The sequence below is a fragment of the Ischnura elegans genome, chromosome 1 (assembly GCF_921293095.1).
Source record: "Ischnura elegans chromosome 1, ioIscEleg1.1, whole genome shotgun sequence".
In the NCBI taxonomy this organism is placed as follows: Eukaryota; Metazoa; Arthropoda; class Insecta; order Odonata; family Coenagrionidae; genus Ischnura; species Ischnura elegans.
Genome location: NC_060246.1, coordinates 37,354,080 through 37,642,437, shown reverse-complemented (window position 1 = coordinate 37,642,437; position 288,358 = coordinate 37,354,080). Strand labels below are relative to the sequence as shown.

Here is a 288,358-nt window from a genome sequence, read left to right as displayed (position 1 = left end):
TTTCTCTATTTCTATCCATTTATACGTGAAAATTTTGCATAAAGGGCTCTGATTATTATTTTTTCCTGGTAATTGGCGTTGGCTATCATCTTGATGCACGTTTTCTTCCCGGTTCTTTGCCCATTTACCGTTTGTGCTTTTATTTCTAGTTTTGGAAGATTCATCTGCAGTTACTCTGAAACTTGGCGCACTTTCCTATATTCCGCTTAGTTTCTATTAAGATTGTATAACTTATCCTTTGTTTGAGAAGTGACACAAATTAGATTTATGTTACGGGTTTTCTTGGTCTACGTCACGGAGGAAAACGAGATGAAGATTAAAGAAATTGACTGCGATACGGATGTATATTTCAAATACTATTCTTAAATCAAAGTATCTGGAATATAAATTGCTGAATATATTAAATGTGTTGCTTCTTACTCTGTTGTGATCATTTGTGGATATAAATGTTGGGGAGGGAAGAGATCACCAAGCAACAGGCGTGTGAATTTCCCATTACATGCAAGATCGTATCCGTAAACTACCTCGCGCAACGAGTATTTTGTGATGGGTGAACAAAGGTTCTACCCGATGTTTGAACACTTAGGGATTGACCCGTCACAGTCAGAGCAAAATGCTCTACCTAACATTCTCCACAATTTTTTTTCTTCCTCGTAGAGGTATTGACTTTTAATTTACTTGACTTTGAATACTTAAAATCACTTGTTTAACGGTATTGTTTATTTTCATGGCCAATTCATTTTTATTTGCTTTTATCACGAAGCGTGTCAGCCTTGATGTATGTTTTTGCCATTCCTATAAATGCGCATGTGTTCTGGATTGTTTATTTTGAAACCAGTGATTTGCTCTGTGGTGTAAATAGGTGAAAACTCACCCTTCGCTAAAAACGTGATAGCTGGTTGGTAGGGTATGATGGAGTATACAAATGCATAGTCATAAGTTGCAATAATAATAATAATGTCATTATCAATCGTTTGTATTGATTTATTTTCCGTGCAAGGAATTAAATTGTATCGGAATCAGCTTTGGCTGCATCAAATCAGTTAAAGTGTTATTTGGAGGAATACGTTAATAATGCCTGGTGCTGTCTTTATCTCGATGCATGGCTATTGACCTCGGACAATGTGGAAACAAACGCGCTGATTCATTGATAAAAATCTGTGTGTTAACCGCCTCCGTGATGTTATATCCAAGAGATTCGTGTTTCATATCAATCTTCGCTATCTCATCTCTAGGAATGATATGAAGAGTCAACGAAAGAGAGTGGTCTATACTGTGCCGCCAATTTATTCCGAAATTTTTGTTTTAGTTGCTGTTTGGATTGTTTTCAATGTTGCTTACATGCGTTTGTTTGGATTATTCTCATGTTGTTCACGAATATATTATGAATCTTACCCTTCATGAGTAAAGTTTCTTGTCTCCTTGTACTTAAATGCGACCGAGGTGTTCCAAAGGAAAATGCGAATTTTACTTTTTAGGAAATCAACGCGGTATAGCTAAAATTTCTAGGAGTAAAATATCGAAAGTTAATAAGAATCCTTCTTGTATGAAGTTTCATTACCCATGCCGAAATAAAAATAGAGATTCGACCGAAAAGAAATTATTGCTTACCAAATTCCGTCTGACTCTTTATTTAGAACGAGGTCTTATTTGTCATTTTTTCTTTGCTAGTAGCTAATCTGAGACTCAAATTTAGTATATATATCGTGATAAAACATAAAGAAAATCGATCTTCAGCTCCTGCTCATGCAAGCAAGATTGAAATTATGGTATCACGTGATGGGGATGGCTGGCTGCCTCAGGCGGTAGCTTTTGTTTTAATTTTTATTATTTCGTTTGGAAATTTTATTTCCATTCCATACTCAATAAGTAGGAGAAATAGTAGTGTTTTTGTCAAATATACATTTCAGAATACTAAAATTACTTGTTTATTTCCATTTCTTTTGATAATACTTAAGTTGCGACTTCAACTTTGGCCTCATTTATTGATTACGCCGCAACCACCTTCAATACGCTTGCATATAGTTACTCTGTGAGTATCAATTGTCATTATCTCCATTTCATTCATGCTTGTATGCCGTTGCTTAAGTCGAATCGGAAAAAAGAATTGTATTCTGTTCTCTTAAAATGAAAGCAAAACGGTGTCAAACACCTTCTGACTGGAGCCAGAAGGACTTCGTAGAATTTTCCCGCTGAGGTTAATTATTCACGACTCAAAATGTCAACCCCTACTTGACAGTCCACAGATGTTGGTCGCATGTATTGCTCTAAGCGTCCGTCTAGACGTGCGCGCTGGAGGAACAATTGGGAGGCATCGTTTATCATCCCTCGGTGATGTAACTGTAGCCTGCTAATTCATTGTTTGCCTAATCGGAAAGCAATAATGGCTCTAACGAAAGAACATATTTCTCTCTGCTTTCCAATCATAGTTCCATCAAATGACTATGCAGATCCAAGATTCCTTTGAATGGTCACCAATCAAAAGTGCTGGTCATTAGCATGGCATTTCAAAATTTACCAGCATCATTTAGTTCTTTGGCTTAGTAATGTTTACCATCCCGTTTTTATTTATGCTTTCAAAATACTCCATTAAAATTTTAATAACATCTATAACGTTCTACGAAACAGCTATCGTGGCTTCCGCTTGAGGAAAATAATACGCTGAAGAATTGAATCACGGTGCTATTCAGTATTCTTTTTATCTCTAAAATCAATCTTGTGTTTAAAATGCCTTTGTGATCAATTCAGTTATGTCACTCAGCATTTTATTCAATAACGGTGTTGTATAAAATGCATTAATATTTACGGGGTATTAATTTGCATAGAATTGTACAATACCTCTAATTGTCATATAAAAAAGCTAGTTGAAGGTATCTGTGGATTAAACATCAAGTCTATTTCTTATGAGTTATTCAGCAGGAATCTTACGAAATAAAGAGTTAGTCACCGATTGCGCAAGTCTTAAAGAAAAAGTGAAAAACGGAATGTTTTCAATTGCTATGGGAAATTTTCAATGCTCTCTATTTTCACCATAGTTACTGCGACAAAATGAGAATTTTTCGGCGTGAAGTGGTGGAAGAATTTTTATTAAGGCCTATTAAAATTTTACTTCCGTCACTGTATTGAAATGGGTCTATGTTAGTCCTTCCCAGCCAGTCTTTTATCTCGCGCTCTCAAGCTGGAATAGAGTCGGAATATTGGGAGCCCAATGAAATAATAAATAATGCTCTAAAGCTTAAAAGGAACATAGATAAAAGTAAAATTATTTCCATCAAGAGAACAAAGGAAATACGTCGAAGCGTTATTAGGCAGCCATTTATAATAAGGGGAAATTAGGAGCCAGACTTCGAATATGGAGGTAATTAGAGGTAATAAATATTTGTAGTGGACTCAAATTCTAGCATTATCTTCTCCTACATATCCATAACAGATGTTAAAACCTTAACTATGCGCGCCCGCCAGGATAGCGCCTGTGCACGCTTGCGGCTTTATTCTGCATTTAAATATTTTTGGTTTTCATAAATACTCATTAAAATTTTATGGTATTTCAACGCAGTTCGTTAACTTTTAATAATTAAAAGCACTTTAAATATTTTTTTCTTTCATTTATAAACAAACATATTATTATGCGAATTTCTTGATAAAAATTATTTGAATTATTTTTCTTAAGGAATTGCAGACGATAATGCTTTTAGTCGAGGAAAAAGTAAAAAAATAGAATACCTAAGCGTGCCACCAGTGATCTATACGCAGAAAAAAGCGCTATTTCGAATTTTCAAAAAATGCGGAAAAATCCTCGCTTAGCGTGTAACTAAGGGTTAAGCTTAATCAGAAAAAAATACATAATTGCATTCTGTTATCTGAGAATGAAAGAAAAACGTTTTGAAACACCTCTTGACTGAAGCCAGAGGTAGGTACCTCGTAGAATTTCTCTCTCGGAAGTTAATACTCACGACTAAAAGCATCATCCCTCACATTAGAGTCCACCAGATGTTGGTCATATGACACAGATTCTTTTTATTGGACACAAATTTTAACGCTGGTAAGAGTACTCAATAAAACCTTCAGAACCATCCTTAATTTTGAAACAATGTATGCTCGATGACAAATATCGGAATGCACTCGTTCTAGAGGGAGTGACGTGCCTTCTCAGTAAGAGTTCTTTCTGATGTAAACCAGCAAAAGACAACTATTTACGCTGTTGCCGAGCACTTTGTCATGTACCAACAACTAGATATAAATTTTAAGCTCCAAGAAGAGAAAGACTGCCTCTCAATCACATTCAGGTTCTCCTTTAAGAGGGATAAGTGTCGCGAGTATTTTTTTTTTCACCCCACTCTATTCGTCCGTCCGTTTACTATCCGTGCGATAAATAAGTGAAAGCCCTGTCGGAGTGACGTGAAGCACTGCCCCCCTGCAGAGGCCGTCGTTTAATCAACTCGTAGCCCATTTCTTTTCCCCCCGTATTGATGCCAGGAGGGGAGTGGAGACCGAAACGCCATTTTCGGGACGTTTCCGCGTCAAAAAGGGTTCGATCCACTCAATCAATACGGTGACAAAAAAGAATCGCCCCGAGTTACGCATTCCGACTCGGTCGAGGTTATTCTTGACGAAATCTCGTCGATTAATTTCCGTCGCCCCCGCGGCGCAGCAGGAGCGGCTCTTTGACCAAATGAAACGTTCTCGCCGATTCCCTCCCTTTCCATCGCGCCTCCCACGCCGCCTTACTTTTACACGACCGCCCACGCGGCGTTCTCTTCCCACCAGCTAACCTCCCACCTCCCGTTACACTCTTACTGTTGTAACGTAGGCTAGACATACCAATCGGGTTGAGTCTTTTGATGCTGGCGTTTTCGTCTTCGTGTTTGTAGTGCATACTTAAGACCTGAAAGAGTAAAATTTTTACGTTTAATTTTAACTGATCCTGCTTCAATCCTCGCAGTTGTAACGTAGGTCAGGCTAACCCAATCAGGTCAAGTCTTTTGATGCTGGCGTTTTCGTCTACATGTTTCTTGCACGCTTAAATGCGTGCATTTAAGACCTGAAGAAGTCAAGAGAAATCTCAAGTTTTGAGTAAAACTTTTGACTGACACTGCTCAATCTAAAATTGTGATGTTATTTTATTTTTATTTTATTTATTTCATTCCCAAACCTCCGAATACAGCTCTCGTAGGCCATTTTAAATCGGGGTATTCAACAAATTCAACAATGAAATGTACACGAACAACCATGCCCTGGATAAGGGGAACTTACCCAGGCGGGACTCGAACCCGCGGCCTCATGTTTGGCAGGCGAGGACTTTACCCCGCCGCCACCGTATTTAATTCAATGGACCGAAGAGATTTTAGTAGTAATTTTAAAACTTTGATTTTGTGTAATCATATATCAACAGACCCTCCGTAAACAAAGAAAATGAAAAACCAAGTATTGTAATCTACCGAAAATAAACATTTATGCCTAAACATTTATGCCTCTTGTGGTCATTCCAGTCAGAACAGAAACTTGCATGTGAGAAAGATGGCGGGCAACTATCCTTTATGCTCTTCATTTCATGAATTTATAAATAAATACATATTATTGATGTTACGTTAGATTTTTACTTCATGTTTTTACAGTTTCGGGTGTTTCGATGAAAGCGAAAAGAACTTCATGTATAGAATGATAGAGGTTGTTTATTATGGAGGATATCTATCACATGATTCCACTGAAGAATAATGATAATTTTTTTCTTTGAAAAAAGTATGCTGGTAACCGAAGAACCTGTGGTCGTGGTTAGCATATTTGTATTTCATGCCTTTTTTAAGGCAATAAAGACAAATACAAATGTCCACTTCATCGGAGATAAACGGAAATGAAGATAATAAAGCAACCAGGTGTCGTTCGCTGGAGCGTGACGGAATGAGTGAAAAGAAAAAAGCGAAAGGCTCTCACCCTAATATTATTTTTTAAGAACTTACACTTAATTTGTTTTCTTATCCTATTGCTTAACTGTTTTTCATGCCTGAAAATGAAATATGTTTACATCATGTCTTTTGCAGAAAATATTTTTTACTAATAGTACCTATTATACAGTTTCTCTATTCTTCTATATTCTTAGTCATCTACCATGTTTCTCTGGTGTAATGGGGAGGTGTTGTCATTTGTCGATTCTTTTATAAATCACGCTTATCCATTCTCGGATCTCTCTGTTGCTCACAACTTTGATCATGTTTTGAGCGAGATAATTGTGTTAACATATAAATTGGGATCTTGGTCAAATAAAGTGAAAAACTAAATCATAATTTTTCTTATATCAAGGCAGTTGCTATCTGTAGATTCGTATTTCCTAATTTTTATCTGGAAACACCGCGTTAACTTAAAATATTACTTTTTCATGTGCAAAAAAGATACGTTGGCTTAAATTTTCTCCTTTATTGAAGGCCATGTACCCCATGCGGATTCAATCCAGGGGGTGTATCCCTGGGAACAAATTGCCGTGGCGGGGGGAAAGAGAACATTGGCGGAGGGTGACAGGATTTAATCAAGTCAAATCTCGTCCAGCATCGATCAGAGAAGCCGACGGCAAAGAAGGGTTTCCCTCCCGTGCCCTTGTCTTTTTGTCACCCTGACCAACTGAATGTCTGAATCAAGGGCGAGGCGACCTGGTGTCCCTCTTGAATGTTTATTTCAACAGATACGAGTAATTTAACGCCAAATGTAATTGAATCATTTACTGCCGGTTTTTTAATATCTGGTTATCCCTATCTGATGATACAGCCTTCAAATTTACCTAGTTGTGGCTGACAGCTGTGGTTAGCTTTAAGTTTGATCTTAAACAGAAGCTAACCGTAACTTTCAACTATCTCTGGGCTAAGTTAAAGGCTGTATCATCTTATGGTTTGCGTTGACCAGGCATTATAAAACAGGCCCTTAGTAGATCTATTGGCAACTCACTGGTAATCAACCCTAAGGCTGGCTTTGAGTACGTGATAGTAGAGCCCACTCTAGGCTAGGCTACAGACGTTTGCAAATGGACGAATACTTGCGTAAGGATATCGATATAATAGCAGGCAATCTGAGTGGAATTTACTAGGTGTGAAAGGTTGAGGGTCCTTTCCCTTAACTATCTCGCACTCCGTGGATTTTGTTCGGGGGTGGTTTAAGGCTTCGCTCAGTGTTTGAACTCAAAACCCTTCATTCAATAGCCTTATGCCCTCCCAATCATCTCGTCTCCCCGTCGAAGCAGCTGATATAAATCCACCAGAGAAAATTTTTAATTATTTGATAATTTGACCAATTGCTACCAAGGATTGGGGTAAGTTATATTCGTGAGACTTCTTCAAATAAACACATCCCACACATAGCCCTTATTTCTGAGGTCAAATATAATTCGCATAGAGTTTCACTTCATGATTGTTGTCCTTTGTTATAGCGTAGGAAAGGCAGCCATGGACTGACGGCTCAAAGCGTTGCGTATTATCTTCATCAGCCGCATGATGGGCATTGGGCACTCCTGTGCCGTTAAAAGGCGTCAAAATATCCATACCATCGTCGCAGCTTTCCATTCAAAAAACTTTGGATGTCGCTGTCACGATATTCCAGCGGGTGGTGGAAACTGAGGGATAGGAAGTTCATGTGGGAGTTAATCTACATCCCAACGTGCTAATGGTGTATTAGGTGTCAGGGTACAAGGCATGAAAGGGGCAGGGATGAGGCCTTTTATATCAGAGGCGGAGTTCGGGAAGAATATGGACAAAAATCGGGCATTTTTAAAGTGCATCAAACTCGAATCCAAACATTCATCAATTTTCGTCCCCGTCAGATGCATTGTTAGTCATTTCTGCGCTGCTGTGATGTTGGGAAAGAATGCTTATCTAGTTTTTTAGGTCATATATTGAGGCATATAGCCGACTGGTGATACGTTTGTTGTTTCTGAAAAACATCCTATCGCATTTACTAGGCCCTTCAAATCTTTGGCCGACAAGTCAGCAAATGTTAAAATTGTCAATGTGTCCATATGTTAACATCGATCGTCAATCGTGATTGATATCAAGAATTCCAATCTATTATAAACCTATTTCCAGTCAGAATTTGATGCGGTCGACGAAAATTAAGTGAGACTTGCATAGTTAATTTTGTTATTTTCCATCGTTTACGGCCTAATGTTAACAATCCAATTCAATCGTAATCTTTGTTATTTTACATAATTCAGTTTTCCTCGCCTGTTGTCAACGGTGTACTTGGTTTAGCCTTATCCTGGATGAATAAAATTCCCATCAAACAAGCCCACCATCCCAAGCTTTGGGCAAAATTGAGAGCACTACCGCCCTCGCCCGCTCTTTAGCTGTTCCCGCTAATTTTCCCTTTCATCCTTCTTCTTCGCCGCCGTGCGAACACGATCTTGACTCCCTCATGTCCCTCCATTTGCGCCTCTGCTTCACAGGGGGCGACACGAGGTGTGTCGTGACTCCATCAAAGCATCGATGTCGCGCGAGGGTAAAGGTCTCGCTGTGAAGTTGCGAAATTGGCGGTGGATTATTCCGTGAGACGCGGGCGATGAGCGATGCGTGAAAATCCGCCCGACGGATATATGCTAATAAATGTGTGAAGGCGCTGCTACCCGACAGCTTTAGCGCCCTACATTCGAGGTGGACGTTATCCTTCTCTGAGGTCCCGTGATGCGTTTACTCTCTTTGACGTGATAACTTGGTAGCTTCGCGTATGAAGAATGAATTTAAAATTTTCGTCACGTTCGAAGAATGCAGATTTCGGATCGGTCTTCCATTTCTCTACTGGCATGGTAAAATTGTATCGTAGGTTGTGAATGGCTTTTGTTATTGGTAAACTAATTTTTTCTCCCATATATTAATGCATCTAGTTACTGAAATTGAAAATTTAGATGATGGAGCGGATATTCGTCGATATTTTAGGCCCTAAATAATTTTAATTGAATATCGATAGGTCCTCAGTGAACTAAATATTGTGAGTTAATAGTATTAAATATCATATTGTCTCTCCAAAAACGCGTATTCGTGCGAAATGTTTGACATGTCCGCAGAAGACATTTTCCTCTATCTCTCAGCTTATTTCATCATTTATCTCCATATTTTTCTCAAAAGAGGTTTATCCTCGTAGCCGATCGAGCTGGTGTAGATAACGTCCAGCCTATGATTTCATAAGTATAGCTAACGGGGCCGTTTTTATTTTAAGATTTTCTTTTTGCTGGAGCGATGTTATCAAATGTTTAGTGTCTTTCGTTAAGTTATTGCTTAAACTATCAAGTTTAATCATTGCAATGTCACGTTTACACAGCGTATTAGTCAAAATTAGTTTCTCTGAGGCATCTTTCACAGTATTGAAGACATCTTGAACAAGGAAGGTGGAACAAGTCGTCTTGAACGCTAAAATGAGATTCAAGACCATTCGAGACGGTTTTTCAAGGGTGATTATTGAGTATATCTTGAGTCGAGTTGAATGGCCTTTCACACTGTTGTAAAAAGCTTTTATTGACTTGAATAGCGGTAGTTAACACGTTCGAGAAAGAAATAACACTAAGGTTGACCGAGAGAAAATTATAATTATAATTTTACTTACAAGCAACTAATTTGTATCAATGTCTTGCAATACCGAACTTGTCTTCCGTTTCATGTGGTAGTTTACTTCTTATTTCAAATTTAATGAGGGCTTCAGCGGTGTTTCTCTCCTAAAGCCTGAATCACACGATCATTTGCTTCGTCCCTCTTAGTGGCTACTCGAGCGATCGCTTTTCTGGACCGCAAAAGTGATCGCTCCAGTGATCATTTTTCTGAATCACACGGTCCCTCCCGCCGTCACTTATCGCATCATTTTCGATATCACAGCTCGTTGTCGAAGGACTTGAATCACGAAAATCTATGGACTGAATCCAGAAATTATGTTTTTTCAAATTTGGGAGTACCACTATGGATGAGTTACTTCGGCTTAGACTGCTTTTGTCACTGAATCGCCGCGCCGAAGGCGCAAAGATTAGGCTGTACCGGTGGCTGCAGCAGCTGTTGCATCGGCGACGAAATGAACGACGGTGTTGTAGAATATGGGCGAGAAAATAGCTACAAAGAAGAAATACTTGCCGCGGACTCATTAATAAAGTGCATAGGAAATTAAGACATTTTCAGAGATTAAAATATAAATTTCAAATGACTAGATTGCAAATTGGACGGCAGACAATGACAAGATGACTACTGCCAGCTGAGCGCATTCGTATTGTTAGACTACTAAATGAGCGGATTTGATTCGGTGGGGGAATGTTGAGCGTTTGTGCAGTGGAGGCATAGAGTTTATGTTACTATTATAGTGTAGTTTATTAATGGGTATCACTCTCTACAGCAAGTTTGTTATTGTTTACTTGTAATAGTCGGGCGTGATTATGTTTACCTATGTCGTTACCACGATTGTCAAGCGTTGCGCTGCAGTCGCTCCATGCGGGCATGCGTTCTGATTGGCTGATATGGGGTTTCAGTGACGGTTTAAGCGACGGAAAAAGCGACCAGACGAGTGATGAAAAAGTGATAGGAAACCTCATCATTGGAGTGACCGCGAAAAACAATTGCGCGCGGCGAACATTTCCGAGTGATCACTCGAAAATGACGAAAAACATTATCGTATGGTTCAGGCTTACGCGACCATATTGTCTATCAATAGTCATCCCATCTCCAAGGGAGCACTGAGAAGGACAGAAAACCTTCCCTGATTGGTTGAAACGCTTCAGCACCATTCGAGATTCAATAGTAATTAGAATCGTGGAAACAAGACGAATTTTATGGAAACGAAGGGATTCAAGAACATTCAAGACAAGATATCCGCAGTCGTCACGGATGATATGACGTCATATTCATTCGAGGAAGCTTGTTTATGAGTCTTGAACGGTATTTGACGTGACTTTGACTGATCGAAATCGCCTTAAGGCGAACCAGACAGTAAAGATTGGCTTACTTAATAGGCAAAGCAATTTCGCTCTATTGAGTGTGTAGTAATTCCTGAAAACAGGCTCTTACCTGTAGTGATGTTGATGAGCAACTTTTGTGGCTCTAGACAGTGGGACTGCACGCAGAGGTTTGGATCCATTTTTGAGGTAATTCATTCACCTCTTTTATAGCCGTAATTAAAATATAGGGAGAATTCTCTTTCTTTTTGCGGCTTCAACAACACATAGCCTTTGTGTTCTTCTATGAATTCTTCTATCACAAAAAACTAATTTATGCTAAAGTCATATTTAGTCTCTCTTTTCATTTCGTGCGCCTGAAATAAAATATTTTCGTAAGCATTTAGAATAACTGATGATGAGAGATTTGTTAATTCCCTTGGTGCTTCGGGTTTTTATTTTTAATGGTCTTTTGCATGATCCATATGCTTGTATGCTTTATATACATATTTTTAACTGTGAGAACTTGAAAAAATTGACCTTGGCAATTCAAAGTCACCAGTGACGAAGACACATTTTGATGTGTTGAATATTTTTTGTTAGCGGCATGAATGCAGATCTTATTTTCATCTTGTGACATGAAGGTTGAGATAGCCAATTTTGATAGTGTTTTAGAGTCTATCCTTTTGCCCATAAACTTTACAGTAAAATTATTTGAATCCATCATGTACAACCATCACATTATTCACCGCCATTACCTAATTAATTGCGAATTACCATCTGGTCTCTAATTATTATCCCAGCGTATCAGCATTTTCTCGAATCTGGCATTTTCTCGTTACGGGATTTAAAAAAAAATCATCGATTTTTTAGTCTCCTGTTTTTTTCTGCGTTTGCTAATCATGCAATGTTTAAATGGACGTGATAATTCCGTATTTACTATCAAGTATAAATTATTCTCTCTCCTCTTGTTGGGACAGAAATACGAGCTAAAATTTGTCATTGCATGTCACTTGATGCATTTTATTTTCTGTCATATGCGGATGACTGACAAATTTGATCGATAGCAAATAAAATCCCATTTAACGTATTTTTACTATGATTACGAGGAACATTGGTAGGCATTTTTCTTGCCTCTTTTTAATTTATATTCTTGGCGCTGAAGTTGAGTAATAGACTTGTACCAATGATCAAGTAAAGTGATTGGCCTTGTTGATTAGATTACTTCATCGACAGGTTTAAATGACATTATATGTTTTAGTGAGGGTTTCATAACTGTTTTGAGTTGATATTTTAGTTTACATTTAAAGTGCGATTGAATATACCATTTATAAAGTAAAATTTAAAAATCAATTAATTTATGGTGTGAATATCCCGTCTTACACAAATGACGATGCTACAGGCAGGAAAATACTTTATGCTTTTCGGCCCTTCATTGCTTCAACCGACAAAAAATGTTTTAGGGATGTTAAAATCCGGTTTTGTTTTACTGTGTATTCTTGAAAATATTATCCCAGTATAGCTTGTGCTCTATATAACCTTTCATTTTGGCTACATAATTAGGTTTTTATGATTTTATGAAAACATATTGAAATCTCTAAAAGAGGAGTATTATCATATATTCAATCCCATATCACGCATACGTATGTGTACTTATTTCTGAGTTACATTGCATTGTAGATGCAGTTGAAGATGACACTGCTGAAAAGCTGCTATGTTCAGTTAACTTAATTTTTTATGTGATAAGGATATCTTACCTTCAATGTGTCGATTGTTTATTGGAGTTGCTGTTGGGGATTGAACCTTACTTGGCAGTTGAAATTTATTTGAACCGTAAAAGTTTTCTCTTCATTTTACGTGTCCAACCTCGGTGGCGGAGGGGTAAAGTCCTCGACTGCCAACTCGATGGTTCGACTCCCGCCAGGGTAAATTGCCCTCATCCAGGGCATGGTTGTTTATCATTGTTTTTTGTCCTACTATGCTGTTTTTCAATTCTCCGCTGTAAAGACCGTAATGCGCTGTTTTCGGGTTGGTGAAGGTAATTACAATTTTGAGTTGTGAAATTTTCATTTCTTCGTCGTTCAGTGGATATAAGTATAATTAACCTGGGAATAACTTTTCTTTATGGTCGATGAGAAGGTTAACCCCACCTGGAACCCAACGAGCCTGACGGGTTGTTGGATGATTAATTCTATGCAATCACTGCAGTTGCAATTTAATTTGATTTCTAACACCTGAGAGAAACTCGCTCTGGTGACGTGGGTTGCGTTGCTGTCGTACATCGCCCTCCCTCCAATGCATTTCCTCTGGCTGGAGCCGAGACCTTTGGCCTCTCTGCGGGAGAACGTGCTCGGGTTTTTCCATTGCCCACGCGATCGTTCTTTGCATAGCTCGCTATATGGCACTATTCACATATGTATCTGCGTAGGGGAGAATCCGAGACTAATGAGGTGCTTTTCCGGTGGTGGTGCCACTCTTAGAGGAAATATGAACTAGAGGGCGCGAATGCCGGCTGCGCAGCAACCGATAGCCGATGCCAGTAGTCTGAACCCAAGTCCCGTTTTAAAACGAGAAATGCATATCGTTGAAGAAGTAAATACGCGTGAGAAGGCGCGCCGACTTACAAAAAATATTGGGGGGGCCCTAACCGGGGATATTACCCTGGGAAATTTTATAAGTAGTGAGTTTTAAGTTTTTTAAGCATTTTAAAAGAGTCATATGATCAACATTAGAACCCTGATAAGTCGAATCTCGATATCTGAACACTCCGGGAAAAATCGACAAGCCTGACACATTTTTTCCTCACACCCATAACGAATTTTTGAGGGGGCTCGGGCCCCCTCAGGCCCCATGGAGTCGGCGCCACTGCATAATATAACTTAATTAATTTCTTGAATTATTGGGGGGGCTCGAGCCCCCTCAGGCCCCATGGAGTCGGCGCCAATGCGCGTGAGTTAATTGGAATGAAATTCTGATGGTTTTTCTTCTTCTTGAGTATGGGAGTGAAATATCCATTATAATAAAAGACTTAAAAACGAAAAAGCCGAATCGAGTCGTACGCATGAAAGTACTTATGGAATAGTGCAACTACCTTTTATTTAAAGATGTCGAACTTCCTCTACGTCTTCCCTAAATATGATGAATTTAGCAACCATCGTAGTCAGCCAATCAAACCCATCAGATTCATCACGTGATGTAGGTTTTTGATTCTAATTTTGACCTCATGTACAGAAACCAATCCACGCTCGTGCATACAAATCCCCGTTGAGGAGGATCACTGTGTAGCATTCATTTTGCCATTGGTGTCTTTTTTTACGTAGATACGAGAAAGCCACCGAAGGCGCTGTCTTCTATCAATAAATGTCCGTAATGCTTGTGTCCCCATCTAGTTTGTCAAACACCTCAGTTTGTCACTGTAACATGTCCAGGTACATATACTCCATATCTTGATTTTAGTCACCTTACGCTTTGCAGCTTGGTTGAACACGGCCGTAAACTTGCTTAGGCCTCATTTCCTATTGTATCATGCATTCTCATCTACGACTGTTATTGTGACTGCCTGTGCGACACACTTTTAACCCTTCCTCCGCGTTCTTATGCTAATCTATGTTCTCCAAGAGTGTCAATTGTTCTTTCAATTTTTTGTTAGCCATCCGTTGCACCATTTGTGCTTAGTAGATGTCATTTTGTTCTTTTGTGTGACCGGAGGATTCTGCTGACCTAAGTGAAAGGATGACCTTTCCCTCCGCTTAAAATGGTAACCAGTTTGCATCGTATTGTTTCAAACGCCTATTCCATGTACTCTATGTTTATTTTACGATAGTAGTTACGATTATGTTTATCCCGAAATAATTTGATGGCTATGTAATGCACCTGATCGAAAAATGTCACTGTTTAGCATTAGAAATTTCATTGCTGGTGTTTGTATTTTGTTTTTATGTGTGAAAATTGTGTCATTCAATTCATTAACAAACTCAAGAGTTCTATAGAATATGTATTTTGTACCTCTATAGATTAAATTATATAAAAATTCTAAGTTACGTAGAAAGATCGGAAAAAAGTATTTAATGTATATATGGGTGAAGGTTGGTCATTATGTAAAACTAATTAGCCGTTGATGCGTGTATTTTCATTTGTAGATAAATAGCCCTAGATGTATATGTTTTAAATTTTTTTGTATGGTCAGAAAAGGAATGGTTTATGTGCTTCATTTGAGTTGAATTAGGCAAATTGTTCTGAAAATATTTCATGCCAAGTTGATCGTATTTCATTCATGGAGGAAATATCAAAACGTGTGTGGTGTAAAAGGTGATGATCCTGTGATATGATTACTACTATTTAGCGTTAATGAATACAAGAGTAAACGGTAACGACGATATTATCAGCTTAGTTTTGTTTCTCGGTTTTTTAATTATACCTTCTCTGGTTTCGACTATACTACAGGCGTAATATGAGTCAGTGTCATTAGAAACCTGTTAAACGTTACTTATCCGTCTTATTTTCATTGATCACCAACTTGAATTTTAACAAAATTATGACAGCCACCATAAAATCTACATATATTTAGCTTTACTTTACTAATATGTAACACATTTAATTTATTATTTATCATATTTAAAAATATTTTAGTCATACTCCTTCGAAAAAGCTACTGTTTTTCATTTGACGGCGGCGTGTCGCATGGAAGCTATCAAACTATTTAGTGCTCCAATCAATTCTTGCAGTGGAAGTTCATTACGGTACTACTACGTAACCGGTGATCATATTACGCTACACGACGTGTTGTGGTTTCCAACCCCATCCTAGATCGTTCGCGGGAGACATCTCTCACTCGCTTTTCATCGCTTGTTAAGGGTTGAGCCATTCACGTCCTTGCTATGAGAGAACGAGGCCATAGGCTATAAATCCTTAGGCTGCCGTCGTAAACCGTAAATCTTAACGTCTTTCTATCGTAACTTCAAGGAAAGGTATCGCCACTGTAAATAATTGTTTCGGGTTATGTGTTGGAGTAATGATCTCTCTCTACCTCAATTTTCCTTTCACACACATAACGTGAAGCTTTGTTTCTATTCTACACGCTGTATATGATTCGCTCCAATATGCAAATAATCGCGGCGAATCGGTTACTCGGTCCAACGCGCTGAAGTTGTTATTGCATGCCTCAGTGTATTTAACTTTACCGTTCATATCGCTACCCGTACAAAGGAAGGCTTCGTTGCCAGAGCCTTGGTGTACTTCCATGTATTTGTCATCCTCAGTAGCAACTCTACGGCTTCGCCGATTATTTTGACGCCTACTGGCACAATTCTTCCCTTACTTGAGTGCTAAAAAATACTTTTAGCATCATAGCTTTTAATTTATTGGGAGGTTACTTTCGATCGGAACCACATGTGGCAATAAAAGGGTGTAAATTTAACGTAATGGAAATAAATTCATTATTTACTAGAGAGATGGCTACAAAAATCTAGTAATCTACAAAGTAATCTCATTCAGCATCAACATACGTATGCAGTCGAGTTTTTCACGATCCTCACGCTCTCTGGAGGTGAACAGTTAAGAAAAAACCTTCAGAGAATGCTTGCAAGCCGCTTTTACTGCAACCGGGGACCCTGTTGGCGTCTTTTGAGGGCGGTTTTCACTTGTGGATTGGAAGAAAAAAAACAAGTCTGCTGAGGCACGATTGGGGCTGTGGTGATGCTGGAGACTGCTGCGATGAGGATTTTTCTCAGTTGCTCGGTAACCAGGAACCTTGAATTCTATCATTGCGGCTTCCTTGCAAGCTCTGCAGGATGTTTCGTTCGTTCACCTCCAAGAAGCGCACGAAGCGCGGAAAACTCTTCGGCATATGTCTGTTGTCGCTGAATGACTATAATTTGGAGACTAGAAGAGTTTTGTAGCGATATCTCTAATGAATTTCTTCAAATAAATTTTTGTTATTACTTACATTGCACTTCCTCTACGTACTTATGCCTCGTTGATATTTTCAATAAGGCAGTTAAAATATACCTTAAAATAGTCTTTCCTATTTGTTATCCTTCTTATTATCTCTCGATTCATGGATCATATTTTTTGGATCATATTCTTATGGATCATATTTTTATAGTGCTTTGCGGCACTTACATTTCTTTACACCTCGGTTTTCATGACTAGGTCTATCATCGTTATCAAGGAACTTATGGCTCAGTGGCTCAATGTCTCTTTTAAAATTTATGGAAACCAAGAATCTCGTTAAAATTCACGCGCTATTCGTCAGAAACAGCATTACTGTTAAAATGATTTTTTTTAAATCTCTGTTGTATTCCGTACCAGAACAAAAAGCTTATGAATGTAAAGTAAAATACGTGCATAGAGATAAGTTAAACAGGAGCCCAATGAAATTTTATCCATATTGATGTACATACTATCACTCCTTCCGAGTCAACAGCCGTGTATACTATTCAGTGTGGAGGGTGTTGACTCTCCAGATATCTATCTGAAAAAGAGAACTCACAATTGACTTTATTTGCATAAAAACTTTAGGGATTGTTTGTAAGCGTTTTCACATTGCCTTAATTTTATTATTGTCTCTTATGGAAAACCTGAATCTTTCAGGTTCCTCGCCGCGTTGTTTGGTCAGGATTGACGATATGTTTCGTAGACTTTCCAATTTCCTTCTTAACTGAGATAAAGGCATTTTTATAGTGCTTTACGGCACTTAGATTTTGTACGCCTCGGTTTGATAATCGCAACGCCACCTAGTTGCATTATGTATTTTCGTGACTGTTGTGCAATTTCATTACATTTTATTTTTGGACGCGTTCGTTTGAGCGTAGCGAAAAGTCGGATGTGAATTCTACCGTAAGCGAAGAAATTTTCTTTCTTTTCATTTTCGCGATCAGGTACGCAATAGACGCTTCGTTGAAGGTACTACAACTGTATGCGTACATTTTTTAATCCTATATTTCAGCGCCATCAGGTGTAGTCAAACGTCAGTTCTTAGTAATATCATTCACATCTTAATATTGTTATTCCATGAAAATTTTAATTTTACACTGTATCTTTTATGTTTAAAAAAAATTCCAATTGATTGATTTTTCGGTGGAACTTTACTTGCCGTAAAAAAGGAATCGTTAATGCTGGTTAATAGAATTGGAAACACTCAAGTTTTTTATGGTTATGATTAAATTGTGATAACGAAAAGAGTATTGTATCACCCAATTAATCACTTGAGGAAGTTTTCGTTTGAGAATTATTCTTTATTTTGGATATTTAGTGGGGATAGTGTTATTTGTTTTGAACTTTATCGGTATCAGATACAGGAATCGTAGAGACCAGAAAAGTTTATCGATTCCCTTGTGGAAATATCGGAGCTCAGTCAACGGCGTGTGTTGAGCGGTTTCAATCGCCCACACTTCGTCATATCCTTTTGCCTCTCAGTCTCCGGCCCTCGTGAATCAGTAAAAATGCATGCATGATAAATTCTGTAACACGTGTAGAAAGTATTTTCCCCCCCTTTAGCTGATGCATTGAGTTGATTTATTGGCAGTATGCTATTCCCGCTATATCTTTATTTTGCCATTCAACGAGTGTCATTATTTTTATCAATCATGCGTGAAAGACCATGATATTGGAATAAAGAATTTCAATGAAATTACAGCGTTAGATATGTCTGTTGTCAAGGAAATATATCGACTAAAATTAATGAGAAACCTTCTCTTGAAGGAATTCTATCACTCTTCTCTTCAGCTCGAGCCTGAAAATGATTTTATGTAACTTGTAAGTGACTTGAACTACCAGACGCTGAGTCTTAATCTCTGCTCTAACGTAACCGTAATATTGCACCAATTATGATTTCTTCTTGCTAATGTCTTAACCAGAATTTGAAACTCATCTTAATTATTCTCGTCGTTGACTTAAATGCGTGTCACACTGTCTGCCCCCTTGATATTTACTATCCTGAGTGCGAATTTCATGTTATATTTCTTCATACCCGTCGAATTTATTAGAGGCAACCTCTACAAGGGCAAATTGTGAGAGTGACAATTAATTGCAGTTTTATATTGGCGTAAGGAATGATTTTTATAGCCTCGCATGTTGATGTGCCCATGAGAAAATATTGCAGCAATTAGGCAACACTGTGTACCGTTATTTTCCCTCTTTTGCATATCTTATCGCGTGCACAATTTAGTCTTTTGGCTAATGCGTTTACCTACCGAGTATGTGATAATCAAGGCGCATACGGAAGGGAATCGAAGGATACCGATCACCTCCTTGGGTGAGACGATTGATAACGTAAAATAATTTCAGTTCGACATTTTTCGCTGTTTCATTTGTTTTTAGACGCTTTTTTGTAGAAATTTGATCGGTATTGTGAAAGACTTGTGTAAGTTTCCTCGTAGTGATAGAAAGGATTAAATGATAATGGATATGCTATTAGTTATTATGTGATTTTAGTGGTCGACCTGTTAGTGAAAATTTGGCTGTGAGTATATATTGGCAAAGGAATCGCATATACAGATAAATGAAACATTCATGTGAAATATAGTGTATTGTAAACTTTTTTTTGTAAAGAAGCCATTTGCATTGTAGTTGAGCTATGAGGCTTAAGTGTCACCCAAGCATCACCATAATATTTGGAGATCTCTAAAGAGCGGATGTTGTGTGAAAAAGAATGTTATGCAGAGTTGTCAGCAAAGCATACCCTTGTCCTCGTACGTCCGGGGTCAATGTTTGAGCGGAGACGAAACACAACGCAAGCTATTTCTTAGTGTGTCGTTGTTTAGTGATAGAGCGGAGAAGTGTCTTAATCCCCAAAAATTGTGACGCACCATTGATTGAACCCCCTGGTTTATTTTTTTCCTTCATTTCGTCAGACGAGCGGTGAATTGGGAGAAATAAGTTTTTTTCCCTTTCAATAATGAACGTCACGCGCCAGCCTCACACTCCTCCTTTCATGGTAACATCTTGTCGTGCGGCTGCTGGACAGGTTATTGGGAGTGGTAGAGAGGCTTGGGGGCAGTGGCCCGCGATTCGCGGCTGCTGTGACGAAATGGTCCGGTGCAGTAAAAATTCGTCACGTTTGCTTTCGATTACGAGTTCATCCCATCCATTTGACGCCAATACACCAAACCTTTCCGATTCCCCTCTTTGCGCCTATGCGTCCCGACGCTGCGGCGTCTAGTGGATTTGTATTATTCAAAATTGCTCCATTTAAAAGGTATTAGAGTGAGTATTTCACGGTTCTAGAGAGGGTACCCAAACAGGTAGGATAACTCGGGCTATAGGATAGGGATGTATCACTCGAATAATTAGCAGGTTATTGTTTAGATCGTTTGTTCCATTGAGCATGTGTTGGCAAAATAATCTTATTTGGCGTTAAGTTTATTATTTTGAGAAGTAGCCTTTGGATATAACATTCAGTTTAAGTTCCCTCGTCTGGCTGACTCCGCCGCTTAAACATTTATGGAAAATGTACGAAAACATGAAAATTTGAAAGCGATTTCAAGTTGATAAGAGAGTATATATCCCGAACTGGTGTTTTTCGATTGCCTTCGCCAATCATCTTCTTGTCTTTCAGCCTGGTCCTCGGCGGCGTAACGTCCATTCTCCTCCCCGCTGATGATTACTCAGCGAATCGAAAAAAATGTATTCGGAGATATTTATTTTTCCAAGTTTAATTCGCATTCCGATTTTCTTTTGTTCGGACTTTTTCACCTAAGTTAAGAAGTAAACTTAATTATTTCCCCATTACAGTATGTATGTTTCGGTACATTCGCATTTCGTACAAATATATATTTACAGGAATAACGATCGAATTTCCTTTAAAGTTCTCTAATATCATATGTGTATCCGTGTACTTACTCTTGTACTTTTCGGTTATTCTTGCTTTTTATAACTTTGCGGCGGTGTCCTCAATGAGGAGCCCTCATCCCCCGAAAAATATATATCCTGGTTGCCTGCTAGATGAGAACCACCTCCCCCACCCTCTGACCTAAAGCCGTCCCTTCGGCTTTTTTAATTGGCAGAGACGTCGGCGTGCTCCCCTGCCCGAAAACAGGAGCGACGATGGAGCGTGATTCTGGTTTATTTCGTCAGCGATGACGTCTGCGCCCGTACCTTACCTCCCGCCTCTGCCGACGGTTCTGTCTGCACCCTCCGGGGAAGAGATAGAACCGGAAAAGTCGATCGGAGGAGGGGGTATTCAACTTCTCCGCGGTCTCAGCGTTTTTTTCTTTAATTTTATTCTCTTGCGCCTCCTCTGGGCTACCTCATGACGTTCGATTGTGAATGGAGAGAGAAAAATATGAAAAAAGTTTATGAGGGGTTGGATGGAGAGCCAATGGCGCAATTTTTTGGGCGCTCTTAACCTCTATGAAAGCCGTCTCCGTGAACTTTACGCAGGAGTCTTTTGATGTCTGAATAGGTTTAATTTTTATCGCGTCTGATGCGTGCCGGAAATTTCTTCCGTGAACTTCGTTCGCGTGATGTAATTTTTGGCCCTGGTTGGTTCCTACGTCAGCAGTGGGACGCAATGCGCCCATTTATTGGCCGAAACTTGAAATAATTGCGGTTGGAATGGAAAGGGGATTGTGGACAAAAAACGCTTATTTGGCCGACGAAATCTTCTTGTATGAAAGTATGTTGGGCAACCTTTTCATTTATATGATTATTTTCTCCTGAGAAGTTATGGATTTGACCCACACTGGGTTAATGGGAAAGATCAATGGCCCATACCAGCTGGTATGTCGCTCGATAAAATAGCACGCTTCTAGCAATTTACTTCAGTTGAAATCAATGGGGAAGCACTATTTACCTCTACCAGAGTTTATTTATAATATTTTCAGAACCTTTACGACATCTAGGAAGAACACTTTTATATTAGTTCATTGTTCGTTCGCTTTTAGATTGATTTGCCATCATGCAGAACCGTCATCAATATTCCCACCTTCGTGTGTATTTACTGGTAATTAACTATTCAATCGCTCTCATGCTTACTTTAAGGCGAGCTTTATCAATAAAGCGACACTTGTGCCCCCTGTTTATTTATACTTCTTTAATGAACAGTGAAATTTTGTCGACTAATGTCATGTAGGTGTCATTCATTACCTTCTCTTGTTCTTAATTGTTTCGATTGGTGTTTTTTGGAGAAAGTATTTCGAATAATTCGTTTGTGTGTGAGAATTTTTCTATTTCTTCTTCGTTTCAGCATTATACCAATAATTAAGAATGTATAATGAATAAGATCGTTGAATTAATGTAAATTATGTATTGAGTCGACATTTTTGGGAGGAGGATTGTATTTGTACTCCTAGCAAACTTTATAGACTGCTTAATATTTCAGGTCCTGATTTCGTATGCTTTGATTCTTTCGCTCCACGGATGAAGTTTTCATATGTTGTTATGTCTGGTGTCTTTTTCAGAATCGGGATTTAGATGATTTATGACCATTATTGCCTGGTGAACTTCTCATTCATTCTATTCCATTCTCTTTTCCTTATATCATGATCATATTCTGTGTAGCGAGATATTCTTTTTTATTTAGGAGGTAACATTAATACCAAATTTCTGTTGCATTTTAATCAGGCTGTGATTACAGACTGTATCAGCCCAAAATCTTCGATAAAATTCTGTTCTTCGCCAAATGTTTTTCGCTGTAATTTTGAAAATCTAGTTTGGAAAAATTGATGTCAATTAGTTAAAAGTGTATTATTCTGATTTACGTTGCATACACAAAATACTTCAATGTTACGGGCTCATCTAAGGTGTAGGGTTATAACCTGCAGGCTGTCTTGCCCTCACCTGTGTGCATCCCTAAAATTTCATTAATGTATCCGAATTATATTTTATTAGCGTTTTCTTAAAATCTGCTTTTTACTTTTTGCTGTGTGAAGAGATCCTGACAAACAGCAGGCCATTTATCGAATTTGTTTATTGGCTTTAGAGCATGAGAGCGATGATTTAGCTTGGCAGCTGTGGCTATTTCGTTGTATGCCTTGGATAGTTGTTTTATAGTAGGATAACGATGCGGAACTGCTTTTCTTTCGTGTGACCTTCTGGAAGTGTCGTTTTTGCGGCTGTAACGCATTTGCTTAGATTCCGATATTCGCGAGCTTTGCGTGCATCCAATTTTTTTACTGCCGTATTTCAACGAAAGAGTGTTATGCTCAAAGTTAACCGTCTCGTAGACTTGAAACAATGGGAGCGGCGATTCTCGCTCGCAATTCAACCTTGTTTTGGTTCAGTTTGAAATAGGATGGCTACCATAAGCAGACATCCCTTCGAACTATATTTCCGCTATGTGCTTATAGCTGGCAGGTTTTAACGTCTTAGGAATTCAAATCACCTCCTATTTGCTCGCTTTTTCATTTGGCCGATTAAGTTTTTCAATGGTTGAGCAAAAATGTGCCGAAACATTTCGGTGTTGTCTTGCTATCCGATTTTTTTGCCTTCTCTTGAACCGTTTACTTACCAGTACTGTTCATGTTCCTTCCCATTCCGGTTATGATTGGTGAAGACAGATTTGGCTAACTGTGAGAGGTCTTTGATGCTTAGTAAGCAGTTTATCGGAAAATTTGGATGAACCGTTGCTTCTAATTTTTTTAAGCAATTAATCATTGACGGTTTCCCGTAAGTTCTATGACAAAATAGTCATTAATCATCAGTATTGGGACTGATTTCAGTTTTCTGATAAAGTATTCTGTAGGATAGTCTTTTCTTATTTTACATGCTTTATCGCTTTTTCTCTATGTATCAAGCGTGCCTTTCCTTTGCCTTTCCTCTCTTTCACATGTCTTGGACGATTGTCTTCATCAGACCATCATGCCATGCTGTAGCCTATTAAATTATCCTGTTTTCATCTAAGGATTTTCAGAATATCCTTTAGGACTGTGGCAAGTACCCCATGTAGAACGATGCCCCTGGATGAGATACCTTGATAATTAGTTGTGGAAAATTAACTTTGAGATTGACTACAAATGTCAATATGTGAAAAAGCACATTATTAAAGCTCAAAAATGGCACTATCTTCGCATTTTTATGGTGCAAGCTACTGTGAAAAAAAACTGTACTGGCTCAGGGGCGGTAATTCCCGTTTTCCTTTCCCCCCAGTCTTCGCTTTGCCATGGCAACTCGAAGCGAACATTTTCTCCGCGATTATTCTTGTTCTTTTGGCCCTGCCTATCGCTTCAGTTCGGGTAACTTCGTTCTCTCGGCGAAATACTGTGACGTAAGCAATGACGAATTTCCCATAAGTCAATGGCCACGAGATAATTTCAGCGATCGACACACTACCTCCGCAGTCCGAAACAATTGAAGTGCGCGAAGCGCGTTGGTAAGTTCAAATCACATTTATAAAAAATATTATGCCATGTTTTGTTCATTGCGTGAGACTATCAAATTGCTACATTAAGTATTGTTGTACAATATTGCTAATCCATTAGTCGTTTTCCGTCGTTGAACATAAAACCGTTCTCTTTGTTTTTCATTTTTTCCGTATATGTAAACGATGAGTCTCAGAGTCACACCGGTGAAACTTATGGGTTAATAGTTTCAATTTTAACCCAACTCATGGCACAAAAATACACAAAATAAGAGAGTTATCTGTTTCTTATGGTTTTATTACGGAAGAAAATGAAAAGCAGCTTATCGTACGCTAAGGAACTATGTAAGGCAAAGACTTTAGGGAACAATAGGCAAGGAATGCAGTCAAATATTCATATATGAACATAATTTGCTGATATTGGATGAACACCAAAGGCGGCATAACAGCCTACTACACGTCCTATGCTGCCTAGAGCTCTGCCGGACATAAATGTAAAGCCTAATGGTGAAATTCAGTAAGCCTTTATAAAAGCTGAACAATTTACATCAGATTTTCCTGTAAATATAAAATATTTTGACAACTCCAGGCATCTTGCTGGTGAAGATGAAAATCATAGTACGCGATTTTTTTTCTTGTGGTGGAGAGAAAAAAATGACTAATGCAGGAATCGACCTTAAAACCTTAAGATTGATAGAGAGCAATGCTATCCACCTCACCACTACTTCAATTACTGTATCATATGCTCTTGTAAGACAAAACTCCGGTCTGTCTCTTTCTTATTGTTCCCGATGAAACGGTCACGAGCATAAGAACCGAATCAATAAGTTTTCTCTAGCTATCCAACTCATTTATATGCTCACAATCAGAATATAAACACTCCCACGATAACACAATACGCTTATCAAAGAAAAGCTTCACGGTTCATACAAATGCAAACCCACTTTAAATTCCATTTATTTAATTCCGTAGAACGACAAGACGAGTAAAACAGCTCAAAGGTTGTATGCCAAGCATCTTTATAACAATTAAATTTATTGAAATAAAAAGTACAACATGATAATGATGTTATGTGGTAGCAAAATCACGAGTCTGCCTCTCGTTAATTCTTTCGCTAAGCCTCTAGAGCGATTTCATTGCTTTCGCTAGCGAAATTCGCACTTTGCGAATGTTTGCGTTCGCTCTATAATCGCCAGACGGAACGAGAATAACTTTTTCGTCGCCAGAGGGACGAAGCGAAGCAATCCTGGCGAATGAAAATTAGAATACGAATGCATACACCGTTCGCCAATCTTTTCGACAAATCGCGTTGACGATAGCCAGAAAGAACCAGAATCAGGCCCTGGATATTTTCTTCTTTTTTCAGGATTTAGATCAGGACTATAGGGTGTAGTCCAGCGATTTACGTAGCTACCAAGCTGCATCGTTAATGCTGAAGATACTTACCAATGACTGATATTCAGGTTTGCATTTGGTTTTTATATGTAGTGAATCACCCTTTTCATCTGTTATTTTTTTTAAGTTATCTATTTACGGTGCATTTGTGTATTAGTGTAGTGGTTATCTCAGAGGTTGGGTATTTGCAAAAAATAAATGAAATATATACAGCTGGTTTTCAATCAATACTTCTCTCCTTTCTAGGTGAGTGAAGTTGGAGCGGCACTATTTCTGGGTCCACCACTCGTCACCACTTTGGATGTGGAGGGGTGTGAGGTGAGTGTGGAAATTATCTTGGCTGCTGTTATCCACTGCGTTTGAATTCGTGCGTCATTAATACCGGTCATTTTTTTATGGGTCCTGGGTCGCTCCCACCGTCACTAAAGGACAATTGCTTAATATGCTCTTTCAAAAGTCGTATGGCGACTTCAGGGGGGCTATAGATTCAGGAAATGTTCCACAAGCGTCAAACCTGTTGATTCGATGCTTCGTTACATCACATAACTTCGCATATTCTTCATAGTTTTTTTGTGGCGAAGGGGACTCTGATAGTGGGCATTGAAAGGGAAGCATATTCGCTTGAATACGGCAGCCCTCTTGGTAACAGCGTTGCTGAAATGTCATGAGAGTGAATTTTCTGTTCTGTTCTTCTTTAGCTTGTAGGAGTGGTCCTTACTCCACTTAAAATTCTGTGAGAGAGAAACAATTCAAGATGTGAGGACAATTCAATGTGAGGTATGGAGCGTACTCCAATTATTTTTTATATGGGCAACGTAAATGTATTCCTGACAATCGTTTGGTGGGGATGAATTTATTTGGTAGGTCAATTAGTGGCATGACCGTTAGAATTTCAGGAAAGCCTAAGGTTTATGTTTATTTAAATAAATTGAACCCAAGCTTAATATATATTTAATTTCATTAAACCCATATTTATTAATGTTTCAATTTAATGTAATTATTTCACTCTCTCAATGCCATATTTCAGGCTAACAACGATTCAGTTGTAATAACTGCAATATGTTTTAGGAATTAGGTAGCTGAATGGGTTCTGACCAGCTGGGGACTCTAAAGAGTGATTTTCAATGGGTCATCACGTTCGTCATATCGGCGTGCAAGTACCACTTAGAATTCTGGAACACTTTGAAAAATGAATGCAATAAAATGGCATTCTATATATCTCTCTCTCTCTTATCTTAATTTCTCGAAATTCGTTTTTTTTCGTATTCGAGCGTCATTGAAGAACCCTGGTAAACAGATGCTTTTCAAAGCCATTTTTAACCCTAATTGAAATTGAATTTTGTGATATTTTTCAATCCACTGCTATTCCTTTCGATGGGATATTAAATATACGTGCCTTTAATATTGACGGTCATGGATGTAAATTTAAGGAACTGTTCATTTGGTATCTATAATTTGAGCCTGCGAGTAAGGAAACCACAGCGAGAGTATCTCTTAACAGTTTCTTACTGTGAGGAAAGTGAATCCGGATTCGCGAGAAAATTGCTGGTAAAATGTGTATCGTGCTCATATTTTCTGAGAAATTGCCGTCAATGGGGAAACCTGACTGCATTTTATACTTGCGCATAAAGCAGCGTTTATTATGCTCTCCACATAAATGAAAATAGTGCGTATGAGCCGCGTGCGAATGAAAAGAAGAATGATTCAAGTGTTATCCGCCTCGGGTGCATTCTTTCCCCGACGAGCGCCCTCCACGTGCCTGCAATGCCGGCGATTCCGATGACGAATATTAGGTCATCGCGACCGGTTCCCGAGGGACGTCATAGTCGGGCCGAGACGCGATAGTCTTGTGAAAGGCGAAAAGGTTTGTGGGGCCGGGTTTCGATCAGGGTTCGTTCGCTTGGGGTTTATTGGCCCGCTCCGATCGGCTTTTCGAATTTCGAACCAGTTAGTCGAAACCATTTTTTTCTTGTAGTAGTTCTACTGCGACTATCGGATTCAAGATGAATATTTAAAATCTCTGAATTATGTGCATATTTTAAAATTTTATTCTTTCCTATAGATCACTATTTCAGATACTAAGGGTTAAAATGAAGAAACTTAGGCACAAAGTTTTCTTTATGAATTAAATATGTAATTTTTTTATTATTCAAATCCTTTTTAGCGTTTAAATATATTTTCCAGCTGTTTAATTGGGATATAGCGTCATTTTCACCAACCAGTTTTAAATTCAATTTTGGCTAAGATTCGTAACTACTTCGGATCGGAGGGTCGGAGAGGTTCCCATCAACTTTTCTACTTCTTATCTTTTCATATTCATGTCTCATTTCTTATACTCTTAGTATAGTTTTTACCTAGATAGAATTTGTAAACTCGATTAAATCTTATATGCTGGCACGTAGGTAATCTTAGTCATAGAAATCTAGAAGTGGAGATGGTCCAATTTTTTAATTTAACAAAATCAATGTTATGCTTTGAAAGACCCGTTTACTATGTTAAATGATAGCATGTTAGATGATAGTTCTCTAAGAAGGATAGGTACTAAAGACATTATCTGGTACGTAGAAATATGAAATATACTTTGCTTCTCGGCACGGTGAGTGGAATATACAAATGGAACTCGAGGAACGTGAAGGAAAATATTTATCTACCTACGTATTTCTCCCATCATTAATAACTTAAAACAATGCAAGGCTCCCTAGAATAACAGCTGCTGCGCTTACAGTATATAAACAGTTTCGGGTAAACATTACTTTTTCAGTCCCTCTAAGTTTCATCAAGTGTCTTCCACGAGCAATTTGGTGGCTATGTTTGCGAAAACTATTATTATCCAACCCTTAACTTATGAGGATAAAACGCATTGGAATTGAGAATATAATTCTTGTAGCATTCTTACCTTAATTAATTCTTACCTTGAACTCAAACCGTGAGTTTTATAACTCGCTTTATTGCTGTAGATTTCATTGTAGGTTTTTTTCTGGAGCTCTGGGCTTCAATTCGAATTATCTCTACTTCAACCACCTTCCCATGTCTAATTAAGTATTCGTCATTGATTCAGTAAATATTTTGATGTATATTGGCTCGAAAACGTCGGAACTGGGAGGAAACTGTTTCGGATATGCTTAGTTCATGCAAAGAAAAAGTTGTACCTGTAATTCCAATGAGTGTAGTAGGTCGATGAATGGCAATGAAAATTCAAATACGTTTTGAATTTGCAGCTGAAGGACACACTTGAACTAGTGTGATGAAATCGGACAGTGGGGTGGGTGGCTTAGCTGTCGTATGATTGAATCAAGTGTATTCTACCACAACTAGTCCAAAGTCGCGATCTTAGGTCAGGCACACATACCTTCCGTGATGATCGGCGCCCGAAAAGGATCAACAATTCATCACTTATACAGTCGCTTGCATTCCACGGATGTTGTTTTTTCACGCCGACTCCTGAGGGTTCTCTGTGACCTATCCCACCCACCTCGACCTGTGCGTTTCCCGGCGACCGCACCACTACCATCCTCGGGTGCCTCCACTTCCTGCACACGAGCGAGCACCGCACCGCTGACCCTCGTCGCTGCCTATCCACTCTCTACTTACTAGGAACGCGCCACATATTTCGCGGAAACTCTCGCTTCTTCCAGCCGCGTTCTCCTTTCGGCGACCCCCCGTTGACCTTCCGCGCCGTCTCCTCTTCCCGTTCTCTGCCTCTCTCTCCCTCCTGGCTGGAAAGGCACTCTTGTAAGGTATTGCCTGCCGTTCACTGTCCAAGGTGGACTCCGCCGCCGCGGCACTGCGTCGTACCTGTTATCTATTTACTGTGGGTAACTCTCCGTCTCGGTGTTGTTGCGCGGGAGCTAGTGTTAGCGAGCGTCCTTCTCCTCCGGGCCGGTTTCTTCCGCGTCTGCGACGTCGGGTGAAGGGCGTTGGGCGACCTGTTGTTCCGAGGAGGGTTCGTCGACCCCCACGGGCGCTTGCTTACGGAAGGGGACGTGGATTTTCTTGGTCTACTTGTCTGCTTGTGTGCTTTTTTAACCCCTGTAAGGAATCTCAGTGGGAGCGTGGTCGAAAAATCAAATACTACTTCATGGCATTACTTTGAGTTTTGAGATTTTTGTCGCATCTCGATAAAGCTTCACCAAAAGGGGGTAGGCACTGAATGATACTTGAAAAAACATAGCCATCTTCAACAGATAAATTATACTTTTAGAAAATAATCTCCTCCCTTCTATCGCTAAAAACATAAACTAAATGTTTCTTTCAATTGATGAGGGAGTGAGTAGAGCGCTCGGATGCTGACAGAAGAGTCTCATGTTCAAGTCTCGGTTGAAGTCGTCGGACAGCTCACTCAAAATTCCTCGGAGTGCGAGGTGCCTCAGGATAAGGAGCTCCTACCCCGAATGTATGAATGGCACTCGCCTTAGCTGAGACCTGGGTGAGCTTAACCTTCACCTATCCTGGCCAACCTACGGCCAAAACCCCCGAGTGAGGTCAGGAATATTACTGTGAGAATGGATGGCTAGTGAGTAGAGGAAGAAAGTCGGCCGAAAGAACTTAGGGCGACCTTGTAGGCGTTAAGTTAAAGTCCTCGTTGAGAAACCTAAGGTCGCGGGTTCTAGTCCCGCCTGGATAAGTTGCCCCTTTTTAGAGAAATAGTGTTTGTTAACGTCCAACGTTGTTATTCGTTAGATTCTCTTTTATATAGGCCTTTAATGCGCTGTTTCAGGAGCGGTGAGTATAAATAAAATCGTTACTAAGGTTAATCCTGCAGAGGTGTGGTGAGGCCGTGTGTTGTGGTATTCCTATTCTTTGGGGCCTCGTGGGGACTCTTACTGTTATGCTCGTAAGCGTCGTATCCTAAAGAATATGAGGGCTCCCACCTACGCGCATGTGCCCGTACCTTTGGGATGTTTCCTCACCCTTTGGCTGTAAAGCCTTCTATACAGAGCCTAGGGCTTCTGCGAGAAGTGTCCTCGTTTCCCATTAAATAAAGCCTTTATTTCTTCTCAAACAAAAATCCACTTAAATGGTAATTGGCTCTGGTAAATTAGCATTCAAGTCAATATTAAGGTTGATTATTTAGTGGGTGAATGGGCATGATTATCTTCGAATAAGATATTTCTACGGGTGAAGGTGTTAATGTTTTTCAAGTATCAATCGCTACTTAGTTCCTGTTGATGAAGTTAAAGTGAGATGCCTTTACCATATTTATATAATGACGTGTAGAATTACCTCAGTTTCAGTGCAAACCTACAGATATTGGTGCCTTATTCAGTAATACTTTTTTAAACGTATCTAGGAAAATTGATACTTATTTCTCAGTATTATTAGTTCGTTTTCAATTTTTTACTCTAATCTATGTATCTGTTTCATGTTGACTCAACCATCGGCGGGTATATCTCATGTGTTTCAAAGAATAGGGACCGATCACATTGGCGCCGTGCCTAAGGTACTGACTTACCATTGAGGAAGAAGGAAGAATGGGTGTAGGGCTGCATAGGGTGAAAGAGTATAGGGCTCCAGTCGAATGGCCGAAATTTTTTCATCAGCTACTACTCCTGTGTTGAAAGCAATTCTCCTTTCCAAAGGAGAATTATTTGGTCTCCTTTCCTTTTGTCTTACATTTAGCCTAATCCCTTTCAGTAATTGAATTATTTTTTCCAAATTACTCGTCGAAATTCCACTAAAAAAGACCCCAAAATTAAGCATAGCACTTCGAGTCGCTTGCAGTGTCATCGTAGCCACCTTTCTTTTCAGCGGTCCCTTTTTTCGGCTTCTAACTATTATATTCGATTAAGGGTTTTCAAAGGAGCTTCACAGAAATACACTTTAACATCTCAAAAAATAGAACAAGGGCAACTTTCTTACCTTGCGTCAGCATTTTTTTGCTGTTGTTAAAATTTCTACCGTTAATATAATTTGGGAACCTCAGATATGAGCTAAAATTTTCCGTGTAAAATTGCGTTGAAAGTGCGTAGAGGCAATAGCCTGGCTGCTATACAGAATGAGCTTTCAGAATTAAAGGAGGACTAATGCAGTCTCCGAAGGAAATTGGAAACTTTGGACGAAAATTAAATAATCGGAAACGCTTCCAAGGTGCCTGTCGATAATTGTTCAGTTATGGGGAATATAATGATAGTAATAAATATTGAAAACTGAATGGTAAATATTATTTTAATTCTACTATTCTTTAGTAAAATTATGAATTAAAGTAATACCATGTGGCTCGACTTTTTTATCTTAGTTCATAAACTATATTGCATTAACACGTGCGCAGCAAACGAATAATTCATTGATTATTTATGGTTAATCTGTCGAATAAGATACTATGATAACACGGCTTGTGTCCTTGTCCATAATCAAATTTATCGCACGCATTCATTGTATCGTACGTTTTTTTACTCCCGGGATTCGCGATTTACAATGTAGTCAGCTCTCGAGTATATATGCACGTTTTTATAGGTTTCCTTTTTTGTTCACCTCGGTCCCGCACGCGACATACGTTATGGTGCTGAAGTTTTGAGTGTCGCTTCCTTGTGCTACGAGGTGATTGATCTGTGTCTCACTCGAATGAGCTTACATAATTTTGCTTAGGATTTTTGCTCTCCGGTCAACTTTCTATGGTTGCTGATTTTTTCCCTTCCTTCAGCCTGCTTGTCCGTAGAGCTCTGCCGTTATGTAATCCCTTCGGTTTAAGTGTTTTTTTTTTTGCGTTCCGGAAGGATTTATTTCTTGCGGGAAAGTTTTCCCTCTGATGCCCCATTAATGCAACCTCCCAATAGGGAAATATGGTGACCGCGGTGATCGCTGAATGTTCGTAGGTACAATGCGGTCTCTAGGAATGAGGCTTCGTGAGCATATGGACTCTGGTGTGACATCGGTTTCACCGCAGGGGTTCGTGTATTGTTTGAACGACTGAGGTTGTTTATTTTGCGAAAAGGTATTCGAAGGAAAGGGATGTATCTCAAAATGCTGTCTTCATGCATTTCACCGCCCTAGTATTTATGTCTGTCTGAGTCGGTCGTCTGATGACTGTGTGTAGTCTAAGTCTGATGACTTTCCGATCAATTTCATGCTCTTAATATCATAACTGTAGATACTTTTTTTAGGAAGTTCTCTTTATTCAGTCAATTTATTTATGTTTTTAGTGTTGAAATATTTTATTTGATTTGTACCTCTTCCTCCATTAAGAGCATTTACAAATTTAATCACACGTAGCTTTCCCAGGCTGACTTTTCTGTTTGTATCTATTTTGCACTGTTCTGCCATTGAAAGCTGCGTGGTCTACTTGACGCTAAGCCGTTCGGTTCATTAATTTTGTTCAATGCTCGAAGCGGCAACTTGGACAGAGGGTATTAATATTTCTAAAATGCAAGTGGAAGGGCGAGAACAAATAAAGCGTTGAGAAATGTAAACAATTTGTGAACATTAACAATTATCGATGATAGGAAATAGAATTCATTCGATTTTATCAACATCAACTGCCTTTATCAAAGTCTTTGCTTTGAAATGAAACCAAAACCATGGCTCTATGACAATACGGTGGGGTGATAGATGGCTTTAGAAAATGGCTTAAGTGTAGTTAATTTGACTTAAATTTATGCTCATAGACATAGTTCGATCAATATCTGATGCTAATTGTCAAAATTTTATTTTACTGAGGTGGAATGACCTGTTAATTGGATGCACTTACGATTTCTTATAAAGTACGTACTTTTTACCTTCCATCCCGTCTGTTCTCCCTCTTTCAGTAAATTTAATAGTAGAGACTATGATACTATGGAGCACCGTGAATTACTTTTTTCCCCTGGATGAAAGCTTCTCGGGTCTACATGGTGAAGGCCGATGTTTCTTTGAGAGACCTTTCCCACATCTAATGAAACTAAACGGAACGTCGGCCAACCCCTTGCAGACCCTGTCCCAGTTGGAAACCCGAGAACCTGTGTTCCATGCTTTTCACCGGGAAAAGCTCAGATTATTCATTTTTTCCCTGGTTTTCGCGGGCTAACAACCATTTTTAATGAAAGATGCATATTTCTGTAAACTTGTAATTTCTTTAATTAACCTGATATGTACAAATTATATTAAATTCTCATATTTTGGTTTCAAAGGTCCTAAATATTTTTGTGTCATGTTTGTTTTTTTTTTGTTTATGAAATTGAAACTTGAAATGTAAATGCTGTGCTTTCAATGTGTCACTATGTAGGATAAATTGAACCTTTTTACAAGCCATATAGCTTAGAAGGACCAATTTGTATACGCTTATAAAGGCAATCTATTATTTATTCATCTCAGATCATCTGCGGCAGAAAATTTGGCTTTGAATTGGCTTTGTCGTACAAGGCTCTAATGTAGAATTGGCATTAACACCGGTAGAATGCTGACTTTCTTCGTTCTTTTACTTATTTTAGCATTCCAAAGACCGTTTATTTTCGATTCATAAAAATAAAATTGCTAATTCCTCGAGGTAAATAGCTTCAAAGTGAATATACTTTAAGGAAAGCAGGTCATTTCTGTGGAAGATCCAAAACGAATGGAAATTATGGGAATGAGGTCAAGCACTTTCCGTGCTTTGATTAGCTACGAGAAAATAAATAGGAAATGGTCACCCAGTCGCGTGCTTTTGCTGGATTTGGCTTAGCTCCATGAATAGAATCACTTTTGTTGATTATTTTGCCGTTTCAACCACAAATAGGCTGCTCCCTCCTTTCGATAAATCGCCACCAAGTCGCTTTTCAGAGGTTGTCGCCCGAACCTGTGAAATGGAGAAAAGTCTATATGCCTCCGGGTGGTCATAATACATTACATAGCGGCAGTTTCTACCCCTTTTCACTCCTACCAAATTCCGCGTTGAAGAAAACAGTGAAACGTTCAGAAAATGCTTAAGTTATTTCTAAAATAGAGTTTTAGGGCCGATTTTATTTTTCCCGCATTTTAGTCCAATCAACTCTGCTTATCTTTTTAATGGCCAGCCTGCTATGGTGCCAAATCAGTTTTCTCGATGCAATTTATCGTGATTGATGAAAGTAATGCCAAAGTGTCCGATGAAATTATGTTACATTCGCAGGCAAAGTACAGGGTTAGGAATGATTTTAATAGGGTCGCTGTGAAGGGTTCAGACAAACTTTTTTGGAGGTAAAATTGAGGAATGTACTGATGATAATGTAATCGAATGATAAATTCGCTATGAAACTATTTTTTCAAATGTGAGTGAATTTATAAGGAGGGAGCTATAGTATTGTCTGAATTTGTTTGGCAGTTTTATGGGAATATACTTACTTAGAAGAAGGTCTAAGTCGCAATTTTTTGTGAAAAGACAATTTTATGATTTTTTTTGTCGGAGATTTTATTGAATCGCGTCATCGATACATCAAATGTATTTAGAAAAGAATTGAACATGATCTTAATATCCTGAAATTGTATTGGAAGATGTATAAATTGTATTGACGAGACGTAAAAATCAACAGCACAAAGGAAAAAAGACTCCATGACGCGCACTGTTGTAATTTTATTTCTAATGCTGTACTTCTCATTCAAATGAATAAAAATTTTTATTCAGAGTATAAATATGAATAAAAATTGCCCATATTGAGCCCGTATGTTGATTTCCGCCGTAAACGTACAGCTGTATGCTGTCACCAGTGGCGTAACTAGGATTATGCTTTGGGGGGGATGAGAGGGGATGAGGAATGGCGACCTCCCAACCACAACCACCCCTTTTAGGAAAATTTTGGAAAAATGACATGCCTGCAAGTAAATTTTACATAATTTTAGCACTTAAAATTTGGGTTTTATTAAAAGGTTATGTTAAAATTTACTATAAGTCAAAATTAGGCAATAGTTTTGAATATTATTTTTATTTCTCTGAAGCTTTTGGGGGGGGGGGATTCATCCCCCATAGTTACGCCACTGCATGTTTTTTCCAAAGTTAGTGGCCCAGTGTCTGAATTATGTAGGAAAAAGTTTTTCGGTCGCAACGAATTTCAATGGGACATAACTTACAATTCTTCGCTATTTTTTTTAAATGTCGCTTAAAATGGAAGTGAACAATTTAAAGTTGCTTATTTGTTTGCGATTAAGTTGTTTATATGAACCTACCGTGATTTTTATAATTTGTAACTGTAGTAGAACTGGATAAAATGATCAGTGGCATTTGTCTTGCGTCAGTTATTATCAGCTACTATTTATCAATCTCTTGCAAATCGGATTGTCCGTCAATGACTGCTCGGTGATGCACTTGCGCGGACGGTATGAGGATTTATATCAATGGGAACTGTATAGAGGAGGCCCAATTCGATTCCATTGCAAGCTGATTTCTTTTGTCTCTTCGGTGGAATTTAATGAACTTTCGAAAATTTCCGTGGCGTGATTATGAGTGCAATGTGAGCCACTTTTTTCCTACAGTTTTCATTATAATGTTTGTAAATGCGAGGAAAAGCATTGAACTTTTATGCATTCGATAGATCACATCATCGTGTATGTATAAATTTAGGTTAACACCTCCAATTACAACTTATTTCCCCGTGAAACTCGGATCTGTTTGTCCGTCAGCGACGCGAGTGGCGACTTCTGTAAACCCATTTAAATGCGCGGTGGGTGGCGACACATTCAGATGCCTACTTGAGGATCCTTTTTTGAGTTATTCATGATTTATATATTCAAGATTGTGTGACTGAAGATGGTAGCCCCAACCTTCGCCCTCCGGTAGCTCACTCCACGCTTCACGCTAAAGAGGGGCATGGACGTGCTATAGCGCCACCTGGTTTCGTGTTAGGTGAGGGGAAGGTCACGTTAATTTTCCTGCTTCTCTTGAATAAACCGTGGAATACACGTTGCGGCCATTAGAAGACGCGACTAGTCGAGGTGCTTTTCCGTGCTTAATGGTTTCATTTCCACCCCGGAGCCATGCTGGCGAGTGGATTCCTTAGGGGAGAGGTTAACCGGTTGTTATACATTTGTATGTGCCGTCCCGTAAACAGAAATTTTTCCGGTACCCGTACGGAAATTTCATGTGAGGTTTAGTTTCAAAATCAGATGAGGAAATTGACTGATTTCAATCCTAATCAGAATTTTTATTTTACCTGATCATGATTTAGACCTGATCATGTTTTAGATCAGACCAAATAAGGTTTTTAATCAGACCTGATCTTGTCTTAAATCCGGCCTGATCAGGATTTCAATCTGCTTAATTCCTTATCTAAAACTTTCATAAAGAAATTAACACTCGAATTATAAGGTATTAGTATCAAAGATCCGATTTTGAAGAGAGAACGAAAAATGAAAATACCTATGTCCAGAATTTCGTAAAAGAATTTATTTATGATTAATAGATAGGAATAATTATAATTTCATCTTGCAAGCGGTTTTAGATGGGGAGAGCGTAGCACTTTGTGTTTTTAATTCCTTTTTGTACAAATTTGTGGAAAAGGAATTAGGACGCATCACATTTTCTGGACTGAATCATCTAGCGATTTATTAGATTATAAGGCAAAATATCAATAATGGTAATTGTAAACCTAAATTTGCGGTCTGTTTCCTTATCAATAATCCTTCGGTAGGGAATTCATATTGCATTTTGAGGCAAGGCTTCCATCTAGCTCCCTTTCTTGTTTCCGCTGGCCAAGCACTCTTGATCCTGCCGTACTGCCAGTATGTAGCGCATTAAAATGTTTCTGTATGTATGGAATATTTACTCATCAAATGCATATAATCTGTCCCTTGCGAGTCTATAATTGCCACTGTAATTTCCTCGTGACAATGGTTTCGCCTTTAAAAACTATATTTTGCTATTTCATTTAGATTTACTCAATCATACCAGTTAAAATAGCCTAACTGCAGTAAAATTGAATGGAACAAAGTTCGACCGTGCAGGAGTCAAGAGAGCTTATTAGATAAACCTTTCCTAGCTTTTTTGCATGGTTGGCTATTGAGGAACTAGTAATGCTAGAATGTGTGGAAATTATGTGCAGTTTACTTTCAGGATTGGTGACTTCAGCAATGTTCATCGTCGTCGTCCAAAGAGTTGAACGCCGGCCGATTCGCTATTCTATTGGGATCTTTTTTTTCTCTATCACGTGTCACAACTTTTACTATCTTTTGCATGGTAATCGTAAGATGTGAGCAGTAACCTTACTTGTATCCACGTATTGTCGCACTCAGGGACACCACAGAAAGAGTGTAATATGTGAGATTATATTGTTATAATTACAATTACGTTATGTGGGTGCCTGGCATTGTTTTTTATTAGTTACCGTTCATTTGTAAGATATGTTTATTAGATTGTAAGAGTATTTGCCGTCTTAAATAATGAAAGAACTAGTAGAAATTAAGATTTTTAGCGTGCATGAGTGCTGTAATTATTCACCCATCTTATACCAATGAAATTCCCAGCAAGGTATACAATAGATATGAAAAGGTAATAAAAGTATGAGAATAGATATTCATAGAGTAAAACATTTAGTTTACAAATACTTGATAAAATTATGTATTTTTATTATTTACTGTGATGAAGAGAAAAGAAAACCAACAATCAACTTTGTTAGGGACATGTAATTTGGGTTGCCTATACGAAAGATCTTGTAAATTTTAGGGACATGTATTTTTGGTTGCCTATACGAAAGATGGTGTAAATTTCACGTGCGTTGAAGTCTCCGTACTTTTTGCTTGCTTTAATTAGTTCAGACTTGATATAACTTGTTCAATTGAATTCAGGTCTGATCTGAAATTAAATCAATTTGGATCAGGTCTAATCTAACCATATTGTTAAGATTTCTATGAAATTGTAATTTTGTATCTTAGCGGACAATGCCGTTTTTATCAACGTAAAAAGTTACAATGCACGTAGATGGTTAAGGATTTGTCGATTTACTTTGTGGGAGGTTACTTTACTAATGGTTGGGAATAAAACTGAAGTAAGATAGTGGAACCTGATTTTATTATTCCGAACTAACTCCTGAAGCTAGTCCAGTTGCGCGAATTTCGTCTACATTTCGTCATCGATTGCCGCTAAAATATTTTTGAATCACATATCAGGCTTAATATAATTCTAGATCAGACCTGATATAGTTGAATATGGAATTTCCGTACGGGTTATCTGAGTAATAGTTAAGCGATAAGTCTTCATTTACTCGCATGGCTTTTTTTGACTAAGGAATGTAAAGTAGTTTTATGTATCCTTCATGGACGTTAAGTACGTGGTGAAAAATGTGTCCATCACTAATGATATGTATTTTCATAGTATTTCTGATAGTCCAGCAGCAGATAGATGTAGTGAAGAGGGAACTGCGCGTGTGGTTTACATTGGTTTTTCATCAATTAGTGGAAAAAATACACATTTTATGCAACTTTATGGCTATGTATTGATTCAACGAGCTCCGGTATCCGATATTTTAGGTTAGTGCAGGAATTTATATTCGCATAACGGTGCTTGTAAAGTTGCGGTTTTCAAGTAACATTACAGAAACTCTTAGCGTTCCCACGCGGGAAATTTCGCGACTACACCACTATGGCACATAATCGTAAATAGTCAACGTTTCTTGTGCTTTTCCGGAGTTTTCATCAGGGCTAGCAGTCTTCTCAGACACGTGCCGCGATAATTTTAACATATTCGGAATTTAGTTTCAACGTGTGGGACTAGTCCACTACCCCAACATGGCGATAAACGCCTCGTCTTTACAGCTCGCACACCTCTGATTTTCGAAGCCTCTATCAATACCGCGGTAGAAATTAAACGAGTCGTATGTTAATCCATGACTACGTGAACAGATTTTGTGGTTAACCAAGAAATTATGTTGGATACGTAGGTATATAAATATTAGGCCGGATTGCCTTCTAGTTCGCCGCAAACGTCTTCCGAAAATATAAATTAGGTAATGAGGAAATTGGAGTCAAAAATACCGTAAAGGAATATATCTTAAAATTTGGGTTGCAATCATGTTTGGGTGAATGTTATTCTTTGGATAATATCAAAGGATATCTTTGACTTTCGCTTTATAATATTTCGTCAATATGTTAGGTAGTTACGTTATTATATTTCGTGAAATGATATTACCCAAAGAAGTTTTCTTCTAAAGTTAAAGGATTGATAAAAAAAGGAGTTAAGGGGATGAGAACCGAAGAAGTCAGTGAACTGTGTCACTTGCAGTCCTTAATTTCACTGACTGCATTGATAAAGGTGTTATCAAAGATGGCTCATTTTAGGCTGATTTCAGTTATAATTTGGGCTTTTAAAATCAGGCAAAGAAAATAAATTTCAGTTTTTCCTTGAACTCCGAGCAGTCACGAAAAAATTTAAAAACATTTATCCTAGTCTTTCTACCAGGGTGAATAGTACCTACTCCTGGTCTTTCTCTTGTTGGAAAAAAATTAAATTCGTTAACGATAGAGCATTTTTAGTTTTTCGTGACCTTGTTTTATAAATATTTGCCCAGCGTTAGCCAAAACAGAGTTCTTACAAGATCGGCCCATGTATGAGGACATTTTACGAGAAGCTATTTCTGGGCTTCAATTGTAAAAAAATAGCTTTGTATCAGGGTTGACTGGCTGTTTGTAGTTGCCGAGCACAAATTTCAATCGTTGGCTTTATTAACTTATGCGTAAGGGCATTTGACATTTGCCCTAGATAGATAAATTGGTTTGTGGCGCTTAATATATGTCCTATTATTGATTTTAAATTAGTCTGATCTATTCTTGAGCAAAAATATTTGCATCACGGTCGGTCTGGTTGCCTCAATATTAGGTAAGTTAGTTTCTCCAGTCTAGCCCATCCGTCGTTGGCACTGCTTATGAGGAATATATTTTTTTCTCTATCAATTCATCCAAAAAAACCTGTCTAATTATTCTTAAGTGAAAAGTACTATCCTTCTACCACCATATGTATTTCATTTACGTGTGATAACTAATCATATTTTATTCTGTGAGTGCAAGTGATAGCCCTTATAAATATGGTGACTCGGATATTATCTCTCTGTTTTCTCTTTTGCTTAGTATAACGTTCAGTAGTTACGGTTTTGAAAAAACATGTCCGAATTATATTACGGTATTAATCGCTTGTGAAAATTTACAGGCATCTTGAAAAGTGCATTACCGTGTAACCCTAATATAGGCTTCATCAGTAATAACTTCAGTTTACGATGTCGCTTCTACTGTACATAATGTCTCAAAAGAACAATTGTGGAACTATTGAAGGTCATTGCTTAAAGTTTGGGTTATATCTTTGGCAATTATAATTTTTCAAACAAAATGATTTTCCCATGCTTCAAAAAAGAAGAGCATATTTAATAGGCTACGGTGAGTCAGTTGCTGGTAAATTTTCGTCAACAGAATATTTGCACTGTACTATACATTATTTACTGCATCGTCACGTTTTCTTTTTGTTAGGTATTAATTGAGGTCAATGATATACTGCGACTTTACCAAAAGTTTTCCTAGACGACGAAAAGGGCATATTATTTTGTGTGACAAAATTATATGGAACAAATATGGAATTAGCTGTTCTTCACGAAACCATAATATCAATGCTGGGTTCTAAGAAAATTGGAAGTAGATGGTATTTTTTCGTAGGGTGAATCGCTGAGGAAAATCCGAGCCCGTGTTCCACTGATACAAAAATTTAAAATTGACTAATGTGTCTAGGCACCTCCTTCCTGTCAGTGTAGCCAAAATATTACCTTTTTATCTATAAATTAGATACACTCGGAAATACAAAATTAAGAAAAAATGAAAATAAAGGTAGTAGAAAAACATATTTAGGGATTTGCATTTAGTAAAAGGCTATACTTAGCCTTTCTACTTCTATTCTGTATGTAAATGGACTCGGATATGTGTTAGTCGATACTTTTGTACTTGCTTTTACACTAGAATGAGAATAGTTTATGATTATCGACTTCCTATATTTTCGCCTAGTAAATTGGATTAAGGTCATTTACCTCTGGGCATAAAGCTATCGTAAAACCACTGCTCAAGGCATGAGTTACTACTTCTGGTAGATAAAAGGTCATCAACGTTCCATTCCGGTTTCCCCTGTAGTCTTCGTCCGAATCACAGTGAGCTCGAGCGCTTGTTGCCTCCTCCAATCGGTCCTTGATTGCTGTCAGAAGTCTGTCCTCCTTAGCTGTATACCTACAATTTGAGCACACATCTTTTCATGTTTCCGTGGCTACATTAGGGACCCTTATTCCCCCGTCTTGATGTGTAATGTACTACTAGAGAAGTGTGTTTTTTTTAACAGCTTCTCTAGTAGTGCGGGGTGTTCCTTTTTTAGTTCGTGCAGAATCCTTCCATCAAACCGCTGTGTATTTTTTATGTATTTATTAAAAAATTTATTTCCTTTTATTACATATTACAGCATTTAAATCTTTAAAAAATATTAATTGTTGTACTGGTACCGTGATTTTTTTATTCACTCCCCTTTCCATCAGTTTCATTGACACTCTCGTCTCCTAGCTAGTTTAACAGAAGAGTTTAGATTTTTGTACACATTGGTGTTGTCTTTATAATTCAACTGAAAAATCGAATTCATGGGTGACAGTTTTGCCGAAATCATATTGCAATAAGAGTATTTCATCGTAATCATTCAGAAATCAGTACATTATTTCGCTAATTTTAGTCACTAAATGGCACACCCATTGCTGGAGGTGCGATTCCAATGCGGAAAGTAATTCTTCTGGTGCTATATTGTATATCGATATATTATACCCACTATTTCCGTACCGTCTTCAAAGGTTACAGCGTCATACCTAGATTTGATTTAAGATAAGAATATTGCAATAATAATTAAAAAATGATGTCAGCTATTCAAATCTCATTTTTTCAGGCAGTTACTTCCTACAAACTTTTTTTGTGCAGATGACTATTTCCTGCATGTTTCGCTCTAAGAGCGACGCTTAAATGTTGACAGCTGCAGAGAAACCTAGAAAGGAAGCATTCGAAATGTGGTGCTACCGAGGAATAATGAAAATAAAATTAATCAACCTAGTAAGTAGTAGGTGGTGCTAAGAAGAGTGGGAGAAAAGAGAAGTTTTCTTAAAAATCTGACAAGAAGACGAGACAACTTAGGTGGCCATATTTTGAGGTATGATGGCCTTATGAAGACAATCATCGAAGGATTAGTGGATGGGGCGGCCCCGAATGAATTACATAGTACAGGTTATTAAGGATGTAAAAGAGAATAAATGCGTCACTATGAAAACGCTAGCAGATAGGAGAGCTGCGTCAAACCAATCTCAGGATTGTTGACTTATGATGATAATGAGTAATTTTTATCTTCATAACTGCCCTGTACAGGTGTCTTGCCATTTGCCGAAGCCGGAGGTAGGTGACCGTTTATCTTGATTTATTTCCTATATTTCCGCTTATTGTCTGCCAAGTCATTTTAACTTTTTTTGTTGAATAATATAATTTCCCCGTATATTTATCTGAAATTGTGCGCAATCTATATTGAGAAAACGTGCTTATAGCAAACCAGTTTCGATATTTTAGTGAAATGATATTTGTCTCTGACGGCTCTTTTAGTCAGCCAATATAGATCATGAGCTACAAGCATTCATATACTCACATGCCGAAATTGTAACAAGGAACGATGATGTTCCGGCACAATATACCTGAGGTACGTTCACCATCAAAGCAATCACCTGTTAATGATCTAGAAATCACATCTATAGCATCGATGCTTGCATGAAAAAAATTTTAGCTGAAAAATTGTCAGGGAATTTTACGCCAGTGTGTTTAAACTAGTGGCATTAAAAAGCAAATGAAGTTCGTAATTACCTTCGATTTTCATAATCGATCTCAAATATAAATTTGTAAGAAGTCGGTGTCAGAACACATCAGTCGAATTTAATATTTAATCGAATTTTTTTTTGTAAATGCCATCTATGGAGATACAGTATTTGATGTTTTACCTCTAGTTTTTGTAGAAATATTTTGACTCTTTGCTGCATTTTATTTCTCCTTTTTTCCCATTGACCATTCACTGGATCGTAGACCATTTAAAAAATTCATTGTTAAGGAATCTTTAATCATCAGATGGTCATCATTTGTATTCACCAACGGCCATCAGATCGAATGACTAACGTGAGAGCGCCCTTCATTGGCAGTCTAAATCCCTCGAGACGAATTCTCTCCCGCGATTCTCCATGATTGCGAACCAGCATGGAAGGCCGTCATACTGAGCAGATAGGATACTCAGATGATGAATTTTCTCGGTTGAGTGACATTTAGTTACTTCCGTAGCTTAATATTCTACAGCTTAATATTAGGTGTGTCCTGGCTCCAATCGGATGATTTTTCCTCTGTAGAATCGTTGTATGTCGATATGTACCTCGTTTGTATGATTGAGAAACCGCATCCTCGAATTTATTCAGAAATAACCAATTATTCATGAGTATCCCAGTTAGCCTACCAAGGGACCTTCATCAATGAAATAAATTAATTTAAAATATCAAATGAAAATCACGTTTTTTCGCTGTGAAGAAAGGAAATATTTCAAAACCTACAAAGCTGGTTAGCCAGGTAGAACTGAATGGTCCTGCGAAAGGATGGATTTCGGATGATTGTCTGTGACAGCTTAGTAAGTTTTCAAAACCTCTTTCGTATAGTATTTCGTCAGTCCAGAAGCCCAATCTGCTTTGGTCAGCCCAATTCACCAGGTAGTCCGAATTCTATCTGAGAACGGCCAAGTAAGTTCTTGTACATTTAAAAACCATCTCCATAAGGTCACGGCAGGAACCATTACCCTGGCAGCTGGGAAGGAATAATTGACGGCTCAAAAGTAAGGAATGGGCATTGAGTGCAATTGTGACTGAGATGACCCACTCCCGTAATTCCTCGTAAAACGGAAAAAAATACTAATAACGCACTTAACCACGCAAGCTTTCATTTCACCAGTTTTGTACAATGTTTTACCGTATCGTATTCCTTATTATCTGAAGAAGATCCTCCAAAATATTCGCACCGTTTTTTTTTTTAAGATCCTGCATACCTTTCAGGTGCCTCTAAAAGGCAAGGTCTCAGGCGTTACTTTGTGGAACTGCTTCATCATAAAATAAATTACTTGGTTCTATTCCACGCTTTATTCTAAATAGCACTACCCGGGTTTCAGCATCTTATGCTATCATCAGGTGGTATCAACCTGATGATAGCATGAGATGCTGATACCCGGGTCGTGCTATTTAAAATAAATTGTGGAAGAGAAGCAAGTGATTTATTTTATAAAGCCTCTAAAAGGTACTGTCTCAACTGGCAATGATCTGAATTCGCCCCTGCTTGGGTGCTGGGGGCAATAGTCGAAGGTATATGGATCAAGTAGTCTGCCTCCGGTCACCGTCGTAATTAATCTTGTAGTTTGGGGTTATCAACGTTTATCAGAGAGAGACTTATTATGACCATCTTCTATGAACATCGCCTTTTTATTTTCCCTGAGGATAATTTTAGTGCTTTCTGGATGATATTCTCGACGTCTTCTGTTGAGATTTTGTTGTTTTAAAACGTTAAGGACTGCGTGAGGTTTTGCTTTAATTTTTTTCTACGATTGAATATTGCGTATTATTCGCATCTATTTCTGCGGTAAAATGAAATAATCGGTAAATAAATTCACTAATTCTTTCTTAATCTTGTGGTATTCCAATATAAAATTTCTTGAATAATTCACTTTGAAAAAGTAGTGGTATAAGTAAAAGTGAATTGTCCAAGAAGTATTGGAATCGTTGGTTTTGTTAGCTTTGAAGATGTACGGTAAAAGTGGTAGGTATCAGAAACTTTTGGAAGAGGTGTTTCGTAATTCAGGTATTCAATCATTCTTACTATACGATTTTGAAGTCTATTATCTTTATGTGCAACTGTTTCTGTGTAGTATTTCAAGCAGCAACCACCTCCATTCCATGGGTTCAAGTTAACCTCTGATATTCGTCCTTGATGAGCGAAAGACCCTACCGTTTGTTTCTATTCGTTGAAGCGAGTAAAACAGTATTAATTAATGAATTTTAATGCTAGGTACATGCATCTCGTGCATGGGCACAGCTTTTTAGTAAGTGTTAATGGATGCGAAGAGTTCTGCGGTCGCGTCTTACCTCATCCTGACAATTCGATGAGGAATGGCGGTGCGAAAGGAGGGAAGCAGCGGGAGAGGAGGAGGAGGAGGAATGTGTGTTGTTGAGCGAAGCGTTTTGAGTGGAGAGGAAATTCGGGAAGGGCATCTGGCAGTGTGTGGTGTGGAGGGGGGGGGGGGGAGGAGCGAGGTCCCCCCAATGGAGGGGGGGAAAGCGGCGGCGATTCTGCGGTGGTGTCTCTCCGCAACACACTTTCTCTTTTGGCCTCCCTTCTCCGCCTCTTCTCCTCCTCCGTGTCTCACTTTCACTATTTTCTTAGTCGGTCGCGCCCGCCGCGAGGTTCTCCTCTCGGGGGAAGGGGCGGGAGGAGGTTTAAGGAGGGAGGGGAGAGAATGAATAGGATTGAGTGGAGACGCGGACCTCAGATGACGGCGAAGGGCACACTCGCCTCCCTCCTCCGCGGGTACCACTACTACACGCATACTACGGGCCAGCAGACTCCGTGACCCACCTGGCATCCCTGCTCTGTCCACCTCCTCCTTTGTTCTCGTCCTGGTTGACTCTCCGCGTGCCTCTTCCATCATCCCCGTCAGAGTTGCACATATATACCCTCAGACGGTCTCCGTTTTCTCTCATTTTGCCTTTCATCGCCTTAGTCATCATACCCTCGGAGAATGGGTTTTCATACCGTGGAACCCAGTTGTTTCCACGTTTTTGCCCTAAAAAAAATTGTTTTTCGGTCCGCGTCGAAAAGTCCTTCCAGAAGGTTGTAATTTTACTTTCCTCTAGTCCTTATTTTTATTTTTCTGGTGTGCAATATTTTTCTAAATTTTCTTTTAATGACGACACAACTCACCTTTCCACAATTATTATAACTGTAGAAAAGTGTAAGTACGTTTTATTTCAATTTGTCGGACTTCCAATTTATCACGCCTGATTCGGTTGGACTTACGCATTTTACAGTTCTGAATTGGGCTGAATTCATTATTTGTATCAAATTTAGTCAAATATCCTTTCCATCATGCAGTTTTTTATTACACTGTTAATTTTTACTTGGTTTTTAGATTGCATGCATATATTTTGGGCTTCCCTCGCATTTCCATTTGCAATTCTCAAGCCCGTCTGTACTTAACGATGTTGTGACTCCATCCAAATATGCTGACTTAGGGCGACTACGGTTTCGTTGTTAATTGTGTTACCAATACCGGTTGTCGCCCTGGGAAAACGTACGCGGACGAGCTCCCCGAAAATACCAATAGCATGTAATCAACTCCACGCATGTCTTGGAACCTGTAGGCCGCTACTTATATATTTTTACCATTTTTATTGTTAGTATATCCATTAGGTGACCAACTGATGGAGTGACAAAATTTTTATGAGACTTGAAAGTATCTAATTCAAATCTAAATAAAGTCTTTGCGTATCCTGAGATATTCTAGCGACGCCTCGGCGTTTCTCGCTTGTTGTGGATTTCTTTTGGAATTTCTGGGTTCCCCAAGACTGGGCATTAGTAGGTACGTCCTAATTAGGTACTAATTATCACTCGCCAATAACTTCCTACGAAGTGAGCTTTAGCCAATCCTTCCTAATTGTCTCATGAAGTAAAGAGTAGTTTTGAATTATTGAGTGATGTCACCGCCGCTATTCTGTTCTTGATAATGTCAATGCTCTATGCCCATCTTTTCTTCAGTGAGCCTGTCTTGGAGACGTGCTGTCTCTGTTTCTGGTGTAGACACACGTGCACAAAAAATCAAATTTACGGAACGAGGCTAATATGGATAGAATTCGGTGGCATACGGTGTTTTAGTTTAGGGACTGAGACGGTTGTTAGATAAACATCCGTGTTTCTTAGCGGCAATAAATATGGCTGTTATTATACGTCTTCCGTGTCTCTTGCTTCTCCTTGATGAGTTGCGGCGCTTTAACAGACCTCCAGTGGCACCCGAGGTGGTTAACCCCCTCTGCCCTCTTCGAGTTCATGCGATGATGAGATTCAAATGCCAGGCCACCGTGGAAAAAAATGGGAACCTGAAAAATTAATGGTTCCTAATTGACCACAATCTCTCCTTTTGCTTTCATTCGGCCTACTATTGGAGTGGCAGCTTCGAGTTCTCACCGTTTAAGTTGTGATGCTGTGAAGAGATTGGAATGTGGCTGTTGTGATGTAAGGAGGCATGATAAAAACCCAGTTTTAGTTTGGTCTCTTGTTTTTTATTCAATATGCGAGTATGATTTTTCTGCTGACCTGATCTTTTTTATATGTATTAAAAATGATTTTCCGGAGTCTTCCGGGTGATATTATTACTGATTTCTTTTTTGATGTGAGGGAGACCATTTTTCGAATAACTGGCGTTTTTTTAGGTGGCAATAAAGGTGCACACTCGAAAATACTTTGCTTGCTTCATTTTTGACGTAACCTCTTGCAAATTAGTTTCTCTAAATATTGATTGCTCTTCCTTAGCGAATTGTTGCATAAATTTTCCATAACTGGCACTGGCAGCTCCAGTTAATTCTGTAGCGATTGGACTTTTTTAAAAATCTATTTACATAAGTTGATCGAATACAGCATTTTTGCCATTTAAAGTGAAACAGTAACAAAAGGAAGTGTGGAGAGTAAGCAATGCCCTTTGATACGTATTGCACGAATTAATTATTCCTATTTGTAGGATTTGTGAGTGGCGATTTATTAATTGCTCTCTTGTCAGGATTTCATAAAATAGCTGTTGGTTGAAGTGATCATTTATCTATGTGGTTTTCCCCTTCTTTGTTAGTAATTTATTAATTGGTAGCTTCTTCCGGGTTCAGTTAAAGTTATGATTGGACTTGAAGGGGAAGAAACCTATAATGGCAGAAAAAGAATGTGCTTTAATTCCGCAACACTTCTCTCCAATGCCTTATAAAGCTCCGTTTTACCTTTTGCCTGTAGGTATCGATGATCCCAGTGTCCTTATTTCCTTATTTGATAGCCATTCAGTGCCATTCACTTCAATTGCTCATAACAAATTTTAATCCAGTGTACTGGTTAGACTTTTGGTTACGAGCTAGCGATACAAAAGCAATATGAAAGGCATAATATTTTAAAAGTTATAAATTCTTCAAAATGTGCCCATTCTTAAATTATGCTGCGTAGACTTAGCGTAGATAATAAAACACAATAGGGAAACCAGGGACCTTTTCAACTCGCCAGACGTAGTAGCTGAAGCTAAGATCCACAGATTGCGATGGGCAGGGCATCATACGAAGAGGGCGAGAAGCCCTATTAAAACAAGTCTGGGCAGAAAACCCTGATGGGAGACGACCTCCTGGAAGGCCGAGAAAAAGATGGAGGGTTAAGGTGATGATTGATATGGGGAAAATGGGAGTCAGCGAAGAGGATGCAGAAGATAGGAAGAATTGGGAACAGACAGTTGGAGAGGCTAAATACCATTTAGGGTATAAATGGCCATGGGAGTGAGTGAGTGAGTGAGACTTAGCGTAACTGGACTGAGCATTAATTGTGGGAGTTATTTATACGATGTATATGTTTATTTGGACAATAAAACATAGTTGTCAAGTAAGGATAATCTTTTTAGGAGATTTTATTTATTTATGGCCTCATATTCTCCACAATGATTTCAAGAGGATCCCTGGGAAATGGGTCTCAGTGCAATCTGTTAATATTCGTTAGTTCTGAAATTTTATTCCGCTCCCTTGGTTTGGGGTGCCTGTGCCGCCGCCAATCGGATCCTTGTACGCCGCCTTTATGGACAAATAATCAACTTCATCCGTGTGAGATAGGCGGAAAAGCTCATGGAAGTAGGAGGAGAGGCTTCGTTTTAATTTGTATTCTGTTAAATACCTTCCCGTCTCCCACAATGAGTTAGCTGGCGATTGTATCAGCTCGTATTCTCTTCCATGAACCAAATTGTTTCCTTCCTTTATCTTCTCCTCAAAAAGTCGTGTTCTTTTGGAATCATTTGTAAGACATTTTTATTGGATTTTTTTCTTAGAGACCCTACAGAGACTGTAATCAGTGCCTTCCTGATGATATTTTCCTCCTTATGCTGGTGAGATTCTTTATTTGGTTGAATATTCTTCGCAGTTTCCTTGAGTGTCTAAAGTCAAATCAAAAGTGTTGAATTCCGGACTCCAAACCTCACGTTTTGATGCAGCAGGTTGAGTAATTTTGAGAGTAGGGCCCTGGAACGCCCTGATTATTTACAGGACTCTTTCGCTTCTGGCGGTGTCCTTCCTCTGCTTTGGCCTGCTCGACGGTGAAGTACGGAAGTCGTATCATTGCAGTGTACGCTGGATATCTCCCACTCTGCCTTCAATATTTTTGTAATTATGGGTTTTGCTCGATGCGCATCCATCATCTTGTCAATTCTCTTCAGCAGGAGCGTACTTAAAGTAGGTGCAAGGATATGAGAGTTCCCGCCAGACCAAAAATATTAATGTTAATAGGACGGTGAACGCATAATTTAAATCCAATGCTGTTTATGATAGTTGGGAAAAAATTAATTTTACCTTTAATTTTGGACGGATGTTTTTCTAGTCAATTACATTCATCATTTGTTGCGAATCTTTGCGGACTTTGCCATCATATCAACTAGGTTTTCTAAGTACCAGAAGTTGTCAATTTATCTATGCTCTCTATTATTAACATTAGCGGACATATATTCGTGCTTTTCTATTATCCTGATGTGTCTGTGGTTATTCAGTGTCTATAATTTCTTTCATCCTATTTGAGACGTATTAAATTTATTTTCCTGAATTTACCCGCACCCTTTATTTGGAATAGGCAATCATTAAGCCTATCGTATGGATCGTAAAGTATCGTATCGTATAGAATGCGTAAAGATCGAGAAAATTCAAATGAGAATATTTTAAGGTCTTATTACAAGTTCTCATTATATTGTAATTACTTACATCAATCCAAATGTAATCCAGTATTTCTTGAAAGTTAACTATCCGTAATGGCTTGATCAATTTACATTTTTGTAGTTTATATTGTAGAGGTATATGCTAGAGAAACTTGGCAATCTTGTCATGATATTTCTATTATTTATTATTCTATCAATATTTACTCAGTAGTTACCGAAAAACGGTAATCATGAAATTAAATTATTTCGATAAATATATTTTGGCTGGTTAATTTCATGTTACTTATTTATGTTATATAGGAAAATATTATGAATTTTTTTCAAGCGTATTAAACACTGAAACAGTAATTTTGTTGATTTGAAAAATATTTCTTCGTCATGCAACGTATTAAACCCATAAATAAATGGGAAAAATAATGAACAGGTTCTGTGGAGATTTCAGTGACAATGCAGGATAATTTTACTTTTTGACACTATCGAGGTGACTTGTAAAATTTTTCATATAGCACAATATACACAACAGCGTATATTTTGGCAAACGTTATCCAAGGTGACCGAAAAAATATCTAAAGGATACCAACTGGTGTTTGTCCGGGAGGGCAAACCCGTTTCCAATTACCCTGATAATTTGATTCTCTCATTTAGTCGCCAAAGATCGCACAAAACCCCCGCATATCCGGTCAAGCAACCTGTCGCTAAACATATTGAGATTGAAAATCGGCAAAAAAGGAGTTATAGATACATAATTAGGTACCAAAAAATTTCACTCTGAATATTTATGATACCTAACCTGGTTCTAGCAAGTTTAAATACCATTACTGCGATTGCCTTACTAATGACAAACATTTTATGAAACGTAGGTCGGATAAGTAAAACTTTAGTGTGGGCGGTGATAAATATTCATTTTGTGATTATGAATGCCGTGCTTTTCTTTCCAAATTATCACCTAAAACCTCGACATTTTGAAGACAAGTATTTTGATAACCACGGACCTCATCAATTTAAATAAACAAGTTTTTTTCGGGTGTGCCACAAAAAATATCAAGCAAGTTGCCGTGCGCTATCTTCTATTTCAACATACAAAAATAGGATCGATATCTAAGTGTAGCAAGAATCGCAGGGCAACGGACGAGATTGTTTTATCACATCCGTTGCGAAGTTCCGAGCGCCCAAAGGTGAGCGACTCTATGAACGTCCATTTCTGCTATCACCGCCACGCAGCCTTTCATCCCCATTTAAATACGTAAATTCATGCGTTTGCTTTGATAAAAAATCTCGACGAGGTACTGAAGTGGCTCTCACCGGTCGAGGCGCCCGGTGCTTCAAATTACGTGGGCCATCCTGGGGTGCCCTGTATGACCACGAACGTTTTCGGGCACTGACCGAAAACGTTCGTGGTCGGATTAATAATCGGATAAAGTCCCTATTGCGTAAAGATGAGTGTAGCCATGTTACTGGCTATCCCTCTCGACTTTAAATTCTCTGATTGGCAAAATTCTCGTCTCGGACACGTTTATTGGTTACGATTTGGATCAGTCAAACAGTTAATATGACTTGACTTTCAAGTTAACCCATTCCGTAATGTTTTAGTAAAATATTATTTATTGTTTTGCGATTGATGTGATTTTATTCAAACAAGTTTTTTAAATATCGTTAAAAGTAATATCTGAATAACAAATCGTTAGAGATAAAGGGTGGAATTAAATGATTCAAAGCACGCTTATTTGGCAAAAATTCGAAAAAAATTTGGATGCGCATAAAACCCATCGCCATATTTTTTTCTGATAACGGTCTGGTTTGAAGTGAATTCATTTATTTTTGTTGCGGTTAGCTATATCTTCCTCGAATGCCATCAACTTGTTGTCCAAAGCAATCATTGTAACCATTTTTTTTCTGACGATGGCGATTTTAAAATTTTGGATGTTCCATCTTTCCATTATAATGACTCGCCGAGAGCTATTTTCCCTCCAAATCTTTTGCGAAATAGAGGCGTTGATCACCAAAACCCTTTATTTGGAATAGGCATCATTAAGCCTATTAGAATGCTTAAATATCGATAATTCGAATAAGAATATTTTAAGTTTTTATTCCAAGTATTCATTTTAGTGTTTCCTATAGTAGCGGCAAAAGTCTAAATGATGGAATAAATATCAATTGATCACAATTTAAATTTCATGTCTCTTTCAACAATTTATAGCCTTGTATTTAGGTCATATCGGTATTGCTGGGAAGTTCCTACAGAAGTTATCTGTACAATTGTTCCAGATTGTCAATCCAGTACGCCTATCACAACCCGTTAACAGCATTTTTTAAACCTATCCGCAAAAAAGCCTGATATTGTGGTTCAATGATTTCTATGCATGCCAGCGCAGAATATTATTTGAAAGATAAAATTGCATTTTCACTACATGTAAATAGAATTTGTATTAAAGTTGAAGTTATAACACAGGAATATAAAAAGCTTAGTTCATAAATATACATAAATAGTCTCCTCTGATCTGCACTAACTTTAAAGATTTTGGTAATATCAGTCAGTCTTTCTAAATGGCTACTTCCGCTTTTTTATTTCTGTTACTGAACCTACAAATTTCACGCTTTACTCGCTGATTCATGACCCCAAGTTGTTGAGCGACTTCATCAATGTTCATGAGTAAAAGTAACTAATAGATCAAGCCGAGCTATTATAAAAAAAACTTATCTCAAAAGTGACATGAATGCTTCCTCGTCCCTGTGAACCACCTGTTGTTTTCCCTGCGGAATGTAGAATTCTATATGCTTTGGATTTTATATTTCACTTATAATGTAGTCGCGTTTTCTAATTTTGATACATTTTTATGAGAGATTCAATATATCTGGTCTTAGAGCCGTATGTTATCTAGATGTTACCCAGATGTTAAGCGAATTACGCTGTTAGCCGCTGGAGACTCGGAGGCTGCGCGCTAGGCTTAGATTGTTAGAGCAATTGAGGATGTGTATCTTAAGAGCGACCAGGAGAACATAATATTAGAGCCTCAATGTATTTCAAGGTTCCATAGAAGCGATAAATTAAGAGAGATGTTTTGCCGAACGGATAGAGATATGCGAATTCCTTTTTTCCCCGAGCCACAAAGGACTTAAATAAATGCTGGTCATAATTTTGCTTGAGCATTACCTTTTACGTGAAAATGGCTGTTGTCCTAACACCCACTGCCACACGCCTTTTAGGTGGCTTGCGGGGTATTATGCAGATGTAGATATTTACATTTGTGTATGGTTGTCACCTGGAGATTACCTCAAGTATTCGAACTGATCATAATCATGGTAATTTTCTTAAATAAGTCTGATGAAGTTGCTGCTAAATTATGGTTGTATTAATTAACGTCATTGCTAGGAATATGGTATTCCTTGAAGTATAGGTATTGAGAATTAATTTTCTTCTTGGGTTTTTAAAACTGTAATCTAACCACTTCTGATTGTTGTGTTACGTTCTTCAGCCACAATTTCCTTTGTCTTTGAATCAAATTCACATAATCCCCTTTTACCTTGCCATGAACTACGTCACACAATCAAGACTGCCGTTGATTTCACTGTTTAATTAGCATGACTTTTCTGTGTAAATATGTTTTCGTTTAAAGGGGCTGCTAGCATTTTGCATTCAGGACCATTCGAAGAATAAAAATTGTATCACTGTCGTAATTAGTGGTTATTGACCCTTTAGAAATTTTTTTGTGATAAACTGTCTCCTAAGTTGCATTGACCCTTTATTATGATCGTTATCTGTTGATAAACTTTCTTTTCAGTCCATTAACATTTGCCGTGGTTATAAACAAGCAATGCGTTACCTAATAGATGAAGAAAATTCTATCGGTCGAGCGGAAGAGATGCGATCTCTCAAACAATGATTTGTGTTTGGGGTTGTCCAAATACTGCAACCAAGTTCTGAACTCAGGAACCTTCGATGAACTTCGAACACTGGTCTTCTGAATGGCAAAACAGCTCAGTTGACCCTAATGAAATAAAAAAATCTTAGGTGAAAGAAGGTGGGGTATCCTGATTCGAGTCGGGGTCAAGGCAAGTTGTTTTCTCTATGAAATGTTCGCTCTTCGAATGTCCGTCGTCGTTTTCGAATTCCATCGCTTGGCAGTCAAACAGGATCGGCACGACGAACGCGTAATGCAGCTAACGTGTTAGCAAACGTCTCCTCCGATTTATTTTGCCCGCAATCATCCTCCCAGGATAATTACGCGATTCCGCGGGACATGCGTCGTATGGATGCTTTGAATCACATTCTGCGCAGCACTATTTACAGATGTTTACGAGAAGTTGACACCTCATGTCCCCTCAAGGAGTGACTGCATTTAACGGCCGTGTAATGCATCTATTTCTCTCTCGGTATTTTATCGTTTCCTACTCTCCTTCGCTCTAACCCCAAGAGCAAACAAACGCATGGGACAAGCTCAAGGTCCGTAGCTGTTGGCTTGCACTTGCCATTTAGAGCTAATCCGTGCGAATGCAGTGCACGGCGCTCTACAGTAGGTCAAGTGCACGAACTTCAATGTGAGCTTGAGAGGGAGATTATCATTCGAAATTATTTTACTTCATGTTAATTGAGCGGTTTCACTTGCCTTAATTAATTCTGGGATAACAGTTTTTCTAATGAGCTTAAGAGTTAATGGCGACATTTTTTATAATAGCCATGTAACACGTAATGTAGCGACGGAAAAACGTTTGAATGGTCAATGGAGTATTATTATATGCCGATCTAGGTTTGGGAACATTACGCCATTTCCAAGGCTTATGGATATTTATTGGTGGCAACTTCAACGTGCGCTGTGAGCTAGTTAGGGAGATTATGATAATTTTTCGAAATCAAGGTCGGTCAAAAATGAAATTCTGTGTACCATACGTACTGTTTTTCTGCCACTGCTAAAATTGAAGAATGTTTCCAGAGTGTTGTTTTTTTACGCTACCATTACCGAATTGATCGTGGCACAGATATTTGCGGAGATATATTTGCGTTTTTTTCGCCAGATATGGTTGAAGTATTTTTATAAGTGTGTGTTTTTAGTGGTATCTGTGAATGAGCGTTCCTTAAATAGGTATAGTTTGTCTACTCCCTGCCTGGTATCCAAAACGTCTATAAACAAAGCCAAAATGTATGGTAAATAGGTTTTTGTAGTAATTTCCTATGATTGATTCTCGAAACTTAAAAACGTTTGATTTTACATTTTTTTAGGTGAGGATAATTGCTGATGAGACTAAATTTTAAAAATGTTCCATTATATTAAATTAAACCCCATATTATATTGTTGAAATCGTCGTATGCTCTAATTGAACAATCTACTTTGTTTAAGTTAAAATTGCATTTTACACGTAACCTGCGGAATACGAATCATTTGTAGTAAATTGGATTCGATGGTAATATATTACTGTATTCTTCACGTTTCGAATGGCAAATGTTTTTTTTAATATACTTAGATTCGGTTGAATTGAGAGTAAAAATGCCTTGCATTATTTTCGCTAGATTTTGTTTCATAAATTAACGCGCCGATTCAATAAATTGAATCATGCTTCGTCATAGGTATTAACTTACTTAATAAACCTTGAGGATGAGCCATCGTTCAAACCAGCTTGCTTAGATCGATCGTCCTCTGCGAAAAGACCCTTTGACATTCTTATCCTGCCACAACAATCTATGAGTGCCACAACCTAAGCATGGCTAAAAGTTTTCCTTTTTCGCTTTGCTTTATATTTTCTTTAACTCTGGGATAACTGCGTTGTATAGCATATGGTAATCGTATTGGCTGTATTATGGAAACGGAGCGCAAAACTATTACTTCTTGGTGTTGCTGTTGCCCTTCGCCATGCTAAACCGTCAACTTCCCTTGAATGTCGTTCGTTATTTATATGCAGAAATTCCCTTGTGTGCTTGGAAACTTAGCGTTGATATGACATTAAAGTCTCATTAAACAATGTTGTCACTACTCTGTGCACGATACTATTACCTTTCCGTGAATTATGTTTGTACACAAGTGTTTGGAGCTGATTCCCTTTGGCTCCACGCCCAGATTAAGTTTTCTACCGATTAGTGTAATGATGATTGTACCCAAGTACAAGAAAAGAGTTCGGTCCAACTAAGAGTAAAAATACCATACTTAATTTTTCAATGGGCCATTACCGATTCATTTTCGATTGGTGGTTGTTTCTTGATTAGCATCGCTGGTCGTTGACTGCTACCAGAATGAGTAAAATATTCCCAGGTACGGCGTTGGTCTCTTGTAGCCGAGCCTCCCTAATTTAACCATTTCATATAGTGTTAGTAACAGTCTCGTCGTATTTAATAATTAAATATTCAAGGTATTCAATTAATAACCCACTTCTCATTTAAGTATATTTTAAGTACGGTAGGCGGTAATGGCTTATGGTGGACAATGTCAAGAATCTTATTTTGGTAATACTGAGGTAAGGTGGGGAGGTTTTTAAGTGGAAATCCATTTGCTGCAAGGGAAGATAAAAGTCTTATTTTGTTTTTTTTCTGTACCTCATGCTTTTTAAATTCATGAATGTTTTTAAACTAATGAAGTACCCCTTTCTTTACCAATACTTGAGGGTAGAAATATTTCAACCTGCTACATACTCTGATGGGTATTTGATTTAGTTGGATGTAGTGATTCGTAGTTTTAAAAACCAAGTACCTATTTCAGTTTTACTGGAATTATTCATGAAAATGTGATTCTGTCGTCGTGTCAGTGCTTTAACCAATTCTTTTTAATGCCTTCGCGTGCCATACTAGCTGTTTTCTTCGTAATGTGACTATTTCACATTGCTAAGGCATAAATTGTCTCCATAATGATTCGCTATTTCTGCGAAAGTTAATGTCATGTGAGTGGTGCTGTGGGTAAATCCTTGAGAATCGTTTCCCAATATGTACAAGTAAAAGGATGCAAAGACAAAAGAAATGACTTGATGAACGTCGTCTGACTCTCTGAAGCGTGGGTAATTCCGCGGTATTTCGAAATATGCGCGTTTATTTAAAACGAGCATCTGTATGCCTCTAATTTTCAGGTCGTTTTCAACGCGGAATCTCATCGCTGGGTGCGTTCAATTCATTCCGAGGCGGCCTTCGTCGAAAACTGGGTAATTGAATCGCTCCTTAATGAATCCTGCCGGAAGGTATTTTGTGCGGACTTTGCAAACTGTTGTACGTAGCTTGCTCCTCGAGTAAACGAGTCTGACAATGTTTCCGAGACTGGGAATTTACGCGATAATTGTTGTTTGGAGAACGCAGGTGGAGAATGACGGCGGGAAAACACCGATACGCGTATCAATTTGAGAACCGTGCACGTAAAATAAGGAGCAAAATTGTTTCTCGCTTTTAACTCTTCGGTTTTCATTCCTTAGACTTGAATCCACTGAGTTTTTCATTCTTACATGCCTGGGGACTGTTTTCAGACATAAGGTGCGCGTAACTATTCCTAGCATAAATTATAAATTTAAAAATCTCTCCATAGATACTTGGCACAGAAATCACTGTCCTGAAATGAGTGCATTTATTGATACCTTTATTTGTTGTTTTAATTTCACTTTCACTTAAGAAATGCGACCTACTTTTCCAACATAAACATAAGGCTTTGTACTGTAGCTATCAATTTTCCTGTGCACAAATAATTTTATTGGACAATATCGTTCCCAGTATCTAAGCATAGGTTTTTATCTTTTTTTTTCAGAAGTGTCTTATTTAGTGGTTACGGAAATTTTACTTGGATTTATCATTGGACGGGACTTTTGATAGGTAGTGATATAACCATTAGCTCTGAGATGGGAATTTTTATAGGTATACTAAGGTCCACGTTTATAGTACTAACCATTTTAATAATAATGCATAAATCCGCTTGATGACCAGAAATATGGTAAATAATGTAGCTATAATGTATTGCACACCAATTGTTTAAATTTTTGCTAATGGTGGATGCAATTTGTCATTTTTTGAGTGCTTTTATTAAAATATATTAATGGCTTTAGGTCCAAATTTGTATGTGGGCATATTCGTATTTTTTCCTCAATATTGATGATTATTGTAGCGTGTGATGATCGACTTTCGGGTGTGCTGTAGCCTAGATGTTAAGGCGCTGGGTTACCAGGACTTGGATTGAATCCCAGAAGTAGACCCAATCAAAACCAAGTTCCAATACCAAGTCCATTGTCCCTAAGGTTTTTTGGATTTGCAATGGTTTTTGTGGCCTCTTCTCGTAGACTAGGTATGTTTTTCGGCCATGGAAAAAAATTGCTAAAGAAAGTTTTTGGTTGCAGGGGAATGTAATTCGATTGACACGAAAACTAGTTTTAAGCAAATAACAGGATTATGATTAATTCAAGTTAGGTGCTTATCGGTCCGCAAAATTTATCGCAAACTGGTCGAGTTACTTGATTTGATAGTGGCTGTAACAATTCAAGGCCATTTGACGTGACTGCTTTACTGAAATATTACGTTCCATTCCGCTTTCCGTCCAGCTGAGTACAGACTTTTTCTGCCCTAGCTTGGATACTAGAAATCTATTACCTCTCCTGGTGCGAAAACATTATGCTTTTCATGACATTTATCAACTCACACAATATTTAACACCAACGTGTATTCTGTTACTAGCATGGCTTGCTCTTGAGGAATACTCTCGCCCATCTATTTTTCATTTAAACCGTAATTAATGTATAATAATTTTCATTTAAACCTCATTTCGGGTATCTTTACATGCTCTAAGTATTTTCGTGATGAAAGTTCTTTCGAGAATTTCAAACTTTTACAGCGATAAAATTCCGCAATCGATGGATTTTTTCAACTTCGGGTGCCGACATGACTGCGCAAAGCATTAGTGGAAATTTTTGAAGTCGATCTGTAACAATCTATCTGTATACCATCATATTGTGAGGTAACAGATAGTGTTTTGATGGCTTCATATTCTAACGCGATGGAATTCAAGAACTTCCTAAGAAACTCTACTTATTTAAATATTTTACTGGAATTTTAGGTAGAGTACCTAATTTGGGATGTGTCCTGTGGCACACTTTACAAATGCCATTATTGTCATTGCCATTTAAATTGTCACTTGAAGTTTTATCATCATCTTAATGGTAGGTTTAGTACTCTAATTTTTTTGTAATAAATGGTTCTATTGTGTGATGTCCTTACATAATTATTGCAAAATACCACTTTTGCCTCTCCATCATAATTCAGCGGAAAGTAAACCAGTCGAACTGGTTTCCTCAATACCTAATGTATGAACTTCTATGTCGATCGCACAAGTGGAGTAGCGTCGGTGCTCTATGTCCTCTGAAGGTCAAGTCCATATTGAAGCCAATGCTTTCTCGTCGTACGGAATGGAAGGACAAGGTTTTTGCCTTTGCTTGATGCGAATTCGCCAGTGGAAGTTTTTATTTTTTAGCATTTCCTTCATCCGTTCTCAGTGTAGTAGCTATCATGTCCTAAATAGTAATGCTGTGGATAGTTTGGCCCCAACTGTGGCAAATACATTGCTGTTTCCGCGCAAAATAAAATTTAACATAAGATTTTCAGTTTTTCTCTTTTTTCGTAACAAGGAATATCACGCTCTTACAGTGAATAATGAATTTATGTTTAAAACTACTAAATTCAGGTTGACCATCACGTTTTCGATTTTTTTTCCTATTAGATGCCTCTGAATATTTTTGTGACTTCTATAGTTTAATCACCGTAATGTATTAAAAAATTTATTGGCCTTGAAAATGGGTGACGAGTCGGAACCCGAAACGTCGGCACTCTTAGAATATCTTACTCGCGCGGAAACCCGAGAAAAGTTTAAATATTCTGTTCGCTGGGGAAGAGTAAAATCATCCATTTAATCGTGTCCTCGAGCTAAATGAGTTAGTATGAAACACAGCATTTCACATGTATTGACGAATATTTATTTGGATTTTTTCTTGCTGTTTTACGTTGATAGATCAAATCACATATGTAGAGGCATGCCCCAGACGTTTACTGGCGTGGGCAGAGTTTTGGATCTGCATCGGGAAACTGGTGCGTTCCTATAACCTTAGTGGAGGGAAGGAAAATGGTTTTGGCTGAAATGGACTTTAATTAGAGATACTAGGAATATGCAACTCCAAAAATACATAAAATTCCAAATTTTTATGTTATTCTAAAACCAGAAGACCTGTGCCGCGCTAAGAAAGGGTCGTTACGTTTCATGTTGCAAAGGTACAGATGATTTTTTCATCCATATATTGACCTTTAAGTGTTCGAAGTACATTCTTATCCAGTATTTGTAATTCTTCAATGCGAAAAAGCATTTTCCTCTTGATACCAAATCATTCTACATATTTCTTCCTTACTCATTTTGTAGGAAACAAGTAAATTTCAGGAGATTATACCATGAAAGAGAAATCATTAAAATTAAAATATCTAGGAAAGTGAATCGGTGGCCTTGCTTTACTTCCGCGCTGAGCATTGTTATCTCCTTTTTAGATTTCAAAATATGCCTCTGATGCCTCACAATACCTTCCGGGTGCACCTATTAGTCAAAATTACCTTTACATTTTCATATTTCTCGTGACAAATCTCCTTAAATGCGGTCGCTGCCAGCGAAGGAATTCGCGTGTGCGTTTTTTTGTTGCATTCTCCACAACGGCGGTTCAGCTTACCCCGTCGCGTTACGCTCACTTCCGTGGTGTGTGTTTGAGGCCGCTACTTCGTTTCGTTCCCGCCTTTATTCGTCCGAAGTCCTTGAAAAATGGCTTCCCGACGCAACTTAATGGAATAGTGACTCTTTGAAGATGCAAAATATGTATATATATATATGCGTAAATGCAAACTAGGCAGAAGAAACACTGGCATCTTTCAGGGCTCCCACTCAACCGTGAAAACTTCAAAACCGAGAATAAGCCGCGAATTTCGTCTGCCGTGAAAAAACCTGGAAAAGGCCGTGAATTTCGTCATACAACCTTAAAAATCTCTCAACCTTAATTTTAGGATTACGATTGAAAGAGCAAAAGAAAAAATTGATATGTCGATCATGTTTCAAGATCAGTCATGCGCACACACTGTCCACGTATCTATCTGCACTCGCATATTCTAAGTGCAATTATTGGTCCGTGTGCCGTGATGACACATTGGCCTTAAGCTTGTACCAAAGCCGGAAGACTGGTAACCAAAGTGGCGAAAATTCAGACACTTCTTAATTTCCCTGGCACCCTGGTCCCTCCATTTTCCCGCTGACAGCCTTTAGCGGGAGCTGAATTTTGCTAAAAATATGTGACGTCATGAGAGAAAGCATTTTAATCGCTGCGTTTGCATTCATGGCGTCTGTCGCGTTTGTTAAATTTTTTATAGTTTACCTGCGGCCGATGATCGTTACGCGATCAATATTTCTGCCTAAAATGGTTTATCTAAAAACCGTGAATTTGACGACATCCAGACCGTGAAAACCTGGAAAAAATCGTGAAGTTTAAGTTTTAGTTAGAGTGGGAACCATGGAAATGGCTTTTGGGCGCAACTTAATGGAGTACTGACTCTCTGAAGATACACAAGGCTTTAATGGTTAACGTTGGTGGGGACATTTAAGGCTGTCGAAGGAGAAAGTATTCTGTATGCATCCAAACAATTTTTTTTCCTCTAACGACTCCACGCAGTGCTGGCACGAAGTGTGTGTGCCCGTAATGATCTTTAATATTGTTCATCGTATTCATACTTTGGTATTTCTCGGCATTGATCTTGGTGTAGGAAATTTGTATGCCATGAAAAATTGTATTAAATATGATAATACGACGCGCCTCTGGTGGTGTGCTCTGTTTGTTCTATACTACGCACCCCTTACCAGGAGTACTCCCCTCTTGGCCTGTTTTCGTGGCGTAGTAATATTAGCTTAAAAGTTAATCTATCGTCTTGAAAGGTTCAAGATATGTTGAGTAGATCCAAAAAAAACATGCCTTTATTTCGAATGCGAAAATTTTTCATCGGAGTTGTTTTGTCCGAAATAGCATTATTATACGATATTTCAGATTTAGGGGTGTTTTGAAAAGGGTATGTAGATCATCGAAAAAGAATTCACCCCCATTTACAATCTCTACGTGATATTACGTGTTGGAAAAACTTATTCGCTCAGATTTGATTGCAAGTATAACCAGTAAAACTCAGTCAAATTCATAAAACTAATCCTGGCATTGTACGGTTTCTGTATTTATATGCCGTGTTTGTGGTTTTAATTTCTTGTAGGATGGTGGTGTTATGCATCTATTAATCGTGTATGCCTTTTGAGTCTTTTGACTGGGGATCAGTAATAACAAAACATTGTAATTACATTAAGGTAATATAATTCCATTATAATGGACGGTATACCATGAATCCAGTATCCGTTTCTAATTTAGTTTATAACTGCTGTTGATGTAAGTTAATTCATTTATTGCACTCTTTTGTATTGCTGAATTGCAATTAAGCTCGACAACTCGCTTGTGCTCTATGCAGACTCACTGTAAAATGTAGTTCACCTGTGAATGTAGGTATTTTTTTAAGATAGTTATTTATAACTAGTGTTTTCGTTTGAGTGTAGGTTAATGGAACTGGCGTGATATTACCGGGTAAAGTTGGATGAATGCTGATCTATTGAAAGAGGAAAGAGCAGGGAATGAAATTTTTAGCAAGGTTTTTTAATAGTTGCTGGCAGCCGAAACATAAATGTTTTAGGTAATTTATCATACTTCCTTGCTCAAGTCAAGACATGTAAAGCATTTGGGCTTCAGCCAATACCTTTTTTTGTGAATACGTATTAACTTATCAATCTCCTTTCTAAAGCATACCTTTTAACCGCAGGTGGAAAATGACTGTGAGATGTATGCCATAAAGATATGAATCTTAAAATATGGGAAATATGCAATTTTCATATTGATACACAGCTAATACCGCGAGCATGAATAATTACTCATTGCGTCAAGAATTTCTGTCGAATGAATGTGTATCTAGTGCATTTCTCAGAGATTGTTGTTTTGTTTCTCTTGCATTTTCATTTGAAATTATTTTTAGCCGCAGGTCATAACTGTGACCTAAATAAATAGAGGGCATTAGTATGAGCAATGGTAAGTTTCTTGTTTTAAGAAGGAAGTTGTTCGCATTAGATATACTCGCATTAGGTATGCTCGCATTTGGCATACTCACATAAGGTAGGCTCGCATTAGGTATATGCATGAAAACGTTCTCTATATTTTTTTTGTTTTCAAACTCCGTGGAAATTTATGGAAAAGGTAAAAATTAAATTAAAATTCTCTTAGCGCTTGTGAAATATTGGTGTAATAGAAATCGCTAATTCATCGAATGACAAGATTTATTTTAAACTTTTTGCATCAATGTAACAGACATTTTTTCTTGGCTTTGTTTTCGTTACTAGTGGCTTCAGCATTTCTTGAGCCAAACCAAATGCTTTGGGTCCAAATGCTGTTCGAATCGTTGAAATTACGCAATTTTGCATTTATCATATTTCGCACTGCCCTACTTCTTCTGACAAGCGTCTTCTGTGCACATGAAGATCTTTAATGTTGTTAATCGCATTCATAGTTTGCTATTTCTCGGCACTGAGCTTTGTGTAGGAAATCCGCATAGCATGAAAAACTTGTATTATTTGAAGCGTCTCAGGTGGTGGGTGGCAACATCTAAAGAAACCGACGTTTCAACGCTCTAGTCAAGCGTCTTTCACAGTTATTGTCTTAAATCGTGGAAAACCTATTGAACACATTAAATGAATTAATTTGGATAGGTTTTTTTTGTAACATAATTAAATGAAAAAAATAGTCAATAGCTTGTTTCATCGGTAAACGAGTTATTTACTCTTCAAATGTGTCTTGTTCCAAGAGATTTTGGAGAAATTAAATTTTGGTTCTGAATTTCTTCTACAGAAAATGATCCAAATGGGTTTTTTTACATCGTACTCGTGAGTGTAATCATTTAGAAGTTAAGAGTTTAAAAAAATTATGTAAAATGTATTAATTTATCACGTATTATCTTGCTGTATTTTTCCTGTGTTGCGCCATTAAATACTTATACTCTAGCTGTGTATTTTTCCCTTGATCTCTATTATCAGTCCTAACTTATGTTCTTATCTCTTTTTTATTAGGTAGGTATACATGGAGGAAGTACCCGATTGTGGGATCCCATCTTGCTAATGAAGAAAGTGAAGGAAATGTAGAGAGAAATCTAGTGAGGTGGTATTCACGGATGGTGCCAAGGGGACCACAGCTTACACCAAGGTTTCACCTAACCAACGGGGATGCTGAACTAGAAGAGCCTTCCCCGCAGCACCCAGCTAGGAATTTCTTTTTAAAAATCTTAGGTTTAGCTGCCATTGGAATCCGGGCTCTTGGGGCAGGTATTCAACTCTGAGGCTACATCACCAACCTGATTAATGCTAATTATACATTTAATATTTCATTATTTTAGGTTTAAAAATATAAAATTTTTAATAATTATTTAGGTATATTTAAATAAATAAAAGATCGTAGCACTTTTCCACATTTTATTACTGGTCAAGTCTTCTACCAGACTATTCTGGTACAAGGTCAAGTCTTGTACCAGATACTTGATACTTAAGTACAGATTTTACTTGTGTCAAGTCTGTCAAGGTCAAGTCTCGTTACTCGTACTCGTTAAAACAAATTGTGGAAAAGTGCTACGATCTTTTATTTATTTAAATATATCTAACTTCCACCAATTGAAGCCTGAATCTGTTGAAATTATTTAGGTAATAATTATCAATTGTGGTTAGTTATCTTCGCATTCCGTAAGAGTTTATTTTAACGCAAGTGATCTAGATATGAATGATTTTTAGTCGCTTTGCCTTTTTCCCATAAAATTATAATTCCACCTCCGTATTTTATTTTCTATTCCATGCTGATGTTTTTTACTGTTTTTTTTCCTTGTGAATTGATGATTAATTTTAGGGAGGCCAGTTTTTCTGATAATTTCCGTGCGCGACAGATGCATTGCATTTGATAGTTACGGAGTGGTAACTAACGTATGGGTTATGCCTAGCCACTATAACTAGCTATGTGGCCTTATTTTGCAACCTTTGGGTTTTCCAGACGTTACCAACGTTATAAGAGATGGCATTTCCGTTAAAAAGTCCGATTGGAGAGTATTCTTGGAAGCATGGAATTTTTTTTTCTGTTGCTTTTGTAGTCCGTGGTTAAACTAGGATCAGGTTTCTCAATTCTCATACCTTCGGCGCGGCGGTTTGGAGATGCAGGTGGCCGCAATGAATCACTGCCCTTACATTCAATCGTTGGCCTTGTTTCTATTTACCTCTCTGTGACCGCATATGATTATGTTTTCTGCTTATGGTTTGGAAAGGTGAGGAGCAGAAAGAAATTAGTGGATCATATGAAGAGTAGTGGAAGGTGCGCGATCCCTAATAATTTATCCGTAAGGACTAGTGAATTATAATTGAGGCGGTGAGAAGCCAAGGGTTACAATTGATTTTTCTATCTAAACAGGGTTTGGTACAGAAATTAGGTAGAGAAAAGAAAGGAGATTGATGAGACTTTTAATAATGCATTTGATTTTCCACTAGGTGTCAGCGCAGAACATATAATCACTCTAATCCCTTATCCCCACCAAGTTCCTATCTATTTCTTGTATCAATTTCCGTACAAAACTCTGTTTAGAGAAAAAAAATCATTTGTACCCCATAACTTCTGACCCCCTCAGTTCAATTTAGAAGCATATTTTAAAAAAGACATACTTAGTTAATCAAGAACAGAATGATATACAAGCGTATACGTCTTTAAAATACGCCTGCTATAAGGGCAGTATTTCCCCGTAATGTTGCAACTCTTTCCTTTTCATCGGAAAATCAACTAGCTCTGACGTATGATGCGTTTCCACCAGTTTCCACTCATTCAAGTAATAAATTATTCGTTTTGTGCATAAATTTTCAATGGAGACTTCATTTAGTGGATTTTACGCACATTCATGGTGAAAACCGCTGTAAGTACACTCTTAATATTTTACCGATCCAATACAGTTGTGCCATCATCTGGGTCACCAACTAGAGCAGGGGTTCCCAAACTTTTTTGTACCACGCCCCCCCGCTACACAGATCAGCTTTCCATTTTGCAAATACCCTATTTCCACGGTGCCGTACATTCCAACTCCTACTTGTACAAGTACTTGTAATCGTACAAGTATGTGCCTACTCGATAAGGTGAGTAGGTAGATTTTTTTGTTCACTGTTGAATGCAGTAACGCATAATGGAAAGATTCAATAATTGTACGTATGTTGAAAATTAAAACAAGTATTACATGAAAAACGAATATAATTACTGATGCAAAATTTGACATTGTAACACAGATACATTTTCAATTTAAGGAAGGTGAAACAATAGGCCTACCTACTTACAAAAACAAAACATAAAATGTAATTTAGTGAGATGGGTGCGCTTGCATGTTGATAAGTTGACAGATCCTGGGTTGAGTTTCAGACAAAGCACAGCGTAGGTCACTTTCAACATCAAGTTTGTTGCGGTACTTGGTTTTGATCGCCACAAGAGTTGAAAACGCTTTTTCGCACATGTATGTTGTTGAAAAAGGCAACTACATCCGAACAGCTTTCTCTGAAACACTGGGGTAAACTTTTAAGTACTTTAACAAGTACTTTAACCTTCTTTGATAAAGTTTACAACTTTATTGAAACTTTACAAAAACAATTATGAAAACTTAGGAAGACTTTATTTCAAAGATCTGAGAAAGTTATTTTTGTAATTTTTTATATTTATTTCTTTTGGGTGTCACGCCCCCCCTGGACTTTCTCCACGCCCCTCCAGGGGGCGCGACCCCCAGTTTGGGAACGCCTGTACTAGAGAATCCAAGCTACTGATCTTCGTTATGCATCATATGTATCAATGAATTGTATGGACAGAGGCTTATTCTATGCATTCAACTATTTTTCATTCTCTTCTCTCCCTCCCAGTGGAATTTCAACTCGTACTTTGCGTTACTTTATGATGAAAATTCTTTGAAATCGGGATTTTGATGTTTTTATTAAGTAGACGTAAAAAGAAATCTTTCTTTTAGCTTTAAAATCATATCAATTATATTTTTTAGCGGCCAAGTTTTATAGAATCACTTTTTAACAGCCATATTCATCGCACCAGTCGAGAGAAGACTTTTCGACGGAAATTCGTCAGAATCTCTGCGGAGCATGAAGTGCCAGGAAATCATCCGTCATCGTTAGCAACACTTTCCGCTGGGGATGACTTCGCATAACCATTGAACCCCTTAATAGCTGTGGAGGGCCTCCGAACCCGTGAAATGGCTTTATAAATACACAAAAAAACTTTCGAGCATATTTTATTCTCAAGAATAGATTTTTAATCTGATCGCTTGTTTTGCGACAAAGGCTGATTTTAAGTGCCGAGAGGGTATTTCAATACCTTACAGAAGATTTCTACTCGTGTTGATATGCACTTTATGTTATTTTTATCAGATCATTTTAGTAATATATTTTTCTTTAATTTTACCTCAGAGATTATAAATTGCACAAACAAATATTCATTATATTTTTCGTCCAAAGAGAGCATAATTTTAGGTACCTACGTTATATTAATTGTTTTAAAGTAGACATTTATCGAGCAGAAATCATTACTCTCTAACACGTTCTATTTTCGCTATCGCGTGTTGCTGTCTTGAATGTACCTACATCTGGTTTGTTATATCCAATGAAATTTTATTTTATCATAGTATTGCCGCTTTTGCGGATGGGTGTGGGGAGCGAGGACTGAGTGCCTTTTCGTGAAACTCTTTTGCAGGCAAGTCGGACGACTGTCACAGCTGTAACTAGGTCGCATTTTCTAATCTAAAGACAAAGCCCCTTGAATGACCAATCAAAAATTCTTGTTCATTTTAGTCATCAAAGGCAAGAGGGGATCATGTTTTCTGATGTCGTGATGAATGAGCGTAGTGGCTCTGAATTCGAATGTCCTGCTATGTACAGTGGCGGAAAAAAATTACGTGAAACAAATTGGCGTCTGAATTCGACCAGCTCAAGAACTGCTTGAGGTCGCCTGACTTCTAAAATTTTGTTTACGTAATGTTCTCAAGCAACCGGGAATTTCCAAAATAACTCTAATTATAGGCGGATCTAAGGGGGGGGGGGGGCACGGGAACACATGCCCTCACCCCCTTGCTTGCGCCCCCCCCCCCAGAAAGAAATCCTGGATCCGCCCCTGACTCGTATGCGTCGCTATGTTACATCGCGTGTATTACATCACGAATTCTTTCAACCAATTTTCCGATTTTGCTATTATCCATGCGCCATCTGGAATGGAGTTCACTCTCTCGTCACGACATCTGTAAATACAGCTAACACATTGTTCGCTGAAACCGCTTGAGTGCATATTCGTTCTGGTAGTCTGTTTGGAAAGGTATCATGCTGCGGAACAGAAGTTGTCCGGATGATTGGGTGCTGCAAACAATGTGTACCATTTTTATGATCACCAAAAAATCAAAATATGAAAGCTCAGGAGATTAAGTGCGACCATTTAAATGCTAAGTACGTATTTATTTGTTGAAATATACCTCCTATCCATAGCCATTTACGTTGTAGACAATAGTGTAAACTTTGTCATTTCTGTGTGGTCAAGCCCCGCTTCGGTGCCTTGAGCCTTTAGCTGCATGTGCGATGTATCACAGCCTGTAATTCTTCCCTAATTTCGAAGACAAATTCCTTCAAGTTCTGCAGATTCGTGTTGAACCATTTAAACCCTGAATTTTCAATCTTCGAATTTTGGGTTTCCGAGTTTGTATCCCTCCTAAACTTTGAGCAAATGATTGAGAATTGCAATTATGTTTTGCTGCCATACTGCGTCACACATGATTGCATTTCCGCTGCACAAGGCGTGCGTAGTTTGAAAATTCCCTGTTGAATGACAAAATTACGAGAAAAAAATTCGGAAGGCGGACTTAGTCATGTAGTTCCCGAGCTGGCCGCACACAGTGGCCATTGGGATTTGCATTAATTTTAACCGCATCTACTGTATGGTTTCCCTCCCTACCCTTAGATCACTTCAAAATGTACCTGAAACGCCCTCATTTGATGCTTCTCGTTCGAATTATTATCTGAGATTGTGAAGGACCGCCTGTGAGAAGGACATTCCAGTAAAAGGACGCATCGCTCCCCTGGAGGATAGGTTTTATTTTTCTCGTCACTCATTGCTTTTTATTTTTGCAGTTTCGTTGGCACTAAGCTTCCGGTAGAGGACTGGAATTTAGGTGATTAAATACCTTTTTCTACCTCTCAACATCATCGTGTTATTTTAATATCCATTTAGAGGTTACTGCTTTCGTACTTTCTTGTCCAAGTATTTATGACCATGTGCTACCGTTTAATCTTTACCATTAATCCTGTAAATGCAAAATTATCGTTTCTTCTCGCAGCATTCCGTAAACTTTCTGTGCCGAATGTTATACTTTTGTAGTAATAACTTAATCTTGTAGTCGTATACTATCTCATGAATTCAATTCATTTTTCTAATTTTTGACCTTCTCACCAATGAATGGCTCACCAATTTTCCATCCCTTTCCTCGTTTAGAATGTATTGGAATCTCATGTGTCAACGCGTGCGTACTCATTCACACTAGGTATCCTGTTGCGGCCAACTCGTTGATTTTTTATTCCTTTATGTGTAACACTTATTAGTTCTTTTGTTGAACTATCCTAGGCATGACTTTTGAACCCAACTTCATTATTTATTCTCACAATAAGAGGCCTTAATTTGTTTTTTTTTTATAGGTTTTGCTTCAGTTAATTTTATCGTGGATAAAATATTAAGGTTCGATAACTAAATCGCTGAAAACACCCTTTCGTCAAAGTTTGCGTTTTTGTTATCTTTCGCCATTTTCCTATATCCACGCAGTATCCAAGCACCAGGTGACCTATTGCAATTTGCCTTTTGCTTCGATTCGACCCTTTCATTCCGTTTTTTATCCTAAAATGAAATTATCTGTTAAATTTAAAGCCCCTACGTTTTATTGAAAATCTGCGCCTTTAACACTGATTTTCTCGTGACCCAGTTTCCTCATAAAATGGCGTGAAATTCGTACAAATAGTAGAAATTCCATTCAGAAATTTGTGAAAACAGCAAGTTGTGGAAATTGCTCAGCGTAAGCAATGGTTTGTGTTGATTCGCCAAGACGTTTATGCTTTTTGCGCCATTTTTAGGACGTGTAGGGGCAATTTTGCTTCAGCCGTTCATCTATTCAGTAGTTCAGTGGTCGTCATAAGAAACGTGAACGGTTACGTTTATGGCAGGCGATGAATGAATTTTCTATGCAACTTACTTTGGCTTCGCTCATAAAAATATCTGCTGTGGCTTCATGCTGTACTTTTTGATGCATTTTATGGCAGCCCTAATTTTTCTTCACAGGTTGTTTTTTTATTTTTGCTTTAATTATTAAAAAAGTCCCGCATATTTTTCAGTGTTCAAGATGATTTTTGTCTTTCTGCGGTTCAAAAATGCTGCAGCCCTACTTTTATTAAAGTTCTGATCAGACCATTACAATCATTTTACCAATTTAATCCTAATAAGGAGTTCTTTCACGGAACCTTCGTAAAACTTCGAAGCCATGTATTTTCCTCAAATGTATGTAGTTCTCTCGTCACCTCACACTACTGATGCATTGATTTCTTGATCTCTTTGCAGGCTTCTGCGACGCATTCTACAATTTATAGACCTCTCAAATACTTATTGCGTGATATTGAGGGATTTCAAAATAATTATCATCCCTTCCCTGTGAGGATGCTATTAATCTAATAGTAAAATCTGATCCAGCTTTTCTTATATATTAAATACCGGAAGAGAACTCATTAGGTTGTGTGTGCGCGTTAATGAAGAGGTGTTTGTGATTAATGTGAATATTTGAGTTTCTTTTCATTGAAACTTAGAATGGAATAACTTATTTTGACCTTTTTCAAAGTTTTTGGCATGCATGGTTTGCATTATAGCAATGGTGTTCCTGTAAGTACATATTTCGAAAATGGATGTTTCGTGTTCTAATCCATGGAATGGAGTTACAAGTTTTGCGTAAAACGTAAGCAATTTTTAATTTTTTACGCTATCACTCATCAGTGTTTTGATTGCATGTCGAAAATGAAAGTCATATCATTACTAAAAATTGAAAGATTACCGTAAATGATTCCCGGTAGAAATGATTCTTTCAAAGTTCAGAGTCCTAAAGCACGCCACCAGTTGAAATTGTCTTATGCAACCCAGATCAGGTTATTACTGTACACTTGACACTTAGTTAATTCGAGCCATTTGAGGAGTAATTGCTAGGAGGTCATTTATTTTCAGAAGTTTCGTCATTAGTTTCGCTGGTCCATCGCGATGGAGCCCTTGTCATCTCTCTTTTCCATTCCCCTCGGTATTTGTCTGCTCTTTTCTCCTCTTTCACTTGAAGTATCAAATAATTGGCTTGCTTTTCCGTCCAACTCTTATTTTTTTAACATTATTAAGTATTTTGCATTCTTCGAAACTCAAACTGCCGGCAAACACCATATCTTAATCAATATGTCAGACATATGATATAGTTTCTTAATATCATTGATAACAATATTGTTCGTATTCTTCTATTATGAGATTGGGTCATGCTACGAATGATCTGAAAGTTTCCGTACGAAACCCTATCACATTATGTGATGAAAAAACAAGCGAAAAATTGTGCATTCACTACGAATGAAAAATAAGCGCTTAACAATGACATCGTACTATATAAATGGCGTCTTTTTTTATGGAATGAGTTCCAACAAGCTCCAATGATAACCAATATAATGACTAAGGTTCATTAATATCAAGTTTTACTCTTCACACTCATGAAGTGCTACTGATATTTATGTATTTTTAATGTATTTGCGACTAATATTCACATTATTGATGCGGACGTCTTCATCAACGTTTTTTTACTGTTTTAAGAATATTTGTGGTATATCTGTCTATGCCAAACATTTCATTCATAGAAGATTCCTGGAAAAATAATTTTGTTTTAAATATTTGCGCACAGTGGCATGAAGTCGACAGAGTGATTCCCTCGACTTAAATTCGTAGTTTTTGGAGTCCCTTTCGAGTTTCCAACTTCTTGATCTCTTCCTTTATCCGTAAGCTTATCGATCCTATGTTTCACTTCTATTCCTTATGCCGTCGTCTTTACGGCATTACTCTTAATTTTTTTTTCGTCGCGCGTTGAAATCTCCCCAACTTCATTAGGACATGGAAGGGTTGGTGCTTTGCTGGTGCTGCAATGAAATGGGGTGTTTGGAAGGTAACGCGCTGGTGATTGCTAGTTCCGCTTCGAATGTCTTCTTCACCATCATCCCATAGTAATTGCGAAGCTCCTGGCACCTATAAGTGATTGTCAACCGCTGCAGTTTTCAACGGATCTGTCGTTCAAAGTTGCATTCCCCCCCTTTTCGTGTCCATCCTCCGGGAATCGTCACTTAACGGTCTTTGCGCCTTCGCTGCCGCGCGTCGTCCTTATTCCAGCGTCGGATTATTGACGCCTCCCAACCCTGTCCGTTCCCCTCCCACCACTCGGGGAGAACCGTGCGAACCTGCGGTATAGGAAATGACGAAGTGTCTTCTACCTCTTGCGAAGACTGAAACTCTTCCTGCTTCGAAACAGCATCTTATATTTCACCCATTTCATCCTGCTTACCCCTTCAACTTCGTCTCTCTCAGAAGAGAGAAAAATCTGTGGTGTCTCAGCATCCACGGGGATTGCAAGCCCAGCAACGAGCTTAATTAGCCCTTGGCACTGCACCTTTTCTTGTTGACCTGTTTTGCCCGTGGGAGAATCTCTGTGCGATACTCATTAGGTTGGAGCCGCAGAATTTCCCGTTGACAAGTACGTTTTTCCCGTTAAAACTGTCGTATGCTTTCGAGATCATCTTTAAGCTGATGAGCCTTTTCCGCTCGAAACCGCTGCATGCATCAGTCGCTTTTGGTGGCATACCTTCATGAGATTCATTACGTTCTCATTTCTGGTGAGCGTTCTTTTCTGGAAATGATGAAAAAGAGGTATTCACCATGTGGCATATTTAAGAGCATTTTGAAGGTGGTGCATTATTTGACATGATTATTATTTTTAATACAGTTTTGTAAGCGCGAAAGATACACTGATGGGTTGGGCTGATGTGTCTCTCCCTTCACAGATGTTCTCGGCCGCGACTGTGTGCGTGCGTAATCCTGTCTTACCACGCCCCTTGCCCCTCTACACCTTGCCACTCTTCACCGGGACTCAGTGCGGGACCCGGGATTCCCCTGAATTAATCTCCGACCTCCAAAATCTTGGCTCGGGCCCCGAAATCGTGAAAAATAATGGCCGAGCCTCTCTTTTTACGTTTCCATCTCCCCTCCCCATTCTGATATTGTTCAAGGACCCATATCGCCTTCACACTTTTCTAAAGTACCTTAAAAGTCGTGCTATTTTTCCTCTTCATATTCGCAGATTCATTGAATTTACGCTTTTATCTTTCGATTCCCCCTATTTGCGTGGCGAGCCTCATATTTTCCTTGAGAGGAGAGCGGTCATCCGTGCTGCGGTTTGGAAAAAAAGTATCTGCTCGAATTCCATTAATACAGTGAAGTTAGTGTGTGGGTCATTCAAATCTACTCGCATTGCCATATCTTACAATACTAGCAGCGCAGCTACAGCTAACTCGCTTCGGGCTTCGTTGCATTAAAAAAAAAAATGAAACATTAATACCCATTAAAAGTCAGCCTGAATTGATTTGTGAAGTAAAAATGCACATTTTTCTTGACTGAAGGATAAAATGGCAGAATGCTTTGTTGCATATTTAAACTCTTTTCGGTAGAAAGGGAGCGAGGCGTTTATATTTTCAAGTTATTTTTTAGGTACATCAAAAAAGATAACTGCGCGATGAATAAAAAATAAATCCATTGGTTAATATTTTGACAATGGCTTTTACCGGACTTTCCTGTTTTGACATTTTATCATTCATGAGGATAAAGAAACTTACGTACGTTGCTGAACCAGTTAATGCTCTTAATTTATGATTTATCATATTAAATTATTTGAGAATTTAGAAAAGATATTTTAGGCCTGGTTGTACCAAGCTCTAACTCCATTGTACCAATCTCCGACTGCAGTCCATGTTAACTCCATTATTACAAACATCATCATTATTACCGGATTTAGTTGATATTGCGTAATATTTCCGATTGGCTTTAGAATTGAGTGGAAGAAATGCTGATTGATTCAGTTTCGGTTGACGGCCGGGCAGCTCTTTTATTGATCAGACCGAATCACTTTCGTGGTGTTTCTTCCACAGAGCGGTTCCAAGTTCTAATTGTCTTCAGTACTTTTTTATCATTTGCATCTCACTTTGTGGTTGATTGTCTCTCTATCAAACTGTCGGCATTCTTTTAATCTCCTTCCTCCTGGAGTTGTAAAATTAATACAGCAGTTGGAAAAATCACTGGCTATGTAAAATTTTAAGGCGGAAAAGTGATTCAAATAAAGCCTGTTTCAATTACCTGGAGAAACATTTGTGGCAGAAGTCCGTCTTATGCGCAAAGTCCGATTTATATTTTCGAGAAAGTTAATCTCTATTTTATTTTGGATATAGTGATTCCTTCACAATTTGTATTTGAGAAATGATTGTGAAGTTGTGGGCTTTGAATTAGAGTGCCGGCTTTTGTTTTTGAATCCATTTCTCGCGTACACCCGCCTAGTTTGCAGAGTGATTGCTCAGCTGAGTGTGCCCAGTGAATCCCAATGCTAATGAAGCTAGCTAGCTATCTCTGTCGGATTGTTCAGAATTGGCGGGGATGGATTCATGCGTCTATCCGTATGGAATAGACGGACGCCACGTGTCTCGCCAAAGTCTCCGCAGCTTACGCACCTCCTGTATGCTCGATTATGCATAATTTTGCACTCGGCTGCAAGTGATACCCGATGCTTTCGAGGATCACGTCCGGTTTGCTCGCTCGGATTTTGCAGCGAGTTTGCGTTATCAACATCCGCCCAGTGATCGTCCACACACAACGTGATACCCTTACTAACTGCTCGTAGAACGCCTCCACCATGTAACTACTGACAGTTGCAGCAAACGTGCTGCTGCTGCGTTCTTCCACCTAAGTGAAGGAAGCTTGCACCAGCATATTGGCATCTGTTTGTCACCCTACTCACGTGGAAAGTAGGCTCCTGCAGTAATTATTTATTTCCTTACTTCGCCAATTTTATTGTAGGTAAACGTGAAAAGCGTATTCGGAAACTATGAAAATTCCCGTTTTGTCATTGATATATTTTTCATTATATGTACAAGCAAAAGAATGGTATGACAAGAACTCTTCTAAGAATGCAAACTTGCCCTGCAGTTTCCTATTTCGCCATTTTTTTAGACTCTCGTGCCGATGGCTGTAGTAAATTACCTTTTGTGAAAAAGTTGTCTAAAATGTAAGCCCGCGGATTAATTCTCCGGTATTATAGTGACCGCGCTCATGATAGGATATTCTAAGTTGTAAAATTCGTGTTGCATTTATCCTAACTCTTTTCATTTTTTTTATTGTAATTAGTATGCGCCTTATATTCCTATCGTACTTTCAAGGTTTTACTCAAGGTATCTCCTGCGGAATCTCCCCTGTTGACTCAACTGATGGATATCTAACATGAGGTACGAGGCCCATCTTCTTTCCTCCCAATTTCGTTTGTGCGAAACTGTCCGTGGGCCCACCGCCAAAGAGCCATCCCGGATCTTCCTTTCCTTTCAAGATGCGTAAGGTACTAGGGTACATTTCATCGGTCACCCAAGCGGTACCCGGGTTTCGAGACAGGTACTGCGGTCCATATGACCTCGTTTGGATACTGTAGTAGCTGGACGAATACGTAGAAGAGTAGACCGATATCTTCCAACCTGCCGGATGCCACAGTGCTTCTGTATCCATTTATCCGACTGGGTATGGTAAACTTGGGGTACTTTGATCTGATAGGGTTATTTCAGCCCAACGTGAAAAACAGGCAATGCCGAAAGTGAGTGAGTGGTAAAAATGATGTGCTTATTAGTCTCCTACTAATTAAAGCCGGCCTCAGGGGCGGCGGGGTAGTGTCATCGCCTGCTTTTCGAATATTGTCTGGGTCCTTCTTGGGCTTGGATGCTTGTGTAAGTACAAAAAGTTGAATGTACAAATCGATAGTGTTATCTAAATTTCTGCTCTCTAGAAAAGAATTCATGTGTATTTATTCAGTGCCAACATTAACATGAGTTCAGTATGAAATCGATCAATGGAATGAAGGTGCCATGAAATGGTAAGTGGTCCTACATTTTAGGCTGCGATGTATTTTTCATTTACGTGTCAAGTTACGTCATGGCTTGAGGTAGCTATAGTTAACGTGCACGAGTGCCTTTATGGATTCTAGAGTAACATCTAAGTATTCGGATACATGAACTCGGGTACTGTCATCATAATCCTACTCTCAGACGTGTTATACTTCGCGCCTCGTAAATTCGATGATTCACCCCTGTCGGTCATCCTCCGTCCCCGATGTAAAAATGTTGTCTCTCTCTTATCCCTTTAGCCTTCGGGCCGCGTGTCACATTTGGCATTGGGCTATTGTCTCAGAAATCGATTGTTTTCTGGTGCGATTGCTCTTGAATCTGCCTGTGCGGGAGACTGTCAAAGTTTTGGTTTTCCTGGAAATTTGGCCATGGAATTTATTTGAGGTACGCCAGATCTTGGAACTTCAGTCAGTGTTTCCTCCAATAGGAAGAGAAGCTGTAGGTACTGAGCAAATAATTAAATTTTAATGCGTGCAAGTTGCGCAAAAAGTTAAGGTTCCGTTTTATTATTGTTGTTTATCCACATTCTATGTTTATTACGATGATTTTAAACCGTTGCAGAAGGATTTGGTAGTCAGAAACCATATTGTGTATGTATTTGTATCCCTCATATTTCTCAGCCACTTCAGTCTACGCAAGTTCTAATTTTTCTAAAATGTAATGTTTGCGGCAAAATTGTGTGAAATTAATCTGAAACAAAAAAAAATTGGAATATCTAGTAAAAATTGGATACATGTTCATAAAAGAGGGCTGTTAAATTAATAAACCAAAATAACATCCAAAAATTTTATAGGTAATCACTGTCTGTTTTCCCCAGTGTCCTTATCGTATATATCCACTTTCTTTTTGACATGCGCGATTGCTTTTTTATATTTTTTGACATTCTGTGCTCCATATTCTCATTTAAAAAATGTTATCCTCGTGTCGTTGTCACATAAGAGGTCATACAAGTATAATCGAGCAACTTCTGCTGTTCGTTATTGGTTAATTTTCTTCTGATAATTATGCAAATGCAATCAGTCCGTTATCTGTTAATGTTTGAAAATTTATGACACAGTTATGCGATTTTTAGGCTGCGAACTGCTAACGAGTATATAAGTGTTTTTGTAGCAGATAAAATTAGAATACCCTCCGCTTGGAGGCTGAATAGGAGCGGATTTCGGCGAGAAAATTCTTAACATTGGTGCGTACGAATAACGAGATTTGGAATCTCGACCCTTGTTTTCATAAGGTGTAAGTTTTTTTTGTTAACATTCTGATCATTTGAAAGGTTCGCTTCCTGTCGTGATTTGTCGTGCACTATGAAGTTATACATTTGGAACCTAAATAAATGAGATTGTGGATTATAAATGCATCTAAGCTCCACAGGAGTACCTAATGGATACTATTACTGTTAGATTGAAGATTTGCATTTAACAAAGCAGCACCGTTAGTATAGCTTCAGGTAATGTGAAATGAACCTTCTTACGTCTCTCAACGATTCCAAAAATAAGTTTGTACCGTGTGCAATTATTAATTTATTTTCAAAGACATTGCATACTTTTCTTTATCAAGTGTGAATCAAAATGCGTTTATAATTGCCTGAAACAATGAATTTCATAATGGGTGACATTGCGCAATCGTATTGTTGATACTCGCTCAAAGCTCTCGTTTACTTTACCTCAAAGATTAATTGTTTCAGACAATCGTTATCGTAAGTTTTCGTCCAACCTTAATTATTTAATTTCCTTTGAAATCCTGATTGTTAAATAAGATGTCGAAAAGTCTGGATAATAGAAAAACTGTTGTCGTGGTAACTGCAAAGTGCACCCAAAAAAAATCTTTACGTTGCCATAGATCAGCAACTAAGAAGTTGCGACTCCAAGTTTATGGACAAAAATTCTTAAAATTGTCTCCACTACCACCTCCTAAAGTATTGGAGATTCCTCCTGAAACGCCCTGTATACGACCGATCGAGCGTTAGTGATGCTTCCGCATGAAGTCGTCTACATCTATGAATGGTTCTCAACGTGAGCACGTTTCTAAATATCGATGGCTAAGTTCTGACAGCACGTATCTCAAAAATAGCAACTTTTCAGAAGAGCAAAAAAGTATTTTTTTTATTGTTTATAATTTCAATTGAAATTATAATCAAAAAATACATAAAACTGAAAAATAAGCATAGGTTTGCAAACAAATAATTGTTTATTGCTTGAATTTTATGTTTAATTAACAGTATTAGCTCAGGCCGGCCAAATTTTTAGATGCGTGTTGTTAGAACTTAGCCATCGATACGGAATTTGGGCGCGTTCAACTATTACCTCACTTCACCCCTCTCGGCATTTTCTCTGTGTATGCCCCGTGAAAATAAATCGCTTGGATTGATGAGTCAGAGGGAGACTGCATTCATGTAACCCGGCGTTCCTCGCTCGCCTTCAATTCTTCACCCACCGCGTCCTTGGGTGTGACTCGAATATTAAATGACGGCTGTTAATCCGTGCGTCAGTTACGCGTCGTGCGTTCATATTTCCTGGGAATGGAGTGGAAAAAGTCACGAAGTGATATAATTATATTAGGTTATCCACTATAGGTTTGATTTTGTTGCTTTTTTTGTGGGGATAATGAAACGTGAAATCACGTATATATCAATTTATTCAGCCAGTACCAAACCGAACGACTTGAGTCCATGATGGGTCTCAAGCACGGTCTTACAGAGGAGTCGCAAGGCAAAGTACTAATCAGGTTATGAGACCGCAGTGCGTCGTGGATATACTGCATATTCTATTAATATAAATCTCGTGACTTTCATGCTGTGCTTCTTTTCTCGTATTCATCTTTATTTCTATTTTTATTTATTCTATTTTCGGCCTTTTGATTCATTTTCGTATTTATTACGTGATGGAAAAAATATTTAAGGGAATTCGACGGGGAAATAAGGTCAAATTAGTGCTTTTATCCCAAATTTAATCTTGCTTTTATGATCTATCAACTCCGTTACTTTTCAATGCAAGTTTTTTTAAGAGTCAATAAGACTCAAGTAAATATTGAGAGTACATGGATCGCTCTGCAATCATCATCGCGCTACGAACATTTTGTAAAACTCATTAAAATGCGCCGCAATTGGCAACGTAAATCAAACTTCTACGGAACGGATTAGGTCCTCCTCAATAGAGATACCCTCTTATGGGCAGTGGGCGTTAGTCTACATTTGCCATGAGGAAGTTTGCATATGATAAAATACTGAGGTGAAATTTTCATTTGAGATAAATGCGAATGTTGAAAAGGGCATTCTCTCTTTACTTCATAATTTCAATATTATGGCTTAATACGATTTTTAACGAATGATCAATCGTGGAAAAAGACGGGTTTTGTAGAGTGGTGCGTCCTCTCTTGGTTTAATCCGGCGGCTCCGATGGTCCATTGGTCTCCCAGTGTAAACACATCCGCTGACCTCGGGCGCTTGGAGTGGGCGGTGGAGGAAATCGTCCCTTCGGCGGCCTCGCGAGTGTGTACGCTCGACTCCCGGGAACGAAGGGGGAACGCGCCCTCCGCCGCATCCATCACTATTACGTCATGGAACCTGAACTCGTGCCTTCGAATACTTTGCGGGGGAGAGTGGGCGAATTGACGCCACTTGCTCGTGCCTTCCCCTGATTCTCCGCCGAGTTCGAAAATCTCCGCATAGGCTGGTGTATTTTTCCGTGTCCGGCTATCGGAATCCCATCCTGAGAAACATATATGGAGGCAACATGAAAATATTCCTTGAATGTAATGATAATTTTTGGTGCCTGTTATTTTATTCCTGAGTTTTCGCCTTCTTATATACAACTCATAACTTCAGGCTTGACTTTGTGAAACCTCTCCGTATTGGAATTAAGGAGTAAAACTTTGTCAGGTTCATTATTATAGCTAATATAATATAATAGTGAACCTGAAAAAGTTTTACACCTTTATGTTTTAACACTATTCTAGAAAGAACTCATCTCGTATAATTTTTTCACGTCCGAAATCTGAGATGACTTTATGTATTGATAAGAAGAAAACATATAAGCTTAACGTTCCAGTCATCCACATGGATGGTTATTTTCGCAGTCGTTGTTTCATCATTCCTGCCATATCGTTCGTTATCTTGAATGTTTACATTTATATCCTAGTGCCCTTTCATTGATTAAATGAAGGCGTGAGTAACGGGAAGAGGAATATCTTTGAATTACCGAATGTTATCTCTTCCGCTATATTTCTGATTTAAATGATCATCCGAAGCGATTATTCTGAACAGCGTTACTATTCAAGGGAAGGTGCAGGAGGCAAGATCGTGTGAATCGCTCATAGGTGGAGTCATTTTCGAACCATCAGTGGATAGAACCCTCATTCAACTGATCTGTATCTTTTTGAAGAGTCGTGTTTTCTTACAAAATTGACGGCAGATCCAGTGTCATTTTTCTTCGATATCTACGGTAAGGCTTCAAACGCATAGTGTTTTTTAACGGGTTTCGCATTCTCTGTGAAAAATTTGATGACGATTTTTTCGAAAGTTTTATTTTTAAAGTTTTAAACTTTCTTAAAAGTAAAACTTTCCGTGTTCACAATTTATTCGCTTTTCTAGTCTCTCAGAATTGCCAATGTCGGCTAGAAATTTCGTTTCGAAGTTCTCCGGGATGTGCGTTTGAAACTTCCATGATATTCCATCGAGTTTCCGATCACATATTTTTTCGGTTACTTAGCTATACTTGAAGAGTCTTTAGTCCGAAGATTGTCCTCAGGAGATAATTGTTGCATATGAAGGAGCCTCCAGGATTGCGGGAGGAATATAAACTTGCGCAATGACGCACTCGAGAGAAATCCTTGAAGGCTTTTTTTTTGGAAACCCGAGGCATTAGTTGGCATTAAATGAAAAAGTGCTATTTTAAGTGTAGAATACATGCATTACTATTACTGCTACGTAGCATGCGAGTACGGAATAATATTTACGTATCCCCGAGATATTTTTGAACTTCCCTCTGAGGAGTAGCAAGTCTCTGTTCAAAATCAAACCGGAAGATAATGCCATGAATGCTTCACATCTTATATGGAGTCGAATAAGTGCTCTTGATTACGGTATTTCGTGCGTGGTTGGATTTATATTAACGTATGAAGTTTTGGCATGATTGCTGCTATTTAGTTGTGGAAGGGAAAAATTTCGGCTCCTTTCATTCGTTTTAATAGATGAGAACAAATTGTAACTGCGCTGTTGGAAGTGATCCATAATTATAATTATATATTATTTATTATAATAATTATTATAATAATAGTGATAATTATACTGTCGACAGATGATAAGAATTTTAAAGTAGATGATAAATATACTTTTGGTAAAAGTATTCGTTTAATCGATGAAATTTCTAAGAGCTCATGTTTGATGTAAAAACCGTGTCTATTTATAGGATTTAAGTTTAGATTTATGCGGAAAATATTTGCATTAATTTAGCGTTAATTAATTAATGCGTTTGATTACGACGATAGCGCACATTTTTATGTTGTTATTTTCGCTTGGAAATGCTATTTCCATTCAATTAAATTATCACGAAGGGTTGTGAATAGAATCCATTTTTAAAGAATTGTATTTGGTAATGTTTCCTTAATTGCTATAACAATGGGGTTTTCCAATGTCGGCATTATATTTTGGTTGCTCCGCTTCTGTCTGACGCCATCTGGAAGGCAGGCGTAACCCTTGTCCCCCCAAAAAACGAATCAACGCAGCAAAAACCCGGAGAGAATACTGCCATTTAATAACCATTCCTTCTACTACCCCTCGTTGGAATGGAACGGGTCTGAGTCTTAATTTGTTGTGAGACCATTTGGGTCGGATTTACAATGTCTAGTTAGCACTAGCCACAAGATGATACAGCCTTCCAATTTACGTGGTGGTGGCTGAATGTTCTGGTTAGCTTAAAGTTTGATCATATACAGAAGTTAACTTGAACTTGCAACCAGCTCTAGGTAAAGTTTAATGCTGTATCATTATACGGTTATCATTGACCATAGATTGTAAAACTGGCCCTTAGTGGTTAGGATTGTATAGCACGTGGTGTTGCGATGGATGGTGGCGGAAGGATGAGCTTAGGGTGGTGCACGAGGTTCCGCGACGGATGACATCATGCTCGTGCAGCGGGATAGCTATTTCATTCTCTCTCATCGTGCTAGGTCACATATGATTTGAGCAGCAAAAGGAATGCTTTTAGTCCGGCGGCCGGTTGATGCCAGCATCGAGTGGCCTTCAGCGAACTACGCACTCTGCGATTATCGAAACGTTTACCGTGCTTGATTAAAGGGCGCAGTGTTGCAGCCATTCAATTATGGTGCGAGGATTTTTATGTACGCTTGAAGAGGAGTTTCAGTTTACCGTTTTCACCTCTTTATTTTACTAAATGGGATACTTTTAATTTTTTCAGCACAATCGCTATGCCAGTCAGGTAGTCGATGGCTGGATTTCCACCAAACCGGCTAGGGCCCTATGAGCAAATTATCCGCAATCTATATTTTCGTTGATTTTTTGTGACAGTCATTCATTTTGTGAACCTGCCCTCAACCGGTATTTTTTTCAGAGCTAATGACTCGTTTACAAGTTATGATATTATCGTCAAATTTTCAAGTATACAGAGTTGACTCGTGTAGAGTTGTCCGCGTATCAAATTCGAATACTCGTTTCCTTATTTTCTCACGCGGAAAATTTACAGATTTGAAAAACAGAAATTTTTACCTAAGTCCAGCTTGTATGCCCTGAAAAAATTCAAGATGATGGCTTTAATTTGTAATATGTAACAGGTCATTAATAATGACTGTACGGTTGAGCGGTAGTGATGCGTCTTATGTTTAGCTCGATTTGGCTTAATGTACCCCACCCCCCGCTAAACCATCATTTTGCGACATTCGTAGCCCCGTTTACTCCGCTCTCTGAGCTCTTAAAGATGCTCTAAGGCCGACTTCCAGAAGAAGACTTCAAAGGTGGGGCTTTCGGACCCCCCTTATAAAAATCGTTGAGTATTAAATCCCGTATAAAAAGCGGCATTTTTTTCTCGGTATGTACTCAGGTCCCCCCAGTCGATGGTATGTTTTCTCCTCATTGCCGGTGTCGTAAGCCTTTAGATACCGCCACTAGACTCAAGCCAGCGACTTCGATATTCTTTATCACAGTGAAACCATGGCATCTTGTTGGATTCTTCAGGACATTTCTTCGCAGCCATCAGGCATTTAATTCTTCGTTAGATTAAATATTACTTTTGTATTGCTTTTCTTCGTGGTTTCGCATTAGGAGATAATTAGATTTCAAGTGGACTTGCTGAGGATTTTGAGATGTTTAGGGTAATGTAAGTTTGATTGAGAAAATGTTTCCTTATTTCAGTTAGGTGATAAATTCTAGATGAAAGTCATACTCAACGTATTTTGGAATCGTACTTCATTAATTTGATGTGTCTTGAAAAACATTTTTCCCTCGATAATATTTAATAGCGTAGCATCAATCTAGTAGTATTTATTTAAGGTTGGCGGCATTCATTCCAATGAATTTGTGTGTTCCAGTGAATTATTATTTGCTTCCTTCAAAGTTAAGTCCTCCCTCGGTAGACTGATAGCTACATTTCTTGGTGTGAAGGTTTTGTTGACGTTATTGTCGACAACCAAGAATACCAATAATAATCATTGCTAGTGAGCGTTTATAGTGTATCACGAAAAAAAAAATTTGATTAATACTGTCAAACTGGTGTGATAGGGAGTATTTTTGTTAAATCTCCTTAAACTTTTAAAGATATACATTATTAAGCACTTGATTTATTTTATCAAACGCTCTTGATATATTTCATCGAACATTTTGATAGTTCATAATTTGGTCAGTTGTACGAAAGAGTTTGGTAAAAATAACTGAATTAATTCAATACGATTCAGAGGTTGGTAACTTTCACCGAAGTTATTATTAATTTTCGAAGGTGCTTGCTTGTTTGATAACAATTATCAAACTATATTGTAAGCCAAATTTGGTTTGATAGAATTTACTAATTTGTTTCGTAATCTATCGAACGGTCTGTCGTTCCTTTATAGTTTATACCAATATACATTTGCAGGTGAAAGATTCTTAAACAGGCTTTACTTAAAAGATAGGTTGATATAAATGATTTTATTTTCATTATTTGTGATAGCGATAACGTTTTAATTTTGTTTACGTTCATTTTTCTGTTTATTTCTGCTTTAAAGTGCAATGTTATCCGTAAGCTGGTGCATCCAAGACAATGAATACGTAGGATAAGTGCAATTATGGGCATTTCATTGTCAATTGTTTGCATTACGAAGATCACGTTCCGTTGAGTAACTAAGTAATCAAGCTTTTAACATCTTAAGATTCACAACTTGAGTAATATCTTGTTTATCCAAGGTTGTCATCTCCTACTCACAAGATGATTCAATAGCGTATTATCATGGACATAAAAGCTGTAAGGATATGTTTGGGTATTCCAACACATTAAAACTTTAATTAGAGGTATTCCTGAGGTAAAATCATTCGCCATCATGGTGAATAATCATGTGATAAAAGTCGTCATACTAGACCCAATCCATGCTAAGGATATCACTTAGCACGTTAAAGTCAACCTACATCGATGTAAAAACTCTGCAAATAACGTTTTCTTTCGCAACTGCTCTAGATGTTGATATTGAGTAACTACGTAATGCAGTTGTGTGCTACAAGTATCCCTTTTAAGCTTACAGAGGGAAATTGTTGTCACACCTTATTCACATTTCAAAACAAAGGTTGATAATTTACAATAATAATATAGGGTGTTTATAAATGAATATCGGGTTTTAACGCTTTATAAACTGTATTACATTATACTTATAGTTATAAATTATATGTCAAATGAAAGAGCGACTCAAACAGTTTTTTTATTATTTTTTATAGCAACAATGCTCATGTGCGTTAAGTGTTTCCGCCGCGATCCGATAGAAAGCGGTAGTAGCAAAGATGGAGGCTAGTGAACAGAAAGCGTTTTTTGTTTTACAGTTTTCAAAGATTAAATCTGTGCAACGTGCGTTCCGCATTAAATTCGGTTGTTATCCTCCGAGTGACAATAACATCCCTAAATGGTATCATCATAGGCCTGGCCCTATAGGAAATCCCCAAAACACATTAAAAATCTGTATTTGCGTCGATAATGGTTGATCTCAGTATCTCCGTGTTTTTCCCTCTTCTAATGCGACTCACCAGGAAATTCTTTGGCATTACGGCATCCGGCTCGGTTGGAGGGAATGAATTGGAAGTCTCGGGATTTTCCTTTCACCGATCAGAAGGAGGTGCTCTGTGAAGGAGTCTCTCGCACCCCCCCTGCAAAATGTACACGTTCTCCTATCGTGCGCTTTGGCTGCCGCGATCGAGTGGCCCTGAGAGGCCTTTGCTCCCGGGTGCCGCTGAAACCTGTTCTCATGAGTTGCAAATCTCATCAATTGTAACTCTATCGCTGCTGATTGGCTCTGCTTCGCTTTAATAGATACCATATTTTTGATACTGTTGCCAGGGTAATTGTTGATTTGTGTGACCTTGGGATAATATTCTCTACTGGAAAACCAGGAAAGTCAGATAATCGAATGTTATTCAGATAGTCATTGTTGACTGGGAAAATCGAAATTAAATGGGGAAAATTCGCATTTCCTATTGCATTAGAAATTTTCTCCATGCTATTACGCATGCGTATGTCTTCGAATATTGGAAATTTTATTCTCAAGAAATCATTAAAATGGTTCTCAATATCAGATGAAACCCATTAAGTATTATAATTTTACTTAATACCTGGTACAGAATATCGTTTTACATGACTTCGTTATACTTTTACCTCCTTTTCCGTACTTTTAACCTGTCATGATAAATATTCTGTGAACTGTACTGTATTTTACAATGTCTAAAATCATGGAAATAGTTTTGAAACTAGGAAAGAGTCTTCAAATACAATCTTCATATTTGGGTGGATAACTTAATTGCTTAACCTATATGATTCATTAAATGGTCAAAAATACTTGTCTATGTGAGTTGGATTACGTGAAAAATCGTTCCCTTTGTTGTAGTTAATTTTCCGTGTTATTTACTTTGATTTCACGTTGCTTATGTGTGTAGTATTTAGGAGCAATAATCCAAACCTTCGATCCTATATACCTCAAAAAATTTTAAAGTATAGTATATTTCTATTTATGACAATGATTTTGAGTGCCGAAGATAAAAAAGTGTCAGACGGAGTATACTTATAAATATTTTCATATTTTGCATTGATTAAATATTAAAAATAATTCATTCAAAATTTAGGGATTTGTCATGGCGCGTATCATTTCTGGAACAGAAAACAAATATCAAATCAGATTTTGTTGAAACTGTAGCTCATTTAACCCAGACTGATCTGTAGCTATCTATTATCATAGAGTAAGTATATACTTACTCTATGCTATTACTGAATGGTTGCCATGGATAATGAGTGTCTGCATTTTTAAAGGCCTGGTTACACGGTACATTAGAATGTACAAGATTCTGTACATTTTTTTGAATGGCTTTCTGAACAGATTCTTGTACATTCACATGGACAAGATCCACGAATAGGTGGTTACACGGTACATTTTTCGTACATTTTTAAATGCGCAACAAATTATTTCAACTTCAAATATAAACCAATGGGGAACATGCACACTTTTTTAAAAGTACTAGAATAAGTGATTTCCTACCTCAAATGTGCTCGCCGAAATTTTCGCGGATGAATATTTTTTTTAGCTGAGTTATGAATCTTTAAAAAATAATCTTTATCGACTGCTTGAAACACATGACGGAGCGTGCGCGCGTTACATCACAGCACGGTATCCACTGATGAGAGACTGAGGAAGTGGATAGAAAAACTGTCAATGTAGGGGATCAAATGCAAATTTTGTGAATATGATTGCTGTTTTAACGTCAAACTTCGGATTGTGAATATATTGGGTTGCCAACGCATTGTTGAAATAAATAAAGGGAATTGTTTGGGGAGATTTGGAAAGATTAAATTGATATACGTTGATTGCAGATTGTGATCTACGATACACACCTCCATCATTTGCTGAATGCAGTAAGTGTGTTGCAGCATGGTTATTCAATAGAAAAACATGTGAAAACAATATAAATCGTGTATATTGTGTATCCTACAAAACCATATGAAGTGCCCCGTCGTCTAGTACCTCTATTTACTCGCCGGAGAATTGCTTGCGTTCCAAAGAACAAAAATAGAAGGAATAAGTGGTTGATGATCCAAAGAATGGAGTTTAATACGTTATATATATTGTCAGTGGGATATTCTCAACGTAAGTACGCTTTTGAATAAGGGTTACCGTAGGGTTTTATCGAGTCGCCAGTTTTTCTCGGATGACCACCGAATTTGGGATGTATCACTTATTTTACTTTGTAAACAGCCCTATAAATGTACCTATTATTCTGTCTGTTATAGGATCAAATTAAACGGAAAGTGGTTGTTTACGAGTATAAATACTGATTATGATTAAACCACGGGGAAAAATAAGGAATGCAACGGGTAGTCTACCTCTCGTCGCAAGGAGCCCCGAACAAGTAACATTCACGAAGTGTCATTCGCCGATATCGTTCAATTTTGGTAGGGTAGTAGTGTTCCATAATAAAAGCACATTTTCAAAATTTCTCGTGCCCTTAAGCCTTGTGACACAATAAACAGGACATAATGAAGGCAGTTGAGTTTTAGATCTGAAAGCGAGTGTGTCGTGATTTCTCTCCATCCTTCCCCTGTGAATCGGCGCACGCTACAGGAATATACGAGAAACATGAGGCTTTTGGCTAAGTAAATTCAATATTAATTACTGCGATGCCCATAACTTTCACTGCATGTAAAAACAAAACCTAAAATGTCGACTCGTTTTTGCAGTCGGTCTCGGTTCAAAAACAGGAACTCGAGTAAATACAGCGTAAATAGTATTTGAAACTTATTTCTTTGTCTGTCAAATGCTTTTTTATTACCTTTCAACGATCATTTTGATCTCAATCTTGGACGATTCTCGCGCTTCATACATTCAGCGCCTTTCCATCTTATCCTTCCTTTTACCCATCCCCTTTTCTTCTGTTTCTTTCTTTCACTACCTATATCCAGTGAAAAATCCAAGACAAGCAAGACGTCAAAATGAAAATAATTATCGGAGCCATACGTAAACAAAGAAGTCGCCAATACAAGTCAGATGAACTAAATGAGTTGTTTTCGTAGTCTACCACCAGGTGAATCTGTTATGAGTCCAACTTGTACGATTATCTGACTGAAATTTGAACAGGCGTTCAGAAATTCATACATTCGTACATTTTTGCGTGATTACAAGGTGCATTTTCGCGTTCATTCAGAGATTCAGACATTCTCACATTTTCTTGTAAATTCTAATGTACCGTGTATCCAGGCCTTAAGAAAGGTGTGCACATCATTCCTGTAACCTTCTGGGTGATTATATTTCGTAATGGTGACTTCTAATCGGACGTGCTTGGGCAAACACGCTACTTTAAGGCAGTATTATGATATTATTAGACATTCATCTGAATACAGTGGTAAGTGATGTCTGTGAAATAAAATTTCACTCTCGTTGAGGAACGAAAAGTGATTTGTTCTCCGTAATCAGGCGCTTCTCTCATGCGTCACTGATTTAATATTTCATCTACCTTTGATAAAACTTCTATCGCGTAATACTATGGCAGCCTCTGAGTAATTGTGTGACAAAAACCAGGTATCAATTGAACCGCATACTGCATTTATGTGACGTTTTGAAGTGAATGTCATGGGCTATGGGATATTATAGGCTATATGGGATATCTTAGGCTATTTTTTTCCTTTTTAACGTTATTCCTGGGAAATATCTATGTTTTCTTCTTAATGTGAGAGAATGGTCAGAACGTCGCATCGTCTTACTGTGTGAGCCAAAAACATGATCCTCATTGACTCCTTCCAGTGTAATGCTTTATATTTACATTTAAGTTAGGATTATTAATGAATAGTTCATTTATGTCCTTATTTGGTGGTGAAGCACCCTTTAATAGAAAGTTGCTGGTTCATCTGTTTATGGCGTGCTTAAAAACGGTCTAATAACGATTTTTATGTCGTTTCATTCAATCGCACGTGTGATCAATAACGCTTTGATCTCGTCCTCAATGTTTAAGAGCTGATTTACAACTGCCTTGTATGGCTGCTTGCTGGATTTTATATATTCTCTCTAGTATGAAAGCAAGAACGGTATTAGAAGGGCAATTTTTCGTATTTGAACTCTTTTTTTTAATTCCAAAATTCAATCCCTTGGTTTTGCACACTGATATTGTATGATCTCATTTCATTCAATTTTTACCCATCTTTTTTATCCTTTCTTTGATTGAAATTAAAATTTAGCATGGCTTTTCTAATACACGTGCGTTCAGATTTCGCTCTAATAACATTTTAATTCTTGTATTTTAATTTTGCCTATTATTTACTCTATATATTTTTTCAATAATACTAAGAGCTCTACAAAAGGAAGCTCCTGTTTAACAACAGGAATCGAAAATTTCATGGGTAAAAGAGGAATGTCTCGGTGTATGACAACTCCTAATAATGTATCTGCTTTGGTCAATGCAGGATTTCCATGCACCCTAATGCCAAAGATGCTTTGTTTTTACGTTTATGTCAGGATTTAGTGGCCAACAAACCAGCAGGAAAATTGAGTGAGACACGTGTCCTCATATTATCACGTTGTTATTGTGTAGGTACTTGTATTTTCCAGCCAGTCAGTTCAAAGGAACTTCGAATCACCACGGTGCAATAAACATTTATTTAGAAGGTTTCATGCTTTGTGAACGAAGATTAGCAATCATTTATTGTGCCATTCTTCATTGAGGATTAAAAGATGGGCTCACCATCAGTTTTTAAGCACGTCATCATGAACTGAGTTCCTTACTCGATTTCGGATGGTCCTCAAATTTTGAAGTTCGAATCAGGTTTGCCTTTAAATGGAGTAAATGTGCAGACAATACGCTAATCTGTCTTCTTTAATCCTCGATTAAAATCAGAATTATGAAATCGAATTTAAATCTCTCTTATTTCTACAGCTGCGTCAAAAGGATTTCCAGACAACTGTTGCACGCACATGAATATTTCAGAGTATACTTTGCTAGTGTGTTACGCAATGACTTTAATGTGTGCACTTGAATCAGGGGGAATATCGCTGGCGCGACATACATGTATGTATAACCTTTTCTGGGCTTCATTTATGCTGCCTGTGGATTTCCAGTCCCTGATGAATCGTGGATAGGGAGTATCGAGCACATGACTAAACTGTGCGTAATTATGAGTATGGTTATGCATTCGAAGGCATTGAGGATCTCGACTTCGTTTAATTTTTGATTTCTTATTGAAATTTACTTTTTTGCTTTGGATATCATAACGACTGCTTCTTTTATTGAGATATCTCTATTCAATTTATGAATAAAGTGATCGGTTGATGAATGGGCAATTTTCCAATTGACATTTGTTTATTAGCAACGACCCCTTTTAGTTCAGTGTTTCATTGTCATTCCTGAAATGAGACATGAAAATGAAATCCATTGAGATAACAGCTATTATTATACGAAGAGTGATTGATTTTCCTCCAATTAATTTATCTGTTAAGTAAGAGAATGTTGTCACCGTATTGACTAAAATGCATCCTTTTGCTGTGATCATTTCTAAATACCAAATTCCATTCAGTAATTATTTTTACTTGCTTGATAGATTTTTTTATAAAACTTACAATTAGATCATTTCATCCTATATTTTAGATAGACTGTGGTGGAACTAGCTTATTAGATGCCATCTTAGGGAATTTAAGTCACATCCACCCAATGTGTGAAAAAATGTGATGTTTAGAGACATTGGTGAATCACCTCGCCGGATGGCTTTCCTCTTTATTAAGATGATTTAAATCTCACCGTCAATTACTACTTTGGTTTTCTTTTCAATTTTTTCAGCAATTACTGTCGCACTTCATCCCATGCGGTTTAACCTATTGTCCTCTGTGTTGAGATTACATGCACGCCGCATAATTAAAGCTTTCCACGATGTGTAACGTTTTCAGTGATGTTTTTTTTGCTTCGGCATTTCATTACCGAGATAAATTAAATCGTCAAGTTTAAGAAGCGTGTAGCAACTCTTTCGCCTCACGGTAGTTAGTCGTGAATCTAAGTAGACGAAGGCAAGCAGTTTGGCATCTTTGGTTTTTCCGTGGTCGTTCGGTGTCTGGCTATAGGAAATTCCCTTCCATTTCCATTCTCGTTTAAGTTCTTTGACGACTCCCCTCTCCGCGCGATCGCCCTGTCGCGTCAAACGACACTGACTGCCTGGGGGACAAACGCTCCAACGAACTAGTCGACCGAGAAGGCAACCGCTTGACTATCGGTGGAAGGCGGCCCGATATGTGTCGAATAAGGGTATTATTCATTTGGATCTCGCCTGACTGTCCGTGGTGGATTTTTTTCCGCAATACCCATAAGAAGACTGTGGAGGGAAGAAAAAAACTAATAATGAATGTTTTTTCCCGTTACCCATAACCTACCGCTTCTTTTAAAGGTCCCCCTCTATCCTGTCATCACCTTGTGATAGTTTCCCCGCCCCTTTACCGAAAAAAGTGTCCGCAATTGCAGTGTTCAACATACATTTTTTTGGCGCTCATTAATGAAAGAAATGTTTTGCAATCATTGACAGCGTCCATCGAGGTTTAAAATTAAGTGTAGGGTACACAGATTTTGAATAAATCAGTCCTTATATCTTCATCATAGTATTATATCAGCTATTTTAGCCGATCTTCAAAGCGCTATTCCCATGCGACTAACTTGATTTGACTTAAATTAATGCATTCATTTGCTTATAATGCAAAAAGGAGTTCGTTAACGGGTCTAATTTTTTTAATTTTTATGACGATTATTTTGGTAAAAGTAACATAATATCATTTCATGTCAAAACGACGTATATATATTATTGTATTAAAAAATTTATGCTCCTTGTGCGAAAAATCCACAGAGGAAAAATCATTCGCCTTGACCGGGATTCGAAACCAAATACCTCGATTTCCAGCCGAGTACTCTAGTAACTAGGTCCTAGGTCCTTTGATCTAGGAAATCGAGGGATCCGGGTTCGAATCGCGGTCAAGGCGAATGATTTTTCCTCTGTGGAATTTTCGCACAATTTGTGCATTGCGGGTGACTCCGTAAAAGCTATCACCGTGGCTAGTCTCAGTATACTTAAATAAATTTATGCTACTACAAAAATCTTCTGTTCTAGAATAGTCAGTACGAAGAGTTTACTGCAGTAGCCGCTGGTCACTGAAGAAGAATTAGATGAGCATATTTTTCATAAATTTCGCGAAAATGACATTTCGTATTTTTCTCTCGGTGGATCTTAATCTTATCTTCCCTCATCCTAAGCTACTTGCTAAACTTCACTCTCCTCCCCCCCCCTTACACTTCGCAGGTTGGAAAGACGAAGTGTTGGGCAAGGTTTGTTGTGAAGCAAGGAGGCGGGAGTTGGGGAGTTTTCTGTGTCTCACCGCGGGTGTGTGCGTGAGTGTGGGGAGAAATGCGTGTGTTCCTCCCTCGACGGTGAGAGGGGGGTAGGGGAAGGCAGGTAAACGAAGGTGAAGGGGGGAGGGGAGGGAACGAGATTGGTGCGAGGAAGTGGAATGGGGTAGATTGGGAGGGGTGGTATGGTCTTGTCCAGCGGGTTGAATAAGAGGTGGGGGTCCGAGGCGTAACTTAATGGAGAGGTGGGCGGGGGAGGGTGGGGTGGCCGGGTGGGAGGGGTGAAGAAGGGAGGGAGAGCTCGAGCGAGAGAGGATAGTTGGTCGGGTCCGCACTGGCGTTTGCTCAGTCGCGCTCTTCCTCCCACTGCGTGTGGACGCTTGCCTGCACTCCCAACTCGCCGTTCCTTCGCTGAGCGGGTATCAGCGCGCACGGGCAGCAAAAAAAAAGGGTCGCCTTCTCGTTCCCGCGGGTTTATTTTCGGGTAAAATTTCCCGCGCGTGTGGAGCAGGGTTTCCAATCTCCCTCCGCTATCTCATCTCTCTTCGTATTTCTCGACCGATCCCTTCTGCCATTTCATTGGGACTTTATGCCTTTTTTTCTCCCGCTGCTCTCAACGCCTTCCGCGAGTGTAAACGCGGAGACCGCCGTGTCTGTAGTTCGCGAGGAGTTAAAGTCCGGAGAGCTGGCCCCGCCGACTTGGTCCGCGCGCGACGGCGAAGCCGCCCATTACAGTGCCACCTGTTGGTCTCCCGGACGCATCGTAAACAGATAAAAAAAAACAAGGCGGCTTGTTTTTCGTGTGAAGAAGGGCGAGGACTTTTAAAAAACCAACAAAACATTTATACGCATTGCTATACATATTTCCTTGTGAATGTATGTATAAGAGTGCATATATATGTATTTAAACCTTTAAGCGTTTTTTATTTTATTTTCGTTTTAACTCGTTTGGAGAGAAATCGGTGTGGGGTGTGAGGTTTTTTTAATTTTTTTGTACGCGGAGGAAAGAGGTGCAAAAGCTTCTCGGAAGGGATATTTAAGTGGAGAGGGAAAGAGAGGGGAAGTGGAGATAAGGAGGGAGGGGAAGGAGTGGATATAACTTCGCCTTGCACATCCTCTAGAGGGGGCCACGAATTGGGCATAGCTTAGTGGACTGGTCGCGCGCCTGTCGCAAGCATCAAACCAGTAGCAGCAGCGGAGAGTGGGAACCGAATCGCCTTGCCCGCGAAAGTTTCGCTCTCGTCAACTTTTAGTGTGTTGTTGTTGCTGTTCACGCCAATTCTTCTTATTTCGGGAGGAAAGTGTTGACCAGGGACTCCTGGAGGTACTCTCCCCGCTTGGTCACCCCCAGAGTGTGTGCGAAAACCTTTGTCTGGACTTAAAAAGTTTGATTTTAAAAAAGCCCTGTGCTCGCTGTGAAGCTCTTCGGAGATCGTCGTTCTGTTTGGGAGTTTTTACTCTTTATTCTTAAATCGCGCGCCCTTGTTTTAATTTCTGACTTCTCGTCAGATAGTAGTCCTCATCAGGGCACAAGTCTCGAATGTCTTTGATCCCGTGCTCGGATAATAGCTGTCGCGTTGTTGTCGTCGGAGGAAGGGAAGACAGCGGTGATCGTTCGTGAGGAGACTTTTTTTGAGAAGTGGGAGAACTATCTGTTTGTTCCTGTTTTTCGGGAGTTTAGGAGTTGAACCATACCTGAAACTCGACCAACGGTTCGACGTCAGTCTGCAATCTCAGGATGTAAGTACAGTGGATTTTTCTTCTCTTTTCTCATCATCCCTGCGAATCCCAAGATATTTCAAAACTCACGGAGAGGGCTTTTTGGCTATCCACTTGGTCAATTTATCCATTGATGCCTATGTTTCGATGGGTGAACTAACCGCGGTTCAAAAAGTCTTGACCGATACCTTTCCTCGGGAAAGTACTACGTCTTAAATGTTGATACATACACCTCCTAAGAGTGCCTACTGACTTAATTTTTCCTTTGATCGCCCATCTTTCTAGTTTCTCCATCGCTCGTCAATCAAGTGTGCCATAAACTATTGCATGTTTCATACAAGATAGAATATTGTCCCTGTCGATGACTTCTGCCACCTATCGTTATCGTTTATCTATTGGTAGTCTTTTTTTATTCTTTCCTGTGCCAATGACTGCTTGCGATGGTAGAGATATTCAGCGTTGTCTGGGGTCTAGTTACAGGTGTTTGGATCGATGCTTGCAAATTATTAGTTCAGTAACTGTTTACATTTCATGACGAATTAATGCAGAATTATTTGTTTTTTCTGCTTGGATTTAGATCTTGTACTCGCTATTGTTTTGCTGCTGACTTGTGTTATTATTTAGCGGTCTTTCGTTATTGGAGCGACTGGATTGGAATGTAAATGGTATGTTCTTAAATTTCATAATACTTTGCAAAGGTACAGCGTAAGTCTTTGCACCTGATGGTCCTGCTGATCGCGCAAAGCTCTCATCCACTCCATAACCATGTCGTCACATATTATTTCTATCCATTTCTATGGGGCTTACTTGGTCGGGAAAAATCCTTAAATCATTTGAAAGTAGTAAAATATATAGGAGGGAAGTAGGTAGTAAATTGGAGGCAGTGGTTTTCTGTGCCTCCGAAAGTAATTTTCTTTTTGCCTATGTACCCATCACTTTGATTCATCCAGAATGAATGATATGGTTAAAATTTCTGTCTATTCTAAAGCCAGCTTTGAATACGTGCCTATCCTCATGTCCTTTTAAATGGATAACGATCATATATTTAGCCTAATTCCACTGTATTAGCGATTGTAATTACTGGAGTACCTGGCTATTTGGCCATAAATCAATGCGCACAAAATCTGTTGGATATAGCTTGCCGGTTTTCTTTAAGGTTTTGGTAATTTAAATTTCGCTCTGTTGCATTAGCGAATCTCGATTTGCACCGATGCCTTGATGTATGCAGTTATTCTTGTTGCACGCACTGTGGTTGCCCGCATTAAAACCTCCAATACGCTAGATTTCTCCTCTGGTCCTTTCGGAAAGCGGCCACTGGTATTTCCTGGCCTCGCCGTCGGTAAAAATTGGACCAGGGACATCAACGTTTGCCGCGGCGAAAATTTGACCTCAAGTTTCGAAAATTTCGTAAGAATTTTTCGGCCGCGTATCGGGCTCGAGACTGTCTGCCTGTCTTATAGTGTTAAATAATTTATTCAGGAGGCGGATTTCTCTTTTTCTGCGAGAGGTTGTATTTTTCTGGGCGAGTCGTCGCAGTCCGTCCGGTGTCAATCAACTTTTTCTGCCTCTTTTGGGGCGTTTGTTATTGTAATGGGAAAATACGGAACTATAACTGAATCCATTGAAACTGCACTAATCCACGGTGCGAGAATTTGGCAAGAGCAGTTTTCATCGTTATCTTCGGTGCTACTAGTGTTTTTTTCATATATTATGTTACATATTGTAAAGTCGAAATCAAAGTATTCTTGGTGCGATAAGTTAAAGTAATGGCTTCGGTAACTTCGAATATGTGTAGAAAAATTATTATATCTCAAAAATGTGGTCAATATACTAGTAATTATTTTAAATTCATGGCCTATATTGGGCCATAGTTGCTGCTGGCAGGAGGCGAGCAGTCTCTTATACGGAAATGTGCCTTTTATACCTATTGCATGTACAGATCAGACAATCATTGTGCGGTTGAAGTGCAAGCCCAAAACTTCCGCTTTAAACCAACGGGAACTTACAATTAGGGGGCTGTACTCTGCTCTGAAAATTGAAACAAACACTTAGTAGAGGTTGATTCAAATGCTGTCCTTACGATCACCGAATAATGTTAGTCTAAGATTATTACGACCTTGCCTCCATCATCCTCCAAAGGCCAGCATATAGTCTTGCATCGCCAACGCATAGATTTTGACGAAGACGTGAAGTTTTTTAGATCAAGTTAGATTTCCCATGTTCTATTTATATGGAAATTTTCTTTTCATCTGTCCATCGGCGAAGGACTTTTCTCCTCGGTCCAAATCCAGGGTATGTTTACTCGCCCGTGCGCGCCTACCCGTTTGGTAGACGAGGTCAGGTTCGAGGATAACTAGGGGAAGGTTATCATGGTTGGGCTTTTACCTTTAGCGATCCGCTGCTCTTGACTACAACCTTCGCCAAACGGCTAAGCTTTTATCTGGCTCTGAGCGACTGAGTCGAGGATTTGGGTAACACCACGAAATGTTTCCAGGGCTGGGCCGGTGATATTTATAGTTTTCTTTCGAAATGATCCTCACCTTTCGTCAATTTTTTCAATCTGCCTCTTTTTAAAATATTTTTTTATTTCTTTTAGTAAATACCAGCTTAAAAATATGTAATTGAGTGATGTTGTATTTCATGGAAGATTGTTTATGCAAGAATTATCATAAGTTGGTCAGGGTGCACCTGGTGCATTTAAAAATATAGCATTTTTTCTATTTTTCTGTGAGATAAAATGTATTTGTTCATAATTCCTCTGAAGACTCTTTATAAAAACTAGATTTTTATCCGAGTATTGTGGTGACTTAATTATATGGCCCTTCCTGATTTTCTGAATCTTTTTGTTGGTGGATACTAGTGATTAGGTGTAGGAAACTTCTATCAATCTACCGTTGAGACTTACCCCGAAGATTGCTGGCTTCTGGCGAATTCTATCCTGTATGTTAACTTCCGTGTTAAGAAAAATGATTATGAATTATTGAGATAATTTTTTTGGAATTATGTTCATTGGTTAATTGGTAATTAATATATTTTCAGCATTTTTGTTTCCACATCTAACAATAGCGAATTTCGCGAGTGAATTTATTGAAAGGTTTAATATTTTTTTTTAATTTGGTTCCTAGTCGTACATCTGATTAATATGAAGGGCTCAGAAGAAATCTTGGACTAAGTACTACCTGTTAGTCTAATCACCTTTTCAAATTGCAGTCCCTCTAGTTCATTCAGTACCTGCGAGTCGTTAATGAACGACGAGCCGTATTTACTCAGATTCGTCGAAATGAATACCCGCGTTTTGACCCAAAGCCAACGAAGAGAATGTTTGTCAATAGAGCGCAACTACCGGAATTTCATTTATATTTGTCGTGTAGTTTGAATTGTACGTTGAATCTAGCCAGGGACTTGGTCAGCTGTTACAATTTCACCTGTTATTTGTACGTAATTCAGTGCAGATGTCATGGTTAGCTTTTATTCGAGGAAAGAGTAGGGAAGAAAATTTAAGGGAGAATATTCGTCCTCTTCCGGGCCTAACTCTGGATGTTAACCTTTTCTCATGCTCTATCATTTATGACTTATAATTACTGCCATATTTTTCTACTTTTTCTTCACCCTCAATAATTATTCAGAATTTCGTCCTCTAATGACATTGGGAGCGTCGTTCATTCTGTAGTTTGAAAATAGTTCTCTGTTGTGACGTTTTTGTCTCAACAATGATGTGTATTTTTCTATAAAGATCATTAAAGAGCCTTTAAAGATAGATTCCAGGGCCTTCGGGACGTAGCTGTGTGTGTGTTTGGTATCGCATTTTGATGTCAAAAATCTTCTTTAAAATGTTCGGAGCGAGGAAGGTTTTTTTCCTGTAGGATTCATTGCGTCACTCTTGGTGGAAGACAGGGAGAAGACAGTAGGTGTATTAAAATGGCGTGTAAATGGACAGAGGAATCCTGTCTGCGCGTCCGTCGCATCATTATCTCTAGTCCTTCGCGGGATGTGTAAATAATCTCTCGCGAGAAGGAAGGCGTAGTGAAACTCTCGGCGTCAAAGTTTGCTTTGATTGGCTAATTAGAATCCCTCAAGGTCTCTACCAGCGACAGTCCCTGCCACGGAAGCCTTCTATATAGTTGTGCGTGGATTGAATGCTATTGAAAGAGAGAAATAAATGCCTTGAATATTTGTTGGGTACTATTATTTCCGTGATTAAAATTACTATTAGGTCTGTTGGCATTCCTCAGAAATAAGATTTATTATGATTAAAAGTAAGATACTTAACGTTTAGGCGGGGATTTTTTTTAAAGTATGTTTGAATTGGCTTTTTGTAAGAAAAGGGATAAGTTTCATGACTATTATTGCCCCATTATGCCAGTCAGTTGTTCTTTTATTCCAAATATTCATATTGAGGGTTTCTATTACACAATCGGAGTGATGAACGTGTAGATTTTTAGTTGGAACGAGAAAGTCGTTTCAATTTTAAGTCAGCTGACGTTGAATTAATGTTTTTTTACCCCTTCGCTTTATCAACTGCATCTTCCTGAGAACCTATTGCGAAGTTTTCATTTTATTAATGTAAGAAGTGAATCATTGGTACTATTAAGTTATTACCAGGACTTTTGAACGCCCTTAAATCTCGTATATTTATTTAACCTATGGTTCCAATTTTTCTCTATTAATTTCAGGTCCTGTATTTAGTTCTTTTGAAGCATTTGTGTGTGCAATCAATATTTCAATCTACCTACTTTTATTTTATGCTGCGCGAATCTCTGGTTCACTTCGATTGTAGTCATCAGCTAAACGGAATTCCATTCAGCTTACTAATTTGTTTGTATCCTTGCACTCAGATACGAATTCATTGCATACGTATGCCTGGTACTACCTGTGAAAAAAGCACTTTACTGGTAGCATATCTGACAGGAAATGGGCATTCTTTGTTCTTATCCATGTTTATACAAATTATTATTTTTCATGTGGTGATCGCTAAATTGCTCTATAAAATAAGATTTTTGTTTGAGTGATCTTTTCCCCACTGAAAAGAATGCGGCATTGGGTTGGTGCATCGTTTAAAAAATTTCAAGACCCTGAAAATAATATTTTAAATAATTTACATTTTATTCTAATGATCAAAAGTTCCCGGAGTGTAGGCCAAATGATGCAAAAGTGTTTTGCCAACGTTTCGGTTTATTTGTAAACATTCCTCAGGGCTTTAAATGAAAAAATGATTGTACAATATTGATACATAAAAGGTTACAAGCAATATTTTAATAAAATATCGAACATTGAGAATCTTAGTCAAATTTATTTCTATGAAATTAATCGAAATTAATGTTAACTAAGTAAGGTAATAACTTAGTTACTATCAATAAACAATCCTCTGCCAAAATAAGGTAGGCCAAAATTCTTGTGCCTTCCCTTTTTTTATTATATTATTAAAAAAATATTGCTTGTAACCTTTTATTTATCAATCAATATTGTACAATTATTTTTTTCATTTAAAGCCCTGAGGATGGTTTACAAATAAACCGAAAGGTAGGCAAAACACTTTTACATCATTTGGCCTAAAATGAAGGAACTTTTAATCATTAACAAATGAAGGTCAGGACAAGAAAAAAATCTTATTTTATTTTAAACCAAGTTATGATATCCTCCCTTGTTTACTGTCTTAGATTTCACTTTCCGCGATGATCAACTGCTCATGTTATGAAATGGGTGGATGGGATTTGGGCTCTTAGCATAAGTCAAGGCGTTCTTGTTCCGCTCCCAGCACTCAGCTGGGCCCACTCATTCGCTTTGTGATTGGAATTAGTGAGGAAGATGAGAATTCGGAAGGAAACTTGAGTAGGAGCAAGCCAAGGTCGATGTATCTGACCCCATTTTGTGGGAGGGTGCAGCATCCGAAGGTTTTTTTTTGGAGGTTTTCGTCTTTCGTGCAGATTCTCCACCCTTGGGGACTGAGAAGGCTTTAGTTTTGAATGAGATAGAAATTTTCAAGCAACGATAACGGTGTAGTTTTTTGATGTCGGTTCTTCGAATATTCAAAAAAAAGTTCTGCTTAAAAATTCGTGTTTCTCGAAATTGAGACCTCTGGCTCAAGAAATGTTTTCGATTCCGCCTCATTAGATCCTTAATGAAGTCAACTTTGAAAGTTCGCTTGGAAGCGTCTTTTTTTTAAGTTTGGGAGAAATTGAAGATTCGATTTGCTTATTTTGCGAATGGCCATTGGTCATCCATTTTTTCAGAAAAGTTGAAGATCATTATTAATTAGGGTTGGTACGCATTCTTTTTGGGACAGCTCACGGTAACAGCCTTCCTCGCTAATTGGGAGTGCACAGTGTTTGGTAGGTCTGGCATTTCTCTGGTTGGTAGTCCTGCTGTTCCATCACATAAAATTATAGATTCATTTTTAAATTTCGGCATTTTGCCACAGGTATTTTGCTTCTATGTTCTATTTGATGGAATTGTGTGCATATTCGTGTGGCTAGTGGTGTGAATTTACGCTTATCTCGTCATTGGAAAGCCAAATCGTCGTGAAGTCTTCACGACTGATTTCCGCTTTTGGGTATTTTTTAAATCATGAAAGTTGTGTCATTATTCACGTTATTATTCAATACATTTGTTATAATTCCAAATATCAATGCTTGGTTACTTAAATTTTAATCTATTGTCAATTATTATTGTTGCCCTTATTATACGGGTCGGCCACATGCGATTGTTAATGTTTCACCTTTCTCATCTCCCGTCTTCTCTTTTCACTCTGCGGTGATGAATGACAAACTAGTTCGATTTAAATTATTAATCACGGTATCGTGACCAAATGCGGAAAATGGTTTATGATCTTGTTTTCTGGAGATCAAAATAATTTTGTGTTGAAATTGTTTCGCTGAAAAGTAAATGATGCCTGTGAATGAATGGGTCTGAAGTTTATTTAACATAAAATTGATTGTCATATGTATACTGGACAGAATATATTCCATGATGTTTATTTGATGAGACTCAACGTGTGAAAATTTAAATTCTTTGAAGAATCTTCGCCTCATCAATTAACCTGTCTTATTGAAGCGTTTGTTAGAAATCTAAGTATTTCCACTATCGCCTAACGAAGAGACTCTCATATCGGCTTCAAGGATCGTGTAAAAATTTGCAGCACGCACACTGTGGACTCCTGCAATGACTTTTAAGTGCCTCGGTGGCTGCATTCACCTTATTCATCAGGATCTTGTCATGCGCGCCCCATTATAAACCATTGATGCCGTCGAGGACTCGTTTAAAATCTCATTAAACTACGATCGCGAATGATCGGATTGGTCAAACGGACGTTGTTTTCTGTTCCATTCCACTCCTTCGATGAGAAAAATGAGCCCCCCCTTTTGAGGGCTTATGTTACGTGGTCCATTCGATGTTTTCGGTATGTCTATTGGCCGTGCTACTTCTCTGAAGCCTTCTTAGGCCGTGTTTGGATTCTTACCTGCCTCTTGTCCTTGGTCGATGATGTCAGGCCCTCTGTATGAACGAAGACTTAGATGTGAGGCTAGGGAACCTTCAGACGATGAGAGTCCAGCTTTGCAAACTTCTTCTCCTCACCTGTTGCTTTACCGTCGCGTATATATCTCTATATTTTATTCTTTTCCGTATCGTCGTGATATTTTCCTGTATATTGCAAATCATATCCATGTGTAGCAGAACTAGCTAATTTTTTTACGATCGCATCCCCGTTCAATAATTCGTAGCCAATGAATTATTTGAATTCCGACTCTGAATTTTGACTGCCATACCAGTTTTGTCTATGATAAGGGATTTAAAGCGTTTTTTGTGCGTTTGTGTTGTTTCAAGGATGTTGTCTCAAGTGTTGATCGGAGTGGCATACCTTCATTAGTTACTCATAAAAAGCTTTCATTAGTATGAGCTTTGGTTGTGTGAAGCTACATAAAGTCCGTCCTTGACAATTAAAAGTATTCGATGTGCTAAAATAATGAGCCAGTAGTTGATTTTTTGTGAACTTAGTGCACAACTTCAGTGTTAAAATACGTTGGATGATGTCGGCCTTTGATTATTTCCTTATGTGAATAGAAAGTAATTGAAATTATGATGTCAGCTGTTTTGAGGCTATAGTCATTTGCAATTTGCGTCTGCATCTTTTCTTTTACCGTGACTGTGCTACCTATGGCTGGGTTTGGAGGAATACACCATTATTATCTTATTGGTTTCCCTGTTTTTATTTGATTTCCCGTTTTAACCAAAAATATGCTCATCTCACAATGCTGACCATATTCATCTGCGTATCTGTGAAAGGAAGTATGCGCAATGGACTGTTGGTGGACATTCTTTTCATCAGTTCAGTCTGTGTCCGAGTTGAATCTTGACCATGAGCCGATATAGGCAGCAGTTTAGCCTTTTGTCTACTTAAATGTCTTACTGTGTCTTTATGGCATTATTTTTTTTTGCTAAAATTAGTGTGTATTTAAAATAAGATCATATTCGGAACATTACAAAAAATTACGTTTAATTTGCTGGGCTCATTTGTGGGGTTTGAGTCATAATCGTTGGTTTACGATACCCAATATTAATTGCTAAGTGGAATCAACACTAGGCCGATTTCAGTTATAAGGTTGGGAATATCTTTTCTCCCCAAATGGAAGCGATAAATTTATTTGAAGAAATGTTTTTATTTTAAATTGGAAATTTCATTGTTCTTTTTTTTGTTATATTACTAAGAAAAATATATTTTCGTTTCGTAGTACTAGGCCATTTTTGCCATGCTCAAAAGCTGCATTTCAAAGTCGAATTGATTTTTTTAGGAAACTAGGCGTGGAGTTTTCTTCGGCTCAATCGTGGAGTAAAAAACTCAATTGATTTCTTAACAGTTAACCGCGGTATAACAAGTGGTATATCTCAACCGTCTTCCGAGTCCAATTACCGTGATATAATGTTCGTTAATAGGACATAGTTGCCCCTTGATACCTATTGGCATGTGCGGAAAATAGTTGCTTGCATTACAGTATTTCGAAGGTATACGGGTTCCATTCCAGATCAAGTCTCGAGTTTATTTTTGGGTGAAATGTTTTCACTGTGCATGCACGAAGTTACATGCTAACGTGTTACTTTGAGGAAACCTTCCAACCTCCATAAGATAACAAATCATTTCCGCTCTAGCGGTTGTATTTTGATTACCTCCCGCGCTGAAGTAATCGTTGAAGACCAAATTTTATCATATTAAACATTTACAAGTTTTGTAAACCTTTTTAAAAAATACTGGCACAAAATTTGAAGTCCGGGCTAAATTTTATAATTGTCTACTTTATAAACCCTGAAGATTTATGCATGGAATAGAGTGTAGAATAAGTTTCAAAAAAGTATAGAATCCCAAGATGCAATAGTCATGGAGTGGATTATCTACCTATTCCAATAAACACGAATAAATTATATTTCATTATTTTTAGGTTTAATTTGTGATTATTTCAATATTTTAAAATAAGTCACTCGTCACGAACGAAGGCCGATGAAGCTGGAGTCCTTTTTATGAAATCGTCCCCGTAAACCCCTCCTCGTTCCACGCCCAGAAGGGGAAGTACCCCATTCCACCCCCTCCCCTCTCTTCAAACCCACCTCCCACTCTCTCTCCTGCCGCGGCCTTCGCGCATCCTTTGACCCTGTCCGGCGCCCAACCCCTCCCGCTCTCCCCCACACCCTTCCTCCCCTTCGCCGTGTCCCCACTTGAGCATACCTTGCGATCTCCGCGTCTCCTTCCCTCCTGGAGCCATGGGGTTGCCACCGCATTCCTCCCCCTCCCACCCACACGTCTCTTTAGACCGGCTCCTCCACACTCCTCCTCTCTCTCTCTCCTACCCATCCATTCCAGCGAAGTGACCGGGTTTTCACGTACGGTAGGAAGTTGAGGCGATGAAAATATTCCGATCATGTCAATCGGGTAATTATTTATCAATGGAGGTTTCGCAAGTTAGTGGCGAGATTCTTGGGACTCCGTGGGTGTTTCCCGGACGTATGTTTTCAATCTTCTGCCGTACTCCGGTGAGGTCTCTTGTCTCTTCCACTCGTTACCGATGTGTCCTTAACAGAGGAGAGATGCCTCCCGATCGTCTTTTCCTGTTTTTTTCCGTCGCCGTGTCTGTATCTGTTGGGGGGAAAAACACGCCCAAGGCACATGGCCCGAGTTTAAGTGTTCCATGTTTTCCGCTTGCTGATTTGATGATCATTTTATATATTTATTGCTTCTAATTGCTTCGCCTTGTGAGTGAATTTTCGTGTTGACATTATATAATAAACATGATCGTCTTGAAGCAGCGAACAACATTAAAATAATGCGAGAATCCCATTCTTATATATTTATTGTCTCTGTAGTAATATCATTAGTTCTTATTATTTCATGACGTATTAGCTAGCTAATGACACCCGTTTGGGATAGTTATTTCTATATCTATTCAAATTAATTCCACAAACGGATATTGATTATGTAGCTTTTATTTCTTTTGCATTTTTTGCCGGCCTCGGTGGCGGCGGGATAAAGTCCTCGCGTACCAATCAATAGGTTGCCCCTATCCACGGCATGGTTGTTTTTGCACGTATAGTGGTTAAATTTGTTGCACACCCCGATGTAAAATTGCCAATAATGGCTGTATTCGGTGGTATAGGAATAAATAAATAAATTTATCTGATTTTCATGCGTGACGTAGAGTATGGTGGAATATAATCGTGTTTGTCGGGAATCTTTTGCGTGAAGAAAGGTCTTCGTCATGCTTATCTCTTCAAGACTATTTCTTCCCCATTTACGTTCCTCCGCCCATCGAATAGAGCCCTAAAACCGGTCATCTCAGTCTCTCGCCATCTCTTGATACGTCTACGCCCCGCGCTCCGATCTGCGTCTTCCTGCGTGCTGGCCCTTGGTTTCTCCCGAGGCTAGGCATGTTTCACCATCCGTCGCCGGCAATTAGAATGGTTCATTATACTAATCCTAGTCTCCTCGCGTGATGGAACTCGTCGACAGTCATCTTCCCTCGATCACCGTCTGCACTCGCTTGAAAACGCTCGTGCTCATTTGCATGAAGGTTTTTTGATTCGCATTGCACTATCATTGCGCGTGCGTTGCACTATGTTTCAGGAACCGTTGGTTGGTACTTTCCAGCGTTGGTATTCCTGCAAAATGCGCATAATGATTCCATGACGTCAGTTTTTTTTTCGTCACAGATTCTGGCTGTTTACTAATATTAGCATTGATACACTTGGACCGGAGATTAATCCTTATATTGGTTTAAATTAATAAACGACTACTTCAGATCTTGCTGTATGTCTTCGTATCGTCCTGCAAACATTCTTATGTTATTAATGTTAGGCATTCATTTCAAGGTACTATTTTTTTTAATGGATTCCTTTTTCGAATAAAAATTGTCCATTTATATGCATAAAAATGAAATTTTATCTTTTTTAAATTTTTTATTCAATACAATTGCTTGTGATTTAATAAGGGTTGAACCAATTTATTATTTTTGCACCTAATAAAATAACTCACTATAAACTGGAAGGGCGATGCCGCAGTTCGTAAGTTTTATTTTGCTCAAGACATGTTTTATGGATAATACTCTGCAATAATGTTACCTTACTAGTCGAAGATCCTCATATTCTAGATGTTTTGCCTGCCAGTTATGTTGCTTTATTTAGGCTTTGGCCTTCTAACGTCCATTTTCATGTTCGAGAGACCTTTTGTCACCTAGGAAAATCGAACAAAATTCTTAACATAAATGGTAACCAATCTATCCGATGGAACTCTTTTCTGATCTTCTCCCTATTTTTGGTTTGGACAGAATACTACCAATCGATTCTAGCAATATGAAATTGATATTAAAGGTTTTAACCCTCGAAAATTATAAAAGTTCAATCAAGTATGATGCATTGCCTTATTGGAGGCTTGTTGTCTACCTTTTCTATCTTTCGCCGTAGTCCTTATGTCCATGCCTTTATTTTTTTATATTTTTTATTCACGCATGCATTGAATTATATGTAGTTATTTTAATTTTATAAATAACATTTATGACTTTGTACGCTTCTATTCATTGCTTCCTCTAATTACTCCAAGCGCTGTCTTCTGTTGCCTATCTTTATGTCCTCCTCATTTGTATCTGTTTTGAATACACAAGCGTGTCGTAAGAGCTTTGCGTTTTCCTTCGCAAGATAGTCCGTTGCCATGTATATCCTGCATTATCCCGACTCATCTTATCCGCAATCCTTGTGTTCACCTTGTTCGTAATTCATTTACCCCTGTTAGAGAAATAAATTATAATTTCTGTGGAAGGGATGGTATTTTTACTAATATTACTAGCATTTTTTTACCCTTCGAATTGCAGTCACGTGTGATCTCAGGTTAACAGCCAGTGTCACACTATTGTGACACCCGATGATTGAGTAAAATGTTTTGAAGCTTTAATTATCGTGTGGTACAACATCTTTGTTAATAGTGTCATGGACTTTGTTTTCGCTGAGCGATAGATTTCGCTTGAGGAGACGGTTATCAGACTTGGAACTTTGTTTTCTGTTTAATAGTGATTACTCCCTCTTATTTTAGTGGCCATCATTTTGCGTCATGGTTATTATCTCTCTAAACGATTTTTTATAATTCTTTGTAATCTTGATTTTGATGTCGACGCGATTTCCTTCCGAAGTTCTATGAGAGATGAAACTCATTTAATAGCAAAAGCTTTAACTTTGCAAAGGGAAGGTGAACAAATGGGAAGAAAGTTGGCGTGGCCTTAGACCGGTCTTTGATTTTTCCTTGTGTATCATCTTGGGAGACAAACGATGCAATAAGTTTTTAAAAGATGCAGATTCCACAAAAGAAGAGTCTTTCTTCTCCGGAGGAAGCTCGCGGAGCTTTCCTTGATTAGTTGATGTGAGCAAGGCCTTGCTGTTCAATTGATGTAATTCTAATGGCGATGATCTCATCTGCCTCTTACCACGCGTGGTGGAAGTACCCCGAGGCAGAGGTGGAATTGAAATGGCTGTGGTTGGAGCTTTATGCAGTTAGTGGGAGGCTTCAAATGAAAATTTATACCCAGAAAAATGCGTTATGATATCCGAAAATTATCATGTTTCTCTGTATTTTTGTTGGAACCTGCGACTATGGTTTCTCGTGATTGGTAAAAATGTTGATGAAAATCTTTTCACTGTGCTTTTTCCCGGTATCATTCTTCAATAATTCGAAACTTTGCATCATCCTATTTCTTAATAAATGGCTAAGAGGTCGACAGGCTTGTTTTGGTGTATTTTCTTTCAAATATCTCTATTTTAACTTTAGAGGAAGACAAAATTCTGTAGAAACTATTTATTTTCAATACTCCTGTTTTCATTTGTCTGCAGCATCTATTGGTCAGCAGTGGCTCCTTTGTCGACGACATAAATGCTTCGCGTTACATGGCTGCTTTTTTTCCTCATTACCCTCTCAGAAATGCGAACTATAAGATGTACTGGTTATTTTTTCCGACATATAATCTTATCAAGTAATCTCACCTTACCCGGATTTTCATTGTGCAGAATTTTTCTCGTTCCTCTCAATTATACTGAGTACCCTCATTGCATGGTTGAATACACATATTCATCGATGGAAGGACTTCCGAGTGCGCGCGTTGAAGGGCGTCGAGAGCAACGCTTTCTCCGTCAGTTGTGAGGTTAAAGCAGTTCACCCTTCTCTTGCGTCACGTGCGACCGGGATGAGTTCACCTTTTATCTCCTCACCGGCACATCTCTGTTCGTCCTCTTAGAGTTGCAATAAGGTCATGCAGTTTGGGTGCAGGAAAAGAAAGTTGGAAACTAGTACTAACTCTGTTTTTTTATGGAAAAATGAGGGAAAACTTGAAATCCTCCCAACTATCTGGATAAATCTAGAAGGATAGTCCTAGGTATTTATTTTATATCATTTTGTTTATTGGGACATCGTAGGCAAAAATTTATTTTAAGGCTTCTTATGATATGGATGAGAATTTATAAAAGTATGGTAATTATTACTTAGTTATGTAAGTAATTTACTCGCTACCCTCACTGTTTTAAACCGTCAGCTTATCATAATGCATATTCAACCTCGTGGAAAAAATTTAATGAGGCTAAAGTTAAATTTTTTCATTAAATATGTATTTCAGGCAATCTGTCGGGATATTGGAATACTGTGTATAATTGCTGTGTTTGCAAAGAAAGTATAATTTAGTCGAAAAATGATTTCAGCTGCCATCCTTTTATAGGTGTTTCTTTGTATAGAAATCATTTATGCGGCTGTTTTTGAGCATGCATATCTAATTGGTATATTATCAATTTGCCGCTTAGCTTGAGACGATGGAAAGATGACTTATTACGTTAGTACTGAAGGAAATAAATCTATAATATCTGGTCCTTTGGTGACTCCTATGTTTCAAACATTTCACGTCCTTATTTCTTTTCAAATTTGCGTGAGTTCGGTTAAAGCACAGCGCTTATCATGGATCCTCTCAATTAATAGCTGTTATAATTAATTTACTGCAAGTAATTTCGCTGTCCAATTCAATTGTAAAAGTATTTTATCTTCGCCAAATTTTCATATAAAACTGTGAACTTGTGACATCATTGTAGGCCAGAGAACAGCTAAATCGGACATTGCACGATTATGTAACGGCGAAACTGGTGAGCGAGGCCACGCAGAAGGTGCAGTGCCCTGCTCCTGATGGTTAGCATGCAAATTCTGGCAACGCCCATTAAAAAGATTGCCCCTAGAGGAAATAATAGTACCCGACTCTGTGGTAAAACTACTAATGTGTACGGTGCACAAATACTATTTGCGCCAAAAATGTTTACGCGGCAATATATATTTACCAAATATGATCGTAATGATGTGTATTTTTCTGTACCATTTGCGCTGTTTGCAACTAATTTCGTGAAATCAAATCTATTTTCGTCGGCTGAGGAAAAACGACTAGGGAAATAAAACCGATCGAAAGTGTATGCAATTGTAGCCCTTTACCTTCGTGAACGCCATTATAAATGCCCCTTTTTGAACTATGAGGAAATAAAATAATGGAGTGTTGCTGGTCCTATTTAATCCTGCTTTCTTGTTTTCCTTTCTGATAATGGGAATGGAAAGCTCAGTAATTTATGACATATTTTTTTTAAACATAGCCTTTGTAAAATAGCTTCCGAGCTGTAGATTTACCTATTTAGTTTTCCATTAATCTTTGAGCAGTTAGGATGATTAAAAATATGATTTTTGTTGCACGTTGATAAATATTCGTTCTACGACTCTTGCAGTTCCTCAAGGTTATTACCAGTTGGGATAAAAATATTTCCTGTCTCTTATTACAACATCAATTATATGCAGCGTAATGTAAAGCCATATGAGTTACCTATAATTTGCAATCGTTAGGATTTAGTTTCCGTTATTTTTTTTTAAATGCTCAGGGAAACTTAAAACTTGCAGTGCCTGGTTATACTCTTATGTTAGAGAAGGTGGTGGAATCATTTCATCGGAGCTGCGCGACCTTACTTGGCGCTTTCGACTGTGCTCGTGGCAGAAAACTTACGTATCTTGCGAACGCATCTGCTTATCGTATGTCTAACTGTCATTCCGTTCGTCTTCTGCCAATTCGGTATGTTGCTTTTTCATTTCCTGCTAAATTGACTCTTATTTCTCTATCTCCGCAGATACGTTTGCTGTGCATACGTTTTCGGAGGAAGGAGTTCAGCTGACGAAGGAAACCCACGGAGCCAACATCAGTTCTTTGTTGCCAAGGTAAGCTGCTCTCCCAGCTCGGATGTTCCAGCGTGTACTTCGTTCGCGGAAACTCGATCTTGTTTTGTCGGTCACTCTCGGACATGCGATTGTTTCTCATGCGTCTTTCAAAATGAATTTCAGTCATCACAATTCGTGGCAGGAAGAACAAACTGCTTCGGGTACCACAGTAACCTGTGGAGCTTCCGAAAGGTTTCATGTTTTAATTAATGCAAAGATACAATGAAAAAGCATGATCCCCGCTGATAATCCCCACTTTCTGCCATCAATATGTAAGCTGCACAATGCAAGTGTTCTTTCCTTCATTTATCGTATCTTTTGTCATTCTTTACGTGCGAAAAGAGATTCGTGATTTTGCTAATCGTGGGTATTTCTGGAAAAAAATTTTCTTGTGCAATTACACTGCGCATTTAATCGCTATAGCTGCATCAATGCGCAAGTTTTATCCTCTTTTCATTGTAGCTATTTGACCCGCTTACCGTCTTTTTACGTTTATGATAGTGAAATACGATATGTTTCGATATGGATTGAGCGATTTATTTTGAAATCTCATGGGATTATTTTCGTTACCATTCCTTAAATGTATCCCATCTGTTTCTCTTCGGTATTCAACTCCCCAGTTTGAGCTGAAGTATCTCCTCGTCATTTTCAGTCTTTGCAATACGAGCAATTGAGGATTTTACGCCGGAGTTGATTTTATTCTTAGCACTTTTTTATTCTTAAATTTCCCGCTCATTTTCTCGCCTTCTGTGTCCATTCCACATGTTAACCGTCTGGTCCTCTTGCTTTTCTCTTATATTCTTTTCTCCAGCTATTCTCGCCTGTCTTTTCCCCCGATACCTCAAACGTACGGTCATATCATACACCCGTTCACTCCGAACTCTTTCCTCTCACTTTATTGCTGTAGCGTTAACATTATTGCTTGTGTCTTTGACGGGGAGAACAGGTTTTTTCGTCGAGGTTTTTGACGAGGCACGAGCACGTGGTGTGGGAAAGTGGTTTACGGTCCCCATTTGCCGGCCAATTGGTCAACCTCCGCCACTCCCCCCACACTATTCCCCATTCCCCTCCGTGGAATATGGGACACTCTGTAATAAAAAGAAAATAATAAGAGAGGTGGTGTTTTCGGAACATGCCAGCCGCAACGGTCTCGCTTGTCAGCTCCCCAATATCGTGCCTCTTCCAGCGCAGAAATGAAATTTTATTCTTGAGGATTACCTCGAAGCTGTTTCGCACAATTCATTATGAGGGTCCAAGGCCTATTTTTTTCGAGCTTCGGTGTGTTGGTATTAGTACGGGACTCGTTTTCATCTCGGTTTGAATTGGGAGATGATACATTTTTATCGTGTTGATGCGTCCTCAGTTCAGTGAGGTGTGGGCTACTCTATCAATCAGTTGACCCCGGTAGAATACTCGACAAAATCAGAATCACATATGGCAAAAATGGTTCCCCTAAAAAAATGTAGGGTCAGCTTTGCAATTCTTGTGGTCCTGCCATTATGCATCATATTTATGCATTTTTTTAGGCAATGGGGGACTCTGGGAAAATGTTTGTCAGTCAAATATATGCAACATATGTCCCGGGATAGAATTAGATGATCCACGCGAGGCTTAGATTGAGCAATTCATAACAAACGTATCTCCAGATATTACAGAGACTATCATTTCACCTCTGATCCATCCAAGTCCAATAAACGTGATAAAGTAAGAGGGATCATTTTTCAAAAAATATGTTGGTGCAAGGTAGATAATTTTTCGCTTTTATATGCTGTATTACATCATGATGTAAATTAATTGCATTGAATCGTTACCAACATGCATTTCACCATCTACTGTGGTATTAAAATATTTGATGCTGTACGCGATGGCTGTGGCTCATATTATGAAGGTACTTGTTTTCATATGTATTTTCGTCTTTATGTGCTTCGGCGTACAGCTTTTGTTAGTTTATCAGTAATATTGTTTCTTAAGTTGTTTAGTTTCACGATAGCAAGAAATTATTTAAAATATTTTATTGGAAAGTTAAGTTTGGTCCTCTTCTCCGAGAATATACTTAAGCCCCCTAAGTGAAATCCGCTAGGAAAGATATGATTTGGTAGTAAATCGTGTTTCAAATAGCTTTACTCAATGCTCATTGCAATTGTGGCGGCTGAAAATGCCCTAGACGATTGAATGCATGAAGAACGAAGAATTCCACGGTCAGACTGAGAATTTTTTATCCACCTGTTGAATGTTTACAAATGTATTTTCCTTTTTCCTCACGACTCCGCCTGGAGTAGCGTTCATCCTGGGTTTCCTTTTCTGTTATTGGAGGGAATAAATTATTAGTTAAAACCTATTCCCGAGTTAGCGAGTGAATAGGTTTTTAATATGTGTCGCTGGTCAATTGAATGTGCGTCATTTACGAAAATTATGACGTTTTGGTATTTATTGTTGCGAATTCGAGAATAAGATATCTAATGTGTTATCGTGCGTCTAGACGCTATTTCATAACCATCTCTCACCTTGCCCGAAGTACGTTCAACCCTTACGTTTAAATGCTGAGTTTTGTGTAGTGATTAGATGATAAAAAGACAGCTAGCCATTTCGTCTACCGATTGATTTTATCGAGTCGTTACTAATCTTGGGACGACGAGATCGGTATTGTGATACAGTTCATGCGTTATTATTTTCGTCTCATGTATTCTTTTCCCCCATGATTTGATAATATAATCTTTGGTGTTGATAGAAATATTTATAAGATCAGTTTTTTTTTACCTTTTTCTCTTTTTTTCTCCAGAAATGTGCTTGTCAGTATATTTTCGCAATTGATCCCGGCCGGATTAATGGTTAGCGTGATAATCGCATATGATGCAGCTATTGTGTTGTACAGTCCAAGCTGTATAAATTTCGCTCGAAACCAGTAATTATGCCTTATTTCTCAAATCACAAACTTCGGATCGCTCTGCCTATCAGCGAGGCGAGTGGCGACTCGTGTTAACCAATAATGACGCGTTTTGGATGATAGACATCTAGAGGCCGACTTGAGAATCCTCGATTTTATTATTCGAGCTATTTGTTGGAAAATTTCTACGTTTGCATCATTAGTCTTAAGCGAGACATGCGTCGCGAATGAAGACCTATTCAGTAGGAGTCCTCTTGAGAAAATGCGCATAGATTAGTGTGAGTAATCTGGAGTAGTAGTTTTCTTCCTTGAAATTTGGAGGTTTTTTTATGGGAGGAAAGTTCCCACTGGGGGTGGAGTGGGAGTCTTTTGTTGAGTCGTGCGTGCGCCGGGAGCGTCGTGATGTGCTTGGGCGTGCCTCATGAAAGTGAAATTCCGCCCGACGATGGCCACCCATCGCTTCGCAACCTGCTGCTCTCTCGCGTTTTCCTCCCAGTCAGATGTATTTGTGTTTTCGTGCTATCCACCCATCTGATACACGTAGATATCTCTGAGATAAGAGGCCTTGACGTGATTCATGCGGCGGGAAATAGGTAGTCGGTGTTCCTCGGTGATTTTAATCCATTTCTAGCTTCAGTGGAAGTGAATATTGGCCACAATTCGATTAATGCCAACTACTTCCGGATGGAATCCATCATCTATCAATAATAGTTGCTGTTAATTAGAGTTGTAAAATCCATAGTTATATGCTAATATCTACCTAATTCTTAATCATTTTCCGTTGCTATATTCTCGTCAATAAATGCTCATAATCATGTCTTAAGGTTAAATGCACTGGTAGCTTCTCCTGACCATGGTTTCAGCTCGCATACCTTGTATCAAGGTTATCGCTTGTCATTGTCTGTTGAGTTTTCAAATACTAGTGTGGAAAATTTTCTGTTGTTACTTGTACTTTTGGATGCGCTCCAGACGGGCAAATTGCGCTCGGGTTAAGCCTGAAACACTAATAATTTAGAGATAACACCCATTGTCAGGCAAACCAAACAGACAGCAAACCTCTTCCTTCACGATTACCGTTTATTGTACTTAGCATAATATTTATCTTGTGTCACGCATAATTTGAAATGCTTGTTATTGAATATGTGCAAGACGTTATTTCCCGATTTCTATTTAACTGCGTCTTGAGGAGTCAATGTACCTGAGTTCAAAGGGATGGCGTTAGTCACGCATAGACTTGTACCTATGGATTGATTGATTTATATTCCTATTAAAACCGACTGCAATAATCTTAGGCCGTCCATTAGTCTGCTTGCCCTCCTATAAACGCGATTAAACGAATGGATTTGGGCGTGACGTATAGGAAATTTTGGTGATTTAATTTTAAGAGACTGTTGTGAACAAACATTGGTTAAAGTCGATAGCTATTTCTTCCCTATTGCGTGCTAGGGCTCGCTGAGCCAAAGCACCTTGAAGCTCTAATTCGTCGAATTCGATTGGTTTATGCAGTGGGGTCAAATGTTGTGGTATATCACTCATGACAAACACATTGTTCTCGCACAGTAATATCAACAATAACAACACAAATCAACAATCATTTGATTGGTTTGGCGCAGCTCCCCATTCCGATTTGCTATCTGCTGGCCTTTAGATAGTCTTTCACATCCTAAACAACCTTACCTAATCAACTCGTTCGGGGCCGTCCATTGCCCGTCTTCACGTCCACTTGCCCTTAGACGATTGTCTCCATTCATGTCTCACAGTACTTACCTTAATAGTATAATATGGTATTTCCTGGAGTATAGGTCATTTAAACAAAAGTTAGCAGCCAACGTTTCGATTTATTTTCTTAAATCATCTTCAGGGCTATGTTAGAAAAAGTGTGAAACAATATAAAATACAGAGAATAAGACGATACACAATATTTATACATAAAGAAGGAACAATTGTTTTTTTATATATAATACAATATAATTTAGGAAATATGTATATATAAACATATATATAAGAACAGAATGTAATATACAAAAAATTTTGACATACCTCTAAACTTTGAACATATTTATTTATGTTTTGTTTCTAAGGTATTGCCACAACCTAGGTTACCATTAATTTTGATGTATTAAATAAAAATAAATTTTGCTGAGGTTATCGATGTCTGTTTTTTTATTACAACAATTTTTCGTTTTTGAAATATAAACCATTTCCTTGAAAAGTCTTTTTTTCAATATAACTTCATGATCTAAAATTTCGGCGTTCTCATAATCAAAACTATGGCCATTGCTTATGCTATGGCTAGATAGAGCACACAGAGTTATACCACCTAATAGTATTTTGTTACCTTAATAGTATTTTGTTTGAAATTACCTATGTGTTTGTTATGAACGGGCGTTCGCAAGCGATACAAGCTTCTTTTGAACGGTCCTCGCCATTGCTCATATTAATGCCAGGATCAAAGTGTGGCCTCGAAAGCTTACAATTAATGCGAGGTCCTCCCGTCGCGAACCCATCCTTCCTCTCTCCTTTCCTCAAACCCTCACCAGACGGTGGCTATTTTTTCCCGAAACCATCGTTGCCGGAAATTTCTCTCGGCAAATCACGCTCTCCGTGTGTCGTGCGTGCCGATTTCATTGCCAAGCGCCATCATACCCTCCCCCCCCCCCCCCCCCCCGGCCAAACCGTCCCCATCCTGCCCACTTTCCTTCCACCTTCACTTTCGGATGTCTTCGTTCGTCTTGCTTGTTGGCTAACCTTTTCGGTCCCCCCCCTCTTTCTCTCTCTCTCTCTGTCTCACTCACTCTCGCTTGCGGGGACTGCGAAACGGTCGCTCCCAAAAAATCAACGGACGGGAGGAGCTTCCTTCAAGAGAGGTCCCCCCCCCCCCCCCCCCCCCCGAGGCCAAAATAGTGTTCGGACGAGGAGCGCGCACTTAGGAAAGGCTAGGTGAGTTTCGCAAGTGTGTCACCAAAGAGAGGGAAGGACCGACCTCCTCGGCTGGCGAGGAACTTAATAATGTTATCTTACGACATTGTTTGCTCTTTATGTAGGTGCTCAATAGGGTCCCTTGTTTTGCCACTCTTTTTAGGTGCGAATCGTAATACCCGGCAAAAGTTGCGTACCCGGATGGGCGTGACAGATATAATTTTTTGTTTTCAAAATCGGTTAATATCTTCTGTTCGCCATTTTTTCTTGAAATTTCGAAATTTTAATGAAAAACGTTAAAAATGTAAATAATTTTAATTTGGTTTTAGCAAGCACTCATTTTTTCCAGTAGGGTATAGCATTGGTATTTCTTTGAGCGCTGCTCAACACACATTTCATGCTAGGGGCTTAGTTGACAGGGATTGAAAATTATTTTGACTTCTTGTCATCGGTTGGATTGAATGATCCGTGATTAGAAATGGTAATACTGTGCCAAAGAATGAAACTCGAAAGAGCGTATTTCATGGAATAAAAGGATAACATGACAGGGATATAAATTTTCGACTTCCGCTCATGTGTTGGATTGAATGATTCGTGGTGGTATTGAAAATACTGTGCTAAAAATGCATCCAAACCATCGGTTGAATATTTGAGAGCATGGAAAAAGATAAGCTTCAACTTAATTTTACTATCATCACCGCCCTAGTTTTTCTATTCTATAGTTGCTGTGAAGCAATATTTTTACTACAGCTTGACTAACATTTACTATAATAATTTGAATCTTGTGAGTTGAGTTACATTTATTTCCGCGATTTATTGAAAACTTACAGGATTATCGTGAGGGACGTAAACATGTTCGATCATTGTGGTCAATCTCGGGAGAGTGAATACGGAAATCTTTGGGGAAAGCATCGACGTCACGACCTTGGGAAAGAACTGCCGTATGTCTTTTTACCATGCGTCTGTCAGTTCTCAGAATACCAGATTAGCTAGTCTGCCTCCAGTTGGGTCGAACTCTTTACGTTAGTGATTGAAGGACATGCATTGCTTAAAATTTCGTGATAACGATTTCATGAGGCATTTGCAGCAGCTGAATCTTCGTCGGGGTGAAATTCACTGTTCCTAATGAATGTCTCACTTTTCATAAGCCTGTGATTATCACTTGAATTTCTTCGCGCCCGAAAAATTTATTTCCGAGTGCAACATTAATATTGTATTTATTTCTGAGATGTATTTCTTAAACTCCTTACACACAGTTAATTCCCGCCAGTTCGATCTATTACCGTGGCTCATTAATAGATTAATATTTACGCACATATCTTGAAATTTTAAGAATTTTCAGAGTAATGGCAATCATAAGCCTGTGTTTAATAGTTGATATGTTTATTGTAATGTTCTCTACGATTTACTTTTTGTTTTTGAGATACCGGAAACATTAAAAGAGTTAACGCTAAACACCCATAAAATTCTATTTGAATGCGTAATATTTAAACGAGTTAGTGATTTTCGAACAAGGAAAATATAAGTCGAGTTGGGTTAATTTTTCCCTTTTAGTTATTGTAAACGAAGCTGTGGCTCCCGTTACGACCACGGTCGGGTTGCCTAAGGGGAATCAGAACTCGATCCAGGCCACGGAGCGCGCCTTGTGGACTCATTTCGATCCCATGTTTGTTTTGGCCAAATCTGGTTTTCTTGCGATGCGGGAGAGGGGGAGTGGAGAGGCGTGACCGTCGGAGATAACAGCGCGAAAGAAAGGGATCGAATGGATGGAGTGAGACTTGATGGCTCATTCACGGCCTCGCTTTTACCCACCATTCTCCCTTTCTTTGCCTTCCGTGCCCTCCAAAAGTCAAGTCAGGATGCGAAGAAGAAAAGGAGGAAAACCACCTTCCTCTTCGAGTGGTGGCGTTGGAGGGTGAGATTAAAAATAGGGGTGCATGAAAGGAGCGCAGGAAAAGCGAAGGTCTACGCCCAACCTTCGCGTCCATTTCGAGTGCCCTCTGGAGCCTTCTCCACGACTCTTTTTTTTTTCTTAATTCTATGGTATGGGGAGGGACGTAATCACCTGCGCCACATCTTGGAAAGGAGAGCCCGGGGATGGGGTAGATCTTGGAGGATAGGGGAGGGAAGGTGTGTGAAGGAGGGGAAATGAGGTGTGCACATGAGGAAGTGGTGTGGGGGGGGGAGGGGAGGTAAGGAGGGGAAGGGTCATGCCGCCTGCCGTGGTGTTCGAGAGCTGGTGTGGTCTGGGGGAGGGGTAGTCCGTTTCATCTCACTTTCTCCGCTGTACTGTGGGGAAGGGGGCTGAGGGTTTTCTTGGGTTTTCGCCGCCTCCGTCATAGCCCCCGCGGGGTCTGTCCCTCGGATTACGCAATGCCGCGCCGGGCGGTTGGATGGGTGTTATCTTTCCCAAAAGGGCATTATCCTTGGGATGCACGCTCAGGTAATTGCACTGCTCGATTTTTCCCCCTTCTTCGATTTCCCCAACTCTTCAGCGCCTGCGTAATTTTATAGGATTTGCGCGTTTAGAACGATTTGCAGGTATTGTCTGGAAATCCTTGGTGAATCAGATTTGAACGGAGCTTATGCTGGTGAGGAATTAGAAGCAGTGGGCGTCACAACGTAAGTTATGTTTTTCTCTTTTAAACCTGCTCCTAGTTCTGTGGCGAATGGGTCGAAGGACACGCATTGTTGTCTATCAAGAGAATTTAGTTGTTTTCCCCTCACTATTACTCTACCTCATGGGTTTGATTGAATATCAGAGTAAATTACAATTCGACCTCTTTTTGTAGTATGTCTTTACCCCACAAAAAACAGCCGGAGGAAATAGTTGTGTAGCCGTTGTGTTAAACTACGGCCACAGATTTTTAAATTTCAAAAGTGTTAATGCGGTGTTGCCTTGTTGTGACTGCCAGTAAAATGCCTACAAAATCCATGGAAGGGATTTGATTGTACTCAGAACGGCTAGCTTACCGTGACTGCTCGTTTCCATGTTTGAAATATAATTTTTTCTTCGAAAAATCTCTTGTGGGGTTAAGTGTTATCCTTGTTTGAACTATTGATACCAATATGCCTTACTTTTATAAAGTAAGCGTCTCTTCTAGGGCTCAGAGTAAGTATAGGCCAGAGCGATTTTTTATTTCTGCGAACGGGGCCAAGATTGCCGTGGAAAAATCCGAAATTTCGTCATATCCGCCACTCCGTTTCCGATATCTCCTTGTTCAGGTAAATCGCTGATTAGCTGATTCCAGTAATCATTCATTTAATTTAGTTTCCATAAAAAACTTCATTTCTATCAACTTAAAGGCACACGAAGAACCAGATTAGTCCGCAATTTTAGTAAATGCTATTGATAAGCAGGCATTTGACTAGTTCTTTTCTATTTTCTTGAGAAATGCTGAAGTTCGGAGTTTCAATAATGGCCCCACCTCTAGATTATTGCGCAGCCAGCGCTCTTGGTTATGTTTATGATGAAGTATAAGAATTTCTCATCTTACGCTCGCTTCATACCTTCTTCTTCATCTCTCGTACTCTACGCCCAGTCCTCTCCGTACTCTCTATGTTTACTCTGCCCTCTCCTTCAAATATGGTCACGTGGTGCTGTCTGTCGCGTCATTCGGAGGGCGAAAGTGTGGATTCTGGGCCATGGCGGACTCATCATCGCTCGCCCTCTTTGTCATGAAGGGCATGCATTTTTAATCCGCCCTTGAATTAGGATGGCCATTTTTCTAGCCCACTGAAATCGTTTTATAAATGTTTGTTTTCCCAATCCATCCCCTCGGCTGATTCTTGACTCGATCTGTTTTTTTTTTCTTGCTAAGGCTAAAGCTGATTATAGTAATCTGTCCAAAATATGGATTTTTAGGGACCTGTTTGAAGCTGCTTATTGAATGATGAGTTCTAAATATCCTCTAGCCTCATATCTGGACCTAGTTATCTCTTTCACCTACATGGAATCATGTTACCCACTTTCAAGGTGATTGTTGGAAGGTGATTTCTCCATCTAGCATTGCGCTACGCGTTTAATCGTAAAAAGTTGCTATTACAGTCAAACATCTTCCTGTATTACCGGAATTATCTTACATACGAAGTGCGCACGTCTGTACTACGTCACCAGTGCCCCACGAGCATCACTGTCAAGGGTCGAAAGGAGAGCTGCGTTATTAATGTCTCAGTTTTGACAACTTTTTCATTTTGAATGTGTGCATTATTCATTTGAATGTTGAATTTTATTTGTAATAATTGGCTCGCTGGTTTTCATTAAAACTCTGCTTCGCTTGCTTAATCCAACGAAATGAAATTGCTGAATATTTTCGTTTGCCTTGGAAGTATAATTTGCGAACAAGTTATTAGTACGAGCTCGTGAATATTTAGTCATTTTTTCACAATAATCAGTTAGGCATGAGTGATGTATGTTTTGAGAGTTAGATATTTATATAATTTCACCATGCTTTAGGGGAATAGAAAGGTATTGAGTTACGCCTCTTTTGAGATACACCCTTTATTCCCATGCTGTAATGTTTAGGAAAAATTGACTTTTTTCACTAATAAGTTCTAAGTTTTGATTTTGTTATTGCTACAGCTAATTATTTACTCCAGAACTTAGATCTCTCTATTCAAATATAGTTCGGAACTCGCTGTTGAAATGACTTTACAATATTCTATGCTGACCAGTCTAATTAGATCAAGGAGTTCTTGCCGTGGTCATCCGAGATTTGACTTCCTTGCTCTAGCTTCAAGAAGTTCGTGCAAAAGTAAACATGGTAGGGAAATCGGAAGCGGGTCTTTTTTTTACCGAAATCGCACTATCCTTCGTTAATAAATGCATCGCCGACCCGCTGTCTTATATCTCTCGCTCTCCATATCAACGGTCTGGAACTAATTAGAAAGCTCTCTTTCTCTCTCGCCTTGACTCGTGAAGGTCGTCGAAATGGCCTGCCGAAAGTGGAGGGGGAGGGGGTTGTCGGGTCAATATTTCGGTGTGGCAAAGCTTTTCGGCCGGAAACGGCATTCCGGGGTGGCGCCTCCTACTTTAAAGCCCATTAGGAGGAAACCAAATTGTTCCCACGACTCGTCCTCGGTCGAATGTATGACCTGCATTTTCTCTCTCTCCTTCTCTCTACAGTCTCATGTTTTGTTTGCTCCCCGGGCTATTTTCGAGCGCTCAAACAGTCCTTATTGGAAGCAATTTCGAATTTTTTGCCGCGAGCGACGGAACACGTGACTAGTTCCCGCGGGCCCTTTACGGTGGTGGTTGTGTCCGTCTTAATTGCGATTTAGTGCGCCTCTTTAAGTGGACAGTGCTCACTTGCGGTTTGCCGAGGGAGCTGCTCATTTGGTTGGTCGGGAGCCAGCCCATACGGATCCTAAGTGGTGTGTACAATGGCTACCTCGCTGTCTCCTGCGTCGGCCGTTTTGTAGTGAGGTGACACCAACTGCGTTGCGGGATCTTCGGGATATTCTACGGTCGAGTGGTCGCAGTGGTAAGCAACGTGAGGGGATGATTTTTAGGCTGTCATCATAGTTAACTGACTCAGGCTAGAAATATGTGAAATGTTATGCTGAAATTTAAGTTTAAACTTTGTGCTGCAATGCTGCATTTTATGACGGAAAATCTTTTGTTTCCTTATAATGTATCATAAGATACTTGGTAGCATAGTTGAAGTTTGTGTTTTATCGGTTTTTGCAGGTACAATATACTTACATAATGGAATTTCGAGACACGTTTTGCTGTAAAATGTAGTCGTAGATGGGAATCTAAATTTTGTTTTCCAATTTTATCCATCTATCTCGTCAGACTCCGTCCTCAAAATTCAAAGAAGCTCAAATATTCTACCGTTGCGATGTACTCTGACATAATATTTATCGGTTTTCACAGGCGAACTTGACTAGATTCTCTGTCGTGTTGCGATCATATTGTTGAAAAAAACTTCCATTATACTTCACAATACGATACGTTACGAGCTTCGCGATATTTTGGGACTGCAAGTTAATGATTCTGTGGCTTGGTGTGACGGCTTAATTGCTTTTCTGTGATAAACTTGAGGAGACTTCTATTTAACTATTTTCCTGGAATCTGCTTATTTTTAAACAGTTAAGTTAAAATATTCTACTTGCGTTGCATGTTCGCTTTCTATTTAGTAATGCATGTTTCGAACCAACAATATATATCAGACAAGGTGATAGTTGCGGTGATGATGCTGGCGCAAATCCTGGGTAACCGACGGTCATTAAAAATCTACTTCATGAATAAACTGGTGCTAATATTAGGCTTTTTCTCTGCTTTACTTGAAATTTAGCGCGTTGTGATGCCTAACCCGCGATATATTGGTAAAGCGATAGCTTGATGAGGCCATTTGTGCAGAATTGCTTTGCCTTTTTAGATAAATCCTTAGAAATAACCCTGGTTTTTAATGAATTTAAACGAGGCAATGCTTCTTTTAAATCCTGATTCAGTCAATCAATCATCATTTCATCAACATCAGTCGGAGATTATTTGTTGGATTTAAGATATTATATTTCCTTTCTCGGCATCCTTATAGTCCCATTAGTAATGAGTCGCACTCGTTTCGATGATTGAAGGAGGGAATAAGGCACCAAAAAGCCCCATTTCGGAACACCTTCGCCGTACCCGACATATCAGCTGGTGCTAATTGATGCGGAACGGACCTTTCCTCGGAGTTGGGGGGAGAGGGGATTTTCGAGGCAAGATTCGGAATCCCCCCGGCCGGAGGCTCGCCGCACCGTAACTAACTACTGCGTGGCCTATCCATCGACACCACTCGTCCCGAAACCATTAAAAACCGCAACCAATGGTGGGGAAGGGAATCCGTCTGGACTGAGAAGGGAAGTGTGATTCTGTTTGGCTCGCGTGCGTTCTAACGGTGCTTTCATTGGGACTTCACGGAGGGGCCTTTTTCGTCGGGTTGTAGTAGGGGAGATATTGTCAGGGAGGGGAGGGTAGATGAAGGGGGTGAGATATGGAAGAGCGGTGTCTCGTCCCACAGGCCTACTGGTATAGTTGTGGCTGCTGCCGAAACCCTTCGTCGGCCCGAGATTTTCGATTTTCTAATGTCCTACTTTCGGTTCGGGAGACCCAGCTCAGTGGCCCGGTACGCGCCCTCCCCTTCTTCCTCATCCCCTAAAACTCCTCGCGAGCGCGTAATCGTCCTGTTTTTCCCGGTGCAATATTGGGGTCCTCATCCAAGCATTCCGTCCATATGTATTTCCCAGCGTGAGGTGTCTGTGATAAAACTTCCGTTCTTGTAGCATTGGTTCGATACTGGAATTATGTAAGTTACAAGATTGTCAGAAACGATTTCAAGAACTAATACAGGGTACTTTATATATTTATTTAGGATATACTGCTTCATTCATTGTGACCTAAATATATATTTAGGATAGGTATATACAGGATATTAATAAATAACGTGGAGGTTTCTAGTCATGGTGGAAAGTACAATGAGCTATTATTTCCATTATCTCCGAGAGGGCACGTAAAAATGAGTGTGTTTTTTCATTCAATTATGGGGTGATACTAGGTCCTTAAAATAAAGATTTTTCTTTAAGAGAGAAATAATCAAGTAAGATGTATTAAAGGCTTTATTGACCTCATTTTAACGCTAAGTGTCTATTTCGATTTCCCTGCCTGTGCTTGAAGAGTTGCTCTGAAGTTAACGTTGTGTGGCCCTTGCGATTATTTCTTTCGGTCAAAATTAGGCTTACTTAGGTTAAGAAAAATCAGAAGATACCATTTCTCTTCTGCGTACGTCTCCCTGCTCCGAAATGGCTTGGCCGATTGGAATGTCACGGAGTCGATCGTGACCCACTCTTACTTGTGCCTTTGGAGCGTTCGTTTTCATCATTTTGTGCCTGCTCGCAGAAATTTGAGACTGGTTACTCTTTCGCGGCCAGCACGTTACTGGTTCGCAAATGGACCTCTTTTCCGAAATAACTTCGCGAGTAGCATTTTTTCTCGATTAGACGAAGTTATTCGTAACCCTGTAAGCCACTAAGTTGTGGGATTATAATTCCTATATTGTTTGAAATTTTTACATGTCATTTTGTATCGGTTTAGATCGATTCCTGTCAAACCAATTACTTCTATGTTGGCGTAGTAACAGGTTGTTATTTACTTTTATCTACTATACTATTCCACGCTCTATCATTTCGAAGACACAATTTTACTTTTCGACCGATCGGATTTTGCGTCTTTTAAGCGAATATTCTCTTATTCTTTACTTTAGGCAAATATTCTCATCAGAAAATCACTGTAACATATTCAAATTTGAAGGCCATATATAATGGACTTTTATCGACGTTTGCCTATACCTCAGTAAAACTTCTTCGCGCGAAAAAAAATGCAATGAGTTGAAAGTAGTGACTTTTGGACACCGGCAAGTGATGAAGAAAATGCTTAATATTTTCGCAGAAAATATAAACATTTTAACATCAGTTTGAAACGAATGCCACAACACGAAAAAAGCCCTGGTCAACTGCGATGTTTTCGGCCCCGTTACCTTTGTGAATGGATTGCTTTCGTGAGGTCGCGTTCGGGTGGGAATGTAGTGGAGAATGCGCGATGTCTGCTAATTGAATATTTCGTGGCTCGGCCGCGCGATCTAATGACGAAACGCCACTCCGCACTTGTTCCTCTTCTTCGGCGAACGCTCTTGGCCAATAGCCCTGCTTCTGATGCCGCGGGCGCGCTAGGGTTGCGCTGCGGCGCATCGTGAAATCATGAGTCGATGTTGCGGCATGAGACACTGTCTGCCCGCTCGTGACGTATTGACTACCATCATCTGACCGACCCATTGCATTGTTGTTATTAGCGATATACGATACTTGAGTCGATTCGAGTTAGTTAGCCATAATTCGTGTCGATTATTATTATTCTTTATGTCAATTTATATTGTCAATTGATAAAATGTTACGCCCCTTATTCATGAAACATCTGTAATGATTCGCTTTGGCTAAGCATACCATGTGTGACCATGCATCCTTTTCCATTTCACTAGTAGTTCCTTGTATCCTATTCAAATGAGTGTAGCTACGTGAGTAACCCTCATGCACCTGTTCGCGCAATGTAGGAACTGCATGTATAATGTAAAACTAGTGTAAATATGCTTAACTATCATCGCTGGCTCGTCCGCCGTTGAATTGAGTGCTCAGCAAGGAGACTTCTGGCGGATCTGAGACATTTTAAGGAAATTAAAGTTAGAAATTTATGGAATGAAAACGTAATCATTTGTGATATATCTGGTAATTTAAATTTTAAAAATGAACGAAAATGTAATGTCAATATCCTACCGAGTCAAATCCCGATTTGAAAAAAAGTATTATTACAATCAAGTTTGTCTCAATCTCTGTTGCGATAGGTGTTTCGTGACCAATCCAACCGTAGTTTCATAAAGAATCCTCTGTCTATTCGAGTGTCGCCTCTCCAACACGGATTCGACTTTTAAGGCTCAGTTTTGTAAATTGAAATCATTTATGCACATGAGAACGTCTCCCTTTTGTGACAAAATTCAAATTTATTTCTCATCAACCTTCCTTGTGCCATTTATCTGTAATAATGTTAATATGTGACAAGATCCGTGAGCTTTGTGGTGGTTTCCAAATTGGGATCCATATTTCATTCAAGGCTCAAGGAATACGAGGCTAACTATGTGAATGGCGTGTCAAGTATTTTTCCTGAAACAAAGCGTTCTCACGAGGCATTCCTTTTGAATGCTCAAGATAGTAATCTCGTGCCAACAATAGGTGCCCCACTAAATAGCGCTGTTCACTGAGATGTTTTGTGTCACGTGCGAAGAAGCAAATGATATTCACGCTATTTCCGTTTTGTTTCTCCCTCTACGCTTTTGCGACCGGCGATCGCAGGTTTTCGTTTAAGGGCGAACTCATTAGTAAAATTTGCTGCCAATAGCTGTCATTTCTACGTCAAGAGTTCCAAAAGTCCTTGGCTTATATTCATATAAAATACTTTGATGGCTATCTTAATAATTAGACTCACAATAAAAAATGTGAGTGGGATTTCTTCCAGTGACAGTAATAATTACTGCGTACAAAATTACGAATGCCACTGTGCGTTACGGCTCAAGTAATAGAAATAGCACCATTCGTTTTTATGCCAATAGTCGTTATAAAATAATTGATTTCCTTTTCGGACGAGTAGACTTCATTGTTTCCTCTGCATTTTAATTTTCATCATATATAATAAATTAGGCTTTTATTTGTTTCACTTAACGAGAATATTAGTGAAAATTATACTTTGACTCAAAAAGGAGCTAATCATTTGGAATAAATTATATTTATTTTTTTAAGTTAAAAAGGAGTAGTTTTTCTTTTTTATTCAAGATAGAGGGCTTTGAACCATCTGATAGCCAGTTTAATTATCACTTAAGGCTTCCAGTTGCGAAATCATACATGCGTACTCTATTTTGATATTGAAAAAAATAGTATTTCAATTGTTATGAGTGAAAATTGTTGCTGAATGTCTATAAAGTGCAATGTCTAGATACTCGTCGGATACACAGGTAAGTACACAAAAATACACTGCAACCATTGCTTGTCTTCGTTATTTGATGTGGTTAAAAGCGTAGTTCAGCTGTCTCCAGGAGTATTTCTTTTTTTATTTTCCTTTTTGGAAACCATTCTTGACGCAACCGATTCTCGGATTCGGTGCGAGTAACGTTGGATTCGAGATCATCATTCGTGGACGTGCCCTGCATGAGTTTGTCGCTCGCGGAAGTCAAAAAGGGAAATATGGTGAAGGATTGGAAGGTATGGAAAAGGGAAAGGATTGGGTTGGTGAGTAGTGACTTTTGGCTCTTTTTGCGGGTCTGATGCGCCCCATCCTCCTCTTCGGTTCCCACGCATAGACATAAACCCCCCTCTTCCTGCTCCTTCCGCGATACAGGAGACAAAAGCACGATTATTTCGTGGCATATTGTCTTTCAGGGTTACTCCGAGGCAGGCCACTAAATTCACGTGCTATCGTGCCTAGTTCAAGGACTCGAAAAATGCAATCAAGGGTGTCGTTCGATGGGATATACTACGTGCCTACTTAGCTTGGTATTTACGTCGATATAATGCATGTTGTCTGCGTTACTCTTGCTGTCAATGTCTTGGAGGCAATTTTTTTACGTAGCTTTAAATCCATGAGCGATTTTGTTGCTGTGCGTTTAGTACATTCCCTTCTATTTGCACTATTCTACAGATTTGGCTATCGTTAATGTGACTTTATGGTTTACGCTCTTCGTAGGTGTACTTATGAAACTCTTTATCTTGTTTAAGTGTATCGGGACTAGCCATGGTGATAACTTTACGGGAGTCACCCGCAATGCAGAAATTGTGCGAAAAATCCACAGCCCGGTCAAGGCGTGTGATCACTTCTCTGTGGATTTTTCGCACTCTTTGAACTTTCTTCGACCCTTGATTCACATTTTGGTTTGAAGATATTTATTGGCGTAAATGTTGCTGGATTAGTTATAATTTGGGAATTAAAATGCATGCTCCCAATACGACGACTTTGAAACAAAATTGATATTTTTAAAGGAATCATTGTTTGTTGCCTACTTTAAAGTCTCTTTAATCTTCCTTACCGCCTCGGTGAAATAGGTACTTAGAGAGTATCTTGGCTATTGGTTGAACCTAAATACATAGTATTATCGGCAGTTATGCTCATATTTAGATGGCGCGTCTTTTCAGTGCAACGAAAGCGTTGCATGTGTGGCGATTCTTGTTGAGCATAAATGCGCATAACAACACTAGCGACTTAGGTAGGTATGTGGTAGAACTATATCATTACCCTTTCCCGTCGTAACTCCCTAGACCATGTGTCCCTACTTTTTGCGGGGCTTAATAAGTTCCATTCGGGTCGCTGCCCACGCGGAACTTTGCACATTGTACGCACTCATGTGACCATGGATACTTCTTGGAAAGGATTAAATGGCGGAAGGACTCGGACGATAGCTCTAATTTAAAAACTCTCATCGAATCTTACAGGCTTCTTTCACCTTATTTCTCGGCGTATTTACGGAATGAAGTTCGTATAAATTCTTATTATAGACGGTGGATAAATACCAGAATTATTTATGATAAAATGTATGTATTTTAGTGAGAGATAAATATTAATTTGGCTTAATTTATTATTTTCGAGGTCAAAAGAAAATATAATGTTCTGCAAATTTATTAATACCTAGGAAATGAAATAATTGATGGTTTCTTGTATAACACCACAGGTATTTTTCAGATTTCCCCCCAATGACCATGAGCACCAATTAAAAATTTTTTACTGTGGACCTGCGTTATGAAAGAGCCGAAGAAATTGGAGAAATTCAGGCTGGTCAAATTATTTATTACATGACTAAAAATCATATGTTTTACAGAAGCTATTTCATTTCCTACTTTTTTTCGCATAGCACCCGGTGCCTCTCACTCTCAACATAGCATCCCAGTCTCCAGGAAAAGTCAATAAAATTCTATGTTATTACTGCTGTAAAACAATAGAGGAGATGGAGAGCAGACAATATTTTTCTTTTAGCATGTTCTTTTGTATTCGCCAGACTAGGATTGTTGCCGAGCGGGCCATATAGAACATTTCAGAGGGCTGTAGTTAGCCCAATTCTGCCTTAGACCAATCCTCGTCCATCTAAATTTGCCGCGTCCAGAGGAGATAGTTCCCTCGTCCATGGGCACCCACGCTACACTCATAATAGTGCGTGCGCCCACGGCTGCGTAACCTCTTCCTTTCGCTCTCTCTCTCTCTGTCTCGATCGGACGTATTCTCCCCTGCTGTTGCGGCCAACGCCCTTTTTGTCTCCCGACCGACCGACCCCTTATTATCACATTGGCGTCGACTCCAACGCTTCTTCAGCCCACCCTTTGCGAGCAGTGTTCCCTTCGCTCGTTACAATATCTCATGACCCCAATTACTCATCTCCTTAAGTAATCGTCTCTTCGTTTATGGTCGGCTGGGGAACCGCAAGCTCTCCGCTCCTGTGTTGACGCTCGTGAGGCGCATGGAATTGAGGTGTTTAACGTGAATGGAGCCCCAGAGTGTATTTATTTCTAAATGCATTTCTGTCATCACGATTCGTGGGAGAGGGAGTGAACGATTTTCGCTACCCTAGCATTGTGAGGAGCGGTTTTTATATTTTTACCAAATTTTTTTTTATTTGTAAAAATTAATATGCTATGTTTTGACTCGAGGATATGGTATATTTTCTGATTACTACTTTCTACTGAAAGATAATATTAATTTTCTTACACTGATATTTACGAAAAAAAATGAAATTCGAATATTGTCTAAGGGAAACACATGCGAGATGGTGGAGTCTTGTGTGTTGACACTCGTGAGGTGCATGGTATTGGGGTGTTTAACGTGGATGCAGCCCCCGAGTGTCCTTGCGACGAGCGTGGAAAATTAAGGCTGAATGGCAGAGGGTCGTTCTTCCATTGCTTTTTCTTTAATTTCACCTCTCTTTGTTACCGCCAGCGATTGGTCAAACGTTCCATTTTTTTTCTTTTGGGTCCGTCGCTACCCTGCCAAGTTCTGGGAGGTTTTTTTTGCCTCCAGCATTCCGATTTCGTTCCGCAATTTATTCTTTTGTTCGCGTTTGTTCACGGAATGTTAAAAAAAGGCACGTGTCGAAAGCTGACGGCTGGAAGACGTCGCATGGGTTGTGGGGTTCAATAGGTTTTGGAGTCGCAGTAAATCGGACTGATCGAATATATTTTAATATGGAATCCAATTTATTTCATTCGTTTTATTTTAATGCCTTGCGAGTGCAATTGAGTTATATATGGAATTATTGAACTATTTATCATGAAATCGATTAAGAATTGAAAAAAATAAGGGCAAAAAGGTTGACGAATGAGGAAGATGGAAGACGTAATGCATTGAGAAATGATGTATATAAAAAAAAGAGTAAATGAACAAGGTCGTCGCGAGAGCATTTTAAAATTACAGCCTTCAGTTCCTATTGTAATACACATGAACTGAAATCATCCTGTAGCATCTGCCGACAGTGCAGATCTCTGAGGCAATAACGAATCTAAAACTAATTTTTGGATTAAATAAGTCGTTTTTTCGCTGTTATTATAGAGATTTGCAGCTGGTTTTGCACTTTCATGAAGTACTAAGACGGTTGAGAACTTTTGCCCTTGATTCAATTTACTTTCCTCGTGAATTAAACTATAGGTAATTAAGTTGACATCGAAGTTTTTATTTGAACGTAACAATTTCTCGTTTATCCTCATCTAGGAGGCCAACTGATAAAATATTGGGAATGTGAAACGCTTCATGTAAGCATTTTATGTGGTTCTATTCCTCGGACCACCCGCTTCGCCATTAATAAGGTTTTAGCACAGTTTTAGTGCTTAGTCTTCTGAGCAATCCTGACTGTGAATGCAGAATTGTTCCAAGAAATGAAAAAATAGGGTTAACAAAATAAGAAAATATAAATAGGTAAACGTAATAGTTCACGGAAAATTTGCATCGATTACGTTACCTGTTTAGGTTCCAAGTTTTTTCCTTTTGTATTCCTGGTATGTCGCTCGTCTGCAATTCGATTTGAGACGTGTCAAGAAACGTGTCCTTCTCTTCAAAAACATTTTTGCTTCAAGAGTCTCCTTATCACTCTAAAGCTTCAGTTAAAATATTTTTGTGCCTAGTACCCGTATTTTCTTTAAAAAATTGTTCCTAGAAATCCTTGCTCTATCATCAAAAAAGTGCTCTGCTGCAAAAGGCTCTCACATCACCAAAGTGCTCTCTATTCCCGCGCTAGCCAGGTAAAATGGCGTATTGTATCAGTTCTATTAAGTTCTATATAGTCGATGCTGGCGTAGGGAGTGATCTAATTTTGACACATATATGCTAGTTGATTTACATTTATGAATGAATGGATATATTTTACAATTGGATTGCATTATTAAAGAAGTTTTTATCGTTTTCAGGTTGATGGAAAATATTCGGTTCTTCATTTGTAGGTTCGGCGTAAAGATGAGGTATACAATACAGCATGTACAATCCCCAAGATGCTGATAAAAGAATGTGTGTGTCCAATGCCTCAAATGACCATAATTTACTTTAAGTCGGATAATAATTTAATATAGTTGGTTGTAACGACAGTACTTGAACAGCGTCATCAATTAGAAAACGTGTTAGTGTCTCGCGCTTGTTGTGCAGTTCCTTCGTTTCGTTTACGTGCACGCTAGTGCCCCGCGAAAAATGTCAGGCTCGTGTGATGACGCCTTGTCTCCGTTCATTTGTCGTGCGGTGCGGCCGCGGAGATTGATTCTGGCACACGCCGCAGCGGGGCGCTGCTGTGCGTGCGGCCGTGATGACACACGATTCCCGTGCTCTCGCTGGCTCCACTTTAATTTTCCCGGACGTCGCGTGCTTCTGGTGCTGCTTCTGCTGGGCGTGGACCCTAGGCTGCCGTAATTTCATTTGTGCTCGCTCGCCTGCCCTCTTATTATCACTCGACGGCTTTTGGCATGGCCCCCGAATAGGTAATGCCGGTGCGGCGGCAGTCAGTTCAGCCGACTGCGCTTGCCCTCCCGCTGCGTTGGTTTCCCGTTCACCCCGCCCACTCATCCGTACACGTGGTGCAAAGTTGAGGTTGTGTGTGTAACCATCTTTAAGGGGACGCATAACTTCCGCTCGAACCCGTTTGTGTTCGTGACGAATCACTAGTTTTAGCTTGTGCTGTTATCTCAAAATTTTCGGGGTGTATTGAGTGGACAATTTTCAACAATTGTCTGTGTCTCTAATTTGAAATTTTTCCTCGGTATTTTCTCAGGTGCTATTTCTTCCACTTTTTATTACAGGAAAATATTGACTAAGGTCTGCTCTGTAAGCCCTGATTATTTCAAGATGATAATGTAAGTTTTGAACGATTGATTCCGCTCGAATAAAGACGTGATAGACCATGCCGTATTAGATACCATACTTAAAATGCGAGAATAAACGGAATTTTTCAGTTGGATCGAGCAACGTCAGTTTTTCAATGCCACTTATCAAATTTTCAGGAATAATGGTAGATATAATCTAATTTTGAACAAAATTATTCATTGAAAGCGTTGTAATGCCGCTAAATTTCTTTTAATTGGAATGCTGTTCAAGCTTTTGCTCGCCTTAACACTTCCCTTAGTTTCTTCGTTATCTTTTAAAAGGTATTTGGGTTCCAAGGGGTTTTTAAGATTAAAATTTTGAAATAAGTTACGAGGAAAAGAGCATTGAAGGTAGCGATCCAACGTGTTTTTATTCCCGCAAGTGACCGTCATTAGCTTGGCCATTCCACTGAAATGAAGTTGTAATCCTTTGGATGTGAAACTGAAGGTGTCGCAGTTGGGCTGTTACGGCTAATTTGTCAGATTTTCTGTCGTATGATTCATCGAGCATGTCGTGTTGAGGCCCTTTTGTGTTCTGGTGCTCGGCAGAAAGTAGCGTGCCCTTTTCACGGTCGGATTTCGCTGTCCCGTGGAATTGGCAGCTGCGCGTTGTTGCGGCGAGTTAGGAAACAACGCATCCTCTTGCTATTGTGGCGAAGTGACAGCTGTCAAAATTCCTCATCGCTTATTCTTTCGTGGTTTTACATCTGTGTTTACTGTTCAATGTGTGACACTCGGACGAGCAATCGTATGCAACGCTGTCTTTTTTTATCCTTGCAGTGGGTAGGAATTTTTCCCATCTATCCGATTTCCCAAGAATGTATGCAAACTTTTATATTTTGACTGGTAGTTAAATTAGCTATTTATTTGGATTCATGCAGCCATAGTTTAAATAAAATTTCTAAATATATTCTTCTGTAATGTATTTCCATTTATTTTCCTAAAAACTCCCAGATTAATGTTGCCTAAAGTCATGTATTTAAGGATTCGGTTCGTTGTGGAAGGAAGGGTTCAGTCTGTTTACGTGAAATAAAGAGGTTGCCCTTCGGCGTGCCTTGTGTGGAAAGCCGCTTTATCGTACATAATCGTGTTGTGCCGAGTCGTGGCTTGTATAATTCTCGTAGCGATCATCCAGCATTGCGCATCGAGTGGTTTGTTCATGTGTGGATTGCCCATGTGCAATCTCGGGAGGCCCCCGGCAGTTGTGCCCCAAAAGGAGCGCGCTCCAAGGTGGCCGGCAGCCCTTACATACATTCGCCTTCGTTGCCGGGCCTTACGTGACCTCAGTCGAGACCACTTTCTCCCCGGCGAGAAGTTCTTTCTTTCTCTCGGGCTCACCGCCTTCTTCTTCTTCCTTGGCGCGCTGACTGCTGCACTCGCATCGTACGTACGTACAACTTCCATAACCACTCGTCAACTATCGCGCTCACTCGTCAATAAGTGGTTCGGCAAACAGAGCGTTACCTAAATTACCGCGTTTTCGGGAAATATGTCTCGATGATGTATTTCTGCACGAAAAAACTCCGACAAAAAAAGAGTTAAAGCAAAAAAACGCCAATTAAATAAGGATAAGTGCGATAAAAATTACGTAGACCTCACAATTTTAGTTTGATGTTTCAAGTTGAAGCTTCTCTACTCCCAAACTGAAACCTATATTGAGTATAATTTAGGAATACCGTACACAATAGTTATATGGTTTTAAAATAAACATTTGATTAAATTTCGTTTGCTCCGTGGAAACCTACCTTAATCGGTGGAATACTATAATAATAATAATAATTCGCTGGCACTCATTGGCAATTAAAGTCCGCCCATAGCGAGCCTCATGTTGGCCAAGAATGCCTACAAAGTCATCGTTTTATTTGGTGTTATAGGTCGCGTATTTGTTGTAATTCAGAGTTTTCTCGATCCCTTGTTGATGCGGAAGTTGAAACCATGAATGCGAATTTTTTTCAATTGAAATGAATTTATCAGTACTAAGCGGATTTCGATATTACTCATCACCAGGAAAATAATCGACATGATGTGTCACTCCACCTAACCCGAGCAGTAGAAAATATTTTTTTTAATAGTGTAACTATGCGTCGTTCTTCAATCTCATGATTGTTGTCTCGTAATCGTTCCTTTTAAATTATTTGTTTCTCTTTCTGTAGTAGTTTATTTGTTTACTTATTTAAGCCCTAAATGAATAGGTTGACTCCATCAGGAATTTTTCATGGCGATGATTTTCAAATAGCTAGAAATAGCTATTCTTTTTAATAATAATAATAACGAAGTTAAAATTCTCATCGTGTAACAAAAGCAGCCTTCCCCCATTCGATACTCTTGATTCCGAATGGAATTTTCTCCCGCCTGCCGAGTACTTGCCGAGTTGCTGTTTTACCACTTTCACTGCGTGCTTCAGTTGAAAATCGCCGGTTTCAGTCGTCATGATTCCCCAAGCTTCCTCTCAAGTCTCTCCACAGTTGCCTGCCTGCTTGCCGGGAGACCTCAAAACTACGCATCGAGAAAGGTTCTGATCTTGCCTATGAAAGGTTTAATCGTCCATGTATTCCTTGAAAAGTAGGTACTAGCCATCCATAATATAGGTCGCCTTGAAAGATAAGTCTATAACCCTGGAATCCTATTAAGTAGCGCCGTGTGGTCCATCGTTATGGGCGTGACGTCTCAAAACTAAATAAACACCCGACCGGTCGAAAGACAAGCCTGTAATACCGTATTGTGCCATGCTTTTAAGTACGCACCCTTATGTATGAAGTAATTCGCGCACTCCTACGAGTATGAAATAAATGGTATACGTATAGATGTTTTGCTGTTTTTAATGTATTTTTGGGTTTTTAATGTCTCAGTTTTTCTCTTCGTACGATTAAATTCCAATTTCATCTCTTCTCTCTGCCCTTCAAGAACTACTTTGAAATGAACTCTGATAAGTCCTTGTCTGGAACGGCCTTTAAAACCGTGTTTGATGCGGGCATTCGCGGAAATGTGAATTTTTGAATCGTCAACAGGTGGTTGGTGGCTTGCTCTACCGAGTCCTTCCTTTTAGATTACTACATCGAGGTGATGTTTCCTTTTTCATTTTCCATTTGCTTCGTCGTGATTTTTCTGGACGCCTGTGGAAATTGAACCACCGCTGATATTTCAAAGGACCCAATAAACCTCTCGTTCGAAAGTTGGTTGAGATTTTACGGATATGCCCTAACAGCCCATTTTCTTCTTCTATAATAACCACCGGTTTTCGCCATGGTATTCTTCAGAGTCCATATAATGTACTACGATGATACATTAAGTTGGGTTCGCAATAAACAAAAACTTAGGTCTAAGTTGAAACCCACGACTGGATCGATATTACGGGAAATAGAGAGGGATAGAAAATGAAGTGCTAATAATCATGATCCTTCCTCACGAGTGGAAAATTTCAACTTCAATTTAAATTTATCATCTCAGCACACTTCATGGTCACTTGGAGGAAAGTTAAGTCATCTATCAATGGTGAATTATTAAAATTATTAAAATGTTATGATAAATTTCCTCCGTTTCCTTTAATGGTAGAACTAGTTTCAACGTGAATATGACGCAAAATTTTTCATATTAGTGGTACGTATTTAAGTATATGTAAGTGGGCTTTTACGATATAACTTCTATTAGTTCGTATAATTATCTATCAGTATGCTCTGCGGTTATCACCACGTTCAGTTGAATTTGCCATTGCATCAAAGGGGCCTTGTATTTCTGTTTGTCTCTTTCCCTTTTAACCAAGTTTCTATTTGTCTCCCACCGTCTTCTGCCAACCCTCTTTGCACCGTGTACGTTCTCCCCTTATCCCGCTTATACCCTCTCTCTTTCCGGTAACCATCCTTCCGCCCTCCCCGTACAGTAGCGCAGCTGTATACCTGCCCAAACCCCACGGGCAATCCCCTCCTCCCCCGCCCCGGTGAATTATAAATGCTCCTTCCGCTAACCCCAGCCCCTCTTCTCCGTCCTCCCTTGCGTCTCCCACTGCGTCAACGGGGACCGCTTCCCATTCGATCCCCAAACCTTCAGTCCTCCTGCGTTCCTCCTCTCGTCTCGGTTCCAGAATGGATGCGTACCCTGGGGTAATGCAATATGTATGCATGCACCAGTGCTCCGCGCGTCCATTCTTCATGCGCGTGCCAATGTATGGTGATCGGGAATGCGATTCGTCATGGGAGTTGCAAGAGTGTTGTGTTGTTGTTAGAGACTGGCTTCGGGTCTATGTCTTGGATAGAATACTCTTCATTCTGTCGATGCATTCTCTAAGCTAGCCATTAACCTATATCCTTAAATTAATGACATGTGAAGCGCCACAAATTTGGTTCCAAACGAGAATATATGATGGGCGGCAATAGGCGATCATCGGCAATCGATGGTCCTCGTCGGGCGATCTTGATCGACTCATGTGGAAAATTTTCCACTATCGACTGGAGAAGGCTATTTTCTCCAGCATTCATTTTCCGTCTGCAGTTTACAGAATGAATTGTTCAATTTGGCGTCTGAATTAGATATCTATAAACGCGTGTCATGTAAGCCTAATTGGGAATGGTAAACAGTTTCTCTTGAAAAACTGTTTTCCCCTCTTGCGTGTTCGCCTCCCGTTCTCCCACGTCCTTCACCTTCATTTCTCGACTACTTTTCTACCAGCTATTTCTCTGCCACTGTCATCGCCCAGTTACGACACTTAATTTTCCGTTTATCTATCTTTTAATGGTCGACTCCCCTTTACCTCGTGCGTATGATATTATTGTCCTCGTTCCATTGCTATCTTTATGTACCGTGTGTACGCTGCGGTCTTGATGCTTGCCGTTGAAGTCCGCAGCGGCGTTTTCGCTTTTTTTATGCGTCGTGTTTATAGCGCCCGCGAGTGAAAGTGGCCGCAAGGATCCTGGAGCGTTGGGTTTCCAAGTTCGTGGAATTTTTCCCGGGCTCGCCGCTTTGAGCGTGAGCCGACACTGCGAACGCGTCCTCGCGCATTTCCCATGCGTTCGAATCGTGTGGCCAGAGCCTGGATGTGCGAGGAAACGAACTAGGTACAGTGCAGGAGCCCCACTGTTATACAAAAGGAATTGGTTAATTCAAGAATGAGGTTTGAAGCAGGTTGATAGATGGAGATACTGAACAATAGAAAGGACTACTCCCTTCGTGCGATGATAGAGCCTCCTCAATTTTGCCGGAGAGGCGCATAGTCGGTATAAGCATGGTGGTTTATCCTAGGCGATAGTAAGAAAATAATTTCAGGAGCCCCTCGCTTCATTTGCGACGAGAGAAAAACCGTAAGGTTGGTACGCATTTTGTGAAGCAAGTTCACTTTCACCCTCTCTCCCACCTCGTGCCTTATCAATTTTTATATTTCCTCCTTTTTCATGGCTGACTTCCCTTAACTCTCTACAACTCTACGCCACTGCGGTAGGTCGTAGCTTTTTGTGAAGGTGTGGGTGGAAAAATATGTCGATGAAGGTGAATGTACATTGAATATGCTGTACGAAGTAGCATGCAAAATCATTTCACTGGTGGTCAAGATTTACTTTTCTTCTGTATTTGGATCCATCTTTCACGTGGATTTTTAACTTTCTTATAGGCGTTTTTATGTCTCTTAGGTATTAAGGTTGCGCTTGACAATATGTGAAGAATTTACGCAATAGTTGCTGTAATTAACTTTGTACAGGGAAGGTAAAATTATTCTGCAGAGGTTTTTACCATTTCATATATAACTATGTTTATTCCATAGGGTAGTAGCCCATTCATCTAATTATGAGTGACCTCCTCTGTGTTTTAAATAAGTTAACCGAAGATTAAACGATTTACTTCCTGTTTTGTCGTTGACTTTGCTTCCCAAAACCTCAGGTATGGCAAACGTCCATGATGATGTTAATGACGAATGGTGTGACAGAGTTAATTGCTTTCATATCGGCGGTGATGAAGGTGCTGAAATCCTGATGAAGGTGTGGGTTGGGAGTGTGAATACAGGAGTGATGTCAGTGTGGTGTTCCTGCATGCGTGGGACCCTCTGGGGGAGCGCTTGCTTGGCTCGGGCCTGTGGCACTAATTCGATACGCCGGAAGTAAGATTTGCGATGCAAATATCTCATGTCTTGCCCTATTCTAAAGTGAACTGTGAGTGGCGTGTACATGCCGGTCGTGTGAACTTTATGGTGTGTTGCGGCACACATTTCATTTTTGGTTGAACAGAAAACGTTGAATACGAAACATCAGACCACGTAAAACTTGATCGATGACGGTTATTCTACAATTATCGATTGAGAATTGATGCTTCCAAATGGAAGTACCGTTGTGTTTTATCTGGATGTTTAAGTAAAGCGAGCATGCAAAACTCAATCTTGCAAAAAAAATTATCATGTATTGGGTGTAGCAGGAATCCTAGAAATACTTGCGAATAGTAATGTACGTTTAAAACTAGATTCAAAAATGGTTTGGGCTGTGCTGGAGCACTGAGGTTTATTAACGGTGACACATTTTAAGGGCTTTTACAACAGTACATCTCGTATCATTACGTTTCAATGACGTCATGTCAATTGGATATGCCTCGATCTCTGATCCTTAATTGCATTTCAGCTGAAGCTTGATTGTGGACTCACGCGAAACATGGTGACGGAAAAATAAGGCCTGGAAACTAATTTTGAAGCAGTTATCGCACTTCAGACTCCTCAACATCCTCGTCCTAATCATTAAATTGAATGTGCTTGATTAACTTTCACCGGAATACACGTCTTTCTTTAATTCATTAAGAAGAATTAATTACGTTTTCTCTATGAGAATCCATTGGCGCTAATTACTGGGGCCTCAAAATGAAAAAAATCCCCGCAAATTAAGAAATTGTTGAAGGAAATTTCCCCAACAATCTTTCGATTTGTGGCCTGTAATTCACATGCTCCCACGTTTTGCTTCTTGTGCTACGCCCCCGTTTAATCTCACGTCCTATTCAATCTACAATCGGCTCTGTATTTCAACGCTTTTTCGGTCCGAATCGAAAATTAATCGGCCGTCAATGATCCATTGATCGTTCTAGCGATGTGTTCTCGTGTCCGATACCTATCATATATGATATGGTGGCTGGTACATGTAAGCGAACACTCTCTCACCTAACGTGCATTCAACGGTGTGCTAGCTTCTAATTTCTTTGAAGTTGGCTCGAGCAGCACTTTCACTGGCCTTCCCACTTCTCTAAACCCCACTCCATCTACATCGTCGCTTTAAAAACTTATTAGATCGACTAGTTTTTCTTCCGTGTCCCCATTTGAGGTACTATCACTCCGCTTTGAAACTATAAAATGCTGCTGTATAATATTTTATTTTAAAGGTATCGGATTTACATGAAAAAATACAATAATTATGCAATTTCCTTCCGTATTGAGAAATTGGTTCAATTTAGAACGAGATAAAAATGTAGGAATAGAATCAATTAGCTGAAATTAGGCCTTATGTTACCAAATTTTAGGGAAGATTTTTTTTTATTTAGCACAAAAAAGCGTTGACATACTTACACAGCATGTACAAATGAAAAAATCTTGTGTTGTACTTCTGTTTAAAACTTATGACGTTACACATGGGTCAACGTTTCACGATGTTCTATTTTGAGACCAACTCTTAAGCCACACTGATTAGGAAGCAGAGACTTCAATCCTTCTTCTTTCGACTTAATACCCTTTCTCAATTCACCTCAATTCTATTTCAATTCTGCAGAAGGTGTGAATGTCGTTTGCAGTCGATCAGTTCACTCACTTTCGTCACCGTGGTGTAAGTATCATTGCAATGGACTTGAGCGTCCAGTGATCTTGGACGCACGGCGACGCTTCGCTACTCCTAAATGGGATGCCGTGACACACTTAGTCCGTGTGCTAGAAGTTTTATTCATGCCTGGTTTTGTCCGCTGGTTTAGTATTCGTGTATTTGTTTTCTTAACTGAGACAACAAGGTTAATTTATGTAGAGTTGATTGAAAATTAGCAAGGTATTGTTAAGGTTACCTGGAATAATGATTATTATTTTGTTAAAAGTAGTAATAGTAGTATCAGAGATAGACTCGAGCTCAAGCTGTGAATAATTTATTCTTTTATTATTTACATTAAAAGTTATGTTATCTCTGATCATTTCGAATTTGGGGTGTGATTTATCTTAATTTTTTAACGTAAAATCGGCGTTTGAGCACGGGTCTTCACTGGTCTCCTCACTATTGAGTTTTTAATAAAAATTCTGAGGGACGGCGTAAACCAATTGGGCGGGTGGTGGCTTCGATTTCACCTCAAATTTAATGTGATTAGGAGGAATTTTCGGTATCTGCATCGGCGACCAAGATTGTATTCAGAATACGAGATCCCATATGTTAGGTTTGATTGGCTGATTCCGAACATGGCTTTCTTCTGATATTGTTTATTTTTCGATTTTATTTATTTTTTTCAATTAATTATATAACTCGCGAAGAGTAGGTGTAAGTTTTTTTATTGAATGATTTTATTAGTAGTATTACCTGTGCTTACTTTTTGCATTTTCCAGTTTGGGTTTCATTATTAGGCTCAGATGTTGACTGCAGTGCAGCCACTTACAGCGCTCTCGTATAAATTTACCTTTGAGGATTTCACACGCTGATGCGCTGCCTGCCAATTCAGCCCTCCTATTCAAGAAACCCCTTTGATTTTCACGAATGCTGCGCTCCGGCGGCGCAGGCAACCTGCTGGTGACGTCATGGCTCTTGTTGCGCGGGTCACTCCCGCCGTGCCTTTTGACGTCACGAGGGAGAGGATTCCCTCTCCCTCTTTCCCTTTCATCAAGATCGCGATGGAGAGAGGGGAGGAGGGAGTAAGTAGTAGTCGGTCGGGTCGATCCCCTTATCCGGTCCACCTTCCCCTCCCTCCCTCCCCTCCGTCCACCCCCGCACCTTTCTCCCGCCGAGGGAAAGTGAAAGAAGAGGCCGCTATGCTATAGCCTGCCTCACCTTTTCCTCGACTCGCGACTGTTAACTTCTCCGTCTCCGTAGTATCCGGTCGGCTTATTGAGGTTAAATGATCTCGTTCACTATTCGTTTTTATATTTGTTGTCGATTGTAATGGGACTATAGATCGTGAATATTACAATGCAGTCAACTTCCAGATGGTTTTTCCTTCGCCGCGCACTTAAACGAGTTACAAGGATAAATGGGCTGTAATTGGGGTTATCATCCTTAATTTATATTCCTTCAGGTGTGTTCCATCAAATTAATGACTTTTCAATGATATCGTTCGCTATTTCAAATAGCATACTGGAAAATGTCGGAAAGAAGTGGATCGCGCTGCACTTATCACCGCTCTGCGGACATTTTTGAAAACCGAGTTAAAAGCGATCGAAGTGGCAAGCTATTACGGGACCTATTGGGGCCTCAATGCAGCTCCTTGATAGACAAACTCGTATTTTTCCGTTTTTTCGATCCGACCCCTACTTCTCGAGCTGTGAGCGGCGAAAAATCCACGGCCCTAACCCTTTCGCCTAATAGTTGATAACGTTACTAGCTCATTCCTAGTGTTTACTCACTCCTCGACTACTACTATGTCTTGTGCATGGACCTCGCGTGGTTCGCTGTTTACACTCTTACGAACGATTCCTTCTCTCTGTTCGTAAAGTATTTCCTGGTCGAGTAAATGAACCAAAACTCCAATGACGTCGACAACTCTTGAAAAGTTGGTGGAAAGATACGAGATTTCAATCACGTTATTAAAACATGAGGATTTTTTTCTTTTATTTTCTCTGCTGAATGTCCGAATTGAATTGCGAGTCTTGCCGAAACACCCCATTGAAAGAGTTCTTTTTGGCGTATGTGTGAGGTAGGATTACCTTGTGTGAGTATTGGCAAAATCAAATTGACCGATTGAATATTATAATAACAAATTTAAGTTCTTAAATTTTACATTTCCCGCTGGGCCGTTTCTCGTGATGTAACGTTGTCAGGCGTTCCCTCCGCACCTTGCGTGGCGACCCTTTTTTCTCTATTTTATTTCGACAACTTCGTCCCTTTTGCAAGAGGTTCTTCATGCATTCACTCACCTGTTTCGCTTCCCTCTCCCAATGCTGTCCGTTCATGTCTTCCGACCGTCGCCACGCCCTCAATGCCCTCTGCCGCCGAATTTCTCTTCTCTTTTGTGTCCGGAGATGAAAGTTGTCAATTTTTGCTCGTCATCGTTTTCATCTGTATGCATGGTTACTGGGCTGTTGCGGAACTGGGTCGTAGAAGCATCAGCTGCCGGTAAAGGGAAGTGGCCCGCTGATTCTTACCGCGTGTTCATTACGACATCGGTCAGCCCTTCGCTAAAAATTTGATTTTATATGCACGTAAATCCTTCATTATCTCCCTTACTTCCATGCATGCAATATTTCAATGATTTAGCGAAATATTTAACGGCTTGAATGAAGTTTTACCATAGGATGTGCAACATCGGCACAATCTAAAATGTGCCATGTATAAAAGTAATCTTTTCAGGCCATATGGAGTTAAAATTCATGGTCTCATATTTGGTCCTTACTTAAATTTTCCGCAGTGTTTATCCAACGATTTACTGAGAATATCGACAAAAGGCCGTTACTTAGTGGGGACTGATTATTTATGTCATGTTCCGCAGTAGAAATTCTCATTGCTACTGAATGTATTATCGATAAAATCTAAAATGAAATGTCGAAACAGGCTGGGTTTACAAAGTAATAATGTGGAATATGCCTCTTCATTGATCTTAAACTTTACTGTGGGCGGAAACATCTTAAGAAATATCCACTCACATAGTGTTGTGTGCCAAATGGACCCGGAAGCTTAGACACGAAGTACGAGGGGTGGTGTGGACAATGAGTTGGTGGGAGGGCCGCGTGTCCCAGCACGTGGTCCGCGTGATACCCATCTGCCTCGCCCGCCTTCCTAAATTAGCAATTGAAATGTTGGAGACTTCCGTTCGGAGAAACGGGCCAAATACCTTCTCACTTTCGATCGTCCTCGGCGAGCGCTCCCGAGTTAAGATGTGTCCAAGTATCTGTGATCGCTACAAGGAATCGATAGTCATCTTTTCACTAGTACCTGAAAATATGAAAACTTAAGTACCGAGTACAAAGTATGCACGATCACTGCCAGAGCCCTGTCTTTAAGTGGATTCAACTAGGAATCGCGGGTAGAAGGAACCGCTTGAGGTGATGGATATAGGTAGAAATCTCGAGTCCAAAGGAGTCGCTAATCAGTACTTGATAGATAAATTTTCCAGTGTCAGTTGTAATTGATTGAGCGAAGTCAGGGCTACCACCGCTACTCCAAAGGGATTGTTCACAGGCAACCTGATCGCTGAAAAGGTTAAATCGTATTATCTTCACTAATTAGGTTTACGCTATCAAAAATATATTTTCAATTCCTAAAAAAATATTGGAAATATATACACATTCTTTAACTGCTTAAGCTTAGGAATCTCTCGAGATTTAAAATGGTAAAGACGTAAAATTATCTAATCAGGATGAAACACTGCCACTCGCAGAGGAGAAAACCCAGCAATCCATTCGGTCCGGAATTCACTCCGTTCTCTACGCACGGGCGACCGTTTCCAGAATACAACATACTCAAGAGAGGGATACAGTAGCACGCTGGGCTAGGTGTCCGCAAGGAGATATGAAATGCAGCATCGTTAAGGTGAGGGGTTTACATTTGACCTCTCGATTCGAAAAAGAAGTTAAATTTAGCTACTTAAATCGTCCACCAAAGCGTGATAAATAAGATTCTGTGATCGAGAGACTGTGCTGCTGAAAAGTGGACGGAAAAGGACGCGAGGGAGAAAACAGACGAGGAAAACCTTATCCCGAATCACCCATGCCAGACGACCTTGTCAATGAAAGCGGAAAGATATAAGAGAGATAAAAAACGTCTTTATCTAACAAAAAAATTATTTTAAATGAACCAACCTTCGAAGTTACCGTCGCCATCAGATAAAAACTTTATAGACAGTCGTGGCCTCATCGGTTCATTACCCGTAGGGGAAAGAAATATAGCCGAGTACGGAAAATAAACAATTACTCAGTTGTGCTACTCTGTCAGTAAACCAGATGACATTCAGTACTCTCAAGTAATAACTAATTCCTCATAATTAACTGAATATATCATGGACACTCAATAGCAGTACATTTTACAGTAACGTGCAAGTCGGGAAACGTTTGGGCCACGCAAAAATTGACGCGGCGACATAGCCCTAAAGTTTTTACTTAACTTGACGAGTACCCGCGAAAGTTTTAACGAAGAATTACGTTAAATAAATTGGCTCACGCTTCACTTGGCTAAAACCCCAGTCCTAGTAGAAGTGGGAGTAGGATAGACCCTGACCCTTGTCGCCCTCTTTGATGGATTATGTCGGTTTCCAAGACAGTCGGTCGCGTGGACTCCTCGTGGATCACAGGAGCCTCATGAATTTTTCATCGCCTTCCGCGCAGTCGCGTCGATATGTGACGCTGCTTCCATTTTTTGGTAAGTGGAAGGTGAATTATTTCCGCAGTATATTTGGAGTGGATCGATTGGTGGGTTGATATTCGTGGACTAACGTGTCCACGTGTGGTTTATTGGGGTCGGTTACCTGGTCGCTCAAGGACTCCGTGTTGTCCCTATCATGTCGTACGCGGGGGAATTTCTTTCCTTCGAAGGTGCTATTGGATATAAGGTGAATTAGGTATAATCTCGTCTTTGGATTAGGCAACCGACACGTGTGTAGGTATGGTAATATAACTTTCCTTGAGACATCTCGACATGGGAAGTAATGGTGGAGAGAAATTCGACGCCAATCAACTCTTCGCATATGAATACAGCTTCACATCCCATCAATGGATGCAAGTATATTATTTTGCGGGAAAGAAAATTGAGCCCATATTTTCGCGGTTAAGTTTTTCGTCCGGTAATGCAATCTTTTGTCTTTAATTTAAGGTTTTCCCCATCAGCAATTTTTATGTGGACGTCACTAAGCAAATTACTTGCCAATTACTTACTCCAAATAATTCAATGCCAAAGAATTCATAGTTATTGGCAATATTTTTCGATAGAATTCCTAATGAAACGTAACTTTTCGTGTGAAAATTATAAGCATTTTCTTTGTTTCGTCATATTGTCAAGCTGTTCATATGATTTGTTCCACACCTATCGCGATCCAACGTGATACTTCTTCACATTTCTTTGATAAATTTTTCTAGTTGGTAATCGGTTTATTGTGTCTCTGAGCTCTGAAATTGGTTGCAAAATCTTGTTCATGCATTGCATCTGTGAATAGTCGATTGTGCCCTGTAGATGTATATTGACAAGAATTGATGTACCTATTATATTCGAGTCAAGTGAAGTGAGAAGTTGGTCATGGGAGAATGCTTTCTTTTATTACGTCATCCTCGATGCTGTGAAAAACTCTGACGTCTTTCATGCCCTTGGCTGTCTCCGGCGAGAAACAAATTTATGACGGGGGAAAACACGCTTGGTCATGAACTTAAATGTTTGGGAAACGTCGTATGCTTCTATATGTATTCGTGAAACCTCTCCGTTTATCTGTAGGTACTTTATCTCCATAATGTGTGTAGAATTCACGCGCAATAATTTACATTCGCATATTTGTTTCATAAGTATGTTTCCCGCATTGCTTAATCTCCTTTAGTCTTCGACGCAGAGTTGGAGTTATATTTCTGAGAACAAGATATGCGGACTGAGACATTTAGTCCTTTTTTGGGCCGACTGAGGAGTTAATTGGTGTATGTCCATCAATTAAGCGCTAATTAGCAGATATCGTTTCCTATGCGGCGGGATGGAAAAATTAAAAGCGTCTAATATTCCAAATATTTTGCCTGTGCCCAACTTCGGCTGTTTGTCCTTCGGGATTGTGAAGAACAAAGAAAAGAGGAAAACTCAAACTCTCTCTTATCTTCGTGGATGAGGATAAACTTCTTCTTCCCTTAGATCGGTGCGGCCTCTTTCATCTGAAGGAAGTGGGAAGTCCCTTTTTCTCTCTCTCTCATATTTGTGTGCACAAAAATTTCGCCCCCTTAACACCACCCGCGCGCGCGAATCGCAGCGGTCTCACCTCCTTCATTGGAGGTCCGGCAGTATTTGTGCGATTTATGTGCTGAGTGTAGTCCGGTCGCTTCGGTACCTTTATTCTCCCACCCACTCCTCTAGTATTGCTGTTTTTTGTTGACTAAAGTCATTTACGCGATGGCAGGGAACCTGGCGAAAGTGTAATCTTGAAAATTTGGAAGAGATGGCGAAATCTAGAAATAAAGTTTAAAGAATATTTTCAGTCTTATTCCATGGCTCAGACCTGAGACAGCATTAGCAAATGCCAAAATTATAAAAACCCTAATCGACTTTTCTAATGATGAAATTGTATATTGAAACCGATAGCTATTTTTTTTATCATTTCATTTTTATTCCAGAATTTTGGAAAGAAAAAAATAGAGAAAATTCACTAAAAGCACGTGTGGTAATAATTCTCTATTTTAATTTGTGATGGAATTTTCTATCGAAATTATAAAATAAAACTGTAATTAATTTCAATTCAACTGTCAGGTGCAGTTTCCAATTTTGAGTTGCCATTGGTCAGAGCCCTTGGGAGGTGACTGGCCGAATGGACTTCAATCACGTCCTTCCCTTTACCAATTATTCACATGCAATACCCACTTCTGGCACTCTCCGTGGTGCCAAAAGAGATCTCTCCCCTCCATCTGCAGATATTGAGCCATCATCCTTTTTAGAGGGCATCCCTCTCCTACCGTCTGTAAATATCTCCTTCACCCCCCCCCCCCCCCCCCCCTTACGAGTCTTCTATCTCGATGCGTCTGGGGATGCTGCAGCGTGTGACTCACCGAATTTGTGCCTCTTTCTTCCGGGCGAAAATAATCGCGGCTCATAAGTCTAAAAGGACGAATTATGGTCTCCTTTCCTTAACCTTTTGAATCTTACGCCACCGTACCGTATTATTTAGAGTGAAATTTTCGTACTTTTTCAATGAGCTGGGCGCATAATCCAGACGTTCTCGTCAAATACTTGTGTTCAACATTGTATTAGCGGATGCCGCTGATTATCATCGCGGTTCCGAATGGGTTGGTGGGCTATAGAATAGTAATGGCTCACCTAGGATTGAATTCGACATCTTTTTCGCGACTGCGAGCCATATGTTGTAATTGGCAAGGCTGCGTAGATCCCGATTACTTGTATTTTTCCTAATTATAAAATCTAAAAACAAAGATTGCTCTACAATGGAGAAATGTTTTATCTCCATAATCTCAGACATCGGCTATGAATAAGGATCTAAGAATATCTATCTTTTCCTCTCTCGTATTCCACGAATCTTCCGACTGCGAGCCGCAGTCTCGCAGCTTTCACCCGCACACATTCCGCGTTATCTTCGTGAACAGACGGGCCATACAGCACGGCTCACCTGCCAGCCTTCCTCTTCCCTCCCCTGTCACCGTGCGTTCGGGAGCGAGTTAGCACCCTTTCCTTTCGGCGCTAATCATTCACTTGGCCGAATCTTCGGTGGTGTCAGAAGGCGGGATGAAACTCTTTTGACCGCCTCTTTCGACCACTCGCGTGTTGCAACGTCCGAATCACAGAGAGTTTGTGGTCGCCGTTGGTCATTTTTTTCTACTTCTCCTTTTCCCTCCCTAGCCTATAAAACCACCTTGGCCCATTTCTCGTCTCGCCGGCTTCATTCACGGCGTTGCCACTTTTTCCTCCTCCTCCGTGGACCATTCGTGTGCGTTTTTTTTAATACTTTTTTGAGCGCCCACATACTCGCATGCGAGGAAGGATTCAGTCCGCGATGAGATATTCGCCCACTTTCGCCTATTTCGATTCGGCAGATTAAGGCTTTCTTCTCGAGCTCCCGATTCTCCACGCAGTGTTCGAATAGTCCTTATCTATTAAGTTGAGCTGTTCAATGGCTTAAATGAAGATGTCGGAGTGGAAATATTCTCTTGAGCCTAATGTCCTGAAGGATGGAAGATATGGAAAAATGTGTTCATCCCTTGGCGGGTTACATCCGTTCTCCACCCCGTATATGGTTGTCGAGTCAGTCGAAAAACTAGTTTCGGATATATTTATATTTTCAACTTTAATTCGCATTTAAATTCTCCTGTCTTTGATTAGTAAGAGTTCAAAGCTGCTATTATCATTGTGAATATTGTGTACCATAGGTGTACGTCCAATATTCCCTTTTTATGCACGTTTTCATTGTGCTATTTTAATATGATGATTTTTATATGTTTTTATAAAAAATGGCATACATGAAATTCCATGAATGAACTTTGAGTGCTCTCTATTATTGACTCGGTACATCGATTGCTGTTCAAGGTGTATCTTGTTGTAATTCCTTTTTGTCATAGGATAAAAAATAGCTAAAGGATAAAAGTAGGATGCATGGTCGTTACATTGCAGGAGGGATTACGAGAAATGTCGACTGCGATAAAGTAGCCGTTGCCGGAATTTGCTTTAAAGTTCCCAATGTGTTTCCCTGAAGAGTGGAAAAAGTGTTTATCTGTTGGATACGGTCGATTTACCTCGGATATTTCGCCTGCTGTCAAATATTTGCCGGTTGGCGTTGACACTTGAAAGCGACTCGATGTCTCGGCCACACTGTACGAGCAAATATTTGCTCTGGGAAGCGTATTTTTATCCAAGAAATGATCCTTCACCTTTAAGAGATAAAATAGTCCAATTTTCCGCGTGAACTTTGATATTATCCTTTATTTTATGTGATTTTTTTCTGTTTTGGAATTTTTTTCCTCTTAGTCTTTGATGCTGCAAGAAAATTACCAAAGTCTGCTTGGGAATAAGTGACAACTTACAGATTTAGTTTTCCATGATATATTTACGATATGTAACTGTAAAAGCGGAAAGTAATTTCATGTTATTAGAACCTCGGTTAACTTCTTATACCTGCATTAGTCATTTTTTTGCTAAATATTATTCTTAAAGTATATTTTTTTCATCAATTACTATATCTAATCATTTGTATTATACCACATTCCTAGAGTTAATATTGATATAGTTGTGATATCTCTCCAATTCAGGCATTCGTTAACAAATTATCAACGACTTTGTTGCCATCAATTTTCTCTTTTGTGGTCTATAAAAGTTTTATTATTCGTGTAAATTTCATCTCTCATATTTTCTCTGGAAAGCTAGCAATAACACGCTATGCATTAGGATGCTATTATGGAGAACATTTTATTTCTTTATTTAAGGGTCATGTTAATAATTTCCATTTATATTTTGTACTTGAATTCACAGTATTTTCTTATTCAGCGAATTGTGTACATTCTATATATGCCAGACTTCAAATGAACTAGTTATTCTGTTAGATTCGCGTTTCCCGTCTGCGGTTAATCCGTAGCGGTTTATGTCGTAAGAACAGCGAAATTATGTAATATTTCATTTTCTGCCATGCATTTACTACAATAGGAACGAAACCCTTAGGTCGGGTTCGCGGGATACACTCCTGGGGCAGGGACTATAAGCGATTAGCTTTTCTCCTCTGCCACCAGAAGGGGAAGGACGGGAAGGAACAAGGAAAGGAGGCGCCGCCGCGATGAGAGCCCGACGACGCCTCCAGGGGTAGGACGGGGAAGAAGGGGAGGGGACGAGGAATCCTGCACCGTCACAAAGGCGGGCAGGTCCTACCATCAGCGAAACCAAGCATACGCAATTAATGTTCTAACGACCTTGGAGGATTATTCTATGAGGAAGAATAATCCAACGATCAAATCGTTAGATCATGCATTCACTACAGCTTTCTTTTTAGATAGCGAATCTTCTCCCAGTTTTGTGAAATTTGTCAAGCATAATGCGATGAGTACACTCAAATTAAGATCTACCCGACTAAAGTCTCCCGGTGGTATAAGAAATTCTGCTTGTCTACGCAAGCTGGAGTTCGTTATAAAATAACCGCTTTAGTTATCCCTCTTTATCTTTATTTTCTCCACATCGTCTGTGTGCACTTCCTATAGATTATTGTATGCTATATCTTTACCGTCTATTGATTGTTTACATTTTTTTAATCGTTTGAGTTAAATGTTATATTAATTTTATGTTTCTTTTTATCTTTCCAGGTACTTTATCCTGTCCCGTTGCCGTCATTTTCTCCAAAAGTTCTGGTCAAGGTCCGCCTGGCAGCAAAAAAAAGCCTGTGCTCTGGGATTAGGGTATATTAGGCAAGTTCCCAAATTAAGTTTATTTCCCCCAAGGTTAGTTTACCTCATATCTGCGCATTGTTTTTTCGTGGGTTTAATTGGTTAGGGGGTAATTTAAGTGATTCATGCTTTAGATATTTATCGATCGTTTTAAAATTCATAATGGCCTCGAAATTATACTCCAATTCTTGATTTTAATACAATCCGATGTGCCTCAACACACTCAGCAGCGAACTAGATCCCGAGGGTCTGCACCATCCAACCGTGGCTTCATTATCGTTTGATTAAATAGACGCAGTCTCCACTCTTGCGGTAAGTCGCTGTTCTTGAGTTTTGCGACGAATATCCGTTCTGCATGTCAAGGACAGAGAATTGTAATGCGGTGTCCGAGGTAGATACTCACCTTTTCCGGTTGAATAATTTTATAATTTTCAATGGGTGTAGACCGTTAAACTTCCGTCCATAAAATTTTATTATGTTTAATATTTGACTGTCACTCATCATCATCACTGGTCAACAATCCTAGGATTGGTTTGACGCAGCTCTCCACTCAGTTCTCCTATCAGCTAATCTTTTCACTCCTACGTATTTCTTCTCTTTCACATCTCTCTTTACTTGTTCCATATATTTTGTTCGAGGTCTTCCTTTTCCATTCTTGCCTTCCACCTGTCCTTCGACGATTGTCTTCATCAGGCCATCATGTCTCAAGATGTGGCCTATAAGGTTGTTCCGTCTTCTTATTAAGGTTTTCATGAGGCTTCTCTTAAAGGATTTTATAAAACCGTTCAGATCACTGGAATGCCAGTCGGGTAGCTAATGTAATCCGCATAACTCTGCAAGCGTTTCACCGTAACTAGGTAGATGTAATGAAGATAAGGGGTCAAGGAATAGTCCCAAGGTAGCTATACTGTGTATTTATCCCTCTCAAGTTATCAAATGTACGACTTGAATGGCTGCGCGCTGGTGAATTTGAGTCGAACAATGCCGATGAATTTGCCTCTTCAAACGGTACTTGCGTATGCTATGCGCCGTTACGTCTTGGCGTTTGACATTGGGCCCCCGTACCTACTCCGTTGCTCAAGTACATGGCCCTCGTTCACGATCGCGCGTCGTTTTTATCATCCGCGATTCGCTGCGATATGTCGCGATCCATCAGTCCCGATGTAGGCGCGTCCTTGGAAGATCCGAGCGCATGAATTTGAAGCTGTTCCCAATACAGTCGTTGTTATTCTCTTCAAATACTCAGTAACTCGTGAATATTTATCTTTGCTGTGTTATTTCTCAGCAACATATTCATACTCGGTGATTTCCTTGTCCGTTGTCCATTGGTATGACTCAACTTTGAGAGGCCTTGAGGAAGAAATAATTTTGGGTGACCAATTGATAGAATTCATACTGGTGAGGATAGTCGGGGAAATGTCAAGGAAATAATGAAAGTATAAATAAACGATGTAATTTTTTATTAAAAATACGTTTTTTTTTTCGAAAAATGAAAATGAGGGCCTACCATAACGGCTTTAAGTTATTGAAAATTCAAATATGTTCGAAGAGAATGTTACAGTATACGGTAGCTGAAGGAATCTGTTGTTGTATAATATTTCTATTCGAGTTATCCCCCGAAGTCACGCGTTATTGTTGTCAGATTGAATTATCTTATGCCTTTTCGTTTAATTTGGTGCGGATATAACATGCAACTTTAATTTGATCTTCAACTAACAATTTTTGATTAATGACAATGTTCAGGTGATCCTGGAATATCGCAATTGCCACCATTATCGCTGGTTATTGTCAAGGGATGTGGCTGTTTAACACTACCGTAACCCGAGCAGTGCTAATCCTCTTAGGAATCCTTTTTTATACTTCATTGTCCATCGCAACCACGAACAAAATGGAAGACGTATAAAAAGGGCTAGAGTTCTTTCTTGCCTCGTTACAAGATGGTCAGTTGTCCCTGCTGTTATTAGTACGGTAATACAAAGGCGAGGAATAAAGCAGTTTGGAAGAAAAGTTTCCCCCTTCGTTTGTTATTTTTTCATGAGCGCCAGGGTGGAGCGCGGCGCGGCTCCCTTTAAATTAGGGGGCACGCAGGTCTCGAGGGAGGGGTATGGCGGGGGATGAATGTGTTTGTGTGCTAATGTGTTTTCGGGGAGCATTGGGTGTGTCCTTAATGGCGCTTTGTTAGCGCCGTTGTGTGAGCGCACGATGAGGCTTATCTAGTTTCGTATATGAAGAAATAATTGGGCGGGGAGGAATTGGAGTTGTTGAATTAAAACTTGAGGTTGATTTCTGCTTCCATTCATGGATTCAAATGACACGATCACATCCACTCCTGATGCAATTAATCACTTACATTTATTTGGACCTCTTGTTTTGATGATTTAGGAAATTATTTCTTATGGTTTACCGAAGGACATCCCCCCTTAATGTGTCTATTGCCTGTTGCAGCGTCTTTGTCATTATAGGACCCCAAACTGTCTCTTGCAACTGGGAGAGGATGCCTATACCCCTATATGTTACGTTTATATATAACCGTTTGTATATATATTATTATACCGTCTATATGTTACGAAAATTGTGTAATACATTTAAATTATCAGTCTTTATACGATTCGTACGGTATAAAAGTTATCATCAGATATTGATTTTAGTTTATGCCTGTTGGGTTGTTTCGATGGGCTGTCGGATTCCTCTTGATTTATTTTTCTTTGCAAATTTTAGGCTGTGACGTAACGTGGCTAGCATAATAATGAGTGATGCTTTTCCTTCGTCCATGGACTATTTATTTTGAACATAGATAGGATGATTGATTTTGATAGTGAATTATTTTCGTTACCTATCGAATTCACGGTATTCTTCTCGTACTTATTTTAATGTGGTAGTTCGTATTTTGCTCCACCGTGGGCCTTGAGGCCAGTTGGACATTCTCAAGTTACGGCCTAATCGCAGCCTCGACACCTTCCGCATGTATTGCTTTATATTCAACGTGTGGTGGCGAATGGACTTCAATAACTGTCGCGCAGCCCTTCTGAATTTAACATGCGTCCATTAGCGCCAAGGGGAAAAAAACTAGGCAGTTTCCATCTCATCGCCTCGTAACAGGAGCGAAAGCACGCTGTTCGCTGGTGAGGTCAAAGGCGGGACATTTTCGCCGTCAATCACGCGCGATCCTCCTTCTCCCCGACCCCTCCGTGGACGTCCGATTCGCGAGGTGAGGTCGATACGAATCATTCATCGCCCTTCTGCGTTCATTATCATCTCCCGTTCGTTTTCTTTATTTACCGTCAGCCTCCGTCTCGTTGAAGGAGGCACGGGAGCCGCGTATAGATTTGAATCTCGTCTTCTGTACGAGCGCACGCCACGTATACTTTCGGTGCGACATTGTTGACGCGATTGTTTGCGTAACTCTTTCCCTGCAATTTGAGAGCGGAAGAAACAATGATTTCAGTCTGATTTATATGGGGCCCAACACTGAAAAATTGCATTTCGCGAGCTAAAAGAAGTCGGATGGAAGGATTTCATACTATCTCGATTCATCAGTACACGTAATAAAGCATTACCTTTTTTCTGTTCTCAACGAATGTCCTCGTAGCATATTTAATAGTAGTTTTGTTTGATACTTTGAAAGAGTGTAGATACTTTCATGACTCCATGTTCATGATAGGTATTTTCTGAAAATTCAATTTATTCACAAGTGTGTAGATATGTTTAGTGTATTTATTGATAAAAGCCTCATTTAAGCCTTACATTAAAACCAGTTTTTTGCCTATTATCAAACTTTTGATCCGAGTTGTCGGATTTATTTTCGCGTTTTCCGTATTTGATTTCGCTGTAAACTGATTTTAATACTTTCGAATTAAATCGAATTTTTCTTTTTCAAATTTCCTGAAAGGTCGCTGTTCCATCAATGGTTGTTTGATGATAATTTAGGTTCGGATGAGGCGCCTCTTTTGTTCGCGCACGGCTACTCCTTGCTTGTCAGCCGATAAAGGATTCTCTGTGATCTAAAATGAGAGTAGAGTTGTTTGCTTTGTTCCTCGACTAACGCCCACTATGTATTCCGTTCCCGCGGTTTCTTGTGCCTTCCTCCCTTCCACCTTGTACCCGACTCTCAAAGAAGTCGCTGCTGACCTATTTGGCTTGTCCTCCTGTCTCTCCCGGTTTCCGTGTCTCCTCTCTCAATCAATAGCTGCCTACTGCACCGTATCCCAACCTACCCACATTCATATTTTCTTATTTGCTCGTGCTATCTCTAGTCGTGGCGTCGACCAACCCTAGGTTCCCCTCCTCGCGTCAAATAGATGTGTGTTGTGCGCGTGAAAAAAATGTGCAGATTCTGCATATTATTTTCCCTAGCTGTACGAGAGTCAAATTTGCATGAAAATGTCCTTCCTGACGTCTCTATTTGTCTTTTTGATAGCCCGCGGTTGCGAGCGTCTGTGGATCCTTTTGCGTTTAGATAGTTCACGTGGTGGAAAACACATTTTTTTTTGTGCTCGTTTTATCTCGCTCTGTCTGGGCTCTGCAGCGGGCGGGTCAACCCTTGTATATACCCTCACATATTTCTGAGCAATTCCCTTATCGCAAAGAGCAGTCTTTGGACCGGCGTGCAGCGGCCTTCTCGATTGTCTCCAAAGGGATGGGACATGTATGTCGGGCATTCTTGGCAAGAATTGCGGATAAGGGGTAGTTACATTCTCGTTGGTGGCTTGCTAGGTGTTTTTTTTGTGTGCGCGGGGTATTCCTCTATCTAGTTTGATTCCTATTTCCTGAGACTCTTGACGACGCAAAATTAAAAAAAAAACAATCCGTATTTCTGTTCTAGCTGATCAGTAAAAATTTACAGTAATACTATATTATACTGCACAAATTTCCCTCTCACCGCCATTATTAAGTTTAACTCCTGTTTCAATCTGATTTGAAATAATTTTCTGAATAAAGAACGCCGGGTCGGAAAGGGATTCAGTCTATTCCGTTCATTTGTATTCAAAACGATTTGCATTAAATTATTTTTATAGTATAATTTCTATAATCGGGGAAGTGAAGTGAAAAATATGGAATTAAATTAATTCTTGACCCACAAAATTCTTTGGAAAATTACAAAAAGTTTTTTATCTTAATTAAGCTTTTCTATTTTTAAATTTGGTTATTCATTTAGGATATCGATCAATTTTTTTGGAAGTAAGGTGATGGAGTGTCTCCGTTTAAAGTTGTAGTAAGCCATGGATTTGGAAATTGATGATTGTTGCTTTGTTGCGTAGTTCAAGAACCACCAGTAACTATTATTTTAGTATTTTTCCAGTAGTATCTCGACGTTAAGTACTATGTGAACGTATATGTAGTAAATATAATATAGAATGTTTTGCAATAGGTAAAAGTTACTGGTCAGTGATTGAGTTAAGGTGATCGCTTTATACTATCAGGTACCCTGTAAATTTGCCGCATTTAGCGAATTTCTACTTGTCCGTTGACACGTTTCATGTTGTGTTGACACGATAATAGCCAGCTTCGCGAAATGCGGGCGCCAGAATTTTGTGGATTTCGCAACTGTATCTCAATTTAACGATACGCTCTAAAAATTTGAGATTAATCCTCTCGTGAGCATATCGAGACGGAAAGTGAGTCAAATCGGTTCATACCTTTGAGCTGACTAATTACCTCTGATGTAAGCGAAGACAACTCGGGAACTCCGCCGGATCACGTCTTCCACTGTTACAACTTTCCAAATAACGCACCGTTCTCCGTCTTCATTTCTTGATATCACGACATTCCAGCTGTAAAATTCGGCTGTAAGGCCTTAGCATGGCGTAGCCTAATTATGTTCAAGAACGGGATTTATGATCTATGACAGATTTCAGTTTCCGGAATTATTTATTTTATAACTTTTATTTAGAATTTATAGAAAAAATTATAGGATCATGGCGTCGTGATTACACCATTTTTGCTGAAAGCTTTTGAAAATTTAATGAGAAAGGTGAGAAAGACTTATTTATTAACGTCGACCACGATGGACTAATTAGTGTGGAGTTATCTGATTAACCTTTTATGCCTTGTACTAAGGGGTAACCTACGGTCTTTCTTGTTTAGCGTGGGAGTAATGTGAGGTGTCAGACATGAAATGTACTATGTGGTCTAGCTTTTTGTTGGAGAATTGCTTTCGTTCTCGACTATTGAATAATGAACAATGGTCGCAAATAACTATTTCTGCGCAATCTCAAATCAATATCTGCTCTGACGTGTCATCCCATCGCAATGAAATTATTTTATTTAGAAAAAAAGTGTCCTTCGTGCAGGTTTTCGCCATGCCTTAATATTATACATGGGTCTCACAAGACAAATTGAAAGAATTTAGAGGTACGCCAAGTAGTGTAACGTCAATTCTGTTCCTTAGTTAATTCGCGAAGTCATGAATTATTGCTAGGTGCTCATGATTCTACCGCGCCCCTCTATCTGTTAGGTACCACATTCATTAATTTCTTTTAAGTTCCTCCAGCTGGCCATCGATTCCATGGAAAACACAACAGCCATGCCCCTCGTAAATTGACCTTGGTGTGTTAATGAGGTTAATACTCAGGTCCCTTAAGAGAAAGCTTCCTCTGTTTTATTGTACCCGAAAAAAGACCTATCCCACCTCACTAATTTTCTCGTCTGAACTATTTATGAACCTGGTGGAGAGAGTGCAATATTGAGAAATACCAAAATTTTGTCAGGAAAACGTTTATTTATATTATTTGAAGTACCGTAATTACCTATGTAATATTGCTTGAAGAACTATTAGAAAAGAATCATGTTTGAAAACACTTCTTTAAGGAATAGAACATATTTGTTCCTCAAATTTCGAGGCTATTTCCATAGCCGTTCCAAAAGCTCTCATTATTAATTTCACTCGCAAAATTAACCAATATCCGTTAGTCTTGTTGGATGTGTGAAAACGTTAAATCGGTATTTCTTTGCCTCATCTGAATGCATATAATTTCTTAGTAGGACGCGTCAAACCTGCTCGACCGGTTTTTTGTCATCAATTTTCAGGGTTAAAAACGTGCAATCTTGTCTTTAAATGCCTGTATCTTGATTGGGAAAATTATTGCTCAGTTTTTTCGACCCTTATATTTTTATATTTGAATTACAGGAAAAGGAGGACCAGTCTTTATGCCCCTAAATATTTATGCAATTGGATAGCTTAAGTGTGAATCAGTAGAACGTCACTAGAAACGACAAAATGCGACAGGCTGAGTAAGGAGTGATGCGTCTTCTGAAATATTGTTTTTTACAAATTTCGACAGATTTTACCTTCTTTAAAAACATGTGTGCCTAATCATGAAAAGGAGTAATGGTAACCATAATTTTTCCCTAGTGAACTTTCGAGGCAAACTTTCGGCATGTGCAAAAATCTCGTACTCACGCATGTCTTAGGTTACTCGGCGCCAAATTTGCGTGTGAAAGTGCTTAATTCACATGGCCTCCTCCCATGACTCGGCCCCTCACAAAATCCCCGCATAATTACAAATGCCTTTTTAGCGCGCCTCTCGTAATCCGCGCCGTCATTTGTTCCTTCTTTCGCGGCCGCATAATGGGAGCGGGCGGAGCCACTATTAAGAGGGAGCGGCCGAGAGCCTTCTCCGTATCATACCTCCTCAGTTGACGACCTCCACACATTGCGATTGCTAAACGAATTATTATTATCATCGTCATTATTAAGTTCGCCGTCTGTTCTGCTGTCTCTCCCGCCGCGAAATGGAGAGCGGACAGGCTCTCGTGAAACCGAAAATTGCCCGGCGAAATCAGGTATCCTTGAGCAAGACAGATATTCAAATTGTATCTTTCTGTTGCTGTAGCTTTGTCCGTAACTTTGCGAGCCGTGAATTTTATTAATGGGATCTTATCTTTCACTTTTCGCATCGGATTTTTTGTTGACACCTCTTTCAGAATATCTACGAATGGGATATTTGTAGTAAAGGGATATACTTAATTGGAATGTGATAAGGCTGGCAGTTCAATGCTCTAGATAAAGTGAAACGTTCATTATTGACTTAAGTGTATATATTTCTTACAAAATTACTTATCTTCCAACTCCTTAACCATTTCGAAGTCGATATAATTATAGATCTCAGGCTTTGAAATCCAACGGAACATGATTAATTTCAAAGCAGATACTTATCGGCTGAATGTACTAGCTAACTTCTTGCTCTGAGGAAACGTTGCCACGGTCAATTGGTACATATAATTAAAGTAATATTTGAAATTAATGAAGCAAAGTAGTAATTGTAATGAATGAAGCAAAATATTAATTGTAATAAATAAAGAAAAGTATTAGCTCATATACATATTTATGTTATAACATTTTTCTCAGCGTTTATTGGGAGTTAGAATATCTCTATGGACTTGAGAGAATAAGAATGTATGTTTTATTCATAAAACCGTCTTCTTTTCGTTAGCACGTTGGCGTCTCTGGGTTCAAGCGGTGGGCCGAACGGCCTTTTTTTAGACCCCATCCTATCGTTCGGAGCTCTTTCGACACGTCCTCTCTGTCTCGTGCTGTGTAGCACACAACTGGCTTTGAGGCGAAAGCTGACCCCAGTGATTCGGGTGGAGGGGGAACCATCCGTGTGAGATGAAAGTGAAATTACGCCGGCCTGATTTCGGATCTCGTCCCCGCGTTTACCAAAGAAGACTCGAATTTACCTTTGCCATTATTGGTAATTCACTTTATCCCGACTGATTGATTGAACTTATTGTCATTCCCTCTGCCACTACGTTTGCGCGACATTTCAGCATTCAAAGTCTAGGTGACATGCTTGGATCAGGTTTGAGAGAGGTAATGCGATGAGTTTTACATATAGATGGTAGTAAATATAATGTTAGAGGTGAATTTAACTCATCGTTTATGTCATGCAACAGTTTATCTTTTCTGCCGTAAAATTTGTATTCATCAGATATCTTTCTTTTTAATTAAATCTACCTCAATTTACTTCCTTTCTGTGGAGTGGTTGGGTGTACTGTGAATGTTGGACACCTCAAATTTCTAGCAACTTGCATTTGATGTGAGCGTACCTTCTTTCCTTATCAACTACCTTCATGGGAAACAGTCCTGCGGAGAGGAGATCATCTAGGTGATATCGCGACTATGGCTTTCATTACGCCCAATATATGGTTGTTATAAACCATTAGCATTAGAAACTTTCTAATACATTTGTGAACCCTTGCATATTGGAACCCATTGATTATCTTTTGGCTGTAGAAGAAATAAAATTTAATTACTGAATTATGTCCAGTTTATCAATGTGTAGGTATTAAGATGCCGAGCTATATATTTTTTACATTAATGGAATTTACATCAATTTATCTCCTATTTTCATCGCTAGAAATTCCTTGCCATTTGAATTTATCTGAATTTTTCCAAAACGTAGATATTTATTTTTTTTCCCCTTCTCTTTATGGAACGTTGAAAATCATTCGAGCTGGCAACAAATTCTTATAGTACTATATTTGCTCTGCACGTTTCAGTTCACATAGTGTCAGCCCTTTCGATATAAATGACATATGTAACGTTTTATTCGATCTTATAATGGTCCGTAATTCTACATCAATTTATCATTCCATGAAGAATGCTCATTCATCTGCAATAAAATAGGATTGAGAATATTTTGAAAATGTTGTATGAGTGTCAAAGAAAATGCATTTTCAGGAAAAATAATTAATGATTTGGCAGAATATTTCACGAATGAAAGCCCTTTCATCGCGGTGTTTTCTTTCCCATTAGCAGGCGTAGCGCGAAAGACAGAAAGGTCGCGAGGGAAGATCAAATTCGTTCATCGTGAGTCGCCTTGGAATTGAAGCTTGATTACGCGTCATGAAACAGATTAACGCCTTCCAGAGATATTCTTGTGGACTAAGTTTTTTGCAGGTCTAGAATCGGTCGTTTCCTGACCCACCTGCCCGCTTAAGCAGTTTATCTGTTGCTTTCCCTTGGATATTGCCTATGCAAGTATTAATATTGATCATGGTAGAGTGAACGCTGAGATATAGATGCACTGACTCACTCTACTAGAGACATTCAGGGGACATAAAATATTAGTGAATGACAATATGCTTTTGAGAGCCCATGCTCGGCGGAGGTCTCTGTAGTGCAAACTTAAAGAAATAGTGTGGCTTGACAGGAGGGACTACATCTTTTAATCTGCATAGCAATAGACGCATTAAGCTATATTGAGTTCCTCTCCCTTTCCGTAATATTCAATGCTTTAATCATAATTTTGACGATATTTTTAGTCTTAACTTTTTTTAATCTCATTACGACGTAGTGTCTCAATGGCTAGATGTCACTAGTGTCATCAATTGTGGTTTTATCAAGATTTTGGCTGTGAGTACCACCCATTAGTATTTCGAAGATGTCTCACTCCCATTGCCTCTTCCGTCGTAATCCCGATAATGATGTGCAGAATTTAGCCTTCGATGATATATTAGCCCAAATTTTTTTTCGGCAGAGAATTCGCCAGTCGCTCGGTGGCCGCAGCCTCTTCAGCCGGGGAGCGAGTTTTCTCCTCGACCGTCCTTGAGTCCCGGCGGACCCGCATGACTTGCGTTTTTCTCCCTCTTTTCCTCCCCTCGATGTGCATCGCCCCAGGGCGATCGCCATCTCGCCCTGTTGTGCCGCCTCGGAATTCCCGCTCCACCTCTGCGGTCATCTTCCACTTTTGAATCCGGAGAGATTTCACCGAGATATTCGTACCATTGGAGTTGAATAGGGGACGATAAGGACGCCAGAAGCTGTGAAAACAGTGGAAATGGAGCTTATGATTCCAATAGGTCCTTGAATGTGTTTTCACATGCGATACATGTACTTGTGGATTCTTTTCGGGATGAGAGCTTTGTGAGAATTTTGAGTTCATTTGTACCAACTGATATCTCTGCCGTTGTTATCATAATAAGTTTGAACATGATGGTGCTATAAAATGCTACAAAAAGTCTAGATTTCTCATCCGGCTGTCATTCCGGGAAGAAATCATTTTGATTGGAGTCTTCTATGATGCCACCTTTTTATCGCACTGCAAATCTGTTTGGTTAGATTGCAAAACTGCAGGTAAATTAGATGAACGGATAAAAAAATGTATTTTTAAGTGAAACAACAATTGATGCATGGGTCTAGTCAATCGTAAATTTAAAAAATAAACTGCTCGAAAGTTAGCGACCACCCTAATTTTTAGTATTTCCGCGGAAATGAATCGAGAAGTAGGCAACGAATCAACGGGGAAGTACTTTTTCCAGCTCTATGAAATTGAAAAATAAAATTGTAGGAATGCAAGCTCTAAATTCTCAGTATTCTATAATTAAGATGTTTTTATTGGTTATAGCTGTCAGCGGCATTGTTTTTCCCCTTTTCGTGGTCGTTTTCAATGCCTGGTCTATAGGTTGTGCTTTTATCCATCCGATTACGTGCTTTGTTAGGTGGTACGGATATTGGGAAGTGATAGAAAATTGTTTAATTAAATAAATGCTTGTCTTTTTTGTAGTACTTTAATGTGTCCTCATCTCGTTTACAAATTTGCTATTTCCAATGCAGCTCAGCGCATACTTAGTCAAAATTTGCATATGAATTTCCTGTTGGTCAGTGCTCTTGTCTCGACAGAGAACATAAATGGGGAATGGGCAAACAAGGAATTTTCTCTTAGGCCGGGGTCTCATTGAACGAACGAGTCATTTTTTTTCTTTACGGCAAGTGTGTTACTGTTAAAGTTATGGGAGGAAGAGATATTGGTTTGCCAATCCAGCTCACCATATAAGTAGGAAATACCGAATTGCTGGCGGAGGATGCCTGTATATATTTTCTTCCCCTTCTTTGATAATGCTTGCCCCAACGATTTCTTGGTAATTATTATCGGCCGTAATGGAATTAATTCATCATATAACTTCAATTTTAGTCGAAATATTTCTCAGAAATGTTCTCAGTGACTGTTCTTGGTAACCTCGGCAATTTTCTTTGTTTGGCGAGGATTTTGATCTTCAATTAAATTGGATATTGCGTGGATCCAACCAATTTTAGCTCTTCTGTAATCATGATCATTGTTCTTCCTTTGGATCCATCTCAGTTGCATTTTCACTTCCTGTGCGCTGCTTAACTGCCCGTTCCGCAAGCTCTCGTGACGTCATCCTTCCTTCACGCCCCACCGAGATGTGCAAAAGTGTAGTGTTTCTTTCTTTTTATTTTGTTCGTGTTCGCGCATTCCTCCTCGGGAACCACAATGGATTCCGTGTCCTTGGCCTTAGGATGGCATCGACGTCGAGACGAGACTGTAGGCTGGAAAAGGCCCTCAGACGTTCTTTCGTCTCTCTCTACTCGAGAGGTCCTCTCATCGCCGCACCTCTTCGATCACCCTTGTAGGCCTTTTCCGGGCCTCCTCCAACTCCCACGAGTCCTTTCTAGTCCTTTCAGGGACCCTTGACCCCATCGAGGTACATTTTTCTCCTGCCTCATCTGCCTATAGCTACATTTTGTGAATTCAGGAACATTCAGTCCTTGTCGTCGTACCTTTATCGTCTCGATTATTCTTCGAGGTGATGTACAACGCCGCTAATTCTGTGGTTAGTGATAGAATTTGCTTATATTTCATTAACAATATTCTAAATAGGTAATTTTGTAGGTTTTTAAGAATCAAATGTCTTGTAAATTAATAAATAAAAAATAAATTGCATAATAGATGAATCGCCTAATTTGGCCAATATTTTTATCGTACATTTTTCTCATATCTAATGAAAGCGCTTGGTAAAAATTTCAGCACAGCACCTGATAAGGTTAATAATATGGATATGAATTATTGATTAAGCTTCAAAAATTAGTTGGTAACTAGCTATAGTAAATAGTCAAATCCAGTTTAAGGTACTGTTCTCTGGAACGTAACCTGCCGATAATCAACCAGTTATCAGTCCGTTTACTTAACGTCCGCTGCATCTTCCTGGAGTATCGATTTTTCCTCTGCCATACGTCCCCCTTATTTCTCTGTGGGCGTCCTCGAGGACCTTGTTCTTACATGTCCTTCCCACAATCCGGGCTCCTTCTTTTACTATCAGAATTATAAAAAGTTAATTTAGTGTCGAATTATCTGTCCACAATTCCCATGGATTGTTTTCCTTGCGCGTTCACCGAGATTCAAAACCGCATTCCTAGGAAATTCTCGGGAAATTGCTTTCTTGAGTAAGAGTCGATGTTAATTATGCTGAATCATGGTCTTAGTCGTAATTTTTCCTCGATACAAAGTTATAAAATGACCATTCTTTTGTGACATTGTGGTTATTCTTTTTCTCAGAAAAAGTGAGTTAAATTTTTTCTTACAAGTATAAAATAAGATAAAAGTATCGTAATGGGACAAAGGAATTTAACAAGGTAAACTCATTTTATTGAAAGGCGGAAATATTATGTAAATGAGAATAAAGCTTGAGATCTTTGTCAAAAATCCAAGGAATGGGACGAAGCCTGCGAATTTATTTGTTACTTCTTTAAAGACCAGGTCAGTTGACAATACAGACTTGACTGTAGTGTCATTTGCTGAAACTCACTTCGTGAATAAATTACTCCTGTATAAGTGAAATTTTCCGTGTTTTTCTCTTCCATGATAGAAAATTTTCCATTTTCCCATTCATACGTGATTCAAACTAGTGAGTTACTATCAGTTTTGTTGATATGATTTAAGGTATCCGTTTTTATCTTGATAAATTTCTTTCTTAGAAAAGAAAATTCCCTTTCCTTCAAATTCCATTCCATATTGTATTTCGTATTTGTGTTTTTTCGGCCGTAGATTGAATTCCGTATTTATCCTGCACGTGAATTAAATCGTGTAATTCGCCCAATCGTGAGATCGAACTATTTCTCCGAATTGGACAGTTTTTTTTTTAGTGAAAAGAGGCTAACTGCGCAAACACAATTGACATCTGGAATACATCGTTTTAGCCGTCGCGCGTGACTTTTTTTTCTAAATTTTCATAATCGACCAATCGCGTCGCATCTCACACATCGCGTCCATTCCCAACCAACTCGCCTTCAATCCTTTTTTTTCCTCCTTCGCCCCGATCCGTATCACTCCCCCGTTGCACTTCCCTGCGTTTGCCCTCCACGATGGCGTGACTCAGCGAATCCGAAACATCACCCCGCGCGCACGCCGTAATTTTCGGATTGGTAATAGTCGTTGGGAGGAAGATTTTCCCATGGGGAGGAGACCGGAAAAAAGGAGCGAGAGAGAGAGGAGATAGCATTTCGAGCGCATCCGATGTATAGTGAGCGCTGCCTTGGCCTACATTTTAGAGGGCTTCTCTATTCTGCTGCGATCGCGAATCGCGTGCGAACAAATCGGAAATTTATATATCCGCCGCAGCGGAAGCCTGATAGTGTTCTTATCTTGTCGAAGTGGTCAAATGCACCTTACCTATCAGACCTGTGGCACAAATTACTCTGATGTGTCTTAATTTATTTTTATAAATTATCTACTTATTATGGTGGTATTTTCCCCAAAATTTGAGTGTTTATTGCCATCTTAGTTATTCCTCTAGAGTTCGGAAATTCGTACGTGATTCAAAGTCGTATATTTTTATCAGTTTAATTATTTTTTATGATATCCGTTTCTATTTTGATAAATTGCTTTATTAGAAAATAAGATTCTCTTAGTACATTCAAATTATATTTCTCCCGTCCATATTTCGATGAAAGACGTCAAAGCTAGGTATTTCAAAGGTAGAATGTTACCTTTCTAAAGTTTCTTGTAGAACCTATTTAATAGCCAATCCCCCCTGGTATTTCGTACTTCTGTTTTTTTTATGCCGTGAAATGAATTCAACTTTCATATGCACGATAATGATAGCTCTTGCCTAGGATGAGGCATTTCATCTGAAATGTATCGACATCCCCTAATAATTTTCCAATGTACCTGTGGAATGCCTGCTCTGTCTCTTCATACGACAATCTACATAAGTACTCGACAGGTTTTTGTTTTAATCTTTTCATTTTTAACTTGATAACCATCACTCAAGGCTTGTTTTGACTTCTAGTCTTACTGAACATTTATTTTAGTAAGTTCAAGGTCTTGCGTAAAACAATCAAATGAGCACCTTGCGGTAGCAATAAAAATGTCTTCTCTCCCCTGAATCCGGAAAGCTCACCCACCTGTGGCTTGCATCAAAGTGAGCTATAGCTTCACCTAATCTAACCGACCTTCGGATTGAAACTACTGGAGTAGAGAATGGAATACCAACGCATACCGCCTCGGTTACTAAAGCCTGTCATATCTTGGACAACCATATCCTATACTTTCCAAAGGGTTCCTGGCAGAGACGGGGTGGGTTTTGATCCCATGGGTTTTTCCCCTCCCCTCAAATGAATGGACTGGAGTCGACATCAATCAAGTTCCCGGAACGGCGTCTCCCACTCCGCCGCCAGATGGGTCTTCCTCCGCATCCCTAACGCTCCTCCGCCCTATCCCGCATCCTTGCCTGCACTGAATCAATCTTCCCACGTCTTCCTGCTGTCCCCTATAACCTCCGCCGCGGCCCAACTCATCTTCTCCTCCATCGCGGAAACGCCTTCCCTAGCTCTTGAAACTTCCATCTATATCGCTAACTTTTCTCATTTTGCCTTTCGGTATCTTGTCGCTCCGTATTCAGCCCGTTCTCGCCTTATTATGTTGTCGTTTCTCTAAGTCTGTTAAGAGTTATGCGAGAGTTTTATTCCACGTCTATTCTTCTCCCTCCTCGTTATATTACTCAGTGACATTAGCTCCCCAACATGGGAGGTAAAATATTCTGATTTAAGTTTTCTATAGACTGGAATGTGGAAATTTACTGTTTAATCGTGTTACGAACAAAACAGAGTGGGCGAGTAGTTCACGCCCCTTCCGTTAATGGTTGACTTCTGGTTCTAATGTACGTATTTCCTCCCTCTGATTGATGTTAAGTGACTTGATGTTGGTCTTGAAAAAAAGTTTCGAGTGGTTTTTGATGGAATCAATCTATGATGGAAGTATGAATTCAAACTTCACCTCATGTTACGAACAAAAGAGAGTGGGCGAGTAGTTCACGCCTTGTCCCTTCCGTTAATGGTTGACTTCTGAATTATGATTAAAAATATGAATTCAAACTTCCATATTTCACAAGATTTTAATTATAACTGCAAACCACCACTATCGTCATAGATATCAACCTACATCGATACCTGGGTTGGAGCTTTTCCAAAGAAAACCTCAAAAAATAATCGATTTACATTGGTTGTGAAGCATTCAAAGTGGTTGGAAGCTGTGCACTGTATCAGCACAAGAGTGGGAGAGAACATTTGAATGTCTTACTTTTCCTATTTTTCTTTAATTAAATTGTGACTGCCGGTTGTATCTCCATGTGTGGAATTGCTTTGGGTGTATGAACTTTTGAACTTACATTTCCACAGATGGCCGGTTGGAAGTTTTTCTCACGAGTAGTTGTGCGGTAAGGTACAAGAGCACTTAAATAAAAAAAATTGTTGACTACAGCGAACGCCTGAGGAGTAGAAATCACACGCATGGCTCCTTGCTTTGTTAATTATCTTTTTACCCGTTTCTCTGGTTGGATAAAAAAACTTGACATTAATGACTATTCCGATTGGACTATTGAGTCTCTGAGATGAACTCCAAAACGGCACTTGCGCCTCTGTCCCAAGGCAAGAAAGCAAGATTTATGTTATCATCTTAACGCCGGTGCCTGTGGTGTGTGCTACGCGATCTCGAAATCCGAGGACCGGTTCACTTTCGGAATGCGTGTTTATGAGGAAAGGTGAGTGGGGTTTATCTGAGGTTACACTTTCGTCGATGGTGCCTGGCCTCACCTTTTGAGGCAGAGAAAAAAATGGATACGACGAGTCAAAATATTTTTCTGAAAGTTGCTTGCCTGCACTGCGGACGATAGCCCATACCGAAAATGGAACGTATTTTCTCCCCGTATAATTATATGCTTTTTTGAGCGTATACTCTGGTATTCGTACTCATTGAATGCGATTTCCCCGCAGAAGTTCTCAAGTTCATTTGCCTTTTACCTGTGAAGTGATTTATATTCCCTCGGTATTAGCGTGTTAGTATTATCTATTTCATCTTGTCATTATATTCAATTGCCTTGCTCGAGTGGAAGTCTCAATCGATTATGCCGGGAATAAGGTGTAGTTGGTCGTATGAAGTTATAATGGTCTTATACATATATATATATAATAGTCTCGGATATATAATCCGTGAAACTGCGTATTGGTAAAAGCTCATCAGAGTTAGGAAATTGTTAAAAAAATTAATTTAAGGATGATGATGTAATTTAAAATGTCATCACTCCGTGTCGCTTTTTTTTAATTGACTTGTTCCCATAACATGTTGTGGAAGTTAAAACACGCGACAATGAGTTCTCATATGTGTCTCCTCTATTCCCCAGTTCCTGTCAGTCCTGCATATGAAGTGTGGGCTTAAAGAAAAACATCAATGAAAACTGTTCCTCCAATTATAACAGAAAATTATTTATCAATTGAAGGTAACTGAACGAGATGCTCGAGTCTAAAGTCCACAGTGATGAAGACGGAGTCGCTCTCATTATCCTAGTGCTGGAGAGAATAAATCCAACTTTACCGTTAATTGCTCTTAAATTACGTTTCCCGATCTTCTTGCTCGGTACACCTAGATTGCATTTCGCTTTAATGGCAAAATGCTTAGTTGTGTAACTGGTACCGCACTGATCAGCGATGATAGTCAAAGAATGAATCACATTCGAGTCAAATGATTTTCTTAGTTTTGAATTTCATCCGTTGGTGTTCTTCACTGCGCCGAGAATCTACCATGCCATCACAGTCATGCAACTCCATTACCGAAAATCCCGATCTGAAGTGCAAACTTTAAATGTCGTCACAAGGTGCAGGTGCAAAACTCAGTAATTAACTTTCGAATGCAATTTATATGATGATGCAAAATAATTACGGCTTCCGTTGAAATTTTAAAAGGTCAACAGTATGCTTCGAGGCCAATAAACTTTCGTTGTCCCCACCATGCTGTTGCAATTCTAACAGTAATTTTGAATACGTTAGTTGTATTTGTGATTTAGAAATTTATATGTCCATTTAGTATATTAATGTCAAATATATATTTCACTGAATGGCTAGTTGCGCGTATTAGATTGCTTGTATCGTATATTGAACAACTTACTAAAACTTAATATTGAAAATGAACAATTCTGACTAATTGTATTGACTTCTGCTGAGATTTTAACCTACACTAGGTATCAAAAGATTTGCTACCTTCTTTTTGATGCCTTAGGTTCAATATTCAACTGCGAAAACCCTTACCACTTCCAATTCGGTTAATTTTCCGAATATCGTGCTCCTATTCTCTATTTATTTTTTCTGTGGTTCTCTTGTAAATGGTACGTAATGAACTGATATTTTGTAATTTGTAATAAATGTAGAACCGTGAAAAGAAATGTGATTATTAAACATGGAGAACACAGGTATCGCTACTCGAATAAAATCATTTTAATCCTTCCAATGCATCATGCATGCCTTATAAAATACGAATTATTTATATATACTATGTATGTTTTAAAATTTTTCATTATATTGTTCCTCTAAAAAGTGCTAAAATTATGAAAATCCGATTGGCGAGATATACTCGTCATTGCGCGGTTTGGCATCGCAAGTTCATGGCGAGCTAGACTCGTCATTACAGCGCTAAGGGTTAAGGATCAATATAATCTAATCCACCATTAGTATTATCCACCGCAACCACCGAACGCAATTCAAAGATGCTTTTTTCGGGATTACGTCTTTCGGCGGCTGCCTCCCTACCCCTCCATCCCCCCACCCAGTCCTCCTTTCCCACGATTTGTCCCCCCTCCCTCCTCCCGAAAAATCTCTCCCCGAAATACTTGTGTGGGGTGTGAGGGGAAAGTGAGTTGGTGAGCGAGTGAGCGCGATCCTTGGCCTCGATTCTGAGAGCTGGTTGGTCCGCCGCCTGCGGGCCCCAACGGCAGCGGGGCCCTCTCTGGTGGGAGAAGGGGAGGCGGGGCGGAGAACTCGAGAGCCGTGTAGCAGCGGCCGCGGCTCGGATTTTTCGTTCCTTTCGCTTTATTTTGTTTTGGTGCTCATTACCCAACTTCCCCGTGTCTCTCCCTCCCTCGTGTGTATTTCGCTCCCCGCCATCCTTCTATCGAGAGGCAGAGAGGATTTGCTTAGGTAAGACATTGCTCAACGGACGCCGCTTAGATTAGGTGGGTGCTTTTTTGGACGATGTGGGGTGTAGCATCAATCATGCGATATCATAAGTCTGGTGGTCTACTTGATGGGATTAAAGATCGTTTTAAATGGGGCCTGAGAGCATATGATGGTAATCTTACCTGTAACGTCGGGATCATCTGTTTCGAATAAGCGCGTCTGCTCAGGCATAAGGATGAGGAAAAAGATAATGAAAGACTTTTCTCTTACATAAAATTTCATCCAATATTTTGATTTGATTGAAGACAGTGCCTGATCAGTGGTAAGGCAAATTAGGCGATTGTCAATTGGCCGTAAAATCGAGGTTATGTGAAGGTGCTCGAAATTAGAATACATCATCAAGCAAGGGACGGTCAGGTCGTTACGGTCAGGCCTTTTGCAGGCACTCTAGCTAGTTTATCCTTGTCGAGTATGAGATTGGGCTTTAAATGTGTAGTCAAATTATTTTTATTGCCCAGCGGTCGAACTGAGGAAGGTATCGGGTCTCTGAACTGTCTTTCGACGAATTTACCGGGTACCGAGCGGGGTTGTACTCTGTAGAGTATCTGTCACGCTGCGATGTCTTGAGACTCAGTTCTAGCTAGGGGATTTATATAAAAGCATATTTGAAAAAGTTACATGCTTATCGAAATCTGGAGGAGAATGCACAGACATTATTTTTTTCTGATCCCTCTTGCTCATATTTTTCGTTGATAATGTGAATAGGGACCGCCTTAATTTTATCGAAAAATTTGGCCAACTCATCCATAGAGTTTATCACCCACCATATAGGTATTTTTTTCTCTCATTAACCTGATTTATTTATACCCTCTGGTGTTTATTCGTCTCGACTGATAACTTCTTCGAATCTTTGTGTCTGTTCTTATTATGGCGTGGGACGAGTACCTCGACCGGTTTAACCGCGTGCCAATGGTAACAGTTCATTTGGTTGATTGTTGATGCAATACTGGGAGCAAAAACCTGTCGTAAAAACGTTCGAAGTTCTCACTTTAAATATCTGAGTAATGCTTGGGGGCATACTTTAAAATTCAGGGGACGCGGTGAAGGCACTGATTTATTGAGGCCTGCTGCGCAGTCTCAGGCCGATTTCGCGCGTAATCAGTTGACCCCTTGGGGCGATACTCATTAGCAGTCTTCCTGCGCCAAGTTTTCAATTCCCTTGGAATGAAACAGGCCTTCCGTTGCCTCACCGACTCCGTGAGTGCATTTCCATGGTTGCGTAGCCTTCGCCGGGGGAATCGGTTGCATTGTGACGCAATCGTAGATTCTCAGAGCGACATCATCGCCTAAGAGCTGCGAGTGAAGTTAATGGGTGTCTCGGATTTAATTCGTCGTTATCAGTCGGCCATCCGAAAGGTGTTTGCGTTGTGAATATGCCGAAGCTTCGCTTTTACCCGCTTTCGTTTCAATGTAGGGTCTCCATTTTCTGTTAATTATCGCCATGGAGTTTAAATGTTAAGTTTCACCATGTTACCTTGGCTGTCTTAGCTCGAAATTCTTGGTCTTTCGCAAAACCTACGAAATTATTGTGGGCCGGTGAATGCTGAATTTTAATAATTTTGACACACTTTCGGTTCATTTACTTGGAAAGTGACTTGGCGTTTTGTATTATTTTTATTTTTCTCTTGCCGGTAATCATTTTCTCCCACATATCGGTAGATTTTGAATGAAGCGTTCAGTTCTCGCTTGGAAAGGTAAACGTGAAATTTATTCGGATTATTCGAGGTGCGCAATTACCGCTAGGTAATCACAATATTCTTTACTGTTTTTGTTGGTCCACTAGGTCCTTTTTTTATCGTAATAGGATTATCTCTCGCCCAATGTATTACTGAATCCTAATTTGACAATTTATATTAAAATAAAAGGTATTAAGACTCCTGTGACGTAGATGCATAAATCGTAGTTACTGTTTAAAATCAAAAGGTAAGACCCCCTCCTATAAAAATCACGTACGAATTTAAAATGCATACTGAATTAACTGTTATCATGGGTGATGCATCACGGTGAATTATGGTAAAAAATTGTGTAATTTATCCTATCATTTTCCAATGCCCTTGTGCCAAATGTTTATCAAGGTTTTCTTGTAAGTTATGAACCAGATGAAATTTGCGCGGCTGAATGCGGCTGAATTTTTCCTAGTCTTTGGACTTCGGATAACTTCTAACTCATCCCTTTCTCACTTTTTTAATGTGTACTTGCCGGTGTCTTTTCTTTTGTATTATTTCGTCTTCTAATCATTTATCTTTCTCTTTCTTCCCTAGACTTCCATATCTTGCCTTCGCATTTGTTCATCCACCTGCATGGCATGCATCGCATGTGTTATTCCGTCTTTCATTTCTTCCATGATAAGAATGTGTAGGACACACTGTGAATGCGAAGTTAGAGTTTATAGCATAACCTTACTATAATAGTCCCTCACTTTGAGTCAAGGTTCTTGGCCAAGGCAACGAAAAATGATGGTCATCATCTGGACATTTGCGATGACCCTACAGCCTCCTCCTTCTCTTCCTCCCCCATCGAAGTCATTGTGATGGTCGGCGTCTCGTCTCAATAATAATGAACGCGGCGGCGCGGAAGAGGCGAGTCAACACGCGGCCGAAAGAATCCAACCTTCGGAGACTAAATGGCCCGCCGTTTATTTTTTCTTTTCATTCTCCGTGAGGGTGGGTGAAGTTTGGCGTTGGGGAGGAGAAGAGTAAACTACGTCCTTCTTTTCTTCAGTTTGGCGAGTCCACCTCAGTGTCCCTCTCTGTCTCCTCTCTTCGTTTGCTCTCCTGCTCCGGTGGTGTGCTCACGCATGTGTTGGCGAGAACCGTGAGGAACCGGCCATGGTTTTTTTCCCTCACCCCAGCTTCGCCATTCTTGGACGCGAGCGTCAACAATGGCTCCTCTCTTTTCCCAAACCGCAAATCTCGGCGCATTTTTTCCTCCCAATTTGGTGTCGCGGGTCAAACTCCAATTATGAATGAAAAGGAATTCTTTTCTTAAACCATTTCTATTTGATCTATCCAGCGTTTTTCCTTAGTTTTGCATATCATCAGTGAATAGCATCGGACATGATCGGACGTAATCGAAATCATTCCGCCAGTGTTAACTTTCAGATTTGTGACTGTATGGTTTCAGTTGCTGATGTTCCAGCTCGTATCTCAGCGACTGCGATGGTACTCTCAGTATTGTTTATTTAGTTGCTTCGTTAGTGTCCGAAAACTAGAATTATCGCTGCGGTATGGTAATAACAGCCCATTTATACATTCTTTCAAATGATAATGTATTCAAGCAAATTTTGCTGTGAATTTTGTCCTCAGTATTGTGCTTACAAGAAGCATAATAACTCGCACGTAAACTCCATGGAACTTCACTTTTACACTTAAATAGTTATTATTGAATGATTACATCTTATAATTTGATATAAGACACGGTCTCAGGCGTTACTTTGTTGAACTGCTTCATCATAAAATAAAATAAATTACTTGGTTCTATTCCACACTTTATTTTAAATAGCACGACCCGAGATTCCCGACCCGACCTGATGATAGCATGAGATGCTGAAAATCGAGACGTGCTATTTAAATTAAATTGTGGAATAGAAGCAAGTAATTTATTTTATTCTTATAATTTGGGTTACCTCTTGACGGAATTGCTGGTTGAGAAACGAATCTACAACCAGGGTGTCACAGGATTAGATGAGGAGAGGGGTGAGAAGAGAGACCTTCGGTCGGCCAATGCTAAGAATGTGTCTTCATGTCTCTCGCGTCGGGGTGTCATCCTCCACGTGCGCTCAAGTGCAGAAGGGATCGGCCGATGACCTGCGGGGAGGGGAGGCGTAGGCAAGAGGTTGCGACGATTCACCTATCGTGCATCCGTTCGAATTCCTTGCGTCCTTCAGCTTTGGTGCCCAGTTTTTGTTTTCGACGTTTCTTCACATCGTATAACCGGTTCCGTTCGTGGCAGTTGTGCCAACGTTTTAAAGTCCACACTTTCCGCTTTCATCTGTAAATCTTTCGAGCTAACTTATCTAAAGACATTTCAATCCAAGAAAGGCTCGGGCTTGTGTTTGGTGTCGTAATGCTAAGCTTTCGACCTCGAGTAAGATTCCCCATGGTTTAAGAACGGGAAATCCCCGTATACAGTACTACTCTAGAAAAATATGGTTACAGTTTCAAAATCCAAAATCAGCTGTTCATTTTTGTTTGTTTTGGTTTGTACCTTGTTTTCAATGAAACCGCATTCATAATCTATCTATTTTTAATAATTAATTTGTGTCACTAGATAGTTACAGCAACTTATCTAGACGTTACTTTTGGTGGTGGAAATGTATTCTGAGTTGAAATTAGAAATCTGATTTTTTTCATTTGTTCACGCTAACATTTATCGAATTCTATTACTATCTTATGAGATAATGGTTAGTTCTCATGATTACTCACGTACTGTGATTGTTTATTCATCATAGGTATTTATCAATAATTTAAACACTGGAATTCTACATTAGAATACTGCTGATTATGTTTCCAACAATACTTACTCGGATTTTGTCCGTTTTAACTACCTTAGATTGGCCAACGCTTTCGTGTTGCTCCAAGCATCACCCATGAAGAGGAGCTTTTTTCCTCAATTTAGTGCTCCGCCAGCAATTATGTAAATAGCCATGTGTCGTGACGTCATTCCTTGTTTTGAGAGCTCTGCCCTTGGTTTTTCCTTCTTTTACTTCTTCCTTGTTTGTGCTACCGTGGTCTTAATGCGCCTAACGACTCGTTTGGAACGGAGCTTTCGTCATTGTTGGGTACCTTTGATATTTTGCTGCGTACTTGGTTATCTTCGCTCTCGGCCCGGTCATTGGGAACGATAGTTAATCGCTATGGAATGAGTGGGAATGGTATTTGCGCGGCTTTTTCCTTCTGACTTCGTTTACCAGCACGAAAATTCCGCGTCTGAGTCCCTAATGGACCCACCTTCAGCGAGACGAATTATAAACTCGCTAAATTGCTCGTGAAAACTCATCTTGCGGTGAGCTTTGAGTGCTCTGATTGGCAGTCTTGCAAGTCACCGCTCATTCCTCTTGGTTAGGTAAGGAGAATGGTTTCTTCGAGGAACCCGAGCTCCCTCGGTTCGTGGCGGACGAGAATACATTTTTGATAATACAATGGGTTTGAAGTCTGCAATTTTTTAACATTCTAACGGTCGATTCCATTGAAACATGATTGCCTATAGATTGATTGATGAACTCTCACAAAAAATTGCTGAGGATAAGTGTTTTTTCACGCCTTGGTCATCTGAAATCCGGAGTAATATACTACCGGCGTAGCGCGGGAGAGCGGCGTTTTGCCTATGTTGCAGGATAGTCTCATCGTCAATCTGTGGGCGCCACGACAGCCTTGGATCGTGAATTGGCGCATCATCCTCAAATGCTCCCAGCTCTGTCTTCCGTCTACTTTTAGTTGGACGTTGATTAGCGCTTGTTTTCCATCTCTCAGCACCTTCTATGAGTCATCCTCCTCATTTAGAATCCCATTTTTCCTGAAGTATGTTCCCATTTTTCCTGTTTTCAGTTTAGGAGTAGCAATCGGTATTTCTAGGATTCTATCCCCCTTCACTCCTCCATCGCGGTGGGTTGGAACTTTCATCTCTTACCATCCCCTCGTTACCTAGTTTTCGTCCCTCTCTCATACCAGCCTGCACTTCGTCTCTGCTTGTCTGGCTTGGGCTTTCCATGTCCACTCAATTTTGCCGTTATCATTTGTCGCCACCGAACTCTCTAATTTGGGATCTTCGTGATTTCTTTGTGATTAGTTCACTTTAAGTGGACTGCATGTTATGTCGCTTGCGTGGTGTAGTGGTGAGCCTGTTTAAGTATTTTTGTACCAGCGTAAAAATTCCCTAGGATCGATGTTTTAACTTTTTTTGTGAAGTTTTTGATCGGATAATCTACCTTTGTCGTACGGTTAATTTCACTTTTACCTGCCATTATTATGAGTGCCGTCTTCATCTTCAATCCATTATAAATATTAAATGTCATCACTGGATATTTGCGAAAAATATCGCTAAAGCTTGAGATGAATTGAATATCCATATGCATTCAACACAAGTTTCTTCTGAATCCGCCTACTCTCTCCAGTGACACCACGCGCCACCTCCTCGAAACTTTTTTTTATGACTATCGTTTTACTGATACTACACACCCCTTGTTTTTTTATGTGAACTATTACGGCGGATGAACAGCCCTTTAGCTCGGTATTGAAAACACCTCAATTCCCAAAGGGAATGGGGTGGGGGATTTTGGTCCTCTGCTATTGGCTTGCCCCGTCCTATCCACCCCTATCTCATCATTTATCCTTCCTGCTGATCCCACCCCCCCCCCTCCTCTTTAGAGTTACGATCGGCGATGCAATATCCGGATCAACCCTTAGCAGCATCCCCATTCTATCCCCTATTTGCCAGCAGTCCGCTTCATTTACGTTCATGATGTAGGAGGAGAGGTGGGGTTTGTGTCTTAGAAGGTGATTCTGTCCCTGATCGGCCCTTGTTTGATTATGAATGCGTCTTCGACATGGAGTCCCTCCGCCGTCCCTTGTCCCCACCCTCCGATGTCCTTCCAAATGTGCCATTGAATTTCTCCAAAGCGCTTATAATTAATTATCAAGTTGTCCACATACATCATATTTTCAAGTTTACAGTGGCACAATATAACAAACATAAAGAGTACAAACGCAATTAAACAATATATTTAAATAAATAATAATGCATCCAATGTAATCATATTGACCTTCAAAGTTTCTATTTATACATGAAATAGCGCGGTTTGTAAAGGGTGGTTAGAAAAAAGAGAACGGCTCAATGTGGTCTGGAAAGGAATTAATGAGGGAAGAGAGGCGGAAGAGGTTGGAAAGTTTGGTCAGTGACAATCTGGGAATGGGCATATGGAGAAGCGAATGCGTGCGAGTGGGTCTGCAAATTAGCCCTCCTTTTTGCCTCATCTGGCTCGTCGATTACCTAGTACCTTCAGTTCAATGCTGTGTAGCTAAGTTATCCATTTATTACCGTATTTGTGGTACACTTCAATGTTTTTTTCATAATTAGGTGTAATGATTAATAGGAATCATCTTTGTAGGTCCATAAAAGTATCCAGTACCTTTTCATGAAGTGGCTTCATTTCACTTCCGTACCGCTGTATCCTAGGATGTCATTCTTCCTACCAAAACCACCATAACTGGTTTGCCAATACCAATAATGTCACGTCTTAATAATTTTGGCTGTAATATTTCTCCAAATTTCTATTTTTAACTAACATGTGTCTTGGCCATATATATTTCAGCCATTCATATTTACGTTTCCATTTTATTCTCAATGCTGCACATATAAAGAACAAATTACTGAAGTATAATTCAAATTTCTAGCCTTAGATCATCATCTCCTTCAAATTTGAACGATATTGTGAGTATTCCTGAACTTCTTGAGAGAACGTCTGCGTAATTTCGTACAAATCAATATTTCAATATTTCTCTGGGAAAATTATGAGAAGCTGACAATTATTTTCATTGAAAAGATAGTAGCGTATTTGATAAGGGTTCCGCAAAAGATAGCATTGTAAGAAATATACGAATCGCTCTTCAAGACGCCATTGGAGCTGCTCGCAAATCTCGTGAAATACCTTCCACCAACCTCTCATTTTTTTGCATTGCCCCAACCACTCCTCCCACCCTATACTTTCCTCTCCCAATCGCTCTCACACCATCGTCTCCCCCGGCACTTCGTCTGCGTCCTTGAAGGGCCTTGGAAAAGTGTTGGCTGTTGATGGCTGCGGGAGGCTGTTTTAGTGAGGTGAATGCTTTTCAAGTGGTTAATTGGAATACTGCTGTCGTCGGAGGGAGAAGCACGGGCGTAAAGAGCTAAGATAGAACACTAGAAGGTTTAATATCAATAGTAATCCGTAACCATGTGACACTTAGAAGTCATTGGAGGATCGCTCTCGCGGGGACTCGCTGGGTTTCGAGTTGCTCTTGAAAACGATCGATGGTAGTATCTTTTCATAGCATATTTTATCTATGATTGAATGAATTATTCCTATATTCTACTCTACAGTGGCTATTATTGTTCTCACTCTATACAAACATATAGGGCTGTAGAGGTGCGTTGTTTACTTCTTTTTTTTATGGAGTTTTACGTTTCTTGCAAGGATTTGATTGTGTATAAGTGTAGGGATAGGAAGGCCAAAGACGTATCACAATAAAATTGTTCAGTCTTGAAGTAAATTTGCTCTTAGTCCCCGCATTGAGGGGGTACCATAATTCTTGTACGTTTCAGTAAAAATGAATGGCATATCCTTGTTTAGCTTTGGTGGCGTAGGCGTTATTGGAGGCTCTTCCATTTAGAGAAGAGTCTCATAAGGTTTTCAACTTAATCAGGAAGCAAAATTTCCAAGTGCTGTCTGCAATATCTCCCATGTTTAGCACCTGCCAAGTGCCGACCTGAAAATGTACAGGGTCTTCGTGTTGGCGAAGGGAAGGTTATCGGAAAATACGAAAACGGCTGTATACCAGGCATAATGAAATGACGAAATTTACTTCGTTTTTTTCAGAAATGGTCCGTCTCAATGGAGACCTTGAATGGATTCGCTTGTGTTAATGGGTAATTTGGGCTCTTTCCATTTCACCCTGACCAATTTTTGAGAAAGCTTGTGAAAGATGCGTCATTGCAAACCATAGTGCAATATATTAACACAATGTTTTGGAAATTTGAGATGCACGTAGTATAAATAGTTCAATTCAATGTCAATAAACATAGAAACACAAAAAAGACGCTCCAGAAATATAACAAGCATAATATTGTAAAGTTGGTGGGCGCTATAGTGCGTTATGATATAAACATTTCCTCATTTAAGTGTAAATATAAAAATTTTCTTTCTAGATTTTTTCGAATTTCGTTATTATGTTACTTTCATGAAATGGTTTACGCATTAATCTATTGAAGATGGATAATCTGTAATTCTTCGTTAAAACTTTCGCGGTTACTCGTCATGTAAAGTTTTTTTTTGTAAACTTTACATGACGAGTAAATGTAAATTTGTACTCGTCATGTAAACTTTTGGGCTATGTCAACGTGTCAATTTTTTTCCGTAATCCGAAAAAAACACTCAACAACCTACTCAGCCAAACCTCCCGCTCCCCTCCCCCCCCCCCTGAAACGGATGCTTATGTATAAGAATAAAAATTCCTTCTTCATCATATTCCCTTAAAAGAGCGACTAAAATAGGTCTGGAAACGTTGGGGCCACCCAAAAATTGACGCGGCGACATAGCCCAAAAGTTTTTTCTTAGCATAACAAGAATATATTATATTTTGTTGTAAATGCATTTCCTTTAGCAGATTGATGGGTTGCCTACTAGGAGCTCTTTGATAATTGTTATATGGCTCATAATAAATAATTGCTGATGATGGACTATGAACCAAAAAATTATTGATGTATCAGTTTTTAATGAATTTTTGAACTAGTATTATCATAAATTGCAATACTGTAGTGCCCGCTTTTTTGTTTATTTCACATGCGTAAGCATTGCTGATTTTTCACCTCATTGCAGACTTCATGAAATATTAATGAAATAGCATTTATATTCCTTCACAACGATTTGATTGTCAACCACACGAAGAGGATTCGATGTAAGCGGTTAGGTTGCTCAGAAAAATAATATTTTGGTTTTCCATCAGGATAAACTTTATCTGCCCATGTGAGTGATGACGAGTTTTATCGGTTGCATTGGACAATTATGTTAGTGACCGGAGGAAAGACAATATTATTTTATTACTTTTATTATGTAAACTTAGTTATATGTCTTACTATGGCTCTTACCGCGTTTTATTCTTTGGGGTTACTCGCCTCATTTCTTTCTCCAAGGATATTCGTGAAGCTGTTCTTGATGGAAAAAAAGACGTGGTTCTTTCACACATGAGAGTATTTGATGGAGTGGTTTGGACGGAGGAATGTCTTCAAAGCTTTTCCGTTCGCGCTTGCATTTTTATGGCCAGCGAATCGAATATTTATGAAATGACCGAGGATGAAATTTTCGGCCCCAAGCGAAGTGGGTCAAGGCAAACATTCGGCCTCAAATGATTTTTCACCTGAACGAGCTGTCGGGGATATTTTTATCCTTTGATACGTCTCTTTTAGTATTAATGTGATTGGGTTAGTCACCCATCCTATTTTGGAATTATTCTCCACTCCTATGGATCATATTAGCACGTAACTTCTTTTTTTCCTTCAAATATATTTTTCGACTCTCATCGAACTGTTTCTTTCCGTTGATCTGGTTTTGGGAGCAATACTACATTGGGTGTACAGTGTAGGACTCAAACTTCAATTCCAATCTCTAGAAAAAATTTTATGTGGTATTTGAACTATCCAGGGTCATATAAAATTTTTTGAATAATTATATTATTTCATGAATGTAGTTTAATCGCCTTTTCTCCCACTTCTTTTTTGAAACTAATTATTTTTCAATTGCTGTCTTAAATAAAATATCTTATAACGGTCTCTTTGAAAGTTTTGTACTGTTACGTATCGAAAACGATCCCTTCCGGGAATTGTTCAATGCTTACATTTCATCATGGGGAATTAGGTCAATGTAATTCCTTAATCAATAGTCCCCATTGTTAATTATACGTCGAGGAAAAGCTGTTATTAAATTATTTTCCTTTCATTAGTTGGGCTTTTTTCATTGAGTTTCGAGAGGGGTATCATTAAATACCTGTTTGTATATTTTGCCCTTCACTCTTGATGTATGTTTTGGTTATCGTTTTTTAATGTCCTCAGTCAATTGTTATTTACATTTTCTGTTATGTTGTAATTTCCTAATGGATATGTAGGAAATCAATCTCAAATTCCTTTAATATATAAAAATTAGCTGACTTGTTTATTATCTATTGTTTTCTATCCATATTGTTGCATGGAACTATTTTATTATTCACTTTTTTATTTTTTAAATTCATTCGATTTTCACTGAGTACCTACATACCAATTTTAACCTTTTTGCTAACGTTAATATTGGTATTTCTCTCGCAATCGTCGCGCTGAGAATGTTTATTTCCTTTCACTTCGACGTGCCTCCAAAAATTTATTTTTATTAATGTAGTAACATCGAGTATAATCAAAGCCGTTAGTAGCCCTAATTCTGCGGAAGGCTGTTAGCAGAATTTTCACGTGACTCTAGAAATCTTGCTGTAATTTTATGCTCACTTCTGTGATTATATGAATATTTATTATTACAACCTTATGTAATTAAGTGCTGCATTGGTTGTTCCTCCATTTGAAATGAATCTCGAGTGGGCGAGTCATTGAGAATTCACATATTGCAGTTTGAAGTACCCCGAGAGTGACACTTGTTGAGTGTCATCGATCTTCAAAGGGATATAGAAGTTATCGCTAGTATAATTGGCTTTTCTGTACATTCATTAGAGGTCAGGCGTAGTAGATATGCGTTGTCAATAAATTTTCGTTTGGATCTAAATCCTAAAAGTCCATATCAGTCACCTGATATAAAGGCACTTTGCTCTGATGCACCCGTGGGTCTTCTTCACGGAAGAAATAACGGTCTCGGCGTGATGATTGCGAATGCCTTCTTCATTGTACCACACATACACGGACTGGTCTATGCCTCTTTTTTCAAATTTAAATAAAAAATATGGTAGCTCCGACACTTCCTATCCTAGACATTTCTCCGGATAGTGTCGCCCGAGTAATCGCATTTGTGAAATTGGAGATTAAAGTAATTATTTACTCTTATATTTTAGCCAATTTTGAGCGTGTTTATATTTCATCCTAGTAGAGGCTGAACGTTGAACTGAATTATATATTATTCATTTACATTCAGAATGGTCGCAGCAGTTTGACGCATCTAGGGAAATATTTAATAATGCTACTTTTCCCATTTTACTTATCCCGATCACGAAGTATCCTACGTCGAGTATTCGGATTGATTTTTGCGCGTGCATTGTTTCTTACTGTGATAAGAACTCTTAAAATGTCATGTAATTGGCGATTTAGCTCGGGCGAATTTGAAACGGCTTTCAAAAATGTTCGGCGGAGTGCGGCGATGGGTACCGAGCGATCCATTTAATAGATATATATTTAATAGATATATTTCATAGATATACAGTAAAAATAAGTTCAAAATCGTGGATAGTTGCATTGAAAAGCTATGGCTATGATAGATCGCGTCAGTAGCGCTAATTAAAACATATTTCTCCGTGGAATTCGGATCGCTTTGTCTGTCAGCGATGCGAGTAGCGAATTTGTTAACCCATCTACATTTGTTGTGTGTGACAACACGACAAAGTGGCCGACCACGGAAACCTCTATTTTAATATTCTCGAGGTGAAACTACAATTTTTTCCCGTCAGGAACGGCGCCCGAGTAATCGCATTTGTGAAATTAGCGTTTCTAATTAATTGTTTACTGCAGTATTTTAGGAAAATTTTAGCATATTTATAAGTATTTATGCTAATGGTGGATTAAATTTGCTCTGTATTATGTTTTATTCGTTTAGTAAAGTGCTGTATTCTATCAATTTGAATGTATTATAATATTATTTGGGAGAACCATCAATTTTTTATCCCGTTTGCAACTTCACGAGCCTATATCCGTCGTGATAGAGCTCCCACGGCTCCGTAATGATTCTCAAATTGTAAGCAGCTTGGCCCAAAGCGCCTCCCACCCCTCGATTGCCACCTCACTCGTTCGCGATGGCGCGCGGGGTCCCGGTGACCGAGAAATGAGGAGGAGTAAGCAGGAGTCGGGCAGGCGGAGCGACGACGGCCACGCGCTTTACTATGTGTCGGACGCCCTGTGGCGGAGGACGGTTGTGTTCTAGTAGCACTGAGGAGCCAACTCATAGCTATTGCAGTGGTGCCGCTTAGGGACGTGCGGCGCGTGCTAGGTATTGCAGAAGGGCGGCACGAATCCACGTTCAGTTAGAATGCGTAAAGCGAGATTAATTTGACTGCGGAGTAGCGTGAAACCTCTGCCAAACAGTGGACCACGTGGCCCATGCCCTCCTTTGGGGTGGTATCAGTCAAAAACTATTTGTTGAATTAAAACGAATCCTAGGAAACTTATCGATTTGGACTCTGTGGAGAAAAAAAGTCGTAACAAAACAATGGGAATTTTGAGAGGAAAATGATAATTTTAACCTTAATTTTACTGTTCTTTTCATTTAAAAAAATAATTGATTGAATTGTTTCATTTAGGAGGTAGCTATACTTTTTGCATTAGTGAAGGCTCCTCTGCTTCTCAACACTTAACTGACCCACAAAAATCTTTCTTTTTTTAATTGCCGTAAAGTCTTTTGCCGGAATAGTCCATGACCGTTTTTATGATACCATTTATAGTTGAAAAATCATGAACAAAATTCGTGTTCTCACTAGTTTTTTTACGGCTAATCGAGGTAATAATTTATTTTTACGACCTTACGAAAAGTAAATGTGTTCTTACGGGGATAAAACTTCTCTTTTTCATTGCTATATAATGCCTCAACATACTTAACTCTTATCACTGCCCCTCATCGTTGGGGACAGTGAAAGGTGAATTAAGAGGGAAAGTGCTTTGGGTGTAGAGCAGAGAGACATGATGGATAGAGATTCGCGAGAAAGGGACGTGGGTGCGTAACTGCTCGGGTTTACTGCTCGCCGAGTCTAGTCTCGTCGCAAGGTTGCGCCTCCCGTGCCCCACATATATTTATTTCCGTCGCTATTCACTCCCCTGGGGGTCACTTTCAATTGCTGGGGAACTCGCGGAGTTACACGTCGTCTTCGTAATTGCTCCCCCCCCCCTTTCTCAATTCTGTACTTTGTTCTATGCCTATTACTTAATTGACAATTTCAGTGGGAATTACAAGGCTCTATAGTTATTTTTCAATCATCGTATCGTATGTTTAATCATAGAATTCTCTTCGCTGGAAATGGACTCTGTTTTCTTGGACTTGGACATCGATTGTCGTCCAGACTTTTTATAATTCGTTCTGAAATTTCTCCCAATCTTAATTCGTAATAAGAAAAAAATACATGAAAAGTCCCGCTTTTTAATTTCGTCTATTGAATGGGATTATAATTTTGTGCAGTCCCAGTTTTTCTACATAGTTTAATACATATGTAATGAAGTGTGGTTTTTTGTTTTGATATCACATTGGGAATGAATTTGTGGCCGCATTTGTTTTACGATTCGCTCCGTCGTGAGGTAACCTCAGTTAAACCCTTGGCTTGATTCAGATTAACAAGGTAATTTTTTTATACGCACCTCAAAAACAGCGCAATGAGATCTTTCGCATCTACGATTTGAATAAATATCATGGAATGAACACAAACACGTTGAAGCAACTCATCCAGGCTAGAGTAGAACCCGCGACCTTCTGGTTGACGGACCAGTATTTTACCCCGCCACCACCGAGGCTGCTCTATCTGCCAGAAGTATCATGGGGTGGTCAATGTTGTGGCCTCTATCCAACGTAACCCTGTTGCACGAGGTCCGATCGAAGTCGACATAATCAAGTGGACTAAGCTCTTTTGGACGACGCAACGAAAGAAAGTGAAACCCATCGAGTATTCCATTGATATTCCGTAACCGCCGGCTTAACCCATTCTCTCCTCCCCCTCTCCCCCACATCGCCCTCCACCCCCTCCTCTTTTCCCGTTACTCCCATTTGCCGCATGGAATGCCAAGTGCCCGCTATCCCTCCCCTCTATCAGATTCCCTTTCATTCTCTTCCCCCAGTATGGACTCACGTAATGTTCTAAAAACGTACCTTTACTTAACTACGCGTCGAATAACGTAAATTTTTCCGTTAATCGTATCTTTTAGAGATGTTGGTACCGCGGTGGCTCGTGGTCTTATTTTTTGAAGCGCTTTCTTTCGTTTTATGCTGAAGTCAGCCAGCGTAATGTTCTGAAAACTTACTTCTACTTAGCTACTCGTCGAGTAACGGAAATGTTTTCTTGAATCGTTACTTTTGGATAAAGTGGAACCGCGGTGGCACGTCGTGCCATTTTTTTAAGCGTTCTTTGTTGTTTTATACTGAAGTAGACTAGCGTAAATTGTTTTGTTCTCAAAACACACCTTTGCTTAAAAACGCGTCGAGCAACGGAAATGCTTTCTTTAATCGTTTCCTTTAGAGGTATCGGCACCGCGGTGGCACTTTGTCAGATTTTTTTAAGCTTTCTTTATTTTTTATGGCTAAGTCGTAACGTTTCCATTGAGCTTTTAGTGCCCGATATTTGTTTCAGCTCCATTGACTTTTCCGCTAACCCGGCTTGATTTATTTTTTAAAAGTCAGATCTTGCCTCGTTATTCCGTTTGTCGGTATACTACGCTCTCATTGACCCTTCCTTCTTTTATCTTGTGCCCCAAATTAATTGGTTATGAACCAAGTCTGTTTAGAAGGAAGTATATCTGGGCATAATGGTATTGCCTATCGCGGTTTTAAGGCATCCCGAGGAAGGGGCGAGTGCTTCTCGCGGGCTTAAAGCAATAAACAAAACATTGGACAGGAGAAAGTTTCCACGGGGCCAGGCAGGGTGGGGACAAGGGATGGTATTTTACGCTAAAAGCATCTAAGGTAAAATTTACTATTTATCACTAATAAAATTAAGGCAGGCAAGTGATCGGTTAAGTGTAACTGCTACGTCATATGTAGTGGCTAAATGCAAAATGAAATCAGCGCGATGCGTTTGAGTTCGGGAAGTTTGTTAATGGTGGAATTTCTTCCCTGTTACCAAAAATCGCGCAAATATTATTGCACTGTGAGTGGCAATGATTCCTTTGTCAACTTGATTTGCCGTCAAGATTTGCTGTCAACTAGTTTGTGTCTATACCGTCATTATCAAGACTAACGGATTAGTCTTGATAATGACGGTTTTGACACATTATAGAAATTGAAACTAGTTGACAGCAAATAAAAATAAGTTTGTGGAACAGTACTTTGTTTTTGTTTCACCAAGAATATTTCTATTAAATTATTTTTTTTTAATTTGTCGCCCCGAGAACAACACTACGAGGTCTTTACACCGGCAGGCTTCAAAAACTCCATCCATAAAACATCCATGCCCTGTATAGGGACAAGTTACTCAGGCGGGACTCAAACGTGCGACCTGCGGCGAGGCATGTGAGGACTGTATCCCACCGCGGCCGAGGCCGGCTTTCCGTTTTCAGCGTGTAAAAGGGCACAGATATCAAGTTAAGCTTTTCCTGACCGAATAGAATTTCAGGAAACAAGATTTTTCAGCTTGAATTATTTTTCTTACGGTGCTGTAAGGGTGTTTTTCCTTGACACCCTCCATCTCGAGCCATTTACACGTGCACCCTTCCGTTCTCTGCAAACAACATTCTTTGCAATCAGGTGCTTAGGTGTCGTCTCTTCCCCGCCCTCACGGCATCGATTTATGTCCCCACCTCCCTTTCCTTCGCCCTCCTCCTTGTCCCCACCCCTTCCTCCGTGTCCCCACCCTGTCTGGCCCCGTGGTGGAAACTTTCTCCTGTCAGATGGTTTGCTTATTGCTTAATGCCCGCGAGAGGCGCTCGCTCCTTCCTCGGGATTTTCCTCACTGTGTTTTATTTTCTTTCTTTTTATTCGCGGAGACGAAGTCGCTTGATTGAACAAGACTGTCGCTCGCAAGAATGGGCGCCCGCGGCCGAAATTATAAATGTTCCCCTCTCAGCACCCTCCCCCCTCTCCTCTCATCTCCTAGGAGTTGACCGATCTGCGGTCGAGTCCTACCAAAAGAGTACTGTCTGTTATGTATTTCCTCCGGTCTCGGAGATTACCCAAATTAAGCTAGATTTTTTTTTCATTGATGCGTCAATGAAATACACATTCAAACATTTTTTTAACGCTTGTTGAATTTGGCAGTAGTATCCTTAAAGAAAAATAGGGCATTCTAACGCGTATAAGAATAAAATTTACATTGACAAATATATGCATCAGGATTTATTATCGCACGTGTTTATATATTAAATTTTCCCAATAGCATCGGTATTAACATAAATAATAAACCAATTGGGAAAGTAGAAAAGTTACTGTTTTCGAAATTATTTGGCACTTATTTAAATAACATGTATTAGAATGGCGAATATCAGGATTGCGAGGCAGGGCACAGGTGTACATTGTTTGGACTGAAAGCATTCATGTAGAATTGTAATGAAGGTGTTTGAAGGAAAGAAAAATCAGCGTGGTATGAATTTAGTTTGCGATAAGTGTTGCAAGACACTCGAAATTTGGCTGGGACGAGTACATAAATCATTTTCTGTTGTCTACACCCCTGGCTTTTTATTTGGTGTTAGATTCATGCAAGCCTACTGAGATTTAATCTCTGTATTTGCTCTCAGAATGCCATTAATAGCTGTGGTTATACTCCCCATTTTAGTCGTCATCGGAGCGGGTCATTTTAATTGAAGTTACGATCAAATGTGCCGGCCACGCTGGGTGAACTAATTACTGCCTATTAGATTCTGTTTCGGAAGTAGTGGCTACTTATGCCATACGGTATGTTCACTTTCACTCCACATCCGTTCCGGTGAAAAAATGCTTCACGTAAGCGATTCCCTGTCCCAGTGAACAATTACTTTCGTCCTCACGCGCGCTTCTCGGAAATTGATGGCTTCCTTGCTTTAACGTTGGCTATCCCCTGCTTTATTAAAAGAGCTTTGGCGTCATTGCCTTTCCATCGCCGATTTTTGGGGCTACGATTGCGTTTCCATTAACAAGCACCTAAAAAAGATCCATTCAATTCTCTTTTCCCTATTGCTTCTATCACTTCATTCATAATTCACTTGATTGCTGCATGCCGCCTGGACCTTCGTTTATTTTTCTGTCGCTATGTACAAGAATCTGCGTCAATATGACCGTAATACTGAAGAATTGTGATAGTGATATAGTAAAAAATTGAGTTCATTGAATAGATATTATATTCCCTCAGTAAGAATAGATATTCTCCTGAAATCGAGGGCCTTCTCTCTTAGTTGGTAACTGCTACGGCACTCTTTCGTCGACTTCTATTCTACTAGTAACTCGTTTTCATTTCGATATCGTGTGAAAAGGTGAGAGTAGTTCTCGTGTTTCCTCAGTGAGAATATAAAAACTCCTGAAATCAAAGATCTCGAGATGCTTCAAACTCGATTTTTTTTTAAATAAAAGCTTTGCCTTATTCACTCTCGATGAAAAGCTCCCATAAAGCAGGCGCTCATGGAAGCCACGGGCGACCGCTGACCCATTCAGGTGAGCGATCGTGATTGGTCTCGCTGGAATGAGCGACTTGGCACTTCCGCCAATTTCCCCACCCCCCCTCTCCATCTCTTCCCCACGGCGGTCTCCCTCCGTCCCCGCTTCATCGCATCGCTCCCTTCCAGCCTTTCGGCGATCAGGAAATGCATTCTCGAACCCCCCAGGGTCTGTTATTGCATCGCGGGTTTGAACTTTGGTATCAGATCTGATGAGCCATTCCATGAAATTGACTTCCACGCCTTTCGCTCAAAGAATACCTGTATTAATTGCCCTTACTTGAAAAGGCCCAAATCTCTCGGAGTATCCGAAGGTAATTTGTGGAAGTGAACGATTTAAAAAATCTATTCAAAATTTCACCGGACTTTATTTTTTCCAGCCTTAATTTCAGAAGGTGTCGCCGCTATAAAGGTATCATCCTCGCTTGTCGCAATTTTTTTCGTAAACTAGATTGGATAAATACATTGCGTCTATTATATTTTAAAACTTTCATAGGAAATATTGGCAGAAAATCGTCATTAGGTATTAACTTGATTTCCAGTAAATCATGAAGACTTTTTTTCCGTTTTTATATGAACTTACGGTGTCAACTAGCATACTTTCTGTACCTTCTCTGAAATGGAACGATGTACAACGGTTTAACATTAACTGACATTGATAGAAGGTGTTCGCAGTGTGTTGGAATAATGACATTTCAAACATAAACAACCTGTATGTCAGAATTTCATTGTAAAATTTGATATGGTAAAAGTTAGCCCTAAGCACGGCTGAGGTCTAGCATTGCGTCTGGCTTATGAAGACCTCGTTTCATTTATTATTTTCAATTCACAGATTAAAAATGAATTTTATGGCATCTTCAATAACCTTCTCGACTCCCTACTCTTCCAAATTGCTATGAGTTGTAGGAACTCTCTGTTTAGCGCCATACCATTGGGGATACAGCTCACGAGGGCAAAAACGTTGGCCCGTGAAAGCATGCAATTATCGGCACTGCAAGTGTTTGAAGCTTACGAGGCCGATGTGATCGGTGTCGTTTCTATCGCTTCGCTTTGCCGCGCGGTGCTCCCTCCATGGCATTTTATACGTACGTACGCACACCTACCCTTTCGACTGCATCGCCATTAGAATCAGCTCCATTTCTCTGGATTTCCGTCGACAGTGAGTGTAATTCTTCCTGTAGCGAGTGAAAGTATAGAGTGCATAGAAATACCGGGAACTTTCCACGCCCCGCTGGGTCGCTAGCGAAATCTCTCACTCGCCGCTCTACCCTTACTTGTACAATGGAGGCTGGTTTACTTTCTGACGAATAAATTCTTTCCCAGAGTGTCTCTGCGGGCTTATGAGCTTGGCGACGGTGCTCAGGTCAAGTGTTAATGATAAATATATGTGTGTTTACTCATGCGATGGAGAAATAGCCGAAATGGGGGTATTTAAGGTGATGAACTTTTCACCTAATATTTATATTCCAAAAGCAATCTGAACCATCTCAAACGAACTCAAAAAAGACGATAAATTGTCTTTAAAACCTCTTTTGCCAATTTTTTATTGCTATTACAAAGTATTTTAACGGTTTAGGTAGGTTTATAATGACCATTTAAGGAATTTCCCCGGTCTCCCTTCGCTTCCATATTGGTCTTCCTAATTTTTAATAGATACTTATACTAATGATGCCTAATACGTAATTAATGAATGGTATCCAGAACCTGAACTTCCATCTATATACATCCGACCTTGCTTTTACTCCGCTACTTGTGAATGGGTTCGTCCATAACGGGTTGCGATTAGCTTTGAAGTCTTAAATACCCGGTATCTATTTAATTTAACCGACTAATCACCGGCTCTTGCTCAGTTTATGTGATTCATGTGTTGCCTATGTTTTTTTCATGTACGGGTATTTATGGTCATTTTTATTTCCCCCATTAAATAGCTAGGGTAATTGTCTTGACTTATAAAAAGGTGGAACGTAGATCACGTACTAAGACGATCGCCAGTTGTTAAGTGCCCAAGGTTCGTCAAGTGGTATTCACTTTGTTTCCCTGATCGTGAGTGGCTAAGGAGCCATCTCGGGAATCCGTATTTCCCTCAAATGCCAATTGTTCTGATGGGCGGAGCAAGGTGGTCGAGCACCGATTCCGCGCAAAGGTCAGTATCGCATCCGAGATTAGTTCTTCGTTTGTTTTTTTTCCTCGCATTTATCGAGTCTCCCAAGTTGGCTCCCGCTGCTGCCATCCTTATTTTTCCTTCTAACACGCTAGACGAAACGTTTCGACACAGATCCCCTTTGCTCTTATGTAAGAGCTTTCTCTCGGAGCGATTTTGTTTGCATCCAGTTGAGCATTTCAATGAGGTTTTTTTCAAGAGGTGGGGAGAAGGGTGTCTGTCCGTTTCTGGGCGGCATTTCAAATCTTCCTTGCGTCAGTTCCGCCTCATGTCTATAAGGCGGAGTTATATCACCCTTTGGATTCGCGCGTAATGCTTGAATTTTTGTTATTGCTCTCCGTCATAAGTTTCCGCACTGTGAGGCCGGCTGTTTCTCGCTTCCTGCTTTTCGCCTCCGATCGATTAACTTCGTCGCATGTGCTAAGTGTCGTCTGTGTTAAATAATATGTGTCTAACGTTTTAATGATGCTTTACTAACGTTTCTTAACATGCCTGACGCATGAGGGTTGTAAATAGGACCAAAATAGGTGGAAATGGTTGAAAATATCGTTATTCTCGTAGGATAGCGCTCGGCTTGTGATTTTGCCGCTTATGTGAATCTGTGACCTAAGTATCAGTCGTTCAAACATTTAAAATTTGAGTCTAACTCTTTTCTGCACAAGAATGTGACATACTTCTTACCGCGATTGTTGGCTGCATTTCTTTGGTTACGCCTCAATTGGAGAACTCTTGCCCAGGTGAAAGAAATTTTCCTTTGCTGTAGACCTTATAAAGTCTTTTAAATGGTATTCTGGAATGATGATCGCGCATGCTAATGCGGTGTTGGTTTTATTGGTGAAAATATTATCTATTTGGCCTTGGTTTCATTATGATGGGGAGCAAGAGTGTGGTTACCATCTCATGAAAATGTCCATGGGGATTGTTTTAATTGTGACGGGCTTTTGGTTTTATTCCAGCGTGGTATTTCCATAATAAGTATACGTGGTGGGTAATTTCACTATTTAGTCTGGTGGCCGAGCCAAAACTACTCTTTTGGGCATCTCATTAAGTTTAACGCGAAAAAAACTTTTTCTTCCGTGTTCAATATTCCCTCTACTTTGGCCTTACTTTTTACGCGATGTATAATTATAAAATGTGAATTAAAGTATTAAATTAGTAAAGTATTGATAAATTATGTTATTATTATTCTCTTATGTTATCCGTCTATGAGACCTATAGTTTTTAGTACATATTTTGACTTCTGGAGGTTTCAACACTAAATTGCACCCCCCTACTGCTCACATCATTTGTGTCTGTACATTTGTCGAATTTGTCTGCGATACGCGGTTTGTTTTACTTTCGCTATTCACTGCGATCCATTACAAGTATTCGATGTTTTCCTCTGTCATTTCTGAATGCTCGAGAACATGACTCGTCTGCCGTGTTGTCGTTATAGCCGTCCGATCACTTGATTGGCCCCGTGCGTCGCCTCGCTCAGCATTCTCTCTTGCCACGCATTCTCCCCACCCACCCCATCTTTGGCACTCTGCATTCAGCAGTCACGCATTCTTCCCCTGGTTGGAATTGCTGTCGCATCTCCCGCTAAACTCTTCTTTTTTTCTTCCATTCGCAGGTTCGGTAGCGAGTAGCAGCCATGGCTTCGTACATCAAGCGATTGGTCGACGGGTACAACGACATATGGGAGAAAAATGGGGGTGAGTATTGGTTTGGGAAAGAATCGTGGGTGTTCAGTTCGGCTACCAATGTTACTTGTACGTTGATATCACGCTATATTTTGTACATGCTGTAATCCAGCTATCGCAAGTGATTACATATGCATATAATATGCTTGGATTTCAGGGACACACTCATTTTGAGAGATGTGGCATCTAATTTAAAAGAAGATTTGACATTGACATTAGATATGTATATCTCTCAAAATGGATCAAATCAATGAAACAATGCATTGTATTATTATATGCATGTATATTATCACTTTAGCTAGCTGGGAAGCTACCTTTTGTCTAACCTAGCGTAAGGAGTGTTGTTCATGCGTGAGAAGAGGTCCATATTGTACCAGCGCATGTGAGAACATGGAATTTTGTGGGGTCTTCTTAAGTATGTGAGAGTTTCTCTGATTTGTTTCATCGACGCCTGCAGGCTCGAGATATCTGTCATTATTCAAGTGAGAGAAGAATGAAACCGAATACATGCTAATTGTTATTTTTTCTTAATCATTTAATTCACTCCTGTGTGATTCCAAACTCTCCCGTAATTGTTTACCAGGATTGATTCACATTTTTGTATGCGTATCTGTATTTTTTACCGTCATCTTCGTATAAAGTGTAACTATATTATGAAACATCTTGTCAATACACCACCCAGGATAGTGCGTTGCAATGCTTTGCAACCTGTTGTAGCTGTTCATTGGACGTATGACGTGGACTTAATTTCTACCTGGAAAAATGTACTATTAATTCATTTACTTAAAGTATTTTTGAGACATCGGCTTTCGGAGACAGCAGTCTACTGTTCGAGATTCCAATGTGTGGTCAAGGCTTGTTTTTTTACTCGATCATAAAATATTTAAACGAAAATTTAGAGTTATCTTGAACTTTTTTTATGCCGCGGCCCGAAAATCCTCGTTGGCACGGCATGGAAACAAGGGATTTGTAGTATTTCGCTACCAAGTGAATGGAATTTTATCGCTCACCATGACCGGTCATGACATCAAAACGTATTCATCATTCAGGTCTACGTCATTCACAATGGATTCTTGAAAGTGCCCCATTGTGCAAAATTTAGCTAATTTTTTTAATTTACTTTTTGCTCAAGTGTCTACCCATGCTATATCAAAATTGAAATGCTTGCGCTCAAAATTTCAATCGAGTTCCCACCTTATTCGCGTATTTTTATATGATTCCTGTAAACTAAATTCACCTGTCCCCACCTCTGATGTGGGCTTCATTTTTATCACATCACGCAATAGCATTTCTAATTAAATTACTCCCCTAAAAGTAATTATTTTTTTACGAGTCCGCTTTAGCATCTTAACGTGGCCTCATCATTTGCACTGGTTATGAGGTAGGACTGCATTTGGCGTGATAATTTATGCTGCAATTAGAAATGCAGTGTGGTATTGGAACTGAGTATCCACCAAATCTTCTAATTTTAACATATCGCATCGTGAAACCCCCATTTTATCAAGATTTCGACTACATTTCGATATCCACATCAACTACAATGGAAATCGAAAGATAAAGTCATCTGGTCAACATAACTCCCTTCGGGGCTGTTTAAGGGGGTCATAGTTGTCTGCCGAAGATCCATGAAACACTTGTTGGCGTCTTCTTCGAATTAGCTAATCGGAACGAAGGATTTGCTTTTTTTTCTCGTCTGCAAATGTGAACCTGGAAATGAATCCGTGTTTCTCCTCGAAGTATTAACTACGCTAAAGGCGTGATAGAAACGCATCTACATCTTCTTACTGCCCTGCAAGCTCCTTCAATAGGCTTGTGGAGGGGGTTGTTAGGTCATCAGTCGTTATCCTGTCAGAAAATCTCCGAAAAATCGGCTCTTGTTGTGAGAGATTTACTGCTTGAGTTCGGCCCGGCATCCATTGCGTGTAAGAAAACGCATTTCCATTCCTCAGATCGGGAAAATTCTCACGTATTTTATCTTTTGTATAGGACCTAGACATATAGTGCGGTTCTAACGTGTTTCTCTCCGTGTCGCTCTAAAAGATATTTTCTTTATTTGGCCAAGCTAAGCCTAGCACGTAGCCGAGTCTCAAGCGGCTCCCGGTTTAATTCGTGTAACGCACTTTACTTCCTCGCAGCAGTTGATGACGAGCAGCAAAGGGTCTCAAAACTTCATTGTGCTTGAGTGATTGATCGAAAGTGTTTGACAAGTATTGAGAAGTCTATTGAGTAGTTCATAAGATGAAATAATCCGGCGATTTATTTTTCTTATTATCACACTGTCTTAAAATCACTTTTAACCGCGCTAAAGATTTGCGGAGAAACGTGTCGGGGTTGATAATAGCAGTTAACTATTGCTGCATGATACTCAGGTTCTCCTAAAATTTAATGGTGGTTCTTCGACAAATTTTTAGTTTAAATGACGACTTGCTGTAGTTATGACCTCCAAAATAATAGTTAGTAATCTCCCATTGTGTCGCCGCAATATTCTGAGCTATCAAGCAGTTTTGAACATTTTTTAAAATTTTATTTTCCTAAGTGAAACCAAGATCTACGCCTAATTTTCTCTTCCAGTATTATGAAAGTATTGTTGTCATTTTTGCCCGTTGCGTGTGGCAAATGGTTTGAAAGCATTCATTCCAGTCAGGGCTACTTACAAGTGGGTCGCTGTGGACTTCGAATTGCCCAAAAAAACAGAAATTAATTTCATCTTCCATTTCGACGACTAAGAGCCTCGTGAAAGGACCGGTTTCTTCCATGGTAGATGGGTGGATCGCTGTTTTATGGCCGCCACGGTAGATAGGTGGCCACCAAAGGCAAATTTACGGCTAACTGACGTGGAAAAATTTGTAAGGAATCGATATAGTTTGTTATCTTTGAAACACTGGGAGAATTTCTGTCGTAAAGGAAACCAAGAAATTCCATATGATGAGTCAATTCTGCTTCGTCATCTTATGATTATTTCTCCTCGAGATTAGTGGTAGACAAAAAAGAAGACAAAGCAAAACGAATGGAGCAAAACGATTGAAACTTTAAAACTATTTTAAAAGTTGGAATGACTTGCTGTTGATGGGGTAAATTTTGTGGAACTAATCATCTAATATCACTATTATCATTGTGTATATTTCGTTAATTGAATCAATTGTTAAGCATTTAATTCGCAAGGTAGTCTGATGTCGGTATCGAAGTTTCCGGTATGGTTTCTCCTTTTCGATATGTTTGCGATTGAACTTCATGTTAATGGGACCTGCTAGTCGAGAACATTTGGCTCCCAATCGTTGCTAAGTATGAAATTTTAACCCTGAAAAAACATCCGACAAGAAGATCTCCAGATTGCATTCGCCCACTACATGTGACTTCTCTGTTTCCACCTCCATATATTTCCTGAATCTCCCCTGTCATCGCGGGATTTCCTTCTAATGGGACTAGCCCCTTTCAAATAGTCTTGAGAAGTGGAAATTCTGGAGTTCCCTATCTGTTGGGAGCAGATTTTTGCGCCCAGGCATCAAATAAGCTTCGGTGTCGCGTTTTGGCATATTAGTCACCGCTTGGTGGTCTTGCTTTTATAAATAGGGAAGTCTCGAGTTGCCAACTTTAGCTTTCACTCGAGAGAAACTATTTGATGTTCTCTTGAGGTTGCATAACATCTCTCTCCGTCGTGTCTGTAAAAAGTCGTCCAACTGTGACATTGTTCCTTCCTTGGAGATTTGGCTGACCTAAGAGGGTTGGGAGAAAAATTAGATATACCCTATTAATCTGCTTCAAGAATTCTTGTAAATTTCGACGTTATTTTCTGTTCCAAGCCATTTTTCTCCGAGAATATGAAAATCTTGGCTCTTTCTGAGTTATATTCATGCTAATCAAGGTGTTATACTATCTTTTTTAACGTTCTATTCTATTGGTACCGGTAAAATTATTAAATAGCCCCTGGATTTATGCTTATCCTGTACTCTTGCTCTCCAGTTTCTATTTTGAATCATCTTTCATTGAAGTAGATGCAAAAACTGGAATATTGCTGGACTTAATTTATCTGAGTGACTCAAGGATATGAGAACATGTATGCATATTTTTGAGCAAATGTTTAAATATTCTAGTTCTGGAAAATTTATCAACCTTATCCTGTACAAGTTACTATGTAGTTTAGCTCTTCACAGTAATTTATTTTCAAAGTTAAATATTCATGGTGATGATAACCTGGAACCTTTTGGGACCAGATTTATGAATAAAACGACAAGTGTGATCGAAATAAATTATATGTTAAGGAACATATTTATTGCTTTTGGTTTTACCACACTGATCCAAATTTATGATTTCCCTGTTACCTTTCTATGAGAATTCCAGCTAGAAATAGTGATTTATCCTTGTGAATGAAAATGCTGAGGTTTTTATGGGACCAAATCTATTTAGTCTAATAGGGAGGGATATAAAATAATTCCTGGGGAAAAAATTTTGTTGCTGTTATTACATAATTTATCAGCCTGATCCCTCATTTATGAGCCAATTGCATTAACTCATTTTTGCATGTGTGGTATTCCATTCTAAGGCTTCTAAAATATTTCACTTTTACTTATACCACTACTTTTTTACATTTAGCGAATTGGGTCGTTTGGATGAGTAATCATCATCATCTGGCTTAAATTATTATGTAGTATTCTTTATTCTTGTAACCTAGTTACCTAATGGAGGAAGAGATTTATTTTAAAATGGATGCCTGAGTAAGGGGAAAGCATGGGTAAAGATATTTGTTAATCACAGTGCTGTCTTGGTTTTCAACAAGTTTTAAAATTTCCAACTGCTCTCTAGCGTCCTATTTGCGATGGTCATTGAATTGAAAACCCCTCAACTATGTTTTTTCTTTTCAAAATTCACAGTTCTTCATCCTGCAACTTTTTTGTTTCCCACAGATCCAAGAGTTAGAGATTGGTTCCTCATGAGTTCTCCACTCCCCACGCTCATCATATGCTTTACATATGTCTACTTGGTGAAGGTGTTGGGTCCACGTATAATGGGGAATCGCAAACCTCTCGAGCTGCGGAGGGTCCTCATTGGTTATAATTTCTTCCAGGTTGTGTTCTCCACTTGGCTTTTCTATGAGGTAAGTTGTATCATTTTACAACAGTGTTAACTTTTATTCTCCACAGCAACCTCTTTTTCTATCGAGGTTACTGCTATTCAGGCCATCCATTACAGTAATTTTCAAGTTTTTTTTTGCTGGTGAATGTAAAAATTTCCTTAAAATTTCATTGATTGCTTTGAACGTAAATACTTAAACCTTCTGAAATTTCCATCAGCCAATTGTTATTCTCATATAAAAGGCCAGTATTTTTGTGAAATTTCTCCTAACTATTTCTTTTGGTGGATTGTAAAAGAAATAAATGTATGCTAAAATTTAAATGTACCTGTTGAAGCGTGGGGAGAGTAATAAATGTGACAGTTTTTTGTGCTCTCATGCATCTCCAATGTTTCATGATATTCTGTTTGCATTGCTGTTACTGCTACTAATCATGAAATTACTTTATGTGGAGTTCACTGCTGCATCTGTGTGGGATCAGATTGTCCTTACTTTTGATCGCATAATTCATTTATTTTCCTTATCTTTATTTAGTCCATCGCTGTCTTCTTAGTTGAGAGATCATCCTGGAGAGTGCACGAGGAGAATTGCAGTTGTTTACATTTGTATTTTATAATCTTTCTTTTGTTTCTTTCAGTTGTGTTACTCGGTGTGTGATGTTTGCTTACAGAATATTCAATAGTGTTATTTTGATTTTATTGGCATAGAGTTATTTTTAAATTTGTTGAAGAAAAGTTAAGACCTGCAAATCTCTATGAATTGGGTAAAATTTCATGACTTCTGGAAAATATCAGGGGGGTAAAAAAATGCTGAATTCCTAATTGCCAATTGTTGACACTATTGAGTCATCATACCTCATTACATTTAGTACAGCAGATAAATTATCTAAATCATTCCACAGCAAGCAGTTGCATAAACAACAAGTCCATATGGCTTCTGTGAATACGTTTAAATTAATTCACACTAGTAAATCACGATATCGAGCATGGAGATATCAGAGTAAGTAAGTTAAATTCCTCTTTTCTTCAGAGAAAATTATGTCATTTTAAAGTTTATCAGTGAAGAGTTGTTATGTGATCCCTGCAGTGATTACTTAGGGGGTAATTTTTTCATTCTGTATCAGTTGCAGCCATGCAACATCATATAAAAGCTCTAACAGGCAGTAATAAATATGATAAAAGATACACTGATAACTTAACTGTATTGTGTTTGTTTTAAAAATTATGTATGACATTGGGTGTATCACGAGACGTTCCCCAAAAGGAATTTCTTTGCATGAATGGAAAGCTAGCTGCCATGATTTCGTAAATTCTCTCTCCTCACGTTTTCTAAAATCATGAAATGGTATTGTTTCAAATATGTATTTATGAATAACTTTTCTGATTAATAGAAGGTAAATTTCCATCCAGGCTTGGATGCAAAACTGTGGAATTAGATTTAGAAATGTAATTTATCAAAAATTTAATTAGCTGAGGGAAAGGGAAATAAATGTTTTTAGCTCTGTACATATCAACTGAACTCTTGTAAATTTATCCAAGTAATGCATTTCTGTTGGTCCTGCACTTGTACAAAGTCATTACTCATCAATTTTTAGTATATTTTATGCCCATTGAATGTATATAACAGTTATTGGGTAATTAATGTGGCATGCTATAGTTCAGTGTTCTTTTGTGTAAAAGTATTAAACCAATAATGAAATCTAGTCAAATTAAATCAGCCAAAATTTTGTATTTTAGAAAGCATACAGATATATTCTTAAGACGAAGTCGGCTCACAGTTGTGGAGTGGAATATGTATGTATATATGTAGTTAACAAACCTTGAGTGTGGTATGAATATCTTCATGGTTGAATATTCTTTTATAAATAATCTTTAAAATCACCTAGCATGCTAGTGAAGCATTCCATGATGACTGAAGTAATTTTTTAATAACCACAGAAAATGCACTGTAGAAATTTGATCCACTATGATATTGCACTGGTTTGTCCTTCCCATGAAAAATATAGTAGATTTTGGATGAGCTTGGCTCTTGTTTGCAAGATAACTTTGGCCAATTTATTATCATGCAGAAATTCTCTTGAAGCACCTTAACTCCATGTTTGATGTATAATTTCATGCATGCCATCACAAAAAAATACAGTTATTTACGAAGTGATATCCATTTCTCCGGCGAAGTTTGAAGAGCATATACATAATGTATTAGCACGGTTTTTTAAATATTGCATGTGTTTTCTATGTTGAAAATGTATTCAGGTTAGGTATGTAATGTTATGATTTTTTAAAAGACCTATCAGGCAATGATTCTGTATTTAACTGAGGTTTTGAAGAATTTTCTGCAAGTATTTTTTTGCACATAATTTTTTTTTGTTTGCAGTGATTATTTTCTAATTTTTCTATTTTGTGTGATATTCAAAGAGTTCATTAAATATTGTAAGCCCCCAAATACCACGGAAGTCAAAACTGAAAAATTGTTGTTTGCCAATGGAGGGTCAGTGGATGCGATTGTGTTCTATTGTTCCCATTGTATTAACTTCTTTTTCATTGACTGCAATAAGCGATAAATAGCTAAATAACTTAAATGTTTTATTGAACCAATTCACGTTTGCATGCCTATATATTTTTCCAAGTTGCCTTGAGTGAGTTAAATGAAATTTGTTGCTTTTCACTTGACTGTCCAATGAATAAATTTTTCTTTTTTACATTCAAAACGTAGTAAATGCCTCGGTAATCTGTGATCTGATTTAGTACCCAATTTCATCAATTTGTGTTTCCATTTTTAAATTTCCATTGCAATAATCCTTTGAAAGGGATATTATTATGGTCTTAATGGAAACCTTAGTGCTCGTACTATTTATCATTTTGGTCGTTTGGATCACTCCAAGTTGTCAGGTTTACTTTGTATCATTTTATTCTTAGAAAAGAGTATACTTAAACTCCTACTGCAAGGTTTTATTACTCACAACCAGTGCCTTAAGCAACCATTTTAACACACATGATCAGTAATGGTTTTCTTGTTCTTGTTAATCAGCTTCCTCCGAATTACGGTATCTCATCCTGTCATTTAAAAAATTTAATTGCTCTGAGTGACGTCCAGATCAGAACTCAAAAGGCAGTTGGGGGCTTACTGTATTATTTTTATTAATTTGGTGATATTCAGGTCCTGTGAAGTATGAAGCACTGAGTGTTTTTGTTGCATGATGATAATGCATAATACACATTATCTTTGTTGAGATTGCATGATTTAACACCTCTTACTTGGCACTTTCCATTAGTGCCTGATGGGTGGATGGCTTCACCACTACAGTTTTAGGTGCCAGCCAGTGGACTATTCAGACAATCCTGTTGCTAATCGGGTGAGTGGGCTATCAGCCCTCTGTCACATGTTCGACATCTCCTCTTCATTGTCCCTCAAAGGGTACTCTATTGATGGATTCTTTTGGAGCGAACAAAGTCGGAGGCTATTCGATGTCGGCGTGCAAACTTGAGTGTTTTTAGTACTAGTCTTAGTCGGCTGACTTATATCGCCTGAATAAATCGTTAGATAGAGGATCTGCGCATGACTTCCAATTGCAAGGCATCTTTGTAAGTATGCAGCTGTTATGTTAGGGATAATTAGACATGACTAGATTAGTGAGGAAGAGCGTAGGAAAAAATTCATATTTGACATATTCAATAAGGACGCCTAGAATTCTAGGCATCGTGGGCTATTGTAGCATGTGAATGTCATGAATTCAAGGCCTTGCCATTCTCCCTCAGCTGTTTGGCATCTCAGTCTAACTACAAGCGAAAACTGTGGTGTAATTTTACATCTCAGCCAGACCATCTTACCTAAGAAAATTTTTTTCAATGCTAGAGAATGGTTGTAACAAATTTATACTTATTGAATGTGTTAATGAATGAAAAGGTGAGTATGATATATTGAATGCAACGAGTAATATGTGAAATAAGTGTAGGAATTGAGGAGTATTAGCTGAGAACAAACCAATCTAGAGGGAGGAAGGTTTTATTTTGAGCACTGTGAGATGACAAGGTTTCTATCCTGCTTCCATGCCTTGATTGTTCCTGGGATGACTCCTATCTCTTGTCTAGGCTGAAATGCTGGGATAATTATTGCATGCGTGTCATGTCCTTTTAACTACCTTGGTTTTCTTTATGTCTTGACATATTGAGGGTACTCACTAGTCCTTCTGTTTAACCATCACGTGCATGCTTTAAACATTTAATTCTCCTTTCCTGAGCTAAAATAAGGAGGCATTTTTTTAAAAAATGGGATAAAAATTACAGTTTTGCTGCTGTGGATCTCATCGGAGTTATGTGGGTAATGCATCCGAGATGTGCGGCTCCTTCACCTTCTATTTGGAAGTGAACAATGAATGTGTGTTCATGCTTATCACTAATTCACTTTCAGGCATCTCCTCACTACTTTTCCCTGAGAGTACCTATTGTTTTTTTTCGATGTACTAGCAAAGGGAATTCTTTACATTACCTTTGCACTGGTATTTTTTTAAATAAGGTTGATGGATGCTGTAGATTATGAGTAGGTAATCTACCAGGTTCTCCATGGATTTATTGGTCAATTTCCTCCACATTATTTATTATTAATTTTTTTACTTTTATAAGATGTGCATGTCATGGGTGTTTTAAAAAGTCATAAAAATGTTTCCATCGTTTTCCTAAAAAAAATTTATCATGGCAAATGTCATTATGTGTAACATAAAATCCAGGCAAATAGTCTTTTGGTATGGTGAATTAAATTTTTTGCATTATAATTCCTGAAAGCAAATGAATTACCTGAGATATAGCAGAGGAAAATGTAATTCATTTGCATGAATGCTCTCGAGCTTGTAAAAATATCGAATGGATTCTTTTGAGGTTGAAATCTGTATAAAAATATGTTGTCATTTGAGACATTGATGTTCAGGTGAAAATATTATCACATATAACTATGAAAAGCTTATGCAATTTAATTTATCATCTTGACATTGACAGTGAAATAATTACTCATGTACTTATGATCATTTATTTACAGCTTTTTGAATGCTAATTTTCTCCAATTTGTAAATGTAAAACTTATATGTTTGCAGTTTGACTAAAAAAAGGCAATGGAAATTCAATGTTTTTCTCTTCAATCTGCTAACAAGTGGAGCCTTCCATAATGTTGTAGTTACCAAACTAATTTTTGTGTCACTTAATTTGTACTTACCTATGAAAATCTTTCTTCAGAAAGTAAGCTTTATTCAATTAATTACCTCACGTAATGCCTTACGTGCTAGAAATCCATACCAAAAGCATTACTACGTTTTTAAGTATTAGCATATTGTACGTATCTCTGTCTGGTGAAGGAAATCTTCCTTTTGCTTTTTTGAGGTAGTTAATATAACGTTTTCGGTAGAACCTTTTATTTGTTTGTGTACGTATGCATTTGTTTTATTGTACTCAATAGGGTACATCTTGAATCATACAGATTCTCTCTTTTTTAAATAATCTTAGTGATTTGTGAATGTAGAGACTTAACTAAAAACGATACATACTTTACTGTAAAATTAAATCTTGAAAATATCTGTTACTTACTCCGAGAAAAATGGAATTCATGATGCCATATTTATGATGACTTTTATCATCCATGGTGTAAACCTTTATGATTCAGTGGAAGTGGCTAAGCCTTGACTAATCCTACCATACCAGTACTACCAAAATAAGTATAGTATGTACCTAGCTACCCATTAATCATCCAGCTTCTTACATTTATTTAATGGCTGTAATTGGTACCATCTTTAATGTACATGTTGGTTTCCTTATAGCTTGGTTGGCTTTTAATAAGAAGTTGTGGTATGGTGGCATTGTATGTTCTGTTCTCTGGTTCCCTGGGTGTAACCCTGTGCTTCTCCCTGACCCATTCAAACCTCTTTGTTTACAGTATGGAATGGGTGGTTGGTTCCTAGGATATAAAGTCACTTGCCAACCTGTTGACTATTCCTTAGGTGAGACAGCTGTTCGGGTGAGTGGTTCCTCATAAAGTCATTCCTTACTGTTGACGTTATCATAGCTTACATTCATCCCCATGCAATTGAAATCTTTTTTATGCTTAAATAACCGCTTCGTTCAGCTTTAATGGCATTGATCAACAAGAGAATGGAATGATTTGTGCTCCAAAATATGTTGCATGATCGTCTTTCAGTAGTTGTTTGTTCTCTCATGTGCATTTTTGGAAATTGCTATAGCCTCATGAATGCTAAATTGTTGTAGAAACTGTGAATTTTCACAAGCATGTTTATGCCTTACTTATCTCGACTTCGGTTTCAATAATTGACCTTGTTGTGTTGTTCTTCCAAGTAAATTTGTGAGGATGGCCTGGAGTTTTAGGACTTAGCGTGCTGCTTACACCTATGGAAACATTTATTTGTGAGTGTGCTCAGTTTTAGCTTTTGTCTTTTGATGCTTTGGAAGTTCATTCGTCAAGATTTTTGACCTTCGAGTAAAATTCATTTGCACTTCATTTTAGTTTTGCTATGAATTTTTCTTTTAAACCATCTGCCGTACTTTCAATGATTGCATTAGATATGCAAGTATTGTGGACGTACACGTTAGTGCCGTTTGACTCATTGTCCTGCATTTGGCTGCTGCACCTTAATCGATTTCTGCTTTTATCATTCCATTGTCTTACTGTAGACTGAATCTGAGGAGTATAGATGGAGGTTCTGTTCTGCATGAAATTAAGGAAAATCTCTGATGGATGGAATGCTTGTTATAATGGGTCTCTTTTCCATGACCAATTTAATCCCCTGCTCCTTTATCTTCCCCTTAACTCTGGAATGTTACTTTTCTCCCTAAGAAAGTACTTATTGGTGTTATATTAATCCCTGATACAAGGTTATAGTTAAGATCAATTTCCTTGTGTATTAAAAGGGAAAGGTAAAAAAAAACTAATTTATTTTTCCATTACTTAGAATTAATAGGTGTTCCTTGCTTCATGTTATTTTTGGTTGGGATAATGATAAATGCACTTATGGTTTGCAATTTTTTTTAATCTGGAAAAATGTTATAACCTGTGATTACAGCTATGAGATGAAAAAAATTGCAGCCATCTGTCTTTTTTATTGTTACGTGCAGTAATGTTTGTTTTTCAGCTTCCATATTTTTATCCTGTCCATGTTTACTATTTGATTGGCTTGCATGCTATCTTTCTCTCTCACCTGCTGAGAAAGTACCTGTTTCTCCGACCACATTGAAGTTTGTAGAAGTAGCTTGCATACCTGAGAAAAATAAAGAGACTAAGCATTATTACTCATTGATCTGATTGCAGATAGGCATGTCAGGTTGGCTAACTGGCCACTATAATTTTCGGTGTCAGCCAGTCGACTATTCTAATCACCCCGTGACTTTGAGGGTGAGTGTAGAAAGATAAGAAGTAGACCTTCCTCTCTCTTTCTCTGTCTTGTTTCTTAGTTGTAGCTTGCATCCTTAATGCCAATCAAATTCTTTGCTACATCTGCTACTTATTTAGAGGAGCACAGTGCGTATGAACTTTACAGTCTTGACTGCTTATTGTGTCAGACTAATATGAACTTGCAAGCAATGTAAATTGCCTTGAGCTGTTGTTGTACATTCAATTTTTATTTTATGCATTTTGCTTTTAACTTTCTTTTGCTGTATCTTTTATTTTGCAAAATTATAATTTTGTTTTTAGAAGTTAAATGCATTTATTTACCTTGTGATGCATCATTAAGTATCTAAATATATGATCAAATTTACTGTACTATATTTATTTTTATCTGAAAGTAATTTATTTGCATTGGAAAAATTATAAATTTTCAAGTTAAAATCTTCAAATTAAAAATTTATCAAAGCTTAATGTTGATTTTTCAAATTTGTTTTAGCTGATTGGAAGCTATAATATTTTTGCTTTCCAATTATTTTTCAGATGGTACATGCTTGTTGGTGGTATTACTTTTCCAAATTCACAGAATTTATGGACACTGTAAGTATTTTTTCCGTTGACTCCATAATAAATGTACTTATTTTATTATCTTAAATATATGAGAACAATTTTTTAAACCATTAATAGTCTGATGAGGTCATAATTACAAGACCAATTAGACATTCAGCGCCTATTTAGCAAACTGTGTATCATATATTCCTTGATGAAAATAATGTCTATACTGGTACGTTTTCCATAAATTTGTCCATTTAATGTTATAAGTGAAAATGGTCGAAGCATCCAACCGTTATTGACAAAATTTCATGCATTTCTTGTTATCAATTCTAAATTAAATAAAATTGAAGATTACATTTTGAATGAATGATGTAACTTATTGTTACGCATAAAAGGCATCATAAGGAAATGACAACATCTCAGATAAATATATTTGGTTTCATGCATATTATGAGTTTTACAGTCACAAGAAGGCTATTTTATGAAACTTTAATTGGGGGTCTGGCTTGCATAAAATAGTGTTCTTATGATAAGGTATAAAGTTTGATAAATTCTATCATAAATTGGGGGTGGTGAGAAAACCATTTTACAGACGCTTTTTTACTTTACTTTCTAGTACTGAAGTGAACTTAGTAATTGATCAATGCATCAAGGCAACAACTTTATTTATCCTAAATATGATAATGGAAGTGAGTGACTAACTGACTTTTCCATTGATGTTTATGAGCGTTAAATATAATTTCCTATTTTCTATCTTGTTCCTCTGACAAAATTCTCTTTCCCCATATTTAGTACATTTAAGTAGATAGCAGTCATTAGTTGGCATCATCTAAAATTGTAAGCATTGCTATGAATAATATAAACTTTGTTAGGTGCAAATTTCTATCGATATCATCAGTTTCCGATTTTTTTATTCTATTTTTTTTTGTGAATTTAATTCTTGTCATGAAGTTAGAACATCAGTTTCTTTCAGATGTATTTTTTTGGTGCCTTACATGTAGAATTAAAATAAAAAAATTTAAAAGATGATGTTAAAGTGGCCCAAGTCGCCAAATTATAGTTTGATGCTATAAATTTATCAGAGAAATACATTTTTCCTGACTTCAATTTTTCTCCCTTTCACTTACAGGTTTTGTCATTTACTATCAGGACATTTTCAATAATACATATTCAATCCCTTGTACCATACTTTTTTGACCAATGCATTTGTTATTAAGTGTTCACAGTGACAAATTCTCATAGATGAGCTAACTCTTTCTTCTTTTAATTTGCAGATATTCTTCGTTTTAAGAAAGAAAAATCAGCATGTGAGCACTCTGCATGTCATCCACCATGGATGCATGCCAATGAGTGTTTGGTTTGGAGTCAAGTTCACCCCAGGTATGTCATCTCATGAACTATTTATCTGAAGTATTCTGGCCATAGGAAAATAAAGAGATTTGTATTTTTTCCATTTTTTCCGTCACCTACTTCTGTGTATACCCACAGTGAAAAATTGATGGCATTTTTTGGCTTTAGTGGATTAGTTGATTATGTTAGGAGCTCATTCAGTGTGGTTCATTGCTTCTCAGGTCTGGGAAGCATCTTGGAAATCATAAACTGGTTTCCCATACAATCCTAGTCTGGGCCAAGCATTGTTAAACTTTGGTGATCATACAGGGATGGGTGTGTCATTGAGCTTTGAGCTAGGCCCTTTCCCGTATAGCATGTAATAAACTTCTCTCATCAAGTTTAATCATTTTTTTCTAAGTGCACATCCCAAAAATGCTCGGCTTTTTATCTTGTCAATCTCTCCAATATTTCATCACCTCCAAAATTGTGCTTCCACCCTGGGGGAAGTTATAAACCACCTCAGAGGAAGTACATACTCCCTAGCCAACATCTGGAGAATGAAAGAATTTAGCTTAGCATTGTTCTCAAGAATTGTATTGCTTAAGGTGTAAGCACCTGGTGGCACATGAGCATATAATAAGCACATGTGCATTATGGTTATATGTATACCAAAGCTTTTAAGTTCCTTAAAAAATTTGTTATCATTACTCCAATTTAGACACTATGCAATGAACATGAGAAACTAGGAGATCTAGAACAGTCATATACATGATTAGGAAAGTAAATGCTTTTGTTCATTGTATTTGAATTAATCAAATTGACATTCTAATGCAGTTTCATTGGTTAGCTTTGCATAAATATTAATGATTCAGTACAACATTGATCACTGTTTTTAAAAAAATTTCTTGCACACAGTTATAATTATCTCAAATGAATTTGAGGAAGCTAATTTCTCCGTAATGATTTTTCTTACAGGTGGTCACTCAACTTTCTTTGGTCTCCTGAACACTTTTGTACACATAATAATGTATTTCTACTATATGATGGCAGCAATGGGCCCCAAGTACCAGAAGTATATTTGGTGGAAGAAGTATCTTACCTCTCTACAAATGGTAAAGTTTTTGTTCATTACCTTTTTCTTTTAATATTTGAATATTAATTGTATGTTTGGCAACTTTCATGGTAATAGTATCAGTCATAAATGAATTACCTATATAGATATATTCTGATATCATCAGAGTTCGCTATGCAGGCAAAGGTTAAAGTATTTTTGTGGCATTCTTCAAATGATGCTGACCTTTTGAAGTTAGATTTTATCATTGAAGTTAGATTTTACCATCAGTTCTATTCTAGAAGACTTCTTGTTGGTGTCGTGTTATAGCCAAAAACGCATGGCCAATTATCTCTTCTCACAGGTGTCTTAACTTGGCAAATGTTTTATGAACCACATTGTAAGTATGTGATGTAATTATAATTTTAAATATAAGTATGATGATTGCTTTAGTATTTCATGTACTCTTCAATGCCTCCCTATTTATTCACTTCCCAGCCGGCACAACGTTTTAAATAGAACCAAAATATACGTATAATTTCCGTATAAAACGGAGAAATCATATACGTTAAGAGAAATCATATACGTATATCTTGGAGAAAAGTTAGAGAAAAACTAGAGAAATCCAAGAGAAAGATTTCCTAAATACAAGAGAAATCATTTCTCTAACGGCGAGTAGGGCGCCGCGTAGAGGCCATGCTACGAACTAACGGCGACTAATACTCGATGCTCGCTTATTACTACCTTTATTGCTAACTCTAAGCGGGATGAGGTTTCCACACATTTTTACACACAAAAAATCATAAGTCTCTAAAAAATTATCTTTATTTAGGCACATCTACACCGTAATTTAGAAATAATTTTTAGACATCTGCCCGTTCATTCGCCCAAGGCTTTTCCCACAGAAAGCTCCATTTAGGGCCTACAATTCCTCTGTTTTCAGCATCTCTGCAAAGAAGTATGGTATAGCTGTTAAACGTAATGACGAGAAAATAATGAAACTCACCTCCAATGTCGAGGAATAGGTATACTCTTATCAAAACGATGATTTTCGTCATATCCTCACAACACTTGGGACGTACGACTTATTTCACATTAAAAACACACCCAAGTGACTACAATTAAAATATGACTGATACGGTACTTATCTTGACGTTAGATGGGAAAATTTAGCGCTGCAATAACATCATAGACGACAAAGGACGATAGAAATTCCGTCACTATTAGGATATAACAACACCAACGAGTTCCACTCAAGTTATTCCACTAGAAAATAATTTGAAAATGCATGATTCAAATATTAATAACGAACATGGAAAGAAATGCTGATATATTATACGTTATTCCAGTAACATTGCACTAGTAAATGCTCAACATGGAGAACAAAAGAGAAATTAATGGTACTTACTTCAAACAACTTCTTCCATGCTTCAAATACAGATCCAATTGTTTACATACTCGTCTACGTAAATTTCAGGGCGTGAGACAGGGCAGAGGCTACTGCGTTACTCCGTTGGTAAAAGATATTTCATTTTCAACCGCTTTTACTCATACAGCACGAGGAATAATAGAGACAACTTTCAAAACATTCGTGATTGCAACCGTTTCAAACCGTTGATGTTGTTACTCGAGCAGCATGGCAGAATTTCGATTTCAATCATATCGATTGTATAAATCGATAGTCTTCTTGTATGGCTTTCGGTTAGCAGACGAGAAACACCTCAAAGTTGGGTATTGAGGACATCTCGTCCCCTAAAACGTGCCAATTACGTGCAGATGAATTATTATAAAGTTGCACCAATGTCAACATGAAATGAAATTTATCGTTAGGGCTTAGGGAATAAAGTTATTCTTGAAATCGAAGCATTTGCACTCATCACAATAACAACCTTTCGCGCACAATGGTCCACTTCGAGAATTTAAAATGCTAAATAGTATGTTATAATTGTTTATTTAATGTTGGAACAAAAATATTAATTAGCTCTCCAACCGTGTGAGTCCTCCGAATATAATTCAAAAATAATTTCACTGCATTATTAGCGCTAGAGCCGTAAATACTCTTGTGGGCTCTCTGCGAACAGAAAAGATAGGGAAATTCCTACCCTGTGATTTCTCTACAGATATATTTTCTCCATTTTTTCTCTTCCATTTATGTAAAGAATTTCTGCTGTGCCGGCTGGGTTAAAGCATGATAATGTACCACATCTTGGATTTGACTACATATATCACTTTAAATGCAGTGGTTAAATGACATAATCAAAATCACATCAAATTGGTGCTTATGAGTAGCCTGGGGATGGCTTAAGATCAATTTTTGTGCCTCTAGCGTCTGTTGCTATTTGAATAATTGAAAATGGGATTCATATTTATTAATGTGACAATCTGATTTTTCACAATGAAAATTTTTGTCGTATAGATCAGTGGATTGATGCACATGTTGATTCTTTGATATTTATTAATTTATTTATGTGAACATTTCAACTCCTTCGCTGAAGTTGACCAATTTTATCTTGAAATTACTTATATTGTAATACAATGAGACACTAGTTGTGTGGAATGAAAGACCTTATGCTTTCCCTGTGAATTAATGTTGAATTGAAATTTTCCCTGGTTTTCTGTTTGTCAGGTTGGTTCATGATCACTGGCATTTTCAGTTCTAAATTGTTCTTTGTCACATGGGTAAAATGTATTTACCTAATGATAAGGAATGGTTCAGACCTTGAAATTTTTGCAATCATCATGGCCCAACTAGCGTGCTGAAATACTCAACAAAAATCTGTTGAATTTCATGCATGTTTATTAAATTTTTATTTGCATTCGTAGCTCATAGATTATTTTACCCAGCAGAGGTTCTCAATAATTATTTTAGTTTTTGTTACCATTATAAAAAATTGACACTTTTTTTACTTTATTTTCATGCAATACTTCACTTAATTCTCCTACCAGTGCATCTCTTCACACATACGCACTTCTTGGTATCTTTTCTTCCCATCGCCTTCTTTATACATCTCTTCCAAGGCTTTCGTTTGTCATGTATTTCATTCATCCCCGCATCCTTTGCTGATTTTCTCTGCATCTTTATATGCTATGATGTTATTCATAAAGTTCTAGTCTATGGTTCTTTTCCTACGGTTTCCAGAATGTATTCTCCTGCTCTTCCAAGGACTTCCTCATTTCTATAGTTCTATTTTGATCTTTCTTCTGTAGCTTACTGTTTAAGATAGTTCCAATTTTGGCAACTATGTTGTTTTAGTCTCACTTCCATGAAAACCCAAACTCCAGATGCAATTTTTAGAAACTTCTTCCTTACCTCTTATATTTTTTTGTTGTCTTATCTGTTTCCATTTTGAACTACATTATATGTACTTACCTGTACTTAGGCACACTTGTGTGGTTATAATCTGTTTGGTTGTGAAACATTTTCCAGTAGATAGTGATTATTTTGAGAGATGTTTGGAATTATTATATTTTATTAAGTCAAATAAAAAAGTAACAAAACCTACTCAAAGTGAAAAATCTTAAAATTTTAAAATTATGCTAGCCTCAGTAACAAGGCTGGTGAGTGTTTCACAAAGCTTTTCTCATGTTTGTTCATCATTGCATAATGAGATGAGCATTTTCAAACTAATTGTGTATTATCCTTTTTAAATAATGACCTTATTGAAGAAAATCCTAGTCCAGAATAGTTAAATTCTAGTCATGAATTCATGTTTTTTTCTTGTGATGAAGTTCATTAATGTAGTCAAGGTTGTTCATTAGTTTTGAGGGGCATATTTCTTGAAGCTAACAGTCGGATATACTCAGGAGAGATTTCATTTGGATAATTGCATTAGTGGAACGATTTCATATTTACTGATATAACTATCACATGTCATTTTCGAATTCTTTGTGCCCGTGATTAATGGATGTGTTGAATCGACTGGTAGCTTTTTAAAATGACCCCTACCCATGCTCTTATTTTTCATCTCATATCTTACGTGTGAAGTGGAAATTGCCTCCTTTAATTGAATGGTCTGTTGATTATAACAGCATTTTTCTATATATACATACTTTCTGAAGTAAGTATCTTTTCGAAATATGTATTTGGTCATTTTAAAGTCCTTGCTACCCTCCACTATGCATAAAATGGTGTGCAGAAATTGGCAAAATGCTGTTATTAAATCCTTTCCATTCTACTAGATGTAGCTCTGTTCTCTTCTTTACTCTTGCATTGTCTTGCAATGAATAACTTTAGCTGTAGTACTGCTGTATATCATACATGTTTCAAATACCTTATGAGGTGGTATCCTTACAGGGATCAACATATATAACCTAACTTGGGGTTACAAAATACTTTGAAATTATCAGGCATTAAATCATCAGATTATCAGGGATTACCTGAATCTGTAAGACCTTTTCAGATGGATCGTACCTGGGAATATCACGACCTTTTCTAAGGGAACATCCTGTCAACTGAGAAGACTTCTACATATTTGGCACCTAAGGACATATTATCTGATCTGAAAAAAATTCGACTCCCTCGTTATATGAGCCTTTTCCTTATCTCATCCATGGGGAATTGAATTTATGGGGAATGATTGTGGAATTATTTATCTAGAATTATTTACAACTGAAATGAGGAAGTTTTGAATTTTATTTGACTTTAACATGAGGAGGAAGTTTTTGCAGAATGCACAGCTGATTTACACATATTAAGCATGTTGTTTTGAAGATACAAATACAAATGAATGCACATAATTTGCCATCCTTCTGTTTATTCTTTGAAGCATGTGGATTTTCTATGGATCTGGTTATCTGATGAATGAGAAATAATTCTTTAATTGGCTAACTAATGTCGTGAAGAACTGAAAATGTAAGCATCTACAAATCTTGGACAAGTAGTTACAGTTTATAGATATATTTAAACAGTTATTAGCAATTAATTAAAAATTTGCACATTTCACTAACAAATGTACATATGTATGTTAGAGTTTTGATCTTGAATCAATTCAGTCCATTTCAAATGAAGACCCTTTTAACGTTTCCTCTCCTCTCATCTGTATTATATAAATGTTATGCAGTTAGTTTTATTTTGTATTTGAGTCTTGATCATGTGACAAAAATTTTGAGACTCGAGGAATTAACTGGTCAAGTCATTACCTCCAAGCTTACAAAAGTCTACAGTGAGAAGTTGTGAACATTATTGGTAATTTTTTTCATTTGGCAGTACATAGTTATTTAATTCTTCCCGCAAGTTAGTACTAAATTTGGGGTGGCAATGAAAAATATATTGATGTAACTTTGCTTCCAATACAATAATCAAGAACATTATCCATTCACTTCATCAAAATGTGATATCTTTAAGGTGGTGCATTTAGTCATTATTGCTGTAAAAGTCAAATTTTAATTCTCTCTTTTTCTTACTGTTGTTGATTTTTCCATGTAGATAGCTATCTTTTTCCTCTTGTGTCCTTAGCAGAGTATTCTAACCCTCAGGAAATCTCTCCATAAAATTTTGAGTATGCAAATTTTTGTAAATACTGCATGGGAAGCCACAAAGGAACTCTAGGAAATTAACCCTTTTGTGCCACAGTTTTGCAGAGGGAAAGGATCTCCCATGTTATTTAGTTTTTTTTCATTCTCTATGGACTATTGGTAACATCCATCTGTCTTTAGACCCTACCTTGAATCACTTGTCAATACAAGAGATACGATCACGCACTGCAGTTGCCTTTGGTCTCCACTCCATCTTAAATCTTAGAATCACACAGAGGTGCCCCTTGAGTATGACATTGGTAACATATTGAATTAGCAATGTTTCTTTCAAAGTGGGAAAGAATTGAAAAAATATATTTCTTTTACTTTACATATTCCCATTTTAGTCACCCTATTTATACAAGTTTAAAAAATGCAATTATATTATTAATTACCTTTCATCAAATTAATTATCACAGACCTCTCAGGAAAAGAAACAAATAATATCAGTGAACCTGGATGACCTGTTTTAAGGTTGGTTCAGCTTGAATCCAATTAATTATAACTCAGTTATGGCTTTCGAATCTTGTACTGCCCATACACTGTGTGATGTGTTGCCAGCATGCAGGGGCATTGATTTGAAACTATCAAATGTGGTAATTCGAGAGGTATCACGAAGTATTTTGTATCAACTTGTTTTGTTCTACCTTGGATTATTGCTCACAAATATTATGGCAGTCGCTTGTTTCACTTTGTTTCCCTGGATCACATACAATACTTTTTGCTCCACTAGGTGTTAGCAAGGAAGATGAGCCATAACTAGCTAATACATACATGGTTGATTGATTCATTGAATAGATTATCCAAGTTTGCTCGGATTAGCTGTTTCTTTCTTAAGTTTTAGGCAATTCAGCATTACATTTAATCTAACAGGAGTGCCAGATTCCATTTTTATCGAAGCTAGAATTTCATGAGAGAATTTTCAAGTTATATGTATGTTATTTCTGATTTTAAAATTTTTGATTGTGCTACAAATATGTCTGGTGAAAAAAACTGTTAGTACAGTGTGTTGAAGTCTAAATCATCCTGCTTGATGTTCTTATTGTGAGTGACTACCAAGCTCACTTTCCAAGTACATAGAGGGTCAATGCTCTAAGGGTATCAAGGGGCAACTCCATTCATGGGTTATTACTTTGACTGACATCACTTTCCTACCACCTCATGGCCTGTAGCCAACTCTTATCCTTTTGCACATAAAAATCTATGTAGGCTATACCTGGCATTCCATTTACATGTGTTGATATAAACCTTTTTGACCATAGCTGGGATTTGGCTTGGAACAATTCCTGTTTGGGTGTACATAAAAAAACATCTTTTATTTGTAGAAACCATGATTTTAAACGATTATTAACTGTCATTTGAAATTATCAACTTTGAAGATAAATCTCAAATTACAATTCTTTTGTGCTAGAGATTATTTTTCAAGTACTTGGAGATTGCCATAGCATCCATATTTATTACTTTCCTAAGAATTGCAGGGATATATTGCATGGATTTCCTGTACATATATATGTATTATACTTATAGCTGAAAATTATCCTCTCCTGGGATCCTTGTTAAAGATAGTGTACTCATTTATATACCCATGAAAATACCATCAATAGTGCCAGTGAAAATTCTTAGTTACATCTGCTTTTCTCTTAAAATACACTGCCTTTACTTAAAAAAGTAGCTATGGTGGTGACTAATTTCATAGCCATTTTGTTGCCTAGCGAACTCGTACATTATTTGTCCAATTCATCTCATCACTATAATGAAAAACGAACTCTTTTCTTCACCTTATTAGTTCAATATCAAGACTAATAACAAAGTATATGAAAAATAGCATGAGAACTTTCAGCATTTTCAAGATGGAAACACAATTTTCTCAAAAAAGAAATCATATTTTGTTTTCTCATGTCTCTGCCTTGCTATAATTGGGAGTATATGTGTGTGCCCATGAATTATTTCAGAAACTTTATGTTTAATTTCTTGATAGTTTTGTAGTGGCCCCTTTGTATATTATGATTGTTTAAATGTGTAGACAATTTCTTATGATGCAAGGGAAATGGTCCGAAGGTTGTATGTGATCAGGTGCAAGAGCAATCCTTCTGATGTTAAAGATGTGTTGTAAAGTCATCACATGTGTTTAATATTGTAAGCCTGAAAATTATGACTTTTGTATGTAAAGTTACAATTTTTTTCAGAGTTTGTGCCAAAATTTAGGTAAAACTTTTGCATATTTTATTCTGATGGTTGAAAAGGTGGAGGCATTAACATTGGGGTAGTTGATTGGTTGTGTAGTTATAGTAGGATTGATTTTACTGAAGCTTCACTGACCCTACATGTTCAGCTCATTTGTACATCCAGATAAAAGATTTTTTGCCAACAATGGTCTCAATTATTAAATTGGTATTAACTTAAATTCTTTTATACTCACCTGTCTTCTCATGGCTTGTTTGCATTTTGCTGCTGATGATGCCTGCATCAAGGCTTTAGCATGCGCAACAGTGAGTACAGCTGTGCCTTTCAATTGTTCTTGAATTGAGGCCATGTTTTTCATTTTGGTGGAGCCTACCTCCACGTTCCCACCACATTATATTACCTGAAAGTTGCAAGTGCTGAGTTGGTCATATTTGATCAACTCGCTGGCAGCTTTTTGTAGGAGATGATAATCCATTGGGGCACACCATATTGTACTTGGCCACATTAATTAATTTTTATCCAAGGAACCAAAATACTGCATTTGGTTCACCTTACTAAGGCGTCATCCTATCAGATAATACCCTAGTAATGAAACTGGTCTTTACTATATTTTGCTTTCTTTGTGAAAAATAAATTTGTGTGTAAAAGTACATTGACATATGTGCGTCAATGGATTACAGAGTTGTTATCCCTGTGGAAATCCCTTCAATATTTTCTTTGATTTACACATTTAGGTTCAGTTCATCGCCATCATGGTTCACGCCTTCCAGTTGCTCTTCGTTGACTGCAATTATCCTCGTGCTTTCGTCTGGTGGATTGGAATGCATGCGGTCATGTTCTTCTTCCTCTTCTCTGATTTCTACAAGCAGGCATACAGGCATAAGCGAGCAGAATCGCCTCCTCCTAAGAAGAAAATGGTATGTATTTAAGATGCTGAAGGGTTACCACTTATAACTAACAACCTTCAGTATCCTTATTGTTTTATCTCTCATTGAAGGGCACCTGCTAGACTCAGATAAATAGAGCACAAAACCTTTTATAAATAGAGTTAAGTTTACTTAAAATACATGAAATATAACCACATCAATGCACCAATGGGCATTTATGAGACATAAAATAAGCTAATGGGACTACTATTGATTTAAATTTCAATCAAATTTGTAATTACTATGTCCCCTGTGATGTCAGTCTGTATTATTTTCATTGTTCACTTTCCAGCCCAGAATTTTCCTAGCAGAATTATTTATAAACCTTAATTATTTTTCACCATATTGCTCAACATACTGTAAATAGTTCTGGTGTCCAATCTGTTGAATTCACAGACTTAACTCTTGTAAACACTTACTGAGGCTATACTTGGTTGACTCACGTTGGATCCCCAGTGGACTCTTCTTTTTGGAATAGTGATACAGTATTACATCTGCGTATCCTTCTATCACAGGATACTGTCCTGGTATTTTTGGGTGGCTGACATTCCGTACTTGCGGCGGATCTGGGATATGTATATTAATTAGATATATTTCTTTATAGTTTTCATCTGGGCAATAATTTTGTTAATGAATGAGGCTTCTAGGCCTACACAATTCCTCCTCTTCAGAGGCGAGCCCTAAAGTCGTATCAATTTCATTTGTCTGGAAGCAAAGAGAAATACGGTAATCAGTGTGCGGGCAATTGTGAAACAAATGTCCTGGTTAAAAATGCTAAAGAAATCCATGCAATTGGAGGATACTCACTATCTACTTTTTTCAGTGTATCTATTTTATATCCCTTTTGAACATTTTGAGAGGGAAGGAATTGTTAACTGTTGATTTTTCTTCAAATTTAGTTTTTATGTCTTTGGGATGTGCTCTATGCAGACATTTCATGTAGGTCTTCAATGGTAAAACTGCACAGTTCTTTTACTTTCTAATAATCAATCAAGGAATTTTATATTTTTGTCTGTAATACAAAATCACACACAGTTAAATTAATAAGTTCAAAACACCACACTTGTGAAGTATCACATCTTCAGTAAGCATCATTTTATGCGAAAGATCCACAGAGAAAAAATCATTTGCCTTGACCGGGATTCGAACCCAGATCCCCCGATTTCCGGTCGAGTGCTTTAGCCAGTTAAGCTACTGAGGCGTCATTCTTCCCTGTTGAGCTTAACTGGCTAAAGCACTCGACCGGAAATCCGGGTTCGAATCCCGGTCAAGGCGAATGATTTTTTCTCTGTGGATCTTTTGCACGATTGTGCATTGCGGGTGACTCCCGTAAAAGTTATCACTGTGGCTAGTCCCGGTATACTTTAAACTAGCATCATTTTATTTTGATTTATAGCAGCTGATTATTAGGTTGTGTATGGAATCAGTCAGTGAGGAAATAGTTTATTGGTGGGTTTTGCTTTACCTAAATCCAGGTGGAGAAGCAAAATTTTCCACTGTTACTCATCTAAGACAGTCTCTTTCTCAGATGCAGATCAACTCTGTTTTTGTCCCCCGTCTCACATAATAAGCTAACCACTATCACTCTTGGCATTACAAGTTTAATGTAATGAATATTTTGGAGCTAGAAAACCTGATAACAACTGCTTACATTTTTTTTCTATTTCATTTTTTTATATTTGCAGATTAATGGTGTCAAAAACACTCCTGCCATCAATGGAACACACGAAACCGTCAAAAATGGAGATGTTCCTTCAAAAACTGTTTCCAATGGTGTTGCCAATGGTAATACCAACGGCTATATTGCAGCGCCAAAGCACGTCAGCAGCTACTATGTGAATGGTGACTACCTCAGGCTTCGAGGGGGAAAAGAAAACAGTGAGCCTGAGAAGGAGTAAACATTGCCAGTGAGGAAGTGCTATTTGTCATCATTGCACGCCATGGACTCAACTTTCAAAATGCCAGATGAAATAGGAAATTATGGCAGATAAGAAATGAACTGTACTTAGAAGTATTTCTAAAGTTAGGGATTTGTTAGGCTGGCCTGAGATTGGAATTTTCTCGTAGTGTCCCAAACATATTTTGAGTGTTTTTTTTACAAATTCTTTTTTCACCAGTCACTAGCTATTCTAAATTAATCCTTTTTAAATATATATAGCTGAGATACGTTATTGAAAACCAGGCTGGCCTGTTTACATGGAAGTATTTGAAAGGGAGATAACTCTTCATCTTGGGTGCCATGGATGTGCGGTCGGCAGCATATATTTCCCTTGGTGACTGCATCAATTGATGAGTGCCGGGGTCTTTAGGATGCGAAGTGCATACTATACTGCCAGAATTTCCTCCAATGTTTTCCCTTCACCGCCTCCTGTCTAACGAAGTGATTTCTAGGAATTAGCGTGGGAGGGAATGTTTGGAATTCAGGGCTGGACCAAGAGTGAAGAGCTTGGTGGCAAGCTCTTTTGCTTGGATGGCAAGGATCAACACCAGCCCTCCACCTCATTTTCTTGTGCTAAGAGGATCAGCGCACAAATTACTATCGATGATTCAATGTTTTATTTTGAAGAAGCTTTATACGACCTCTAGTGTGAATTACCTAGGCTCTTACTTTCTCCCTATACCTTTTTCCATGCCTAGCCGTCCAGATGGTGCCAGAACATATGTGTATTTAGGCATATGTGTGTATATATATCTAAATATAAATATTTAAATGAAAAGCAGAAATATATATATACATATATGTATAGAGTGTGAATATGTAGGTAGGTACATGTTTTAGTCTGGAGCTGACATTTTTTTTACCTCAGGGCTGTGACTACATAACATAAAAAGTGCATTATGACTATTGAGTGGCTGATGAAGCCTTGGACGAAGACATTGATGTTTATGGTAGAAATGGTGAATGGATACGGAAATGTTTGTGAAGTGTGCCTGAGTGGTGAAATGTTAATGGGCTTTCCAACTTTTTATGAACAATAGTGGAGATTGTGTCGTTGAAGTCTGGGCTATGGATGAGATCACTTAGGAGGAAAATTTTTCAAGAGGAGAAAATCTTGAGGGATGGGAAAATTTTTTTTTTCCTTGGTTTTCTTTTGTTCCCCATCAGGGGTGAAAAAGAATTCAAATGCCTAACAGTATGTACATCCCAATTGCTGGTGTCCCTCTTATTATCTCTTTTTTGAATCTGCTTTGGTTAACTGTCCTCCTGCTATCCAGTTATTGTTTGGGCAAGAGATAACTTTCTGATCTTATAAACGTTTTACATAATGTGTATTTTATCTGTGCGTGTTCCTTGAATTGATTTTTGTCTTTTTCCCCTGGGAATTGTATTGTGACTGTGTCAATTAGATTGATCTTTCCTCAAACTATAAATTCAGGTAGAGCTTCTATTATTGTTTTTTTTTTAGTTGAAAAAAATGCAGAACCAATTCATGCATTTTTCAACCCGTCCTTCAGATTTACCTACCATTCCTTGAATCAAGAACATTCACATTGTTATGTCATCTCATTTACAATTTTCAGTACGTGCTGTAATTTAAAGACCTTTTACAGTTTACAATTTGACCTTCATTAGCGTTATCCATTTGAAATAGTGTTTCAAAATTGGCTTCGCAAATGCATTATTAAATAGCAAATCATCCTGAAATTATAAGCCAGTTCAGATAACTGAGGAATTGTGTGGTATTAATAAAGAAATATGGGATTTTGCACAAAATCAATCTCAGCTCAAAGACATGGTTTTTCTGTCAACAATCCATAAACTTTATGATGTACAGATAATGCTGCTTCAATGCTATGGGGTACCTGTGCTCGTATCAGATGAAGACAAATTGCTCTTGAAGTCATGCCATTATCTCATATTTCTTGATTAATGTCATATTTAAAGCCATTTTGCTGTTTTTCCACTTATGATTAGTGAATGTGTGCTGATAAAAGTGATATTTCGTCATCCTCTACATCGCTAATCATGTTCCCTAATGTGTTAAATGCTGTTCAGTTTTGGACTTGAACATATAATGAGGTGGTTAGACTAATGTCTTCAAAAATGGCCTTGCCATAATATATTTGAGTAAGCAAACATTGGCAGCAAGAAACTCATGTGAATTTGAATTGTTTAACTTTTATCCATGAATTGTATTTGTTATATTTTACATGCATGCATGTGCAGTGTTGTTTTTAAATGTAGTATTTATCATATTTACTAGAGTGGTTCAAGATGTGTAATATATTTTACAGAGGCAGTACTTCTAGAAAAATACTTCTGGAGCTTTGAGCATCATTTTCTGTGATTCAAATTCAGATTTGAAATAAATATAAACTCTATCAAGTTATATTCTAAAATTGTCATTGAGCATTGTGTTAGGTCAAAAGTGTACCCAATACCTCTATTGGAAAAATAAATATCAAAGTTTTCTTTAGTTCATCCATGTTTTGAGTGCATTGCCCATTGCCTGTGCCCATTCTATGCATCGAGTGTTACTTTTTATACCACTCTACTTTTTTGACATAAACTGTATAGAGAGCATTTGAAGTAGTTCATTCAGAGGGGAGTAGAGATCTAAGGAGAATTGATCTCTTCAAAGCAGTCTCAGAGTTATTAAATGTGATGATTGGTTGCAATTGACTTTAAAAAGAAAATATATGGATGGGAAGCATGGTAAAAGATGTGTAAATGTGCTTGCTCCAAACAGCCGTGTCAAGAATTTACAAAATAAATTCATTTCACAGTTACATACTGGCAAAAGTAATTCTTCATGAATTTGGAAAACTATATTACTCTTCCACTGTTGATAAGCTTGCCTCTGTGGCGATGCTCCTTCCTCTCTTCTCTCACAATTAAGAAATTGAAGGGACTTCAATTCCTTAATTCAACTGTGCCACTCAAACTTATTCATTTCCTTGAAAATTCCAGAGTTGGAGTTGGAATTTTAGAAAGTAGGGTTTTTTTTAAGAGAAAAATATCCTTCAAAGATTGTTGGATGGAGATAATGTATCATGACTATGATCCAACTGACAAATGGATGAAAGCATGAGACTATGATGATAATGTTTTCAAAATGTTTGAGACCAGTTGGTGGGAAGGAAGATATTGAGAAGGGAAGGGAATTAAGAAATGCATCGTGATTTACAAGGTACTTTCTTGGACTAGTATATTCTCCTTAAAACTCTTGCTCCCATTTAAGTGGTGCACGGTTGTGGTTTATTTAACATGACTACCTTCCATGAATCAATTGGAATTTTTTTTCCAAGTATCATTTTGTGTTCATCCTGCCTTTATTCCTCTAAAAAATTCTCTGCTTCAGAATTTTCATTTTCCTCCACTGCAACATTTTGAACCAATGTACCTATTATACTCATTTATTCATAACATGGATAAGTAGTTTACAGATGTGAATGAGGGGATGTAAATGAAGATAATCATAGAATTTGAGCCTTGAAATCTCTCAGTTTCAGCTTTATTAGTCCATTGCTGCATTCTGTATGAATTGAATCACGGTAGCAGCTCAGATGCCCTTGATTTTTTTTCTTCATCCTAATGAGAGAAGTTAATAATTTAAATTCAGTTACACAATATTTTCAATCGGTAATTTATTAAAAATATCTGATATCTCACCTATCCTTATGAATATGATGCCATAGCTCCTAATCTCTACATGAATGAGTTCCTCAGTCAAATTTCTCATTATTAGCGTAATTACCATTGATCCATTTCTTTAATCTTGGCTTGATCACTACTGTTCCAATTAGTTCTCAATTTCGTGGATAATACACGATTGCTCCTTGCTTTTGATGCTCCTTGTTTAATGTCAAGTTTTTAAAGCCAAATTGAAAATATTTCATGGATAAATTTTGTATTCAATCAGCTCGCATTGATACTTTGAAAATATTTTACCATTATACAAACTTTTTTAAATTAATATTTTTGAAATTTAGCATCAGAACAAATTCTACTTATTAATTCTACTTGCCTCCTTAAGTGCTGTAGTGTCTCAGTCTACAGTTAAATAGTATGTACTTTTCTGACCATATTATTTTTCATGATTTTGTTCAATTGGCCCTTAGCCATCAGATTTAATTTCTCAATGGTGGCCTTCCACTGCCAGATTTGGTTCCATCCCTTCAATTGTATATGCCCATACAGGCACACTACACACATAAAGATTTTTATTTTTTTCCACACTCCACTTTAGAATTCTTTATTTGTTGATCAACATTAATATACTGTTATCGTGAAAGGATTAAATCAAGTGTCTCATGCTTCATTTACACCTATTCTTTTCGTGTGAGATACTTTCTGCAAATGGCTTCTTTTTCAAAATACAGGCTTTAACATACTTGGGATAGCAGTGTTCCTTGTAAACTGCAACCAATTTATACCAGCTTCCGAAAAATGTTTATCAACTAAAATTTTCTACATCTGCTTCCCTGAGGTTCTTGCAGAAGTAAAACTAGCTCAAAAGAATCCTTGGCGAGATCATGCTTCAGAAAATTAGTTTGCATCCATGCATTTCCGCAACATCGGGACAGAAAAAACAACTCATAAAAGATGGATATTGGTAAGATAGAGAGTGTTGTGGTACTGCTAATCTACATAACATTCTGAAGGCCTTTAGTAGCCTTTTCTCAATGAGCACAAATTTCAAATATCCCCATGATTAATTGAGCTGTTTCCTACCCAGACCAATGGCTTTCAGAGATTCCTGCTGTTGCTCCATACACTTTTTTGTGATGAAATTTTGATATTGCAATAGACAAATCTTTGACATTGAATAAGGAATTTTGGTATGGCAGAAAGCCTTGTCATCTCCCGGCTTCTTGAAGCTGGCGCCTCAGAAAATTTTTGAACCAGCCTGAAACAATGGCGTTGCCTGGATTTCATCAAGATTCCAACAATGACAGTTACTGCAGGAGTGCACTGACCGGATTATCCTTGACCCTGACCAATGTTAGATGGTCATAAGAATCCTCATGGATGTTTTGCAAAACTGCAACAATATTCATTAACAAGGACTTGGCAATGACCGTTTTTCCCATTATCTTGCCACTAACACAGCAGTATCCGTAAATGACCCCTGTCTCTTAGTGCTTATATTCAGCCAGCTTGTCCTCATGACAGGGCTGTTTATGCACATCATGTGAGTCTCTCCTGCTGATATATAGTGTCCTTAATGGTTTGGGAGGTGGTAATTTCTTACGAAATCAGTGAATTCCCTTCACTTCCTGAGAAGGCCGTAGGATGGTATGCAGGATTAGTAGGTTAGTGGGCACCTAGGGGTAAGGAACTGAGGTAAGGGGTGAGATATGTTGAAGCTGATGTTTTTCATCGTAATGCTCTGTAGTAAGGTCATAGGCAGAGAAAAATTGAGGTAGAAGGAGGGATTCATTTGGAGAGGGATGCATTTCAGAGGGGGGGGTTCATTTTGAGAGGGTGCACCTAAGACCACATCTTTCGAATACATTCGTGGGGGTATTGAACCCCATGACCATACCTTCTCGCTGCGGCCTTGCTCTTCAAAAATGAAATAGTTTTCACAAACATTCTTGATCTAATAAATGAAATCCTGGCCTGGGAAAAAATCAAGGGGGTATGTTGTTATCTTGCAAATTCCCTGTTGCATTTTTTTAGTCCTGCCTTGACCTCTTTCAAGTGGTATTTTAGCCCATTTTGGAACCATACACTTCCTCATATTTTCTTTTGAAGAGCACACACTCATTTCCTCTCAGGTGACCAAGGCCACCATGTCATGGAAATAAACATTTCAGGAGCGTATGCGACCGTTGTTAAGGACACGTTGATATCCGAAAGAAAATATAAAAAAAATGGGTGTTCTGTTTCCGCATCGAATCAATGACAAACGTGTGAACGGCCAAAGGTGTGTCATCAGGTTCAATGAAATGTGTCGGTACAACCTTGAATGTCTCGGTACAACGGTATAATTTTATGTACGTCATAATCAGTCCGTCACACTAGCCAACTTTACTCTTGTTTACGAGGATCTTATCATTTGACGTGGGGGCATTTTTCACCCTTGGAAAACGAATAGACGCGGAGTGCATTCCTGGCAAATTATGGTCATGACCTTCCATGAGGCTATAATAGAACGTGGGGATGCGAGCAACGTGAGCTTGAAATACAATATGGACTCTTCTTCCCTCGAAAATTTCACATGGCCATGACACGCGTCCGGATGCGAAACTTAGGAATATTTTAAGCCAATAAATCGTGAAATATGCCAGTCAGGACGGAGAAAAAAAAACAATAACCATCACAGAGAGAGAGAGAAAGCCCTTCCGCGTTTAGCAATGGCAACTTTTTTTGACTTTTGGTCGAATTGCGGAGACGAAACGCGGTGGTGTTGACCGCGAGTTCTTTCACGAGCCGCGTCACTCGCGAGAAACCTGGCCCGCGGCCGCCAAATATGCTGGTATATTCTCTAATTCGGAGGAAATATGGCTAATTAGGCAACCGGTGGGGAGCGTTGTTGCTCAAGTTTATGTCCCCCATTCCTCGTCCCCCCATTCGGAGGCTAAAGTGAATGAAAAAAAGGGTTACGTGCAGGGAGAGAGTGGATGGATTGGGGGAGGGGCTATATTGGGGTCGTCGTTGGATGAGGGAGGAGGAGTGGGCGCCAGTAGCGCCGTGCGGCTCGCGTGGTGGGTTGCATTGGAAAGGTCGCGGCCCGCGGGCGAATGCTCTTCAGACGCGGCCGGAGCAGGAGCAGTAGTAGTAGTAATAATAATAATGTCTTTATTCATTCATGCCATGTTAAATAATACATGAGAATGTCGTCAGAAAAAATAAAGGAAAACAATTCATCATTTACACACACATTTAAAAATATGAAATCACATCACTATATTCGTAAAGTTTAAGTAAAAATATTCTAGAATGGGATACAATGGATTATTTCAGAGATATAAACTTGTAATAGACTTAAACCTATCAATTTTGAAAGACTACATTAAATGGAAGCCTTTTTAAAAATTTTATGCCCAGGTTGTCAGAATTATAGTAGGTCTTTACGAGCCTACAGTGCTCAGTTTCTAAATTATTTTTGGATCTGGTGTCATGTGCATGAATCTGAGACCTAGTTGAGTATATATGTATGTTCTGTTTAATACGTAGTAATGTTTGGAGAATATACTGACCATAGATAGCATGTGCAATATGTAGTAGTGGCCGTTGGACGGTGATGTGTCGGTTTTCTGAAAAAAGCGCACAGCTAACCTTTTTTTGAAGTCACAAAAAGGAATCCGGAAAAGGATTTTTTTATTTATTTATTGACTTTTTCTCCTTTAAGACTAGGGTCATCCAGACTGTATTTCTAAAAGTTACTTTCTAAGCTTTCAATCTTCATTATGATTAATTAGTACAAACATAGGGCATACCAATATGACAGAAGTGTGATCTTTTGACAACCGAAATAGATTTAAAAATATATGCTAAGAGTTTTGAGCGCAGTCCAGTGTAAATTTTGTTGGAAGCAATCAGTATGGCAAAATCTTTGGTTTTGTTGACCTTATGTATTGATATCTTCTCGCACTTAATGTTTTTCTCGCGTGTGTCGAGGGCTGGTCACGAGGAGATGCACACGGTCGTTATGCGATGCGATGGATATCGCGGTCGCGCTGGGTTTTTATTCACCCATGGGTCAAGTTGGGAGGTGTGTTGTGTTTTAGATGCATGCATATGCAGTGTTGTTTTTGAAATTAGTATTTATCATATTTACTAAAGTGGTTCATAATGTATAATATATTTTGCTGAGGCAGTACTTCTATAAAAATACTTCTGGAGCTTTGAGCATCATTTTCAATGATTCAAATTCAGATTTGAAATAAATATAAACTCTATCAAGTGATATTCTAAAATTGTAATTGAGCTTTGCATTTGATGAAAACTGAATCCAATACCTTTATTAGATGAAAAAATATAAAAATTTTCTTACGTTCATCCAAGTTTTGAGTTACCTGTGCCCATTCTATGCATCAAGTATTACTTTTTATTGCCACTCTACTTTTTTGGCATGAACTTTGTATAGAGCATTTGGAGTCTTTTATTCAGAGGGAAGTATAATATGGACAATAAAGGGATGGATTTTTCGACACCCACGGGTCAATTTGGGAGGTGAGTTGTCAGTCAGGTGGACTGTCTTTCTAGCCATCAATATAATTTCTGCTGTCTAAGTCACAGGAAATTAAAATCTGAGATATTTAAATAAAGAATTCATTTAGCAGACGACAATAGAAACGGGGGAAATTGAGTCATGGTGCGCTTTTTCGCTAAGCAAGATTATTAGGTTTTCCTTCAAAGTACCGAGGAAAAAACTTGTGGAAACTTAGTTGACGCAAATAACTCTGCCGAAATATTCCTTGCAGAGTTTTCTACAGGAATAAAGAAATCTTGTGCCGAATTACAGTATATGTAAAATGTTAGCCATTTCGCGAGTCCTTAAAAAAAATAGTAATGCAAAGAATAAGATAGTTTTTGTAAAATCTTGAATGGTTTTTGAGGAAGTTCTAAAAAAATGTGCCTAGTTTTTTTGGGGCAGCTAAAAAAATCAAGAGGAAACATTTTAAAAACCACGAAAAAAATTTCGACGGATTGGGCCTTACATAAGATTTCTCCGTAGTAATTTTTGCGATGTTTGACTCGATGTTCACTATACGTGTGCCTCCAATTTCCAATTTCTGGTAAGTATCCTAAAATCCTAAGATACGGGCGCATTTAGTGCCACATAATGGTCATAAAAGTTGCTAGAGAATGAGCTGGTAATTTTATTTTCAAATATTGATTTTTAGTGTTAGTTAAAATGCAGAGTATCTCATTTCTGATGATCAAATGTCAAATATACATCATGCGTCAATAATATTTAGCAGTGACGTAGCCAGAGGGCGGTCCAGGGGTCCCCCCCCCCACGAATTATAAAAACGCAATTATTTTCCTTCATAAAAGAAATTAAAATATTGAAAAATCATGACTTTCATATAGATTTCTTTGACAAATGAAGTTTTTTTCGATCTTGAAAAATGTTAAAATTTGTTAAAAACCCTCTACTTAGTATCCCGTTTTTCAAAAATTGTCACCCCTGGTTTTGGACCCCCCCTCCCTGTCTCCTGGTTTTCCGCGTCTTTCCAATAAAAAATTCTGAAAAAAATTACAACGGTTTTTTTTTCCTTATTCTTCTAATTTTTTACTTGCACTATTTGCTTTTATTAATCTTCATTCAGCACGAATTTTCACCAAGTCAAAGCCGAATCTAATTTTTTTAAATTAGACGACCGCGATTTATTTTTTTGTATTCCATCTTGAAACATATGCAAAAGCGCCATCCCACAATGGAATACGGGCTGCTTTAGGGACAGCATCTCATGCGTTAATTCGTACGGAGTCGCGAAATGAAATACTTGATACAATCGCATTAGCGTTAAATGGTCATGATAGGTGTAGTATACGTAAGGGCTCTGAGGTCATTGGGAAGACGAAGGGAAAGGAGAGAAGTAAAAGTCGAGTCTCCGTCTGAAAAGAGAAAGAAAGGAGGATTATCGTCCAGACCTTCCATGTATTGCACTGACCAACTAAAAGGAAAGTGAGTTGGGGTAAAGAGGGGATGTTTAGGTTTCGGGTTTGTAGAAATGGTACAATGAAGTGCTCAAAAAGTCGTGACGTATTAAACTCGACCGTTTTACGCTAACCCGGGTTACACTGTATTGGTTTGCGGGGATGGAGCAAAGATGGAGCAGGGACCGAAAACCCTCTAAACCGGCAATCTTTAAACCTAACCATTCATTCACACACACTTAAACCTAAGATAACTCGCATGGGCTAAAACTGACAGTAAAATAAGCTCAAATAAGCAGGTCAAGATGTGTATTAAGACAAGTGAAGTGCGTTTAGAGCAATTTCGGACTTCAAAAGGCACTTTTCCACGTGGAAGTATGAATATCTTCACGACTGTACATGGTTGAAGTGATGAGGACAAGTGCAATGCTTTAAGGCTTTTGGAGCACCTCACTATACCATTTCTATTCAAGGCCGTAGAGCTCAGATCCTCATATTCAGCGATTCGGGTATGTAGCTTTGCTGATTCAATGGGTGGAGGCAACGGAGGTGGAGCAAGGCTCGATCGTGAGGAGCAAGGAATGCTTGGGAAACCATCTGAAAATTCTCAGTCGTCTGGCGCTGCTGCGAGAGATGTGGTCGACATGTGGGTAATAATTGGGACGCCTAACCTGTTCCTGGATACGACTTGTTATGGCAGTGTTGCGCCGTTCTCGCCTCCTGGAAAAAGCGAAACTCTGGCCGAAATTTCATCTCGGTGTCATTACGAAATTGACAACGAAGGCCACAGGGTTGCTGGGAGGATGACTCGTCTTCGCCTGCACTTGTCCACAATTTCGTGGATAGGAATCACTCTCGTCTCATTTTCACCTTCTAACGGCAGAATGGAGAATTCTTATCATTTTTTCATCATCCATGTAATACGATTATTATGTGGATAATATGCAGTCGGTGTTACCTTTTTCGATGACTTTCTTGTTACTTCACGTAGTACGACACAGCAGAGGAGGAATGCATGCTTGGAAAAGCAATTATCAATCATATTTTTCTTCGCACGAAAGATGGCATGGCTATGACCAATTAGCGAAGGAAATTGGATTTGAGGTTTCCGCGGCGTTTTTTCACATTACTAACGGCTTTCTTGTGTTCCCTCGCGTATTGTTATCTATAGGGGACAACAGTTTCTGACCTAAAGTCGCCACGAGGATGGCTGGAGAAAATGTCGTTACTAATGTCAATTAGCGTAGGCTTGTCTGCAGTGGGTTCCGTAGTACTTGTGGCGGATTTATGGGGGTTAACTGAGTTCATGACCCCCCATTTTTAATCAAATGTTTTGAATTTTTATAATTACGATAGTTTTTTTATCCTTATGAAGGAGTAAATTTAGCGTTTATGAAAATGCATGACTACAAGTCCCAAGCGTGAGAAGTTTGAGTCGTATTTATCGTAGAGCGTAGCTCTCCCTACTGCAAAAAGAAAACAAGCCCAAAAATAAAGTAAGCTTTGTCCCAACTCGTAAGGCATCAGGGAGCATGGATTTGGGTGCCTAAAATTTTGCTGGCTAACCCAAAAGGGACATCCTTACGCAGGCGGTGCCACCTACTGGAATCGAAACCGATGATAAACACGAGCACGTGAAAGGAATGACAGATTATGTACAAAGCCTTACACACTCCATACTGTTAACTTTCTTGTGCCATTGTGTCAAACCCAAGTTCTATGCTGAATCGGCCCCTGCGTGACATTAGCCCAGGGTCTCCATGTGTCACACAAGTAGCCTTGAAAACCAAAGTAATCTGTAAAATGTATACAATATTTGGGTTTTATAAAAAATGGTGAACACGCCTATGGATATTGTATGAGTACGTCATATAACGAGATTTCTCCTTCAAATTATTGCGAAAAAGATGGCACGTAAGGATTTCCTTGCGTAAAATCTGCGGCATGTGTAAAATATCTGCAGTAATATGTCGAAAAGCATAAATATAGCCAATTTAAGGCCAATAACTGATGTAATACTGAATATAGTACATTATTGTAAAAAATATTTTGAGAAATTGAGGGCGTCTTTCAATCAATCGATAACCACACGGACTGATGCATTGCTGTAAAAAAGCAAGAAATGGCTTCTTAGAAAAAAATCGGAAGTTCTTAAAATAAAATCAATGAAATTTTATTCATAGTTTCTACCTGCATTTTATATCTTGTCACTCCTTTCGTTTTATGCAGGGAATCATTGAACATTACATTATTATAGTATTCTACCGATTAAGGTAGGTTTCCATGGAGTACGGAAGAAGTGATCTGGGAGCCTCCCTTTCCTTCCAGCACTGCCTTCTTTAACTCACAGTAAGGCCTACTCTCTTTCAATCTATCTAAAAATCCTAATCTTTTCCTTCCCCTCCCTCGTTTCCCTAACATTCTACCCTCTAACACCATTTTCAACATCCCCTCACCGCTAAGCACTAACTCCATCCATACCTTCTGTCTCCTCCGTATCTGAACATAGGTGAAAATTAGTTACCGTATTTTTGTCTTTTCGGGACATCGAGAATCGCGTAGATCAAATAATTGTGAGTTATTTAACGCTCATTTCCCCTTCCATGTGTTTTTCCCAGTTTTTTCCTCATCTTTCATCCTTCTGTCATTCGTTCCTAAGCGCCATCTAACTTCCTCGTTCTTCCTCTTCCAAAAACTTTTCCCCTATTTGACTTCAATACATTCTCCTCTGACGCACTCCTTCGGCAATACGGAGTAAGGCTCTGGAAGAACAAGGCTTACTATACAATGCGATCAGTCACTTGGCTGCCTCCTACCCAAGGGGACTACATGGAGGAGGCCCTCTTCCATCCCATAGAAAGCTGATTGCTGTTGCCACTTCGGTCGCATTTTAATCGGTCTTCGAAAATGTCCGCGGCGAAGTGAGAGTGCAATGAGATCGTCTTTTTTCTAATATTTCTCAGTATAATGTTTGTAATTGCGAGGATTAGCAATGAAAAGTTATAAATTTTACAAATCACATCATCACGTACATAAATTTCGGTTAACATCCCTAATTATACCTCATTTCCCCGTGAAACTCGGATCAATTTGTCCATCAGCGACGCGAGTGGCGAATTTTGTAAACCCATTTAAATGCGCGGTGGGTGGCAACACATTTAGAGGCAGACTTGGGGACCTCTCTTGTAATATTCGTGCTCCTACCATTTAGTGTCGATATCTAGACGGAGAACATGAGCTCTTCCACTGCCGGTTGTCTCTGGTTGCTCCTCCTGCTTCCGAAGTATCTGCAGGATTAATACCACACCGCGCCTCGCCATTGAATCGGTGAGTCGGAATGAAATCATCTTTGTCCTAATTATGCCAGCTAAACGTCTTATTAGTATCATCATTAGTCAACAATCCTGAGATTGGTTTGACGCACCTCTCCATTCTCTCTCCTATCCGCTAACCTTTTCATAGTGACGTATTTATTCTCTGTAACCTGTCCTCTTCGATAACCTATCCTATGTAACTCATTCGGGGTCATTCCTTGCCCTCCTTCCCTTCCACCTGTCCTTCTACAATCGTTTTCATCATGTCTCATAATGTGGCCAACTAAGTTGTCCCGTCTTCTGCTTAAGGTTTTTAGAAGACTCCTATTTTCTCCCTTGTCTTTTTTAGCACTTCCCTATCACTTACTTCTTCGATCTATTTTGTCTTCATTATTCTTCAGTAGCACCACATTTCCAATGCTTCCACTCTTGACTTCTGTTCTGCTGTCAACCTCCAAGCCTCGCTTCCATAGATAAACATACTCCATATGTAGCAACTGATGAATTGTTTCGTTACTTCCATGCTTGTATACTCAGCTTTAATAATATTCTTCTTTTTGTAGGAAGCCGTCTTCTCCTGCGCTATTCTGCTAAACATTTCTTTCTTACTTCGTCCATCGTCGGTAATTCGTCTACCTCTTTCGCTTCTTCAAGCTCTCTTGATCCCAGCTTAATGTTTGTCTTAGCCTCCTTTCTTATCGCATTGTTAGCACAGTTCATAAATTAATTTTAAATACCTATCGAGCTATTTTGTCGACAAAGTTGAATATAATCTCCATGCACTCAAGTTTTCTAAGTCACCAGTAAGGGGGTGAGCCGAATGGGTGCAGTACGGATTTAAATTGTAAGGGGTGTATAACTGTAACATGATTCAAATTTTCAGGTACCATGACTCCACAGGAGTCTCATGCGGTGAGGTTCCAAAATTTTAAGTTTATTTCTATATGTTATATTACTGTCCAAGCACATAGATGGCATTGGGAAGGTTCGTGGGAGATTTAGGGTTTACCTATAATGATAATTGTTATTAAAAGGTCACGCATCGGAAAACCATACATTTCAATAAGTCAGCAATTAATTTCGTTTACTTAATGCAGAAATTTTAAATTAAAAGTGTTTTTAGCCCATATTAATGCCTTTGGCATGCCAGAATTGATTTTTGGTGCCTTAATAATTCCCTCACAGACATCTCCTTAATATTTGATGGAGTACAAGTTATCATTGGCACATTATCCTTCACTCTTCATTGTGTTAAAAAAACTTGCTGTTTTTCTTCGAACGAGTTTGGGTTATTATATTTTTCAGATAACTCCTATGGGCCTTTCTTTAAACTCACATCCTAACTCCAGAGCCGCCTGGAAATGGAAGTAGTAGAGGGACATTTGCTCAAGCGATCGGACTTGATGTCGTCAACGCCAAGCATATAGTCTTTTGGATGCAGAATTTAATGCATCAAAAAAATCGCGCTAGTTTTTGAAAATTGAATGCAACAGTGCATGTTCGGATTCTGAATTCAGTGGAGTTTTAGACCCATATTTAGCAATCATCTTGCACTACGGAACCGCAAAAATTTCGAGAGGCTGACGTCTTAAATTCGACATTCAGAAATTTTGAGTTTTTTTTTAACAACGTCATTCATGTGGCTATGAAGTTTCGTAGCATCTCAGAATTGGTCCCTTTAGTAGCAGAATAAAATTTGCGATACATTTAGGAGCCAAAAGTCAGTTTGGGCAGTTGGAGGGGAGAGAATCTAAGAGGTTTTGGTTTCTCTGGACAGGCACAATCCTAGACATTGAGCATGACAAACTGAGCGGCTGAAAAGGACGGGTTCTGTGCCTCCCTCTTGCAAAATAGATCTTCTTATTCATAAAGGGCAAGAGTGAGGGATTTCTGATGCGAGTCGTCTTGCGCTCAGTCGCGGAAAGCGAAGAGGCATCTGAACGGTCAGTAGAGAGGAGAATAATTCGATTAGGAAGCTTCCAGTGGTGTCATAGTTCCGGAACGCGCTGGAACGCCTCGCCATTCCGGCACTGATTAACAAAAGACCTAATGATCAAATAACACTTCTATCCATTTTATATGACTCAAAATTTCTAATCCATGCATTCATAACCAGAACAAAAATGTTGTAATAAAATGTAAATAACAACTTGTAATTAAAGAACAGCCAGAGTAATATTTCACTTGTAAAAAAGTTAAGAAAAGTGCGTTCCGGCACTGCTAATTTTGCCATGACCTCACTGGAGGCCTCTGAAGAATTCTCTATGTTCTTAACGTCCAAGAATACTTCAAACGGCGCGTGATGAATCAATACAGTGGATTCGAAAATGTTACCCAAAAATTAAAATATACGTATAAATATGGCCGATCGAAGAGAACGGACAAAAATTGACAGTTGAAAAACACAGAAACACATAAAGAAGGCACACTCACAAAAACTAGCAGACGTTTCAACGGTTTGGCCCGCTATCTTCGTTGCCGAAGATAGCGGGTCACCTTCGGCACCGAAGATAGCGGGTCAACCCGTTGAAATGTCTCTTTTTGTGAGTGTCCCTTTTTTATGTGTTTCTGTGTTTTTTAACTGTCAATTTTTGTCCGTTCTCTTCGATCGGCCATATTTATACGTATATTTTAATTTTTGGGTAACATTTTCGAATCCACTGTATTTATTCATCACGCGCTGTTTGAATTTTTTTCCGTTCTCTTCAATCGGCCATACACATACATTATCGCTTTGTGCGCTTTCCTCAAGATTTTAATATGCGAAAAAATATATGTATAGACATTGGGGAACTCAAGAAATAAATTTCTTTGGCGAAGCTAAAAATTTCGTTCTGCCATTGAAAATTGCTTCTTCGATAAGTTTGACCGCAATGAAAACGTGGCCTACTTGCCCAAAACACGTGCATAAATATTTGAAGCCTGTAAACTTGTTGCCGATGCTGCCGTAACTTCGATTTACGCAATCTTTTTTAATGGTCGTGAAAGTAGATATTTGCCACGGTGAAGAGTGCGCGCGTTTCTCTTACAATTAGTGAAATACAATCAGGAAAACAATAAAGTTTTTCCAGCTTAAACAGGGATTAACGTGTCCTGTGCCTAGTTGTAGCCTTGATTTAGCTGGTCATTGGACGCACAAAATATTATAAGATGCTCATTTCACTTTTACTAGGTATTTCTTGCGGTCATCATCAAATCATCGCATATCACCAATTCGCTGCCTCCATTTACTGATTCTGTAGGAATAACTTATGATTTACGATTAATAGAGGGAATTGAAGAGGTTTCCGAAATCATAAGGACGATTTGTTGCGATATACAGAATCAAGTTTATGGTCTTATCTACTAACTTTCTACTTCTGGCCGCTTAATGGTTTGTTTAGGTACTCATAGGCTGTAATGAAAGTATTACGTAGTGTCTCCACTGCATCACCCCGAGACGGTTTTCTAAAGATATTATAATTACGCACATATAATTTTTGCTATTTTACCAAGAATCCGCTTTTTGAATCATTTTTTCAATTATTTTTGCATAAATTTCCTCGTGGCGTGAAGGAAGGAAGAAAAGAGAGCATGCTGGCATAGTGCTGGCTAACGTTTCACACTAGCAAACGTACTAACGCAACCGATCACCTCTATTCGGCCATGACACCTAATTTAGTGCTGCCACCTGGATTCACTTTCCGATGCCAATAGAGAGAATGTGGAATCTCTCAAAAGTTCTACCATGTATACTAAACACACACACAATTATCATGATGGAAAGTGATCTTTCGTGAATTGTAAGTATATAATCGCTTTCATAGTTCGGCCCACACAGCCGACGCGGTCATCTTCGTATTTTTTCGAACCTTCCATGCGCACTGAGTAAACTGTAATTCTGCTGTAGGTTGGCTTGACAATTATGTATTCTTCTCCAATTTTCCTCCGTATGAGTGAAATTCAAGTCGTTAACACATCAAGTTCTGAAAAAAGTGCTAGCTTATAGGAGTTGCGTCAATACCAATTTTCAAATTGCTGTCTTACGATGATGTGCGATTGCTATGATCAAGAATTGAATTTATTCGAGATTCTCCCGAATTATCCTATTTTTCTCACTTGTAAACGTCCTTTATTTACTGTTACTAATGTGGCCTTTGGAAGCCTATATAGTCTTTCACCAACCAACCACCTTCATATTCTACGATCGCCCGTCATATCCAGCAGGGCTTCCATCTTCCTCATATCCATCTTAACTTTGTCGTTCCAGCGCATTCTCGGTCTTCCTAAGGCTCTTGTACCTTCTAGTTTCCCTTTTAGAACTTATTTTAACATTTAGAAATTCTTAGGACGTGGCCCATTCATCTTAATCTCCTACTCCTGACTATTTCCACAATATTTGGTTCCTCATACGATTCTCTTAACTCTTTGTTTTTCTTATTTACCATATTTCTCCTTCTTGAATGGGACCGAATATTCTTCGTCGCTTTTTGTTTTCAAATTTCATAAATTTCTTTCGTGATTCTTTAAAAGCCCCCACACTTCATAACGGTATAATAGTATCGCCAACGCTATTTTTTTTATAAATCCTAATTTTTGTTCTTTTGGACGAGGGTTTATTTTCAAACAGATTTATTAATCTCCAGTAGGACCTGTCAGCTGCTGCAAGTCGGGCGTCAATTTCTTTCTCTTCTTTATCGTTGTTTGTCAACAATACTCCTGGCTTATCAACGTCCTTTCCACTTCTTAAATCGCATTGGAACCCGATAAGACCTCCTTTGGTATTTAGTTGCCGGGAACGACGCCCTGTATTCTTCAATCTAGACCGTTGGGGTTTTGAGGGACTGAGAGGAGGCCTTAGGCTTTGAGGTGGACGATGGATGCAGAGTGAGACGAGGGCCTAAGTCATTGACGTAAGTTGAGTGGAGCAGGTGAAGACAGAGGGCGTGGGATTTTAGTCTGTCCGCCATGGTGTTCTACCTCGGATGAATCAGAAATGCGCAGGCTCTTACGATAAATACACCTACGAACACTCAAGCGAGCCTTCTAAATACTTCGGCAGTCTCATGTTACAACAAAATTAAAGATTCATTCACACCAACATTTACAGAGAACATAATAAACGCGGTTGATCAATATAGCCATGGGCGTACCCAGAATCAAAACTGGGGGGGGGGGGGGCGGGACAAAACTAGCCGTGGTCGTTCAAGTTGTAATTTTTTTGCACAGAAAAGGTTAATGAAACCAAAATTTTAAGGAAATTATGACAGCGATTTATTAGTTTTATAATTATTTACTTAAAGCAATAATGATTTTTGTTTTAGTTCTATGCCTTAAACCACTACCATTTTTCTTCAAAAGGAAAATTTGTTCATAACTTTTGTTTTTAGCTAAGTATATTTTCACTTCTAGGGGGGGCAGTTGTCCCTCCTTGCCCCCCGATGGGTACGACCATGAATATAGCTTCGACTGACTTCGCGTTGAAGTACTGACGCCCTCTCCAGTGACCTATGTGGTTCTAGCGGCCAAAAGGGTGATGGAGGCATCTAAATCTACGTACTATCTCGCAAGCCCCCCCAATAGGCGTATAGCCGGTGGTGTTAGTCCGTTAGCAAATCAAGAGAAAAAAATAAGAAAATGCCCGCACTGAATTCAACCTAAAATTTATTAAAGCGATGCATTATTAATGATTAAAGCATTAGGATGCGACATAACATATGACGAGGAAAAAGATATTATGAATAAGGTTAACACTTTCCAGAGAATGTGTGGCACTATTAGTAGAACTCTAAAGAACAAAACAAGAAAAGAAACACAAATAAAATTTTACAAAGTGATGGCAGTCCCTACTGTACTCTACGGATCAGAATGTTGGGTACCAAAAAAGAAGGAATTAAGGCAGATAGAATCGTCTGAAATGAAATTTTTAAGATCAGTAAAAGGCTGCACAATATTGGATAAAATAAGAAACACTCAAATAAGAGATGAACTGGGTGTCCAAGCAGTCACTGACAAACTAAAAGACTACAAACATAGATGGAAGGAACATTTACTTCGAATGCCAAATGAAAGAATTCCAAAGCAAGCAATGGAATATCAACCATTTGGCAAGAGAAGTATAGGAAGACCAAGGAAAAGATGGTGATGTGGAGCCGGAACAGGCTTAGTAGCCTAATCCTGGAAGGGAGAAGAAGAAGATTTATTAAAGCCCTTTGTTGTTCGGGAGAAAACGAATTCCTACACCTATCTTTTAGGCAAAGTATCTCTAATAATATTAAGGTTCTGTAGGGTCTAGATATAAAGTGAGTTTCTAAGCAGATGTTCTCTGTGTCGCTCTAAAAGGTACCCATCCCTTATTGCCCAAGCGATCTTACCCTAGCTCGCAGCCTCCGAGTCTCTGGCGGCTCCCAACCGAATTCGTTTAAAAAGCTTCGTAATGCTTTCTGTTGGTTCGTAGCAAATAGGGTGGTTTCATATATTTTTTTACCTAAATTGAAAGATTATTATTACTACTGGAGTGCGTATTTCACGCTTTTAGATTTTTAAATGGCGATACCTATTTATCTTTTTTTAGCAGTTTTATCTTTGTCCTCTGGGACTTTGTGACGTAGAAATTCCACCGAGTGACACCTAATGCAGTTCATTTTTCCGCTCACCGGCACTACGGGGGTAACCGGTGGAATGGCTGTCCAATACAGTGACCAATTCGTCATTCCGCACTACGGGCGACGGGGGGGTCTGCCAAGGCGGCAAACCTCTCCACTCGAAATCGAACCAGTCTCGACTCTCCAACCGGGAGGGAAGGGTTTGATGACGCACGAGCTAACCCACTTCTTACCGGCAAAACGTTCCCGTCTTTGTCTCTCCTCCTTTCCCTCTCTTTCTCCCAGTCGTCATTTCAAGTTTTCCATCAGAGGTTACCTTCCTTCCTGGTTCATTAACTCCTTCTTCATCGACACTCTCTGCATTCCACTCGAGTCATTAAGCCAGTTGAAACAAAATAAATAAAAATTGTTCCGTATCCAAACTTGGCTTGCGTGCTCGAGGCGTACTAAATATCCGTTTTTTTCCAATCAATGAATGTGAAAATGTAGCATCATGGGGCACTTTTTAATTGACGGCTTTAGTAGGTTTGAAGATGCGCAGAGAAAGTGGTTTCATTCAAAACTTTGCTGAATGGGTTTGTGTTATCCAGGGAATTTAAGGCTTCATTTGGATTGTGCGAAAAATCCACAGAGAAAAAAAATCATTCGTCTTGACCGGGATTCGAACCCAGATCCCCCGAATTCCGTCTTGTCTCAACTTGTCCGGTATAGTCCACAAATTTACTATGGTAGGAATGACGCCTTGTTAGTTTAACTGGCTGAGGCACTCGACCGGAAATTGGTGGATCAGGGTTTCGAATTTCGATCGAGGCGAATGATTTTTTTCTCGCACAATTCGAGCACTGCAGGTGTCTCCGATATAATTATCACCGTGGATAGTCCCCGTTAACTTAAATAAAGCTTCAATCGGAATTTTCAGTAAAGTATGAATGCTGGAATTGAATCACAACTATCACATTTAGGAAATGGCTTCAGCCCTCAGCATTTTTGCACGCTGGAATTGAATTTCAGGTTTACAGCAATCATAGCAGGGAAACGTTTTTTTAAAGAAAATATCGGCATTATTATTTTTTGGTTAGATTAGCCCGGGCTCTCGTTTCTCACGCATTATGTTAGTAAAAAAATAATACTTATAATATATACACTATTGCCGAAATTAATAACTTGAGTTTCGTCGTCGAAATACTCTATTCAGTGTAATCACCTCATCCCATGTAGCTTAATTCTCTTTATCAATGAGGCTAGGAATTTTAACTCTATGGCTAAGAGTCTTAGCTGTGAAATCGTGATAAAAGCCGTAGCGAATGGCTCATAAGTCCGCACCTTCCGATATTTTCGTGGGTTACAGTGAACCAGTGGCGTATATAGGAATATACTTTGGGGATGGGGAGGCCTGGGGTGGTAACCCCTCCCCCTCCAGGCATAGGGGGGCCCGGGAAAATTTTTGAAAAATGGCATGCCTGGATGTACATATTACATCACTGTCCCTAAAAATTTAACTTTAAGCGGATGCAGTCATTAAATTTAAAAAGTGGACAATACTCTTAAACACCTTTTTTATTCCTGTGAGGCTTTGGTTGACGCTGAGGGGGCATCTATCCCTCCATCCCCCAAAGTTACGCTACTGCTGTGAACCTTGGCTAGAAGTATTTTTCTGGCTACGATCTTGCTGAACGCCAATATACTCAATGTCTACTCTCCCCTGATTTTTTTACTAAATGTTCACCAGTAGCTTTATGTTTGGAAGTTACATAACTTTTTATGAAATTTATCGAATTCATTTTAGCATGATAATTTCCTTTTTTTCTATCAAATCTACCCTCACTTTATTGTTGCCTTTCATCTCAGTCTCTCATATCGAATATGCCGATGAATGTATTGCGGAAAAGAAAAGTAAATAATTTAAAAAAACAAAATAAAAAATAAATAAACATTATAGCAGTCGAGAAACCTATGCCGAGAAGGCCCTCGCCTGTGTTGAAGCAATGATAAAGGAAAAAAATTTAAGTGACAGTGTTTTTGTGGGTTCTGGCCATGAATTTTAGACTTTAAACCAAAATTTTGGCTGGAAAAATCCCTTATATGACTAATTTTCCAGCGTCGTTTTGTTTACCATCTGTTTTTGCTAGCAAAACTTCGTCTCATGTGCATATAGCATATTTAGTTTTACAAAATTTTATTTGCCGCTTAAGTCATTCTTGCCAAAAAAAACAGTAACCTAATATAATTATCATTAGCTGATCTCCTATTGCATTTCACCATATTCCTTGAATTTTCGTCATTCGTATTCTTTGCGTGTTCCATTTCAATTTCGTGTATTACGGCGTCGTTGGCTCCTCCGGTATCTCGTTGATAGTAGATATCCTATTCTTCTCATGTGGAAATTCTCCATGTTTTGCCATCCAAGAGAACAAGGAAACATCATTCTTGGGAAATGGAGTGGTAATTAACTTCATATTGATCAGGATCGACTTGGACTGTGGGTCTTCGTATATAGCTCGGCTAGACCGCTTCACTGATTGAAACAAGATAATATAGAGTCACTTGAAAGTGATTCATAGCAAGAGTGCCAGGTGAGTTGGCTAGATAACTGAAGGGAAAACTCGTTGCATTATGTATAGGATTATTAGGATAGGTTTCTATTGCATTATAGTAGAGTTTGTTGATTTAGTTTTCTGATTTGTTGGTTAAACATATTCATAGACTTGTACGGTTGACGTTACTCTGAAGGAGTCAAATAAATGAATATTCAACAATGATACAATGAGACAACATGAAGGAAGCAAGACATTCACGCATTTTGGATAAAATCAGTATAAGCGGCCAGAAAAAAAACTAAAATACCTTGATATAGACATTTATCATGAATAAGACCAGTATTGAAGTTCTCATTACCGTGCCTTACCCGGAACTGAGAAGCAAAGGCATTTTCCCAATGGGAAAATGCATGTAAATTAAGAAATGGCATGATAAAAAATTGCTTTCCATAAGTGGTTGAAGGCAACACGTTTGCTGAGTGTCCGAAGCAGAAATAACCTTTGGTTTTGGCAGGTAATCATTCGAGGCTAGTTTTTTTTTGGCTGATTGTACCATAACAGGCAAAACAGGCAAAGGCAGTTTCCCACCGAGAAAGTAATGTAGGTAGTTGTAGCGAAAAGTGTGTGTTCCTTAATCGGGAACTGTAGCGTTGTGTTCAGGGCAGATTTTCTGACGCTCTAAAAAAAGTAGAGATTTATCTATAGATGCGGACTAGGAGAAGTTACATTTATCCCTATTACCACCATTAACTATCTAAAAAGGTACTTTTCGGATCTTCTAGAATTACGGCAATTCGATTTGCAGGAAATTTTCACGAGAGAAGAACTCAGCAAAATCCAATTCATTATGTACAGTACAGTCCGTAAATTCATAGACCTATGTAGGTATCTAATTTGAGCGTAATCTTACATAAAAGTGTTAAATCGCTCACTGATATCTTCCATATAATTTCCCTGTCATAATTTTAGGGTATTTTGTTCCCTTTCTTATGTCAAGAAGAATAGAGGCAGTAGTCGAGAGTAAAGAGTTGATGGGAGCACTAGTTTGCAAGTGAGGTACATCCTTGGGAAAGTTAGATATGAAGTAAGTTGCACCCTGTTGCTCATTGGAAAAAACGTAGCACTAGTTAAAGAAGGGTGATAATAAACTCGAGGCGTTAGAGATGTGGGTGTAAACAATTTAAGATGAAAGTATAGAAGAATTAACTATGCAACCATGACGCAAAGACATATTTTACTTATGTAATATTTACAATATTAAATTTCGTTGAATTGGCGTTTTTTGATGGCGATCTCTCGAGCATCCTTGCCTCTCCCCTTAGTGGAAGAGACATCAGAGGTACTGTTCTTGCGAGAGAAAGAGAAGTAGGCTTACAATACTAAAAATTCTGCAGGAGTAAAAATATTTTGCTTAGGTCTATTACATTCTAATAGTTCACCAGATTCTTTGTTTCTTCAGGAAAGAAAATTAACTGGTATTTTGCTCTATTTATTCGGAAAAAAATTCTCAAATGAGAAAATTATTCGTCAGATCAATGACGGAAGATCGCTAGAGAGATCCTATCTCACATTTGTCCTGCCATATTTCTAGAACGCCACAACCATTTCAAATCCGTTATTTGAAGATTGAATCTGAGCTATGAGATGATTACCAAAATATTCCACACGCATCGCCAAAAACCACCGCAGCAATCATAGTGCGTGACGGATGACCTAACTTGGCTACGAGGCGATAGAAGTCTGGAGGAAACACGCCATGACATGGGAACTCCAAAAATCGCCATAGGTGTGGTAATGAGACTCTTGGTAGTTATGCTAACCCCACTGAGAAGTTTGAATCACCATGAAATAAAAAAATGAGATGGTTTTTCCGCAAAATTAGGTACAGCGTGCATGGAAGTAGATGGTTCGAATGGTGAAAATACAACAACTTAAAAATATTTTTACGAAGTTGACATTCCTATAGCTTAAGGAGTTAGCTCTTGAATAAAGTCAAATTGTATTAATCGTCCTTTCGAGACTAGATACGTTTTATTTTCGGTCTAATCGGCCGGTTATTTTGAGTCAGTGATGCCGTTGCCAAAACTAAATACCTTTCTTACCCAGGCTTTAGAAAATAATTATTTCCTTAATTATGCTATGTTTTTACAGTTGATATTTGTCGAAATGTTAAAATACCTAAATAATGTATGTATATTATAACTACAACTAACTTGACTTTTAATTTTATACGTAGCTAAATTCCAGAGGCAACCAACGTTGCATCGATTTCTGATGTTTTCTTTGTGTCTTTGTCGTGATAAAGTTTGAAGAAGTTAATTTTTTCGCGACTTTGCCGATAAATGGGACATCACAATAGGAGGAGGCTAAAATGTGACATTAACATGGCAATGACTGGGGTGAATATGACTGGGTTAAGAACAATATTGAGATAAACTAGAGTCGAAGTTAACTTTCAGGTTGAGTTACTGGTTTTATCATTTTATTCTAGGTGAAAACTAAATTGTCTATTTATCGATTTCGATTCTTTTCGATTAGAATTTTTTTTTGTTTTGATTTTTCGATTTAGATTGTTCGTGTTCAATTTTTCGATTTAAGGCCGATTTATCGATTTCGTAAACAGATATCAGATAAATGCTCATGCAAGAGCCGAAAACTTGCGTTAAGTCATCCGATAATTGGTAATATTTTAATTATAAATACATTCTTGGCCACGATAGTAATGCATAATTCAGTTATCCTTTCTAAATCCACCCCCACAATCAGATATACATTGATGGGGAAAAAGGCGAAATTATTAGTCCTGACAAGGTCTTCAGCAGAAAAGAGGAAACGCTAGCCGTTTTGACGCGAGAAAATATAAGAATAAATCTGTTTTAAAGCCAAAAAATATGTCGTGAATGGGTTTCTAGCGTGTAAATATAAATAGTGTGACTTCATTTATGTCCAGAATTTGATTATGGAGCTAACTGCCTTAATGGTGACACTTACGATGGGGTGTATATATTGGCAAATATGGTCAAAGGATTGATCAGAAAAAAAGTGAATTGATAGAAGTTAAACATTGGAGTGGAGTTTATTTTATAAAGGAGAATCCGTAAGCCAATTGAGTTAGGATATTAAATCTTTTTTAATTTTAATTATCATTTGCGAAATTCAGAAAAAACAACCGATTATCACGTGAACAGCTGTCCCGAATGTGAATGCATCAAACCGAAGATCAGAGATAAACGCATAACGGGTGCTCATTGCTCAAGGCGGAATTGCGTGCTCATCGCCTCGAAGAACGAAGCATCTTCATCTCTTGGAGCCGAGGTTCGGAGTGATGAGAAGTATTACATCCTGTAAGTGTCGAGTATCCAGGCCCAGAACTAGTGCGGGGCAGAGGGTGCTTGTCAGGGGGGGGGGGCAGATTTCAGGGGGCGGCAAAAATTGAAAAGTTTATTGAAAATTAAAAAAAAAATTCAATTAAATTATTTAACAATTATAATTAACTTATGCATTATTAAAAAATAATATTAATAAAAATTCTTAATAGCAATCATAAGGTTTGTCATTTCAATTACCGCATCTCAAAAAAATAGCTTAGGGATATATCATACATTAGTGGTGGGGGAGGGGGAGTGAGGGAGCGAGAAGGGATCAGGGGAGGGGAGACGGAAAACTAATCTTCGCCCCCCCTGACAAAACTCCTAGTTCCGGTCCTGCGAGTGCTTATCATTATCTCTATTCTGTTCTAGCTGAGATCAAATGAAAGTTTTATGTTATTGCGGTGACGAATATTAATTATATATTTATTGAAGGGGGACTTGTATCAATGGAAGTCTATTTAAAGAAATTTTTTATAAAAAATACCTTTGATATGTTGTATCGGTAATGAAAATCAAGCATAAAAAATGAAGGAATTACGGTATTACCATTAGAGTATTGATTGATTAAAACAAGGTAAGATCACAGTATTCCTCTTTTTTCTCATTTCAAAGGGATTGGGCTCCCCGCCCCAACCTCCCGATATATTCACTCCTGAGTCATCTAGCGGTGATGCTCTTTAATTCCAACGAATAGAAATATTTAAGGTATACCTTTTATTCTTGGCATGATGATTTATTCCAAGAGGACTACGGATTTGTCGGAGGTTCTATGGCCTATGACCTTGGAAACCACCTAAAGCTCCGTCTCTTGTTTTTTTTTTGTATTCTTTTAAAGTTTTTCCTGACGTCCGCAATTCCAAATAAATATTAAGAGCGAAACGAATGAGATGATCTCCTTAGGCGTTTAACCATGATTCGTGAAAAATATTTGTTCTTTTGGACGGTTACTTCCGCCTCAAGGCGTTTTTTTCCTTGATATTGCCATATAATGCTTCAAATCGTGCTTGATGTCAACCCCGTTGACACTGAAGTTGGGTAAAGTTACAGTTCAATAGTATTGCGGATTTCGCGCTAGGTTGAATTCAACGGTTTTGTGCGGCTTGGTCGATGTGAGGGCAGCTAAATTATGTTTTTTAGACGGAGTCTCATGGTTTTTTACATTCTTGGTTTTTAGATATTTATCATTTTTTGCTTTTGCGATAAAATATTGGGATGGAAACGGAGGGATAAGAAACGAAGATAGGAGGCACGGTACTCGCGCGTTCTTGTCGTACATTTTCAAAGGGGTATAATATACCCGGTATATACGTTATCCTCGAACGATCAGAGCTGGTGTTGTGAGGTAGTTCGAACCCTTGGAGAGACTATTAGGGTGATAATTTGTGTGGCGCAAATTACTTACGTTGTCGGTCGCCTCCTCCAAATGCCTGACCACCTTGGATTCACTAGGCGTCTTTAAGGTTCGAATACGCTTAAATGTCCACAAGGTAACTGTTTCTATCTGCTTTGGAGAGTGACACAAATGGAAAAGGGATGTCCACCGTACTTATGAAAAGGCGTTGTTTGCCAAAGGCACACTTTGAAGGCTTTTCAAACAAGGCGCTTATTTTGTTCCCTCATTACGATGCTTCTCATCTCCCCCACGTGGCGCTCCGACCTCCAATTTGTATAAGGATTTTAGAGAGGACAACATTTCTAAGAGAGAAAAATAGGTTTAATTTGGAGAATGTGAGAGGCGCTGGGTAACTTAAAGGGCATGGCCAACAAAGCAGGTATATATTAACAGCCTTGTTGCCATCACATGCTATGTTAATGCTCCGTTACTCTCAATAGTAAAACGGCCAAAACATTGAAACCTCTTCTCTTTCTTTTTCCCGAGAGAAATCTCAGCTCATGATTCAACGCAAGAAAAATATCTGGAATGGAAAATATCTGGAATGCAAAATAATAATATTTTGAGCTTTAAATTAAAAAATTAAATTCAAAAACATAAATGTGACCTCTATAAGATTGTACAGAGAGTTTGACGTCTTTCTCAATTGCACGGCCACACGAGGATCATTTTCATGGTTTTTTCCGTCTGACCTGGATAGTACTAGCGTGGAGTATTACTTACATTGACTCGCTAACTAAGGAATCAAAGAAGTGGCCTCTGAAAAATGTATTCAAAGTAACATCCAATCTCACCTAGCTTGAATCTAGAATTTTGGTGTAAATTTTTTCGTGATGACGGGTTGGTAGGATTTTTTCCACGATCACTGCAACATATTTGAAGTTATCATAAAATTTTACAAAACTTTGGTCATTTTTTCGTATATTTTTATTTTTCAAAAGTGTTTTAAGCATTGTATTTTTCGAAGATACTTCTATTTTTTTATCCTTCGGCTATAACCCTTAAATCTCTCGGTACGTTGTGCTTCATGACCATTTGTTCAACCTAGAGGTCCTAAAATCTTGAACAATGATTAAGAGGGAAAGAAGGAGCACTTGTGCAATGTTATAGGGTCTATGTGATCTATCCTTGATTAGAAGAAGTACTATTTACACTGTGATATCTTTTTCGATGGTTAAACAATTTTTTGTTTAAATCATATCTCATTTGTGTAAAACAATAGATTTACATCTGACTTAACCAACAGGGCATGAGTAAACTTTAAAATGAAGTCATACTACCTACCTGCTTTTCTGATTCAAATCATTTTATAATATTTCTTGGTGTTTAGGTCAATGTGAAACAAGTTATAGCCAACGTTTCGATTTATTTAAAATCATCCTCAGGGCTATGAAAGAGAAAAAATAAAAAAATTAATCGAAAATTAAAAAATAAATCGAAACGTTGGCTATAACTTGTTTTACACTGACCTAAACTCCAAGAAATATTATAAAATGTACTAAACAAGGTCAAGAATAGAAGAGGAAAAAAAATAATAATACTGATTCAAATCTTAAGTGCAGCTCCCACAGATGGTTGTCAAACCATATTGGAAAAAAATATAGATAACGGACATTGGCGGGATTGATAGTTTGTCGTTGAAGCTTTACGTCATATTGCAATTGTCTGGAGAAATTATCCTATCCTCAGACTTGCATTATAAGTTTATGGTTAGTGCTATTTCCAACAGTGGGCGCCGCGCGTGAGAAAAATGTAGTTTTGCTCCAATATTTTCAAAAAATCCATTTATGATTTTCTAGCACATTTAATTTTTGGAATAGCAAGTTAGACGTGTCTAGATTATTATATAAAAAGTTTAGGCCAATTTTGAGATGGATTATTTGAGATAAGTTAATGAACCATTTTTAAACAAAAATATAACAATAATAGGAAAGGGAATTTACTTAATTGTGCATACATTCAATGTCTAACGCAGAGCCAATTTTAACAATATAAAATTGCAATTATTTTTTTTTATGTAATCATACGTTCCTTTCGCCTCAATACTTACGCCATAGTATCGCCATAATTTAGAAATGAAAACATGCTTGAATTTAAAAGGCATATTTTTGCCAAAGTTGAGTCGATTGCGCACAAATGTAAAGTTTATAAATGCGTTGAGGGAGTCGGAGAAGTTATGTGGGGCACTGAAGCCCGTAAAATTTCCTCGGTGGCTGCATGGCTCTTTAGATATTAATTACACGAGGAGAGACATCAATTCCATTTTATATAATTTTATACTCACGTCAGTGCAAAGTAAAATACACGACAGTTTCACTCGGAGATTCCTCCCTAAGATTAGCTATAATAGGTGAGAGTGGAGCTATTTCCATCTTCCTTAAATTGTCAAACTCTAACAACCTTCCTTAAGTCATAAATTCAAACGCATGCTGACTTAGGTGACCATAATCTTTCTCTTCTAACTTGGCTCATTAGATCTTCACTCGAACATTGTATTGCCGTGCACATCTATAAACGACAATATTGTCATTAATCATCACACATTGGCATTGACATCACTATGTGGATGTGACACTAAAACTCGAAGTGTATAGTGCCTCGTGCCTATTCTCCTTGAGCAACGTCCTGAAGCTGCATCGCCCGGAGCGCGCCGAAACTTTTTATGACGTGAGCAAAGCGAGAAGTAAAACCGCTTCAACTTTCCATGGTCGTCGTCACCATCTAGGCCATCAAAAAATTACATCAGGGGAAACCTTCCCAAATTCTGTGGAAGCAGAGAAACTGGACAAACTCGTAGCTTACTGTCTGGGACCCCTCGAGAGTCCACATGCCACAGGTGTGAAAACTCTGTGCGTTTCTTTTCGTAGGTTTTATGTGATTGTCTTTCATCTTAATCCATTATCATTTCACGAAGAAAATTTATTCAAGGAATTCATTATTATTGCTATTTTTCATTGAATGTTTATTTTTCAATTTATATATGTATATACTTTTATGTTGCCTATTTTTCAATTGAGGGATACGCGTCCATCGTAGGGATTGTTTTTCATAAGAAAAACACCCGAAACAAAAGAAAAAATCATTGAAATTCATTTCTTCTCGCAAAATTTCAAAGTCACACTACTTAATTTTACTACTTTTCCGGTCGTAATTAGGTCTATTTTAGCAATTTCATTTTAAAAATATTGTTTCCTGTATTATTTTAAGACGGTGATTTCCTGTTCGCAAAAATAGTAGATTTCAAAAATAACTTCTGCAATAGAACACCTGATATTAACGATAATGTCAGCGTCATAATTAGAATAGCAATCCGATGGCAATTTTCGAGCAATTACCATAATAATTATCTAGCCATTGGTCAATTCTTGATATTTTTATATTTTCACGGATTCATTAGTCACAAATATGAATCTACAGAATATCCTTTTGAATTTCACAACACTTGAACAAACAGTTGGTAATGAGAAGAAATGTGTCTTTTCTGCTGTAGGGAAAGGTTATCTCATTCTCCAGAATTTGTGCAGCGTAAAATCTCATGATTGATTTGATAAGTCATTTATTCCCTGTTTAGCAGTCTTATTCATTGCATCTTCATCATATTTATTCGCTATTTGAATTTTTCCGATAAAAGTCCATAATTCCAACAAACTGACAGGAAATTCAGTCATCTTTAATATTTTTTTCTGTGGTTTCAAGTGCCTTTTCCTTGGATCCATTTCATGCGCGCACCTTTGTGTTTTCTTAGTTTTTCTCGCATCATGAGCTTGCATTTCATGGAAAAACCGAGAAAATGACAGCCTTTGATGAAAGTCTTCGGAGCATGACGAAAGTAATTTTCCTTGAACTTGAAATTATTACGCTTGAAATCAAGGAACCAACAGGATGTAACCTGAGTAGACGAATTTCTAGAATTCTAAATGATCTGTCTTCCTCTTTCATTATTATTTCTCATGTAATTTGAAATTTAACCACCAATAGCTATGAAGGTAATTTACCGGAATGTGATTCAGAGTATAAATTTCTCGCTAACTGTGTAAATTCTTCCCGTAGCAGGGAATTATTCGAGTGATACAAAATACCATAGAGTAAGTATATTCTTACTTATATAGTTACTCTATGATAATAGTTAGCATGTACGCGTAAGTACCCGTAGGAAATTTAGCCAGTTCAATATAAAACTCTTAAAATACGATACAGAGTCACATCATAAAATTATTTATTCACCAAAAAATTAATATTGAGATGATGGTAGAATTGATCCCATTTTTATTATCATTAACGAAAAACTAAGGTGAACTATTATGGCTCTAAAATAATCACCAGAATTCATTATTTACAATAACAAATTTTAATCATAGCTTTGCTAATAGCTTTTTTTGTGGAATTTGATAAGTAAAAACTATCAATCTATAGATCGGGATATGGGGACCAAAATAAGGTTTACGACCCTTTGCCGAAAATATTGCTCGGATAAAGTAGCACATATAAATGGACCTAAGAAATGACGGCCATTTTTAAAGGCATGTAAAGCATCAAAGTAATTTGAATAAAATTGAGTGCTAAAGTGCAAACATTATAATTTTTAAATCTAATACCTACAATAAACCTTTCTCACGCGGCAACACAGCGCACACTCAATAAAATTGAATTTAACATATTCTATTTTTTCGGTTTCCAAGGACTGTCAATTTACTTGCTGAATTAATAATACAAGCCTGTCTAAGCACACACGTCTCATGTAAGCAAATCCTTAATTTACAAGAAAAGGTTCAAATTAGTTCGATTCAAAATTCGTGTCGTCGCGTGATTCTATTTCATAGCTCAATTGTTGGTCGAAATTCATGCGCACTCGGCTTGCCTTCGGAATTTCAAATCTATTTTCAGTAGCAAATACTACTAACCTTAGTTAGTGTAACTTGAATTTCTAGAAATGACGGTAGCAGTCCCATCAGTATGTGCTTGGATCATATTACCTGCAGCGTTTTAATTAGATCAACTCGAATTATGAGAAAACATTAGTTATGGAGCTCTATCTTGGGATTCGCAGGTAAGGATGTTTTGCCAAACAGATTATTATTCTGCTTATCACTACATCCGTATTATGCTAAAACAAGTTTTCGGAAATATGTGTTGCGCTCTGTTTTGATATCTAAACATATTTGGTAAGATATGATTTTTTACTGAGAAGTAGTAGTGTACATAAATTTAAATTTCCTTTGTTACCTGTTGTTCATGTGAAAACGTGCTCCTATCTTAATGTTTTGTATAGCCATGAAGGTAATTTAACGTACTACAATTAAGAGAATGCATTTCTGGCTAACCGTATGATATATGTGCTTGGATATTCAAGTGTTCGGGCGTGCCCGTGTTCTTTACCTCTGTCAGTGGTTATTTAGGTCGAAATTTGTTTCAATTTTTTACATTCTGAATCTTATGCATTACATCACAGTAATTATCACATGGATGAGAGAGTTGTAGACTCTTCCGTGTAGAATTATTCCTGAAATCCTTGCGAATTATTTATAACCCTTATATTTCTCCGCAGATAGATGACTTCTTCACAAAGGAGATTATGAAATAATGGCAATTTTTAATTTTTTGTTATATATAACGGATAAATTAGTCATTATGAGAGTTAGATATAATTGGGAAGTAATAAGGTCATGGCTTATGCAAAAACGTTTATATATTCGAGTAAAATTGATCAACATTTTCTGGTTTGAGTGCCCTAAGCCATTATTTATGATGTTTTCAACTTCTTAATGGCTACTTGAAACGATTAAAATGAAATCCCGTATGTCCCCTTAGCTCTTTCAATCTTTGTTAGAGTGGTAAAGCTCTTAATAATATTTTCCATTATTTAACTCCATTAAATACTTGTATAGAAAATTATAATTCAAGTGACTTCTTTTTTTGTTGTTACAGATACTTTTGAATTGTAGTAGGGGAGGTCTTCTACTTAAATTAAGTACTCTGAAGTCCAGTTTTTTCAGCTCTTTATATGAATAATATTAATGAATAATGCATTTGGTATTAATTACATATGATTGATTAGTAGAAATGAATATTTGCTGCTAGTAACCCTTAGGGAGAGTTTTGTGTCCTAGTTTACAGCATGCCGTGGTTGCAGGTTTCAATTCTGGGCAACCCTAACGTAAGTCTTTGGCATTCGTAGGTATTGCATGAAATTCTTTCCTACGGTAACCTTGCACTCTTGCACACCAGTGTACTGGCTACTCCAGTTCTCATTACAACTGCGAGTTTGCAAGATGGCTTCCAATTTTGACGTGCCAAAAACATTTAAAGCTATTTCCTAGATAAATTATTAAGTAGCCAATATTACTAAATCTTGCTCATGCAAAGTGGTACAAAGTTGTGCAAATTTTTTACTCTATGGATCGAGAATTTTGTCCCATGGAGAAAAAGCCTACCTTATTAATTTTCTGTGGGCGGTATTGATCATGGCAGGAGTAAAACTCATTTACTTACTGGGAACATGCACTTTTACCTAGCATTTATGTGTTTATGTCTATGCTAAAAAGGAAAACTACATGAGAAAAGGTATGTAATGTGTTACATGAGTTTTCATTGTAATTTCAGGGAGTTTTCCCAATTGGAGAGGCATTAAAATGATATAGTAGGGTAGTCAGGATTTTGAAATGGGGGATTAACGGGAGATTTGAGGGCACCTCCAGGGTGTATGGGAAACACCCCAAGGCAAAAGGAGGTCCAGAAAATTTTGGAATTTTTTATAATGGAAATGTGATTTTTGGGACTCAAAAACAGTAATTTTGTACAAGTATTCATTGAGGTAGAGTATTTCTTTAATGATTGAGGCCATCTTACTCATTTTTGGCACCTCTTTTAAAGGCTCTAGGGGGGTTGTAACTCGGAAACTCACCCCCCCTCCCCTCACCATCCCGCAGCCCCCTCTCCCTGAATCTCCTCCCCCCGAACCCCCTCCCAGCCCCCCCTCAACCGGCTGTGGGTATGCCAGTGTTACATATGTATATGCAAGATAGGTAATTTTATGTACCTATGTTAAATGCAGTCTTTTTGCCCATGTTAATGTCAGTAAGGCAAATCAGGTTTGAAATGTGTATTTAATACAGTTAAAACACAACTTATTCAACCATATTTGGTCGCTCTTTTTACTCAATTATAATAATATAGAACCTCCTTATCCACATCCAGTTACAATATGCTGCCCCGTAATCCCTAATCATTTGCCGATAACCATTATTGTATATTTTTGTTTACACACATGGAGTACATACATATGTTTTACTGTCCTAATTTCAGAAGTTATGTTGAGCTAAATGCCGTAGGTCAATTTGTTTTGTGACTTATGCACTCATATGGATATCTTTTGAACAATGTAGACTCTCTTTCCAGCCATGAACAATGAGTGTATTCTGTAGGTAAATGGGAAACTGTGTTCAAATGATTCCCTAAATTTTGAAGAAGATTGGTATATATTTTAGCTACTCAACAAATGATGTGTGCTGATTGAATCAAGATACACATGATTTTGTTGAATTCCAAATGGATTTCATATTTCATTTTACTATTTTTCTCTGTTAAATTACCAAGACAGTTCTTATGTCTTAGTTATCTGATAAAAAAACTATATTTTATTGAGTGTACTAATGTGTACTCTAAGTACTATTGCATGCTTCAAATATATTGCACTGTGTATATTTTGCTAAATTTGCTGTAAATTTTCAGTTCTATTTCTGAAAACAGATGTTGAGGGCATAAATGTGGTACATATTTCTCTGTATTAGTGCAAATACAACAGTCTAGTTCATACATACAATTTCTTTTTTAGAAAATTTTCCATTTGCTTTAACAACTATCACTAATTCAATATTCTCATAACTGATGGGGTAGGCTTATTGAAGTCTGGGATTTAGATTTATTAGAGCTTTCTGGTAGGATAAATGGTTGAATATTGTATTTGATTCTTTAGTTTAGGGTAATGGTTTGATTATTTTAAAATTTTCAGCTTTATGAATATAATACATATTAAGTTTTTCATCTTGTTTCTTAGATTTTTTTCTGATAATTCAATTTGAGGTTAAAATACAAGATATAATTGGTGGCATAGAATGTGGGTTTCCAGTATTCAAATGCTGGTGCTGTTTTTAGAGATTCTTGTTTGGGTGCTTTGTGTAGGGTTCTGCTAGCACACCTGTCCAATATTCATTCGTAGGAAGGAAGATTAAGTCACCAAGTTATGGTCTCCTTGTTATCTTTTCTGTTGTGCTGGCTGCAACCAATGCTGGGATTCTCTTAATTCTTGCTGCCTTGCCCTTTCATTTGATGCAAAAATCCCAAGCCATCCAAATACTCATATGTACCCAGTAAGAGGTGGGTTGGAGTACTTACCAATGTAAAAAAGGTTGGTAGAAGTAAACAAGAGAACATATGTTTCAGGAAGATTTTTAGAGCAGTGGTCAAGAGGCAAAGGTGATCTTTGCTTCTGTGGAACAGAGTTGAACCTATGAGGATGAGGGGATATTGCTTATTCAAAAATATATCGGAAAAAAATTTAAATTTTGGAGGTTACCATTTGCTACAAATATTTTTTTATATTTTCTGGGTGGTAACTATACCCCTTTATAAAGGCAGCGTAATTATATATAACCTGTCTAAATTAGTTTTGTTATCAACAATTTTTTCCCTGCGGTTATTTCTTTAGACTTATATATTTTTCCCAAATTATATAAGTCCTGCCTCCACCTTTGGATCAAAAGTAGACCTGTCACTGCTGAGGATGTTATAAGGTGAAAAAATGACCTGGCAGAAGAGTGGGCTTATTGAATCTAAAATTATTGAGGAGATGGGGTGCATGATTATTTGTTACTGAGGGGAAATTCAGAAGTTGTCCAATAATTGGTTTTGGGTTAAAGGTAGCCAAAAAAATATTTTATTCTAGAGAGAAATATACTTGTTATAACATATGTGTCTGGCAACCAAAAATTTGTCTCTTATTGTGGGTGTGTCCCACGGCTATGCTAAATTACTCCTCGCATAGAAAATGCCATCACCCACTGCCGTATATGTTTGTTTGCAATTACAATTATAATCATGGTTATAGACATGGGTTTGATGTCTAAACTGTTATTATCATGGATCAACTCGTGACCACTTAAAAAATTAGGGATGCAATTGATTGGATTTTTTTAATAAGGCATTTTCTTTCAAGTGAATTTCTTCAGCTTTGAAATTTAGGGCTATTATTTAGCAGCCATGTACTTCACTTGTATGTTTAATGTTGTTATTCTGTTTCCTCAAGAATTTATTTTTGTATCTCCTTGAATACTTTTGAGCCAAAGTCATGGTTTGGTCAGGTTGAAGTAATTGCTTTTAGTTTGGATTTTGTCTCTTCAAACCCCCTCAAACTTGTGAGATGCCCTGACTTTATGGACTATGTTTTATTAATGACAAGTTGTTCGATTTCTTAATAGCAGGTGTAAACTGTTTTGACAATTTTCACACCTCTATAAGTTACATTGTAGTGAGCGTACCTAATACATGTCGTTGAATAATTAGGTCTTGACACTTGTTAATTGCTAACAATCCTGGAGAAGTGTTTCAATTGTGTACATTGTTCATTGCCAGGGTTGACATGTTTCTGAGATATGTTTATTTCAGCATGAATTGTTTTATTAAAGTTATCGCCTTCTGGTTCTTACAAAAATACATTTCTCAGGGCAATCCGCTGTATGGATTGAAATAAGGTCTGAAAATCTAGAAATTATGCGTCAATTTGTCTTTTCGATTCACCACATTTTAGAGCATCAAAAAGATAATCCTTCCAGTAGATTGTTGGTCTGAATATTGGTGATGTATAATTAATTTCCTTCTTTCCTCTCATAACGATTGCCCTTTTTTATTTATTTTACCTGGAGTAAAATATGTGTAAAATGCCTCCTTTTTCAGACAGTTTTTGCTACGTCTAACTAGTAATGCCTAACTAGTAATTTCTTTCTTTAATTGAAACCTTTATTCATTACTTCCCTTTATTTGCATATTCTGATTCCAAACTTTCCCTCCAATGGGCTAGTAAGCAATTTGCACATTTTTCCACCTGAACAGCTGATTTTATGCTACACCATCCTAACTGCTTCCTACATCAGGGTGGCCACTCTTCAGGGAAACTCTCCACATGGCCCAAAGGAAAGGTGAAGAATATAATTGCGTCTATGAAGACATGGAATTTCCTGGAAATTTACAAATTTGGTCAGGAAAAATAATGTTTGCTGTGAATGTCAAGTGGAGATAGTCGTTCACACTTTTTACGCCTGATATTATCTTTGATAATTTGAACATCCCATCCACAACGTGTCATTTAAATTAAACTCTATAGCTGTTAAAATTCATTTTTTTACATCTTGCGTTAATTTGATTTGTTTTAATTTTATTTTTTGTAAACTTAATGAATAATTTATTATTTTTCTCCCCGAATTTTTTAACCAGTAAAGATCATTAATTTTAAAAGTTGATTTCATCTCGAATTGTGAAAAATGGAATGAATACTATGGAAAAGTTATGGTATTTTAGATTAAAGATTGATTTGGTCACCTTGTTCATCAAGTATCTCATTTTTTTTTCTTTTTCGCTTAGGGAACACCACTTAAATCATCGCTATTCCAAATTTTCAGTTTTCGAGTCCACTTGTGAGAGAGAGAGAGGTGCGAGTAAACATAAACATCCGTGGTTTCGTTAGCATTCGTCTCTTGCGTCCGTTTCGGTCCGGTTGCCGAAGAGTCTGGGAATGTGTCGACTCACGCTGAGACCGGTGGTCTTGCCTCCTAGGCCGTTGACCGTGACGGGAGACGCCGGGCGGTAGTTTTGACACAGATGCTGCGGTTCCAATTGGTGCAGTGCCTTCTTTTTTAGCATACTATTTATGGAACGTACGTGCACGTCCTCAAATTATGTTCCCCGTGTCGATCAACGATTTTGTCAGATTTACATGTCGAGCCAAATCGCTCAAATGTATCGTCGTGAAACTAGGCTCAACACTACGCGAGCGAGTGCAGTGGTTTAAACATCTAAGCTGTTAAATTACCTAGTTGATTACCCTGTCTTACTAAGTGAAATTTGCATTAAAGTTCCATCTTATTCCACTAGATGTGACACTCTTTTTGATAATAGTTATCATTCACGTAACTACTCCTACTTTTCCCCACTAGAGCAAACAATGTGTGATGGTAACTCATGTCTTAAAGTGGACCTATTTTTTGCTTCTTTACCTTCTGTAATGATGTACATGAAAGGAATACCATATAGGATATTACCTAATTCATAAAGAGCTTCTACAATATGTATTCAATTGACTTTGTTATGATATTTTATAAAGAATTTTGCTTTGTAATTGGGCCTTGGCCCGTTTATAAAAAAATATCAATTATGAAATATCTCTCCCGAAATTCTAAAGAGCAGTTTCGTTGCACGCACCCCCCCCAAACCAATTAATTTTAGCATAAAAATATTAACCTATAAAAAAATTTATTTCACTCCACCAATTTGTTTTAGCAAAACAGCTTCTCAACACCCCATCAATTGTGTAATATTGAAGCGTTAAACTAGCATAAAATGTGATTTCTAGAGATATAAATGTTCATATTTTCCCCAGAAGAGGGTTCCACCCCTCTGACCTTCGGGTCGTGCCCCCCAACACATAGTCCTGGCTAGGCCCCCGGTTTAGAGGAAGAGTTTGAATACCGCTTGAATGATAAACCGAATGTACACCCTTCGCAAGTGAACCCATACCCATTCGATGTAAATATACTCTACCTGGTAAAGAAGGTAAAAAATATGTTATTTTCCAAGTTTGAATGGGTGTGACTATGGAAGAAAGTGGTGCTTAAAGTAAATAACGTATAATTTTCAGTTTAATATTATACCTAATATTTCACCGTAAGTGACAGGCCCTGGTGCGCGGTTGTCTTTGTGATAAACCTCGGGACGAAAGGCTCTTTTTCCCCGCATTGGAAATGTCATCAGTCATGTGAAGGATAACTTATGCCCTAGAGAGAATGCCCATGAGATTTGAATTCGATTCGACAGAACAAAGCTAGGTCGCGGGTGAGATATATGTACACTGCAGCTTTAATTCTGGATATCAATATTTAAAAATTTATTCGGAAAGTCATTATTTGTGGAAGATCACTTTTTCAAATGAAACTCACTCAATTTTCTATTCAATCCTGTTCTTGTGGTACGAAAGCATCAAGATGAAAGGAACCATTGGACATTGTGATTACGAGTGCTTTTAGCAAGGGGTCTGCATAGAGATGGCCCAATTCCATGCAATAGAAGGGTGATTTCTGTTGTCACTTCGGTCGCATTTTAATCGGTTTACAAAAGTGTCCGCGGCGCGATGATGAGTGAAATGCGATTCACTTTTTTTCCAATATGTGATACATTGCAGTGTAGCGTTCGTAATTGCGAGGAATAGAATTTATCTTTTATGCAGTTGATGGATCAAATTATCATGTAAATAAATTTCTGCTAAAACAGCTAATTATGCTTTATTTCCCCGTGAAACTCGGATCAAATTGTCCGTCAGCGACGCGAGTGGCGACTTTTGTAAACCGATTTAAATGCGCGGTGGATGACAACACATTTAGAAGCCGCGTTGAGGATCCTCTTGTGTAATATGCGTGACTTTTAGACTAGAATGGCTTTGACGGGGAAAAGTGGCTTTTTTCGGGCGGTTGTTGCTGTGAAGGTTTTTTTGCTAGAGTCTCATTATTTTTTCTATATCTGATCCGTGAGAACTCTTTAACTTTTCCTTTCCTCTCAAGGTGTTTTCGCCCTTTTTTGTTGGAATAGAATACAATCGTATTGTCAATGACGGATTGGATTGCATTCTAGGGCAAAGGTATTAGGGTGTCGTATGCCTCGTGTTTTTGTTTCCGTTCATGCTCAGTTTTTGAACTCGATGTAGGTATACTCTACATGGTAGTGTACTCATGAAAGTCTAATCTATCTACTCATATTCTCATGTATCCTATCTACCTATTTACCTATCTACCTATACCTATTTTAAAATATTCGTCTACGATGGCATGGCAATTCTTCCTGTAGATTTTATCGATGAATACCAATGGCATACAAAACTTATATACACAGTAGCGGTGGCGTAACTAAGAGTATGATTTAGGGGGGTGATGAGGAGTCTGGGGGTAGACCCCCCCCCCAAGGCAATGGGGGGTTTGGAAATTTTTTTGAAAGATTACATGCCTGGAAATAAATTTTACATCATTTTGTCACTTAAAATGTTACTTTAAGCAGATGCAGTAATTATATCTCATAACTAGACAATAGTTTTAAATATTTTTTATTCCTTTGAGGCCTTTGGGGGGTTCTATTCCCTCATCCTCCCCTATAGTAACGCCAATGCACAGGAGCTTAATTATTTGTGTACTATTATTTCAGAAAAGTACCTGATATTTTTATTACAATTCTTCTTAGAATTAATTCTGAAATAGGTTCATTTATTGCTCGGCTGTAGGTTTCTCACGCATCCACTCCGGATCTTGTGGGTTGCCATCGATAAGATATCGTATCTGTTACGATTCAAATAAAGTTCTATTGTTAAAAGTGATAGTTAGCACTAGAATAATACTTGAGTAACGTGTATTTGATCTTCCCGGATAAAATACCGAGACATTGCGTGGGTGTGAATGGAGAATTATTTAATAAGCTTCATAGAAATAGTTAATTTGGGGCAATAAGCCTATTCATCCCAATGTAGGATGTTTATGCTATCTTGGATGTTACGGCAGAATAATTTCTTGAATCGAAAGTGTGAACTATTTTCGAATAAATTTGAACACAAAATATGGTAAATTTGATGTTAGTCTACACTTTAAAGTTTAACTAGTGCATGTGGACTACCATCTTAGTTAATGTGCCACAGATAAACGGCAGAGACGTGTCGTTTATTAAATATCAACGCTGAAGTACTTAGCGTTTGGATCTAGCGAGTTTGTGGCACACTGAGACGTTATGTCGGAGTGAGGCAATGAATGAGTGAGCCTCGGAGCAGTAGAAGCACGTACAAAATCTAATGGCCATACAGACCAAGAACTTTCCAATCCATTGACTCCGCAGCTTCCATCACCAAAATGCCAGTCGTAGTCTCGGTGTGTGGACTGGCTGGGCTGGGTATCCTAAAGGTTGCTGGTCCAACTGCAACCAACTGGAAACACATCAAAGTCTACCGAGGTATTAAAAGTTTTCGCAACGTTTTTATAGTGTAATGCTACCGAGGCTGATGACTCTCGGTTTATATTTTCCAGCGTAAAACAACGTATATTTTATTCATCCTTGAAAGCGATATTAATGAAGGACTCCAAGTAACTGTGAAAGCAAACTCTTACCTTTCTAATACCTTCCGTACTTAATGATCTTGACTTCGCATGATGTGAGTGCTAAGCATGACAGAAAGTCATGGGCGGAACCGTACCCCCTACAGTCTAGTTAGGTTTCGGGCAGGGTGGAGTCGAGGGGTTAGAGGTTACACCGAAGGAGGCATTTGTAATTCCAAGTGACATTAATACTTCAAGAATAATATAATATATAGTGCTTTAGGACAACTCGCTACCTTGGTTTGACAAGGTTCTAACTGACAATCAGCTGGTTTTGAGATAAACCTTGTCAAAATTTAAACTGCTCTATTTCTATTATTAATAGGAATTTATTTTTGATTTTTGGCACATACACTAGTGATCCACTAGATACACTAGTAATTATTACTTTAAGAAAATATGTTATTTATTTTATTTTTTTACATGTTTATATGAGTAATAAAATAAGTAAAATGCAGTTAGAACCTTGTCACACCAAATATTAGTTTTTTCTCCTTGCAGTTGGAACTTTGTCACTGTTCTAAATCTGTTATTATTTTACATAGAGGAATAAAAACCGGTGCTACACATAGAGAAACATAAACTTAGTTATCTCGAGTGAAAACACCAAATTTTGCAAAAATGTCAGTTAGAACCTTGTCAAACCAAGGTAGCGAACTGTCTAATTAATGCACAGTCAATTATGATCGTGATCATATTCACGGCATTCCTAGGAAAATATTTGGGATGCAAGTAAGAAGAACAAAACGATATTAGTTCGTATTTGTCAGTTTTATGCAAATGATTCCATAGTAACTCTGTCTTGCTGCCAGAAGTTCTCATTATAAAAACAGAGGTCAAAAATATAAATTTTTGTATTTTAAATTTGTTTGATTCCTAAGGTATGTACATAATCGATGAACCAATAAAAAAATGGTAAACTGTAAAAGACTAAATGCTGTGTGTATTTGAATTGGTTTGTAAAGTCGATAAGGAATCTACATTCAAGCATTCCCAATGCTCCATAAATATTTTTTCCTTTTCTATTTAGCGTTGACATCATGTATTTGCGATTATTTTCTGCTCCTCAGAAGTAGAAAGAAGTGTTAAGTGACGAATAGGAGAATTTTTCATGTGATTCTCCCTGGATTTAGAAGTCTGGGCAGTTGTTTCCTTTGTAGCAGCAGTTTCTTTCAGTTTACTTTTCTATGAAATATTGATGTAAAGGCCTCCCTCATCAAGACTGTGCGTTTGCTTTTAGATGGACGCTCGAAAATATAGTTCTTAGTTATTTGCGCTCCTTTCTGTATGCGCATGTCTTTATTTAATGTATTTATACATAAACTTTGGCTTGCTATCGTGCTTCCGAATTTCATCCAGGATTTTAACTACTCCTTTGCTTTTATTATCCCCCCCATTGAGTCACTGAGTGAGTAATGGATCACACATAGGTTGCTAAAAGTGTTTTGCTTTTTTCTGGAGTATGTGTGGACTGAATCTTTTCTGGGTGCCCCACCGTTGTATAATCATCATTGGCATCAGGTTTCCGCGTATCCTCAGATCCGACTGACGTTGTCGGTTGGACGAAAAACTCATGATGGTGATGACAATGTAAATATTTGATACCAGCTCCAGTGGGGACTTCTAATCAGTGGAAGACTCAAACAAAGATTAATTCAGCATGCTTCACTTTTTTATTTATTTTCCACTGTTCGACTTGGCATTTACAAAGCGAGTTTTCTAAATGCGCTAGAACTTGAAATCAATATCACCATTGGACTGATTGGATTTGTAACATCTAGAGTCCCTCAGAAACTACAATGATAACTCAGTCAAAATATACTTAAGCTAGGTAAAACGCAGAAGGTATTTGGGGAATAAGAGAAATGTAGAAGAAATAATGAAAATAATAGAATTAAAGGAATAGTGTTATTCCTTTAATTTGATTCGCCATTTGTTGCTATGAGTTAACTTTTTAAATTAAAGTTGTATGCTTATGGATTTTAAGACAATTTCCGGCTGTTCTCGCGCAGAAGCAAATAAATTGATGAACTCATTTTGGATCTGTAATTTGCTTTAGACTTAGAAAGGGGTCGGGCTGTTATGGTGGTTAAGAGGGTCGACTTCCCATCTCATTTTTCCGTAGTCAAATCCTGATGGTGACGGAGATTTTTCAGGTGTCGCTCGATCTCTGCATGAGCGGTATGTCGAGGGTACTTCTATTTTCTGTGAACATGGAAACAAACGCAGTCGTCGAGGTCAGCAAAACAGACCCTTTTCGAGTTAAGTTATATCGGAATAATCATTCTTGTTTGAGTATACCTCGTGTATTCTTCGAGGCATTCACACATTCGCTGTTATATTCATTTTAGAAAGTCTTATTTATCAGTATTCTGTCTCGAGCCTGATAACGTAACCGCTATTTTTTCGCTCTGCAATAAATTGAGTACTCAAGTAACCATATTGGTGTCCATGAATCCATGCCAGTACTCGAATACTTATGATAAATTAAGTACGTAATATGTAATAAATTAAAATATAAATAATTTTCTGGGCATTCTATCAATCAATCGGGCACTTAAATAGCAAATGATGATTTTGGCGAACCCCAACTCTGGGGTTGATTCTACCAAGACTGCAACTGAGCCGTGGATTTTTTTATTCAAGATATTTTGAACAACTCAGCCCGACCTTTCTCCCCAAAGAGCGAGCATCAGGAACGAACCATGTTGCAAATCTTCCTTCCGATAAAATGTGGGATGTTTTCCGATCCGAGTGTGTCTCATCCGTGGGTGACTTCTTCCCCGTGTTGTTTTACCGGCGGAAGGGGAAGAAGGGGGGTGGGACGAGGTTGTCGCGCGAGGACCGGTCTCTAAGCTCTCCTCCTACGCCCAAAAAATCTCGCCGGGGCAACCCCCATCGGTGACCCAGAGACCGATATTTTTCGTCTCCCCCTCTCCCATGAATTTGTTTTTCTCGTTACGAGGACGTAAAAATACCGCGTGGCTTGGTTGTACCTACTTGGACGGACATCTGCCGCCAACCGGATGGAGTGGCCGCGAGTTAATTTAATGCTTTGGGTTGAGTAGTTTCCACGTCTTCGGCGAAGGTGATGATTTAAAGGTATATTTTTTCCAACCTTGGCGCTTTTGTGCGGGCCTCCTTTTCTTCTGAGTGAATTTTTGGTATTATTTACGCTTGGTGGGACATAACTGCGTTAAATTACCAATTTTTAGGAAGCAAATTCATCTTAACTCGAAAAATAGGCCGGTAATACGTTAGTCGTTTCTGTGTAATGATGCTTATCTGTAGCGTATTTCTAGGCCAGCAGTGATTTTGGTTGATGCTAAGTGATCCAAATGTTAACGTACAAAAAATTCAAGTCTTGTCATTAAAAAAACATTACAATCTAGTTCATGTTCCAAAGGACAATATCGACAGTTTGCTTACCGTGGTATTATATGCGAGATTAATAATGTCTGTTCACCAGTAAATTGATTTTATTGGATGATTGTTGTATTTTTTGAACCATCGAGACCTTGAATGTCTTCGTTAAATGATGACTTTTCTACCGAAATTGGACGTTGTTTCTACCAATATTAGAAGTAGTGAGAAAATTTTCGCAATTTTATTCATTCGTATGGTTTATGAATTCGTGAAGCTAGTGCTTCCGTGGCTTAGGTCGTTCTCCTTAATGAGATGATTCACGACTATCTCCTAAACATTTCGGGGTATTTGAACCCCTTTTCTCCCGCTGTTTATGGCCTTGCTTCTCTTACAGTTAGTATGGGCGAGTACTCCTCTATAGTATGGGCTATGATGGTAGAATGTGGCTACCTTAGCATTGGAAATTCATGGATATATAAAGTGATTCGTGGATTTATGCATCATATTTTCGGCTTCATCAATTCAATATAGCATAAAACAAGTCCTACATGGTGGTAAAAAATACGGTTGACAATCTCCAATCGTTACTGTTATTTTAACGGTCGTGCATGGTATTTAATTTAACTTTAGGTGATGCAATTTTTTCGCATTCATTTTGACTTCATTGTTTCCTGTAAGTGGGTGATTTTCAGTATGCCAACATGCATTTCACATGCATGTTCGAAGAAGCATACCTTTTAGGATGATAACTTGCCACTTCCGGCCAGAAACGGAAGTCAATTCCTTCAAAAATTGTTAGCTAGGCCACTCCTAGAAACTTCAAAGGTAAAGTGGTACTTAGTCTACAGAAATCAGTTCAATCGTTGCGATGCTTTTGTGGAAGAATTTAGCATGCATACCCTGGGGGCTGTATCGATGGCAATACATATTTTGGCCATTCGTTCATGTCATAATTTAGTTATGTCCTTCAGTTTTGATTTCTTAATTGCTTCCTTTTTGCGTTCAACGAGGGCAAAATATAATTTTTAAATAGTGGTTGAAAATGTACCATAAATATTTAGATTTCTCTCATTGCCCTATTTTTTCTCAGCAGATTCCGTTACGTTGATACTTAAAAACAGTTGAACAGTCCTGTTTTGCGTTCTTGATTTTGCCTTGAATTTCTTTGGAATCATGAAGTGAATATCAAAAGCGAAACTGAGGATGCGTAAACGTAAAAGCTAAGTGGAATTCTTGCGTGAATCATCATTGTATGGGTGATCGAGAATCGTCTTTGATTGCATTGGAAATACGAACGCTTCTCACTGGATTGTTGCTCGAGGCATTGGATGGATGGGACGCCTTTCCATACTAGGGAGAATCTCGCCGGGTGGAAAAAAAAGGCTCGTCGACGTACGTACCACGAGATAAATTACGCGTTCGCCTTGCCGCGTCGTGAGGCGCCCTCTCGTGAATAGAAATGGTCGTGGATCGGGAAAGACTCGGTCCCAACAGCTCATCAAGGCAACTACCTACGCAAGTCGACGCTCTTATAAATATGCGCAGTCTGGAAAACATTGCACAACGCTGGTGTTTTAATTTGTATTCATATTAAAGACTTGAGGAGAAATATATATTTAACCCATCATAACCCAATTTTGCTTCTAAGCAACATCAAAAATGTATAAATTTTCAGCTCAATTTAGGAAATTGCTTAACTGCGTAATATTTTGTGGTGTAAATTAGAATCACGATATATTTAGCAGCCACGATAATTGTGATTGAGTGAAAAATTTTCAAGTTTTCAAAATGAAAATGGTTGAAATTTGATTTCTCCCAGAAACAGCTGTGGGTTAGAAAGGGTTAATCGTCTCAATTGGTCGACAAGCATTTGGCGGAGATTTTCATGGCTGGAGTAGACAGAGCTGGCGTTCTTCTCTCCCGCCATCTTCTATCGTACAGGAGGAACATTGCGGACTGTGGTTTACTCGTACTGCGTATTATGGCTTACGAATTTTTTCCACTATTTGATTTTTAAACTTGAATGTTCGTATTTTTTCAAATCATAACCTTTGCCTTGAAATTAAGACGGTTCGAGTTTGATGATCGATGAATTCTTCATGCAAAGCATAACCTTCAAAAAGGGTATTTCATGAGGGTGGATGATTTCCAATAGTTTAACTACTTGTACACATTACGGCTCGAGCAAATCATGTATTGCATTTCTAATCCAAGTAAAAATTTTGTGAATACAAGCATATGCTTTGACATAAAAGGCATAGGGCCAGGTTATTCATAGGATGGGGTTTGGGAGTCTGAAAGTTGGGATTTCTTGCTTAAATTTTCGCTATCGTCTTGAATTTTTCTGGGGATGTATAGTAAACCGTTTTACTCATTTTCATATACCTATCTCAAATTTGACCATTTCCCCTTTTTTCATTTTAATTGCTTTGTCAGGTGTAATTTTTTTGTGCTTGAGGAATAAGCAAATTTGAACAGGGTCTACTCTGCTTACCCTAAAATTTTGATGATACCATCATGATTTTTAAGCCGTCAAGATGTCATTATAATTTTAATAGTAAACTGTACAACGAACTAAACACCGATCGAGAGGAAGGTTTCCATCCCCATGAACTAATGAATGCTTTGAGGTAACCCACGAGAGCATAGATAAGAAATTACATATCATATACTTGCTCACGAACAATTAAATAGCATATGCTCGTAAATAAAATATTCAATGCCAAGGATTCAAAAAATATGTTTTTTGGTTAAATAAATCATAACGAACGCTAATAAGAATAAAATCTTTTGAGAATACATGAGAGAAAAATGCTAAACGAACTTAAATGCGGGTCTTCCAATGACACCAACTTTTTTCTTTAAAAGTTTGAAGGAATTATTTGATATAAATCGAATGATAATTCAAGAATTTGGGAGCAGTAAGTTGAAAGGATTTGAAGTGCATATTGTTGCGGGCTTGAGGAATTTGAAGGTCAGGATTAGATTGCGTGGACATCGCAGAGGTATGTAGGAGTCTGGTTTTGTAATATTGTGAAAACAAATGCTATGGAGCTATAAAATATATGGGCTATGGAGCGGTAACCAGTTCAGATCAATATTAACCTTGGACTAATGTCCATCCGTAAGTCAAAACCGAATCTTACGCAAGAGTTTAATGCCGGCACTAAAACGTTTCAAGTATACCGATAAGTATCTATAAACTAATATAGGGCGATATATAATGGAAAATAGAATACAGCCAACAAGCATAATTCTAGGGGAAAGAGGAAGATTTTTCTTTTGCAGTTTCAGTTAATTTTTAGTAACTTTATCTCCTTACTTAGATACGTCGAGCACATAGTGATCCCATGATAGATTGCAAAAGAGAGGGTGCGACCAGCATACCGGGCAGTGTTAGTAAAGGGCAAACCGAATGATCGAAGGTTGGTGCGCCGAAAAATGTACGCCTAATTCGAAGCTACGTGATCGCCGTCACATTGCCATAGATCTCAAAAAGGACTATGCTTGTGCATACTAGATTGGAATGTTTTTTTCCCGTGGGAGACACTCGACAGCGGCGGCCGACAGCTGAAACCTCTTCAATGGAAGTCCCTCCACTTCCTCCTCTCTCTCAACAGAAGAATTCTCCCACGCGTTTGCGCGCGCGGGCGGGAGTTCCCTGAAGCAGGGCAGCGACGGTGGGCCTAACGGTGATTCCGATAAGTCACGGATTCCGTTGTTTTCGTGGTCTCGTCGGAGCGCGGCGCTATTTCGGACAGCTCTCCATTCACCATTCCTCTCTCTTGTCTGCGCGTGCACCCGCGTCTCCATGCCGGCGTCGGTGTGAGCTTAACAAGCAGCGTCATTTCACTTTTTCTTCATCGCAAGAGCCCATTCACTGCCGATGACCGTGATCTCCGAAATAACTCGCCCTTTATTTTTCCGATACAACTCCATTCTCGTAAGTTTTCATGTCCAATCCAACTGAGCGACCCTCTTGCCGACCGTAATTATTATTAATTAAATGAGTCAAAACTTCGCAGGACGTATTTTTGACGTTGTTTTGAACACAGTAGTGGTATTAATTAATGATGGAAATCATATAAGTTCGATATGTCGATCACATTTTAAAAAATTTATTAAAGCTAAGTAAATTTGAGTAGCATCATATTTTTCAATTGGAACTATAGGGAACAGGGCGGAACTGGGTTAGCGATTTTTAAGTGCGGAAAAAAGCGGCAATTACTGTTACTATTCCAGATTGGTGTTGCTTAACTTGTAAGCAAAACCAATCTGGACTAGATATAGTCATTGCCGCTTGCGCAGCACCTTTTTTCGCACTTAAAAAAATCGCTTACCCCGTTCCGCCCCGGTTCCCCTGCGTATTTTTTTATTTGGATTTTTCATTTTTCATATCGATGTCATTTTTTTATTAATTAAAGCTCAGATACTTAGGGGCATAATTTAAAAAAATTTAGATTTCTAATAACATCGCCTAAATTACACAATCTGGTAGCAAAAATATTTTATAACACAAGAAATGTGTCACTTATAAAAAATACATGTGTCACTCTTCATATGTCGCAATGTTAATCGATACGTTTGGTATAGTAGGTATTGGTCGAGCTATGTCATTTCTGTTATTTTTTCCGAAAAAGTTGTGGTTTTAAGGTCCATATTATGAATGAAGATGCGAGTCTGGCGGTCGCATTGTAATATCCTTATCGCATCTGCTTATCTGATCATAGTGTGTTTACCTGTCTTATTTAATGCTGGACGACTGCGTCTTGACCCGTTTACTCGCCGCTGTAGCTACTCAAATTTGTGTGGTTTCATTTTTCATTTGCTTTTCTTTGTTTAAAAATTTCCTCATCATATTTTGTCATTTAATGCATGGTAACAGAACATTTATTTCATTCAATTTTTCTATAGATAGTGTTACATATTGTAAATTAGTCTCTTTGATAAAATAAACAAAGCTCTTGCCAAAGTTCTTTGTTTATTTTATCAAAGCTCTCAGAACTCTTACATTTTCATCATATCCGTATTTATCACTCATTTAGTAATCTTTTTGTCTATTTTTGTTGCTAATGATCGTTATGACATTTTAATGTTTAAATGTTACTGTTGAAATGTTAGGTATTGTCTTCTTTTTACCGTGTTTATTATTTGAGTATGGTATCACCATTACTTTTACTTCAAAAGTAACTACAATATTCAGTTAGTACCCGATTTATTATGCAATCAGGTAATGAGGTGATGGCCATCTTCTATCAGGTCGTGCAAAATTAGTTTTTATTATGATAATCCTATAGGAATAGTATAGTACAGTGCATTTTAGCTAATAATTTTAGACTTTCAAGGTGACTAGTGTTGATGAATGCTTATCGATTTCTGCCCGAGTATGAGTCGTCTCCGTACCGCCGTTCTAACATTAACTCACTTCTTAGCGGTATCGCTTCCATCATCCTGGAGATGGCAGCCGAGTCAGTGGATGAAACGTCGCTACAGAGCTAACTCTAACTCACATGAATTATGAGGGAGCATTCATCAAGCTTCCTTGGTCTTCCTCTTGGGATTTTCCTATGATGCTAGTTTTCATATATTTGATGCCTCTCTCAGTCCACCGTGATTCTCTTCAAATACTTCGTCGTGTCCTTTCTTTTCGTTCTCTTCTACGCACCTCATTAATTTTATTTTTCGTATTTACTCTTATTATATCTCCCAACAAATTCTCATTTTATCTGTGGGATACGAGCAACTTGCAAAATTCTTGCCCATATTATTATTATGTAATTGTTATGCAATGCAATGCAATTGTTATCAAAGGTAATCGACCGGTTAAGGTAGATCTACGTGGTGAATATTACTGTTAACCAGTGGCTGTCAGGTCAGGGATATAATTATGTTTCCGTCATAGCTACATACCTACGCTCTTAATTTATTACCTTGCGTGGACTAGGCTCGCTCCCCTCCCACGCTTCAACGCCTTCAATTTTTTTCTCCTTTCCCAGCCTTGGCGCGAAAGAAAGCCTTCGTTCCTCTCTCTCCCTCCCTCCCTTCCCCTCAATCTTGAACGCTTGCATATTATTACCTACATTGTCCTAGCTTCATTTTATTTAATTCTCCCGTCCCCTCCTCCCTTGTATCTGTTTATCCATTCTTTCCTCCGTGGCCTTCCTCCTAGCAACCGCTCCTATTTAGCCATTCAAATGCACTCCCGTGACCTCCGCTTGCCAACGGGACTGGAGTTGAAAATGACGTCGTTTTGTTTAGTTTCTTTTTTGATTTGTTCGATTCTCCGCCTTTCTATGCTCACGCTCTTAGTATTAAATCATCTCAATGAACGTGTCTGTTCAAGGAAAAAGCCTTCGTCTTGTCCCGTAGGGGGCGGAATAGATCCCATACGACCGACCGCGAATGCTTCCGGTTCGAGTCATTTCATTTCCTATGCAGTGCATTCGGCGCGGTGGCTACTCAGCCAGCGTCGCGCTGTACACCTTCCAGTTCTGGCGTCTTCACTCTTTTTTTCTCAAACGCGTGATTGTCATTCCGTGAGTGGTAGATTCGCCAGTTTAATGTGCTGTTCTTGTCTTCGTCCTAAGAGATTAGCCGATTACTTTGTGTGGATTCGCTCCCGAGTGCTCTAATGCGCCCGTAAACATTGTGTTTGACGTTCTAATTACAAAGCCTTGAAAATAATTTTTTAAATGCCTTTTATTGTTCATGTGAAAAGATATGCAGATAATGTCTCCGCTTGCAGCTCTCTTGTGGTCTATCTGTTTTACGCATGTCACCTGTGAGACCATCGAGTATGATTATTATCATGAGAAACCAATCAAATGCAATGGATTTCCTCTCTAATAGCATGCCTATGAATAATACACTACGGAAATTTGAATAAAATTAGCTGTGGGTCATATATATAATTTGTTTTCTTTTGTGCTACAGACTCTGATAGTCGTGCTGATGGAATTACCTTGTGTGTATGTAGCCAAGGTTAATTCCATTATTTTAATATGGTGGCACAAAATGTGTGCGTGACATAAACGTTCTTTCTAAATTCTATACGTCATATGCCATATATATGCCCCATTATTATGTTTATGTGCATGAAATATTACTCTACCTGAATTGGCAATTACCCTGTGACTACAGTCCGGCCGCCGAGAGTTGTCCGTTGACAGCTAGAAGGGGTAGGGGGCAAGATTGCCTGGTAAGATAGGGAAACGCCCACATCACATGTAAACAAAAGGGTTCCGTGAAGAAAGCAGCCAGAAGGGACGACGAGCGTGAAGGATCCAAAGGAAGAATCCTTTGTTTTGGCGATTCGCAGAAAGGGTTGTTTTGGTGGTTCAGGCTTTTTTCAGTGCTTCAAGTGTTTCAGTACTTCATATGTTGTATGACTAGGCAAGGGTGTGAGGTGCATTTGGGGGACAGCGATTGGTTGCAAACCATGTTCTCCGTCACTCCTTTTAAAGTGCCATCGGACAACTCTCGCCGGCTGGACTGTAATTTGATCCCCATTATTCAGTTGTTATGTGTACCGTATCATTTATCATTAATCGCCATTGCCTGTTGGAAATATTAACCCCTAGTAAAGATATTAGAGTACGTGTAGGTAAAACCTACTTCGAGGAAATAACTTCTTAATGATCAATGTAAGAATGAAAGAAAATATGCCTATAAATCTATATTTTTATGGAATATTTTAACTCAAGGGGTCTTCATAAAAAGGTTATAGAAGAGATTTATAAACTAACTGGCTATTTGAATAGTCTTTTCAATTTAAAATTAATATGCCGTAATATTTGTGGTTCTACTTGGTTTCAGTTGATCCTTCGATCTTTATAAGATTTCTATCGCCCTCATTGATGGCAGCAAATTGGATTTGAAAATAAGGACCCAGTTATTTTCAATTACTGGTGAACTTACCAAACCGAAGCTGAGGAGGCTTCAGTATTGGAATTTCTGTTAACTCCTAAAAGAAGCCTATTATTGATAAGTATAAAATCAATGCTGTCAATTAAAGCACTATGCCTGGTGTGTATTTTCTTGAAGTTTTTAAATATGGGAAAGACTAGGATTAGCGTGGGGAAGCAATAAAGGAGCATAAATATTATATAAGAAAGGGAAATTTAGTGACAACCACACAATATATAATTTGGAGGGACACAAAGTTTCATTAAAAAAACTGCAATGGAAAACAACTCGGTACCCTTTTAATCCGTCGTTGAATTATCTTAAACGTTAAAATTTTCCTAATTTCAACTGTATAAGAATCTACCTGTAAGTCATTTTTTTAAACTTACTGTGGATAGGTGCTCTTTTGGTACAAAAGATATTTCTTCTAGCACCTACCAAATGAAAAAAATCGCGTCTCAAAATTCATTGAAATGTTTGGAAGTCTCTTCACGGATGCAAGGCTAAATTTGTCATTTGAGTATCATCTCCTGACTTCGCCAATGTTATTCCGTCCGCAGGTTGAGCAAACATAACTTTCTCCTCCTGAAAATGACTTAATGGCGGACACCCGATGAGTGGCCGAATGCGGCGACGCTTGAACGAGGCAATTATGCGGGGGAGACGGGCAAAGGTCGACTAATTGAAGGTTCTCAAGCGGCTCATTCACTTGAAACCAAAGCACTTCCGCGTTCTCATCAAAGTGTCCATTAATGTGACCATTGTTCAACGATGGATACCGTGTGCGCCAGAAACTTGTCAAGGGTGGGTGCAGCATCTTTTGTTTTTGTTTTCGTTCATCAACAAGGCGTAAGATTTTTCGACGACATTCAAGGCCAGCTTCTCCCTCGTGGGTCTCCCAGATTAAAGTCCTCTTGCAAGCATACATCCCACGCTTTCATCCAAAAGCATGAAAGGCTAAAAAAATTTCAGAATCACCATTGAAATATTCTTAACTTATCATTCAGTATGACAGTGTGTTCGTAACAATGCCATTGTACATTCAAACAGAATATGGTAAGTTGGCGACAGATTGTATGGTATTTGGAGGAGGCGACTGACAGCTATGATCATTTGCGCCATAAGTCGCCGGAAGGGTTGAAAGTAGTGATTCCAGTGATTCAAATGACTCATGATTCGTTGCAGAAAATAAAGTCGATCACCAGAGACTATGAGGGTTCTAGGTGAACCCTCTTAAGGGTATAAGGCACCGGGGCCGGAAACCAAGCCCGTGGCTTATACGTCCGATCACCCGGGGAGGGGCTGGAGAGATAGGAAAAAGGATAGAGGCGCCGCCGCGATGACCAATCGATTACCAATCAGCCAGAGTCCTGTTTATTCAGTGATTGATTCTGAGTTCTTACATTTGGTGTGAAATTGTCTGGCGTTGTGCTTTTGTGAAGTCAATTGATGTTTTCATCCGTATACTTCCAGTATACTTCGCTTTTTTCACCCACTCCGCAGTATATTTTTAATCTTCGTGCTGTATTAGAAGCGAATTTCGTGAATATTAATTGACATACGACAGATAATTTGTGAACGTAATTAACCCGTAATTCCCCTGACCGTACGTGGGGCTTTTAACTTCCTTTTTTTCGTATTTTTTGGATTGCTTTGGTCGAATTAAGATGAATTTTTTAAAAAAATTGTTATACTGAAGAGCTGAATCAAACCAATCGTAGGATTACTGACTAATGATGATACTCATCTTAATATGATCTACATAATGTTAACATATTGCTTTTCCACAACACTGGGAAAAATCCGGTAACTAAAAAAACAACTTTTCAGAACTTGGGTTGCATCTTTTATTTTGCATCGTCATTTTTGATGAAATGTGTGAAAAAAATTCTGCTTTCAATTAAACATTGCACTTGGAAGTCTATGATGCGCACACTGGACATTTTCAGTGTGGCAATGAGTATTGGTGTAGGGTGATTCAAGAGTGAAATTAGAAATTAATGAGATTAGATCAATTGTGTTTAGCATGCTAAATCCGAAATCTGATTTATTTTTATTCAGACATGCTTTTGCAAATGCAGGTATGAATGTTTTCATGGAACATATATCTCGCAAAATTCGTAAATCTCTCCAAAAATATGCAACAAAGCAAAAATATTTCTCCGTATCTTCAAAATACCAAATCGCTATTAGCGCTTTATTACAGGAGATGATTTATTTAAAATTAGCGGATGGCTGTAGTTTTCATATTGCGTTTATTGGCATCAGTTTCTTCAATCTCTAGATCATAATTCGCTAAAGCCATGCGATTCATTTAAATGGATAGGTCTTCATCCGTCTATGATCGGTTTTGATTGGTTAAACGGTTTCAATCTTCTGATTCCCTGATTCAAACGGGGATTTCAGTCAATCCCAAGTCGTCAATAAAAATGATTGAATGATTGAAATGATTGAATCATTTGATGGAATCACCCCAGTGAATTGAATCATTAAGATCGAATCTTTGAAAAGAACGACTTCGCCCATCTCAAGTTGGGAGAGAACGGTGGAGAGAGACCTGGCGTCGTCATTAGCTTGCTCTTAACGAAAGGCGTCAAGGTAATCTCCGCTAAACGTACTTGAGTTGCCGTCCTGAAAGCACTTGTGTAAGAATCGGGGATTCTGTGTAATATGTCTGCCAACTCCGGGATTTGTAGTCGGGCTCACAGCGTGTGAAGTAAATACCCCAATCATCACAACAACCATATGCTCAATTCGATACGTAATACATCATATTAGGTACTATCACATTTGAAGATTTCATTATTATACAAGAATTTTTTCGACAGTTGAATTTAAGTAACCTGTTGTCGTTTTAAACTTTTACAAAGAAATAAACATTTCTTCAGCTTTATTTTGGCAATAGAAAGTTTGTTTAGAAATGCTTCTGAATGTGTTTTTCCGCGTTTTTCATCAATTTTTTTAGTGAGTCAGTGAGAGGTGGAAAGTTTATCAGAAATCTCAGGTGATAATTACTGGAGTTCCTTTCTTTTCGTGAGATTTCTTATAACTACTACGAGGAATAGGTCATGGCCTTGTGTGAATAAATTGTTATCCACGATGTGGAAAAAATAATCATTTTAGGAGCAACCCATTCAACGAGAAAATCATGGAATTTAATTTGTTGCTGAGTTAAAAGAATAGAGCATTATTTAAAAAAGAGCTTAAAGCATACAAGAGATCAAAATGTAAAACTACACTGTAGCATAAAATAAAACTGCTTGAAGCATGAAAAGGTGCAAAGTGTAGCTATGAGTGCAGTTTTTAAATAGAAGGGAAAATGACTGATTGAAAGAAAAAAATATTATTGTACTATTGAATCTATGATATTGTATGAATATATTTCTTTGTTACATTTTTGGGTTTTTAAGCAATTTTTCTGCCACAAGTTGTCATAAATCTGTTTACATTGATTCTCCTCTGAATAATTTGGCATATAAAACTTCGTGCTCCCGAGAATCCACCGTTTCGGCTATACCCTTATTCAGCTTTTTTTATTTAGTTTTTCGCGAAACGCTTCACATAGTATTTTTATTTGAGGAGGAAAACGTGTGCATTGATTTTCTTCAAAATGTAAGAGGTTAGGGGTCAACTCCTGTCTTAGTTGGTCTGAAATGACCCATATATATTTCCAATTTTTACAAATAAAAAATTATTAAATTGAAAAAAGTTCCTTTCGAAATGATTGATTAAATCTGTGTCGAATAGATTGATACTAGTTAGTACGGCGCATCTGTCCCATTGCGAATGAAACACTTTGAAAATGTCACTTTTTAGAACCAAATGCTTAGTGGGTGGGCTGTTTTAAAAGAATGCCTTTGCTATTGTGGGCCATTATTCAAGTATTGCCATAATCTGTCAGTTATATTCTGCCTATGTTATTGGATTGGTTTTTATTTTACCTAAATGTCAGCTCCTCTTCCTTTCGGAAGGGTGAAATGATATAAAATTAAATTATCTGTGTCACTTGGAATGAAAAAAAATTAAACGGGGTAGACGTATTTAACCCTCAAAGTGTAAAATATACACTGTACTTGCGATAATAGCGATATAAGCGATTCCGGTTACTGCTTAGATGCATGGGTGATTTATTGGTCTTCATCTTCCTTAATTTTCTACCAGGAAAGGCAGGCTTTATTGAAAAGTGTTACTAAAATCACTTCTGTCCGTCTCCCTTCCAAATTGAATTTTCAGCACTTTAATTCTCCAGGAGATATCTAACCCGTGAACTCAACTCTCTTACTATTCCTTCGCCGCTTATCCAACATCCTTTTCTTTGTTATTGTTATCAGCATCCCACTTCTCTGAGAAGCACTCTGTCAACGCTACCTACCTTCTTTCCTTTTCTAGCAGTTCCCTCCGCTTTCACTAGTCATGAAAAATTGAGATCTGTTGTCAATTTTATCGGATTATTGTATCATTATTCCCTTTGTCTCTGTAACTTATCCGTTCAACAATTTATATTTTTATCTTGGAATTTCTTAGGCATTAAGTTTTTCGTAGCTTGTAGTATAGCCAATGGTGAACCGCCCTACTTCTATGTAGTTAAACCTGATTGTTGAAGACCTTTTTGCTATGTCTTGAAGACCCCCATGAAGTTGGCTTAAGTTGGTTACGAAAATTCCACCGAAAAAGTTTCAAAAATTATTTTGATAGTGCCCTGAGATAATACTCTGTTGTATCATACCCTACATGTTATGTTGCCTGCATTCATTATGCTCTTTATAATTTTTTATTGAAGACATTTATTGGCTTTTATCACAACGAGTGTGATAGGGTGCCTGGTTTATACGATCAAGATGAAAGTAAATATGTCATTTCCTTTTCTACGCTTCCTCAATTCTTTGGAATCTGTCCAAAATTTATGGTATATAGTCCCCAATAAAGCCGCTCCTCTTGTCGAAGTGTGTATTATAATTTGTTGATGAGTTCAAGAACTCGATTTAGAAAGTTTCGCGTCCGATAATTTTAATGAGAGGTCATAAACGTGAACTTTGAGCCTTTTATGATGTTCCCGGAAGTGGATAATAAAGAAAGTCACAAGGACTCTCGTTGCCTTCCGTCCCATTTGTTGAATTACAGCATCGACTCCAAGGTAACGCACGTTTCACCTTTCCGCTTTGGAATGGGTGAGAGAGATCCGACGAGACACATAATAATACGGTCGGCGCACAATGCAGCGCGAACGTTGACGCCTCCTTTGTATCCACCCCTCTGATGTGCTGAGCTGCAACCAAATACAGGGTTTCAACAACCTCACGGTGAAGCGGCAAAAATACATTTAAAACTTTATATTTCCTGGTTTAATTTTTTAGGTTGTGCTGTGTTATCAATAAATGTGAAACTGCCCCTTGGCCTTAAAAACTTATTGCTCGTCTATGGTAAAGGGCGTAGAACTAACGCAGCCATATTATGGAGGGGGCTTTTCGGTGTTAAGAATTTGCCAATTTTTTCTGAGGGTCGAATCAGGAAAATGAAAGGTAATTAATCATTGCTGGGCCTGTTGAAAAAAAAATCGATTACGCGATAAAATTCAAATATGACAGTTTATGAGATTATAGCTGATAGATTTTTACGGGTGACAAAATAGGCTTGGTATGCTGAAGATAATGATAGAATTGGACGAACGCTTAAATATATGTATAATCCTTTTTTTTATGAATCTCTGAAAATGAAAAGTGAAACTATTGGGACATAATAATACATTAATGCGGAATAAGTTTGACCATTATTGTCATCGTATTTAAATTAGCAAACATTACATAAAACTGAGTTTTTTATTGTTGCTTTGAGCTATGCGATGCTCTTTTGGTTACATGGGATAGCATATGATGAATGGGATCATTTGAGTCTGTAAGGTATAGATATTTGATGAAATAGTGTGGAAGTTATCATAGGCGTAGGCGAGTGGGGGGGACGGGGCACGTGCCCCCCAGACCCTTAAAAAATATGCAAGATTTTTAATATGGTCCCATTATGATTGCGTTCGTTTTGTATTAAGAGGTATCCTTGCGCCCCCCAGAAAAAAATCCTGGATACAGCCTTTCTTGTGCCCCCCCTAGAAATAAATCCTGGATCCACCCCTGGAAGTTATCATTACATCAGTTGGAAGTTTGGAGTAGTGCAGTAGCATTTATCTACATCTATATAATACCCCGCAAGCCGTCTAAAAGGCGTGTGGTAGGGGTGTTAGGACACCAGCCGTTTACAGCTTAAAAAAAATGATGTACTCTAACGAGGTTGGTACTAGCGTTTATTAAAGTCCTTTATGGTTCGGGGGAAAAACGAATTCCCATATCTATCCGTTCGGCAAAACATCTCTCTTAATTTATCGCTTCTATCGGACCTGGAAATATAGTGGGGATCTAATATTATGTTCTCTGTATCGCTGATATTGAGATTTTGACTTCTGAAAGTTAATTTAACGTATTAAAAGAGAAACTTTAAAGTAAAAGTTAGTGAGAATGAGGATTATAAACAATTATTAACCAACGCTGTTATACAAAATCCGAGCTGTATCATGAGTGGACGTTTCCATATCATTTAACCTAGGATTTTCGTCCAATTATGTAATCTCGTCGTTTGCGAATTAAAACGTTTAATTCCACGGTACGTTCGCCGTCACACATTCTCCTACCTTTCGCTTTCCAGTGTTTCGACTCCGTGTTTCATTTTGTGAGTCGATCTTAATCCCAATGACGTCCCAAGTCTTAACGTCATCGGTGAGTCTCGACAAGTATCCACTGCGGTCCTGTCAACAACTCTCACCGTTGCATGGAATTTTCTTTCGGGGAATTTCCGGTCCCGTTGCCACACGTGGCTTCTCTTGTTTGCCCTACGGCTCCTCCCCCATCAGAGGCTGCGTGCACAATTGCTATGCGCCAAATCTACTTCACTAGAGAAAACTTATTGCAACCCAGTTAATACGCCCTGATGGTGATAAAGTTTTCAGGTAGGTAGTACATGTATTTAGTGCCTATACAGATGGATACTACTTGAGTATTCGGATGGGAGTCGATTACTAAGATGATTGATTTTTACCCAGAGATGTACTTAGGTCTCCTTTGGTAATAAAATATTTAGGCAGGTATCGAGTGCCCATGTATTCGTCGAAGTATTCATCTTGTCTAAAGAAGTCATGCCAAGCAATGGTATTCAGCGAAAAAGTGAATAAATAGTAATCCTGAAAGAGATGCGATGAAAACGTTTGAAATATTTCACCTCTTCCCACCCGTGCGTTGCGATTAGGAGCATTTTTATACGCATTACTCGGCGATTTTTTCTAATTAGGCTTGACACGCATCTTCACAATACCCGGCGAGCTATCTCTAGGGTGAGGCATGAACAATCACCTGAATACAGCGTGCAAAATGTATGCCGCATGAGCCCTTCAACGCATGGTTATTAAAATACAACAATTATGCTTGATATTGTTATGACCTGTCAGAACCCCTTGCCAAACATCCTGGAGAAGTAGCTCGCAGAGTATTATGTAGACGTACGTGTAGGTGCTTCGTTGAGAGTCGTTTCGAGGCGAATAATCCTTGGAAATTTTTTGTTTGCGCGCTCGGGTACCAGTCTAGGTTCTTGAGTACAATATGTGGTACGGTAGATGCGATCATTAAAATTAAATGAGAGAATAAAATAAGACTGTAGAACAGGCAGAATCAGAATGTCAAATGTCGGCAGATGAGTGACTATAACGGCAGCGTTAGGACTTGCTAATAAGCTAGTTTACTGGTAATGTAGCCTACTAACTTATGTATCTTATCTAAGGGCATCCTTAACGCACGTTTCTGAATGTTCATAGTATTTCCAACAGCATGTTCTAGCACCATAGGCAAATTGCCTTCATGAGTAGATGGTAAGTTTTGCCTATGCATGAATGTGGGATAATAATTCGTTAATATGCGTAACATTTTTATGACAGTGTGGTGTGCATGTGAGAATCCTCTTTCATAAAATCAGAAGAGATAATCGCTATGGAGTGAAATATTTCCATATTGAATGAAACACTGTCAATATTTGTACCTTAAAGATGATGTAATAAGATCGTAACCTAGTTCGGGATATAATTTTATAATCGCGAAAAATTGCAAGCGTTTATTTCAATACAATCCTCTCTCATACTGCATGCTGGTGATTGATCACCACCTGCCAAACGCCCTAGAGGTGGCTCGCAGGATATTATGTAGAAGTGAATTTGGATGCCTGTATTCTGGTGCACGGATTTAGCACACTTGCAGGGGACACAGGTGCAGCCGCCTCCGGTCATAAGCTTGACTCGTCCGCGGTCCCCAACCCTCTCGTATCCCACACTCCTCGCCCGCCCAGGCGCCCGCCAATCCCTTTCACTTTCCTTGGCGCTTGAACTCTTTTTCTCTCCCTCCCGCCTCCAACAAAACTTTCCCCTTCAGCCGCTTTGGAAGGCACAAGGTCGTTGGATCGCTTGAAGGTTACCCAATGCATTTCTCCCCCGCTTTCCCTCTTCTCACTCCCGCTACAAACAGTTGAACCCTCGTCTTCCATCCATCTTTTGTGGGCAAGTGGAAGTCCGATTTTCCAAGCAAACCGATTCGTTGACGGTAACAACAATCAAATCAATTGTTGACGTGTTCACTTTGTGGTAATTCATCTATAGAAATGATCAAAAAACTGCTGTAGAAATAGTGTGGAAAATTACTGCAGCTGTTTGCATCGTTACTGGTAATAACGAGTCTCATTTAGGGAATGATAGCCCTTTGTCCCATATATGTATCGAAATAAAGGGTGTTTACGTAGAAAAGGTGAAATTAATGCTCAGAAATATGTTTATCGAAGTATCTAAAATAAAATAATCCAATATCAAGTGAAAAGCTGAAGGGCATCAAATTACTTGTGAAAGATTTTTATAAATTAGGAATTCAATCATTTCAAAAGCTCGCGGTTCATAATCTTGCGTATTAAAGCGTGAATGCAAATGTCATCTTCGAAAGTAGAGTAGATTTATCATAAAACCTGTAGATTACGGTATATGTATTTACGTTACGGTTGTTAAGTCCCCATTGTAATTTACTAAAGTTATTGCACTAAGTATATAATTTTTTAGGGCTGCTTTGTAAGAATGTCCTTATCATTAAAATATGGCGAAAAAAACATTTACTTAGGAATGTCCGTTGCCCAATAAATGTATCGATGACAGATCTACTTTTGAGTTATGAAAATTTAATCAAGGTAAAAAGCGTTTAAGTACTAATGATCTGGAAAGGTGAAAAAATACGTGACATACATCCGGAATAAATAATTGACGTTCTGCGACCGTGAGGTTTATGAATAAAATTTGTTCGTTGGTCGTATTCTTCAGTGGGCAAGTTATAGGTAGTCAATACCCGGTATTTTATGCAGCCTAAGCAGGAATTGGTTCCTTTGATCAAATCTGCGAAGTGTGTGAGAGAGCGTGAGGAATTTTTATTGTCTTTTACTGTATTTTCTTTGCTCGTGTGTGAGATCACTGCTGTAGATCTCCTCGTAAATATGTATGTGTTTGCTCATGTGACCTACACAGGAAGTTGTTCCGTTAAGTAAAATTTGCGATGTGTGTGAGTGAGCGTGTGAGTTTGAATTTTCTTTTGCTTTTTAATATTTTTTATAATTATCAGTGAGATCTCCGCCGTGGGTCCTCAAAAACCTGTCTATGTGAATGACCTGCGGAGAAATTTATTCCTCAGTTAAAAATACTTTGTGAGTCCAGTGGCGCCGACTTTTTCTTGAGTGCAGGATAAAGTCATGACGCGTGTCCTACTCGGTTATTTTCTATTTTTTCATTTATGTTTTACATGGTCTCGTCAATTTCAAAGGGCGGAAATCCGCGGTAACTTTGGGGATCGTCTATATGGAGCATGTAACTGGTGTTCCTTCTTTTACAATTTTTTGCATTATGTTCTTTCGAGAAATTATATTTTTTTCGGAAATAAAATAACATTGTATGGCCTTTGCCTTAAGTTCAGCACTGTCCGAAAGTTTAAATCGCCCGGGAGAGCTGGCTCGTTAATATATATTTGCGCGTGGAACTGGATTTTTTTAAATTATCACAACCTTTTTCGCTTAGATAAATTCTGCTTTGTTTTATTGGTGAAATTTTAGCGTGGGTTTGCTTACATCTATGGTTGTACGGTAGGTCAGGATTTCGGGAAATATGCGTATTAATTTTCCACTCTTCCCCTTATTCTTGTATCCTTACTACTCCTTCTTATTCCCTTTTCCTTGATGACTAATGTCGCGCATCTGTCAGGTGAGATGAATTGGGCATAACCACACGCTTGTCCAAACCGTCAATCACTTTTTTCATGGCTTGAAAAATAAATGACTCATCCTATATCTGGTCTGGATTCAATATGTGATGGTCGACCAGATTTTAAGTGGTTCTCGTTTGCATTCCCAGACATCTTATTTCTCTGTATCCGGGATATCCAATCTTCCAAATTTTATCATTGATGACAATTTAATATACCTTATCACGGAATGCAAGCGTGAAAACATGTTTTAACGTGAAAAAATCCAAAAATATTTGTAGCTTGGAATATCATATTTTATTTTTTTCTCGTTAAAATTGTGAAAAGAGATGTGTAAAATATGGCAATAAACTTTGACTCTTTAAGTGCAGTGCGGGTTAAGAAATGACGTGACTTCTTATAGTAGTAAATAGTTTTTATATGTATATTTGCGTCTGGAATCGTATATATTATCACTTTGTAAATACTCTCGAGTGTTTTCATTGTGAAATTGTGTAAATCATAATATTCGGATCCATGAAGTTTAAGAATCAGTTTCATCATGAAGTTTCAAATTTAAATGCGTGGTCCGCCTCCGTTCCTTACATCATATCACCCTTTTATTTCTGCAGGACCTCTTAGAATTTTTCGGGTGAAATTTGCATTTAGTTGTATAATAGGGAATGTGACATAAAATGATGTAAAAGAAAAGATGGCGATTCGCACCTCTCTTCTGATGACCTCACAATGAGGGAAGAGGTGAAATTCACTTAATTAGTGATTACCAATATTTGTCAACGGAATCGAGCATGTATAACAAGGCTATTATTTTGAATATAACATTGTCCAGCCTTGTAATGTCGCTCTATACTTAAAACTTCAGCGTAGTTTTTATCAGTGTGGTATCCAGAAAAGTGGGAATGTTAATTTAGCATTTGCTAAGATCGGGGGAGACCTTCAAGTTAAATCCAAACCATTTATTGTTCGGAGCACGTGGAAAACGTCCACTACGCCGTATATCATTCAGGAGGAATAGAAGCGGGTAATTGGTTCGTGAAAACGCGCGCTCGATATTTTCCTTCTGAGCGGTGGCGAGGCGTTGACATTGGCCGTTTGAGGAAGGAACTAGCGTTTGTCGTGAATGTTTCGTTTCAAAATATCAAATAGCTGAGCGTATTTCGAACGATGAGCGGCATGCATGAACGGAATAATAATTTAACGCCTGGTTTCGATCGTTCGCCTTATTTTTTTTTCCTTCGGATTGCTCATAGACCCGTATTCATTGATACAATTGAAACCCTTCACTCGTCACATGGCAGACGTCGATTGACGTGTAAAGTTAGCGAAATTCGCGCTGGCAGTGGTGATATTGGAAGGAAGTGACTTTGAATAGCCGAGGCAATCTGATCTCCTTTGGATAAGCATTTTTTAAAAGATTCATGAAGCTAAAATTATATCGGCGAATGGAGGAATGCGTTCTTTCTCGCATTGATATCTGAGTGAATAACGCCTTGTTTTCTTACAATGTATCCATTCTACCTTGAGGAAGTTGGCTGGAAAAAAAGCAGTTTTTTCTGTCTTATTTTTATTTAAACTACCCTATGCGTAATTAAGTACGTATTAGTGCGCTTATTACCTCTGGTTATCAAAGTAACTGAGCAAAAAATTTTGGCGAATTAAGGTAACTGTGACCGCTATATGGGAATACTCTATCCAAAAAATCAAAGTGGTTTTTACTCTTACAAATATGATGAACAATCAACAGATTCATAAAAGTTACATGATATTATAGCCTTGTTTCGTTTAAAAATTTAGGATCAAGCCAATTTACGTACTTATTGCGAATTAAAATGTGTAAATGCTAATGTTGGTTTTAAATGTATCTGCGATTGCGTTTAGTTCTAAAAATTGTGTTGTTCGGGTATTTTAAATTAGCTTTCCGATATGATTAACTCAATTCCCTTAAGTTTGTGGATGGATATTTTAAGAAAGGAAATTTTGTTGGCTGAACGAGGTTATTGGGAAGGGTGTCGTAAAATGAATGCGCATGTCTAGCTTAACTGCACGCGTTTATGTTTGAAAAGAAAATATGTGTACCAATCTAATCTTTTAACCTATCCACAATGGAGAAGACTACTAATTGGCTGATTATGTCGATTGAATTGTTTGAGTCGAAACGGTAAATTTGTTTATTCCGATTAAAAATTTTATTCATTTAAATTTTGAACTCACCGAGGAAGATATATGTAATAAATATCGTAAAATGTAAATTAGGTCTTTAATATACAAGGATTTTCCATTTTTCATTATAATGCGGACATTTAATGAGATTCATTACTGGGTTCATCTCTGATCCACTGCATAGCCACGCTGGGCGCTCAGCGTATATTTATTCTGAATTTTAATCACGGCCAGTATGAAAAGTGACCTCAATATTTTCCGTACTCCTGCAGCCGCTCGTTCATCTTCACTAGATCAAATGATAAAAACAAAATTTAAAGCAGAAAACTCGAGAGGTGCAAAAGTCTTATTAAAATTTTCTGGGATATCAAATCTTAGTCAATTTTTCGTGGATTAGGTTATTTGTTTAATAGAGTTTTGGTTTCATACTCCATGGGCCGGGGATTGAATCCCAATGGTTGCCGAGATTTTCAGAGACTTTTCATGCCGACTTAAGTGCTTCATGGAAGCCATGTACACTAGGGTGGTCCTTACTTTTTAAGTTTTCAAGTTTCTATCGCGACGCCTCCGCATATTTGTTTTATTTGGTTATGAAGTAAATCTTTAAAATTATTTTTTGCAATCGGATACCGGGAAAACATGCCGCATAGAACTTAAAGTTTCGAAATTTTGATATTTTTTGGGCGTTTTTCGGACATAACTGAAGATGATGTCACTCTCAGATTATTCTATCACTTTTCTGTTTTTTAAAACGACTCGTTAGAAATTTATTTGTGTTGTATCACATCAGATATGTTTCATTTCTGCCCTTTGGTTCCTGGGATATCGCAAGGTAGACTGAGCGCGCGCCATCCTAGGCAGACATTTTGGTTGGCACGCGGGTTGCATACGCTCAACATTTGTTGGCCATTCTTACCCATCCTAAAACCATATAATTCTTTACGTAAACTTTAAACTTCGTCAACATAACCTTGAATGCTATTTGTACCACTGTTTATACCAAAACGGGCTTAGAATTAGTAGCAGTGATTTATTCTTCCCACATTGTACACTATACAGCCCTACGTCCATCCGATAGGAGTTGTTGAGCCGTGGTCCCCTTGCCACATTTCAGTTATAGCAGGCTAATTTCGTCGCTGGGTTTCTTTCCCCTCTTTTTTATTTCCCTATATTTTCTTTGGATGTAAAGACGTAAGCGGTCGGCCTCAGTGATCTTTTACTGTGGTTAGTCAATTGCTCACTGATTCGGAGATATTTTTTTGAGCTTGCTATTAGAAAAATATCACCTTTATGAAGTATAACAATCGGTATAGTTAGCCGCGAGCCAGTGGCCTAGTAAATGCGCAGTTTCTTCAAGCAAAAAAAGGTTTAAGCTTGATGGAGGAATTCACGGCCATCATATCTTAACAAAGTCAACAGGGGTACGGCGAGAAGAACTGCGATGCGTAAGATGTCAAGGAATTTTCCACGAGACGAATATTATTAATGAATTCATGTCTTGCAGTTGCGAAAGACGCAGAAAATGTGACCAACGGAAACAAATGATCATGGCATTCGAGGTAGAGTGGCAAAAAGAATGAGAAATACGAAGACCATTAGGAGGAACAGAATGACGGTGCTATAAGTGCATAGCTCAAGGACAGCAAAACTAGCAAAAGCGGCAATTAATTCTAATTACAAGTAAACAATCCCTTGCTACAGAAACTATTCAAAGATTTGAGGTGGTTTGCAGGAAATGTTATTTAATGAAAATTCCGGAATGTATACTTAATAAACGAGCAGGCCACCCGGCGTTGCTCGGGAAGGATAGTGCCCAGAGAAGTAGGAAACTTGGAATTCATGTTCACATGGCAGGATTTTTAGATAAAGGAACAAAGCAGATTTGATGATGATATGCATATGTAACAGCGAACAATGGAAAAAATTATTTCAGTTTTCTATGCACCGGATCGGGTTATACCCTGCTCCATAACATTGATTATGTGTCTGTACGTGCGTAGACCAAACAAAAGTTGCGAATGCATACCACATCAAAACGTATTGCACTAAGAGGATTATTAGTTAAGCTTAGAATCCTTTGTTGCCGGCCTCGGTGGCGGCGGGGTAACGTCCTCGCCTGCCAAACAAGAAGTCGCGGGTTCGAGTCCCGCCTGGGTAGGTTTCCCTACTCCAGGGCATGGTTGTTCGTGTACGTTTACTTGTTAAAATTTGTTGAATACCCCGATGTAAAATGGCCAATAGGAGCTGTATTCGGTGGTTTGAGGATAAATAAAAAAAAAAAATATATATGTTTTCCGTTTAAGCGTGTAAATGTGTGTGCCTAACCGGTAGGATGTCCAACCACCGAAGTTGTATTTCGTGACGTGACAAACGAGGCAACGACGCAATGGACTCAAGGACGCGTTGGACGCAACCAGAAGTAACGCAGGGGGCTTTAGGAGCATGAAATGCACCCACGTACCAACTTTGGTTCCAATCTGTGCGGCTGTATGAAAATGCATAACGGACAGACAGACATCCACTTTTATGTATATAGATTTAAGCATTTAAGCTAACTTACTTTGTGAAATACATTCAATCCTGATCCGGTTACGTGACCAATTACAATATGAATACTTTTTCGTTCTTCCCTTACATCTGTCCCATCAAAGATCTAAACGTAAGTTAAGTATTGAAATATTATCGTTAAATTTTCAGCATTCATTGTAACCTTCTGCTTTTTTTTACATCAGTGGGTGCCTTCATTGAAATAAATTCTCTATTTGAACAAAATGTGCGAATAGAATTAGTTTTAATTCGGTCGCAACTGGATTCTCTCGCACTCAAGAGAATGAACCTTTAATATGAGACTATCGTATGCACTCAGGCGCGGAAATATTTAATCCGCAAACCAATAGAAGACAAAGGAACGAGATGTAAGTCGACAAACTCAGCTAAGTGCTAACAGTGCACAGATTTTACAGGACTCATCATTATTCGACTGGTAATTTTTGCTAGAAGATCAAGTTTAAAGAAAAAATATCACACCCATTTTAATGAAAATTTAAATGTTACAACCTAAACCGAGCATAAAATGCGGGGGAATTCCTATGTGCCACCATTTTATTCCTTAAACTTGATTTACATGCGATGCGTTTCAGAGCTCTATGCAATATCGTTGCCTCTGTCATTACGCCATATATCTCGCATTCGTGATACTTTTGTCACTTCTGTTTTGCTGCGATAGCGGTATTTAGTAATGTGTTCACGAATTTTTTATTTATTAACGATTGTGATAGAGTTAAATATCATAAAATTATGATAGATTTAAAGTTTAAATTATGAATTTTGTATGTTTTCTTATTCCGATCAACCGCCAACTTCTCGAGTAATTCCTGAAGAAAAAAATGACGGCTTTACCCCTTTCGCTTGTAAATTGATTACGTCATCATGAAGTCATGTAGAGCGTTTCCCCGCTTCTCCGCTAGTCCCCGACCTTGTGCATGGGCCGCGTTTGTTTCGTTGTTGTTTACTCTCTTGTGAGCGTGTCATTCCCTCAGTTAAATGTTCTCCCCAAATGAGTAAATTAGCCACATGTGTAATGATTTCACCAGATCAGGCAAAGTGGGCGGAAACTTTCTCGTTGTCCCTGCGGGTGATTGGCTGTTTGGAGAAGATTGTTTTATCATTGACTTATGTTTCCTTTCCGTCCACCGAATACATTTAATGGATTGCGATTTCTTGTTTCAGTGAATGACCCCATTATGCGTAAATGTTAGGCAGAGATATTGGGAAACAGCATTGAGCTCTCATGTTTTCTTTCTGCCCTTGATGTCCACCATTTGTTTACCTTGTGACGGTTGTGTGATGTATACAGTCTGTCTCCTGGAATCACCCATCTCTTACTCATGTCATGGCTGCAGAAATCGTTTGGCCATGACTGAGCGGGAGCAGTATGCGGAATGCATCTATGAAAGACGTGTGAGATTGTTCGTCATTTATAGCTTTGCATTAGTCGTATTACGAGCACGTTCACAAAATTCCAGCATAAGAGTTTGGAATATTTATTAGTGTGAATCAGCGTATTTGACTAAATTTTTACGTCTATTACTTTAAGTCAAATCAAGGTACTTGAGTCCAGAGGCTTTTTCGTACAAACGAAGAGACCAAATTGAGAGCGGTAGATTTCATACGGTAAGCTGTTTATTTCTTCATTCGATTACCTTCGCCAAAAATTCTCCTACCCTTATTATTTCTTCGATTCAATTTTTCCTAAAATTTCCCGTTTTCTGCTCCGTAAAATCAAATTTTACAACCGTGAATGCGATGCTTTTCCGTAATTCAAGTTCACGAACTCGCGATGTTGATTAAAAAGGGTTGGTTTATTCGTATTTGTGTGCTGAATACAGATATTTTTTATTACTTTTCCTCTTCTATTCTTGACCTTGTTTAATAACTTTTTATGATATTTCTTGGAGTTTAGGTCAATATAAACCAAGTCATAGCCAACGTTTCGATTTATTTAAAATCACCCTCAGGGCTCTTAACTTTGTACATATTTATTTTCATCAATAAATATGTACAAAGTTAAGAGCCCTGAGGATGATTTTAAATAAATCGAAACGTTGGCTATAACTTGGTTTATATTGACCTAAACTCCAAGAAATATCATAAAAAGATATTTTTTTAATATCACTTAAATTGCACTTACATTGTTGACAATAACCCCAGCAAACTCGTGATTACATCTAATCGAATCGTTCAAATCGATTGACTCTGTTTGTGCCAAGGAAGCCAGGAATACTCATACTTGGACAATAAGGAACCGAATAATTAGTGAGGCATCTTACTTGAAGGGAACAAATTTTTACGTCTTGGTTATTTTTTTAAAATCTTGATTGTAAAAATTAACGTAACGGATTTGAGGTCCCCCACTACCAAATATCTTTAAATTAAATTGAGAACAATGATATATCTGTAGAAACTTTTGTTTGTATGGAGGAAATATTTTATTCGTTCGGCTCAACGATACAACTTTGCGTAGGGATCCGAGTCCCACGTGCAATTCTGATAGGATATTGTGATTAGATAAGTTTCTCGGAATAAATTACATCAAACATTCTTTAATTGTCTACTGGCCTTAATTCGATCGTGTGCATAGTGTAGGAAATAGTGAGAATGTGGGAGGAAACGTGCCAACTGGATTTCCGAGGAAAAAATCGGAAAAATCCACATTATCATGCAGAATGTATTGAAAAGCTTTCAACTGTTAAATAGCTTGCTGAAAAGATTTTTTGCCCTTCCTATTTTTGTTTGCGTCAGTAATAATCTTTGCGGAAAATCTTAGAATATTTTATGTGCCTTATGAGGAGGCCTTGCACAATTTTCTCTGTTAATATAGTTGATGACTGTGGTTAGTCTGAGTAGTTGTTTATTTCAAACCTGCCGCGTGAAATGGTGTTA

General features: G+C 38.5%; 1 protein-coding gene and 1 long non-coding RNA gene across 6 annotated transcripts; one reads left to right on the top strand and one right to left on the bottom strand.

The window, feature by feature from the left end:
• The first annotated feature begins 93,682 nt into the window (after window positions 1-93,682).
• LOC124158895 (elongation of very long chain fatty acids protein AAEL008004-like) lies at window positions 93,683-220,449 on the top strand. 5 transcript variants are annotated; one of them, XM_046534340.1, is made up of 11 exons: window positions 93,683-95,079; window positions 110,716-110,803; window positions 191,950-192,031; window positions 196,921-197,111; window positions 200,359-200,439; window positions 204,390-204,473; window positions 205,008-205,064; window positions 206,294-206,399; window positions 207,327-207,463; window positions 215,835-216,017; window positions 217,712-220,449. In XM_046534340.1, the coding sequence occupies exons 3-11, from the start codon at window positions 191,971-191,973 to the stop codon at window positions 217,922-217,924; spliced, it is 1,113 nt and encodes a 370-aa protein (XP_046390296.1). In that variant the 5' UTR covers window positions 93,683-95,079; window positions 110,716-110,803; window positions 191,950-191,970; the 3' UTR covers window positions 217,925-220,449. The 5 variants fall into 5 exon arrangements, with proteins under 5 accessions (XP_046390296.1, XP_046390279.1, XP_046390264.1 ...); XM_046534323.1 differs by lacking the exon at window positions 200,359-200,439 and adding an exon at window positions 150,604-150,705 and having other exon boundaries at window positions 93,684-95,079; XM_046534308.1 differs by lacking the exon at window positions 200,359-200,439 and having other exon boundaries at window positions 93,684-95,079.
• Window positions 208,210-209,587, bottom strand: LOC124158924. Its single transcript, XR_006864886.1, has 2 exons — window positions 208,811-209,587; window positions 208,210-208,668 (listed from the first exon to the last, which is right to left on the bottom strand). It is a non-coding gene; the product is annotated as an uncharacterized LOC124158924 (long non-coding RNA).
• Window positions 220,450-288,358: the final 67,909 nt, after the last annotated feature.

Excerpts from the sequence above, each read along its gene's own strand:
- LOC124158895 (XM_046534340.1), top strand. The coding sequence starts at position 191,971 with ATGGCTTCGTACATCAAGCGATTGGTCGACGGGTACAACGACATATGG. Across the intron at positions 197,112-200,358 it reads CCACTTGGCTTTTCTATGAG|TGCCTGATGGGTGGATGGCT; the intron begins GTAAGTTGTATC and ends ACTTTCCATTAG. Across the intron at positions 216,018-217,711 it reads CTCCTCCTAAGAAGAAAATG|ATTAATGGTGTCAAAAACAC; the intron begins GTATGTATTTAA and ends TTATATTTGCAG.